At 42.8% G+C, this 250,981-nt stretch overlaps 3 protein-coding genes across 4 annotated transcripts; 2 read left to right on the top strand and 1 right to left on the bottom strand.

The window, feature by feature from the left end:
- CKAP4 (cytoskeleton associated protein 4) lies at positions 38,240–47,008 on the bottom strand. The gene is made up of 2 exons (XM_018048211.1): positions 46,300–47,008; positions 38,240–40,708 (listed from the first exon to the last, which is right to left on the bottom strand). The coding sequence occupies exons 1-2, from the start codon at positions 46,750–46,752 to the stop codon at positions 39,392–39,394; spliced, it is 1,770 nt and encodes a 589-aa protein (XP_017903700.1). The 5' UTR covers positions 46,753–47,008; the 3' UTR covers positions 38,240–39,391.
- On the top strand, positions 73,649–119,983 carry TCP11L2 (t-complex 11 like 2). Of its 2 annotated transcripts, none has more exons than XM_005680574.3 (10): positions 73,649–73,726; positions 88,788–88,977; positions 91,832–91,967; positions 96,422–96,542; positions 99,356–99,576; positions 101,655–101,791; positions 108,856–109,043; positions 109,258–109,439; positions 112,089–112,261; positions 117,606–119,979. In XM_005680574.3, exons 2-10 carry the CDS (start codon positions 88,821–88,823, stop codon positions 117,848–117,850), a joined length of 1,560 nt encoding a protein of 519 aa, XP_005680631.1. In that variant the 5' UTR covers positions 73,649–73,726; positions 88,788–88,820; the 3' UTR covers positions 117,851–119,979. The 2 variants fall into 2 exon arrangements, with proteins under 2 accessions (XP_005680631.1, XP_005680630.1); XM_005680573.3 differs by lacking the exon at positions 73,649–73,726 and adding an exon at positions 78,276–78,440 and having other exon boundaries at positions 117,606–119,983.
- POLR3B (RNA polymerase III subunit B) lies at positions 127,445–242,151 on the top strand. The gene is made up of 28 exons (XM_005680575.3): positions 127,445–127,692; positions 131,581–131,613; positions 133,830–133,886; positions 133,971–134,035; positions 139,274–139,349; positions 141,191–141,291; positions 142,519–142,610; positions 144,569–144,686; positions 146,141–146,249; positions 153,428–153,550; positions 161,171–161,290; positions 163,570–163,704; positions 174,031–174,192; positions 176,932–177,132; positions 179,376–179,538; positions 181,666–181,819; positions 185,171–185,245; positions 185,801–185,899; positions 193,230–193,357; positions 201,452–201,661; positions 204,258–204,416; positions 205,032–205,149; positions 206,674–206,816; positions 227,562–227,665; positions 228,218–228,384; positions 234,303–234,416; positions 236,040–236,213; positions 241,404–242,151. The coding sequence occupies exons 1-28, from the start codon at positions 127,621–127,623 to the stop codon at positions 241,531–241,533; spliced, it is 3,402 nt and encodes a 1,133-aa protein (XP_005680632.1). The 5' UTR covers positions 127,445–127,620; the 3' UTR covers positions 241,534–242,151.

The following is a 250,981-nucleotide window of genomic DNA, read 5'->3' on the forward strand; positions in this document are numbered from 1 at the left end:
ATGGACAGCAGTTAAACATGCTAGAATTTTCAACAAGAGCTGGCACTTTTTACATGATGATTAGGAGGTGGTGCTGGGGAGGGAACAGGTGAGCTGAAACAAGGCTGCACCACTGTACCACCCACATGCCCCCATGTCACCCAGCTCTTCCATGCCCCAGCTCCCTGAAAGGACCGAGTGAAATGATACATAGAAAACTCTTAGAAGACCTGAAATAAACTCATAAGAAATCTTAACTATTATTATCAGCAGTTATTCATTTATGCCTCACAGTCCTCCGAGACAGCAATTATTACCATCTCCATTTTCCTAATGGAGAAAGGAAATTTTCCATTTTCACAGAGCTCACATTTGGGGCCTTGGTTCATATACAGCTTTGCTTCCAGTGTCCACACTGATGCAAAGCCACCTTCTGCCTGGGGTGGGGTTCAGACAGCCCCTCTCTAGCACATTTTTCTCTAGCAGAGACAAAAGCTGTCAAATGTGTCATTCAGGCATTATCTGGAATGTGCCAGGCACTTGACTACAAGGTCAGGGATACAACGGGAAGCAAAAGAAGTCATGTCCACCCTCATCAAGCTTACGGTCTGTGTCTGACAGGCACAGATCAGACCAGCAGGGGTAAGAGAGTATAATTCCTACATGAGGCAAAAACTCCAAAGCTGTGCCATCCAAGATGGTAGCCACTTGCCCCAAGTGGCGATTTTTATTCAACTTTCAATTAAAATTAAACATAGTCAATAATTCAGTTCTTCAGTCACACCAGCCAAGTGCCCAACAAAAAAATTGGATTAGTGTCTATGCTACTGCTCAGCACAAATACAGAGCATGTCCTTCATCATAGAAGCTTCTCCTGGAAAGCATTGCTCAAGAGGAAAGGAACCAAAACTATGAGTTCCGGAGGTTCAGACACCAAGTGGCTTCCCATAGGAAGAAGCATTTGAACTGAAGCTGAAGGATGAGGAAAAAATCCAGGGGTGAGGAAAGCTGGGGAAGGACAGGAAAGCATGGTAGGCAGGGTAACAACACCCATGGAAGAAGCCTGTGATGGGAGGGACCTATGTGACTGGAATGCAGAGATGTAATGGAGTGGTTAGGAGTGGAGTCTCCAAGGGACTGGCTGGCTGGTTTGCTTCCCGACTATGATTCTTCCTAGCTGTGTGCTTTTGGATAAGTTACTTGACTTCTCTGTGCCTCACTCCTTGCCCATAATATGAAGACAATATATCTCCTTCCCAGGATTTTCTTGAGACTGTCCAGAGTCCAGAACATATTTAGCCCTATATGTAAGACTGCTTTTATTATTTCTGGCATAAGATGAGGACAGGGAGGCAGGCAGGAGTCAGTCTATGCAGGCCTTGTGGGCCATAGAATGAATGTTGGTCTCTAACCTGAAAGTAATAGGAAGCCTGAAGAATTTTAAACATAGCAGGCAGAGGGTAACTGTAGGCATCAGTAACAGCGCAGCTATGACTCAATACCAGCCAGGTGTTAGAACTTGAGACAGTGAGCTCAGTATTGCCAGGCATTCCAATTTTCAAAAAAAAAAAGTTGGAAATTCAGTGAAGTAGTTAAATTTTTTAAAGTAGACCTCTTATTTCCCAATTTTTGATATTTTGTGTGACAAATCAACCACCTTCTAGGACTTCTGGTCTACCTCACAATCTGCAACTCCCCAAACCTCCATAAACCAAAGTCTATAACAAAAGCCACATCACCTGGTGAGCCAGGTGGTTCCAGGAAAAACCAATAGATTGCCTAGAATGCAAGTGGCACGTGAAGAATCACCAAATTAAATCTGATCCCAATGCTGCACAACTGCACTGGAGGCCCTCAGACCCGAGCAAAGGGGCCCAGTGATAAAAGCATGCACAAGCTTCACAGCCTTTTCACTTTTATTTGTTCACCTCTCAGTGGTAAGAAAGAAAATATATGAAAATCGGTATTCTCGTCACTAATCAATTGTTAAGTATTCTCAGCCTCTCCCCAGAACCTGTCAGTCCTTTCACCCCAAAAATATAGGGAGCGAGTGTTCATTTGGGAGGTCTATGTTTCATGTCATTTCCTGGTGCAAGGTTATAAAGCAAAACCACTTAATTGGACACGGTATTAGGTGGGAGAGCAAGAGAGGATAATAGAGAGAGACTGGTTTGATGAAGAAAAATGTTTGAATGAAAGCCTTAGGACTGAGCAAGAATCAGGTATTCTAGGTTTTCATTCTTGACACCTTAACCTTCATTGACTATTGCTTTTTCATAGAAGTTTTTCTTCCAAAAATATTGAATGTCTAATGCATACTAGAAACTGGGATACAGAGCCTGGTTTCCATGCTCAAGTAACTTACAGTCAACTAGTCAGTGATTACCATTCCTCCAGACTAAGCCAGAGACCCAATTAAGCCCTTGCTCTAGATGGTAAAACATTTGTAATAAAGGGAATAAAGAAAACTCCGATTGGCTTCCTGGAGTAGGAAATGGCAACCCACTCCAGTATTCTTGCCTGGAAAATTCCATGGACAGAGGCGCCTGGAGGGCAACAGTTCATGGGATTGCAAAAAGTCAGACACAACTGAGCCGCTAATCACACACACTGACTGGCTTGAGCATCTTATTAACTGCCCCCCGCCATCTACTCCCCTGATCAGGGAGGAAAGGTGGCCATTGGTCTCCTTAGCGAAGACTTTACAAATACCAGGAAAGTGTAGAAACTGTCTCTTTAGAAAGAGGCTTCTAGCACTTCTTCCAATACTGGACTTCCAAGGGTCAAGCTCAATTCAGTTCAGTTCACTTGCTCAGTCATGTCTGACTCTTTGTGACCCCATGGACTACAGCCCACCAGGCCTCCCTGTCCATCACCAACTCCCGAGTTTACTCAAACTCATGTCCATTGAGTCGGTGATTCCATCCAATCATCTCATCCTCTGTCGTCCCCTTCTCCTCCTGCCTTCAATCTTTCCCAGCATCAGGGTCAGCTCAGCAAATAGCAATTTAGAAACACTAGATTTTCTCTCTAAGAAAGGAGGGGATTTTATTGCGTGAAGTATTCCAGTTTGAGCTGGCACTGGGAGCTGGAGACTGGAGCTGAGGCTGAGGGCTGCCAGCAGAGATCCAACCTCCTTTCCATCTTCCCCCATTGCCCTCACCCCTCCTATAAGTAGATGAAGGGAGGGCAGGTTATAGGCAGGCTGAAGTTTCAGCTTTGAAAGCAGAGGATAAGATACATGATACAGAGACATAGTCAAAATGCTTCCAGATCTTAGGTCAGGGCCATCTAAATCGGACGGCTGCTGCTGCTGCTGCTGCTGCTGCTGCTGCTGCTGCTGCTGAGTCGCTTCAGTCGTGTCTGACTTGGGGTGCCATTGACTTCTCCAAATTGGACTAGGGCAGAATTATTAACTTACAGTCTGTAGACTGAATTTAGAGCTCCCTGAATTTGGACATTAAAAGAAAAAATGTTATCTTAATTTTCACCAACCTGTAACTGAAATGAGAAAGCCCTTTCTCCTAGGAGTGTAGGCAACAAACCACAGTGGCATAGTGGTATCCGTGACTTTGGCACAAATTATAATCACAGATACTCTCATATCACATTTCATTTGTGACAGAAACTTTGAAAGAGCACGTATGTGCATCATGACACCAAAACCATGGTAAATACTAGACTTGCTTCCGGATCTTGTTATCTAATGCATTAAGAAGAAGCAGATAGGTTACTATGTCACAAATTCATTTTTTTTTTCCCAGTGGGGTCCAAGGCATTAAAAGACTAATGGCCCCTGGACTGTAAGATTCAAGTGTGGTCTTTAAAAGGCAAGTTGCTTACATGTAAAGGGTGTGAATTAAAGCAGGCACAGGAAAGGGGCAGGGAAAAGGCATTTGAGGCTAGGGAAGAGCATTTGGGAAATCAGTTGCTTTTCAGGCACCATAGCTGTTTGGTGTAGCTCAGTTGGTAAAGAATCTGCCTGCAATGCAGGAGTCCCAGGTTCAATTCCCGGGTTGGGAAGATCCCCTGGAGAAGGAAACAGTAACCCATTCCAGAATTGTTGCCTGGAGAATGCCATGGACAGAGGAGCCTGGCAGGCTACAGTCCATGGGATCACAAGAGTCAGACATGACTTAGCGACTAAAGAGAGAGAGAGAGCTTTTTGGTGAGGCTGCTCAGGGCCTCTTAGGCTGGGGAGAGCTGACAGGGTTGAGGCTGTGTGTGTAGCTGGAAGCCTATTCACCTTGAAACTCCTCATTACAGAGGGCCCCAGATTCAGGATTCTCCACCTAGTCATCTAGTGAGATTATATCCCCATTGAACTTTTCATGCATGTGTTGAAAGTGTTAATCAACAACAAAAAAATTTTTTAATTTTCCTAACTCTATTTTGACATATCTTCATTTTGCTTCAAGGTGCTCTCCCCTGCACCCCAGCCACTCCCCTGAATTTCCACCCTGGTGAGTGAGGAGAGATGTCCATAGTCATCTGCTGATTTCTGAGAAAGTTAACCTGGCCAAGAGGGGGATTTACTGGAAGTGGGGAGGAAGGTGAGGTCAGCAAAGTAAACGAGGCCCAGATCAAAGAGTTGGGATTTGTCCCCTCCATATATATATGTACATATATACACATGTGCCTGCCTGTGGCTGATTCATGTTGATGTATGGCAGAAACCAACACAATATTGTAAAGCAATTATCCACCAGTAAAAAAATTAAAAATTAAATAAAGAGTTGGGATTTGGTTCTGAAAATTATGGGGAGGGGGGATGGTTTAAGTTTTTTCCTCACTGTCATGCAAGTGACAAAGGGAGGATAACGCTCAGTTACTGATTTTTCTTCCAACAGATATTCCCTTTCTCCTGGCAATAGTAGCTCAGTTGCCTTTAGGAGAACCACCCTTCTACAACTCTTGGGTCAATAGCATGTGACCCAAACCCAATCAGAGCACAAAATCCCCCAAGTCATACAGTGATCGATTTAGAAGTAAGCCTGTCACAGTAACTCTATCTTTCGGACTTCTCAGGAATTGTTTCAGGAATATTCACCCAAGTTGGTCCAATCAGAGTGACTCTTAGGATTTGCGCAAGCACTATTGGTAAAAAAGTGTCCTTTTTAGGCTAGACTGGATTAGCCTAGAGAAGGTGGTTAAAACAGCTATCTTTCCTGAGAACAATGCAAAAATGAGAAAGCAGAAAAGTAGCACCAAGAGATGGAGAGAAATGGCATCCTAATGATAATACTGCACCACTGGGTAAACTTGGGCCAAATTTATCCTCAAGTTTTCAGCTGAATAAACTATTAAACTATTTTTCTTTTTTTAATCTTCTGCTTGTTGAGCTGGGTTTTCTGAAACTTGCAACCAAAGAGCCCTAATGGACACAATCAGATGATCTGGTTTTAGAATGGGCATGCCTTCTGTGTGGAGGGGAATGACCAAGAGGCTCCTGCTTTGGAGGCAGGAAGACCCAGAATGTGAAAGCTGGAGACCACACAAGCCCACTTTCCCTAAATAAGGCTGCCGTCAGAGACAGCCGCAAGCTTCCGAGGGCCTACAGCAACCAAGGTTCACTCCTCACTCACACTGCTTGCTGGTTGCAAGCGGGTTGCGGCCCCGTGGCTCCACTCCAGATGTCTTCTGCATTCTAGGATCCAGGCTGGGGAGCAGCCCCTCTTAGTCTCATGGCCGAGAGTGAGAGAGCAGCAACTGAGCCACACCTAGACTCTTAAAACTTCTGTTCAGTGAGTGACCCTGGCATGTCTGCCCACATTCCATCCGCCAAACAAGTTTACGGCCAAGCTAACATCACTGGAAGCACCGAAATCTATGCGGCAATGAGCACCAATGTCTAATTCACTTAGGAGAAAGGCGGTCACTGATTAGAACAGTAACAGGACTCACTGTCAAGTTTTGGAGGCAATTTGATTCAAGCAGTTCATTTGACAGAGGGAGAAACTGAGTCCTGGATTAAAGTAGCCTGCTCACAGGCATGTGGGTCACCAGTGGCAGCATGAGGGTGAGAACCCAGGTCTCCTGGCTCCCAGTCCAGAGCTCTTCCTTGCACCCCAGCCACTCCCCCAAAGTTCCACCTTGGTGAGTGAGGAGAGATGTCTGCAGTCCTCTCACCCTCACAGTGTGCTTCCCTGCACTGGTTGCTGGATAATGGTCAGGACAAAAGGAAATTCTCCAGAATCATGATCTGAGCTGGTTTCTCCCAGGCATTTAGTGAGAACAGATGGTGACTGCAGCCATGAAATTAAAAGACGCTTACTCCTTGGAAGAAAAGTTATGACCAACCTAGATAGCATATTCAAAAGCAGACATATTACTTTGCCGACTAAGGTCCGTCTAGTCAAGGCTATGGTTTTTCCTGTGGTCATGTATGGATGTGAGGGTTGAACTGTGAAGAAGGCTGAGCACTGAAGAATTGATGCGTTTGAACTGTGGTATTGGAGAAGACTCTTGAGAGTCCCTTGGACTGCAAGGAGATCCAACCAGTCCATTCTGAAAATCAGCCCGGGATTTCTTTGGAAGGAATGATGCTAAAGCTGAAACTCCAGTACTTTGGCCACCTCATGTGACAAGTTGACTCATTGGAAAAGACTCTGATGCTGGGAGGGATTAGGGCCAGGAGGAGAAGGGGACGACAGAGGATGAGATGGCTGGATGGCATCACTGACTTGATGGATATGAGTCTGAGTGAACTCCGGGAGTTGGTGATGGACAGGGAGGCCTGGTGTGCTGCGATTCATGGAGTCACAAAGAGTCGGACACAACTGAGCAACTGAACTGAACTGAGAACAGTTTTGGGGTGATCAAACGTCTAAGAAAGTATAATTCTGCAACATTTAAAAAAACAGATTTAGATATAGAACTGGCGGTTTGGGGCTTCTTCCTCTTATTATGACTTGATTTTTCTTTTTACCATCTTTTAATCCTAGAGGAGAAGATAAAGTAATGGCTCTTGAATATCTAGAAGGTGTCAGACACTGATAGATTTGACATATGTGTAACTTTATTACATGTGCTTTCCTGGGTAATTAGGAATTTTAAAAAATATTTCTGAAGTGACACGTTGCTCTGTCCTTCCTACCCCCTTTTTGTAGCAGCCCTGAGGATACACAGAATATAAGAGAAGATGGGTCATCCCGTGGTACTACTCTCTTAGACTTTCAAACAGCCAAATATTCCATATAACATATTTCAAACACAAACTATATAAACTGACTATAGACATTGAGAATTTTAGAGAAGTCACAGTCTGAAAAATCCATTTACCTTGATGCCACCAGGAGTGATCTTCCAGATCTAGGCAGAGCATTTGGGTTTGTGTTCAGCCTCCCATTGTCCTGAATTCCACTGGACCCAGTGACTTGCATCCTGTTACAGAAATGCTTCCAGCAGAGACTGCCTCAGCGGAATTGGGCATTGTGGGGGGGTGGGGGGGGGTGGGCCTGGGTATCCTGGACTGTACATGGAAGCCTGTTAGGAACTTTCCAGTCTCCTTGCCTGGACATCTAAGTTTCTGATCCAAAAGGAGAGGGTGGACTAGGCAAGCAGTAATGGTCACCAGCTGAGGGAAACGGCTCCATTCTATTCTCTTCAGTGGCCTTCACCGTATCTTTGGCTCTTCCTACCATCTCACGTCCAGCTCTGATGTCTCTATTTTAATTCCCCCCAGAGTCACCATCAGTTCTGAGGGTCTCTCTTGACTGAATTTTTTCATCAACTGATATGCAAGCTCATCCAACCCTCAAGATAAGCTTTGTGTGATGAATACTATTATCTCCATTAAGCAGATGAGGAAGTGAGGCTCAGAAAGAGAAGAGATCAATTTTGGCCCCAAAGCTATGGAGCCAGCTTTCAAAAACACATCTGGCCAACTCCAAAGCCATAGATGCTGGTATTCATTCACAGATAGGATAAAGTCCCTACCGTCTCCTAAATCCTGTGTGAAATTGGAAATAAATGATAGATGAGACCCACTCCTCATGTAATGTATTCCAAATTCCCTCAACAGGTAGTGTCTGAGATCCCACTAAATGCCTGAGCCACAGCAGTCTATAAGCTACTAGCAAAAGCAGACAAATTCCCCAGCAACTAACAGCTTGATTGGCTAAGTGTTACAGTGATGATCTGTCAAAGGGTGATAACAGAGAGGGTAGGTGAGAACCACCTTCTCCACCACTTGCCTTGCACTGGGTTTGACAAACCTTGGAATAGGTCTACCCAACCCCACTCTCTCCAATTCTAATCATCCCCTTCCTTAACAGCTCATCAAAATCAGGGACTTGCAAGGACTTAGGGTATACTGAGTTTGGGCCTATCCTCTGCAGCTATAGAAAACTGTATGGGAGCAGGACCTTAGGCCAGAATTAATTTCCATCCAGGAAACCAGGCAGTATACTTGCAGCTCCATCATGGGAGGGTGCAGGAAGAAAGTCTGAGATGGTTCTGGAGAAACACAGAGATGGTTCTGCAGTCAATTACTGATGGTTAGCAAAAAATGAGGTCAGCTCCCTGACAGCAAGGCCCAAGAGAAGCAGCGAAATACCGCAGAACCCCCATTCTCTGTGGCCTCGAGGACATGGCGTCTAAAAATAGACACACAATACCACTGGATATGCTGTGGATTTCACAACTGCTGGCCCAGCACAAAATGTTTGGCTTGAGCCAAATCAGGATGCAATGAAAACCAGCCAGGAAGGCAAGCCTGACCAAGATCAACATTTACCAGGACAACAGCAGCCCCTCCATCCATCAGGATTTGACCATGAATTTGAACATGGAGTTACCTACTGTCCTCCATTCTTGTTTGACTCACTCTGAAACTTACAGAAAACTTGCCTTGCATGCCAGGGACTTTCTAAGACATCACATTTCAGGGACACCAGGGTGGAGGTACTGGTGGAAGCTTGCCCTGAGAACTGGAAAATGAGTGAGCAATGTCCATAATTTCAGTGTGAGAAGAAACACAACTATAAGCGTGGGTTGTGGGTGGATGGGATAAGAAAACATTTTAAAGAGAAAATAATGACAAACATATGAGAGAGAGAAAGGGCATGGCCCAGGCTGGAAATGTGTAAGAAAATAAAAGGAAAACAAGAAAAGTTTTGGCATTATACTTATAGGTTTACAACCAGTTTTAAAGTTGACAGTTCTACTCTGCTGGCAAAACTCTGTTTTTATAGTTCATGAGATATTATTTACTGAGTAGGTCACATGTGCCAGAAGCTGCTCTCAGCTCCTTCCATGTGTTATTTCATTTAATCCTCATACCAACCTTATGGGCAAATACTAAGAATATTCCCATTTTTCAGATAAAGAAAGCAATTTAGACTCATGAAAAGACTTTAGCAGTCATCTTGGCCAGTGGGTTCCTAAGCTGCCTGGTACATCAGAATTATCTAGGGACCCTGTTGTAGATACCACCAACCTCAATTGGAAAATGGACAGGAGTGGGTCCAGGAATCTGTGTTTACAAAGCACCCCCAACTGATTCTCATATACAGCCTTGTTTGGAATCCACTTGCCAATCCAACTAGCCTCTTCACTTTCCAGACCAGAAAACTGAGGCCCAGAGAGTTCTAGTATCATGCCCAAGGTAATCAGCCTGTTGGCAGCAGAGCCAAGCCTAAAACCCAGGGCTTGCAATATGGCGCTCCTGCAATCACATCATACATCCTAAATGAGGGATCTTTCTCTCCCACTGAATCAACAGATATGCATCACATTCACCCATCTCTAATCCAAACCCTTCAACTCAACTCAGCACAATTACACAAAATTTTGCTGAACACCTGCAGTGAGCTACACACAATCCTTGCTGCTAGGAATTCCCCAGTGAATAAGACTAACATGCACTCTTGCCCCCCTACAGCTGAAAATGCAGCCAAAAAGAACCATCTTTTGAAATATAACCAGCTTCCTGAATGAACTGAAATCAATCAAAAGCAATTCAATTTTCTCATCACTGCCTCCACAAACCTACTCCATCTTCCTATTCCTTGGAAATCTTAGGTGCTGTCAATTGATCCTATGTTTATTCTGGCCACTTTTAGGTATTAAAGAATAACGTCACATTTCAGGTAATTTATAAAGTCCCATTTAGTCTAATGGCAAATTTCCAATCTTTCATCCAATTAAAGATTTCTCCCCAAGCCTCATCTTGGGACCAATTCAGGCTGGGAAGATTCAGCAGGGAAAGGGAATGTCTGAGCTCCTTTGCTGGGTTCTTGGGCTTCCCAGGTAGCACAGTGGTAAAAGAATCCACCTGCCAATGCAGGAGATGCAAGAGACTCGGGTTCGATACCTGGGTGGGAAAGATCCCTTGAGGGAGGAGGGCGATCTCCTCCAGTATTCTCGCCTGGGAAATCCCATGGACAGAGAAGAGTTAGACACAACTGAGTGACTGAGCATGGACGCATGCATGCCCTTCTCTTCCACCCACTGCTTTGTTGGCAGGAAGGAGGGGTGAGAGAGGTAAGGAAGATGAGAAGATCTTAAGGAGCCAGGGTCACCTGTCTTGGTCAAATGTCCTCATTAATGCATACGTGCAAACACTTGTTTTTCCTCCTGGCCTTCTCTAATTCCCTGATATGGGCCATGCCTTCCCCAGCTGACCTCTCAATCCCTTACTTCCAGTCACCTGGACTCTCTAGTGGAGTCACAAGGGATCTCTTGGCTAGAGACCCTCTCAGCGTGACTCAAGTCTGGCTGCTTCTTCTCAGGACCATACCCAGCTCCCATTGCCATTGGGAGGACTGTTTATACCAGTATGGTCCTTATACCTCTTTCTCATCAAGGTAGAAAGTCAGAGGAGAAAGTCAGACCTCCCAGGCATAGTTCTGCACCAGTCATAAGTCCCTTCAATGCCAGGGATTTTTCCAAGCGATTCTCTGCAGTGATTCTCCGAAGTGATTCTCCTCATCTGGTGTGGAGGAAGGAGAGAGAATCATTCAGCCTCCTTCTCCCCACTCTGACTACTCACTCTCCAGTCTCTCCGGATTCATCCCCACTACCACCTCAGTGTTTGTCCTCCAAGTGTCTTAACTCATGTGGGTGATGTACTAAGAATTTTTTTTTTAATAAAAACTGATTTCACAATCCCTTAGCATGTACTACACAGATGGTCCCAACCTTGGGGACTTTGCCAAAACACCAAAAAGTCAAATTTCACATCCTGTTATATGAGAAATTACAGACTCAGGGTGCCAAGACAACATACAGCAAGGGCATTTGGAGCCAGCCCCCTTTAGTTTACTAAGATTTTTCCCTCATAGCCCTCAGCTAAGGTACCAAGTCCCTCCTCTTCTAGGCTTCAAGAGAGACAGGCTTTCCAGGGAGCAAACAAGCAGGTCTTTGCTACAGCTCAGGATTCACCCTTTTCACTCCATCAAAATAACCGCTGCTTTGCATTATACAGTATATATGTAGCTTTATACAAGTGTGGACTTCTGTCCGTATCTTTAAAATCATCGATTGTAAACACTTATGAAAGTAGTCCAGGACATCTCTAGAATGATGATGGTCATAAGGATGATGACAATAACCATGTCAGTTAACAACGATGATGACAACTAGGAGTGAAGAGGCAAAGAGAAATGATTAGCTCCTACTTCCTATCTCTTCTGGCTATTAATACACTGTCCAGCCTTCCAGGTCCAACTCAGAAACCTACCATTTCATCAATACCATTCCAAAGATGTGAAATACCTCATCAAGTACTTCCTGTGTGTTGAAGAGCACACTGTAGCAGCCAGCCTCCAAGATCGTCCCCAGTGACCTTCAGCTTCTCTTATTCACACCTTTGTGCAGTTTTCATTCACACTGAATGGGACTGCCCTATGTTACCAAATGAATATTGGCAACTGTAGCCCCAGCTGACACTTTGGTTTTTAACCTCACGAGGGACCTTTAGCACCCAAGATGAATAATTCCTGAGTTCCTTACTTACAGAAACTGTGTGAGATAATAAATGTTCGTTGTTGTTTTAAGCTGATACATTTGGGGGTAATTTGTGACATAGCAATAGATAACTAATATATTAGGATGGCTAAAAGCATGAGCATGCCTTCAAATCTTATCTCGATCACTGATTAGAGATAAGTCCAAGATACTGTGTGATCTTGGACAAGTTATTTAATGTCTCTGAATGCCAGGTTCCTCATCTGAAAAATGAGGAAACAAGAATACTTGCTTCAGAGATACAGAGAAGATTCGACGAAATGAAATGAGCCAGGAAGGCACTTAGCACAGGATCTGGCATAAAGAAGGCACCAAATAAATATTAGCTATTAGTGTTAAGCTTTGCAGAAGTTTTCCTGATGTCCCACATGAAATGATCTCTTCCTTCTCTGAATTCTGAGAATGTCCGCTATTATTCTGTGAAAACAGAAAGGGAACGGAGGACTTCCCTGGTAGTACAGTGGATCAGAATCTGCATGTCCATGCAGGGGACATGGGTTCAATCCCTGGTCCAGGAAGATCCCGCATGCCACGGGGCAACTAAGCCCATGCACCACACCTACTGAAGCCCTTGCTCTAGGGTTTGTGCTCCGCAACAAGAGAAACCACTCCAAGGAGACGCCTGTGCACTGCCACAAAGAGCAGCCCCCACTCGCCACCGCTAGAGAAAGCCCACGCGCAGGAATGAGGACCCAGTGAAACCAAAAATAAAAGTCTTTTTTTAAAAAGAGCAGGAATGGAAATGGAGTTGACATCTGGCCATTATGTATTATCACATCCGATCTTTGCATAGTCCTAGGAACGTGAGGGAGTTGCAGCCAAGTCATATAAGTCATGTTCAACCTACTGTGTTGACATGTGCGGCTTACTCAGCAGATTGATGGGACTAGCCTGCCAGAAATCGATTTGCATGAGGGACCAGGGAGCACCCTAGGAAATGGGCCACTTTAGGGATCAAAGATTTTTAACCTGGTGTGACAGGTGAAAGATGACCATAAATTCTTTTACACTTCACCCATCAAGAGGCGGATACTATTTCACCTCCCCTAAATCTGAGTTGGCCTGCAACTGTTTTGACAAATAGAATACAGTGAAAGTGACACCATGCCAATTTTTGGTCTAACCATCGAAGAGGATGAGAAATTCTTAGGTTCTTGGAGCCTCCTGACCAGAACAGTCAGCAGGCAAATGCCATGATTCTAGTTCACACCATGTGGAACAGCAGAATAAAAGTGTTGCTTTAAGCCACTAAGTTTTGAGGTAGCATGAGATATATCTGAGACATCTGGGGGCCACATATCCCAAAATGCCTAAATAGAAGTCAGGGAGTACAAAAATTTGGAGAAGGAAAAAAAAATGCATCTTTATTTTTACTAACCTAGAACTGAAATATATTTTTCATTTAGAATGTAAGCAGCTAACCACAGTAACATTAGCTGAATCTAATACTTTAGCTTTGATACTGAAAAGGGATTTATGGGCTTTTGCTAAACCACCCAAATGGGTTGGGGATGTGGGTGCATGTGAAAGTATGCATGCACAGACATACACACACAGAGATACACACACACATAGCTTAAGAATAATGGAAGACAGTGAAAGCACAGCAGAGAGGGTCCAGGGCAACAGGCCAGTGTTATGAGGGGGTGAAGGTTGATTCTGAGCATGAGGTCCTATCCCCGCATTGTCTCTGACTCATGCCTGAGCCCCGGAAACAAGGGGGCTATGTGGCACTAGTGGTAAAGAGCCCACGTGCCAGTGCAGGAGACGTAAGAGATGCAGGTTTGATCTCTGGGTTGGGAAGATCCCCTGGAGGAGGGCGTGGCAACCCATTTCAGTATCCTCGCCTGAAGAATCCCATGGACAGAGGAGACTGGCGGGCTACAGTCCACAGGGTTTCAGAGTCAGACACGATTGAAGCATCTTAGCATCTACACAAAGGAGCTGTTTACTGACATAACTGCGAGACTGAAAGTCCACAGTGGGGACTTCCCTGGTGGTCCAGTGGTTAAAAATCTGCCTTGCAAGGCAGGGAATGAGGGCTCGATCCCTTGTTGGGGAACTAAGCACAGATGCTGCAACTCCTGAGCCCAGGTAACACAACGAGAGTCCGAGTTCTACAATAGAAGAGCCCGCATGCCGCAACTAAGACCGGAGGCAGCCAAATACATTAATAATTTTTTTTTAAAAAAGAGCCTCTGGTGGCATTTAATACAGCAGTGCAAACAGAAACAGACAGTCCAACAAGAGCCAGAAAGAAAAGGAGAATGCAGCCAACATCTCCACTTGGCTGCAAGGAAGCTGTGAACACAGGCTTGCTCTGGGGGCAGTTATTTGGAAATCATGGAGGAGAACTCTAAACTGGTCTGTGGTTTCACAAAATAAAAGGGGGAAAGAATAGACAGTGATTCTTTGGGACAATTCAGTGACACCTTTTTTCTCTCATGGGCTGTATGACACAGGCAAAAGCATTACCCTTTTGCAGGGGCCCTAAAAGTTTCCATCACTTAGCAGAGAGCATCCAGGCAGGAAGCGGTGGAATCAGGATTCGAACTCAGGTCTGCCTGGCTCCAGCATGCACATTATTTCCACAAAATTGGCCCAGCCTCTCCTCCTATGATTCCAAATCTTGGTCTTCTTAGGCACACCCTGAGTTCCCAAAGATTTGTGTCTTTGCTCATGTTGTTCCCTTTACTGAGGATTCTTCCTCTGTCCCTCCTACCCTGACTCCCGCCCCTGAAAATCCCCTTTCACATGAAACTTTCTTGATCCATCAGAACTTATTGTTCTCAATATTTCCATAAGTCTTCCCTGATGGCTCAGTGGTAAAGAATCCACTTGCAAGTCAGGAGATGCTGGTTCGATCCCTGGGTCAGAAAGATCCCCTGGAAAAGGAAATGGCAACTCACTCTAGTATTCTTGCCTGGAGAATCTTCTGGACAGAGAAAACTGTCTGGCCACAATCCATGGGGTCTCAAAAGAGTCAAACATGACTTAGCGACTACACCATCACCACCATGTTTCCATAACCCTTCATTCTAGACTGTATCATATTGTGAGATTTGGCCTATTTGTCTCCCTGGTTAGGTTAACAACAGAATTATTATTAATAATAATAGGTATTTACTGAACACTTACTGGATACTATTCCAAAGACCTAACATTTAGGTCGTTTAATAACAGCAACCCTATAAGATGGGGGCTATTGTTATTCCTACTTTACAGACACGGAAACTAAAATACCAAGTTGAATCAACGTGCCCAAGGTCAACTAGCTACAAGGAGACAGGTCTGGGATTTGAACCCCCCAGCTCATGTTCTTAACCACTAGGTTACAAGGTAAAGATTGCGTCTTATCAATCTCTGCTTTCCTTGCACCCAGCCTAGGGTCTGGCCCTCAGTGTACACTGAGTAAATAATCATTAAATGAATGACAGGAAAAAATACATCATCTCTATTTGTGCACTGCTGCACCCAGTTCCAGGTCTGGTGCCTGGACAAATGGAAGATGCCATGTGTTGATCTGATTGACTAAATAATTTCATTTTTAGCTGTGACGCCCTGTGATGGTGGGGTAGGAACACAGAAATAAAATCCACCTCCCAGATTAGAGCTGCCACAGCTTTTGATTCTGAAGCCTCTATTCTTTTCTGCAGCCATCACTTCCAGCACCTTTTTTTTTCAATGCTGCACAGTTTGCAGAGCCTTAGTTCCTTGACCAGGGATTAAATCTGGGCCCTTATGGCTCAGACAGTAAAGAATCTGCCTGCAATTCAGAAGACCCGGGTTTGATCCCTGGGTCGGGAAGATCCCCTGGAGAAGGGAATGGCTACCCACTCCAGTATTCTGGCCTAGAGAATTCCATGGACAGAGGAGCCTGCTGGGCTACAGTCCATGGGTTGCAAAGAGTCGGACACGGCTGAGTGACTAACACACATAGCAGTGAAAGCGCCAACTCCTAACCACTGAACCAACAGGGAATTCAACAGTGATTTTTAAAAGCCTTGTTGTTGTTCAATCTCTCAGTCGTGTCTGACTCTTTGTGACCCCATGGACTGCAGCACACCAGGTTTCCCTGTCCTTCACCAACTCCTGGAGCTTGCTCAAACTCATGTTCATTGAGTCGGTGATGCCCTACAACCATCTCGTCCTCCGTCGTCCCCTTCTCCTCCTGCCCTCAATCTCCCCAGCATCAGGGTCTTCTCTAATAACAGAACCCAAGCCCCACCAAGTTCTTAGACTTACCCCTTCATACACTGGGGAGTCGTGTGAGCAGGTCCAGGAAGAACTGAGCACGTAGTCTGTGAAGTTCACGCTCAAGTTCCTTTCCAAGCCAGCCCCAGAGGCCTGACCTTGAAGCAAGCCAATGTTCATAAAGGACAGACTTAGCATTCTCAAACCACTACTTCAATAAATCAATAATAATAGCGAGTTGAAAGAATAAGCACTCTAGGCCAGTACGTATGGACCTGTGGATCAGCCAGGCAGCTTCAGCACCAAAACTTCTAGGTGTCACGTGTGACAGGGAAGGATGAGGTGTGAATATAGAGAGAAAAGGGGGCCCATTCAGCCCTCTTGGTGTTGCCTTTTCTGATTTTGCCAGAGGCGCTGCTCTCAACCAGACCCATGTAACAGCCCACTTCTCCTAAGCTGGTTTTAATTAACCACAGGAGCCTCAGGAGCACCTTCTTACCTGCCAGGTGCACTACTAAAGGGGGTGTAGAGAGAGGAAAGAGGAGCCCCAGAGGAAAAAGAATGCTGGGGTGTGCAATTTGGGATTATATGAAATAAAACAATAGAGACCATAAAGTTAAATGAAATAATAGGCCCAGCCCAGGACTGCACCAGATGAAATACTCGTAGGTGTGAGTTCCACTTCCTTCAGCTAATTATAAGGACAAGACGTTAGCCCTTGCAGTGCCTGTTCCCAGCACATGCCTGTACTGCTAAAGCATATGATTCTCAGTGTCACATTCTCAGATTCTGCATTTAGCATCCCAGTCAAGGCTGATATTCAGCCAAAGGTTCCCATGAGACTGTGCTGCTGCTGCTATTGTTAAGCCGCTTCAGTTGTGTCCGACTCTGTGCGACCCCAGAGATGGCAGCCCACCAGGCTCCCCCACCCCTGGGATTCTCCAGGCAAGAACACTGGAGCGGGTTGCCATTTCCTTCTCCAATGCATGAAAGTGAAAAGTCAAAGTGAAGTCGCTCAGTCATGTCCGACTCTTAGCGACCCCATGGACTGCAGCCCACCAGGCTCCTCCGTCCATGGGATTTTCCAGGCAAGAGTACTGCAGTGGGGTGCCATCGCCTTCTCCTGACTGTACTGATAGTTTGTAACAAACATCCATCCCAAATGGACCACACCTTTACTTTCTATTAATGACATATTTTGAATATGACATCCAGCTCTACATATTCATTTATTTAATATGCATGCATGCCTACTGTATGCCAGAAGCTGATCACACAGCAGTGAAATCCTGGACCAAAAAAAGAAACTGAAAATGCCCCCTCTCTTTAGGAAGCTTACATTCCAATGGGAGAGACCAGTACAGTAGCACAATATGTATATGGAGATACATGCCAAGCAGAAGACGGAGGAAGGGCAGCAAGTACAGGGGGACAAGTTCTGAACTTTTTCTTTCAATATTTATTTATTTAGCTGTTCCTGGTCTCAATCGTGGCAAGTGGGATCTTTTGTTGTGACATGTGGTATCTAGCTCCCTGCCCAGGAATCAAACCCTAGCCCCCTGCATTGGGAGAATGGAGTCTTAGCTACTAGACCACCCGAGAGAAGTCCTAAGAACATGGGTTTTGAAGTCAGACAGACCTGATGGTGCATCCTAGCTTCACTGCTTTCTTGAATATATTTAAAGTCCCCTTCACCTCGGTCTTCTTTGTTGTAGCATGGAGCTAATAGTTATCCCTACTGCATGGGGCTTTGCAAATGATTTTGTGAAGCTGGGCCTTTCATCATTTACCATAATCGTTGCACAAAGTGATACCCAATGTATAATTTTTTAACCAATCCTTCCAATGCCATCTGACCTGTCTCATTGCTTCCTCTTTAAGAAGGCTAAGATCTGCATGGCAAGGATCCCCCATCTACCCTCAAAAGTTCGCTCTTAAATCTGAATACCGTGGTAAGACAGGATACCTAACTAGGATTTGAGTCACGTCTCGGTCAATGACAGGTTCTCTGACTCAAAGCAAGTCCCCTCTGTCCTCTGGGTCTCACCACATGACTTAAGGCAACTGCCTTTCTGAAACGCCTGTGACAGACAGAATAATGGTCCCCCCAAAGATCCCCACATCTTGATCCCTGAGGCCTGTGAATGTGCTACCGAGTGTGGCAAAAAGGACTTTGCAGAGGTGATTAGGTTCAAGATCTTGAGGTGGGGAGTTTACTGGATCATCTCAGTGAGTCCAGTGTAATTACAGGGGTCCTTAAAAGAGTCAGAGATGCTGTGATGAAGCAAGGTGTCAGAATGATGTTACATACATTCGAAGATGCTACATTGTTGGCTTTGAAACCAGATGGCAGGGCCATGAGCTTCTGTGAGCTGGAAAAGGCGAGGAAACAGAGGCTCCTCCAGAAAGGATACAGTCCTGCTGATACCTTGATTGCAACCCAGGGAAATCAATTTCACACTCCAATTTCCAGCACCATGAAAGAAGACACCGGTGTTGTTTTCAGGCACTACGTTTGCTGTCATTCATTAGAGCAGCCATGGGGAAGCAATATAAGGCCCCTCTGTGCATGTTCTCTAAAAGTGTCCCTGCCTGCCTGCTTTCCCATCCCTAACTCTCCACTGCTAACATCTAAGATACGTGACCTGGCAGGTCAGCAGGTAGTTGAAGCTCTCACAGAGGGGGGAAGTATAAACACTGAGCTTTATTACCCAGAAGCCAAGGGTCACTGAACCTCCGTCAGACCAGAGCCAGATGGTGCAGAAACTGAACCAGGAGCTTCAGAATCACCACTCCCAGAGCCCCAGAGCCCGGACAGGGCCAAGGAATTTATGATCTTTCCAACAAACACGTATTATGCGTTCCACCCTTACTCAGAACCAAAAGATTTTGCCCTGACCAGATCCATCCTGGTAAAAGACGGGACCGTCCCCAGGAATGTAGCAGAGCGTGGCTCTTTTGCCTCCAACGTGAAAAGTACTAAAGGGGAAAAAAAAAAGACAGCCTTCTTTCACCATCGCTGACAAAGTCTCACTCACCCTCTATAATTACCCAGTGTTGTTGGTGGTTTCGTGTGGTTTTCTTTTTTCTCCATAAACAATGTCATTTGCTTTTGCTTTTGAGAATGCTCCTTCGAGAAAGTGAAAAAAAAAAAAAAAGTTGTTTTTTGGGATCCCTCCTTGTGGTTTAAAACTGCCAGGTGCCAGATCAGATCTTTCTGAGGATAAGTTCCATAAACATTCTGCCACGCGGAGAGCTCCCCACTGGCAGTAGGAGCTGTGTTTTTAGCAGCCAGGCGGGTCACCAGGGGCACACCTGCTAACGGGAGCCCTCCTTGTACTTAGCCAGAGCTGAGGCGGATGGAAAGAGAGGGACCGGGCAGGGTAGATGGGCAGGACAGAAATGAGAGCTGGGGGCGGGGGCTGGGCTGGGGGCGTCCTGGCCTTAATAGGAAACAGTCTCCCAAGGGAGCCCTCGAGTCAGCCAGGCACTTTTTAAAAGACAGTTTTCCTGTGCTGGATCTTCATTGCTTTGCAGACCTCTTCTCTAGCTGTGGCGAGCAGGGTCTACCCTCTGGTTGTGGTGAAGCGAGGGGGTCTACTCGCCAGCGGCGGTGTGCAGGCTTCTCGCTGCAGTGGTTTCTCTCGTTGCGGAGCGTGGGCTCTAGGACATGCGTCTTCATTAGCTGGGGCTCCCAGGCTCAGCAGTTGTGGCGCAGGGGCTTAGTTGCCCTGTGCCATGTAGGGTCTTCCTGGACCAGGGATCGAACTAGTGCATTGCATGGTGTATTCCTAACCACTGGACTACCTGGGAAGCCCTAGCCAGGCACTTTTTAAGACCATGTGCTTAAACACTACTGACTGAGAAACAGTGATGATAAAGAAAAAAAGAAAGTCGTGAATAAGGAGAAGAGAGGGTGTGCCGGTGGAAGTGGGTGGAGAAGGACAAGGAGTGGGAAAGAGAAACCATCACGGGAGGAAGGGAGGGTGGGAAGAAGGGAAGAGAGAAAACCACAAATACTGGGATATATGCATCATTTTTCAGGTTTGGACCTTAGTCGTGGCAGTGGGGAGCAGGAAACGTTCTCGAGAAATGTTTAGAAAGATGTATCAGGGAGATCTGCTGACTGGACGAGAGAGTGGGGAAGAGGGGAAGTATAAGATTCATGCTTCTGACATGAGAAACCAGGGAGCTGAAGAAACCTTTACTCTGTTACGGCTCACTGGAGGAGGAAAGAGTTTCAAAGGAGTAGATCGTTTGGGGCACAATGAATTCAGTAAGCTTGAACCTTCCATGGATCTTGGCTGCAGTCTCTCCCCTGGGTTGGAGAGATAGTTGGTGGCTCACTGGTGCATCTGAAAGGCTAGAGACCCAGTCACTGGAAACATTCAGACAAGAAGGAAGCAAAGTTCATGTGAAAACTGCACATTACGGATGCTGCCAGGGGCACTGTCACCTGTGGGTGCTTGCTATCTCAACCCTGGATGATCAGTTTCTTCAGCAAAAGTGTAAATGACCTCTGATGATCTCTGCACCTCAAAGAGTCCAAGCTCTGGGCTGAGAGTTTGTGAATGGCTGAGAACTAGAAGAGAGAACAGCTTGTCTCATCTCCCCAAATAGAAACTGGGTTCCAAAGACAGATAGTCTTCTGCAAGGTCTTTAAACACCAAGCGTGCCCTTAACCAGAGCTGGCTTAGAACTCAGGAGAGAGTTCAAGGCTGGAGATGAAACTCTGGTGTCCTCAGCCTATGGAGGTGGTATGTTAAGCCCAGGAACAGAGGGCATCACCCAGGAAGAGAGGATAGAGCCAGGAGAGAGGATTGCCCATGGTCAAGCCCTTAGGTCTGATTGAGATGGCACATATCCCAAGAGGGAGTGGCCAGGGAAGTGAGAAGAAAACCAGAAGTGTGCAGTAAAGTGGACAGCAAGGGAGGGAGCAGGCATGGCTAGTGGACACAGACCAAGGGAAATGAGAATGGAAAGATCTCAGAAACCACTGACTTCCGCAGGAACCGTGTGACCACACAGAGGGGAATTCAGATCACTGGACTGAGAGAAGGTAGGGAGACAAGCACAGGTGACTCCGAGAAGGTGGCCTGTGGGCGGAGGCAAGAGGTAGGATGAGCACTGGAGGTTTTCTCTTCTGTTCTTTTCTTTCTGAATAGGAGAGAGAGGAGCGTGTTCCAGACTTGCCTGGGCAGACCCGAGGAGGAAGAGGCTGAAGAGAAAAGAGAGGAAGGGGAAGGATGGAGACGGTCCAGATGGCTGGGGTCAGTCATTCAGCAGATATCACCAAACACGTGGCAGGCTGCAGGCCTAGACATGATAGCATGGTCCAGAACACAGCTTCTAGAATGTTCAGCTCTTGATTATTCCCCTGACTGACTAGCTAAGTGACCTCAGCCAAGTCATGGAACCTCTCTGAGCCTCAATTTCCTTGGCAGTAACATGAGGCTAATAGTTTAACAGGCTTCACACACTTGTTGTGAGCAGGGAGTTGAAGCATGAAAACGATAACCACAGCAAACATTTAGTAAGCACTTATTGTGTATTAGTATTTAGTTGTTTCAGACAGGTGAGCAAATCCAGTCCCTCTATCCACCTCAAGTAGAGACAGTGATTTTTAAATACGTTTTCTTCTGGGATTTTTTTCCTCTGCATCCATGAGTCTCTGCAATGTAGACCTGAATCTATATATTCAACAAATCTTTACCAAGTGCCTACCTATACTAAGTACTGGTAGTATAGGTGCCAAGTGCTTTCATCCTCATAGTGTAAGTGCTAAGTACTTTCATCCTCACACATACTCTGTGAGGCAGGTACTATTATAATCACCCCCATTTTACAGGTGAGGAACCAAGGCAATGAGGAGTTAAGGAACTTGCCCTGAGTCACACACCCAGACAGCTGAGGTCCAGAGCCTGTGTTCCTAGCCCCTAGGCTATCCTGCCTCCACCAGCTCCAAGAAATTCAAGGGTAACAACAGGAAGTGAAGCAAGAGGTCCACAGCCAATGGATGTAGGAACAGGCTGGGAGATGGGAAGCTTGATAAGAGGCTTCTGAACAAGGCATCCTGCCCAGAGTTTATGCTTTTGCAGTTGGCTTTTTAGTGAGTCTGGCAGAATTAGAGACCAATAGAGATGCATAATGGAGAAGGCAATGGCACCCCACTCCAGTACTCTTGCCTGGAGAATCCCATGGATGGAGGAACCTGGTGGGCTGCAGTCCATGGGGTCACGAAGAGTCAGACATGGCTGAGTGACTTCACTTTCACTTTCCACTTTCATGCATTGGAGAAGGAAATGGCAACCCACTCCAATGTTCTTGCCTGAAGAATCCCAGGGACAGTGGAGCCTGGTGGGCTGCCGTCTATGGGGTCACACAGAGTGGACATGACTGAAGTGACTTAGCAGCAGCAGCAGCAGCAGCGATGCATAACAGGTGGAGCGAGTAGTAGAGAATCCACCTACCAATGCAGAAGACATAAGAGACACAGGTTTGATCCTCTGGAGAAGGAAATGGCAACCCACTCCAGTATTCTTGCCAGGAGAATCCCATGAACAGAGGAACTTGGCAGGCTGCAATCCATAGGATCACAAAGAGTCAGACATGACTGTAGCAAATTAGCATGCACACAGGCTCCTAATGATAAGCTCTCCCTTGGTGCTCTCTTAAGATATAACTTCATTGTCTCTGACTTCTGAGAGCACCAATCAAATGACTTCAGCGGAAAATGTCCCTGCCCCAAATCATCAGGGTCTCACAGGCCTCCCATGGGGCTTCTAAATCCTAGCAAGCAAGGCAACTTCATGGAGCTGCTGAGCCAGAAAGGGTTTTGCCTACTGACTTCACTTTTTAACCTCTGCCAAGGGGCACCCTGAGGCCACTGCAGGCTCTGCATCAGCCATTATTTCTGGAAAGAATTTCCATCAAGAAAAAAATAGGCTCTGGCTATTACACAATGCAGAGATGGGAAAACCACCAGTGAGTGCTGTTTGTAACTGTAAATGTTTTTTGGGGGATTAAGCTTTGGCACCAACAAGGACAGGAGCAGGGCATGGTGATCCATTCCAGACTCCTTGGGGTGGTTTGATGGGGCCGCCCAACCTGAGCATGTGATCCTAAAAGAGCTGTTTTAAGGCTTTTTCCACCTGCTGCTTTCAGTAGCGAGGTTTTCAGGCATGCTCAGTCGCTCAGTCATGTCCGACTCTTTGGGGCCCCATAGACACCGAGGCTCCACTGCCCATGGAATTTTCCAAGTGAGAAATACCGGAGTGAGTTGCCACTTCCTTTTCCAGGGAATCTTCCCAACTGAGGGATCAAACCCTTGTCTCTTGGGTCTTCTGCACTGGCAGGTGGATTCTTTACTGGGAAGCCCCATAGAGAGGTTTTGAATCCCCCACAAAAGAAATGTCTCAGCTGTGCACACCACCGCACCATTTTTACCCCTCCCCCACTCCCCCCCCCCCAATTTCTGGTTTCTTACTTACATAAGCCAACTTGGAGTTCTTGGCTAGTTCATCCCATTCTCTCCTAATAGAACCGCAGAACCTTAAAGCTGAACATCAGGGAACATGGGGCCAAGCTTATTGTGCAGGTCACTGCTACTGCCAAGCAGAGTCTGAACTAGAACCCTCCGCTCCAGGAATTTATCTCCTCTCGGTGCTCTGCACTACACTGCCCCCTTCTGGCAGTGGAGGGAAATTGCCCTTTTGGTCTGCGTGTAGTTTTCAAGACTCTTGCTTTGACACCTCACAGGGCAGACTCTCTGCAGAGTGACTCCAGGGATTGGGGTTCTAGGTGGCGTTTCTCTTTACAAATTGTACTCACTTTTTCTAGCACCCCTTCTGACCTCCGGGAGCTAGTTCCTCCCTGAGAGGGACAGGAGAAAAGTAGACATCTGTGGAAAGAGGTAAGGAAGGTGAAGCTAGAGCTGGGCCTAGTTCTTGGCTAGCAGAGCCCTTGTTCTTGGCAGGAGAAACCATGCTGCATGACAAGAGAACCCAAAGATCTCCAACATGAGGTTGCAGGCCTTAAAAGAGATTTACAAAGAGCCCAAAGTTTCCATTTCTCAGAGTGACAGTTTCCATTACTTCATCTCATACACAGCAAGGATCAAAATCCCAAATACCTTTGAGGGCCAAACAAGGGTCCTAAATGGATATAGAAGCAGACGTGAGTGAATGATGGGACTTTCCAGGATCTCAGAACACAGGCCCACCTGGAGATGCTCAGACTCAAAATTCTCAACATGCATTTTGCTGTCCAACTACAAGTCAGTTCATTTCGTAAGACTTATATTTTCAGATGACACCACCCTTAGGGCAGAAAGTGAAGAAGAATTAAAGAGCATCTTGATGAAAGTGAAAGAGGAGAGTGAAAAAGTTGGCTTAAAGCTCAACATTCAGAAAACGAAGATCATGGCATCCGGTCCCATCACTTCATGGCAAATAGATGGAGAAACAGTGGAAACAGTGAGAGACTTTATTTTGGGGGGCTCCAAAATCACTGCAGATGGTGACTGCAGCCATGAAATTAAAAGACGCTTACTCCTTGGAAGGAAATTTATGACCAACCTAGACAGCATATTGAAAAGCAGAGATGTTACTTTGCCAACAAAGGTCCGTCTAGTCAAGGCTATGGTTTTTCCAGTAGTCATGTATGGATGTGAGAGTTGGACCATAAAGAAAGCTGAGCGCCGAAGAATTGATGCTTTTGAACTGTGGTGTTGGAGAAGACTCTTGAGAATCCCTTGGACTGCAAAGAGATCCAACCAGTCCCTCCTAAAGGAAATCAGTCCTGAATGTTCATTGGAAGGACTGATGTTGAAGCTAAAACTCCAATACATTGGCCACCTGATACGAAGAAGTGACTCATTTGAAAAGACCCTGATGCTGGGAAAGATTGAGGGCAGGAGGAGAAAGGGACGACACAGGATGAGATGGTTGGATGGCACCACCAACTCAATGGACATGAGTTTGAGGAAACTCCAGGAGTTGGTGATGGACAGGGAGGCCTGGCGTGCTACAGTTCATGGGATTGCAAAGAGTCGGTTAAGACTGAGCAACTGAACTGAACTGAACTGATATTTTCAACTCCATGCCTTACAGTCAATTTTGAAGTAATATTTATGGAGCACCATATTGTGTGAAGGGCACTGTTCTCAGCACCTGAGATGTAATGACTCTGTTAAGGGTCACACAACCCTATGAAGTAAGTATTCTTAGCATCATCCCAATTTATAATGGGAAATGGAGGCTCAGAGCCCATCAGTATCTTTCTCTATGTCCAACGGATCTAAACTCAGGTAAGCTGGCTCCAGAACCCAGTTTCTAACCATCAGTATCATATACACCATACAAGTATGTAGAGTTGTATCCTTGTTGTTGTTTCTCAGTTGCTAAGTCATGTCCAACTCTTTGTGACCCCCTGGACTGCAACACACCAGGCTCACCTGTCCTTCACTATATCCAGGTGTTTGCTCAGATTCATATCCATTGAGTCGGTGATGCCATCCAACCATCTCATCCTCTGTCATCCCCTTCTCCTCCTGTCCTCAGTCTTTCCCAGCATCAGGGTCTTTTCCCATGAGTTGGCTCTTTGCATCAGGTGGCCAAAGTGTTGGAGCTTCTGCTTTAGTATCCGTCCTTCCAATGAATATTCAGGGTTGATTTCCTTTAGGATTGACTGGTTTGATCTCTTTGCTGTCCAAGGGACTCTCAGGTGTCTTTTCTAGCACCACAGTTCGAAAGCATCATTTCTTCAGCACTCTGCCTTCTTTATGGTCCAACTCTCACAGCTGTATTTGACTACTGGAAAAACCATATCTTTGACTATACGCGCCTTTGTTGGCAAAGTGTTGTCTGTGCTTTTTAATACACTGTCTAGGATTGTCATAGCTTTCCCTTCAAGGAGCAAGTGTCTTTTAATTCTATGGCTGCAGTTTGTCTGCAGTGATTTTGGAGCCCAAGAAAATTATGGTTATTATGGGATGTCAATTGTGTCATTTTGGCAAAAAAAAAATGTGATTTTTAGTACACAGAAAACAGTTGTTAGAGACAGACCAATGTGAGTCTGAATCCTCTCCCCAACAATTACTGTATAACGTCAAGGCAAATTAATGAAACTTTCTCAACAGCAGTGAATGATCAGCTAGTTAGAGACTGTCATTCTTACTCCCTAGGATAATCACCAGGATTGAGTGAGATAAGAAATGTGTTTTAATTAATGCATGACATAAAATTCAGATACTTATGTTAACAACTAAGCAGTCAGCTCTAGACTGAGCTGCTTTAAGGGTCAGTACCTGCCCTCTGAACTAGCTGGATGTGGGAAGGATAGAGCCTTAAGGACTTTCTAAGCTTCTACTAACAAAAGACTCCTGTTAACAAAACCCTTTTTATTGTTCTCTAAGTTTTCAGAGGGAGCTAATTGGGGGGAGAATATACATACTACAATAATGTTCATGTCACATGTAAATACATTCATGAGTCTTTTAAATAGTGGGTTTTCTTGGTATATTTTAATTGGCACAACTGGATTTATCGCTCCTTTATGAAACAGAATACCTAGAAAAATGAAGAAATCATTCCTGTGATCCCCAGTTCAGACTCTCGGTCAGTTCAGTCCTTCAGTCATGTCTGACTCTTTGCGGCCCCATGGACTGCAGCACGCCAGGCCTCCCTGTCCATCACCAACTCCCGGAACTTGCTCAAACTCATGTCCATCGAGTCAGTGATGCCATCCAACCGTCCCATCCTCTGTCCTCCCCTTCTCCTCCTGCCTTCAATCTGTCCCAGCATCAGTGTCTTTTCCTATGAGTCAGTTCTTCGCATCAGGTGGCCAAAGTATTGGAGTTTCAGCTTCAATGCTGAAGCTGAAATTCAGACACTAGATGGCGCTAAATTCTCACTTCAAGTGGCATCTCTCCTTCTTACAGCCTTCAGCCTCACAGGTTTGGGGTTACACCTCCGCGGAAACAGTTCAAGAGAGAGAGCTACTTTGGATTTGCTCCTGGCGCATCAGGGAGTCTTCTAAGTAAACAGACTTCGGATGAAATTACCCACTATGTCAGCCTAGTCTAGCAGCTACTGCCAATAGCAAAACTGACAAGTCACTAGCTCCACCTTGGGAAGAGAAAGTATTTGTGCACCTACTTTATGCCAGACACAAATGAGAGCTAGGAATACAGCCTTGGTTAACACAGAAGTCATATCTGCCCTTCAGGGATTTGCCCACGCTCAAGTTCTTTTTCCCTCAGCTCTCCTACTACCCACAATATGCTCCCAAAGAATCATGTAAGATGATGAAGTCAAGGGAAGCTGGAGCTGGAAGAAAACTTGGAGATCATTTTATCACCCTCCTCACTTTACAGACAGGAGGGCAGACAGGCACCCAGAGGGAGAAGATGAATTATCCAAAGAAAAACAGGCCAGCAGATGGAACTAAACCAACTTTCTGATCCCTAGGTCCTTTTCCTCCCTGCCTCCAGTCCTTAAAATTTCAGCTAGGTAGAATTCCCTGGCAGTTCAGTGGTACGGACTCCACATTTCCACCACAGGGGGCATGAGTTTGATCCCTGGTGGAGGAACTAAGATTTGGCACGACCAAAAAAATAAAGCTTCAACTGGGAACCTCCCAAGGAGAATAAACCAGGACAATCCAGTGCATGAGAAATGTAGACCTATGTTCCTGAGTTTCTAAGAGTGACTCTGTAGGACAGTAAGGATCTTAACTGGTGGTTCAGTGGAAAAGAATCTGCCTGTCAATGTTGGAGACACAGGTTTGATCCCTGGTCTGGGAAGATCTCCTAGAGAAGGAAATGGCTACCCATTCCAGTCTTCTTAACTGGAAAGACTTCTATGGGCAGAGAAGCCTGGCGGGCTGTAGTCTGAGCGAGTAAGCTCAGTGATTTCAGTCATGTCTGACTCTTTGCAACCATAGGGACTGTAGCCTGCCAGGCTCCTCTGTCCATGGGACTCTCCAGGCAAGAATACTGGAGTGGGTTGCCATGTCATCCTACAGGGGGTCTTCCTGACCCAAGGATCAAATCCATGTCTCCTGTGGCTTCAGCTTTGCAAGCGGATTTTTTTTTTTTTTTTTTTTAACCACTGAGCCACTGGGGAAGCCTGGGCTACAGTGCGTGGGGTCTCAAAGAGTTGGACACAATGGTAACTAAACAATAACAACAAAAGCACCGTCACACTGGGCAACTACACCCGATTAATAATAGGCATGTCAACACTATCAGGTATTTACACACAGACAGGCTGAGGTTTCCCCACAGCCCATTGCCCAACAGGTATTGCTCTTGGCTGCTCAGGGCCAATATGCTGAGCACCAGCCAAGGGGCCACTCCCCTTCCTGCCAGAATGCAGTTCCTGCTTGCAAGGACTCAGCTTTGCTTGTCTCTGGACATTTCAGAAATTTGCTTAGGCCTAGGGTGGGGCCCAAACAAATAGAGAGAAGAGAAGAAACTAGCTCTGTCTCCTTAACAATTAGTTTCTGAACTTGGGGAGCAAGTTCCTCTCCCTGAGTCTCAGTACCCCTGCCCTTGGTCTGTAAAATAAGGGAGGTCGGGAATACTTTTTTAGCCTGAGCTCTTCAAGGCCTACCATGTGGCTATTTAGCTTGACTACCGTGAAAAGTAATTAATCATCTTTAAATATAGCTCCTCATGAAATATACGGAGATAATCGTTTATCTTCCTATCTCACACTCTCACATCATTCTGATAGTCAGAATGGCTATCATTAAAAAGACAAGAAACAACAAGTGGCAGAAATGTGGAGAAAAGGGGAGCCCTTCCACTGTGGGTGGGAACATAAAGTGGTGCAGCCTCAATGAAAAATAGTATTGAGGTTCCTCAAAAAATAAAATAAAAACCAGAGCTACCAGGTGATCCAGCAGCTCCACTTCTTGGTGTTTACCCAAGGGAAACAAAACACTAAGTTGAAAAGATATGTGCACGCGTATGTTTGGTGCAGCATTATTTTCAGTGGGCAAGAAATGGAAGCAACCTGTCTATCAATAGATGAATGGATAAAGAAGACGTGGCATATATATGCAATGAAGTGTTGCTCCACCATAAAAAAGGAATGAAATCTTGCCACTGGAGGCAAGACAAGTATGGATGGACCTGGAGGCCGTTATGCTAAGTGAAATAAGTCGGACAGAGAAAGACAAATACCCTATGATCTCACTTAGTTGTGGAATCTAGAAAGCAAAACAAAATAAAACAGTCATAGATGCAGAGAACAAACTGGTGGTTACCAGAGTGACAGGGGACGGAGGGAAGAGATGGAATAGGTAAACGGGAATAGGAGGCACAAACTTTCAATTATTAAATAAGTAAGTCATGGGAATGTAATGCACAACATTGTGTGTGTGTGTGTGTGTGTGTGTGTGTGTGTGTGCGCGCGCGCATGCTCAGTTGTGTCCCACTCTTCAAGACCCCATGGACTATAACCCACCAGGCTCCTCTGTCCATGGGATTTTCCAAGCAAGAATATTGGAGTGGGCTGCCATTCCCTACTCCAGGGAATCTTCCTGACCTAGGGATTGAACCCACGTCTCTTACGTCTCCTGCATTGGCAGGCAAGTTCTTTACCACTAATGCCACCTGGGAAGCCATATAGCATACGGAATATAGTCAATAAAATTGTAACCACTTTGGACAGTGACAGATGGTTATTAGACTTCTTGTGGTAATCATTTCATAATGTATAAAAATATCAAATCACTGTAACACCCAAAACTAATATAGTGTTTTCTGTTAGTTATAATTCAATTTTTTTAAAGTATGAATGTTTCCCTTGGTGTTCCTTCCTTTTTAAAAAATTTTCATTGCGAAGCATTTCTGACATACAAAAAATTATCAAGAATACTGAGAGACTGAGAGCTTCCTGAGGGCCAAGTGGTTAGCAAAGAGTCGGACACAACTGAGATGACTTGGCATGCATGCACGCATGGGAAATATATGTGATAGTAAAATATTCATTGTAGTATCTCAGTAGTAAAAGTATCAGTGTTCACTGGACAATTCTTTCCATTTTTTGTTTAAATTTTCATAATAAATTGTTAAGAGAAGAAAAAAGATATTAAGAACAATATAATGAATGCCCAGGTAATCCCCACTTAACCTAAGAAACCAATCTGAATTTGGATAGTCAGTATCCTAGCTACTTTTTGATCCTTGTACTATAATATAAAGTATTATTTTGTATGTTTTCTTAATTTTATTTACAAGTTCTTATACTATGTATTTTCTTTTCTTTTTTTTTCCCACTCAGCATTTAGTTAAGAGATCCATTCGCATTGATACACAGGTTCTGATTTATTCATTTTTATTATTGTTTTGGAGTACATTGATTGAACAAGGGATAAAGTAGTCATTGATTAGGTTACCAGACTTTTTAGGTATTTACAGTCTTTTACTTATCTGCTTGTTTTGCTTATTTAACTTATATGCAGAGTACATCATGAGAAATGCTGGGCTGGATGAAGCACAAGCTGAAGTCAAGATTGCTGGGTAAAATATCAATAACCTCAGATATGCAGATGGCACCACTCTTATGCCAGAAAGTGAAGAACTAAAGAGCCTCTTGATGAAAGTGAAAGAGGAGAGTGAAAAGGTTGGCTTAAAACTCAATATTCAGAAAGCTAAGATCATGGCATCCAGTCCCATCACTTCATGACAGATAGATGGGGAAACAATGGAAACAGTGAGAGACTTTATTTTCTTGGGCTCCAAAATCACTGCAGATGGTGATTGCAGCCATGAAATTAAAAGACACTTGCTCCTTGGAAGAAAAGCTATGACCAATCTAGACAGCATATTAAAATCAGAGACATTATTTTGCCAGCAAAGGTCCCTATAGTTAAAGCTATGGTTTTTCCAGTAGTCATGTATGGATGTGAGAGTTGGACTATAAAGAAAGCTGAGCACCAAAGAACTGATGCATTTGAGCTGTGGTATTGAAGAAGACTCTTGAGAGTCCATTGGACTGCCAGGAGATCCAACCAGTCCATCCTAAAGGAAATCAGTCCAGAATACTCATTGGAAGGACTGATGCTGAAGCTGAAAGTCCAATTCTTTGACCACCTGATGCTAAGAACAGACTCACTGGAAAAGACCCTGATGCTGGGCAAGACTGAAGGCAGGAGGAGAAGGGGACGACAGAGGATGAGATGGTTGGATGGCATCACCAACTTGATGGACATGAGTTGAGTGAGCTCCGGGAGTTGGTGATGGACAGGGAAGCTTGGTGTGCTGCACTCCATGGGGTGGCAAAGAGTCAGACACGACTGAGCAGCTGAACCGTGTTTTACAGGGTTTCCCTCCCTAGTGGCTCAGTGGTAAAGAATCCATCTACCAAAGAAGAAGTAGGTTCGATCCCTGGGTCAGGAAGATCCCCTGGAGAAGGAAATGGCAACTCACTCCAATATTCTTACCAGGAAAACCCCATGGACAGAGGAGCCTGGCACAGTCAATCCACGGAGGTCACAAAAGTGTCAGTCATGACTTAGTGACTAAACAGCAAGTCTTTTTAGTCACAAGCAGTACTATTATGCTCATCATTTGCATGGCTCCACGTCACTTTGTGTCCATGTGAAAGTTGGCATTGCTTAGTCACTAACTTGTGTCAGACTCTTTGTGACCCCATGAACTGTAGCTCACCAGGCTCCTCTACCCATGGGAGTCTTCAGTCAAGAATACTGGAATGGGTTACCATTTCCTTCTCCAAGGGATCATCCTGATGTAGGGATTGAACGCAAGTCTCCTGCACTGCAGGCAGATACGTTACCACTGGCCACCAGGGAAACCAAAAGTTGGCATAATGGTATACGATTCCATGTAGTAAAGATCGTGGCTTCTGGAGCTTTGGGGCACAGCTGGATCCAGGTTCTCATTCTATGTCATCAGGAACCAGTTACTGCCATCCCTTGGATTTGCTCTCCTCTATGCCAGCTTCATTCTCAGTGATCTCTCCACATAAGATGGCCCCTAGCAGCTGTAAGCTTATATCCAGCCAGTGGACAAAGGGCACCCCTTTCTAGAAAGTTCCAGCAGCAGTGGGTGAGATTGGGACATGTGTTCGTCAACTACAAATTGACACTTGCCAAGAGCATTTGCCAGCCACTGAACAACAACAAGGGCCTTTGCCATCGGCCTCTGTGGAGACTGAACCCTGTGCTGCTGCAGCTGCCAACCTTCAGCACCCTCTGAGGGGAATTCAGGGTCGGGAGCGAGGCACTCTGTGCTCCAGGGAAACTGGTAGAACAGGTCTTTAGACAGATATTTTCAGGAATTGATTTCATGATCCCAATCCTCTCATCTCTTCATATCTAGAAAATCACCAAATCCCTTCGTGGTGACACCAGTTCCTCATGACTAGGAGAAAATCATTTATAAAACAAGCACTTGATTGCATTAAGCTCCCCCTTCACCAAAATCTTATATGTCGACCCTCCCCCATTGCCTCTTTGGAGCAGTCTCTCGGAGCTGTCCATCTGAGGTGCTGTCTCTGGGCTGCAGTCCTCATTTCGCCCCAGATGAAATTTAACTCTCATGTTGGGTAGGGCTTCCCTGGTGGCTCAGATGGTAAAAAATCTGCCTGCAATGCAGGAGACCCCAGATTGATTCCTGGGTCAGGAAGATCTTTGTGTATCTTTTTAGTGTAGTCCTTGGGGGTCTACACTAGTAGTGTTTCTTTGTGTATCTTTTCAGTCGGCTTGTTCATCTCGAACAAATGAAACCAGGAGAATGGGATTTCTCACTGGCCAATCCTGGGTCATGTGTTTATCACGGTCAGTCTCATCAAATGGCAGTGGACTGAGAATGGGAAAGGGTGATTCTGTGAATAAAAACAGAAGAGCTGTTGCCAAACACGGGAGGACTGATGCTGGGCAGGCAACAACAGAGGTCCAGGGCCTCATCTGTCCCTCCTGTGTGCAACCCTTTACCATTGCATGCCGTACTACATGTGATCCTGCATACATGTGTGGGAACGTCTCAAGGAAAGGAGACCTCAGCCTTCATCTTGTCTCCCAGAGTGAATACAGTTCTGCCCTGTTCATAATAAATGGCGGCCTGTGGAATCCAGTCTTGCCCAGATGCAGCCGGCGGAGGAGGACAGCCAGTCAAAGCCCCTGCCTCTGTGGTTTTCACCTCCTCCCCTCTGGACCCAGCCTGAGAGAGTAGTGGTTGCTACCACTCTTCACACTTCTTTGTCCTCTCAGAGTTGTTGACTAGCAAGATGGAGACCCTAAAATTTTTGTCCAGTTCAAAAAACCTTATGAATGCAAACAGATGCTGTTTATTGAACACCTACTATGCGCATTTTTTTAAAAGTATGTGACAGGGGCAAGATTTAGCAAATAAGAGTGTCTTCAGCTTTCTGTAAATATACTAAGAGCAATTGTATGTTTTAATAAATTTTGTACTGTGTGAATTATATCTCAATGAAGTTTTTTTTTTAAGGAATTCCAGGTCTTATGTGGTATGATTCAATCTATATAAAAGTCAAGAATGGACTAAAGTAATCTATGGTGATGGGAGTCAGCAGAGTGGTTACCTTGGGAACAGATGACTTTGGGGCATAGGAAGCTTGTGAGGTACCGGAAATGTCTGTCTCGATCTGGTGGTTAGCACGCGGTGTGTCATGTGTAAAAATCCAATCAGCTGTGTATTTCTGATGTGTATGCCTTAAAGCTCACATGTTACACTTCAATAAAAGTAAACTCAAGAAGTACTGGGTATTTTTCAGTGAAGAAATCAGTTCTAGAGTAATTCAGAGCACAAGATTTTCCTCTGTTTATTTTTGTTTTTTCCATTTTTTTAATTGAGATGAAATTCACATAACAAAGGTAAACATTTTAAAGTGAATCATTCAGTGGAGTTTAGTATGACCACAGTGTTGTGTAACAACCACCACTATTATGGTATCATTTTCATCACCCCAAAAGAAACCCGGTGCCTGTTAAGCAGATGCTCTCCACAACTCCTTCCCCCTCCCTCTGCCCCCACAACAATCAGCTTGCCTTCAGTCGCTGTAGATTTATTCTAGATATTTCATATATGTGGAATCATACAATATGTGACCTGTTGTGTCTGTAAGAGCACAGGTTTTTAACAGGGATATTCTTCTGAAGCCAAAGGGAAGACACTGAAGGATTAAGTGGGGGAAAGGACACAGGCTGACTTTTGAGACATTCTCTTTCTCAAAGCTTCTGAGAAACACCACACCAGTTACCCACTGGGGATTTCCTGAATGGGAACCAGGCTGGGGACAAAGAGGCCAACTGGGAGCTTCGCATCCCTCAAGAAAGGGACTGCAGTTTGTACAGGTAGCTCTGTTTCTTTCCACGTTTACTGCCTCCCCAGAGCTGGACTGTAAACCTCATGAAGGCAGGAACCACATGTCTCGTTCCTTGTCATCTCTTTGTTCCACGAAAACCGGTGCTCTCCAAGCAGTGAGTGACCAGTGAGTGCATGGACCAGGTTTCTGTATTAATAGGCAGAGGGTGCAGTCAGCGGTTGCTGCTGGAATTCAGGGACCATCCAGTGATGGAGTCAAGGCTGGGGGATGTGGGACAGAGTGGCTGTATCAAGGTTTCTATCCAAGAGGATGTGGAAGGACAGGAAAAGGGAGAGTTGAGAAGACAGGAGGGACCCTTGAGCTTCAGTTCAAGCAACGAGGGAGCAGTGGTTACACTGATTCCAGGGAAAAACAATGACTTTAGTTTCGAACCCTGTGAGATGGCGGGGGGTGGGGTGGGGTGGGGTGGAGGTGGGGGTGCAGTGTGTCCCGATGTTACTGGATATTTAGATCCATAGCTCAGAATCATGCTTTGAAGAAAACATTTTCTTGTTGCTCAGTCATGTCTGACTCTTTGTGACCCCATGAACTGCAGCCTGCCAGGCTTCCCTGTCCTTCATGATCTCCCAGAGTTTGCTCAAATGCATGCCCATTGAGTTGGTGAAGCCATCCAACCATCTCATCCTCTTGATGCCCCTTCTCCTCCTGACCTCAATCGTTCCCAGCATCAGGGTCTTTTCCAGGGTCTTTTCCATAGGCTCTTGTGGAAAACATAGGGTGATTTCTAAATATTTAACCACTGTCAAAGCATGGGTGCACAGTCATCAGAATTAATGCTGGCCATGAGGCTGAAGCACTGTCCTAGAGGTTCCAGAACATCCATATTTTAGCCAGTTGCCAGACTGTAGGAAGGTTAGTGGTCCCAAAAGAAGGCACTCGGGGCCACAGGTGTTTACCAAGCAGCACAGAAGTATTTCAATCTTTCACCCTCTGGTGTGGCTGCACATGAATGAGCCCTGGAGTTCTTGCTATAGCCAGATGCTGTGTTAACCTAAACCCTATCCACCCATGGCCCCTGGCAACCCTCACAGTCATCCTGTTAGGTATCATCATCACCCTCACCATCATCACCATGCTAAGTGCCATGCGACATGGTAGCACTTTCCTTACCAGCATGCTGCCAGTCTTGCCTGGGGAATTTCACTGCAGTCGATTATCCTGGTGCTGGGTCGTCCACAGTTTTTTATGTTTTTATGTTTTTTAGTATTTATTCTTATTTATTTGGCTGCATCGGGGCTTAACTGCGGCATGCAAGATCCTTGATCTTCGTTATGGCATTCGGGATCTTTTTAGTTGTGGCATGTGGAATCTAGTTCCCTGACCAGGGATCAAACCCGGGCACCCTGCACTGGGAGTATGGAGTCTTAGCCACCTGACCACCAGGGAAGTCCCTGAATCATCCACAGTTTAATCAAGGCCTTCAATAACTTTTGCCTATCCCCTGTTCAAAGGGTGAGGCAGCCTCATGTTTCCTGAGTGTTCCCATTATTCACGGACACATTCCAATTGATTTCCCGCAGGCCTCTGCGAGTCTATTCTAACCACCCTAGCCCAACTCTCGCAGAACTTGCCACTCTCTCTTCTGTACTCCATTAGACCTGGCTATAGCACCTGTGAGTCCTTATGCCATCTACCAGCTTTTAGGACTGTTACTCCCATTCCACTCAGCTATAGGTCCTTGAAAGACAAGGATCTTGTCAGGTGCCTCTTGCATTCACTGATATTTGGCAAAATGTTTGGCTATGGGCTCAACAAATGTCCACTGAGTGAATAAGTGAGCAGACACATGAATAAGACTGAATTGTGATCATTATTTGGGGAAAGATCTCATAATGCATTCCTTTTATCTTTACCACTTGAATTTATATCTAATTACTTCTCTGACCCTAGTAGATGTTTTCAACTATGAATATTAAATGAGAATATATTAAACTACTCCACAGTCGGAGATTAAGGACTGCAGAAACGAAGGTAAAAGAGCAAGAATATGCCTGATGCAACCAACCGACCTGAGAAAGAATCAGAATTTAATTTGCTCCAAACGTGCAGGTTTACCTTGCTCAGTTTACCTTGCCCTCCCCAAAGAGGGCAAAATGAGTTGTTAAAACATACATATCAACTCTTTGACTTTTAAAATAAAAAGAGATACGATAGCTAACACTAATAAAGGGCCCATCTTGATGTGCAAACTGCTTTGGAAAAAATAAGAGTCGTGAAGGCTTAGGGATGCTGACCCCAGGATGCAGAATGACTGACAGAGAAGTTCAGAGATGAGAGGCCCTCCAGTCAGAGTGGAAGCTTGAAGCTCCGTATGCACTCAGGTCTTGTTCTCCCCCGCATCCTCTCTCCCTTTGGGAGAGAAAAGAGCTAATGCAGTCTCTGAACCAACAGACAGCAGGTGTTGCACAGGTCAGTGCAGCCCTGCCCTTGTGCTAGTGGAAGGTGGAGGATGCTGTTACAGTTAAAAGCAGGGACTGGGTTCAAACCTCAGCCCTGCCCTTTCCTAGCTAACGACTGTACGTTGTGCTTGTTTATAAGCCTGTTGTTCCTTTATAAAACTGGAAATGATACTGCCTACCTCCGGGGACTATTAGAAGGAATAAAGAGGCCCATGAAGTGCTAAGCACCATGCCTGGCAGACAGGTACTCAATTCAATAAACAGTATCCTTTGTTATAGAGTGGTAGGTATATGGCAACCTGAGAAGTCAACATTCCTAGGTTTACACAGGGGCCAAAGGTCACACAGATGAATCAACACACTGGTTCTCAAACCTGGCTGCACATTAGAATCATCTAGGGAGCCTTTAGTGATTTTTTTTTTTTTTTTTTTTTTCCTTATTTGGCTGCACCAGGCTTCCCTGGTGGCTCAGAGGTTAAAGCGTCTGCCTCCAATACAGGAGACCTGGGTTCGATCCCTGGGTCAGGAAGATCCCCTGGAGAAGGAAATGGTAACCTACTCCAGTATTCTTGCCTGCAGAATCCCATGGACGGAGAAGCCTGGTAGGCTACAGTCCATGGGGTCGCAAAAGAGTTGGACACGATTGAGCGACTTCACTCACTTCAGGTCTTAGCTGTGGCCTTCAAGCTCTTTTAACTCTGGCATTTGGGATCTAACTCCCTGACCACGGATCGAAACTGGGTCCCCTGCACTGGGAGTGGAGAATCTTAGCCACTGGACCATCAGGGAAGTCCCTCAGCTAGGAGGCCTTTAAAATGCTAGTGCCATGGATGACCCAGAGAGATGTTATGGGGAGGGAGGTGGGAGGGGGGGTTCATGTTTGGGAACGCATGTACACCCATGGTGGATTCATGTCAATGTATGGCAAAACCAATACAGTATTGTAAAGTAAAATAAAGTAAAAATAAAATTAAAAAAAAAAAATGCTAGTGCCAGCCCTCTGTACCCACTGCGTCCAAAATCTATGGAGAGGGGCTCCAGGTATTTTTTAGGCTCCAAGAGTCTAACAGAAAGCAAGGGTTGTAACCCTCTGCTATAGTTAAGCACTGGCGTCAAGCAATGACCTATAAAGAAAACTGCTAATAGTCAAATCAGAACTAGGTGCCCAGTCCTAACAGGGAGGACATCTTGATTGAAGAATTAAAAAAAACAAAAAGCTTACAATTGAAAACTACCCATCTTTCTAATTCTGAATACTGCACATTAATACATTGTTAAAAGTTATCAAATTCTCAGAAAACCACCACTCTGGAAAAGTCATAACAAAGCTCAAGTGTTTATTAAGAATTAAAAATACTGTAAATAAGCCATACAGTTCATTTCACAGTAAACTAAACAAACCTTTTTTTTCTTTTTCCTTTTTTTTCTTTTTTTCTTTTTTCTTTTTTAAAGGGCAAGACAGCCATTAAAGAACAGTACAGCTCAAAGGGGGAAGGGAAACAGCAAAAGGCTACAGAAAATGCACACGTTCCTCACTGATGGATGGGGTCTGCTAACAGCAAACCTCTTCACGAACATTGTGATAAAAGAGAGACAATGGCCTCCATTCCCTGGGGAGGCAGTCTATGCCTTTATGAGCAGCTCTCATAATACATTTCCTGAAGGAATCCAAGGACTCTCAGGGATTCTAAACCCTTATTCTGAACACACTATTTGGGGCCTTATCAAGAGGTGACACAGGTCAGCCACAGGGGACTCTGGGGGGGGGGGGTTGTGCCTTCACATTCAGAACCGTCTGAATTCTTTGCATAGTTACCACTGAGATCGTGAAATGGTTCAGGAATGGAAAAGACACCTTTCCCCACAGAAGGCGACCATCAAGCAGCTGATGCAACTAAAAATGGAGGGCTTGTCCCCCTCTCGATTCAGAGTTGACCTTAATGAGCTGTAACCAGTTTGAAGTGGAAGACAAGGAGTGACATCTCATGAGAACCTCGGCCAGAAGTACTAAAAAAAATAAAATAAAATAAAATAAAATGAATTTTCCTTAAAGACAATTAGAAAGAAAAGTTCCTCCCCCCACATTTTGCTTGAAATCTGCCAGCCAGGCAGGATTTTTGAGGTTAATCTGCTTCTGTTAATCCTCAACTGCAGCCACTACAGTTCTTCCCTGACACTAGGGAGAGACATCCCTTCTAGAAGGTGCCTCTGAGGCACAGAAGCCGTGCCTTCAGGAAACCCCTGGCCCCAAAGCTGAAGCAGAAGACTTTTGCACAACCGGTGGTGTGTGATAACCATCATAAATAAGTTAACCGGGCACAAAAACGTGGAAGGCCCGGGAGGTCCTGGTGGTGCGGGTCGTGGAGGGACCTGGCTGTGGGGGGAGAGGTAAGGGGGAGGTCATCAACATTTTTTATTTTGGTCATGAAAAACTGCACTGGCCATCCGTGCCCTGCACACGCAATCCATTTAGACTTTCTCGTGAATCTTTTCCACTTTCACAAACAACCTATCCAGGTCATTTCTCAGGTCCTCTAGCAAGCCCTTGGCCGACTCCAAGTTGTTCTCGTTGGTCTCGATCTTCACCGAGTACGCGACCAAACTGTCCACAGCAGTCCTGAGCGTTTTCAAGTCCGACTCCACCTGGCCCACAGAGGCTCTGAGGTTGTCAAGAGAGGAGAGTCTGTCCAGCAGGTCCTGGGGGGGCGCGGCGGTGGCCTCGCGGCCCAGCAGCGTGTGGACCTGCTCCTGTACCTTCTGCAGAGCCTCCACAGCGCCAGGGAGCTCGGCCATGCGGCGCTTCAGCTCGTCCACATCACCGGCCAGAGAGAGCTGGGCCTCACCGAGGCCACGCACTGTGCCTGCCAGGCCCCCCTCGGCGTCGGCGGTGGGGCCCAGGCCGGCCACGCGCTCCTGCAGCTCCGCCAGGCGCCGTGCCTGCTCCTCGCTCTGTATGCGCAGAGCCTCCAGGCTCTCACCCTGGCGCGCCCAGGCTGCCCGCGCCGCCTGCACCCCATCTTCCACGCTCTGCAACCGCGAGTCCAAGCCTTGGCTCTCCTTTTGGAGTGTTTCAAAGGCCTCAGAGGGTCTGAAGGCCCCGTCTTCTTCTGGCCGGAGGGCTGCGGCCTTGAGCTGGCCAAGCTCCTCCTCGAGTCTCCTGATCTCCTCGGGGAGGTGGGCGGCAGATTCCTCGGCCCGGAGGATCTTCTCCGTGAGCGCCTGAAGGGTGTGATGTTCCGAATCAGCTGCCTCCTTGAACCTCTGCTGCTCCTGCTTGAGGCTCACCAGTTCTTTGACCTCCGTGTAGACATCCGACTCCATGGTCTGGATGGTGCTTCTCAGGGCCTCCATGTCCTTCTCTTTGGACTTCACCGAGGTTTGTATTTCCTTAACCACTTCCTTCAAGGCTTTCAGATCCTGCTTATATCCCTCCGAGTCTTCTAGAGAGGCAACCTTGGCCTTCACGTCATTGATCTCCTTCTGGCTCCTCTTCTGGACATCCGTGAAGATGGCGATGTTGTCATTGATGGACTTGGTGAGCTCCGTCAGCCTTTCCTCTACTGTGTTCTCCAGGGAGGTGAAGTCCCGCTCCCTGGCATCCTTGACCACGTGGATCCCATCAGAGAGGTCTTTGAGGATCTCATTCTGGAGTTTTTGTAAAACTTCACTGATGCGGTTGATCTCGCTCTCCCCCTGCTTCACGGCTTTCTCTGTGAGATCATGTTTATGTTGGGAGCTTCTCACCAGGGACTCGAAAGTACCGAACGTGGCTTGCAGGGACTGCACCTGTAACCAAAATCCAGATGTTAACCACAGAGAACTGCTGAAGGGTTTTATCCGATTCAGCTATATTTCTTTTGATCTGCCCAGCTTAAAGGTCCCTCTGCCAACAGAACAGCACGATAATTCTCCTTTGGGGAACCATCCTTACACACAGCCCATATGGTTTGGGGGACCAACCCAAAGCCGCCAGTCCAAGCCCTCTAGGCCTGATCAATCAATGCTTTCCATCCACCCACTTCCCCACCCAGGCCTGGAACTACAGTGATTAGGGGATGGGCATGTGGCCTAAACCAGGCCAGCAAGGCAATTGCATAACTTCTCTTAAAACTACTGGGAAAAGAAAGCTCTTTCTACTGGAATTGCTAGCTATAGGATGAAAGAAGCCTGGAACAGCTAAGACCAATGATCAATGCCTGCCTACAGATAAGCCAGCACAGAAGGAAGCAGAACTCAGGGAGGGCAAGATCAAGTTCTGAAGATACAATTTAAATCCCTGGAGACAGCCATACTGAAGGCATCTACTCTGGAAGGAATCTACTCTGGAACTAGTAAGTTTGAGCCAATAAATTATCTCTCTTCCTCCCTCCATCTTTCTTTAGGGCAGTTTTAGCTGAATTTTTAGCTCTTGCAACTGAAAGGTCTCAAGTTTTCAGAGAAACAAAGCTGAGGCACATGGGAGACACTGGGCAGGAAAGCAGGAGACCAGGTTCAGGTCTCTGCTTGGTAGTTCTCACTCTTTGGCTCTGAACAAGGCACGTCCTCAACTGAAAATGTGATCAGTGGACCAGTGGCCCTCAGCAATTTCTGGCTTGTGAACACATTATGACACTGATTGCCACTATACATTCATTCTAAATAAATTCTACCCTAAACAGGGTCTGACCTGGGAACCACTCCAGGGAGCAGCTTTAATGTCCTGAGAGGCTGAGAGTATGATGATTAACGGCCTGCCAAAACAGTCAGAACTGCTGAGCAGAACTAAGCACAACAAAATGAGAGGAGGAAGGGGTGGTGAATGGATTAAAATAGCAAAAAATTGATGATTATTGGAGGTAGGGTTCACTATATTGATCTCTTCTTTTCTTAATGCTTGAACATTTCCATAATGAAGGGCTTAAAAAGAAATAGCATGGGTTCTAGAATGGGACCACCTATGCTCAAATCCTAGCTTGGACACTTCCTAGCTGTGTGGTCATGGGGGAGTAATTTAGCTTATCTATGCCTTGGTTTCCTTAGCCACAGGATGGAAACAAAGATAGTATCTAACTTGTTAGTTTGTTTTGTGAGAATAAAGTGAGTTAATATATATAAAGCGCTTAAATTGGGCCTAACACATAGCTGTGCCTAGTCGCTCAGACTCTTGGCGACCCCATGGACTGTAGCCCTCAAAGCTCCTCTGTCTACGGGAATTTCCAGGCAAGAATACTAGAGCCATTTCCTCCTCCAGGGGATCTTCCTGACCCAGGGATCAAATCCGCATCTGCTGCGTCTCCTGCATTAGCAGGGAGATTCTTCACCACCATGCCACCTGTAAACAGCAACTGTTGCCTTCATTACCACTGCATCTTTCTGGAGTAGCTCAGCCGTCTGCAGATTCCTAGCCCACTCCTGGCCCAGTGACAAAGGGCAAACACTACAGGACTATGAACAGTACCCTGGGCTCTAGTTCCAGTCCCACCAATAACCAGCTCTGTGAGCACAAGGAAGTCACACTCAAACTCCAAGTCCCAAGTTCTTCATCTATTAACAAATTGGTTTCTAAAGTCCTTTTTTGCTTCTACCAGTCTGTGATTTTAAAGCAGATCAGAATAAGGTTCTCAGAGACTCCAGAATACTAGACAATTTGCCTGCTCAACCAAATATAACCTGAGTCATTAAAGGACACCTTGAGAAGGTACCAGAGACAGCTCTCCTCTGAAACTAGGTTATTCAGTCACAGAATCTGCCTGTTCTAAGCACAGATTTCAGAACAGAGGTGTCAACAGGTAGGCACAGTACCTGAAACATGGTAGGTGTTCATCAGTGTTTTCTGAATGAACCAAAAAATGAATGAATTTACAGAGCAAGGCCTGATGAAGACTAGGCTGGTCCACTTCCCCCAACCCGTCTGTCACTCCTAACCTGGACTGGCTCTTTACAGATGGCTAGGAAGGGGACTAGATCAGAAACGACAGATGAAACCAATGAAAAGAGCACAGAAAGTGTCTCCCTGCGTTGGTACTGTTCATCTTCTGAGCTGTTCATCTTCACATGCAAAACCCCATTATAATCAATATGCAGTGATATTATGTTTCCCTAACATATGTGGGGTGCCCACTAAGTGGTGGACAAGATGCCCAAGCAGAGTGACACTAAGACAGGATCCCTGCCCCCTAGGAGCTCACAGCAGAGGCAGGGGTAAGAGACTAGTTAGCGGTGGCTGATATTCAACAGGAATCTGATGTAAATAATTATGCAAATTTAAGAGATATCATCTCAATCCACCCTCATAATAACCTCATGGCAGCTCCTATTGATCCCCATTTTACAAAGCAGGAGCCTGGGAAGTGGTAGAGCTGACCATCAGAATCCAAGAATGTCTGAGTTTAGAAACTGCACTCTTGGCCTCCAGTGATACACCCGGGCAGAAGCATGTCCAAAGTGCACTCAGTGCCAAGAAATGCTGCTCAGCCTCAAGCCATGACTCCTAGCCCAGAGCAAGATGAGAGAACAAAGAAATACGACCAGAGAACTCACTCGCCCACAAACAGCTCTTAGTCTCATTCAACTGACCCCACCGGCCTTAAGCCCACTCCTAAAATCAATGTATGCCACCCTGGATCTGCCAAGGCAACCCAAACCCTTCAGAGGGCCTAGAGCAGAACCAGGGTTTCTGAAGCCCTGCGCCCATTTGTGCCTGCTGAATCTTCAGGCTAAGAACAGCCCAGCCTCTCAGCCCATTCAGCAGACCTGGGCCATGCCCCAGAACTGAGAGCATCTGAGAATGAGATCAGGTGGGCACCCAAAAGGGCAGTGGAGTAGCATGCTTCAAAGTCACACTGCTCTGATTCCAACCCCAGCTCCACCACTGAGGGTCTGCATGTGACCCTGAATGAGTAACACAACTGCTCCAGACTCAGCTGGCCTATCTGTGCAATGGTGCTCACGTCTCAGAGGGGAACTGGGAACACCTGGCCCTCAGTGAAGACTAATTATGAATAATAATAATACAGTAAGAATATGTCTCTGAGAAGAACCAAACCCTCATCCTCAGAGGAATAAGGTGCTCAAACTTAGTCTGTCAGAGGACCATCCATCACTACTCACTCCTTAAGGCAAAGTAAAATCTACTGGCCACCCTGGAGATCCAGAGAGAAGTGACCACATGCAATGGAAGTTCCAAGTCAATGAAATGAACATTAATTGAGCACCTACTAGGTACTAAGCAAGGCATGGGAAAGATGGCAAAATGAATAGGTAAGTGGTGAACCGTGTTCTAGGAGTTCACTGCAGTTTGAATCCTAGCACTGCTGCTTGCTGGTTGTGTAACCATGTAGAGTTACTCAGCCTCCTGCTGTTCACTCTTCCGGTCTGTGGAAAGGGGATCATATCAGTACTTATCAGTACCTGCTGGCACCGTGAGAGTCAGATGAATGCACAATAAACATGAGGCATTAGATATGAGCCTGACTACACTACTAAAAAAGAAAGGTCGTAATTTCAATGGTTTACAGCCAGGAGGATTCTTAAAAATCTGGAAAGAGTCCTCCCCTTACTGTGGAAATGGGAGAACTGAGTACCCAAAGAGGAAAGGGAATCTGTGCAAAGCTGACATGGAGCAAGAGTGGGAACCAGATGGAAGAATAAGGGAGGGGCAGGGAGGAAGCAGAGAGAATAAACCTCAATTCCTCCTGCCTCAACTCAAGACCTCCAACATCTGGGCCTCAACTTCAGCCTCCTCTCTCACAGCATCCTGAATGTTACTCTGCTGCGGGCAGGATGGCCATGTAGTGTCCGCCAAACAAGCCTGTGTGTTCCTCATGCCGTCTCTCAACAGTTATCCACCACCATATAGAGTCTAGACTGGTACCATGCTGGCCACTGGGTCACAGGCCTGGGCAAACTCCACCTTCTCTCTCTTCTGAACTCACACAGCAGTTACCCTCAACCAAAACCTACCTGTGGGCTGCTTCACAAATAGGATTTGTCCTTTGCACCCTCGCACCCTCCACAGGGCCCACCAGGAGCCATGTCACTATCAGACTTCACCAAATATTATGATTGATTGGTAAGTGGGTGGATCAAGAGAGGAAACAGAGAGCCTACTGATGATACTTCAGCAGTATGTCTATTTTTTAAGAATGATTTGACATTCCAGATAGGCAAAGCAGCGCTGCCTACTTAGTTCCCTTCAAAAAGTCACCTCCCTTGGCCTGCAGCATGGAGCAAAATGACTCACTCCAGTTGCTCCGCCAGTCTTAAGAGGAAATTCCTAGTCCTGCATATTCTACACAGTCAATAGAAACTTGGCAGGGCCGGCAGCATGCTGGGAAAAGGAGGCAGCAATTCCGGGCTCAGAAGTGGTGGCGGGATTTTTTGTTTCAATCATGCAACCAAGTTTCATTGAGCAATGACATGAGGACGGAGGAGGGGGAATGAGGCTGAAGGAGCTGCGCTTGGTGTAAAACGAAAAATCAGAAAAGGCAGACCCTAAGCAGCTTCCTGTTGAAAGGTGGGTCCATCCGAACCTGAAACAGGCCCCAGTGGCCTCAAGGCTGTCATGCAAACTGCCACTCACCAGTTGCAGTCTTTATCAATTAAGCTCTAAATCTCAATTTTCTGGTCTGGAAAACAGAGTCAAAACTGCCTGTCCTCTCTCCTTCCCTCCCTCCCAAGGTTGCTCTGAGGATTAGATAATAAGTGAGTAAGCCCTCTAAACACCATATAAATGTACCTCTGTATTATTCACCAGCGTGACCTGGTATCTTTGGCCGTTCCTCTCCTCTAAGGCTGAAATATGCTATCATGTACTTCCAAGGCCCACTTAGGTACACTGGTCTAATAAAGCGCAGGGGGCCTAACGAGATGAAATATTTCATCAGAACTATACAAATGAGTAACATTACTAGCTTCTCTTTCCCCGGGCTCTCGGTCTATTAAAATCTGGCTCAGATGTCTCCCACGGGGAGAGCAGAGGTGCGGCCTTGCCCGAGGCTTCCAGGGATGCGCTGGTTTCCCTTCCAAGCTCCTCTCCAGACAACTCTGCCCATTCAGCGGTTCCTAATCCAAAAAGAATGAGCTCCCCAGAGCCTGCCGGCTTCCTTACAGGTCACCGCTAATGTCCTGTGACAGGCCCTTGGCCCACCCTCCCAGGCGGCCGGAAAATCCTCGAAGCGGTCCATCCCTCGGAGCGATTCCTCAGCGGCCATTAACAAAGAGGGTCTGGGGGCTGCCTCGGAGCCAAGGGCCAGGGAGAGGGGACCCCGGGCAGCTGGCAGAGGACACCCGGCCTGGGCCGGCGAGGGCCCCCGCCGGGAGGGCACGAGGGGGCCTGGTTGTGGGTGCGGGGGCCGCCGCCGCCGGGAGCACGGAGGTTGGGGGGCCTTGGTACTCACCTTCTGCTCGACGCCCTGCAAGCCCTGACCCAACTCCTCCCGCTGCCGGGAGAAGTCCTGGTGGCTGCGCCGGACGTGCTGGACCTCCTCCAGGACGTGGTGGACACACCAGCCCGAGAAGGCGGCCGCCGCCACCAGGGCGAGGTAGAAGAGAAAGTTGAGCACCCGGCCGAGCCTGCGCGAGCAGGACGCGGAGGACGAGGCGGCGGCAGCGGCGGCGGAGGAGGAGGACTTGCCGCCGCGGTGGCCGCCCTTGCCGTGCGCCTGGTTCTGCGGATGCTGCGGCGGGTGCTGCTGCTGCGGGTGCGGCGCGGGCGGCGGCGGGTGCTGCTGCGGCGCGGGCGGCGGCTTCTTCGCCACGTCATCCGCGCCGCCCGACGGGTGGGCGCCCTTCTCCGAGGGGCTCGCGGCGCCGTGGCCGCCCTTGGAGCCCCTTTGTTTGGCCGAGGGCATGGCGGGCGCGGCGGCGGCTGAGGCCGCGGGCTGCGAGGCGAGCGAGTGGGGCGCGCGGCCGGGGAAACTTCCTCGGGCTCCCCCGGGGCTGGGCGAGCAGCACGCGGGCGCTGTTGGCGTCGGAGCGGCCGAGAGCGAGAGAGCGAGAGCGGGCGGGCGGGCACGGAAGGAGGCCGGGCGAGGGAGGAAGGAGGAGGGGGCCTGCCTCCGCCGCCGCCGCCGCGGCGCCGACCCCGCCTCCCGGGAAGGGAGGCCGGCAGAGCCGAGCCCGGAGCGCCTGCCACGCAGGCTGGGGCCGGCGGGCGGCCCCTCCCCTTGCCGCCACGACCCCAAAGAGGGAGGGCCGAGCCGGGGGCGGCCGCGCGGGGTCTACGGAGGCTGGGATAGGGCGAGGGGATTTGGGGGAAGGCGGCGGCCCAGCCTGGTCTACGGGAGCCGGGGTGGGAGGAGGGTGGCTGAGGAAGAGGGGCGGCCCAGCAGAAAGGTCCGGGGCTTGGGGTTTCGGCGGAGGGGAGGGTGGTGGCCGAGCAGGGTCTGCTGGGGCACGGTGGGGGCGGGGGGCGACGATGGTATCCCAGCCGGGTCAGTGGAGGTCAGGGCAGGCGGCTGTAGGGGGCGAGGTGGGGGGCGGCCAGGCCCGGTCTAAGGAAGCGGGAAGCGGCTGCCGAGGTGGCCACAGGGAGGGCGCGAAGGGCTGGGTCAACTGGGACCCGGACTGGCGACTGAGCTAGGGCCCCGGGTGCCCCCGGGAAAGGCGGCCGGGCGGGTCGGAAGTGGAGGAGCCGGGCAAAATCTGGTGTTGACTCAGCGCGAGCCCCACTCCCTTCTGGACCCTTGCGAAGAAAGGAAATGATGGGGGGCCCCCCACGAGCCGTACTCCTGGGAGTGGGAGTAAAGGGGCAGGAAGAGACCCCCATTCCTTTTCCCGGGGAGCTGGGGAAACCCCCAATCCCCCTCACTCTTCCCCGATCCCACCCTCTACGCCTCCGGGGGTTGGACCTTTTCTCTTTCTTGGGGTTTGAAGGCGAGGCAGAAAGGGCTTTCTGAAAACCAGTTGGCCCCAAAGGCATGTTTAGGAAAAGTTAGCAAATATTCTCGGGCAGCGTGAAGACTGTTCAAGGGAAGAGTCATGAGCGGCCCAACTTAGCCCAGCCAGTTCGCTGTCGACACTGTTGACCTTTTTCTGAAGCCCGTTGAACTCCATTTTCTCTTTACCTCCCCCCACCCCCCGCACTGTGTCCACTGCCCCCACTAAGGACAGGCTCTGTGCTGCGTGCTGGCGACCGGCAGCGGCCGTAGTGAGAGGACGGCAGATCAGGGCTTCCACGCCTACTTTGGTGGAAGGAAATAAACTAATGCCAGGCTCTGTGCTCCGCAACTTACATATATGTTCTACCAAACCTCACTGATATCTTCTAATATAGAAATTATTTTACCTGCTTAATGGGAGACAAACTGAGCTTGAGCCCCACCCCAACTGATTGTCCCAAGATCTCCCATAACCGTAATTTGAACTTTGATCTGCTTCTTCCGGAGCCTGTGCGGCTTAATATTGTTTAGTCCCTAAGTCGCAGTCTGACACTTTGCGACCCGGTGGACTGTAGCCCACCAGGCTTCTCTGTCCATGAGGTTTCCCAGACAAGAATACTGGAGTGGGTTGCCATTTCCTTCTCCAGGGGATCTTAGGCCGTGGAGAAATTAAGCAGTTTGTTCACGCTCAATAAGGCCAGTTAATACTGGGGCAGGTGCTGAGCTCCACTTTACAAGCTCCTTTCCCCCTAATCTTGGTGTCTGTGTGTGTGCTTGTGAGTTAGCAACCCTGTTTCTTTTCCCTGGAAACGTCTCTCAATTCCTTCTTTAAAAAAACACTCCCTATCCTTAAGGCCTAGTTCAAATACTCTTTCTTGAAACCTTCCCTGTAAACCACATGATACCTGTCATGAGACTTAGACACAGAAGACAATTGCAAACCATTGTGTACGTTAGTTCAACATAGCAAACCTTTGTTGAGGGTCTGCTATATACAAGATCAATATTTGCAAAGTACTAGAGTCTCCTGTCTTTGAGGATAGGAAGCAACCATAGCCTATGTCTCTATGAGTCTCAATTTATAAGATACTTTTAAAAATCTCTAGTGAATGAATGAACCTGTGTGCCGGCCCTCAAAGGGCCTGCATTCCATTTGGAGAAATGTGTAGAAACATTTTGAAGGCTAAATTGTGTCATCCAGACTTATAAATGGAAAACAAACTTGGAAAGCAAACCACTGGGCTGCACCTAGGGAAGTCTTCTGAGGTGCAAAGTTCTTGAACAAAGGCTTGAAGAATAGATTTGCATAGAGGGAGAACAGGGAGAATATTTCTGTGGTGGAAATGGGGGTGAACCCAGGACACCTGTCTGACATCAAGGGTGTGAGCTGCAATTAGGAAAGAGAGAGATGAGCTGGGTGGAGTGGATCCAGGTTGCAGAGGTTCACAGAAGCTGGCCAGGCCGGCACAGGAGTTGCTATTAGTGTGGGAGGCCAAAGTAGACTAAAGCAGGTTCTGGACTAGAAGTACAATCATTTGCCCCGAATGTCCCCACTCCACCTAAATACTAGGAGCTCTGATAGAAAACTCCCTGCTCAACAAGGCCTATGACTCTGACCTAGGAGGGGAGAGAGGAGATGGCATAAGAAAGCAGAAGACTAATATCAGAAGATACTAGAAGAACCTTGTTTAAAAACTTCCGCAGATTGTGTTTCAAATTTCTAGTGCACAAAAAAGTAACCATCCTTCAAGCAATCATCCATGTTAGGGCAGAGGAAATAATAATTTGCAAAGCGGCTTTGGGGGCTCAGCCAAGCTCTGGCCTAGGAGGCAGGAGCTCTGCTTTTTAGCCTTACTTCTGCCACCAAACTCTGTGACCTTGAGAAGTATACTTCTCTGGATTTCAAGGTTACCATTTCTGTATCTATTAAGGCCTTTCTTATTATTAATCTATTTCTTATAGAAAATAGTCATCTGATTTTTTTCAATCAATTGTATTTCTTTTTTTATTTTTATTTTTAAATTTATTTTACTGTCCCAGTTCTTAGTTGCAGCATGAGGGATCTTTAGTTGCTAACACTTAGTCGTAGCACGTGGGGTCTAGTATCCTGACCAGAGGTTGAATCCCAGGCACCCTGAACTGGGAACTCAGGGCCTTAGCCACTGGACCACCAGGGAATTCCCAGTAGTCTGATTATCATTAGAAATAATTGCATTTTAAAAATTTTTAAAGTTGATTGAAAACATAGGCCTCCTTTAAAAATGACAGATTTCTTAAGTTTCTGCCTCCACCGAGCCCTGGAAGAATGAAGGGATGGGAGATGGGACTGTTATTAGTGTGTACCTGTCACCCTTTTCCTTTTGGGAGGTAGTGAAGTATAATGGTTAAGACACAGGCTCTGGAATAGACTAACTCGAGTTCAAATTCAGCTCCATGACTGATGGGGGAATGTGAACTCTCTGAACCTCTGTATCTTCAGAGGTAATAAAAAACTGCTTCACCTGGTTGTTGTGAGGGTTAAAGGAGAGACACTGTGTGATCCTGGGCCCATGGCAGGACTCAGTGAATAAAGAGTAGGTAGAGTCACTGAAAGTCTAGCTGCACACAGAACTTCTATGTCTAGATTTCAACATTTTTCTTTCATCATTATTTTTTGGAGCTCCCAGCACCATTTGTGGCTTATAGACCACAGGCTCTGATGGGTTTAACTGGAAAAAGCAGCACTGTTTCCCTCTGGATTGTGGTTCCACCATGGTGTTCAGCTACACCCAGAGGAGGAGGTTGGTAAGTAGTCGTGGAAGCACACCTTCTAGGACAAGAAGACTCCAACGGTTCTTGGGGATTTCCATTCTTTTATCCTGTTTTCTTTGTCAACTCAACAAGCATTTAGAGGAAGTTTCCCGTCTCCTCCTGATTTCTTCTCTGAGCCTTTTTCATTTCACCCTCCATAAAGTATGTTCGATGGTCAGGAATGTAGGTAGGAAAGGAGGAGCTAAAGACATCTCTTCCTTTCCCCCAGCTTGTGCGAAGATGCTTCTGAACACCCTGAACTACAAGGATCTTCAACTACCTAGAGCTCTGTACGCCTTCAGCCCTTTGGTTTTCTGCATTTCAGTTAGAATGGCTAAATAGCCCCTATTACTTCGATTGCTTCTTCTCTATTCCAAGTTGACAAGAGGCCAAGGCATGAGGCTCAATGCCCCGCAAACAGGGTGCCTGTTAATCTCAGTGGTCCCCAGTCCTAGGAGCTCCCCAGCTCCAAAGCCTGAGCTCCATGCAGTAGAGGAATTATTTCTTGGAACTCCCGGCGCCATATGAGGCTTCACTTCACTGAGTCCTAGTTTTTATGGAAGAAAACCATAATCCCTACCTCATAGAGGCAATATGAATACTCATTTGATCTTCTCATCCACTCGTGGTCTTCCTTGTCCCAGCACGTGTCAGCAACATCCGTCCAGTTGCTCAGGAATCATCCTTGACTCCTCTCCTCTCACCCATCCCCCCACACCCAGTGCAATATATTAGCAAATTTTATCTAGCATCTCTGTCTTCTTGTGACCTGCACCATTATCCCATGGATCCAAATCACCACCCAACATACACTTGAGTTATTGAAATACCCTCCTACTGGACTCCTTGCTTAAGCACTTGCTGCTTCCCTGTGGTCTTTTTTCAATATAAAAGCCAGAGCAGTCCCTCAAAATATAAGTCAGACCCTCTCACACCTCTTTCCAAAACCCTGCGATGACTTTTCAAGACACTTGGAGCCAAAGGCAGTTTTTACAATGACCTCCAAGGGTCCCTGTGTCCTGGCCCCCTGCTCCCTCTCATTCCTTCTTAATTGCCCCCTCATTACTGCCATCCGGCCACACTGACCTCCTATTGCTCCTCAATATGCCAAGTTATCTTCCTATTTTGTGGGCCTTTGTAATTTTGTCCCCTGTGCCAAGCAAACTTCAGCCCCAGGTATCCACCAGGTGGTGGCCTTCCCCTCCTCAATTCAAATATCACCTCTAGGCCAGCTCTTCCTTGACCATCTGATATAAAATAACAACTGCCCAATCTGAGACACTGCCTATCCCTCTTTCCCCGGTTTATTTTTCTCTGATATACTATATATATGCTTATTGAATCATTGCTGTATGTCTCTTCTCATTAGTAAGTGCCATGATTGGGAACTTCGCTTAGCTCATTCTCATATCCTCAGTACTCAAGACGATGTGTGACACATAACAGGAACTCAGTGAATATGATGAATCTCTCGTTCTTTAAAATTTATCTACGTAGGGCCTTCTCTTTCATAAGATAACCACAGTGTCTTAAGAAAGGAAGGACAGTGGAGGGGAGGAACCCAGTGAGAAATGACCTCCTAGAACTTCAGCATCAAGAAGATGGAGATGATGAAGGTGTTGATGATGATGATGGTAACAGTGATGGGAATGGGCATGACAAAGACAGGATGGTTGCTAACACTGGGAGGCTCCGAGGTGCTGCAGTATTCTGTTAGCTGACGTTTACTGCTCGCTCGTCCCAGGGCACTGTGCCAGGAGCTTCACTTGCTTTACCTCCTTTCATGCTCAGTGAGCCTTTGATGTAGGCACCATGGTGGTACTGATCCAGGTTGCCAAAGAGGGTGAACAGCTCTTATACAAGGTGACATAGCTTGAGAATGGTGGGTGTCGTTTGGGCTAAAGACCAGGCAATTGATCCTGAGCTCATACCCTCAACCAGCACATGCGTGTGTAGACCAATAGGAAGACAAAGCTTAGCAGGATGAGGTAATTGACCCAAGGCTAGTCAGACTTCTGAAGAAATCTAGACTCTTAGTAAGCACCATGAATCTCAAACTGGGAAGGGCAAGGGAGGGCTGTATTTCAACCTGACACAGGCGATTTACCTGCACAACTGTTCCCTCTCACCGTGCTGCTGATGGACCTACTTTTCATCCCTCAGGAGTGTTGTAGGAAAAAAAGAATTCTGAGAACCAGTGCCTTAGCATGACATTACAAACCCTTCATAATCTGGCCCCTATTTCTCTCTCTCTCCACCTTCCCTTCTTCCTCAAATCTCTTCTTACCCTCTGTTTAGCCAGGCTAAGCTTTCCTAGAGTTGCCCTAATTTGCCATATTCTCTTAGGCACTCAGCGTCCTTTTCCTGCCCCACCCCCAGCCTGGAGAAGATGTCCCTCCCTGGTGGGTCCCTCCCAGCTCCCAGATGGGTCATAGCACTTACTGTGTGTGATGTGCTAGAATTGCCTGTTTGCTTGCTGTCATTCACGCTGAGGCTTTCAGGGCAGAGACGGTCATCCATTCCTTTTCTCAGCCCTAGGCCCAGGCAGTTTGCCTGGATCGTAGGAGGCACTCAGTCCACGATGGGCTGCTCATTGGATGGATATGACAGTCTGTCGCCGAGGATGCTAGACCCCCAATTCTCAGCATTCCCCTTTCAGGGTACTTACTCTTAGTGGATGGGGGTGTTAGGAAAGAAAGTTTTGAAAGCTTAGAGGTGGAAATGCAATGTCTTATAATAGATTTAGATAATTTGCTAATTTAACCAAAAAAGCTGAAGAGATGTGTAGACGAGATGTACTCTTCAGTGAATGGGATGGAGAGGTAGCTGCAAAAACTATACTTCAGAGACCATTTTCATCCTGCCTCTGGCTCAAGAATCTCCCATGTTTCCTTGTTAAAGTCAGACTACAATGACCAGGAGTGTGTCAGGGGATGTGAGGTTGAGAACAATGCCTCCTCACTCACCTAGGATTCTACTCAGCCTACGTCTCCCTGACTTACAGCCACGCAAGCTTTTATTCTCTATTCAAGGTCTTCTCCTCAGCCCTTCAGCCTGGAAGTCCCAACTGCCTCCTTCACTAGCAAAATCTAGTCCCTGACTACCCCATACCCCAGTTAGTCCCTCCATCATTTGGGTTGTTCAGAATGAGGAAGAGTGGTGAGGATACAGACTGGGTTTGATGCTATCTGGTAGGGTCCCTCCAGCTAGTTCTTTAACTTCTCTAGTCCTCTTTTACAGAGCAGGGCAAATACATCACAGGATTCATGGGAAGTAATGAGTATGAAAAAAAGACCATTTTAACCAAGTTACACATAGATAGGGCTTCCCTGGTGGCTCAAATGCTAAAAAATTCACCTGCCAATGCAGGAGACACAGATTTGCTCCCTGGGTTGGGAAGATGCCCCATAGAAGGAAATGGCAACCACTCCAGTCTTCTTGCCTGGGAAATCCCATGGACAGAGAAGCCTGGGCTACAATCCATGGGGTCGCAAAAGAGTCAGACACAACTTAGCAACTAAACAACAGAACATATAAGTGATTATCATTGATATATGCCAACTAGATAAATCCAGCCTTTCTGTAATTCAGAGCCTATCTGTGTATTTTCAGCTAGAAAATAAAAACTAAAATAGCATCCATAAACTGTGACTTATAGTACCAACGACCTAAGGTTGTGGTGAGATTTCAGTGAAATAATATCAATAAAGCACCCGCTATGCCATATTTCAGTAAGATGGAGATTTTATTGTATAATTAGTGTGATATCTTATCCCCACCAGGCCATGGTCTTCTGGAGCAGTGATCGCCAACCTTTTTGGCACCAGGAACCAGTTTTGTGGAAGACAGTTTTTTTCACAGACCTGGGGGTGGGGATGGCTTCAGGATGATTCAAGCACATTACATTTATTGTGCACTTTATTATTATTATTATTACATCAGCTCCACCTCAGATCAGTAGGCATTAGATCCCAGAGGTTGGGGACCTCTGCTTTAGAGGTCTCCAGTATTCTTGCCTGCAGAATCCCATAGACAGAGAAGCCTGGCAGGCTGTGGTCCACAGGGTTACTAAGAGTTGGACATGACTGAAGCGACTTGGCACGCACACACGCTTTAGAGGGCAAAAACTGTTGTCTGCCTCGTTCATTGCACTATCCTTAGTACTTACTGTTGGGTGGATAATTGATACTAAGAAAGCATTTCATTTGATTCATGCATTGGGCAGATTTGAGCATCTGACCTAGGCGTGGGGGCAAGAGCAGTGAACAAAGCTGCCCAAAGTCCCTGCGCTCATGGAGCTCTTATGCCAGCAGGGAGACCAGGCAGTAACACACTAGAAAAGGCCCTGATGCTGGGAAAGATTGAAGGCAGGAGGAGAAGGAGAAGACAGAGGACAAAATGGTTGGATGGCATCACCGACTCAATGGACATGAGTTTGAGCAAGGTCCGGGAGATGGTAAAGGACAGGGAAGCCTGGCATGCTTCAGTCCATGGGGTGGCAAAAAGTCAGACATAACTGAGTGACTAAACAACAACAAACAGCATGCTGGATAGTGCTAAGGGCAAAGAGGAAAGAGAGAAAAGGACCAGGATGGCCCTGGGATTGAGAGGGTGGTTGCAATTTTAGGTTAGGTGGTCAAGGAGACCTCACTGAGAAGGTGACATTGGAGTCAAGATGTGAAGGAATTGAGGGGATCACTCATGCAAACGTCTGGAAGAAGAGCCTTCCAAATAGAGAAAAGAGCGATGCAAAGGCCCTGAGGTGCATCTGAGGAACAGAGAAGAGCCCAGTGTAACTGGGGCAAGTGAATAGTTCATTCAACAAGTATTTATGGAGCCCCTACTGTCTATGAATAAATGAACAAATGAACCCAGTGCCTGGGGTACGGCCAACTCTTTGCACATGTTTATTATCGCTGTCATCACCAATCTTGTTGGGTCTCTCCCACCTCCACCCAGTACCCAACCCAAGACCCAGCGCCTAGTAAGCGGTCAGTGAACTGAATCCCACTATGTCCCTAACCATTAACACCTGGTTATCCCTTGAAGTTTAGCTGCATTGGAGCCTTGCTTCCTTACAGTTGGCCTTATGCTCTGAAAATCAAGTCTTAAAGTGCTACCAGAATTGTATGTAAGTGCAATATTGTATCACTTGGGTTGAACTTGTCAACCTTTAGAAAGGTAGACAAGGGAGTCTACAGTTCAGAGTCTGTGACTTCTGGTCAGTCTCAGGCCCTCATTTTCTAGGAACAGTTAGTGTCTGGGCTCAGAGCACAGCATCTCCATTGGCTTTGGGATGTCTCCTGGAACCCAGCAGCCAGAGTTAGCAACCTGCTGTCTGCAACTCTGAATTAGCCTCTGAAAAGTTCTCTGCTGGGAGGAGGGTAGATCAGAGTGAGGAAATTAGGAGCTTACCATGAAACTTTCAAACACAGTGATCCTCACGGTGATTTGGTAGGCTTGTCCAGGGATGTAGAAGAGCTTGAGAATCACTAATGAACGAACAAACTCCTCTGAGTCTCTGCCAGCCAGGAGATTCCAAGTCACTCAGGAAAGAGACTCCTTGGTGAGCTAGGATAATCTTGTACTTTTCTCATAGTGAGGAAGTCAGTATTACTATCTAATTTAAGCCCCTCTTGCTTCAATAAGCCTAGGCTCCCTTGTTCTTTCAAGTTAAAAAAAAAAAATCCCTCTCTTGGTCTGTTTCTCTGACACCCAATGAAGATGATGCAGATAAGAACTCTACTCATAGGAAGCTTTCAATTCAGTTATAATATCAGTCTTAGTGCATTCATCCCCCTGTAGCTCAAAGCCCCTCCATCAACAGGGACTTCCCAGCCACCTGTCCTAAAGTGGGCTGTGACCAGGGGGCAGAAGGGCCTATCTTTTGCTGTCCCAATGTTATCTCTCCTTGTTCCCAAACACACCCACCTTGTAGGCGGCTGGGCTCTTTCTCCTCTCTGGTAGCACACAAGTTCCTGTCTTCTAGAATGAATGAGCTCTTTCCTCCGCTTCACCCAAGAAAATGCTGTGCTTCCAGGAAGAGAGCACTGGCTTTAGAGTAAGAAAGTCAGCCTCATTTTAGAGAAAAATAAGGCTGGATCTCAGAGTGTTTTTGAGATTGGCCTAAAGTCACACAGCTCATCACTAAAGACAGAGTCAAGGTTTGAACCATGTGTGTCTGATTCCAGGGCCCTCTCCTTTCCACCAGGCCCCACAGCCTTTTGGATGAATGACCTCCAAGGAATACTGATTAGCACCCAATCCCAAGGTAAATATTTGGTGTTGATTTGAAATGCAGGGAGGCATGGAAAACTAGTTGTAAATGAGCCCTATGTAGAGGCCAGTTCCAAAGTAGTTGTCAAACAGAAATGATATCAATAAATATTTGTCAAGTCACCAAATGAATATCAATGAAATGAAGTTAAGGCAGGTAGATCTTCTGAGAAGGAAGGGCATTTTCCATCCTTGAGAAAGGAGATTCTTTGCACTGTCAACAGATTTGTATTAGGATTTTTTTTTTTAATAAAATGACTACGCCTGTGTTGTTTTCACAACAGCTGTCCTTGGTTTACAGGCTAAGCTGCCCAGGGGCTGGGATTATCTGCGCTGCTGAGTAGAGGTGGCCTCTAGTGGAGCCAGATTTTGTCTTTGCCTAGTTTACGAAGGCAAGGGCTTGGTGAAGTTCAAAACATCTCTCCATTTCTCTAAGGAAGAAAGGTTCCTCTCCTAAAAGGTACAGGCTCTTTGAAGGTTTTTGGAATTTCTGGGCTTAAAGGACAACCTGGACCTCTTTCTGTTTCTCATCCTGACACGTATTTGCATGTTTTCTCTGGAAATGCCTTACATCAGTTTATCCCAAAGCAGCCCTGTGTGGGCCAAAGATTCATTCAAGAGGAAGAGGGGCGAATTAATGTGTCAGGTGCTGAGCCAGGCATTTTATGCTTAATTTCCCATTGAATCATCACAACCCTATTAGGTAAATGTTATGAAGTCTGCTTAGGGCCGGAAAAGAAGACTCAGTGCAGACCAGTGATCTGCCCAGATAACAGTCTGTCTGCAAGTGGCAAAAATAGGATTGAAACCTATATCGGCTGGAATCCAGAGTCCACCATATTCTTTCTACTCTTTCCCCAGAGGCTTCCTGGGCCTGCAACTGCATTCAACTTGGCATTGACAATTCTCTCAATCTGCTCCCTAGTTATCGAACTAGCTTTATTCTTCACAGTTTTCTACATCATCAGTGCCTGTTGTTCAGTCGCTGAGTCACATCCGACTCTGCAACCCCATGGACTGCAGCACGCCAGGTTTCCCTGTCCTTCACTATCTCCTGGAGTTTGCTCAAACTCACGTGCACTGAGTCAGTGATGCCATCCAACCATCTCATCTTCTGTTGTCCTCTTCTCTTCCTGCCCTCAATCTTTCCCAGGATGGGGGAGTTTTTTTAAAGACAAGTGAACCCTGACCCGCTGTGTAAACTGCTAATGGTCAGCACATTAATCTTGGACTTCTTAGCCTCCAAAACTGTGAAGAATTTTTGTTTATAAGACATCCTCAGATTATGGTATTCTGTTATCACGTCTACAGTAGACTAATACTATTATTTTTGAAAGTCACTCAGTCGTGTCTGACTCTTTGCGACCCCATGGATATGGAATTCTCCAAGCCAGAATACTGGTGTGGGTAGCTGTTCTCTTCTCCAAGGAATCTTCCCAATCCAGGGATTGAACCCACGTCTCCCGCATTGCAGGTGCATTCTTTACCAACTGAGCCACAAGGGAAGCCCAAGTATTGAGTAGACTAAGGCACTCTTCAAATTCTCCCTCTATTGTCAAGAGAAAACATTTACTATTTGAAGGGAGATTTGCTCCAAATGTGCAGACATGTATCAAGATGTGGTTATGAGGTAGAAGAATTGATTTTCTCCACGTGCAGGGCAAAAAAACTATTCATTTCCAACTGCATCAACTTATTCCCCGAGTACAGCATTGCAACATGCAAGATTCAAGATTTCGATACAAAGAGCTAGATTCAGAAACTCTCAATATTGCTCACAAATACGTGAGAGTTGGAATATTAAGCATGGCAGTTCAAGGGTTTATGGTAGCGATATGAATGGTCCAATCAAGTTTGTCACTGTAAAGTAAGGGTTAGAATATTCATGGTTTGCTGTATTGGTTGTATCATGGGGCAAAATCTTTGGGCAATGTGTTTTGAATTAACACAGTAGAGAAGAAAGAAGCTGACCTGTTGAAGGTTAATAAAAATTATTTTTTTTAATGTCTCCATTTCTTTGTTTCTTAAAAAAAAAAAATCATCAACAGCAACAAAAACCCCTGCTAATGGTAGGGCCCAGGCATGAGTACTTCTTTAAATCTCTAGTCAATACGTATGTCCATCCCTGGTTAGGTATCACTACAATATATGGACCCTTAATTCCAAACAACCCTCCCCATTAATGCCTTATATATTCCCCCCTTCCTCAACATTTCCCATGCGAGTTCCCTAAACTGAGCAATTCCAACTGTCCTTCAATATCCCCTATCTCACCTCTCCATTAATCACAGTTCTGTCATTTTTAGAAATCAGTAAAGAAGAATTAGTGTTAAATGTTTGGAAAAAGTGATCAATTTTGGTGTTCAGCTCACCCACACACTTGTGACAAGTTACAAATGAAATTAGTCATTAAATACAAAAGTTTCAACTTAAGACAAGTAGAAAAGAAAGTGAATCATATCTTTAAGATTTTGGTGAGGAAATGGAGTTTAAACATAGAAGAAAAAGATTTTATTAAAATGGGAAAGTGGATCAGATTTAACTACATAAAATATAAAAGTACTATATTAAAAAATAAAAAAATATAGGAAAATATTTGTTGTAAATATGGCAAGCAAGCGTTAGTATATTATTATCTAAAAAGGTCGTGCAAATAGAGTAAGTGCTCTGAAGACCAGAACACTATCTTGTTTGCTATTGTATTTCCTAAGTCTATAGATCAGTAAATACTTGTTGAATGAAGACATTTAAATAAAAAAACTTAAAACCTCAGGAGATAAGTGAGAAAATGACGTGAAAATAATTCACAAAAGAAGAAATGCAATTATTCAATATGTAGGAACCTATTGCTAACCTCACTTGTGATATAAGAAACAGAAGTATTTAAAATGCCAATGGGTTATTATTTTGTCTATAAAATTAGCTGAGTTTTTTGTGTTTTTTTAACCATGGCATATAATGACAAGGCAGGCTCCTTCATGCTGTCATTGATTCGCCCACCTTGGAGGCCACTGGGACAGGTTCTGATGGTACTGAGATGGTCACTGTTACAGGAATCATGGGTTATATCTGACCAGCATCCCTCCATCCCCCTTTCTGACACACCCATGATGCTCAGGCAGTGCACTTACCTTCTGAGCCATGAGGGAAGGACACAATGAAAGGCTGCTCAGCCCTTTGCTGGTAATTTCAAACCAGCGCTGGCTGGAAGGTAAGCCCTTTCTTTTCTCTGGTTGTAATTCAGTAAAGATGTGACTCTGGAAGCTGCCAGCAGTCATGTCTGTTGAAGCATGCAGAGAGTATGTCTGTACTAGGCCAAAAAAAAAAAAAAAAAGGCTAGTTTGCAGAAAGGATCTGATTGGCACTAGATTCCCCAGTTCCCATCATTCCTGAGGTCATTTTCTGTGTCCCTGCCCTCCCAATGTGTCAATGACATGAGCCAATCAACGCTCTTCCTTAGTTTACACCAGAGTGGGGCTACTCTGACTTGCAAGAGCCTATTAAATTGTTAGGAATTTTATGAATGAGTTGTTAAAGAGTTAAAACTTGAAATCAGCCCAGATAGCAGTATTAACTCTACAGCCACAGGGGCATTTTCAGCCCATCCAAATTTGCAAACACTGTGAATCAGGGCTGATTTTTTTTTTTTCCCCCTAAAGAGCCAGTTATTAAACATTTACTAGCATGCCACTGTCTGTAAGCTACCCAGGCTGGATTTCTCTAGCAACCCAGAGAACTTCCTGCAATGCAGCCAGAGATGCTGAATCCCACCTGAAACTTTTATTATCCTCCCTTTACAATGGAAGAAATCTCCCCAAGGGGTCCCCAAAGGAGGGAAAACTCCAAGGGGGAGTTTTATTTTTAGCTGGGCTTTTGTCTCTGCACCTCAAAGCAGGATTCTGATGCATGAAACTGTTCAGCAAGGTCACAGCCAGACACCTAAGGGGCAGTCCTCTCCCCTGACCTGAATATCAGGTCAGACCTTTGCGAGGAAGGGAGATTCAATGCCCATCCATCAGTGCTGGGTGAGATGGAGCCACAGAGAAAGAGAGTGCAACAAATCTTCGTGTTTGCCTCTGACCCCAGCAAGGAGGGTCTCAGGCCCGCTTGCCACATGAGAGTTTTGAGAGCAAAGGAAATTCCCAGGCACCCTTTGGGAGTTCATGCTCTGGGTCGCCTGGTCTCTGAGACTGCATTCAACAGATTGGCAGCAAAAAGAGAAACTGTGTCCATTGCCAGACTTCTTCTGGCACAGATGACCCAGGGAGTGCCTGGGCATCTGGTTAATCACTTCCCTCCTTTTCCTCCTGCTTTTGGAAAAGAGACGAGAAAGAGGACTATAAAGGAAGAATCAGGAAATAGGACCTTCCCTCCAGATACCCTCAGAAGTCTCTTGACAAGTAGGAGCATTAAAACTATTTGTACCTTCTACAGCAGGAATTTCATTTTAAGGAATCATTTCTAAAGAAACAATACAAAATAAAGGAAATGATTTATGCCCAGATTTGTTTATTAATGAACTATTTTGAATAGGGGAAAAATCTGGAATCCACACAAATATCTAACAATAGGAAAATGATTAGGTGAATTACAATACATCAATTTAAAACTACAATACAGTCATTTAACATGTTTTGAAGAGATTATAAAAGATGGGAAAAAAATTAAAAAAAATAAAAGATGGGAAAAAATTCTTCAGTTAACTAAGAATTAGGGTTTAAATTTTATATTTAGAATGACCAGCACTACATAAAGAAAAAAAGGTAAACTAAACTAAGTAATAACTGAAAACTGGAATGGTGTACTCTCAAATCTTCTTAACTGTGGTTTTCTCCTTTGGGTGGTGGAACTATTGATGGTTTTCAGTTCTGCTTTCCCATGTATTTTCCAAATTGCATTCAGTAAACATACTTAAAAATGGATATTATATATGGAGTATTCCTGAATATTTATCTTGTGCCAGGCCCTATGCTAAGTACTTTTATAGATTAATTTATTTAAATCTCCCAGCAAGCCTATGAGGTGGGTACTTTTAGTGTCTCCAGTTTACAAACTGAGGCTCAGAGAGCTTAAGTAACTTGCCCAGAATCACACAGCTGATAGCCAGGATGTAGAGCTCGGCCTGTTTGACTTCAGAACCAAAGCCCACAGTGTACCCCACCCTCCCCAATAAGAGAAGAAAATAAATAAATAAATATATTTAATATATATGAAATAAGCTTCTTTTAAGCAGCAGATCCAGGTTTCAAGGCTAGTTCAGGCTTACCTCTCTTGTGAGAATTTCTGTACCTGTCCCATGTCCTTAACTCTGGGACTGATGTCCACTCGCTTCTTTGACTCTTACACAGCTGCCTATCTTTTCTTCTTCTCTTTCTCTTTCCTTCTTTTCATCCTTTCCTTCCTTCTGCATCCTAGATGTCGGCTGCAATCTCTCTGCACCGTAAGATAAAATGAGCCAGATGCTCCCAAATTCATGTCCTAAGAGAAGTTTAAAAGCCTTACCCAAGATTTCTGCAAATTCCCTGGGAGCTTTCTTTCTTAAGATTACTTTCTTAAGGCGGTTTCTGCCTCCAGCTCCTGACTCCACTGAACTAGTTCATTCAGGAAATGGTCTCACCTTTCCGTCCCTGACCCAGATGGAAACTCAGCTCCTTCCTTGGTTTCTACAGAAAACCTACCAGATCACCTCTACCAGGTGATCTGAACATGGGTAGACTTTATGAAAAGTATTGGAGAGCTTTCCACAGCTGAACTCAAGCAACTTCAATAGTAATAGTTAACATTCCTGTGAAAGCAAAACAGAACAGGGCACAACACTCTGCTCACGGGCCCTGGAAATGTATTATTTATTGGCTGCTATGCTCTGTGAGTATCCTACTGGATCCTGTCTCCCCCCACCCCCTTGCCACTTCCATTTGCTTTCCTGCCCTGCCCTCACCTCACCCCCAACCCCAAACCCTTCTCTCCAGTGTGTATAGTACATTCAAGCCCCAACCTCCAAACTCAACTCCTGACCCTTCCAGGCGCCCAGCTGAACAAAATGACCTTTAATCAAAGTTGAATCCACTTTTCTTACAAGGCAGTTGTATTGCTGCTGCTGCTGCTAAGTCGCTTCAGTCATGTCCAACTCTGTGCGACCCCATAGACAGAAGCCCACCAGGCTCCCCTGTCCCTGGGAGTCTCCAGCTAAGAACACTGGAGTGGGTTGCCATTTCCTTCTCCAATGCATGAAAGTGAAAAGCGAAAGTGAAGTCGCTCAGTCGTGTCCAACTCTTAGCGACCCCATGGACTGCAGCCTACCAGGCTCCTCCATCCATGGGATTTTCCAGGCAAGAGTACTGGAGCGGGGTGCCATTGCTTTCTCCACAAGAGTAATGGGAGAAGTATAAAAAGTTTGCTATCCACTAATACAACTGCCTCGGAGAAGGCAATGGCAACCCACTCCAGTTCTCTTGCCTGGAAAATCACATGGATGGAGGAGCCTGGTGGGCTGCAGCCCATGGGGTCGCTAAGAGTCGGACACGACTGAGCGACTTCACTTTCACTTTTCACTTTCCTGCATTGGAGAAGGAAATGGCAACCCACTCCAGTGTTCTTGCCTGGAGAAGCCCAGGGACAGGGGAGCCTGGTGGGCTGCCGTCTACGGGGTCGCAAGAGTCGGACACGACTGAAGTGACTGAGCAGCAGCAGCATTACTCTTGACTATGTAAACAGAATTGAGACCATGCTTTGTGCCAGATGCTGGAGATATAAAAAACTGGAAAAATGCACAAGCGACAATTCTTAAGAGATTAGTCATTAAGTTCCTTAGGCTTCACAGCTTACTGAACAAGTAATCCCCATACTCAGCTTCCCTGGTGGCTCACTGGTAAAGAATCTGCCTGCAAAGTAGGAGATGCAGGTTCTATCCCTGGATCGGGAAGATCCCATGGAGAACGACATGACAACCCACTCCAGTATTCTTGACTGGGAAATTCCATGGACAGGGAGCCTGGCGGGGTACATACAGTGCATGGGATCACAAGAGTTGGACATGACTTAGCAATGAAGCCATTACCACCACCAATCCCCATACCAGGGGGATTATAACAAATATAATAATAATCCTAATAACAAAGGTGCTAATAACAAACAATGAGGCAAAGTGTCCTGGGACTTTAAGGATGGAGCAGCCTGTAGATTGGGGCCCCTTAGAGTTTCAAAGGTGAGACCCACAGGAATCCTCAGTTCTGAGTTCCTTTCTATAGTCATGTGTTCAGCTTGTGTTGACATATTTCTCTTCTAAAACCTTCTCTTTGACTGTGGCTGCCAAGGTTCTTTCTATTGCATTACACAAAGTACAGCATTTATGATGGACATTAACCTCAATAACATGATCTTGAGAATCACCCTGACGTGAAGAACATTAGGTCTGCTCTAGCACTGCACCACCCTGCAGGGCAACGTGAACGTCTGTCTACAAGACCATTTGGTGGGTTGAGCAACAGAGGATATTGAGGGCTCTCCAAGGAAGTCAACATCTGCTAAAATACTCAATAAAGTCCATTTTCAACCTAAGTTTCCTGTTTCCTCTGTATGTGTGTTTTCACTCTGCTTTCAAAACCAAGTGCAAACCAGAGCTCTTTTGTCAGATTCTTTCCAAACAAATGTGGGTGAGGGAGGGCTGATCTCTGTTATCACAAAGGATGTTGCCTATCTTGACACAGGTTTCAACAGCTCCTTTACAAAACCCTGTGACTGTGCTTTATTTAGTCCTAGCTTGAATTTCGAGCATGGACCCACTGGTGGTCAAGACACTCAAACTGCTTGTCATGGAAGTTCTAATATTTGTGGAACAGGCTTCATGCTAGTCATTGTGTTAGATATAACATAATGTCAGATTCAATCCCCCCAAATCAGCCTATGAGGCAAAGGATATGTCAGAATTTTAGAAAGAAAAAAGGAAACGGAAGCTCTGAGAATTCTCCCCAAATCACACAGCTGATAAACAGGAGAGCTAGAGTTTGAGGCCAGGTTCATTTGAGTCTAAACTCAGTTCAGTTAGTTCAGTTCAGTTGCTCAGTCATGTCCGACTCTGCGACCCCAAGGACTGCAGCACGCCAGGCTTTCCTGACCACCAGCAGCTCCTGGAGTTTACTCAAACTCATGTCCATCCCATCAGTGATGCCATCCAACCATCTCATCCTCTGTCATCCCCTTCTCCTCCTGCCTTCTCTTGCCCAGCATCAGAGTCTTTTCCAATGAGTCATTTCTTTGTATCAGGTGGCCAAAGTATTGGAGTTTCAGCTTCATCATCAGTCCTTCCAATGAATATTCAGGACTGATTTCCTTTAGGATTGACTGGTTTGATCTCCTTGCAGTCCAAGGGACTCTCAAGAATCTTTTCCAACACCATAGTTATAAACTAGTGGGATCTCTCAAAAGCAATAATCTAGTGAAATACAAATACTGGTTTTAACCTAGATGTCCATCAACAGATGAATGGATACAGAAACTGTGGTACATATGTACAACGGAATATTACTCAGCTATATGACCCTGATTCGATTCCTGGATGAGGAAGATCCCCTGGAGAAGGGATGGGCTACCCTCTCCAGTATTCTTGGGCTTCCCTTGTGGCTCAGCTGGTAAAAGAATCTGCCTGCAATGCCAGAGACCTGGGTTCAATCCTTGGGTTGGGAAGATTCCCTGGAGAAGGGAAAGGCTACCCACTCCAGCATTCTGGCCTGGAGAATTCCACGGGGTCGCAAATAGTCGGACACGACTGAGCCACTTTCACTTTCACACATATATATATGTAAAAAAATGCACTGAAGTCAGTCCTAATGAGACGGATGAACCTAGAGCCTATCATACAAAGTGAAGTAAGTCAGAAAGAGAATACGCAATATTGTGTATTAACAAATATACAAATATTGTGTATTAACACATGCGTATGGTATCTAGAAAGATAGTACTGATGAACTGATTTGCAGGGCAGCCATGGAGACGCAGGCATGCAGAACAGACTTGCAGACACAGTAGAGGAAGGAGAGGGTGGGATGAATGGAGAGAGTAACATGGAAACGTATATATTACCATATGTAAAATAGATAGCAAGTGGGGATTTGCTATGTGACACAGGGAGCTCAACCCAGTGTTCTGTAAAAACCTAGAGGGGTGGGATGGGGTGGGAGATGGATGAGGGGTTCAGGAGGGAGGGGACATATCTATACCTGTGACTGATTCATGTCGATGTGTGGCAGAAACCAGCACAATATTGTAAAACACTTAGCCTCCAATTTGGAAAAAAAGAAAAGAAAAAATATCAGCTTTGAGTTAATTTCCTAGTAATATGAAGTTGGAAACCAAATATTTTATTTAAAGATACAATCAGGATTTGCCTTCACTATCATATTCTACTATTAAGTTTGAAGTTCAGATTGCAATTATTACTGTACTCTGGATTGAGATCATTTAGTTTTATTATAAAAGAGATATGTAGTCATTTAAAAAAATTTTAATTTTATGAAATATAAAGTGAAATAAAAATGTCAATAGCCCCACAAAAAACTGAATGGATACTTCACCAAAGGAGATCTACTGATGGCAAATATGCACATGAAAAATGCACATTGTTAATCATAAATGAAAATTTAAACCACCCATTAGAAAAGCTAAAAAGTCCAATCATGCAAAGATACAGAGAAACTGGAACATTCATACAGGGCTGTTGGGATATAAAATGAAGCAACCACTTTGAAAACCAATTTTGCAGTTTCTAAGGTTAAACATATACCTAACACATGATCTAGCTATTCCACTCCTAGGTATTTACACAAGAGAAATGAAAGCACATGTAACTACAAAGAGTGGTATGTGAATGCTCAAAGGAGCTTCATTTGTAATATCCCTAAACTATTAACACTCCAAATGTCAATCAAATGAATGTATAAGCAAGCTGTGGTACATCTATACAACAAAATGCTATCTAGCAATAAAAAGGAATTAATTACTGATACACTTTACAGATGAATCTTAATGTCTCTAAATGAAAGAAGCAAGACCAAAAATAAGACACATTATTTGATACCATTTATGTAAAATTTTAGAAAATGCAAACCTTTACTGACAAAAAGCAAATCAGTGGTTTCCTGGAGATGGGGGGTAGGGCAAGGAAGGATGGGAAACAGGTATTGGGAAAGGGCATGTAGAAACTTTTGAGGGTGATGGATATGTTCCCTGTTGGGATTGCAGTGATGGCTTCATAGGGGCTTATACGTGTAAAACATTAAATTGCACATTTAAATATGTGCAGCTTATTGCATGCCAGTTATACCTCCTAGAACTGTTGCTGCTGCTGCTGCTGCGTCGCTTCAGTCGTGTCCGACTCTGTGCGACCCCATAGACAGCAGCCCACCAGGCTCTGCCATCCCTGGGCTTCTCCAGGCAAGAACACTGGAGTGGGTTGCCATTTCCTTCCACACGCATATAAACACACACAAGCATACACATACACACAGTAAGCCCAAAACCTGCTCTCGAACTTACCTCTGATACCAATTTTACATTCATCTTTGGAGACATTTGCACAAATACATTATACACTACAACTTGGGGTCACATTATACACCCAACTTGGTTTTTTCACTGGGAGTCTTTTATTGTGGGTACACACAATTCTACCTCGTTCCTATCAATAGCTTACTGGTAATCCAGTGTGTGAATGTTTTGTGATATGTAATGTGTCCTGTATTTGAGGACTTTTAAGAGACTTTCAGTTTTTGCTGGATAATTTTTTTCAAATCACTACAGTTCTTTTCTGAGTCATGGGCACCTGACTTAGAAGTTTTCTGTCCATGAAAACAAGCCCCTTGCTGGTGCCTTCTCCTGTTCTTTCTCCACGCACCCAGCCAGCAACCAAGCTGTTCTGGCTTACTTACTCCACCTGGTGGACAGTGTGGAAAATTGCCAAAGCTTTATTATTTTTCCGGTTGAGTGGGTCTTGCGGACCTGAGTTGGCCATTCTCAAATCCGTTTTGTCCCTGGATGCCAGAGTGATCTTTCTAAACATAAATCTTATCCTCTCACTCTCGGGATGAAAACTCATCACCTAAAATAAACCCAGAACTCCTTACTGGAACACACAAGGTATTAATACTCTGGCCTTTGCCCAACTCTCTGGCCTCTGCCCAACTCTCTGGCCTCAGTTTTGGTAACTCCCATCCTGGCACTTTGTACTCCAGAAATTCATGACCAATTATAATTCTCTAAACACACAGTGCTGCTTCCTACATCCGCATTTTTGTATCTGTAGTTGCCCTCCCCAGAGTGTCATTCTGCCCTCTCCTATTCCACATTTGCCTGGTAAACTATTTAGCCTTCACAACCCTACCAAAGAGTCCCCTCCTCTCTGCAGTGGGATTTGCTTTGCAGTTTACAGTCTTGTCCTTTTGGAGGCTACAAGGAAACTATTTCAGCAAATGGAGAGTTTCTTGACTTTTTTCCCAGGGGAGAAATTGTGAAGTCCTTATGACTCTTCTTTTTTCCTCAGCAGTCCATGGGGTCACAAAGAGGTGGACAGGACTGAGCGACTGAACTGAACTGGGATTCAAAGAAAGATATTTCATCCATTCACTCATTCACTCACTGTTCGAGGCACCAACATAGGCACTTAGGATACATAAGTGAATAAAACAATGATCCCTGCCCTCATGGAGCTTCATTCTGACAGAGGAAGAAAAACAGTACTAATACACATGTGTATGCAGGCTGTCACTCAGTCGTGTCCGACTCTGCGACCCCATGGACTGTAGCCTGCCAGGATCCTCTGTTCATGGGATTCTCCAGGCAAGAATACTGGAGTGCATTGCTGTGCCCTCCTCCAGGGGATCTTCCTGACTCAGGGATCAAACCATTGTCTCTTACCTCTCCTGCACTGGCAGACAGGTTCTTTACGTTTTGTAGTATTCCAGAAGATGTTAGGGCAAAAACAGTCAAGCAAATCAGAGAGTTCTGTCTATAAAGATATACGTATCAAAATGTATAAGCAAACAGACTATCACTGCTATGGGAGATGATTTCCCTGCTGTTTAAGGCTCTTTGAATTGGATTTCTGCTCCTCGAAGCCAAAAGCATCTGAACTAAACCAAGGCACTCGCCTTGGCGTGCCTTCCTTAAGAGCAATAGTTGATATCCTAGCTCCATCTGTTCCTTTCACAAGGAAAAATTAATTACAAGGAGATGCCACAGTCCCAGATTCCATTTGGGGATTTTCCTGAGGGCCTTTGATGACTCTATGTTATTCATCCACCATTCAATTATTTCCACCCCAGGTAATCTCCTTCTCGATGTCAGACATGGAATTAAGAAAACTGCACCTCAAAGGGAACCGCCAGGTCAGGATTCCAAATGAGCATAACCAACTGCTCTTCACTGATATGATCTGTGCAGAGGACCAGGCCACCAGCACAGTCCCAGGACAAGCAGCATCATCTCCAGCCTGAATCATTACCACAACTTCTCAACTCTTGCGCTGCTGGGCAGTTATCCTCACACAGCCAGGGTGATTCTTAAAAACATCTATCACATCCTGTCCCTTTTCTTCAATCACTGTTTATCACTTCCAGGCTCTCTGTGAGCTGGCCCTGGGTGACTTCCAACCTCCCATCCTGCTCCACTCCTCCACCACAGTCCAGCCACACTTGCTTCCTTGCTGGTTTTTTACGTACGCAGATCTGCTTCCACCTCCTTTGCATTTTTCTCTAACATCTCTTTTTTTCTCTCCCTTCTTCTATACAATTAAAAAAGTAGATTGGTGAGTCTTAAAGATAAAACAACTAAATAATGTAGAATGTAGCCATTTGCTTCTTCTTCTTCTTTTTTTTTTTTTAAATTTGTTTGGCTGTGCTGGGTCTTAGTTGTCAAAAGCAGGATCTTTAGTTGCTACACAAGAACTTAGTTGTGGTATGTGGGATCTAGTTCCCTAAAGTGAAAAAATGAGAGTGTTAGTCGCGCAGTCATGTTCAACTCTTTGTGATCCCGTGGACTGTAGCCCGCCAGGTTCCTCTGTCCATGGGATTTTCCAGGCAAGAATGCTGGACTTGGTTGCCATTTCCTACTCCAGGGGATCTTCCTGACCCAGGCATTGAACCCGCATCTTCTGCACTGCAGATGGATTCTTTACCATCTGTGTCACCAGGGAAGCTCCTGGTTAGTTCCCTAACCAGGGATCAAACTTGTGTCCCCCGCCCTGGGACAAGGAATCTTGGCCACTGGACCACCAGGGAAGTCCCTGCCCTTGCTTTTTAAGTCTGCACACATTCCGATTTCTCCCCTCTGTGCCTTTTGTCATGCTGCCCTCTTACCCAGAACACTGACTCCCTTCTTGCAGCTAACACACTCACTCCTGGACTCAGCCTTAGGGCAGTTCATTCATTCGACAAATATTTATGAGGAGGGGAATAATGCACCAGGCACTACACCCAGCACTGGAGAGACAGCCATGAAGAGTGAAGCAGCCCTTAGCTGCATGGGTTCCAGTGCGAGGAACAGATTTAACAGGATAGTTAATGAGACAGCCATGGCATCAGTTTCATCTGCATCCCCAAGGAAGTGACTGACAACTACTTCCATGTCCCCAAGAGAGATGTCAGACTCCTTACAAATGAGGGGGTCAAGATAAGTTTTGTGACTGGTGGCTTCTCATCCACTCAGAAGTAGAAAGACTTAAACTTAGACAGTCCAGGGGAGACACAACATCTGAATAGTCAGGGATGCCACGGGAGTGTACGAAGGTGCCTGTGAAGAATTACGGGGAGGATGGGGACAAGAGAGACAAGAAGTTTAAGCTGATGGCCTAAGATGACATAGCTAGTAGGTAGTAAGGCTGGGATTCCAACCTAGAGTTATTTTAGTAAGCCCACTCTCTTTTATGTTAATTTAATTTCCACTAATTTCTCCCACTCCAGATGCCTTGTTGTTGTTTAGTCACTCAGTCCTGTTTTTGCAACCCCATGGACTGTAGCCTGACCGGCTCCTCTATCCCTGGGATTTTCCAGGTAAGAATACTGGAGTGGGTTGCCATTTCCTCCTCCAGGGGATCTTCCCAACCCAGGGATCAAACCTACGTCTCCTACATTGCCAGATGGATTCTTTCCCACTCAGGCAACAGCAAGGCCCGCAAATTGGCTACTAACCTATGGAAAGGGTCAACTCTCCCTGGCCTATCAGGAGGTATCGGCCCGATGTGCTTGCTGTACCCATATTATCTCTGCTCTTTGTTCTTAATTAAATCACTCTTTTCTTCAATACTTTGTGTCTGGAAATTCTTTTCCAACCCATGTTCGGACTGCCATGACAGATAAGATATAAGTATAATAAGTGGTATAGATGAGCCTTTTGGTATGTGTGAATCCAAGGCATTCCCCCTTTCCAGCAGAATACATTTGTTCTTCATAAAGAGCTAGTTTGTACCTGAACTAATTTGCTCTTTGAAAACTTTGATCTACATACATACACTTGGAAATCATTTTTTTTAATTTATACTTTATCACAATAGTCTTCTTTTAAATAGCAAAGTCAGCTTGAGCATTAAAATTCTTTTGACCATATGTTTTACTCAGATTTCCAGGATTTGCTGATTATGTACTTAGAGGTATACTTGTATATACTTAAAACCCTGAAAGTTGAGAGTTGTTTTCTTGGGTGGGAAATTTTTAGGATTTCAAGCCTGGGAGGCAGCATCTCAAGGAGCCCTGAGAAACTGCTCTGAGGAGGCAGGGGATGGAGTCAGGTTATATAGAAGTTTGCAACAAAGCAGGCAGATAGTCTGAACATCGAAGATTATTGTTAAGAAAAGCAGATATCTCAAGTTTAGGAATTTAGCTCTCTCTAAGTATGGGAAGATGGGCTCACTGAACTCATTCCTTTCATACGCATCTCAGCTCTCTGGGGTCAGCATCCTTCATTTTCACATCTCCCCTACCACCTCCCATTGTTCTCCCTTTGGGGGGCCCTCACATTTGGAGGGCTGGAATCACGGATGGCTGTGACATTCTTGTTTACAGACATGGCAGGAGACACTCCATCACACACTTGTAACATGAACAATCTCTATCAGAGAATCAACCAGAAGCACTTTGCTGCTCTTCTTGTAGCAGAATTTACATTTTTTTTTGTTCTTTCTCTGACTGCTTCATACATACATATGAGAGACACATAGACAGCTTCATATTTTAGGAGAGTTGGCACCATTTCATTCTTTTTGCTATTTGGAAGGCACAGCCAGCCACCCCAGTATCTGGTCCAAGCAACCTTCCAGAATAATGGACTGTGATTATAAATACTTTGGGCACTTAGTTGATACAGTGCTGGTATGCTTGTTGACATGTTATGGAAGTTAGAAAATTATGCCAATAGGTAATACCTTGCATGTCACTCTGTGTGTGTGTGTGTGTGTGTGTGTGTGTGTGTGTGTGTGTGTAGAGAAGCCATGAAATGAGTTTTGGTTTCTATTCTTGACCAGTTCAGTGAGTCACTGAATATCTTTTTGCTCAGTCATAAACCCTACAATACTTTCCACTAGAACCCCCTGGAACTTGGGTAAAAGCTATTGTACCGACACTTAAATTTTCAGGGCTCTCAATTTTTTATCCTCAGAAATAATCCAATTATTTAAGTTCCATACCACTTTGCTTTATTATCAAAGGAAAGAAACCCTTAAGTGGTTGTTGGTGCGGCAAACATCTTTTAAAGCCAAAGTGAACTCCTTGCACTTTGACTAAGAATTGAGCCTGAAGGAAACAAGTTGAGAAATAAATATTATTATTCCACCCCCACAGCATAAATAATTTTGACATACCTTACTGAAGGGCCTTTTGCAAATCTATTGCTTTCCATAGTTTACATAAAAAACTCCTTTTCTTATCATGACTTTAAAGAATATGAATACAAAGGAGATGAGAAGATTACTGTGTGGTGTTAATAGCCCTCCATCAGTAAGATAGGACATTCAATGATAAGAGCAGTATCACTGTGAGGCATGTGAAATTACATTAATAATGTATGAATGAATACATTCTCATTGTTAAAAAAAAAAAAGCCATTTGTATGCATGTAGAATAAATGAGAACATCTACCAACTTGCTTCCTGAACAGTTGAGAGGCTAACTTTTCATCTCATTTCTATGCATTTCATATACACAAAATACTTATAGGGGCCTTCTACTGACAGCTCTCATTCAAGTATAAATGGTATCACAATACAGTGACTGTTCTATAATTCATGCTTTTATGTTGAACACTAAGAGTCATGTTTCTTAATCTTTTCCTTTATGTCTTCTGGGCTTTGCCTTTATTTTTTTTTAATTTTTAAAGATTTTTTTTTTTTACATGGACCATTTTTGAATTTGAATTTGTTACAAACATTGCTTCTGTTTTACGTTTTAGTGTTTTGGCCATGAGGCAAGTGGGAAGTTTAGCTCCCCAACCAGGGATTGAACCAGCACTCCTTGCATTAGAAGGTGAAGTCTTAACCACTGGACTGCCAGGGAAGTTCCCTTCTATTTTAGAAGCCCTTTCCCCACTCCATTGGGTGCTTATTTTTCTATTTTTTATTTAAATATATTTTAAAAAATGCCACAATGGTGTTAGTTTCTGCCTAAATCTTCATCCATGGTTGAACAGGACTGGGAAGACATTTAGAAAACAGCTGCCTGCTGGCCTGGAGGTGGAGTAGAAGAGCAGGACGGTCTTGGCTGAGCCATCAGCTCTTTGACCTCTCACAGGCCTCCTTTGAGCTTCAGCTCCCTTTGGCCCCTCCCACTTCCTGCCCAGAGTCGTCTTCTCTGTTGGCCCTCACAGTCTTTTTTGTTTTCCAGGAGAGGACTGTGTTTCCCAGGTAAGTGGAAAGGACTCATGGAGGAGGGTAAAGGAGAGTATTAAGGCTGGTTTTCTTTTTAGTATGCTATGTATGATGGTAGAGGCAATTGGAATGAGAAATAATCTCCAATTTTACACCAACTCAGTTCCGTGGAGTCAGGGGAAAAACTGGTTTTGGTGTTTTGGAAACTTGATCAAGAATCAACATTTTGTATGCCTATGGCTGATTCATATTGACGTATGGCAAAAACCATCACAATATTGTAGTTACCTCTAATTAAAATAAATAATTTTTTTAAAAGAATCGATATTTTGATTCACTCTCAAAACCAGTGATCTAAATCTGCCTTATATTCAAGACCAAAAGAATAAATAATGACAAAATCTGTCAAAAAGTTGTGGTTAAATTTTGAACATGCAGTGATCAATCATCTAATTCATATTTTAGCCAAATTATTTTCATCCCTTCTACTTTCTATTGCTTTTTCCCCCACTTTATCAATTTTTAGTCCTTCTTAGTACCTTGAGATGGACAAGTGAGAGAAAAAGAGATGGAATTCCATTCAATGAAGCTTTCTGTTTACTGCAGTCATATATTATGTGAGGGGTTAGGTTCTAAAGAGAGACCATAAGGTAAAAATCATGTAAAGTCAAAGTTATCCTTGAAAATTCCTCAAATGAAACCATAAGACCTAGGAAACACCATGTCTTGTTTTGTTTTGTCTCCAGAATTGAAGCTGATTTATGGGTTGGTTTGTTTGTTTTTGGCCACGCTTGTGGTTTGTGGGATCTTCCCTAATCTAGTGTCCAACCTGGGCCCAGGGAATCCCTGGAAGTCCAGTGGTTAGGACTCTGGGCTTCCACTACAAGGGACCTGGGTTTGGTCTCTGGTTAGAAAACTAGGTTCCCACAAACCACTTGGTGCAACCAGAAAAACCCAAAACAACAACAACAGAAATAATATGATTTGGCTAGGGAGTGAAAAAAATGAGTCCTAAACACTGGGCAATGGGAATTCCTGGAAACGGATAAATGTTTCTTCACTTGAGCATTAGATAAAATAATTGACTTGTATTGGGGGATGGATTAAAAGGGAAGATAAGTACCTTCAAACACTAGGCTCATATTCTGTATGGTGAAGTCAGGACCAGTGACACCATTTTCAAGGTTCCATGCAAAATGAAAATGCAGAGCTCCTTGTTCAAAAATGAGTGAGAATTTCAAGTAGGCAGCAGCAAAGCTTTAAATTAAGTATGAGGCTCCTCTAAGCATAGGGTCATGAGCCACTGCATGCCCAAGAAGCTAGCCTTGGATAAGGAGCTTGGACCCGTAATGAGAAACTTGGAAACAGACATCAACTCAGGAAGTGAAGCCTCACAACTCCTATAAAGAGAAGAAGGGGTTAACATCACTGCCGGGGTTTCAACCATGCTTTTGTGCTCCCTACTCCACCTCTCATTGATGTCAGGTTGAAATTGCATTACGTTGATGCTGGGAAAGATTGAAGGCAGGAGGAGAAGGGGAAGACAGAGGATGAGATGGTTGATGGCACCACCAACTCAATAGACATGAGTTTGAGTAAACTCTAGGAGTTGGTGATGGACAGGAAGGCTTGGTGTGCTGCAGCCCATGGGGTTGCAGAGTTGCACATGACTGAGTGACTGAACTGAACTGAGATCAGCACACGATGCAACCCCACTATAAACGTTAAGCTGCTAAGAGGTTGCAAATCCACATCAAAATTACATTTTTGGATCTTCTGATTTATTCAAGGATTCACTGTAACTTAAAACTCAGATTTAAGATGTGTCAAAAGAAGTATTTAAATTTTTTTGCCGAGTAAAAATGTCGATCTGCCTTGAGTAATCCGCCAAAGGCAATAGATCAAATTTAATCTATTGTGTAATTTACAGGGAAAGCAAATTGCATTACCATGAGCTCTCAAAGTGCTTCAAAAAAGAAAAGTTAAAAAAATTAAGTGTGACAATACGTCTTCTTCACATAAACAGTTAATTATTTTACTTAGTAAAGAGGTTGCCTTTTCAGAGGTTTTTTTTTTTTTTTTTTTTCCGGAAGGTCATGAACTAATCTGTGCAAAGAGGATTTTATTTTATGACTGCCTGGGCTCTTTGGGTAAGAATATGATACAAGGCTCTCTCTGATATTTTAAGGAAGCTGCCTAATATTTTACAGGACTATATTTCTTCATAGTGCTTTTATATACAAGCCAGTCTAAGGGCAATTGGTCAGGAGATTTCCTGACCAAGAGGTTAACTGACCAAGAGGTTTCCAAATAGCAAGTTATTTAATGTTGATGTAATAGAAGATTATTTTTCCAGGAGATTTTTCTCTCTGGCATGGGTCTCTGATGTTACCCTACCTTTTATGCCTCAAAGTTCTCACCCCAGCAGATGCTGAAACTTGACTCATCTGTTTTGACAAAAATTGCTTCCTTGTGGCTTTGAGAATCACACATTTGAGCTTTAAAATATGTGCCATGCCCAGGATCAGGCAGCTGGTGACCCAGGTAGATTGGACAACTCTCCTGACTCATGCTTACCTGCTTCACATTATGTAATATGACAAAACAATACTTAACAAGCTCCTGCAAAGCTAACAAAGAAAGCAAAGCTGCCATGTGTCATTGTCACAGTGTCCAGAAGTTTGGGGGATATTTTTAGTTAATCTTTCTATTGTGGAGTCTCTAGGGTGGTGATAGCAGTTGTGTGGTGGTGGTTATTTGGCAAGAATTGAAATTAGAGACTTCTGTCAACCTGACTTCTGATTCCAACAAACGGCATAAGCTAGGTTCATAGGAAAGAACCTGGGTGGCAATAGCATTTTCTCTTTAATCTCTTGATTTGTACCAAGTTGTGCATTTTAGGAGAAGGGAGGAAAGAGTGGCATTAGGAGACACAAATACAAATTTATTCAGATCACCAGCTAAGGTTGTTCAGAGTGGTTTGCCAAATAGTTTCAGCAACTCGCACTGATTGAGTGCTTACTGTGTACAACCTTAAGCACTTTACATGCTTTATCTCATTCCATCTTCACAATAGCCCAGTTAGATGGTTTTAATATTTTCTCACTGACCAAGATCTCATAGTAGTAAATGTCAGAGGGAGGGTTTGAACTCAAGATAGGGCCATTTTTAACACTGAATGATTCCATCTAGGTTAACTGACTTTCCATCCTCCTTTAGAATGTTGCCTTTTTTTTTTTTTTCCTGCTAATAGAACCAATTTTCCCTCCACCAAGTGAAGTGAAGTGAAGTGGCTCAGTCGTGTCCGGCTCTTTGGGACCCCATGGACTATAGCCTACCAGGCTTCTCCATCCATGGGATTTTCCAGGCAAGAATACTGGAGTGGGTTGCTACTTCCTTCTCCAGGGGATCTTCCCGACCCAGGAATCGAACCCGGGTTTCCTGCATTGCAGGCAGACACTTTACCCTCTGAGCCACCAGGGAAGCCCTCCCTCCACCAAACCAGACATGATTTCAGCACTAAATGGAAGTATTTGAGCCTATACAAAAGTCACTTACATTCTTGCATGAAACTCTCTCTCAAATAACCCCCAATTTACACCTGGCAGAAGATGCAGTTTTCCTGTGTGCAGTTGGAGGAAGGGTGTTTCTGTAGACTCCGAAGCACACCCACAACAGAGCAGAACTGTAGGCCTGACCGCACAGAGCTCCTCTGGGACTGCTTATTTACATTAACCACTGTCGAAACTTCTGAAACTTCTCTCGGAGATAGGTGTTGCCAAGAACCCTAGGGGAAGTTAGATGCTTTATCTTTTGCGCGCATACGAAGTTTACGTCTTCAGAGATCCTGGGTGGGTGTGACTCCCAGGAGCTAATCGTCCTGTCCAGTCATATGCAAATCTGGACTCCTGTTTCTGTGGAGGTGCAGACACAAACATAGGTGACAATTTGGTTGCTGACGTGCGTGGGAATGCACTTGCCCAGTAGTGGGTTAGATTGTCTCTGTGTAGACCGTGTGATAGTGGGAACTTAATTTGGATCCCTGGTCTAGATGAGGGGTGTTTGGGTCGTAAAAGTTCCACCTGCGGCAGCTTGCTGCATTGCTCACGATGGTGTGGGGCCCTATAGACCAGTGGGGTCAATCCAGGGCTTCACGGGACTGTCCGCGGGCGGCTCCGCCCCGCCCCCAGAATCCCAGCTCTGCTCTGTCCCCCAGCGCCCCGACTGGCCCCGCCCCCAGAGCCCCAACAGGCCCCGCCTCCAATACCGGGCGCTGGGGAGGCACGGCTGTCCCAGTTCCGTAAACACTCCTCTCCCCGCCCCTAGCAGTACCCGGACTGCACCACTCTCAGCCCACGGGGGGGAACCGTTCCCTCTGGCATCCAAAATACCCCCAATCCGAGCTCTCCAGGGTCTCTTTCATTCGAAGTTGAGGCAGATGATTTCTATGAGGTCAGGTCTGTCAGAACTCTGACATGAAAGCTGAAGTGCCCTAGATTTACCCCGCTCCTTGATGCGGTCTTCCCCCCGCTCTCCGCTTACGTGGTGGCCACTCCGTGGCTGCCTCTCTAGAGTCCCTCCCGGCCCTTTAAATACCGCGTGGGGGGGGGGGGGCTGGGGAGGCTGAGGGTTGTTGGACTCGTGAGTTTCCAAGGTGTTTGTGCGGTCCTGGGCGAGGGAACACTCAAAGACCCCTGACGAGGAGTCCCTCAGTCGTCGTTCTCCTCAGCCTGTGTTCGTGCCGGACTCGGTGCGTACCATCCCCGGGGAAGAGGTCGCGGGCTCTGAGGTGACGGGCCAGATTGGCAGAGGGGGACGCGTCACCCCAGTAGCCGCCCGACAGCCTCCCCCACTTCACCTCGGAGCTGCGTCCTGGGACCCGCGGCCAGGGGCGGTAGAGCCCGGCTTCTCGCTTCCCCAACCCCCTCCCCATATCCCTTGTTTGACCTCGAACCGCCGTCCCACGTGGGAGCGGGGCGCGGGGACCGAGTGGCCGCGGCGGGTGTTGGGGTGGCCGCGGGCTTCGGGCCCTGGAGGGGCCGGGGTCGGGGTCGTGGCCGCTTGCCCTCTGTTTACCTCCCGCTGGACCCATGCCAGCGGCCGCGCCACGAGCGGCGTCCCACCATCCGGGCTCCGGGAGGGGGCACCTTGTAGCCTGCGACCGCTGGCCGGGCTGGGGTGGGTGAACCGAGCCGCGGTCAGGGCTGGGAGGGGCTCCGATCGTGTGTTTGGGGTTTGTTGCCGGGGTTTCCTCGGTACTCGCCTCGGCCTCCGCTGTCCCCTCCCCCAAGGGTTTGTTTTGACAGGAAACGTGCTGCTGAAGGGGAGGGGCGCCCCGGGGACGTGGGCGAGGGGTGTGTAGATACGTTCCCGCGACGGTACCCTTAGTTACCGGGAGGAGGCGGGACATGTGGGTCAACCCCAGGTTGGAACCCCTGAGGCCCTCCGGGGTGGCTTGTGCTTCCCAAGGCTGCTACTTTGGATGGTGCCACTCCAGGTCACAGCGATGATTTGGGGTGGCACGTGGACGAACATGGTTAAGTGTTTTCATTAGTGTTAAGGAAAACTGTTCCGTTAAACCGAGCGATTTCACAGTGATACGAAGTTTCCTTTCAAAACAAATCTATTTAAATCCAAAAATCTCGTCCAGATAAAGAGAAGTGTTTGCTAGAGCACAGGTGAGGATGGAGATGTGGAAACAGTCGTGAAGAAAGGTCGTCAGGTGACTAAGTCTTGGGAAACCTCTTCGATGGTTATCCTGTTATTGTCCCCAGTGGGCCCCTGGGCCCCCAAGATCCCCGTGGTCCCATGGTTTCCAGCCCAGTCAAAAACCTGGCTCTGTCCAACCTGCCAAATTTAATGAGGTTATGACAGTGGTTCCCATTTTAGGGGTGCCCAGCCTGCCTTTTCGCCCTGCCTTGGGGGATTTCATCTATCATCCTGGCAGCCCCTGGAGGTTGCCTGACTTAAAGTAACCCAGGGCTGAAGATACCCAGTCCTGTATGAAGCAGCTTCAGTGCCCTTTTGTGGAGGGTTGAGGGCCCAGAGGAGGAAACAGGTACTAAAACAGGTCAGCCAGAGGTGGGAGAAGTGTTTTCAAGTGTGCACAGTCCCTAGAAATCCTTTCCCTGATGCTGTAATGTTATGGGTGGCATGAACATCTGCTTTTTTAGACAATGACTGGCTTTGTTGGCCTTTATCTAGCTCTTTGTTGGCCTTTATCTAGCTCTTTGTTGGCTCTAATATGATGAAGACCAGTATTCTGTAGCTGAATGGAGCAGGCACCTACCTCTCTGTTCTGTTTTTTGCTTTGCTGCGTGTGGGTAGCTCTTTAGCACTGCTAGTGTTTAGTAGTGGTTCTAAAGCAGCACTTTGCAGAAGATGAAGATTTCCCATATCATCTGCAGGGTTTTCTTCAAAGTCCAACCTGACTCCTGTGAGTCCCTACCCTTTACTATAGATATATGAATGCTTGTCCTTGCACCCAACCTTGATCAGGTCTTGAAGGATGATACCTGCTAGATGTTTCTTGAAATTTTCTTTTTCATGACTTAACCTTAATTGGCTGGGTTCCCATTCCTCAGGGCCCTGCTGGATAATCTGAGTAATTCACTTCAGAATGCTTCTGACTCATGCTAGCTGTAAGCAATTAACCCTTTTGATAATATTTGGGTTTTATAGAGGGATTTTGCCGTACATAAAGAAAGGCTCCCTGATGGAGGATTTTCAGTCACTCTGGTGTGGTGGGTGAGAATGATTTTGGTCAATGAACTCTTTCAGTGATGCCCTTTGTGGTATGGCACTGGAGCAGAAACCCTGGGGGGAAGGTCAGCTTGTTATCGCATGTGCAAGGGTCCATGTGGTAATGGATAGATCAGTTCAGCAGCGTGGGAGTGGAAAGAATGAACAGTTCTCCACATTTTCTATAGGCATCCTAGAGTGGTAAAGAGCACAGGCTTTAGGGATCCACTGCCTGGATTAGAGTTGTGCCTCTGCCACTGCTGTGACCCCTAGAGCAAATTATTTAACCTCTCTGAGCCTCAGGTTCTTCCCTCTAAAAAGAGAACAATGATGATTTCTTTGCTAACAAGGTTATAATGAAGATTCGAGAAGATAAAACACTTTAAGCTCTTGTTATAGGGGCTGAATCATAGTAAGTACTCAATAACTGTTGCCTCCAAATGTTATTTTTTGCTACCAGTTTAGCATTAGGAAGGTGGAAATCTACAATGTGAAAGTTTCCTTAAGCTCTGGGACTGTGAGTCTTTGCTAATTTGAATTATTGCTGCCTTGGAAATGTGTTGAAATAGGCACTGGAAATTGGAGGAAGAAGACATAGCTTCTTCCTGAAAGGAGTTTAAAATTTAGTGGGCAGACAGATTTGCAGACAATTATCTTTCAGTGACCACATAATGGGAATATAAACAATGTGACTGAGGCAGAGGAGAAAGGTAACTCAAGTTGTCTTGTGAATAGTGTAACTTAATTTGTCAGTGATGCTCACTGAGCTCTTGCTCTATCCCAGGCAGCATTCTGAGCTCTAAGATGACTAATAAATGCAATGAGTAGGGAACTCAAGGAAGGTCACTTTGAAGTTGTAACATTTGCTTTCAAGTCTGAATGACAATAAGGCTCCAACCACGCAGTGATCAGGGAAAAGAACATCCCACTGGAAGGGAATAGCAGGTGCAAGTGCTCCAAAGAAGGAAGTTTGGCATGTCAGAGTAACCCAAAGAAAGCCATTATGTTCAGAATATGAAGAACTAGGGGGAGAACGGTAACAGAATAAAGGGTTACTGCTGCTGCTGCTAAGTCGCTTCAGTCGAGTCTGACTCTGTGCGACCCCATAGATGGAAGCCCACCAGGCTCCCCCATCCCTGGGATTCTCCAGGCAAGAACACTGGAGTGGGTTGCCATTTCCTTCTCCAATGCATGAAAGTGAAAAGTGAAGGTAAAGTCGCTCAGTCGTGTCCACCTCTTCACGACCCCATGGACTGCAGCCTACCAGGCTCCTCCGTCCATGGGATTTCCAGGCAAGAGTACTGGAGTGGGGTGCCATTGCCTTCTCCGAGAATAAAGGGTACAAAGGCCAAATCACAGAAGGATTATAAACCACTGCCAAGAGACCTTGTAGGAAAAGGGGACCCACCTGGAGAAGAACACTTAAAAGGGATTTCTTTTGCCTTTTCTGAAGGGTTCTGGACAATTTCTTGTTTTATTCATTAGGCACTGTTCAAGAAGGACATTGGGAAAGTTTGTCTAGAAGAGATTTTGTAATAGAGTGCTATCTAAGCTAACGTAACAGTGGGAACAATCAAGATCATAAAACTACAGGAGACTGGACTGTTCTGAATTAGACTTGAACTTTTGGTACAGTACTTCTTCTTCTAACCTTTTACTTTGCAGTAATTTCAAACTTACAGAAAAAGTTGCAAGAACAGTACAAAGAACTCCCTATTATCTACCTTTTACTCATATTCACCTATTAGCATTTTCTTCCATAGGCTTCATTGTTTTCTCTTTTTCTCTCATTTGAATCATTGGAGAGAAAGTTGCATATATCATAGGCCTTTATTCCTCAATGGAATAAAGGACACTTTTTTCTTGTCCTGTGCAATGGAATAAGCACACTTATCAACTTCAGTAAATTTGACTTTATAATACAGACAGTAGATTGAAGTACTATAACCGTGTTGTCAACTGATGCAATAATGTTTGTTATAGCATTTTTAAATTTGGTACAGGATACAATCTGGGATCATCTACTGTACTCAGTTGTCAAGTCCCCTTTCATTATCCTCAACCTTTCTTTGTTTTTTTATGACACTGTCATGTTTTAAAAATTTATAATTTCTAATAAGAATAAAATAATATTTCATATCTGTCAAGCACTTAGTAGGAGTTTAAATACATAAACTATTTCAATTACAACAGTTCTATAAAGTAGATAATACTGCTGTCCCCAATTCATCTAAGGGTAAGTTCCCTGTCTCCAGTCTATAGGTATCATGAGTTGAGATAAAAAATCCAGTCCTCCTGGCTCCAGAGCCAATGTCCTTACTGCCTTGGAGACATGTGCATGGTGACTGGTGCATCTTTGCAGTTCTGAACCAGTGCCAGATCACTTGCAGGTAGATCTTGCTGCAGAAAGAAAATAAGAAAGTAAAGTCAGTTATCTGGACGCAGCCTAAGGATCACTGGCAAATTAAAAACTGATTTCCCCCTTATATGTGGTGAAATGCAGGATGAGCCCCTTCAGGTCTCTGTAACTTGTTCCTTCTTCTCTAAAATGCCAGTGGTCATATAGTTATTCATTCCACAATAAATATTTAAGTGCCTCCTGCCTCCCTGTCATTGACCTTGGAAGGAATGATTATACTGCCTTTATTATTACAAAATGTGGAACAGTACAATAAAAAATGTGATTATTCTCTTTGAATAGTGATACCCCATAGTGCTTGAGGCTTTGTTTTGGTGTTACCTCCGCTCTTCACATTGACTTTACCTATGGCCATTGAGTAAATCCTACCATGTGGGATGAGATGTGGTATTCCCAGAAAGTTGTCTAGTTTGTTTGTGAGTTGCACTGGTGAAGGTTAAGTAGATCTAGTTTGTTGGTATTAGAAGCATTACATTTCTTAGAGAAACAACCTGCTTTTGTTGTCGCTATTCTAAGAGAGAATCCAAAATAGCTTTAAAGGCAGTCTAATTACCCTTAATGCTTTTGAGTCCATTAGCTTTGTCCCCAGATGACCTATGTGGACACCTGAGACCAAGAAAGGTAAGAGCAAGTATGAAGGAACTTGCAGAAGACTGTTTATACCATGATGCGCCATTTGCTTTTGATTTTTGTATTTCAAACAAATGCAAGAGTTCTGTCTTCGGTCAACTCCCAGTCTTTGTTAACTGTAGGGGAACATGCTTTTATCACCACAGAATGAAACTATTCTTCCCTCCAGAGGTTCTAATGCCTAAAATGATGATAACAACAACTACCAAAGCAAATAACACTAACAGCAGCAAACATCTGTATCCTGTTTACTCTGTATCAGACATTGTTCCAATATATACTGCCTGAATGAAATCTCTCACCAACCCTATGAATTAGGTATTATTAATTTGAGAATGCAGGCCATTTCTTTTGGCCTCAAAGAAAAGTTTCTGCTCAGATCCATGAAAACCCAGCTGTCATGTAGAGGCTTCTACCAATTAAACAGGATTTCTGAACATTTTGACGCTTTTACATTTTTTTTACATCCCCTATGCCAGAAACTCTACTTCCAGTGAATTGTTGAAAGAAAGCAAGCTGTGTATGTGCTATGCTCAATCACTTCAGTTGTGTCCAACTTTTTGCCGCCCCATGGACTGTAGCCCACCAGGCTCCACTGTTCATGGGATTTTCCAGGCAAGAATACTGGAGTGGGTTGCCATTTCCTCCTCTAGGATATCTTCCCAACCCAGGAATTGAATGCTCGGTTCCTGCACCTCCTGCATTGCAGGCAGATGCTTTGCCCACTGAGCCAGCTGGGGAGCCTGGAAGAAACCATAGTTGCATGTTATTGAGCATGTCTGCCATGAAACATTTGATTTCTCAGAACTTCTAGTGATGTGATGCTTCACAGAACTCTGGGTTTATATAGCATTTTAGCACTTCCTCATAAAAGGCACCTGATATGTGGCCCAACCCCCTCAGAAAAATGAGGTGAAGAGAGCAGATGTGTTGTTGGTGAAGTCATGCAGCAAATCAACAGCAGAGTCAGGCCTCACACCCGGGACTTCTACCTCCCAACCTTTTCATTTTTTTCCAAATCTTTGTACTTACCTGCCTCGTTAAACACAATTAAGAAACCTATGAGGTGTGCCATTCAGCTGGAGTATAAAAATGAAATGGACAGTTTTAGCTATTAACCTAGTTCATAAATTCCAATGGATGAAAAGCTTTTATTCACTTTTACTTAGAAAAATAGCCAAAGTGAAGAGAAATGATCTCAGAGCATCATGGCACAGTTGTCACAGCTGAATGAATGAAAGAAATAATGAAGTGGAAGCAGAGCTTAAGGTATTCTAGTTTAAGAGTATGACAGGACCAGGGAATATGAGTCCTAAAGCCTCAGAAGGCAGGTAGAGGTGGTAGGTTCTTTGCTCCAGGCCTTAACCTGTGACAGCAACAGGTCTGTAAATGTGGAATATCAGTTTGCGAATGTTCTGGTTGCAATTGTACCAGATGGGATTCGGGATTCCGATTCAGCTGACACCGAATGAATGCTTGTCACACACTTGACACTGATGGTGGACAAGACACAGTTTCTGCCTTAGTAAGGGGAGTCAGAAGTAGCCAGGGGAGGAAAATAACTATGAGGGTCTAAGTACTATTGGGCAGATACCAGAGATGTGCTTCAGGTAGACAGAGAAGAGTGCCCTTAGCTCTGGCCAGGCGTAGAGGGAGGGCTTCCTGGTTTCCTTTCCTTGAAAACCAGCATTTTCAAGAAATGCCATCCATGAGAAGTAAAACATTGGCAAAGAGAGAAAGCCAGAGGGAAGGGCAAGCACTCCATTTTGGGACTTGGGGTTTGGTGGAATTGAAAGGATTAGAGTGGACCATTTTCTTCTTCCTCTAGCGCCAGCCACACCCACACCCCCTTCTATCAGATGGGAGTTAAAGCGCAAGGCTAGTTTGCCTGGGGTAAAGGAGGTAAGCCCACCACTGAGAATGCCAGGGGTCAGACCTTTTGTAGCCTGTGTCCAAGGTGTTTGGTTTGGGGACTCTGGGAGTAGTGTCTCTATGCGGAAGCTTTCTGGCAGCTCCAGCACCACTCCACTCCCTCCCCTTCAGTCTGCAGAGGCAGCCTCTGAGTTGGTGATTTTCTGTTTGTGAAAGTGGAGGGCTGAGGAAGAGTGCATTTCTACAAGTGGCACGACTGTAGAGATTGCTTGGGTGAGGCCAGGGGCAAGTGCCCTTGACTTCTGACCTTCAGTAAGTCCCTCTTAGGCCCATCCATTTCTCTGTCATCACCCAGAGGATAAAAAAAGTAGCCCTGTTTCTCTCAGCAAAGACTCAATCCCTCCACTTGGACAGCTTGCCTGTCCTTTCTGTTGCTTCCTCAGCAGTGCCTTGGTGTCCCCTTCCTTGTCCTCCAGCATCTCTGACACACAGCTTTAGGTAACTGGACTTTAGAGCCATGAGAGGATGGCCTTGCATATCTTGTTCACTGTTACTTTTCCCTGGGCTTGGTGCACAGTAGGTGCTTAATACATTTGAAAGGGACCATTTGATGAAGGACAGAAATGGTATGGACCTAACAGAAGCAGAAGATATTAAGAAGAAGTGGCAAGAATACACAGAAGAACTGTACAAAAAAGATCTTCACGACCCAGATAATCATGATGGTGTGATCACTCACCTAGAGCCAGGCATCCTGGAATGTGAAATCAAGTGGGCCTTAGAAAGCATCACTACAAACAAAGCTAGAGGAGGTGATGGAATTCCAGTTGAGCTATTTCAAATCCTGAAAGATGATGCTGTGAAAGTGCCGCACTCAATACGCCAGCAAATTTGGAAAACTCAGCAGTGGCTCCAGGACTGGAAAAGGTCAGTTTTCATCTCAATCCCAAAGAAAGGCAATGCCAAAGAATGCTCAAACTACCACACAATTGCACTCATCTCACATGCTAGTAAAGTAATGCTCAAAATGCTCCAAGCCAGGCTTCAACAATACGTGAACTGTGAACTTCCTGATGTTCAAGCTGGTTTTAGAAAAGGCAGAGGAACCAGAGATCAAATTGCCAACATCCACTGGATCATGGAAAAAGCCAGAGAGTTCCAAAAAAACATCTATTTCTGCTTTATTGACTATGCCAAAGCCTTTGACTGTGTGGATCACAATAAACTGCGGAAAATTCTGAAAGAGATGGGAATACCAGACCACCTGACCTGCCTGTATGCAGGTCAGGAAGCAACAGTTAGAACTGGACGTGGAACAACAGACTGGTTCCAAATAGGAAAAGGAGCCCGTCAAGGCTGTATATTGTCACCCTGCTTATTTAACTTCTATGCAGAGTACATCATGAGAAACGCTAGGCTGGAAGAAGCACAAGCTGGAATCCAGATTGCTGGGAGAAATATCAATAACCTCAGATATGCAGATGACACCACCCTTATGGCAGAAAGTGAAGAGGAACTAAAAAGCCTCGTGATGAAAGTGAAAGAGGAGTGAAAAAGTTGGCCTAAAGCTCAACATTTAGAAAACTAAGATCATGGCATCTGGTCCTATCACTTCATGGGAAATAGATGGGGAAACAGTGTCAGACTTTATTTTTGGGGGCTCCAAAATCACTGCAGATGGTGACTGCAGCCATGAAATTAAAAGATGCTTACTCCTTGGAAGAAAAGTTATGACTAACCTAGATAGCATATTCAAAAGCAGAGACATTACTTTGCCAACAAAGGTCCGTGTAGTCAAGGCTATGGTTTTTCCAGTAGTCATGTATGGATGTGAGAGTTCGATGGTGAAGAAAGCTGAGTGCCAAAGAATTGATGCTTTTGAACTGTGGTGTTGGAGAAGACTCTTGAGAGTCCCTTGGACTGCAAGGAGATCCAGCCAGTCCATTCTAAAGGAAATCAGTCCTCGGTGCTCATTGGAAGGACTGATGCTGAAGCTGAAACTCCAGTACTTTGGCCACCTCATGCGAAGAGTTGACTCATTGGAAAAGACTCTGATGCTGGAAGGGATTGGGGGCAGGAGGAGAAGGGGCTGACAGAGGATAAGATGGCTGGATGGCATCATGGACTTGATGGACATGAGTTTGAGTAAACTCCAGGAGTTGGTGGACAGGGAGGCCTGGCGTGGTGCTATTCATAGGGTCGCAAACAGTTGGACACAGCTGAGCGACTGAACTGACTGATTGAAGGAACTTCAGGTATTTCCAGGCATTCTATGGGTAGTTGTGGTTTCATATTCCGACAGTTTTAAAAGCTCAGAGAACCTCATTTCTGGTTCAGGTTTAAAGACACTCGATGCACTCTTACTGTCATTACCATCTATTCAGGATTTGAGGTGCCTCTCTCCTCAGGCCTGGGTTTCCTCTTAGTGTCAGCTAGCACCACACTCATGTATCAGGGCCAGCTCCTTCACAGGCGTGGCTGAGGATCCTGAGTTCTGGCCTGAGCATCCTGCATACCCCAGGTCTCCTTTCCAGGGAGTGACTGGGCCCACTGCCCCGCCCTTCCCTGGGAAGCAATCTGATGTCCCAGAAACAGCCCTGGATGTTGAGTCCAGAGACTGGCTTTGTGGCACAGCAAGTCTCCCAGAGCCTGTTCTCCCCCAGCCTGTGAACCAGCATCTTTGTGCCTGCTTGTTCATTGGGTGGCTGTGGGTACTTGGTAAATTATCAAGTACAAACCAAAGATTGGGCCTTGTGCTTTATAGTGTGGCAGTTTGTGGCAAAATGGATGAGGAAAACCTATACACTTGCCAGCCAGAGCTGTTACTTAGTAGCTCCTCTTTCTCTAGGAGGCTCACAGACAACTAAAGAGACTGATTTCAAAAATATTTTATGTAAAACAAAGAGGAATAGTAATAGCTAACATGTGAATGCTGTGCTGAGCACTTTAATAAGATGAATCCTGTTTCATCTTCAACCAACCCCATGAGGTGAGTCTGTCAGCCCAGCTTTACTCCGGAGGGAGGAAGTTGAGTGACTTCTCCAAGGTCACCTGGCAAAAGGCAGAACCAGCTTCTAACCTGGAGCCCCACACTCTTAACTCTTACCCTCCCACGCTTCAGCAGCCCTCTGAGGAGAGAGCATGTGCTCTGTACATTGTTTTTAGAGGATCTGTTTTTGCTGGGAGCTGCTCCATGTTCACACTGAGTATGTCCCATGGGAGCTCATACCTGTGCCTCTGGAGTCCCTTTCTGAAGGCAGTCTTGCAGGCCTAGTGACAGGCTGGCCTGGGTGCCACGGGAGGAAGGAGGTAATCTGCTGGGGGCCTTTCCGGTGTTGTGTCACAGAGGACGTGGCTGTCTATGCTGGAGGAGGCACGAGCACCACTGGTGGAAGCACCGTGCAAGGTTGACACAGGGTCTGTTTGTCTGTGCAGGTGCTGTCTCTACCCACACTCCCGCAACACAAAATGCCCTTCAATGGTGAGAAGCAGTGTGTGGGCGAGGACCAGCCAAGCGATTCTGACTCTTCCCGGTTTTCCGAGAGCATGGCTTCTCTCAGTGACTACGAGTGCTCCAGGCAGAGCTTCACAAGCGACTCCTCCAGCAAATCCAGCTCTCCTGCCTGTAAGCCAACAGGGAGCAGAGCCTGGGGGGTGCTGGGCATGGTTCTAGACACACATGTTTGTTTTATCTTTTAATCAATATTTAAAAAAATATTTATTTATCTGGCTGGGCCAGGTCTCAGTTGCAGCCTGCAAGCCCTATTTTTAGTTGCAGCATGCAAACTCTTAGTTGTGGCATGTGGGATCTATTTCCCTGACCAGGGATCGAACCCACGCCCCCTGCGTTGGGAACGTGGAGTCTTACCCACTGGACCACCAGGGAAGTCCCTAGATGCATGTTTGTGTGAGAGCAAAGTCCTGACTTCCCCTCCTTTCTAGACATACTGGAATGTCACTGGAAGGGCACCCCAGCTGTCTTGTACACACTCTCAGCAATAAATAGCCACTGAATATTAAAAAGCAGAGACATTACTTTGCCAACAAAGGTCCGTCTAGTCAAAGCTATGGTGTTTTTCAGTAGTCATGTATGGATGTGAGAGCTGGACCACAAAGAATGATGAGTACCAAAGAATTGATGATTTTGAACTGTGATGTTGGAGAAGACTTGAGAGTCCCTTGAACTGCAAGGAGATCAAACCAGTCAATCCTAAAGGAAATCAGTCCTGTGTATTCATTGGAAAGGCTGATGCTAAAACTGAAACTCCAATACTTTGGCTATCTAATGTGAAGAACAGACTCATTGGAAAAGACCCTGATGCTGGGCAATATTGAAGGCAGCAGGAGAAGTGGATGACAGAGGATGAGATGGTTGGATGGCATCACTGACTCGATAGACATGAGTTTGAGTAAGCTCCGGGAGTTGATGATGGACAGGGAAGCCTGGCATGCTTCCCTATGAGGCCATAGGGTCTCAGAGTCAGATAGGACTGAGCAACTGAACTGAACTGAAGTTTACAGTCTGTCTGTTTCTATTTTCATCACAGTCTCTGATCTTTGGTTTGACTGTAAATCAGATCTTCCAACCCCACCCTGTCTTCTCTCTCACTTGGTGGAAAACTACTCCTCGAGATCTTTTTTTGAGTCACATTCAAGGCAGAATTCAAATCAGTCCTTTCTGATTTACGTGGAAGGAAACTTGCCTCAACTCAAGGGTCAGGCAGGAAGTGAATCTAATGGGTTTCCTGCTGATTTCAAAAACTGTTGTGCAAATCACCCGAGAAAAGGGGTGCCCATGAGGAGAATTACTACACTAGGGATGTGAGAGTTAAAAGATGGCCATGGAGACATCTTTTTCCTTTTTTGTGTGTGGATGCTAGAGATGTGCAAAGCAGTGTATTTGTCTTTTATTTATTTTTTTTAGCTTTTTAATTGACATTTTATATAGAAAATATAACCCCTTAAGTTGTCAGTGCAAATGCAGAGAGAAGCAACTAACATTAATATGATCAAATGCCCTCTTTGGAAAAAGCTTGTTCATCTGTATTTAAGTTAGTACATTCTCATTTTTTAAAACATGGAAAAGTAGATAGAAAAGAAAATATTGCCTGTAACGTCACCCAAAGACGACAGCTGTGACAGTGCTTTGTCGTATTTTCATTTTTCACATAGACATACATGTGCACATGTACTCTTTTTGCCTACTATTTTAACTAAAACATTTACTCATGATAATGTTTTTTTAAACATTTTTATGACTACTTATTACTTTATCAAGTGAATATAACATCAGTTTATTGAACTTCTGTTTATCATTGGGCATTTAGTTCATTTCCTTTTTTTTTTTTTTTCGCTTTACAAATAGTGCCTTATGAACATTGTAGTGCATAAAGCCTTTTGAAGAATTCCTTTGTATTTAATTAGGTTCCTGGACTAAAGGGTACAGACATTTTCAAGGAGAATGTTGATGGGAAAGAGAATTGGCAAAAGAATTTGTTAGCAGCCACCCAGCTTTCAGTGCTTTCTCTCATTCTTTATACTATATATGGGGTTGACGTCTCCAGCAGGGCACCTGGGCGTCCTGAAAAAGGATTTTACTAATTGTGTACCACCATTCCTTCCATTCCTTCCTCCTCCTCTTCTTCCTCTTCCATCTCCCTCTTCTCCACCATCTCCTTGTCTGCTTCTCATTTCTGAAATTATTTTAGATAGCAAAGCACTGGTGACAGTCAGCATTATTTAAGGCAGTGGTTTTTAATTAACAGAAGCTGAGAGTTCCAGGAATGATTTCAAAAAGACATGACTTACTAGAATAATTTTTGAATAATATTTTTCAAATAATTGAAATAATTCTTTACTCCCTATTTCCTACTGAGAAGTAGATGATCAACTTATCAGATTTATTTTAATTATCTGCATTTATGGAATTTTTGCCACGTTTCTTACTTAAATTATCTTGTTTAATTACTTCAGGACAGTCCTTCGAGCAGGTTAAGTTATGCTTCAGTGAGGTCAAATGGTAACCACCAATTAGCAAAACTTATAATTATACTATACTGCATAGTTTTAAAAAATCAGTTAGTTCATAGTGAGCCAGCTTAAATTAATGTTATAAATTACAGTATAAAAAGTAGTCATCAATTTCCTGTAGAGTACATGTAATAGATGCAGATAGTAGTATGTGCTGAAAAATGAAGTGATTTAATTTTTAAAAGTAACTTGTAGTAGCCTATATTAATAAAAAATTTCTAAGAAACATTTGACAGTTTATTATCAATACAGTAACTGAAGCTATCAAAGGAATTTAAAAATTTTTGAAGCCGTAAGTATCAAGCATGGGAATCTACCTGCTTTAGTATACATTCTTCTTACTTGTAAAACCTTGGAAATAATACGCTGGAGTAGCTTAAACCTTGTGTGCATCAGAACGTGTCACTAGTTGGCAATCCTCTTCCACAATTCCTTTGTTTTCTTTTCAGCAACGAGCCCTCCCAGGGTTGTGACATTTGACGAAGTGATGGCTGCAGCAAGGAATTTGTCAAACATGACTCTTGCTCACGAGATAGCTGTAAATGAGAACTTTCAACTGAAACAGGATGCCCTCCCTGAGAGCAGGTAACCTGGAGGCGTCTGTTGTGCACGAACTGTGCTGCAGGCTCTGTGTGTGTGTATGTGTGTGTCCTGCAAACACAAATATTCGCACTGATTCCTGGACAGTCTCATATAATGTCTACTGGGAGTTAACAGTACAGTAAGCCCCTACATATGAACCGTCAAGTTGCAAACTTTCAAAGATTCGAGTGTGCCCCTGTATGCCAGCTGTTGGACTGTACTACTGTATTTTAAAGGTACAATACTGTAAGACTAAAAATGTTTTATTTTTTGTGTGTACTTATTTTTTGTGTATTACTTGTGTGAAAAATATTATAAAACTATTACAATATAGTACTCTACAGCCAATTGTGTGAGTTGGGTACCTAGTCTAACTTTGTTGGTACAGGCATGCTAAGTCGCTTCAGTCATGTCTGACTCTTTGCAGTCTCATGGACTGTAGCCCACCAGGCTCCTCTGTCCATGGGATTCTCCAGGCAAGCATACTGGAGCGGGCTGCCATGCGAACAAATTGGACTTACAAATGTTCTCTCAGAATGGAACTCATTCATATATAGGGGACTTACTATATTTAGTTCTCTAACAAGGTCTTTTATTTGTTTTCAAAACCATTCTTCTAGGGAATATGTCACTCATAGAGTTTTAGAATTCAGTTTATATGTCACTTCCTGAGCGGAGCTTTTCCTGACATTCCTGAGCCCACTAGACTACATGAAATCACCTTCTGAAGACTCCTATAGCCCCCTCTCCCTCTGTTAAGGTGTCTTATAATTGTTAAGGTGTCTTATAATTTTAGGTTTGATGTCTGTCTTTTCCGCTGGACCCAAAGCCCTGTTAATGGAGAAACTATGTCTATATTGTTTGCTCTGTCCTTATTGCCCAGCAGAGTGCCTGACACATTGTACATGCTCAAGAAATGTTTTCAGCCTGACTTATTAAAAACTGATATTCAGATTGTAAAAGACAAATGAATGCAGCTGAGCTGCCAGAATGATGCGTCTGTCTAGAAGCCTAGATGGGAGGTAGGAATCATGACAGCATAGGGACCCCCGGTTAACATCATGCCCAAGGGATCTCTAGTTAGAGCCATGTCCTTATACCCCACCTCAGTCTTTCCAGTTTTGGTGGTTCACAAGTCCCCTGGGACAAAGAGAAGAAAAGGCTTGAAGCCATGACAGCAGGTGAATAAGTTTTAGAGGCAAAATTGGCCCATGGATAACAACACTGAATCTGAAAGCTCACAGTGCCATTTATAAATCAGGAGGCATTCTCTCTATCAGCGAAGACAACATATAATATTTGATTCCATTCAGCAAGTTTTTGTTTTAAAGCAGGAAAAGAGTAAATATAGTAGTTTTCCTTTTTAAAATTATGGATCATAGTCCTCCTCCTGGGGATGTTGTTCATAATAATCATGAATACTTTTTAAGATTACTGGCCAAAGTAGGTGTATCTGTTTGGTTTTCTACAGTGACCACATTTCACTACGATCCTTTTTATCAGCTCTGCTGCTCTACCCCCAGGCTAGGTCACCATCGTCTCTGACCTGGACTCTTTCTATCCTAGCTGATTGTCCAGTCTTCATGCTTAGCTCCTGGAAGTCCATCCTCCACATACACAGTCAGCCACAGTTATCTTTCTAAAGGGTAAATCAGATTAAACCCTGATATTGCTTAAAAACCTTCAGTGGTTCTATCACACTTAGAATGAATATTCCAACTCTATAGTATGACTAGCAAGGCCCTTCTTCACCAACCGTGCCTCTTATTCCTTCCCTCCTGCTTGCTTCAGCCACACTGGCTTCCTTTGTGATCCTGCGGCACACCAGCTTGATCCTATCCCGAGGATTTTTTCCGTCTTCCTTCTTTTTTAATGTTTTCCCATAGGTCTTTACCAGCTGCTTTCTTTTCCCCATTCGTGTCTTAGAAAAGCTTCCTTCTACCGCCCCATCGAATGGGCACCCTCTTCATCACTGTGGACTGCATTGTCTTCTTCATGGCTCTGAAATTGTCTTACTCACTGTCAATGTGTTTTTTGTCTTTCTGTTTCTGCCAACATATAAGCTTTTTGAGAGCACACTCTTTTTGAAACACCCCAGTGCCTGAAACAGGGCCTACCACATGTTGAATTTTGAATAAACATTTATTGACTAATAAAAATGAATTTTTAAATTTAAAATGAGTATGATTTTTGAAGTGCAGCAAAAGACAAATTGGGAATATTTGTGCTTTAAATTCATAAGTTGCAAATACAGACTGAATGAGGGCCCTTCAGAATCAGACCTTGGGGTTTGACTTGGCTCTGCTGAAACTGTATCTGAGCCTCACATTCTCCACAATACTCACTCTGAATGCATGCTCCTGGGCATGTAAGTGCCTTGCACATGGGTATTTTGATACTGTGGAAGATAGGAATTCCCCTTTTCTTCATTTTCTGCCATGGCTAGAAAATGTGAGCAAGAGAAACAGCACACAGGATTCGGACACATTACCTTTGCTTAAAAGTGAAATAGCATAGCATTAGCTGTTGACCTTTCAGATGATTCTCCACAGTGGCTAAGTTGTTACTATTTTTTTTTCATCAAAGCATCATCCTTTATTACTTGTGACAAATGAGGAGACAGGCAATTGCTCTCAAAGCACTGTCTCCTTTACTGTTTAAAAAATGGCTGACTCTCATATTTTACCAAGTATTTTCTTGGGGAGAAACACTTGGTAAAATAAGTCAGATTTCTGATACTGGGTAGGAATACTTATAAATGATTTGACTGATCTCATCACTACCCACCCCAAATTAGAAATCTAAGAAGTTTGGAAAACTTAAACTCAGACATCCTTCCAGGAGCTATAAAGTTGTTTTAGCTCATTCATGCTTGGTGCATTCAAGCCAAGTACCTGCGGCTTGTAAAGTCAAGAGCAAAAATCCATTCCTGCAATGTGTGCCTTTCTAATTGTTCTGTGATTGCTTGAAAGCATTGCAGACATTGGGAATGGCATTTATGTTGAATAAATCTACTCAGGCAACTAGACTAAGTTTTAACATTTAAAGTGGCTGAGTAGAGTATAGTATTTGCAGTTACAAAAACAGTTTTAAGTCACGCTTCTCAGAAAGCTAGTTTTTATTTCTAACATATTGTATATTTTAGCTATTTGAGCTTTAAAAAGAAAAATTTAAGTGATATGCTCAACTGTCAAATTATCAATTCATTCACCATGCATTCAGTAAACCTTCAGTAAATACCAAGCACTATGCTAGGTGTGGTGGCAGGTACCTAGAAGAAGTGGCCTCTATCTGAGAGAGGCGCACAGCCCTGTGAGGGATAGAAATTTCAAGTGATTACAGTTCAGGGAAATATGTGCTTTTCTAAAAGCAGTTTCAAAATGGTATAGGAGTTCAGTGGGGATGTGTATTTTAACACCACCTATTTTGGGACATTGACATTGACAGGATAAAGCAAGGTGGCCACCTATTCTATTGTGAGGCTTTCCTAGGAAGGTTCCTATTTCAGCAGTGTGGTCTGGCCAACTTTAAATGGGACATCTAAGCTGGAGCTGGCAGGCATTCAAATGCATGTCTCCTTGGGGCCAATCTGTTCTGTTCCATGCCACGAAACATCCGCTATAAAGGAAAGAACAACGTGGCCACCTCATCCTAAACACCTAGACCAGATCTGAAGATCTGTGTAGAAGACTAGCTGTGGGAACTTCCCTGGTGGTCTGGTGGTTGAGATTCTGCTGCCAATGCAGGGGTCACAGGTTTGATCCCTGGTCTGGGAATTAACATCCCACATGCTGTGCAGTGTGGCCAAAATATTAAAAAAAAAAAGGGGGGAGGAGTGGTGGATGGGTGAAATAAGGTATCTCCTTGGGATGGAATTTTCTTTATTTTTATTTCTGGCTGCACCAGGTGTTGTTTTTACATGGGCTTTCTCTGGTTGCAGGGCATGGGCTTCTCATTGCTGTGGCTTCTCTTGTTGCGGAGCGTAGGCTCTAGATGCGGGCTTCAGTAGTTGTGCACACAAGTTCAGTAGCTGTGGCTCCAGGCTTAGTTGCTCCATGGCATGTGGAATCTTCCCAGACCAGGGATCAAACCTGTGTCTGCTACACTGACAGGCAGATTCTTATCCACTGTGCCACCAGGGAAGTCCTAGGACAGAATTTTATGAGCTTGTTGAAAGCTATAGGAAGGAAGCACTTAAAAAATTTAGGGGAGACACTTAAGACAGAATATTAAATGAAATAAGTATATACTATTGTACAGACCACTACTATAAAAATTGTATTGAGACCATTCATTGAAATATGTCAAATATGTCAAAAGATTAATAATAGAATTATGAGCAGTTTTTATACTCTGTTTTTCTGCATTTCCTAAGATTTCTACAATGTGCCTATTTCTTTTATAATTAGGAAAAATAGTGCTTATGTAAAAAAAAGTGATTCATTTCATTCCCATAGCTTGGCCGGTCGAGTGAGGCACATTGTCCATCAGGCCTTCTGGGATGTCTTGGAATCAGAACTGAATGCAGAGCCTCCCGAGTATGAACACGCCATCAAACTGTTTGAAGAAATCAGAGAGGCAAGTTGATGTTGTTTGTATTCATTAGTAATCCTCTGCCCTTCCCCCACCCCCGCCACCGAGGCTGTTTTTCTGTTCTCTAAAGAGTATTGGAGGCTTCTTTTGAAACACTGAGCCAGTTCAATCACTGGAAGAGTTTTTGCTTGCATCTCTGAGAGGAGGATGGAGACGGGGGAAGAGGGCAGTGACAGGAACACAGGCCCATGCTTAGCTGGTAGGCGGCGGCTATGGTGCTTCAGAGCACAGAGCCCAGATTAGATAGGTCTGCTTTAGTGATCTGCTTCTGCTTTCTCCTAAGTCTCAGCCTCCTGAGTGAGTGAAGTGAAAGTCGCTCAGTCATGTCCAACTCTTTGAGACCCCGTGAACTATACAGCCCATGGAATTTTCTAGGCCAGAATACTGGAGTGGATAGCCTTTCCCTTCTCCAGGGGATCTTCCCAACCTAGGGATCAAACTCAGGTTTCTTGCCTTGCAGGCAGAGTCTTTACCATCAGAGATGCAAGGGAAGCCGAAGTCTCCTGAGTAGTTGCAAGAATTAAATCAGATGACAGTCATGGCTAACATTTCACAAGACACTTGCTCTGTGCTAAGCACTAGAGTATTCATTTATTCCTTACCATAATGCTATGAGGTAGTTATGCCTGTTACTATTTTATATAAAGAAACTGAGTTCCCTGACTCATCCAAGGTCACACAGCTTTGAGGGGCAGAAGGTATTTGAACTGAGGCACTCCTGCTCAGAGATCATGCTCCTAACCACGTGCTGTGTGTATAAGTACAGTGTCTACTGTGTCATGAATAGGTTGCTCCCATAGTATATAATGTGCATGCATGCATGCTAAGTTGCTTTAGTTGTGTCCAACTCTTTACAACCTTATGGACTGTAACCCACCAGGCTCCTCTGTCCTTGAGATTATCCAGGCAAGAATACAGAAGTGGGTTGCCATGCCTCCCTCTAGGGATCTTTCCAACTCAGGGATCGAATCCCTGTCTCTTACATCTCCTGCATTGTCAGGAGGGTTCTTCACCACTAGTGCCATCTGGGAAGCCGATAATATATATTTCACGTGTAAATATACTGTATTATACTAATGAGGCGCGTAGGGGTGTTACTATTTGCCCTTCTTTAAAAGGTTCTTTTGGATCCCTGATCTGCAACTTTTTCTTTCTTTGCATGATTTCTCTGTAAACTTTTTAAAGTTCTTTCAATACTATTGCTGCCTTACCAGTTATTTTCATTATGATGGTGTTAGTAACTTCCCACAGGAGGGAAGGGAAGGCTTTCATTCAGAAGTGCCGGGGTCCAGCCCCAGTGGATCCAGGGTAATTCGAAGGGTGGACGGAATCAGCAAAGAAAAACTTACTTATTTAGAAATGTAAAGAGAGATTAGGGAAGAATAGTATAGTAGGAAAATTAGTGGAGAAAAGAGGCTGAATAACTTGGTTTACACAGAGAGCTAATAAAACCTCGAGACAAGAGGTTTGCACCATCTACGTAGGGCACTGGCGCCCGCTTGAATAGTGGAGGGTAACCCGCCTTGGGCTCCCTCTCATGTGGGTCTTAGAAGCCAGGGCAAGTAAGTAGACATGGTGAGCCTACACGCCCCACATGGGAATTCAGCCAGAAAAGAAGAGAAGGAGAAAAGACCACACGGGGGAAACCAGTCTTTCCAGTGACTGGCTCATCCTTTATTGTTTGGGAAAGCCTTTTATACTTTTGGTTGTACATAGAGATCAATGGATAATACAAAATTATGCAGCATCAGCAGCCCTGACTCTTATCGAGACCAGGCTTTCTCTCTGCATGCCTAGCTGTATACACAAGTCTTAGGTGATTTACATCATCTTCTGGCCAGGAGGCCAATTAACATTTTACGGCCCTTTTCTGATAAGGGTCTGTCAACCAAAAAACTTATTTGCCCTTAAAAGTGTTGTTCTTCCCAAAGTCTGGTGCCACTCTCAGAAAGCACTAATTAAGGTCACATTCTTACATAGCAAAGACACAACGATTTATAACAAAGAAAGAGGAGTACAGTGATTTATAACAAAGAGAAAGTTTACTAACTCAAAAGCCTAGTGTTGCTAACATCAAAATTACTATATTCCTTTTTCTATATCCCAATTACATTGATTAATATCCTCCAGGTGCCTAAAAGATGAAGAATATGGAGGTCTGGCAGCAGTCATTGACTCAACAGTGAAACCCATCACCAGTATAATTTTTAGCTTTTTAGGAAAGGCTCTATATCTTTAAGATGCTTTAAGCTTCATGCCTCTCGAAGTTGGGGGCCGTAAACAATCACAAGTATAGTTAAACCTGTCAGGCAAGTTAGAGAGCCATCAAAGGGGTTTGAGCTGAAACACTCCTTTTATTTGCAGGAGACTGTCAATTGGAGCTCTAAGTTAACTTTTTCCAGAGAAAGGTGGTGGGGAATAGCCCCCTGTTATGTCAAAAGAGTGGAAAGCGCAGTACAATAAAGCAGGCAGACTCTGGTTTTGGGGGGTAGATGTTCAAGAAAATTCAGCGAGGCTCCCTTAAGGCCCGACTCGCCTTTGCCTGTCAGACCCCTTAACCTCCTGACCTTTGCCATGGACGGGACTCCTCGTGCTGGCTCCCGGCACAGAAGATAGAGCTTTCTTTTTAGGATAGGACCCTGTCATGCTTCTCTGATCTACCACCGAGTCGGGGCAAACTTCTATGATATCCAGGGCATTCAAATACTGAGGGCAGGGAGCTTGGCCATCTAGACACTGAATTTTAAAAAATGACAGCCTTTCTTCATGTAATGATGCTGTTCATTCTCCCTGTGCAGATTCTCCTCTCTTTCCTGACTCCTGGTGGCAACAGGCTTCGCAACCAGATTTGTGAAGTTTTAGACACAGACCTCATTAGGCAGCAGGCTGAGCACAGTGCTGTCGACATCCAAGGCCTGGCCAACTACGTCATCAGTACCATGGGAAAGCTGTGCGCCCCTGTGCGAGATGATGACATCCGAGAGTTGAAGGCTACCAGCAACATCGTGGAGGTGCTGAGGTTAGTGCTGGCTGCTTGCATTTTCTTAAGGTACCTATGAGTGCATTCAGAAGGGAAATGTGGGAATTGAGGGGCACAGAATAGTAACTGGTCTCCCAAAGGAACCCTTAACCCTAGGAGAAAAACTGACTAAGCAAGGGGTCAGTCATTTATTGTGTGCGTGGAACTTTCACATAGAATGAGCAAACAAGGGTGTTAGTTGGCAGTGCTGGGCCCTACAGATGCAGTGATGAAAGGAGCAGATATGATCTCTGACCCCAGGGAATTTACAATTTAATGAGGAGACAACCCTGAACAAGGAATTACAGTTGTGATAAAGCTCTGTGGGAGGGGAAGTAGAGAGGATTAATAGGGACCCCAGCAGAGGCACCTAATCTCGTCAAGGATACGGGAAGCTTTGATTAGGTAGGGTATTGGAGCTGCTTTGACATGTAAACCTTGAATTCTTAGTGAGTTAACCACTAAAAGTTTGTTTCTCATTCACGCCACAGTCTGAGTCAGGGATTCTTGGTCAGGCAGCCTTCCAAGCGCCAGTCAGGGACCCAGGCTCCTTCTCTCCTTGGCTCCACCCAGGTCTTTGGAGTCCTTTACATTCAGCTGGTGAATGGGGAAGAGATCATGAGGAAGGCATGCTGCTGCTGTTTAGTCGCTCAGCGGTGTCGGACTCTTCTGTGACCCCATGAACTGTAGCCCACCAGGCTCTTCTGTCCATGGGATTTTCCAGGCAAGATTACTGGAGTGGGTAGCCATTCCCTTCTCTAGGTGATCTTCCCAATCCAAGGATTGAACCCACTGAGCCACCCGGGAAGCCCTGAGGAAGGCCTATTAAATGTTTAACCACCTCGCCCCAGAAGTGACATATTCCACTGACTGTGCCTAGTCCTGTGGTCCCACATAGATTGAAGTGGGTCTAGGCAATGTGATTGCTGTGTGGAATCACATTTCCCAGCCACACATCCACACTGCAGAAAGGGAAATGGACCTTTGGTGGTTGGTTAGCTAACTCTGCTGCAGCTTCCCTAAGGAAGTGAGGTATACAGTAAGATCATAAAGACTCTAGTTTGGCTGTGATCCCAGAGGAAAGAGGAGTCTACAGTACTTTTTTGCCACTGAGACAAATTCTTCTCCCCAACCCCTTTTGTGTGTGTGTGTGTGAATACAGCCACATAGAGAATTAAATTTCATGTAATAGTATTGGAAAGGGAAGGGGAGGAAACTGGTTTGCATATAGCAAGTTCCTTGTTTTCCGACTTTGGGAAAGTTGACAATTTCTCAAGTCACACTTTCTTCATCTGTAAAATGGGTTGTAAATATCCTTAAGAGTTGTGCTCAGCTTTGGCAGGTTGAGATGCTTCAGCTGTGGAATCCTTGCTTTGAATGATCTTATTACCTATGTGTGATAATCAAATCTGTGGCATTCATCTTGCTCATATATTGAGCACTTAGTGGTTGGTACTGTCCCTGCATTTCTAATATGCTATCTCATTGACTCTTCACAACATCTCTTCAAGGTTGATCTTGTCCCTTTCTTTCACAGGTGAGGAAACTAAGGCTCAGAGAGATTGAGTAACCTGTTTCTGGCCACAGAGCTGGTCAGTTGTGAAGCTCTAATTGAACACAGGGCTGCCCAACTCTGAAATGCAGTGTTTTCCCCGGTGCTTCACTGCCCTGTCCTTTTCTTTTTTCTTTTTTTTCTTATTTCCTTAGGAATAGAAACAGGGTATCTATATTCAGACTCCTTAAAATTTCAGGGACTTTCAAATGAAAATTCCTTCTTGAATCTTTTTTTATCTCATTGTTAAGACTCATTGTTTATACTTCTTAGTGTCTGTCAGTCTATGGCTGAATGTAATGAATCAGTTGGAAGTATATTTGCTAAAGCAAATACTCTTGAGATCTCTGGAAGAATACATTTGGAATGCATGTGTAATGCCTTTTATGAAACGTGTCCTTGTCAGTGATTGGAATTTCAAAACCATTTCAGAGATGTTTATCTTTTCCAGCCTGTAAAATAAATAATGAATTTCAGATGATTTTCTTGATTACCTGTGTAACTATTTTAACTCTGAAATTTTTAGACAAATATTTCATGTCCTGGACCTCATGAAAATGGACATGGTGAATTTTACAATTCGGAGTCTCAGACCACATCTTCAACGCCAGTTGGTAGATTATGAGAGAACCAAGTTCCAAGAAATTTTAGAAGAAACTCCAAGTAAGTAAACTATGTGTGGATATATATTGAAATGGGGTGAAATACGGCATTTTGGTTTTTGATATCTTAAATAGTATTACTAAAGACTTTTGGCATTTCTGTTCAACATTTTTTTGACTTCTAAAATTAATATCACAAACTTACAGCTGTTAACTTTGACCCCAGGACTGTGCTAAGCACTACTCTCTATGCATTAAAAAAAAAAAAGAAAGAAACATTTATTAACCATCTGCTGTGTCCCAGATACATCTTGGGTGCTGTAGATATGAACAAAAAATAAAGTTGCAGCTCCCAAGGAGATGGCCGAGTAGGCATGACAGAAAAGCATATGTGGTCAGATGTGTTATTTAGTGCTATGAATAAAAGTAGGATAAAGAAACAGACAGTAAAGGGGCAGGAGTGAGGGTAAGAGGTTATTTTTTTTAGGTGAGGTGGACTGAGAGGCCTCTCAGAGAAGTAACATTTGAGCAGAGTTTGCAAAGGAATGAGGAAGGGCCATGTGAAGATGTGAGGGAAGAACATTCCAGCCAGAGAGAGCTGCAAGTACAAAGGCCTTGCAGTAGAAACTTGCTTGTGTTTTGCACAAATGGCTGGAGTAGAGCAGGCAGGAAAGAGTGGTTACAGTTGAGGCCAAGAAGTAGACCAAGGCAGGTCCTATAGAGCCTTGTTAGGAAATAAGAGGAATTTGGATTTCAGTCCAAATGTGATGGGGAGTCATTGGAGAGCTTGAACAGGGATGCAGCATCTGCTTTTTATTTTTAAAACATACTCTGGCTCCTGGGTAGAGAATAAATCATATGGGAGCAAGAAGGGAAACAGGGACACCAATTAGGTGGTATCACAGATGGCGGATGGTCCAAATGGTGGTGGTAGAAGGTAGTGAGAAGAGATCAGGTTCTGGTTGTATTTTGAAAATGGAGTAACAAGATTTGCTGCAAGTTGGATGAGGGGAAAATGAGAGTGGAAGATGACTCTAAGCAACTCGATGAATAGTGATGCCTATTAGTGAGATGGGAGAGACCCAGGAAAGGAGGGTGGGAGATGGGATGAAGTCAGAGTTCAGTTTTGGACCTGTGAACTTTGAGATCTTGTTTGACATCAATATGAAGATACCGGAAGGGATTTAGGAATGAGATTGGAGTTTGGGGGAATGGTGAGCACTGGGAGTGTACATCTAAAGCCATGGAACTGGATAGTAGCTGACGCATATAGAATGCTTACCATATTCTAAACACTTTACCTGTTTTAACTGATTTAATCTTTATAAAAACTTTAGGAAATTACTTCCTATTTATGGATGAGGAAACTGAGACAGAGAGAGGCTCAATAACTTGTACCATAATACAACTTGAGAGTTGTAGAGCTGAGACTCACCCCAGAAGTCTGACTCCACACTCCTGTCCACTCCATGCTCTTATCCCAGGGTGACCCTGGATGAAATTACCTAGACAGTGAGTGTAGATACTGAGTGGGCCTGACCTGGGACTTTTGCACATCTAGAGCTTAAGAAGAGAAGAAAGATCCAACAACAGAGACTGTGTAGCCAGAGAGGGGAAGAAAGACAGGAGAGGGTGGTGTCCTGCAAAACAAGTGAAGAGAAAGTGTTCAGTGATCAGCTGTGACAAGCGCTAAGTGGTCAAGAAAGATGAAGACCAAGGCTTGACTGTGGTATGAGACCGTATGAGGCTCCTTGGTAACTGTGATGGGAGCAGTTTCAGTGGACTAGTGGACATTAAAACCAGGCCAGAAGTGGAGAGGAGGAAGTATGACCTCACTGAATCCTCACAGTTCCTCAGTGGGGGAGGTACTGTTCTCCCTTCATTCCACAGGTGAGGAAACCGAGATCCCAGATGTTGGACAGTTGGCAAGAGGCTAGCTCACTGGTTCCCTTATTAGCAAACCCTTGACAGCAGCATCTGGGCTTCAGTTGCAACCACAGTCTAAGTCTGGGTTAGGTGATCCCCCCATGCCACCTTCCCCCTCGTGGACTGTGCTCTTCTGTCAAGATGGTCAATATGATAGCCTTATGTATACAGAGCCAAACACATGCCTCCTTTAGAGGGATTTCAGCAGACTGGAGCCTGTCCAGGGAAGAGGGCAGGGGCATGGAGGGTGACATGAGGAACAGTCAGTGAAGCTGGGCCCATAGTGCCTAGTACCAGGGAGACTCAGGTGGGCCATGAGCACTGCCTGCCCTGTGGTTAGTGATTCAGGGCTTTGGTTAAGTTCTGAAGAGCAGACTAGGACCCATGGGAGGGAAGTAGCCAACAGCCAGTTTAGACCTTCCTAGCAGCTGCAGCTGCTCTTTTAACTTCGGAATGGACTTCCTGTCACTCATAGTAGCCCATGCTAGCTAACATTTTGTTTGCACACTTACTGTGTGCCAAGACCTTATTATGTGCCAAACACCTTACTTTTATTAGCTCATTCAAGCTTCACAAATCACCCTATAAGACTGTTATCACCTACTGTTTATAAAGGAAGAAATTGAGGTTAAAGTAAGAGATTGCTAGTGGGTGGAAGAGCCTAGATAACTCAGGCGTGTCTCTGCCCCGAAGTGTATGCATTCAACCACTATGCAAAACTGACTCTCTCCAAACAGTATACCAACTGCCTTGGGAGTATTTGCAGAGATAGTTCTAGCATTGAGTGGCAGATATGACTAGATGATGTCTAAGGATCCTGCAACAAAAATTCTCTTGACTTTGGGGTTACATTGTTTTGACTTCAAAGCCAGAGAGGGATTATGGGAAATAGAACCCTACATCAACCCTGGATCTGAAACCTGAACTATTAATATGATAACCATATTCTTAGCAGCATTTTCCTTAGACTCACTGGTTGGTTTCATTTGTGTCCCTGTGTGTTCATATACATGTGTACAAATGTCTCCATGTCTTGAGTCAAGATGGGCCTGTAATCTTGAACAAAACCCTTAATGTAGGGTTGAACTACAGTTTTGTTCATCTCAAATGATTTGTTTCTCTCCTTGAAATCCAGACTTAGTCACTTGTATTTCACTTGTACCTTTCACATTGACTTGGATATTTCCAGAGATTTAAGAATAGAATGAATCCAGCTGTGCAAATAGGTCATTATTGCCCAGCTCTAAATATGTTCCCAGAGAAATCAGGAGTCCAGGAAGCAGAGTGTATGTCAGCTGTTAATTATATCCTCAAGTCACGCTGCCAAAAGTCGGCCACTGTGCCCTGCTATCAAAATAAAAGTCTTACAGTACTGCACAGAAGTACAAAAGTGTTGGATTTATTTGTGTACATGATTTTTGTAAATAATTATTTGGAAAATCAATATTTAGAAGTACTCTGGGTTTCCTAGTTGACTCCCCAAAAGATTGTATTTTGCCAACAGAGAGATTTTATGTCATCTCCCTATTTAAAATACACTGAAGAAAGCCTTACGCAGTGATTGGGTATGTGTCTTAAATGTCAGCAAAATAACGACATTAAATCCAACAACTAAATTATCTGTGGAAAGAATAGCACATAACCCCTAGGCCACAAGTAATTTTTCAGATACTCGGAAAGAAAAGGTTTTATTTAGATCATCTCTTATATCTGATAAAATGTTCTTAGGAACTTCATTTCATGTGATTCAGAAATCCTCATGGGACATAAATATTTTTCAAAAAATAAATGAAATTGCATTATGATTGTCTTTACCTGGCACCCAAGGCATTCTGGAAATATTTATGGAACATTGTAGAGATGAGCAAGCTGATACTCAGCAGCAACCTGTCCAAAGACAGAGGCACACAGCTGAGAAACAGCAAAGCTGGGACTGGAAACCAGGTCTCCCCTGGCCAAGCCAGGAGTAAACCAAGCTGCTGCCTTCATTCCTTTCTTTGGATTTTTCAATTTTGTGTTGTATCAGTTGAGTTATATCAGAGGGAACAGAAACTCACTGGCTGATTTAGCAGAAAAGGAAGTGAATGGAAGGAGAGGGCAGTTCACAGAAAAGCTAAAATTTCCTGAGACTGCACAAGGCCAGAAATCAGGATGGCATCAGGAATCTGGAGAGGAAAAAACAAGGGGAATTTCCCAGCTGCATCCTCAGATGGTTAATGTGCACTTCAACACGGACCATCCTTGAACGCTGTAATCATCAGAGTCCCAGGAAAGAGTCTGATGGGCATATGACTCAGCCAGGCCAACCCCTGGGTAGGGAGGTTGCCTGGTCCTGGTCATGTGGCCTCTAATTAAATCCGCAAAAAGCATGGAGTGAAGGAAATGATTTCTCAAAATCAGTGCCAATAAAAGGGAAGGTGAGGTATAGCCAGGCATAAAAGAGTCGATGTCACGGATAAGCAGACTAGATTCTTCTAACTGAAAACTGGAATATTGGGTGTGAATATTTTCCAGAATATTGAAAATAGGGGCCAGGCTAGCTCTCGGTCTTTGCAATTCTGAACAGGCACCATACAGTGAACCAGGAGAATGGTGCAGAATACATGAATGGGAGTCCCTGGCATTGTCCAAACCTTTAGATAACCCCTATTTTCAATATTCTGGAATTTCAAAAGAGTTGGACATGACTGAGCATCTGAACACACGCTCACATACACAGAGCTGGCCTAATATGTACAGTAGGAAGTGTTCCCTCCTCTTGCTTTCTGAAAGTTTGCAAAAAACACCTTATATCTTTTAGTTTGATTTGCATGCACTGTGTATATCAGTAAAAGGGAATGATATCTTCAGGTGTCAGGGATCAAATCAATTTGCCAATCTGAAGGAGACTATTTGAGTCAGTCCTTAAGCCCATGGTTAACTCCAGAGATAGGGAGTTAAAAAGGAAACCTGCCAGGTCTCATACCATATATAGAGAGCAAAAGCTTTTTGAGAACCTGCTAAGTGACAAGTACCACTGGGAAAATGTTTGATTAGTTTCCAAAGCAAGGTACAGTATTTAGTGTATGGTTGGTGCTCAGTTGCCTTTGAAGAAATTAGTGGAGAGGCTTTTTTTCACATGGAAAACCAAGTACCAGTGCCTCCGAGGGTTGACCTTGCTCTTGGAGCCGCTCAGAGCAGTCAATATTCTTGCTTGTGGGAGTGAAATCTCAGCAGCGTGCGTGTGTGTGCTTAGCTGTGTCCAACTCTTTGGGGCCCGCAAGGCTCTTCTGTCCATGGGATTATGCCAGCAAGAATACTAGAGTGGGTTGCCGTTTCTTCCTCCAGGGGATCTTCTCGACTCAGAGATCGAACCCATGTCTCCTGCTGCTCCTGCATTGGCAGGTGGATTTTCTTTACCACTGAGCCACCTGGGAAGCCCCTGAAATCTTAGCAGATCCCTTAGAGAAAATCTTTGTTTCCCTCTAAACTCTTGCTCTTTCTGCTTTACCAATTGTACTCACGCCTGGTTACATATAAGGATCACCTGGAGTGTTTAAACACAGATGCCTGAGCCCATCTCAGGCTGATTAAATCAAAATCTCCAAGAGCTGACACCCAAAATCTTTTTTTTTTTTTTTTTCTGTAAATTCCCAAGGTGATTCTACCATCACCCAGGATTGAGAACCTCTGTGCTACACTGTTGCTTTTGTTTGAGATAACTAAATGGGCTTTTAAATATGTCAGTTGTAAATGATTACACTTGTATATAAATGCTTATTACTGCCACATTGTAATTATACCCCTGATGGTTTCCACTCTTACTCTCTGTTGGATCCCTTTTAAAGACTGCAAGTCTTTTACTTCTTTATAAACAAAACTGGGAAAACCAAGCACAACATTTGCCAACTGAAGAGAAGTAAAGTTGTGAAATTCTGGGGGTGGTATTGCTTTAGTATAGCAAATGGAGCTGCTCATAAATTATCCCTGTTTAAGGGCTGGGTCTGGTGAATTTCAGGGTGACTATTCTTTATTTCATTCTCTGGGTTTGTTTTTTTTTTTTAAATCTGCACCTGTTTTCAGTCTGCATTTGTAAGCAATTGACACCTTATAAATTCTGCTGCTACTGCTAAGTCACTTCAATTGTGTCCGACTCTGTGCGACCCCATAGATGGCAGCCCACCAGGCTCCCCTGTCCCTGGGATTCTCCAGGTAAGAACACTGGAGTGGGTTGCCATTTCCTTCTCCAATGCGTGAAAGTGAAAAGTGAAAGTGAAGTCGCTTTCTCCTTATAAATTCTACCAAATGCATATTTTTTATAAGAAATGTAGTCAATGGCACCCCACTCCAGTACTCTTGCCTGGAAAAATCCCATGGACGGAGGAGCCTGGTAGGCTGCAGTCCATGGGGTCGCCAAGAGTCGGACACGACTGAGCGACTTCACTTTCACTTTTCACTTTCACACATTGGAGAAGGAAATGGCAACCCACTCCAGTGTTCTTGCCTGGAGAATCCCAGGGACGGGGGAGCCTGGTGGGCTGCCATCTATGGGGTCGCACAGAGTCGGACACGACTGAAGTGACTTAGCAGCAGTAGTCTAAAGAACAATTGATTTCTAGGGGTAAACCTTAGAACTGGGTCTGAAGTAAAAAAAAAAAAAAAAGTATTCATATTAGCATGTTGGGAAAAGCAAACCTCTGATCAGATACTCCAAGGGGTCTGGAACCCAAAATGTTTAATCACCACGGCTTTTAATCTAGATAACTTCTCTGCACAAGACTCTAGGTCATGTGTGAGCTGGCCTGTCTGTCCATCTGATGGTATCTGCTGCAACTCTCTCCTCCCTTCCCCGCCTCTTTATGGACCAGCAGTACAGATTTGCTTGTAGCATCCAAACTGCCATGCTTTCCCATTATTCCGTCTCTCTCTGTGGCCTGTTCTCCTAGCCTGGAGTGACAGCTCTTCCCTCTATCTGCCTCGTGTCACTTATGGAGTTCTTCCTCTTAGACTCCACCGTAGACAGCCTCTCCTCCCTCTACCCCACTGCGCCTTCGAGTACTCACTGTCTTCTGCTGTAATCATGAGCTCACATGACTGTCTGCCCATCTGGACCGTAGGCCCCTTGAGGGCCGTGGCCATCTTACTGTTCATCGTGTGTGGAATGCACAAATGAAGGAGTCTATCAGCCGTAGGACAAGTGTGTGGCCTTTTCCCTTGCAGGTGCTCTTGATCAAACTACAGAGTGGATAAAAGAATCTGTCCATGAAGAGTTACTTTCTCTTTCTGAGGCTACTTTAACCCCTGGAGCCGAAAACAACTCCAAGCCAAGCCTGAGCCCTACATTGGTGCTAAATAATAGTTACTTGAAACTGTTACAGTGGGATTATCAGAAAAAAGAATTACCAGAGGTGAGTTTTTTCCCCCCCTTTGGCTTCCCTCAAGTTTTCAATATTCTAATTCTTAAGTTCAAACAGTGTATCAGCTGGTCTGTCTGTGTTGCATGTGGTTTAATGACCGTAACTGGAATCAGATGAAAAATAGGGATTTGGATGTAACACTGCTGATTTTACACTTTGATGGTACTGAGCTTCCCTTTCTATTTTTACATCTTAAATATGCTAGACACTCATGACAGATGGAGCACGTCTTCAGGAACTGACAGAAAAGCTGAATCAACTGAAAATGATTGCCTGCCTGGCCCTTATCACCAATAACATGGTGGGTGCTCTTACAGAAGGCCTACCTGAGCTTGCAGTCAGACTAAAAAGGATTTCAGCTGTTCTACTTGAAGGCATGAACAAAGAGTGAGTTCCAGCATTTTTATCTGCTCTCCCTTGTATTCCAGCTCTGCATGTGTTTCAGAGAACATGAATAACCTTGGAAAATCTGGATGTGGTATTCAGGACCATGCTTTAGAGAAGCTTAGCTCATGCCTTCTTTTCCTAGAGTTTCTTTTCATGTCTCTGAAGGCTTAGATGTCCCTCACCGGTAGGGAGAGGTCTTTTCCATAACAGGTGCCAGGGTGAGTGTAGTGTTTCCACTTAGGATGGATATGTGTACAAGCTCTCCTTTGACAATGTTGTGGAAAAAACAAACAATACCTAGAAATTCGTCATGCTCAGGGTCTATCAGAGAGGCTTTCTGATTCAGTTATTCTGACTCCATCATTGTTCTGCAACGAAATGTTTACCAGCTTCACAGATCCAGCCTCTGTGAAGCCTACAGAAGTAGTGACATCTCTGTCCTTCAGAGATGTTTTACAAGTCAGTGAAAGTTTTGTCTTTGCCAAATTCATTTCTCAGTGTCAAACCATCATTGAATACTAGAATCTCATTTCAGTTTTGCATTATTGGGAATCCTGTCCAAGTCAGAAAATTTCTAATCCTGGCCAATGACCAGGTGTTTCCATGGGTCTCCTATATGTCAGCTCCTCTTGCTGACTGTCCTCTCAGGTGCTTTCAGGGACTTTACACCCAATACATCCAACATCCCATCTTCCTGCTTGTTATTCAGAGAGCACATGCATGACTTGATAAAATCCTAGAATCTTAAAAGCCAAACTAGCCCCAGTGATTCTGGCAATCCAGAGTTCTCATTTTGACCTAAAGCTCAGAGAGAATAGGATTTGCCTTAGGCTGTACTCCACGAAAAGGTCAAGCCAAGGCCTGAGCCCAAGCCTGACTGTCAAGTCCCTGCCCTTTCTACTGATCCTGGTGCTAACCTGCCAGGCTCTTTTCTTTCACATTCCAGAACCCAAGACCTATAAGGAAAAGAAACCTGCTCTGATTTTGCAGAAACCTGCTCTTAGCATTTCCCCACACTGGGTAACCATTATTTTCCAGGAATTTTAATTTATTAAGCCTTTAATGAGTCCCCAGATACTGCTTAGTGTTAGCTGCTCAGCCGTGTCCAACTCTTTGCAACCTCATGGACTATAGCCCAACAGGCTCCTCTGTCCATTGAATTCTCCAGGCAAGATTACTGGAGTCGGTTGCCATTTTCTACTCCAGAAGATCTTCCTAACCAGGGACTGAACCCGCATCTCTGCATTTCTTGTATTGGCAGGCAGATTCTTTACCACTGAGCCACCTGGGAAGCCCTCCAGTACTGCCTAAGTATTCATATGAAGCACATAGCAAAATGGTTACTAGAAGGACAGGCTTTTGGGTTAGACAAAACAGGGTTTAAATCCTAGCTGTGCTGCTGACTTGTAATGTACCATTGAATAAGATCCTGAGTTGCTCTGAGTCTCATGGCCTCACTTGTAAGGAGGGATATAAAGATACCTACCTTAGAGTTATGGCAACTTAAGATGACATTTGAAAAGACCCTGATGCTGGGAGGGAATTGGGGGCAGGAGGAGAAGGGGATGACAGAGGATGAGATGGCGGGATGGCATCACTGACTCTATGGACATGAGTTTGGGTAAACTCCGGGAGCTGGTGATGGACAGGGAGGCTTAGTGTGCTATGGTTCATGGGGTCGAAAAGACTGAGCGACTGAACTGAACTGAAGATGACTCGTGTGTAGCATTTAGTGCAGGTGTGTGGCACGTGGTAAGTGCTTGATAAATGTTAGCTCTTAATAACTATTTAGTTGTTTGTTAAGTCATCTTCTTCATAGTTGTTCTGCTTATCTGATTGTTTTGTTGTTTTGTCTAATTCCTCTCACCACCATCCCCCCTTCTCTTACCTTTAATCCATTTTGCACAAAGTTGTCTTAAAGATCCTTTCTGAATAGCGAGATGCAATTTTCAATATCATTCACAATAGTGTGGACACAGCAAATGCTGCTTCCTATTATACCTTTTTCATTACCTATTAAATAACCACCACTAACTACTTTTTACATCTTTTCGGACTGTATATATTTGGAACTATTGATCAGCTACTTGAAAGTAACAGTGGGAAAGAGTCTCTCATTTTTCATCATGGTAGGTCAAGAGTTTTAGGTAATTTGTCTTTATGGTGTTGGCCTCTGAATGTCTTTATTTCTTGTTTTTGGCTAGTGTTAAAGGTTTCCCGCATAGGCATGGATAAATGAATTGTTTCTATCTTATTTTCTAAGCACATTAAAAACAAAATCTATGACTGAATCCACTCAGGCCAGACGGTTTATTCTGTAAATTAAACAAATATTTTCTATCCTTTTCTGATAGCCCTGCCTGAAAATGGGGTTGCAGATTTATTTTTAGGGACCTCATTTTTCTGTCTGTGCTTTTCATATTTCCTACAGAATTGAGTGGTTTTAAGCATTTAAAAGTCTGATGCATATAAAGCTTGGTGGTTGGGAGGAGTTGCCTATTTTCTAAGGTCATCCTAATAGGGGTAATTTTTGTCTGTATAAGAGAAAATTGGTAGACATTTGAAACAAGCTGGTATATTTTTTAAACAAAACAAAAACCTGCTGAATAAAAGCTGTCCCTGGTGGAATTATTGTTTCATATTTTGTAGGACCTTTAACTTGAAGGAAGTCCTGAATTCTATCGGCATTCAGACTTGTGTTGAGGTTAACAAGACCCTAACGGAGAGAGGTTTACCAACTTTAAATGCTGAGGTTCAAGCTAACCTTGTAGGCCAATTCTCAAGCATTGAAGAAGAAGACAATCCTATCTGGTCTTTAATTGGTGAGTCCTTATATATTTATTGGTTTCTGCTTCAATGTCAATATGCTTTACCACGCTGGCTTTGGCTAATGTTAAGTATCAGTCAAATTTTAGTCTTAAACAGATTACCTGCTTCTCTTGGTGAATAACTATTGAAAACATGAAGAAAGCATTAATATTTTCAAAGGTTTGGGACTCACTGCTGCTTATGTGTGTATATGTAGTGGAGTGGGGGGATGTTTCAGGGTCTTCTACCTTACTACCCAGCTGATAGGGTTTTTGAAGAAAATAACATCATGCTGCCATCATTTTAAATTCCTAGATCAATACAGCAATCCAAACCAGATGGCAGTATGTTCACAGAAAGTAGACACATGCTCTGATGGAAGCTAACCTGTGTGAGCTGAGGCCCCTTGCTTGATCAGGCTTAGAAAGACTAAAAGTTAAAAGGCCCATAGAACTGAGAGGCATAGTGGGGGGATTTTTTTTCCCTGCTTGATTGCTAAGAAAATAAATATCTCAGGATCAAATTGTGTTGCTGAGTTGGGGAAATGGAGAATGTATCAGGACTTTTTTCTGTTACCTGTGACAGATAATTTAAAACTCTAAAGTGGCTTCCCAGGTGGCTCAGTGGTAAAGAATCCGCCTGTCAAGCAGGAGACCTGGGTTTGATCCCTGGTTCTGGGAGATTCCCTGGAGAAGGAAATGGCTATCCACTCCAGTATTCTTGCCTGGGAAATCCCATGGACAGAGGATCCTGACAGGCTACAGTCCATGGGGTCGCAAAGAGTCAAACATGGCTTAGTGACTAAACAACAAGGTGGCTTAAGCAGGAAGGGACTGTATTTGCTCATATCACAGAAAAGAGCAGTTGGTGGGGATTGGCTGCTGGTACAGCTTAATCAGAGTTCAGATGATGTCTTGGCACTGTTTCCCTCTTGTGGTCCCTCAGTGCTGCCTTCCTCTGGGATGGCTGTCTCTAGAATAGTCTCTTCCCAATATAACAAGATGACTTCCACTTCAGCCTGCATCTTTCCATATTTAAATCAAGCCAAAAATAAAAAAAGTCAGTTTCCCTCCCCTCTTAGCTCAAACTATGACCCTAGAATTGAATCCCATTAGCTCCAGTTGGTGGTCACATCCCATTTTTGGTGGCCAGAGTGGAAGAAACTTAACCCTAAGACATGTGTTCAGCTCCTGGAAACAAAGTGAGTCAGCTTTACCTGAACACCTGATCTGAAACCAGGGAAGCAATTGTTTTCCCCAGACAGAATCAGGGTGCTGTGGCCATAAGAAGAGGATGGGGTGACATGGGAGACAAAGCAAGTGTCAGCTGCAGTGGGAGAGGGACAGATGGAGGAAAGAGTGTGGAATTTGAATATCCAAACATTCCAGCAGGAATCTGCAAGTTTTCAAAGCACCGCACTGACTTCTCTAGGAACACAAACACTGGTTATTATTTAGCTGAGATTCTTAAAGGGTGTCTTTCAACCTGATCCCTGGGGACATGGGATGCTGGTAATCTAAGCCACCCAGGCCACTGAAGGGCTCTGGTGTGCAGCACGTGGGCTTCGAGGGGTGGCAGGGAGGACAGTCACACACACAGCCTAACCTCAGCTGCCTGTGGCCGAGCCCTGCCCGTCATGACCATCACTGCTGACAAGCGTGTCACAGCCTGTCACCTCTGGTGGTACAGCCAGCACTTGGGCCATGGTGCTTCTCGGAGGAGGAGGGGCAGGCTGTCAGCCATCTCTGCCTCATACCAGGAGACCCTCGCTAGTGCACAGGTCTCATGAGGAGGATGGGATGCATCTTTGCTCATAGCAATTTCCCCAGACCATGGGGGGTGGGGCCCAGAGATGACCTTTAATAGATATCTGAGGGGATGACAGAGGATGAGATGGCTGGATGGCATCACTGACTTGATGGACATGAGTCTGCGTGAACTCCGGGAGTTGGTGATGGACAGGGAGGCCTGGCGTGCTGTGATTCATGGGGTCATAAAGAGTTGGCCACGACTGAGTGACTGAACTGAACTGAAGTGTCAATCACAGATTGGCACTTGCCATCTACCTCTCTAAGGATTAAATCATGTGCTGCTGCAGCTACTCACCTCCAACACCCCCTGAAAGGAGTTCAGGATGGAGAATAGAAAAGAGGCACTCTGTGCTCGGGGGGAAAACTGGCAGGGTAGGTCTTCACGTAGTTAGATATTCTCCGGAGCTTTTTATGAGCCCAATTCACATATCTCCTCTTATCTGGGAAAACACTAAAATCCTTCATAGTGATGACTGTTTCTCGTGACTAGCAGAAGCTTCACGAGACTAGCAGAAACCTTTTGTAAAATGTTTTTTATTGCATGTATTCTCCCTTCACCAAAATCACATATATACTGTCCCTTTCCCCTATGACTTTGGAACAGCCTCTCGGAGCTATCTGAGGTGCTGTCTCCCAGTCCTCATATTGCCTCAAATAAAACTCAGTTTGCAACTCTCACATTGCGCAGTTTTTAAAGTCAGCAGTGGAGTGGATGAATGAATGCAGGGAGACTTGGAGCAGTCAAGCCTCTCTCACCTGAGGCCATATGACCAGCAGGTCTCAGGGTAGGGAGTCTTCCTGTCTCACTCACCTTCTCATCTGCTCTGATGGGTACTCCAGTCAGAGCTGGAGCCCTGCTGCCCGTTGGCAGGCTGGCCAGAGCCTCGGGTGTTCTCTGTGCTCTTGCTTTAGATCAGGGAACTACTGGCAGCGCCAGAGAGAGAGGGGGAAGCTGGGGGCCAGGAGATGCCCCACCCTGAGGAGGCCTCTTAAAATCCAGTCAAGCCACTTTTTCCACCCAGCCCTCCCTATTCCAAGTTTCCTGTTCTTTTGCAAATTGAGAGTATTTTATAACCTTGTTCAAAGTATTGTTGCCTAGCAACTTGCATGACTCACTTGAGCGTCTCTCCCTAGGCTCTGGAAGCCAAGGCATGTCTTTGGCAGGGGCTGGGTTTGGCTGCTCCTAAATGGACAGACGCTTCTATCACTTTAGTCTTGGCCTAAAAACTGACTTGTCCACAGAAGAGACAGAACTACTTGTCAGCATAATAACAGTTTTGAAAGACCTGCATTCTTTAAACAGTCTCACAGAAAAGTGTCCAGACCATAACCGTGACAAAAATAGACCCGGGCTCATGAGAGTCGAGCAGCCAGCCTAATGGGGAGTTTAGTGGACCATTTGCTCTGAATTCTCTGCCCACAGAGGAGCAAGAATATATTAGACCTTAGAGGGATCCCTGGGACAGAAGAAGGGCTCCAGCTTAGCCCTAGCTTTCCTCCTCTGTTGTTCATGGTACCCACAGTCTGCCTTCTTAGTTCTCAGTTGATGTGCTATTTATTTACAATAAAATCACAACTCCCACTGTGTTTGCATGCTAATGGCCACCGACATTTTTAAAAAGTAATTTTCAACTGTACAAATGATCCCTCCATGAATAATTTCCTCTTGTTGAAAAATTATGGATAAGGCTCAGGTCTTCTTCAGCCCCCATTCCTCTCTGGCTCCTTGCATTTTCAGTTTGGGGTTTATCTTCATAGACCTTTTTCATTCCATTCTCACTTCACTACAGTCAACATTTATGACATGCCTGCTGCCTGCCAGACCAGGGAAATAAAGGCTAAAAAAGTAGCCCTCACCCTCAGAAAGCCTACTGTCTGAGAAATGAGAGAGAGAAATTCTCAAGTAACAATAATAAGGGTTGAGTATATAATAAGGTTGAGTAATAATAAGGGTATAACAGATGGTAAGGAAAGCCACAGAAAGGAGGTGACTTTAGTATCAGTATGATGTTCTTGACTTTGGCAGAGATGAAGTGAGATGGAAGGGCATTCTAGTAACGGGAAATAGTCTGGGCTAAGATATGGACATGGGACACTGGGCACTTTGAGTTCCAGGTCAGATCTGACTGAAATGTATGATTTGGGGTAGACGTGTTTGGATATAAGAATTTCAGTAATATTACAGCTGTCTGTATTAGATGAGTGTATTTAAATGGCAGCCCACTCCAGTATACTTGCCTGGAAAATCCCATGGATGGAGGAGCCTGGTGGATTGCAGTCCGTGGGGTCGCAAAGAGTCAGGCACGACTGAGCAACTTCACTCACTCACTCATTTTCCTTAATAAGTGTTTTTATTTGTGAGATTTCTGTTTCCAGAGCCAGAGAATGTCCTTGGAGCAGCCTGGGCTGGAGCAGGTCTGGCTTGTCCAGTGCCATTTGTCCAGGACACCACAGCTTCCCTTTTTTAAGCATTTGCATGCATTTGGGAAGTCTTCGCAAATGCAGATGCACCGAAGCAGGAAGAGTGGAGAAGGTGGCAGTGCTAGTTGGGGTGGTCCTTCCTCAGTGCCTCCAGATTCTTGCCCACATGGGGGGTGGTCGTACAATTTATTTTCTAACCCGGGACACTGTTGAAAGTGTTCTTTTTATTAAGACCAGGACAGCAGGTGTCAACTTCAATTATCCTGAGAAAACCTAGATGTATGTTCCCCTTTGCCTTGTGGCAGTTTGGGCTCCCAAGTTTGCCAGATCTGTAGATTTTTCAAGAAGAACCAAAAATTTGATTTTCTATGTGAAAGCCCCTCATTTTAAATAGCTTCTGTTTTTTAGAAAAACACTGTCTGGGCTAAACTAGCAATCCTAGTTTATATACTCAGCTTTAGGATATATAACTAAAATTATGGACATTAGAATTTTTATAAAAGATTCCCCACTCTACCCTGAAAGTGCTGTGTATGTTTTATTAGTTAGCTATTACTGTGTAACAGATTTCCCTAAGACTCCATCTATCATTGCTCACCAGTCTGTGGGGCAACTAGGCAGTTCATTTGGTCTTGCTGGACTCAATGCATGCATTTATGGTAAGCAGCCTCATGGGTAGTTAGCTCTGCTGGTCTTGCCTGGGCTGTCTCAAGTGTTTGGGATTTGGTTGGCTACTGGTTGGTCTAGGATGGCCTAAGATGGAACAGCTGGGCTTCCCTCAACATGGGCTCTCATCTGGCTCAGGCTTGTTTACATAGTGGTGGTAGGCAGAAAGGGCAGATTCAAACCATGCCTCTTGAGCATGGAACTCACACACCATCACTCAGGCCACATTCTGCATGGGCCAAAGCAGGTCAGAAGGCCATCCCTGATCCAAGACCTGGGCACCCGGGCTCCAGCCCTGATGGGAAGAACTGCCAGGCTACCTTGGAAAGGGCATGAGTATAGGGAGGGGGTAAAGAATTGAGGATGTTGTTGCAATCCATCTACCACAATTACTATTCTCATGTTTAAAAAGTACATGCTTTAATAATAGGACAGATAAACATATTTTCTTTTCCCCCAGATAAACGAATCCAGCTATACATGAAGAGCCTGCTTTGTCTGCCAAGCCCTCCAAGATGCATGCCTCCTGTACCAGGAGGCCTTGCTGTCGTTCAGCAAGAGCTGGAGTCACTAGGCTCGCAATACGCAAACATCGTGAATCTCAACAAACAAGTGTATGGACCATTTTATGCAAATATACTCCGAAAGCTGCTGTTCGGTGAGGAAGCCACAGGGAAGGCAGAAGCTTCTTCATCTACTAACTAAAGAGGAAATGACACTGGAAAAGAGATTGGAAGCCCAGCACTTAGGTACCCAGTCTGTTTCCACCAGCGGCATTACAGATGGGGCACATTCTCGATCCTGTGTGAAGCACAGTGTTAGCCCGAAGTTGTGTAACCCAGTAACGTCAGCATTGCAGAGACATGCACATCACAATGCCCCCACATGTGCACCATTTTCGAGTCCTAAAGAGACTTTTTAACGAACAGAAAGCTATTTGTATTTAATTTTATTACCTATATAATACTTGTAAATGTTTTCTTAAGCATTTATATCTGGCTTATTCATTCAACCCTTAAGGAGTTGTATTTCCTCACCTGTTACTATCAGATCTAATGATTTTTTTTTTTTAAACTTTGGTACGGCTTCTTAAAGGGTTGAAAGTTGTGATCATAACCAAGTGGACTGATGTTCTAAATAAATGATGTGAAGTAAGGATAATTGTATTTGAAATGTACAAATTAAATTTTACTCATATGTAATAGAAACTTACATAGTCCTCAAATTCTACAAATATACCTAATCACGTTTGGTGATACCGATGGTCAGTATTTGTTTAGAATTTAAATGTATTAAATACATTTTTATGCTATGTACAAATTTTAGATAAAACCTCCCTTGATGATTTAATGGAAATAGAAACAAACCCCTTCTAAAATCTCATTCTAGAGGGTGGATTCTTCTTGCAACTTATGCTGCTCTCTGAGAGAAACACTTTTTGCACACATCTCTTTGTGAATGTCCTTGCATTTCTCAGGCCATTGGTAAGGTTTATATAAGATTTTAATATTTTTACATAAGGCAGGAGCGGTTTGAATTGGTAACTTGAATTTACTTGTAAGAAAAAGTTCATAAACTGGGACCCCCATTCTCAGTGAAATTCACATCTGAAAAAGAAACAGATGTACTTTGGATTATTTTTCTTCTTTAAGCATATAATGTGCTAGCAAATGCCTTCTCTGTGGATTTAATTCTTACCCCACCATGACCAAGAAGCTCTTCTCAGTACCATCATCATTTGCCATTCTTGTGCATTAAACTTTGCCACGCTGGCACTGCTTGTCAGGATCCTAGAGAAATCTGCTTGTCTTCGAATTACATGCTTCTGAAGTGTTGAGGGAAACACTACTGGATAATGCTTTATTTGCATAAAATGCATTTTTGATGGTTTGATTTTCTGAGGACTCCTTGAACCTTAGCGGTCTGGTGGAGAAGAGCAAGTAGGAAGAAAAAGATTAATCCTTCTTTCTTCCTTATCTCCTCTTCCTCACCATGACCTCTACCATTATGGTGCTACCTAGTGATTTGATGAAGGCCTGGGAAATTATTGTGTGGATAACTTATCTCTGATCCTTACATTTTGGAGGGATCTGCCAAATTGAGGAAATGTTGAACATCAGCTTTTTTCTCCCAATGACCAATACATATATCACCATTTTGTCCATTTGAGCAGCTATGTAGAAATGGAATTTACTGAAGAGCACATCATTGGTCTTACCCATTTTTTCCCTCCTCCTGTATGTCCATTCTGCCTGTTTCCTGTGCTTAGAAATCATAAGGTGCTGTAGATTTTTATTTGCATTTTCTCTTAAGTTGAAATTGTTTTCAACTGTTCACTTTGGGGCCTGGATAGCACAGAGGGTCTGAAAGGTAGCGTGTAGTGTGATTTTTTGTCACTTTCCCAGTGAACTGTATATATAACTAGAAGACCAGGTAGTATACTTTTTTACTATCAGATTGGAATCTGGCTGGTATTCTTATATACTTGATTATACTATACTTGCCAGCAGGAAAACAGTGTGCAAACATTTTTTTTTTTTGATGCATTTTAAAATGAAGGGCATTCTGCTTTTTTTTTTAAGTGGCAAAGTAAATCTCAATGTCCCATCTGGATTTAAGCAAGTACATTTATTAGGATTTTTAAATCCTGTCCCTTAGCATGTTGTTTATTTGGTTTTTACTTAAATGTTTACTTCTACTTTTGAGAATTTTCTTAACATGGTCTTGTTTTGTAATGTCAATTTTCCTAAACACCATACACACATTTTCATTCTTCTGCTAAAACATGTATTGTGCACACTAGTTACATTTTAAAACATTAAAAATTATTTCAAGATAGATGGTGTCTCTGTTTTCTAAACCACCTTTGGGTAGCTCGGGGCTGGAATATTGCACACTCTTTATTACAGTGGTTCTAGAAGGAATCTTCTACTTAATGTCAAAGCCTCACAGACATCAATCGTGTTCATTCATTCATTTAGTGAACAAATAGCTATTGAGCATCTACTATGTGTCAAGAAGTATCCTAGGTATTTAACACACAGATGACTAGATAGACACTGTTCTGAGAAGTTTGTAACTTAGTAAGAAGGACAAAATTGTGAACAATAGCAATAAAGTGTAATTCGGGCTATGCTTTTAAAACAAGTACACATAGTACAGAAAGTGAAGAACTAAAGAGCCTCTTGATGAAAAGTAAACAGGAGAGTGAAAAAGTTGGCTTAAAACACAATATTTAAAAAACTAGGATTATGGCATCCGGTCCCATCACTTCATGGAAAATAGAGGGGGAAACAATGGAAACGGTGACAGACTTTATTTTTGGGGGCTCCAAAATCACTGCAGATGGTGACTGCAGCCATAAAATTAAAAGATGCCTGCTCCTTGGAAGAAAAGCTATGACCAACCTAGACAGCATATTACAAAGCAGAGACATTACTTTGCCAATAAAGGTCCATCTAGTCAAAGCTGTGGGTTTTCCAGTAGTCATGTATGGATGTGAGAATTGGACTATAAAAGAAGCTGAGCGCTGAAGAATTGATGCTTTTGAACTGGGATGTTGGAGAAGACTCTTGAGAGTCCCTTGGACTGCAAGATCAAACCAGTCAATCCTAAGGGAAATCAGTCCTGAATATTCATTGGAAGGATTGATGCTGAAGCTGAAACTCCAATACTTTGGCCACCTGATGTGAAGAACTGACTCCTTAGAAAAGAGCCTGATGCTGGGCAAGATTGAAGGCAGGAGGAGAAGTGGACAATAGAGGATGAGATGGCTGGATGGCATCACCGACTCGATGGGCATGAGTTTGAGCAAGCTCTGGGAGTTGGTGATGGACAGGGAAGCCTGGCGTGCTGCAGTCCATGGGGTTGCAAAGAGTCGGATATGACTGAGCGACTGAACTGAACTGACGCATAGTATTAGAGGAAAAATCACTGGACTCTTTCACGGATCACCCTTGAGCTAAAACATGAATGACAGGCAGGAACTTGCCAAGAGACCAGGAAAGGGAAAGGCGCAAGAGGCCAAGTGCGCAGGAGGCACAGTCATGCGGAGAAATGGTGAGCCCAGGGAACAGCCTCCAAAAGAGGGGAAGTGACGGGAGGAAAAGCACGCAAGGGAAAAGGCTTCTGGGATGTCATGCTCATATGTGTGGGGTTTGTTCTGAAAGAGGTAAAGAATCAGGGAATCCTTTGAAAGTTGCAAACAATTATGTTTGGGAAAGATTGCCCTGGCAAAGCACATTCGCCATTGGTGCTAGAATATTATGTGCTGTGTACGTATGTGTACATGCCCTCAAACCTGAACACGTGGCACAAGCAGCAGAAATGGACTCTAGCTAACAGGCAGAAAGAGAGTTTATTGGAGAGATTTACATACTTCACAGAATCTATTTTGTTTGGGGAATTAAGCTTGGCAAATGGGTAGGAACGAAGGCAATGCAAGTGCAGGGCCTCAGCCAAGCGGGATTCAGAGATTGATTTCTCAACTGTCCTTGCTGTTTGCCTCATTTGCTCAAGATTTAAAGTCCTAGATATCAACATTCAGTGGGACGAATCTCTGTCAAGGGCAATGCTCTTAATTTGCATGGGATGGAATGAGATAGTGGCTGACACTTAGACTCCCATGTTCTTACCAATCACCCAACTAGTGATTTCTTTCAAATAGGAAAGGTGTCCGGAGGAGCAGAAAGAGAAAAACAAATCCACTATCCTTTACATTTATGAGGTCTTTTGAACTTGACTGGGAGAAATGTGTGAGGAGACCCCTCCCCCCATCCAGTATTGCCTCTAAGAATGACACTGTAAGGTGATTCCAGGAAGGGCATAGTCAGTGAAATCAGCCTTTACTGTGTGCGTTGATGAACTGCTGAACACATAGCTCTCAAGTCACCATGGCTTCAGCATAGCCTTATTTCTCAAATTATAGTTCCAAGTTTAGGGAAGGTTGGTGTATGTATCAAGGGCCTTAATCCAGCTACTCAGAAATCCAACTTCCATTCATCTTATAACTCAGCAGTCCTCAAAACCTTCAGCATCTCCTGAATCACTCAGAAGACAGGGGAAATAAATGGATTGCCCACTTCTATTCATGGTGCATTGGCCAGAACTCAAAATCATCTGGCTCCAAGTGCAAGCAAGTCAGGAAAATGTGCCCAGGAGAAAAGAGGTGGACATGGGTATTGGGTATTGGTAAGCATTAGCAGTTTCTACCTCAGATCCCGCCAGTTTCCTTGAATAAGCTCTATGAATCCTCTTTTCTATGAAAATAAGTTTAAAGTCATGTGTCTCCTCTGATCTTTTAGTATTAGCTCCCCAGAACACCGAGTTGAGAGGATTCTGAAGCCAAATCCAGGATAAGCAGTAAAGAATTCTGTGGCTGATTGGCCAAGTATGCCATGAGTGTGGGGCCTGCCACATTTTGTGCAACATATATTTTTTCACTTGAATCCTCCTTAAAACTAAAATTCAATCTGTTCTTCCTCTGGGGATGTTAAGTACCAACAGCTCCCACTCGTTAGTCAGTAAAAGTGGCACAGGACCAAGAGTCAGGGGACTTGAGTTTGAATTCACTTATTTTTCATAGCTATAGACCTCAAGTCAGCCTTCTAGTCTTGCCCTGAACATCGATTTCCTACCCTACCTGCCTGCCTCACAGAGCCCTAGCGAGAGTCAAATGAGATGTATTTGAAATTGTCTACAAACTTAAGCATAATGTGGCCAGAATACATTACAAAAGCTAATTTATTAGTCCTAAATCTCTTTCAAGCTTCAAGAGGTTTTAGTATTGTGAGATGTGGTGATCGAGTACTTAAGTACATAAGACCAAAAATTGTCAGCTCTCATCACAACCATGGTTCATTAAGCCCAATATTGTCATTGGCAGAGAAACTCAAGGGTATGTAGAGACTGCAGTTATTGTCCTTGATGTCGACTTCAAAGGATAGTGACACAACCCAACATGTTCCAATTTCGTTTAGTAAATCAGGTATGACTTTATCCTCCATGATTTAATCTAACCTTTTAGAAAGTACATTTGTACCAGCACCTGTGCCCTCTTGTTCTCTACTTTTCAAGTGAAACTTTATCTTTTCATGTCTAAGCTTGGTATGTTAGCCTTGTTCAGCTTTCAAGGGAAAGGAAAAACCTAGGGATTTATCGCAAGGCTTGAAGAAGAAGAAAGGAAACCTGGGAATCTGCCAGCAGTTGCACCTGCAGGCATGATAGAGAAGTTGAATATAATTTTTTTTCTTTCAGAATTTAGCAAAATAATTACTAACCACATAGACTAAGAATTTTATATAAATGGTCTCATATAACTGCACAACCCACTACAAGGCAGGTTCTATCATTATTTCCATTTGTGCAAAAAGAGACACAGAGAGGTTAAGTCACAGAGCTGATAATCAACTTGAACCCAAAGAGTCTAACCCTGGAACGTGTTAACTACTCGCTATATTGGTTGCCTTAGGTCATCCAGTCAAAGGTATGTTTCACTGTTGTAATGCTACCAAATGCTGTTTACTTCTCTGCCTCTGTTTCCTGTTGCCCTTCCCTTTTGGTCTTCATTGAAAACCTCCCAGGAGAGAGAAAATGATTGGGTCCATTTGCCACTAGTCACTATGGATATCCTTCCCCGACTCTCTTGCCTTCGGCGGGTGGTGGGGGGGGGGGGGGGCGGTCTCATAAGGAGCTCCGTGCCCCGTCCCTGCCCCCTGCCTTAGGTGGCTGTCTTTAGCTGGTTGCTGGCCCTGTCAGTTTTGACAGGATGATGAGGTAACATGACACAAAGCAAGGCTTTTCAGAGAAAGACCTATGGGCCTGGCAGGCAACTAGAGGTTTTGGACCATCCAGTCTTGCTCAAAATGCAAAATGTTCTCTGATTACAGTAGAGACTTCTGTCCCGGCTTCTTTTTACCTTGCTGGCTGTGAAACAATAGACTTCCAGGATCTCCTTTGTTCTTGCCTTTTCAGATTGAAGAACCCTTATTCCTTCTCCAACATTGTTCTGGGCTTTCACTAGTTCTGCTGTAAATGTATTCAAATATAGAAATCAGGATCTTTTTTTTTTTCCCCAGTCTGAATGCACCAAGGTTTTCAAAGAGAGAGGGTCATCTTTTTCTTTTGTTTTCTAGTGTCTTCAAGTTGAAGCCTCTCAAAATAAGTTCTAATTTCTTTAACATGGCATAAATGACAATTTCTGGTGTTATCTATAGACATGTCCCCCAACAAGCCCTGTGGGAGAACTACACTGAGCCGCCACACGTATTGATGGGATTATGTACTCTACAGCCCCCATGTTTTGCTCAGGCTGTCTTTCTCTGCTTGATGTCTTCTACTGACCCATTCAGCTGGTGTCACAATAGAGTGGTTTAAAACATGGGCTCTGGGGTCAGGTAAGTGTGGATTTAAATTCCAACCATGCTTGGCAAATTTCTCAAACCGCCTTAGTCTCCTCACTTGGCAAAATGGGGAGTATCATACTTCTCCCCCTTGATTATGAAATCAGAGAATGTACAAAAAGTGGTTATTCCAATGCGTGGCAAAAAGTAAACAGTCAATAGAAACACTCCCTAACATTCCAGGGCTCAGCTCTGACACCCCTGCTCTCCCCTTTCCCTTGCTCTTCTTTAACTGATGCTCATGGTTCTCCTCCCATTGGTCACTTTCCCATCTGGGGACCACAACACTTCATACCTAGGTGATGGGATAGTATTCCAAGATGTCAACCATTTTTATGCGATTTCCTTTCCCTAATTGCCCAGCCCTCTATTCAAACCACCAAGTCTTTTTTGTACCGATATTTCAGGAAAAGGACAGGAGAAAGCAGAAACCAGGAGACTGTTTCTGGTTTTTGAATTAAAAACTCCAGCCCGTTAGGGCAGCAGTCCCCAAACATTTTGGCACCAGGGACCAGTTTTGTGGAAAACAATTTTTCCATGGACTGGGGTGGGGGGGTGGTTTCAGGATGTTTCAAGTGCATTACATTTATTGTGCATTTTGTTTCTACTGTTATTACATCGTCTATACCTCAGATCATCAGGCATTAGATCCTGGAGGTTGGGAACCCTTGCCTTAGGGGATCAGAAAGACAATGGATTTGACCCCAGGATGCAAATGCCCCTACCTCACGGACCAGGCAGGTGTAAACAGGGTGGATACCACTTAGTGTCAGCCAATTGCTCCCATGTAGGACTCTGGGACCACTGCTACCAGATCCTCCTCCAGAGACACTTTAAAAAAATCAGAATTTTAAAAAGCATGACATGAAAAATTGAACTTATCACTCAACGCATGTTTTTTCCCCCCAAATCATTTATTCAACACAACTTTACTTAGGAACAAACAATGAGTTAGAAGCTGAAAAGAGGAACACAAACAAGACAGTCCCTGTTCCAGGTGTTCCCTGTCAGAAGTAGAGGTAAACACATAAACAGGCTATGGGATCGAGTGATAAATCTTATGTTACATTACGTTACAGAGTGATTCTCAACTGTGATCACTGGGCCAGCAGCATCAGCATCATCACCTGGGAGCCTATTAGAAATGCAAATTTGCAGGCCCCAGCCCAAACCTACCAAATCGGAAAACTATGCCTATTTTAACAAAAAACAAAATGACAACAAAAAATTAGACTAACCCAGTGCTAGGGTTGCGTGCGTGCATGTCGCTTTAGTTATCTTTGACTCTTTGCAACCCTACGAACCATAGCCTGCCAGGCTCCTCTGTCCATGGGATTCTCTAGGCAAGAACACTAGAGTGGGGTGCTGTGCCCTCCTTCAGGGGATCTCCCTGACCCAGGGATTGAACCAGTGTCTCCTGCATTGGCAGGCTAGCTCTTTACCACTATCGCCACAAGGGTTAAACATTCAGAATGGCAAATGAATATTTATAAATTTTCGTAATTTACTATGGCAAAATATACTAAAATTTACCATTTCAAGTGCACAGTTCAGTGGTCTTATGTACACTCACACTGTTGTGAAACTATGCCCATTATCCATTTCCAGAATTTTGCATTTTCCTGAACTAAAACTTTGTACATATTAAACAACTGTTGATTCACTTTTGCCTTTACCCTCTCCAATGGGATTTTTTTCCCCTATTGATTCATGTAAGTTCATTTTAAATGAGGGATATCAATCCTTTCTCACCTGCCAACTTGTGTGTCTTGAAACCTATTCATGGAGATTTTTAACCATCTCTTCAGAAAATTTTAAATTTTTCATGGAATCCCAAAACCTTCTCGCTAGGTAAAGTTAGTTCCTCCTCATTTTGTGGCCGTTTTAATGGCTGTATAGTAGTCCACCACACACGTACCTTAAGTTTTTAAACCAATCCCCTCCTACCAGGTATTTGGTATATTTCCTACTTTTCCATAGTATACGTGTAGTTTGGGACTAAATTAAATGATTCCTATGCTTCTGTGGCTCAAGTCATGCAAATTCTCCTTTTACCCTTTTCTGTGAAATATTTTTAAAACAATATGCTTTTTGGCCTCAATTATGGGATAACTGCGGAGAAGGCAATGGCACCCCACTCCAGTACTCTTGCCTGGAAAATCCCATGGATGGAGGAGCCTGGTGGGCTGCAGTCCATGGGGTCGCTGAGAGTTGGACACGACTCAGTGACTTTACTTCCCTTTTTCACTTTCATGCATTGGAGAAGGAAATGGCAACCCACTCCAGTGTTCTTGCCTGAAGAATCCCAGCGACGGCGGAGCCTGGTGAGCTGCGGTCTCTGGGGTCGCACAGAGTCGGACACAACTGAAGCGACTTAGCAGCAGCAGCATGGGATAACTGGGGGCTCTCCAGGCAGTGCAGTGTAAAAAAAAAAAAAAAAAAAAAAAATTCGCCTGTCAGTGCAAGAGAAGCAAGGGACACGGGTTCCACCTCTGGGTCGGGAAGATCCCCTGGGGGAGGGAAATGGCAACCTACTCTAGTATTTTGGGGGCTTCCCTGGTGGCTCAAACTGTAAAGAATCTGCCTGTAACGCAGGAGACCGGGGTTCCATTCCTGAGTCGGGAAGATCCTCTGGATTCCATGGACAGAAGAGCCTTGCGGGCTACGGTCCATAGGGTCACAAACAGTCGACACGACTGAGCAACTAACACTTTCTAGTATTCTTGCTAGGATAATCCCATAGCAAAGGAGACTGGCGGGCTACAGTCCACGGGGTCCTAAAGAGTCGGACTGACCGAGATCGCAGGAACCAACAGCCCTGCCTGGTTTTCAGATTACCCACGCGAGACTTCCGAAGGACACCAGAGGGCGCAGTTTCCTGGCGCCACCTCAGCCACATCCGGGTTCAACCGCAGGTTCCGACCGACAGCAGGCGGAACCTTTCTTCCTCCTATTAAGTTGTGCGGCGAACCCTTTAAGCCACCACGCACCGCTCTCCACCGGTACAGCGGATACCTTGACGCAGGGGAGGTGCACGTGAGTATTCTGCTTACTGTCTGGGTCATCGTGAGTAGCATGGACCTGCTTGCCGAAGAGTTTGGGAACCTGACCCCGGAGCAGCTGGCTGCGCCGATCCCAACTGTAGAGGTGAGTGCAGGGCAGATGGTGAGCGGAAGGGGCCGTGATGCGTCCCCGAGAGGCGTTGCCCCGAGAGTCCTGGCTGTGGAGGGGGGCGGGCCGCGTCTTCTGCGCATGCTCAGGACTCAGCGCTGGCTCGGGGCTCGGCGAGTTCACTCCCTAGCGGACCGCTGGACCCACGTGCAATGGTTGAGCTGGGGGAGCTGGCAGGCGCCACGCTGGCCTAGCAGCCCCGCCCACGGCTCCGGCGTTGCACCCATTCTAGTGTGCGTGTGTTGTCAGGGGAGGACTGACTCTCACCCACCTTGGGGGACGTATTGCTTGCTACCTTATAAAGGATGCTGAGGTCCAGGGAGCTTTACGCTGGCTGTGGTGGTAAAACCAAGTCGTCTGAATCCCAGGCTAGTAATTTCTCCTTTTCGCCGGGAACTCAAATTGGGATTGCAAGAGTATTTTAAGTGCCCAGAAAATTTACTCCAAATTTTAAGTGTTTTCCCGGGGAGTACACCTGTAGCTTTCATCAGCTTCTCAGAAGTTAAGGATAACTATCCTACTCTGCGGAGAAGGCAGTGGCACCCCGTTCCAGTACTCCTGCCTGGAAAATCCCATGGATGGAGGAGCCTGGTAGGCTGCAGTCCATGGGGTCGCTAAGAGTCGGACATGACTGAGCGACTTCACTTTGACTTTTCACTTTCATGCATTGGAGAAGGAAATGGCAACCCACTCCAGTGTTCTTGCCTGGAGAATCTCAGGGACCGGGGAGCCTGATGGGCTGCCGTCTATGGGGTCGCACAGAGTCGGACACGACTGAAGGGACTTAGCAGCATCCTACTCTGAGCTGCCTGATGAAGTTCAGCTGTTGATATAATTTTATTTTGTGGAAAGACATGCAACTTCTCTGGGGCTCAAAATTTTAGTTGGCACCGGTTGGGGACATAGAGAAATAGTAAAGGGAGAGATTGACGTAGGGGGAACAAGACACTTGAAACCTGGAGGCAAGGCCATCTGATATTTTTGAGAAATTAAAATAAATCCAGTAGTATTGGAGTGTGGAAAAGTAGAGGAGAGATTAAAGGTGACAGATAAGGGTCCTGGTTATGAAAGGTTTTGTTAGACATTTGTAGGAGGCCTGGGATGCTGTTGACAGGTTTAAGCAGGATGACTGACAAGATCAACGAATCAATTTCTTTATAATCATTCTGCAGATTACATTCTGATGAATTACAGTCAGTGTTAGATTCTGTGAGTGCCTTTGTACATGGTGATTTTCTTTAGGCAATACTGGATTTTTAAGTTTTTTTGTTTGTTTATTTTATATTGGAGTATAGTTGGTTTGAATTTTTAACTCTTGAACTGCTATTTAAGAGCCAGCATTTACTGAGCACTTATTATGTGCCAGCTGTGTTCAAACCTAGTGAGCATTATGTTATTTAATCCTCCGAAGCAAGTAATATTTTTGCCCCATTTTGCCAATGAAAATTTTAAAGACCCAGAGATGTTAAGTAAGTAACCCAGTGTCAGAAGGCCATTAAGTGACTGTTGGGGATTTTGGATTTCAGCAGTCAGACTCCAGAGCTCCTGACCTTAACTGCTGACTGAACTGCTTTTCCAGAGAGCTGCAGGATTTCTGTTTCTTCTCTGAATTTGCACAGCAATGAAGGGACCAGAAACGTATTTTCAGTCTTCTGATTTAGAAATAAAAGTTCCTCTTTCTGACCCTCTGCATCCAGTCCACCATCCCATCTTAAGGGCCCCAACTACAAAATGTACTCAATTCTGACATTCCCACTGTTCTCCAAGTCAGCCACTGTCATCTGTTACTTCCTTGGCTTCTTACTTGTCCCATTATTCTCTACTCTGTCACCAGGGCCATCAGTTTAAACATGCAGATATATTCATATTGCTCCATTGGTTAAAATTCTTCAGTCTGCCCATTGCTCTCAGGGCAAAAAAAAAAAAAATCTAATCTTTACCATATTGTTAAGGCTTTTCTCAATCTGGCCACCACTTCTTTAGCTTGTTTCTCCCCACCTGCCCCCTCTCCACTCCAGCTCCTCAAGCTCTTTCTACTCTCCTCATGTAGTCCGTTTTGGTCTGTCTTTCATTGTTTGTAGATTTACATCCAGTAAAATGCAGAAGTACTTACTTAGTGTTCATTTACATTAGTTTTTACAGTTATGTATACCCAAATAACTACCACCCCATACAGGATATGGAACATTTTCATCATTGCAGAAAGTGCCCTTTTCAGTTTAAGCCCTACACCACCATTTGATTTCTGTCATCATAGATTAGTTTTGCTAGAGTCATTTCTTGTGTGTGTGTGTGTGTGTGTGTGTGTGTGTGTGTGTTGATGTTTGGTAGAAACCAGTAAAATTCTGTAAAAGCAGTTATCCTTCAATTAAAAATTTTTTTTTTCTTTAAAGATGACTTTTTTAAAGAGCAGTTTTAGGTTCAGAGCAAAATTGAGAGGAAGGTATAGAGATTTTCTATTTACCCCTGCCCCCACTTACCGTTTCTTAAAAAATGTTTTTCCGTTTTCCAGATTGTCTGCCTCCCTCTCTGGCCACTCCTCGATCTCTCTTGCTCAGTGTGCTTTCTGCTGCTCCAAGTGTTGGAGTGTTTTTGATCTCAGCTTCATGGAGCTCCTCTCCACCTACACTCCGTAGATGGTCTTATCTGTTTCATGACTTCCACTCCTGTCCGTCTGCTAACTTCCCCTGACTTAGATCTCCAGGCCACTCTTCCCAAGTTCCAGACTCATTTGTTGTCTATTTGGCATCTCCACCTGCACGTCTAATGGATATCTCAAATTTAACACGCCCCCAGCCAAACTTCTGGTCGCCCCTTCACACTAAAGGGGCTGCCCCGGCAGCATCCCTGCCTCTTCATCTCCAGAAATGGCAGCACTAAGGTGTCAGTCTCCGTTTGTCTTTCTCTGATTCCTGCATCTCATATACTATCAAGTCCTGTTGACTCTAATTTCACATCGTGTTTTCCTAGGCAACAGTTTCTCACTACCTGTATTGTTATCAGCTTAGAGTATTGCAGGAAACTCCTAAATGATCCCTCTGCTTCTAACCTTGTCTTTTCTCACCCCAGCAGCTGGAGTGATCAGTTAAAATGGATCACATCACCTTGTCACTCTTGCTCAAAACCTTCCAGCACTTCTCTGTTGCCCAAAGTCAAAAAAATTTTACAGTTTCTCACAAGGTCTTACATGATCCTTGGGCTCTTACTCAGAAACTGTGTTTTCTTACTTTAGACTCAGTTCTAACCATTTGTCAGATTTCCCATGAACAGATTAGGTACCACTCATGAAGAGTTATATCATGATAGGCTATTTACAACCTCAGGAAGGTGTGAAGAGCAGGCCTAAGAGCTGAATGTGGCAGTTAGTTCACAGCTGTTTAAATAGGTGAACACCGGGTGATATCTTTCTTCAGCCTGGGCTCTGACCAGGTGCTAGTTGAGAAAAAATAGGAGGGATAAAGAACTCCCTTTGGGTTTAAACCAAACTCTCTGAAACTTACTGATACTTTCCCTTTCTCAAACTGGCAAACCCTGCTTACTCAGGAAGAGTCATGAGAATAAAATAAAGATGAAAAGTGCTTGGAATCTTGAGTCATCAAATTGGGATTAAAGTATATTCTGTTTAAGAAATCTGTGGTTTATATATGCTTGTGTGTATGCATATGTTTGTATGCATGTACATGTACAGTACATATATGATTTCCATAAAAAGGTTGCAATGTAAAAATTGTTCTTTTTGTTTCCACTTACTTTCTTTTGCTTACTGCAATAAAGTAAGTCACTTTTGGTACATTAAAATAACCTCATGAAAATATTGTGATCACTGACACAGAGGTCTGATACCTTTATTGTTCTGATTCACAGGAAAAATGGCGGCTGCTTCCAGCATTTTTAAAGGTAATTAATATCTAATAACAGTTATTTTTCCAATCAAGAGTCAAGAAATAAGCCTTTTTTTTAATTAAATTTTTATCACCAACATTTTTTGACTTTGTACAACTGTGCGCTTTTCTAAGTTTTAGAAATATGAGAAATTATAAGGCAGTAACCCTGTCCATAAAGTACTAGGTAGGGGATTGTAATCTAATTTTAGAGGTAGGAAGTAGTTTACATTGTCACTTGGCATAGGAATAATACAAACCAAAGTGTACAAACCAAAGTGCTGCTGGCAGAAGATTGATGCCCCAGGTGGTCAGAAAGGGCCTCCTAAAGGAGGTGAGACATAAACCACATCCTCAGAGGAGGGGAGGACTTCCCAGTTGGCTCAGTGGCCTGGCAGAGTGCAGTCCATGGGGTTGCAAAAGAGTCAGACACAACTTAGCAAACTAAACAACAACAACAAGAGGAAAGGAATTACCTAAGCCGAAAGGTAGGATGCGGGGAGCATGGCTTAATAAAAGACCTCAAGAGGAGGATCCATGGGGTCTGTTGAAAACAGAGTCCAGTCTGCTTGGCTGGAGTGGATGAGTGGTTCAGACAAAGGAAGTACAGATTATAAGGTTCCTGTTATCATTGAATTTCAGTTTTAAAGCGCTTATGCTAAATAGTAGCAGGTTCCACAATGAGAGACCACTTGACACCCAGTAGGATGGCTATAGTGAAGAAAGAAAGACAATAACAAATGTTGGTGGGGATGTGGAGCAATTGGAACCCTCACAATCTATTGATGGAGATATAGCCGCTTTGGGAAACAGCCTGGCAGTTCATCAGATGGTTAAACATATAGTTACTGTATGATGCTGCAATTCTACTCCTAGGTATTTACTCAAGAGAAACAAAAACGTATGTCCATGCAAAAACTTGTACACAGATGTTCATAGCAGCATTATTTATAATAGCCCAAAATAGAAACTTGAATACCAAATGATGGATGGCTAAATGAAATATGATATATCCATACAATGCAATGTTTTTGGCAATAGAAAGTGCCAATACATGCTACAATGTGGATGCTCTTGGAAGCATGCTCAGTGAAAGAAAAGAGGGTTGAAAAATGAGTCAGGTTTTTTCCATCTTAGTTCTGTATAATTGGCAGAAGGGAGCATGCTGGCAGATGAGGCTGGGAATTGTCAAGGCCAGATTTCTGACCAGTTTTTACGGTCCATGGGCTGCTGAAGAGTCTGGAAAGCATGTCTGTGAGAAATAGTGGAAGAGCCTCTTCAGCCTGGAAGAGAGGACATAAAAGAGATGTGATAACTAAATGGACTGTGGTGGAGAAGACATTTTCTCCAGAAGAGACATTAAGCCCATGGCGGGGGGAGGGGGAAACTGCAGGATGTTAGACTAGAGATCATTATAAGAGTGAATTTTTCCCCCAACGATCAGGACTATTTCTAAATGCGATAACTGCTTAGTAAGCCAGTGAGATCCCTCAAAAGAGGTGTAATTAAAGCAGAGGCGCTGTGATGCTTTCTGTTGAGTGTATTCTAGAAGTGTTGAACTAATTATGTTTGAACATTAATGTAAAAAGTTGAACACGTTACAGTCCTTTTAAATCCAAAGACTTTGGAATCTGTGTTTAGCCTTTCAGGGTTTTTCATAGCAGCACACAGCACTGTCTGTGTAGCTGTACTGACTTTTGAGATGAAAGGCAGTCACTGGAGCTGATCTGTTTGTTGGTCCCTGGGATTCACCTTGCTTTCAATTTTAAATGCATTTATTTTTGGTTTCCTTAATAGAGATCCTTATTTTTCCCCCTCATTCTTCTAAAAGTGATATGAAAGACCAGATATGGGGAAATCATAAAATCGCTTACATAGGAGCAAGAAAAAAAGAAAATAGGCATTGTTTGAGGGTTGGAGACATGATGCTTGATTGCTATATTTTTTTCTTGGATTTTCTTTCTTGCCTAATTTGTTAGCTCATGGGGAGTCATTAGATATATATCTTGAATTCCAAACGTCAGGTTGTTTTTCAGGGAGGGAAGTTTGAGGGTGTTCTAGTAAGGTGGAGGAGAAATGGAATGAGGACGTGAAAATAGAAAGTTTTGCCAAGTAAAATTTATGGATTTTTTGTGGTCCCTTTGGTTTTGGGGAAAATTTATAGATCAGGTTAAGCCCCTTGTGTAATCTGCTGTTTCGTTGCTAACCTGCTTTTATTTTTTATCCATTTAGGTGAAAGGCCTTGTGAAACAGCATATAGATTCATTTAACTATTTCATTAATGTAGAGGTAAGCATCAGATCTTGGGAAAGGATATGATTACAAATGAACTGGAAGCCAGAGTCTTTCCTCATGTTACTCTTTCCATTGCAGATAAAGAAAATAATGAAAGCCAATGAAAAGGTTACAAGTGATGCTGACCCCATGTGGTACTTAAAGTAAGGAACCAACTACTCTTAGTTTGCTATTTTGATCATGTTTAACATTTTTGTGTGTCTATCTGACTTTTTTTTAATAGTGATTACAGTTGCTATCAAAATTCTTTTAATATAATTCTCTTTTTTTGTTTTGAATAGGAAGATAATTATCAAATGTTCAATTTTTAATTGGTAAGCTAATGATAACAAGTAGTTATGAGTGAAAAGTTACTGAAACTTAGGTTTAAGCCTTTCTTAAAAACAATTTTATAGACTTAAAGAATTACAAAAATAAGACAGAGTTCCAATGTTACCCTTCACCCAGTTTATGCTGATGTTAACATCTTATGTAGGCATAGCACAGTTAGCCACACTGGGAAATCAGCACTGATACAGTGCTGTCAACTAATCTTAGGTTTCCCGCAAATGTCCTTTACCTGGTCCGCGATTCAATCCAGGACCTGCATTAGGTCCAGGTGGCATAGGTCTCCTTTGTCTTCTCCAACCTGTGCCAGTTGCTCAAGTTCTCTTAGTTGTGGTCTTGCACGTGACCTTGACATGTTTTTGACCTTGACACTTTTGAAGAATTCTGGTCAGTTGTTCTGTGAAATGTCCTCACTTTGGGTGTGTGTCTTTGCTCATGGCTACATTGGTTTATGCCTTTTTGGCCTCAGAAGCGATGCTTTGTGTTGCTCTTACTGCACCATATCAGGTGGTATAGCTGTCAATCTGTTTTATTATTGGTGATTTTAACTTTGTTCATTTGGTTAAGGTGGTATCTTCCAGGTTTCTCCACAGTAAAGTTACTATCTTTCCTTTAGTAATCCATCACAGTCTTACAGGGTGATCCTTTGAGACTATGCAAGTGTCTTATTTGTCATACTATTTTACCCACTACTTCAGCATGCATTGGTGGTTTTTACCTTTAAAAGTAATTACTTTGGTGTTTATCTAGTGGCCAGTATCTTTTTCTATCATTCCTTCTACATTAATGTAAGAATTCTACTGTGAGAAGAGCTTTTTTTCTTCCCCTCAGTTTCTTTCTGTTCAGTTCAGTTTAGTTCAGTCCAGTCGCTGTCACGTCTGACTCTTTGCAACCCCATGGACTGCAGCACGCCACGCCTTCCTGTCCGTCACCAGCTCCCGGAGTTTACTCAAACTGTTGCCTGTTGAGTTAGTGATGCCATCCAACCATCTCATCCTCTGTTGTCACCTTCTCCTCCCTCCTTCAATCTTTCCCAGCATCAGAGTCTTTTCATGAGTTAGTTCTTCACATCAGGTGGCCAAAGTATTGCAGTTTCAGCTTCGGCATCAGTCCTTCCAATGTATATTCAGGACCTGCTTTCCTTTAGAATGGACTGGTTGAACCTCCTTGCAGTCCAAGGGACTCTCAAGAGTCTTCTCCAACACCACAGTTCAAAAGCGTCAATTCTTTGGTGCTCAGCCTTCTTTATAGTCCAACTCTCACATCCATACATGACTACTGGAAAAACCATAGCTTTGACTAGACAGACATTTGTTGGCAAAGTAATGTCTCTGCTTTTTAATAAGCTGTCTAGGTTGGTTATAACTTTTCCTTCCAAGGAGCAATGTCTTTTAATTTTACGGCTGCAGTCCCCATCTGCACTGATTTTGGAGCCCAAAAGGTAAAATCTGTCACTGTTTCCATTGCTTCCCCATCTGTTTGTCATTAAGTGATGGGACCAGACCTTTTAGAACTAACACCCCAAACAGTTGTCCTTTACATTAGAGGGGACTAGAATGCAAAAGTAGGAAGTCAAGAAACACCTGGAGTAACAGGCAAATTTGGCCTTGGAGTATGGAATGAAACAGGGCAAAGGCTAATAGAATTTTGTCAAGAGAACGCACTGGTCATAGGAAACACCCTCTTCCAACAACACAAAAGAAGACTCTACACATGGATATCACCAGATGATCAACACCAAAATCAGATTGATTACATTGTTTGCAGCCAAAGATGGAGAAGCTCTATACAGTCAGCGAAAACGAGACCAGGAGCTGACTGTGGCTCAGATCATGAATTCCTTATTGCCAAATTCAGACTTAAATTGAAGAAAGTAGGGAAAACCACTAGACCATTCAGGTATGACCTAAATCAAATCCCTTATGATTATACAGTGGAAGTGAGAAATAGATTTAAGGGACTAGATCTGATAGACAGAGTGCCTGATGAACTATGGAATGAGGTTCGTGACATTGTACAGGAGACAGGGATCAAGACCATCCCCATGGAAAAGAAATTCAGGAAAGCAAAATGGCTTTCTGAGGAGGCCTTACAAATAGCTGTGAAAAGAAGAGAGGGAAAAAGCAAAGGAGAAAAGGAAAGATATAAGCATCTGAATGCAGAGTTCCAAAGAATAGCGAGAAGAGATAAGAAAGCCTTCTTCAGTGATCAATGCAAAGAAATACAGGCAAACAACAGAATGGGAAAGACTAGAGATCTCTCCATGAAAATTAGAGATACAAAGGGAACATTTCATGGAAAGATGGCCTCGGTAAAGGACAGAAATGGTCTGGACCTAACAGAAGCAGAAGATATTAAGAAGAGGTGGCAAGAATACACATAAGAACTGTACAAAAAAGATCTTCAAGACCCAGATAATCACGATGGTGTGATCACTCACCTAGAGCCAGACATCCTGGAATGTGAAGTCAAGTGGGCCTTAGAAAGCATCACTATGAACAAAGCTAGTGGAGGTGATGGAATTCCAGTGGAGCTATTTCAAATCCTGAAAAATGATGCTGTGAAAATGCTGCACTCAATATGCCAGCACATTTGGAAAACTCAGCAGTGGCCACAGGACTGGAAAAGGTCAGTTTTCATTCCAATCCCAAAGAAAGGCAATGCCAAAGAATGCTCAAACTACCACACAATTACACTCATCTCACGTGCTAGTAAAGAAATGCTCAAAATTCTCCAAGCCAGGCTTCAGCAATACATGAACCGTGAACTTCCAGATGTTCAAGCTGATTTTAGAAAAGGCAGAGGAACCGGAGATCAAACTGCCAACATCCGCTGGATCATCGAAAAAGCAAGAGAGTTCCAGAAAAACATCTATTTCTGCTTTATTGACTATGCCAAAGCCTTTGACTGTGTGGATCACAATAAACTGTGGAAAATTCTGAAAGAGATGGGAATGCCAGACCACCTGACCTGTCTCTTGAGAAATCTGTATGCAGGTCAGGAAGCAACAGTTAGAACTGGACATGGAACAACAGACTGGTTCCAAACAGGAAAAGGAGTATACAGTCAAGGCTGTATATTGTCACCCTGCTTATTTAACTTCTATGCAGAGTACATCATGAGAAACGCTGGACTGGAAGAAACACAAGCTGTAATCAAGATCGCTGGGAGAAATATCAATAACCTCAGATATGCAGATGACACCATCCTTATGGCAGAAAGTGAAGAGGAACTAAAAAGCCTCTTGATGAAAGTGAAAGAGGAGACTGAAAAAGTTGGCCTAAAGCTCAACATTCAGAAAACAAAGTTCATGACATTGGTCCCATCACTTCATGGGAAATAGGTGGGGAAACAGTAGAAACAGTGTCAGACTTTATTTTGGGGGGCTCCAAAATCACTGCAGATGGTGATTGCAGCCATGAAATTAAAAGATGCTTACTCCTTGGAAGGAAAGTTATGACCAACCTAGATAGCATATTCAAAAGCAGAGACATTACTTTGTTGACTAAGGTCCATCTAGTCAAGGCTATGGTTTTTCCTGTGGTCTTATATGGATGTGAGAGTTGGACTGTGAAGAAGGCTGAGTGCCGAAGAATTGATGCTTTTGAACTGTGGTGTTGGAGAAGACTCTTGAGAGTCCCTTGGACTGCAAGGAGATCCAACCAATCCATTCTGAAGGAGATCAGCCCTGGGATTTCTTTGGAAGGAATGATGCTGAAGCTGAAACTCCAGTACTTTGGCCACCTCATGCGAAGAGTTGACTCATTGGAAAAGACTCTGATGCTGGGGGGAATTGGGGGCAGGAGGAGAAGGGGACGACAGAGGATGAGATGGCTGGATGGCATGACTGACTCAATGAACGTGAGTCTGAGTGAACTCTGGGAGTTGGTGATGGATAGGGAGGCCTGACGTGCTGCGACTCATGGGGTCGCAAAGAGTTGGACACGACTGAGCAACTGAACTGAACAGAACTGAGTGTAGCACTTTCACAACATCATCTTTTAGGATTTGAAATAGCTCAACTGGAATTCCATCACCTCCACTAGCTTTGTTCACACTGATACTTCCTAAGGCCCTCTTGACTTAGTATTCCCAGATGTTTGACTCTTGGGGAGTGATCACACCATCGTGATTATCTGGGTCATGAAGCTCTTTTTTGTACAGTTCTTCTGTGTATTCTAGCCATCTCTTCTTAATATCTTCTGCTTCTGTTAGGTCCATACCATTTCTGTCCTTTATTGAGCCCATCTTTGTATGAAATGTTCCCTTGGTATCTCTAATTTTCATGAGGAGATCTCTAGTCTCTCCTATTCTATTGTAATTTTATTTAAATCAATATGAACTTGTAGATAGTTATTTTATTATTTGCATCATAATCCAGTGCTGTCATTATTTTAGTTCTCAAATAGTCCCAGATTCAACTACAGGAAGCTTCCATCACTTGACCTTTTAACGTGCCCCTGTTTTGGGCACTCCTTTGCTTTCTGTTACCGTGAGATGTGGTTCATGTAGTATTTCCCTGTTCCAGCCTGGAATCAATCACTTCTCCAAGCATCCTTAGTCTCCTCTTTTGGAGAGTAGTATTTTAGACAGCAAGATTTGGGTACTGAAGTCTCAGTAGACAGAGCTATACTTATTGTTCATTCAGTCCTAGGATATATAGAAAGTAGTTCCAGAATTGTTAATTCATCACTCTGTGAGAATAAAATTTACTAATATTTGTATGTTGCCTTTCTTACAAGAATGGTAGCAAACTATAGATACTCTTGCATTTGCTTTTTTCCATAAGTATCATTTTTAGGGAGCTATAATTTCAGTATTTTTGTAGAGATTTACTGTATTTCTTTTAAAAGTCGGCTTGATGGTATTTCCTCTCTTTTGTAAACTGTGTGTTCTGTGACTTCAGGATCTCCAATTGTAATTTTTTAGTTTGCCATCCTCTGCAAAATAAGCATTTGTCAAAAGTGTAATCTCATATTTGGAAGGAAAATAGCTTGATTGTTTATATGTTCTTTGAAGAAGTATAATTGATTCTGGAATAATTTCCCTTTCAGATATCTTAATATCTATGTCGGGCTCCCTGATGTTGAAGAAAGCTTCAACGTAACTAGACCAGTGTCCCCTCATGAGGTAATTACCAACCATAATTTAATTGGATTTGTTTGGCTCGATTGGAAGAGTCAATGCCCTTAAAATATATTCTTAAAAAAATGATTTAAAGATAGGGGAAAAATATATTTTCCGAAAAGGGAGAAGACAAAGGGTTCAAAGTAGTTCAAGAAGGCTGAGGCTGCAGCTGTCATAGTAATTCCTCCTGACATTGAAGAAAACTCATGGGTGTTGCTGCAGTTAGAGAAAGAGGACACAAAGATTTCTTGGAGGGATTGTGACTCTTGGAGAGATGGGGAGCGTGGGCGAGCTGGGTGGGCAGGCAGTCATGGGGCCCAGCGAGGCTTGGGGTGCAGATATTGCAGGCTCTGCCATACAGCTCTATTCCCGTTGATAGCAGAGAGCGCCCGAGGGGGACAGGGGATCCCTCAGGTAGTTTTGTGGCCCTGTCCAGTTTCGTTCCCATTGGAAGGGATTGTTAAGACCATGAATATCTGCCTGTCATGGGTATTACTTTAGTTTTACTAAAAAAAGAAAACAAGATAATACTTATATAGTACTCTATACCAGCACCATTCTAAAATACATATTCATACTTTTAGGAATTAAAGTTACTCACATGACTGAGATACAGAAAGTTTATTTAAAACTTATTTGGTAGAGCCAGGATTTGAACACAGGCCAGAGTCCACACTAACCATCATGCCAGCCCACTTTCTGTCAGGCCTGAAGAAGGCTTGATCTAATTAAATAAATGGTGTAAGCAATGCCTACTGGTCAATAATAGGGCTTTACTGGTAGCTCAGATAGTGGAGAATCTGCCTGCAATGTGGGAGACCCGGGTTTCTGTCCCTGGGTTGGGAAGATCCCCTGGAGAAGGAAATGGCACTTAACTGGAGTGGGCACAACCCATTCCCGTGTTCTTGCATGGAGAATTTCATGGATAGAAGAACCTGGCGGGCTACAGTCCATGGGGTCACAAAATATTGGACACAACTGAAGTGACTGTTTTAAAACCCTAGGCACAATTAGGCTAGAAAAAAGTTTATATCTGTCTTTGGTTTAGTAAAAGCCCAAGAGAGAATTCAGCATCATGAATTATATGACTGAGTTTCAGAGGAATTCTCTTTTTGAGACCACAAGCCAACTGATGACCTTCAGTATAATAGAGAAGTCTTCGGAAGATTCTGGTGGGTTTCCTGTGTCCAATCATGGCCCGTGTGAGGGCATCACTTAGTGAGTCCTGGCCATGTAAAAGTAAAGCTCGCACCAACCATTCCAAAAGTTCTGCAAGTGATTCAGAAACTGTTACAATGACAAGTTTGAGTGATTCATGCTCTGACATGCCACTTGCAAAGGAATTTTATGATATAGTTTAGTTTATTTGAAGAAAACAAGGAGATACAGTTTAATTTTTTTAGTTTGTGTGTGTACATACTTCAATTATGTGTGTGTGTTCAGTCACTGAACTGGTTGTTAACTGTTTTGAGTAAGCCGCTGATGACTTTCCAAGGTCCCAGTTTGCAAAGAAGGATCTAACGGCTTCAGAGATGTGGAAGGAGACTGGTGATAACATCAGGTCAGGGAGAAGAGACTCAGTCCAAGATTTATTGTCCCATTTTTGGGCTGTCAGGGGCAGGGATGCTGTGGCAATGCCTAGATCCATGATTGGCATTGTCCCCTCATGGAGAAGGTAAGGTCATAACTCCCAGTTCCCTTAAGGAAGCACGTGGGCAGCTGGGTACCATGGAGAGGTCAGAGTCCAGCATGGACCTTACTACTGCTTGAGATTGGCTCTTCGAGGCTGTTGGGACCCATTCTTTCCCCAGAGGAGGAGCAGTGATTGTGTGATTCTCTTCCAGTGCCGATTGCGGGACATGACGTACTCCGCTCCCATCACAGTGGATATCGAGTACACCCGAGGCAGCCAGAGGATCATCCGTAATGCCTTACCCATTGGCAGGTGAGGCCTGACGCTGCCTGCGTAATGCCCTGTGAGGTGACCGACACTCTCCTTGCCCCGTTCTCTCGTCTGAAATGTGGGGGAATGGAGCCTCCTTCACCGGGTTGCTTTATCGGTCCTGAGTCAGTACATGTAAAACACTTGGAGCAGCGTTCATCACGTTGTTGTGTTTCAATTGTGAGGTTAAGGAAACTGCTTCCATTTCCTCCTGTAACTCCAGGCTGTTAGGGAAGCACTAGGTAAGACAGCATTTCATTCAACTCTCCTGGGCCAGTCTTCTTGATGGATTTTTACATATTTTGAGTTTTCTTGGAAGAATGAATGTTCATAGCAGTATTTAGGGAAGAAGTTATTTGCCCAGGACAAGTTTGGAAATGATAGCACCAGCTGGCATTTTTGCTGCCTGCTTTTCCTAATTAGGGAGGTGTATCGACTCTCCTGTAGAAATGGACCGGATCCACAATATTGTGTGGTTAATAATGATGTTGGACTTTAAACACAACACAAATAATTGCCACTCAAGTGTTGCCCCTTGCCTCAAAATAACTTAATAAACATGCATTTGTTTATTATTAAGCCAAGAGCTCAATAAACATCCATTTGTTCATCAAATATGCACCAGCTACCTGTTAGTGTCATGTGCTATGCTGGTACCTCTATCAGGTAAATAGAAGATACTTAAGACATTGCTCACTTGGCTATATTCTCCTCATTCTTCACTTAGAAAAAGAAATCGGGATATTAAAAAAATATTAATCTTTGTTTTAGCACAACTGTTTATCAGTATTAGAAGAAATTCTCTTATAAATGGACCATACTTGTGTCCAGTTAAATCTTAGTTCTTTTTCAGAACCGCCTGGTTAGTTCTGAGAGTCTCTGGTTCCTTACACTTTGATTCATAGGGCTGTTTCTATGTGACTAAGGCGAGCCACTTTGTTTTCCACGAATGAAGACTTGCTGCCATTTGTTGACTGTCACTCAGGCTTGTCTGCAAAGTTGGAGGGAACCATGGATTTGGGTTTTTGATATCTGTACCAGAAAAACAGTGAGCCTGAGGATGTAACTTCATTTCGCTCAGCTCTCTCCCACCATCCCTCTGCCTTTCCTCAAATGTCCGACAGGAATGCAGATCCCTCAGTGGTGTGTGCACTGGCCAGCTTGTGTTCTGTTCAGCCTTTTTGCCAGTGACCATCTGAATATATTTTCTTTTTGTTTTATTTCAAACAGAATGCCCATAATGCTGCGTAGTTCAAACTGTGTTCTTACAGGAAAAACACCAGCAGAATTTGCTAAACTGAATGAATGTCCTTTAGATCCAGGTAGGTGTGATTTCTTAGATTTCCCCTCCACTTCCTTCCTTTTTTTTTTTTTTTTTTGCTTTTGTTTTACTCTTGCTGTTGATTTACCATTGTTTCTCAGAAACAAGATCAGCCTTTCTTTTAGTGAATTAGGATAAAATTTTGTTTGCAAAACATACAACAGTTTGGTTCCAACTTTATTCTGTTAGTCTGTATTTTTAAAGATATGTTGTTTCCTCTTTTATTTCAGGCTTAAAACTCTAATACCTCAGTTCAGTTCAGTTCAGTCGCTCAGTCATGTCCGACTCTTTGTGACCCCATGAACCGCAGTACGCCAGGCCTCCCTGTCCCATCACCAACTCCCGGAATTCACCCAAACCCATGTCCATTGAGTCAGTGATGCCATCCAACCGTCTCATCCTCTGTCGTCCCCTTCTCCTCCTGCCCTCAGTCTTTCCCAACGTCAGGATCTTTTCAAATGAGTCAGCTCTTCGCATCAGGTGGCCAGTACACTGGAGTTTCAGCTTCAACATCAGTCCTTCCAGTGAACACCCAGGACCTTCTGGTTTATTGCTGTGGTTTATCAGGCTGTCTATTTGCTTGGTGTTTTTTGGTATGCTTAAAAATTCAAAAATAATCTCATGAAGTTCTTTGTCTATCTCATCTGAAAAGACACAAGTAGCTCACTTCTGGATGTTTTGAATGCCATATCTGGGCAAAAAATGAGTCTTCTGTTTAAATTTTTTAAAGTTATATTTTCGTACTTATTTCTAGGCAGTTTTTTTTAAGCTTCATGCTCAGCAATTTTCAGAATGTTCTTTTAATTCCTTAATTCATGTTTCACTTTGATTTAGTTAATGGTTAATCTAGTTCCTTTATAGTTGCATATATTGTATCCCTGATAGCTCAGTTGTTAAAGAATCTGCCTGCAATGCAGGAGACCCTGGTTCAATTCCTGGGTTGGGAAGATTCACTGGGGAGGGGATAGGCCACCCACTCCAGTAGTCTTAGGCTTCCTTTGTGGCTCAGCTGGTAAAGAATCCGCCTGCAGTGTGGGAGACCTGGGTTTGATGCCTGGGTTGGGAAGGGAAAGGCTACCCACTCCAATATTCTGGCCTGGAGAATTCCATGGACTGTATAGACCATGGAGTCACAAAAAGTCAGACACGACTGAGCGACTGATGTAGAATCCCAGAAGGTTTTAGAAAGAGGATAACACAGAATGTGGCTTTACTAGAGCAATGATAAGATGTCCCATAAATCAAATATATTGCCTTGTTTTTGCTTATATTCTGAAGGTAAAACAGTCTCACTTTATCCCATTCTGGATTGTGTGCAAAAAAGCATAACATAATGTTTTATGAGTTTTGTCAAGCATAGACTATATTTTGGAAACCTGATCTTAATCTGCCAGTGTCAATGATTTGTTAGAAAACTTGGAGCGAATTTTAATTTATATTGAAGATTGTCAGTTATTTCTGTGCTTATGAAATCTGAAGACTAATTTATTTGGCTTTTTTTTTCCACTCACTTCTCATATGTCAGGTCCTAATGATCCATAGACCACTAAGATGCATTCCTGTCCTCCAGAAATTTATCTTGTGGCTCATTTGTTTAAATCATGTGCTGAGACTGTTAACAATTTGTAAAACAATGTTGACAAACCCCTTTAAATTAAGGAAATGACAGCCTACTCCAGTATTCTTGTCTGGAGAATTCCATGGACAGAGGAGCCTGACAGGCTATAGTCCATGGGGTTGCAAAGAGTCAGACACGACTGGGCTACTGTCTCTCAGCACCATAAGGCGATGGTATTGAGTCAGCTGATAAGTTCGTTTGGATTTTCCTCTAAGATGTTATAGAAAAATACAAATTAACCTTTTGGCCAACCCAGTAGAAAGACTAGGAGCTCGCTGCCATTGCTCAGTCATGCTGTTGGAAGAATGGCTGGTGATATTTTTCTTGTTTCCCTCTGGCAGGGGGCTACTTCATCGTTAAAGGAGTAGAAAAAGTTATTCTTATCCAAGAGCAACTGTCTAAGAACAGGATCATTGTGGAGGCCGACAGAAAAGGGGCTGTGGGTGCTTCAGTTACCAGGTATGGATGGCAGAGTTGTTGTTCTTACAAAATATTGATCATCCCATTGGTGTCAGATGGCGATCACTGAATACAGAGGTAGCCCGTTATTTCTCTTCTATAACAGCGAGTGTGATATTTAAACTATCTAGCATTCAATTGGTTGTGTAAGCCTGTGTCATAGAGTACTGATTTAAAATTTTCGGTAATGAAAAGTGCAAGACATTGTTCAAAAGGCCATTAGTTATTTTATCCAAGTTGAACTTGGCTGCAGTCCATGGGGTCACAAAGAGTTGGACACTGAGTGACTAACACAGCATTAAAGGAACTTTTTAAAAAAGTTAAAAGTTCTGGGAATAAAAGTTATGTGGCATGGGTAAGATGTCAGTATGAAATAGAGTTTCTCTTCTGATGACTTATAATGAACGGCTCAGCTTGGAGTTTCTGAATTTTTCTGTCTGGTGAAGAGACACTAACAATAGTGCCCATTTGTTGAGCAGTTAGTAGGAGCCAGAGAGTGTATTAGGTGCATTATATATATTCGTCACCTCTGCCCTCCAAGATAAGTGCTGTTATTTTCAGGTGAGTAACAGGCCTTGCTCACAGGGTGACATTGACCATCAGAGGAAGCCAGCATTTGGATCAAGATGTAATAATTCTGCAACCCACATCTTCCTGTTGTATGCAGCTTTTGAAGCCAGAGCAATCCGGATTTGAATCCCACAGTTGTTTACTAGCCGTGAGGCACTTGGGGGCAAAATTACAATATTTAACTTCTCTAAGCCTTGGTTTCTTTCGTACATGATTTAGGGACAACACTGCAAAATAAGTGTTAGTGTGTAGGAGATTAGAGCTAATGTTCATAGAGTGAATAACAGTGCACAGTATGTAATAGGTGATCAGTATGTGTTGTTATTGTGGTGGATTAAAGCTGGGAAATGTTTTTAAATCCATCAGGAGAGTTTCAGCTGAGATATCAATAGGAGATTCCTTAGTTTCTTTTGGCTTCACTGTATATCGAAACTATAGTATGTTTTATTGGATTATTAATTTAAAAATTCATAGTATTCATTCATTTCCTTGTGGTTTTTCCATTGTGGTGTAGGCTCATTTTAAAGTTTTTCTTTTCAAATGTATAAAATTGATCAGAAATATATCCCATATTTGAACAAAGCAGTTCAGGTGGAATCAAAGTGAAGTAGGTTAAAATGAATTGGTGATTGTTGCTTATTCACCCACAGAACTTCTGTCATAATCTCACAGCTAAAGAAACAATTCTAGTGTTCTAAAATGTTCATGGAAGTGGCAGAGGAGGCTGGAGAGGAGTTGTGTGTCTTTAAAAGGTACATGTTTGGAAGGACCTTACTGATCGTTGCTGATCACTGGAACCTTATTGATTAGTAGTTATTGCTCTTGCATGTTACTAGCTCGAAACTAGGTGGGGATGTAGTTTAACCAACTGTGTTTTCTTATAGCTCTACTCATGAGAAGAAAAGCAGAACCAATATGGCTGTGAAACAAGGACGGTTTTATTTGAGACATAATACTTTGTCAGAAGATATACCCATTGTCATCATATTTAAGGTGAGTCTGCAAGTATCATTTGAAAATTATAAAGAATTCTTTTATACTTTTATTTTTATATATAGGTTAGAAAAATTGAGCCTGCAAATATCTTCTGAAAGTTATAAAGTTTTTATGGTTTATTTTCATATATAGGTAGAAAATTGAGCACAAGGAGTTGTAGGAATGTAAAGATCTGTGACATAGAGAAATTATCAGGCATGTAATCTAAATTGAAAGCTAGTGAGGCTGGGGTTCGGGTATTTTTAAGAGTAGTGATCTATTCTTTAAAACGGAAACACAATAAGGATTTCCAAAGATACAAAAGGATGTATAGTAATGAGTAGGCCTCTCACCCACCTGTACCTAAAAACACAGTTGTCCTACCCAGGAACACTGGTTTCTGGTGCATCCCTGTAGAGCTAGTCTATGCATGTACAGCACCTGAGTATGTTGTAGGTTTCTTTTTTTGTTTTTCCTTACATTGGAGAAGGAAACGGCAGCCCACTCCAGTACTGTTGCCTGGAAAATCCAATGGACAGAGGAGCCTGGTAGGCTACAGTCCCACGGGGTTGCAGAGAGTTGGACACGAGTGAGCGATTTCACTTTCTTTCACTTACATACACTGCACCCTATTTTGCACTTCGCCTTTTTTTTTTTTTTTTTTGGTAACTTACATCTTGAAGATAGAGTTTTATTAATTCATATACAGCTAGTGTTTTTTTTTTTAATGGTTCCACTTATAGGTATACCATAATTTATTTAACCATTGTCTTATCAATGGACACACAGCTCTTGCTATTTCAAAGCTGCTGTAATATTTTATACAGGGCAAGGATATCTGTAGGCTAAGTTTCTAGAAGTTCAATTTTCTAGGTCAAAGAGGATGATCTGAGTCTTTTGTTCTTTTTTTATGGACTTTGGGATTCCTGTGAATTTTTTCATAGATAACGAATCTTTAAGCTAAATCTGATTTTTAAAATCTTCTCTGTGAATTGTTGACTTAGAACCCAAAAGACATTTTCCTGTAGAAATAATGTTTTAGTGGTATTTACTGTTCAGTCACTCAGTTGTATCCAACTCTCTGCAACCCCATGGACTGCAGCACAGCAGGCTTCCCTGTCCGTCACCATCTCCTGGAGCTTGCTCAAACTCATGTCCACTGAGAATTTTAAAATTTACTTCTTATTACCTTTCTTTGAAGTTTATGTTATTTGTAATTATAATTTTTGTAAAAGAATTTTTGTAAAAGTAATTCTGTCTTTTCTTGAAGGGAATCCCACGTTGCCCAACGCAGTATCTTGTGTACAGAGTGAGGTTTAGTGGATAAATTTTACCTATGTGAAATTACATCTCCAGCAGAGGGCAGTATGTTACCATGCATCAGAAGGACTTTTATGGACAATTTCAGAGCTTATAAAGATGTGTAGGACTGCTTTCCCTAGACCAGAAATTACAAATTAATTATAACGCAGATACTGTGTCACTCATGTGGAAAATGGATCATTAGACACATGGATGCATTAAAACCAGAAAACTTTTAAATACTTTACTTGGGTAGGTGACAAAAGTTTGGTAAGACAGTTTTTTTCTGTCAAACTTAATATTATGTTGTAAATGTATACATATATTCATAGCTGACTTAACCTTTCTAGAATGGGGCTATAAGTTAATAATGTGCATCTTTATGCAGCCAGTAGTTGAGATTTCCAGCTTTTCCCTTTCTGATTGTAAAATAGTCCTTACGTTGAATTGAGAAAGTCACTAAAAAGTGTAGCAACATTGGATAAAGTTTTTTAAGACCTTTTTTCTTTGCTTTTGAAATATACACATTGATTTTATTTTACTTTTTTCACCTAGCAATGAATTTTGAATAAATTTCCTCATCTATAAATAAAATCCATATCATTATTTTTACTAGGTATTGTATAGAATCCATATTGTATATAATATAATCTACTTAAGCAAATTCCTATAGTGGGACATGTAGGTATCTTTTTTTCCTAAAGTTTCACTCATGCACAGCACTGGGCGTCCTTATACATACATGTTTGTATGTGTTGCTGTTGTTTTGTGAGACTTAATTCCTGGGAGTGGGATTATATATATATTTAAAAACTTGTACATGTTGTTTAATTTTTCCCCTAAATGTATTCATTACATTTTCATCAGCAGTGTATACTAACTAAAATAAATATTTGAACATTTTTAGGTCAAATGACTACATTGGTCACACATAGTCACTTTTTTTAGGTCTCTCACTATAGAGTTGTTTTAATGACCTTGCTTGTTAACCACTGTTAAGACCTTCCCATTTGGGAGGCAGCACAGAATGAATATTGGATGTCTTACAATCAGGCAGATCCAGGTTGATTTCTAGTCTCTTCACTTACTAGTCTCTGTGGCCTTGGATAGATTTCCCAGTCTTCCTGAGTCTTGGATAACTCATCTAAAGTGAGCCTTTTACCTAAGGTGGGGTTCTTTAAAGAGCAAATGAGATAATATATTTTTTGCAAAGTAGACTGCGTAGAAAGACAATGGTTTCTTTTTAGTGAGTCCTCTTTACACATTTAATGTCAGAAGCCCAGGAAAATAAAGTAGGCTACCAGAAAAGTCACATCATTTCTCTTTTTGTGTTGTGTGGCCCTAACATAGACCTTGACAGTCATTAGAACTTGATGGTTGTTGATTGTAGCCAACAATTGGCTAAAAGTGACAGAAGCAGCAGGGTTTCCAGACTCCATGCTGAGTCTGAATATGATGGATAAAGCTTTTAAGACCTAGATCAGCCTTATTTATGGACTTGAATCACAACAAAGGTTCTGCTGCCCATGAATCTTCCCCACTTTTATTTTTTGTACGCCTCAGTATTCAGCAATTGTGCTGTGACGGCATCTGCAGCCTGAAGATTTTTATGGAAAAAAAGGACAGATATCAAGGGGGCTGGGCATTGCATAATTTTGAAATTTTTGGTCTTTAAAGAGAAAAAAATTACAGAGTTCAAGTGAGCGAATGCAGTTCTTTTGTTATCTGTGTGGACTGCTTCTGGTAATGATAGGTTGATTTCTGTCTAAAGAAAAATCTCTGGTTTCTGAATGTTAGTTATTTTAAGAACTTACCATTTTTCCTTCTTCACATGATATGTTGCAACATATCACCATTAGCTTGCGTATCATTCTCTTCTGCTCATTAGTATTCTTCTTTCTGTCTCTAAAAAACACTGAGTGGATATCCAAGGAGAAGACTTCCTGCCACTTTTTAAAGAGCATGTCCCCTTATTTTTCTTGTTATTGCTGATCGCCAGACTGGGTGACCTTCTGTGGAAACGTATTATCTCTGCTATTTTTTCATGAGATTATTGAATAGACTTCACTTTTGACTTACTCGTTAGGTGAAATGATTTCAGATATCTGGAGTACAGAGTTCCAGATAAGGCTGGTTTTCAGATGTCTAAATTATGTCTGTAGAGCAAAATGGTTGGGCATTTTGCTGTCGTTTCCATAGCAATATGTCATTTATTTGTAGCTGTGACTTCCGAAGGCTAAATAGTCATAAAGTCACTTCCATCTTCGGAGCTGGAGCACTATTGATGATGACCTGACTGAGTTATCGCTGTGTGTTTCAGTGATCTGATATAGGAAGAGTTTAGGGCTTTTAGAGCTAAGCTCTGCCACAGATTCTTTCTGCATATATGGTGTCATTTACTGTGTGACATATCTTTGTTTCATAGCTTAAAAATATTTGGAAGGCCTAAGCAGTCTGTTTAGATTCATGTTAGGCTGCTCGAGAGTTTTGTGCAATTATAGACTTGCTCCTTAGATCAGCATCAGGGCAACTTGAAGTGGCAGCTTCAAGGGAAGACTCTTTCATTATTATTAAACACCAAAAGAGACAATCAAGAACACTCTCTTTTTGGCTTGGAGATTACTGAGCTACAAAGTATTAAGGTGACAAACGGTGACCTTCACGTGGTTTAGGTGTTGTCTTGCCGAATGAAAGGGGGCTGGCCCAGAATGCGTCTGCTGTTTCAGCGCTAGGATTCTGTTTGTTTCAACGAAGCCTTTTCCTGCTGTATTGTTTTGCCTCCTTGGTTTGGTACTTTTTCTACACAGATCTCATCTCCTTTAGTGTGGGGTTGTTTTTTGTTTGTTTGGTTGGTTGGTTTTCTTCAGTGTTTGGGCTTTCCCTGAGAAGTGAGACTCCTAAGGTACAAAGTTTTACATTCAAGATTTTAGAGAAAGATGACTGCAAACTATTTATTGCCTTAGTGTTTTTGTAAAAATATGTTGGTTTCATGAAACCCATTATTTTGAGAGATTAACAGGTAAAAATTAACATATTCTAACTGGTTTTTCATACAGAAGAACTGTCATCTGTTATTTCTGTGTGGCTCCTTGGCAGACCACAAAGGGTAGATGGTACCAGATATATGCCATCACCACCAGAGTAGATGTAACTCTGTGTTTGGATAAAGGATAATCTAGGATGTTCTTTTTTTAAATTAGAGCTGATAATTTTTTAGAATTGTTCTTCTTTAATCCACGAAAGACTAAATGTGTGTGTGTGTTTTCTTTTTTTGACTGTACTGGGTCTTCATGGAGGCACACAGGCTTCTCTAGTTCACGTAGCCTTAGTAGCTCCATTGCACGTGTCATCTTCGTTCACTGACCAGGGATCAAACCCTTGTCCCCTGCATTGAAAGGTGGATTCTTAACCACTGGACCACTAGGGAAGTCCCAGGAAGACTGTGTTTTAATGAATTTGTGTAGTGTTTAGAGTTGCTGTCTAGTGTCCATTTGAATAAATGCATTGTATCAGAGATAAAAAAGACATGAAAACTGATGTGAAAATTAGCATATAAAAAAAAGGTTTGTATCCTCAAAACTTCTTCACTTTGTTCACGAAACAAAAAAATTTTTCAAAACAAGCTGTACGCTTAAAATATTAAGTTTAGTGGATTTAACCCCCAAAGTTGGTTCATTAGTTATCTGTGCTGAGTAACAATCGCAGCAGAGTCTCTGTTGGTCAGGGCTTTGGGCCTTGCTAGACTTAGTCCTGGCTCAGGGTCTTTCATGAGGCGAGGTGTCAGCTAAGGCTTCAGTCATCTGAAGACTGGATTGGAGCTGGAGGTGGCTGACTATCAGGGTAAGAGACCTGGCTCCTCACTGCTGGCCCTTTCATGGGAGCTGGAGTGTCTCCATGACATGGCCACTGGTCCCCAGAGGAGCGAGCAAGAAGCTGTAGTACCTTTGTGATCCAGGCTCCAGAGTCATACGGTGGTTTCTACCTTTTATCTGTAGAAGTGAGTCATTAAGTTTAGCCCGTACCCAAGCAGAGGTGCATCTTGATGAGGGTGAAAGAAGAGAGTGAAAAAGTTGGCTTAAAACTCAACATTCAAAAAACTAAGATCATGGCATCCGGTCCCATCACTTCATGGCAAATAGATGGGGAAGAAGTGGAAACAGTGACAGATTTTCTTTTCTTGGGCTCCATAATCACTGTGGATGGTGACTGCAGCCACAACATTAGAAGACATTTGCTCCTTGGAAGAAAAACTATGACAAACCTAGACAGCATATTAAAAAGCAGAGACATTACTTTGCTGACAAAGGTCCATATGGTCCAAGCTATGATTTTTCCAGTAGTCATGTATGGATGTGAGAGTTGGACTATAAAGAAAGCTGAGCACCAAAGAACTGATGCTTTCAAATCGTGGTGCTAGAGAAGACACTTGAGTCTGTTGGACTGCAAGGAGATCAAACCAGTCAATCCTGAAGGAAGGACTGATGCTGAAGCTGAAGCCTCAATACTTTGGCCACCTGATGCAAAGAGCTGACTCACTGGAAAAGACCCTGATGCTGGAAAAGACTGAAGGCTGGAGGAGAAGGGGACAACACAGGATGAGATGGTTGGATGGCATCACGACTAAAAGGACACGAGTTTGAGCAAACTCTGGTAGATGGTGAAGGACAGGGGAGCTTGGTGTGCTGCAGTCCTTGGGGTCGCAAAGAGTCGGACACCACTGAGCAACTGAACAACAGCAACTGTCCTAGCAAGCTTCGAAACTCTCAGTAAGCTTACATCTGATCCTAAGATATCCAAATTGAATTTGTATGATACAGACTATTAAAATTCAAATGCAGAGTGGTGGAATGTGGAGCTGGAAGGGACCTGGTTTGCCCTGTCATGACAGAAATGAAGAAAGTCAGGTGGAGGAGGTGATGTGCAGTAGCGGTCGTCAGGCCTGTTGACATTCGCTGTCAACTTTGAAGAGATGTCCCTTCCATTGTGCCCAGCGTGATGCTCTCCGTGTTCTGCATCAGACTCAAAATTTGATTTTCCCTGTCTTGTGTGTGGAGAAGAGCTAAGAACTAGACTGTCAAAGTTTAATAGACGAGTACCCCTGGTTCTCTTTTCTCTGCCTAGGTAAAGGAAGAATTTGAATACAAATGTAACTTTTCCCCTAACTGCTTAGAAGTGGATTACTTTTCTGCCAGGATAGGTTTAGTCAGATTATGCTCTATTTCTTGATGTGGCAGAACGCCAGGCAAATGTGTGAAGGAGTGAGCCTTAGAACGACCATATGGAATCTACAAAGACCTGCGTTGCTGGCTGCCACCTTGAAACACTTAAAGATAAATGGGTTTTTAAAACCTAATGGTGTTCTTGGTTTTATAAAATCTCATTAAAAACCTACAGAAAGTAGAGCTTGATATCTCTAGAATAGTGAGGTAAAACATCCTCTAGGAAAAATTCTTTGAGCCTAAAGGTGCATGATTTGACAGTTCTCAGAAAATCTTGGGGCAAAACTCTTTGAGGGTTCTGTTTATTTCCCGCCACGCATATTTTCTGATTTACTGCTTTTGTTTTGTTTTCTCTTTTTTCAGTTTGCCTTTGTAACTGTGACCAGGGTCTCCACTCTACCGCCCCACTTCCTTGGATACTTATAAATTGTAGGAGATAGTACACATGCAGAAAGTGCTTGAGAATGTTTGTTTTTCTTCTTCCTCATCAAAATTTCTGTTTCAGGTTCTTCTGCAGCTTGGGCTGTGGCTGCCAATGCCAGATGGCACCGTTTCTGAGAAAAGAGCTAGCTTTTGCTTAGAAGTAATACCCACAAACAATGCCAGATTAGCATAAGCAAATGTCAGTGAGTTAACACAAAGCCCACACTCTTCTATCTTTTCTTCCCTTCCTAGGCCATGGGTGTTGAGAGTGACCAGGAAATTGTGCAGATGATCGGAACAGAGGAGCACGTGATGGCTGCGTTTGGGCCCAGTCTGGAAGAGTGCCAGAAAGCTCAGATTTTCACACAGATGCAGGTGTGTCTTTTCACGTTGTCCTTCACTACGAAAAGGAATTAATTGGCGATTTAATGCTGCTCGTCGCTAAAGCATCAGATGCAGTGACTTGGGGGTGGAGACTTGGGGTGGATGTTGGGGAGATGGGAGTAGTGGTCAAGGAGCTTCTTTGGCTCATTATTTGAGGGATTGGAGGAGTCTGCCTAGACAAATTATCAGCTTTGGTGTCCAACTTAGAAGCGAAGGGACCAAGAGGCTTTTGTTCTAATGTAATAAATAGCAAGTACTCTTCTGTATTTGCCTGGTGACACAGTTTTTTAAACTACAGCACCTCTAGTGTAGAAAGCTTTTTTTTTTTAATGTCTTTCTCTTTAGTATTCCTTTTTATTCCCTGCTTCGAGTTGCTTTCAGCATCCAGTTGTATGTGGTCTCTATCCCTTTTGCTGAATTTTTAATGTTTCCAGCAAGAAAGACCCAGGCTCAGAACCCATTTGCCACTGCAGAGCCTTCATTGCCCTGCCTTAAGCACTTCCAGCTGGAACCTGTGGATTTTAGGACCAAAGATGAAGATAGGGAACTGTATATATGCTTTGTTGTTGTTTAGTCACTAAGTCCTGTCTGACTCTGCAATCCCATGGACTGTAGCCTCCAGGCTCCTCTGTCAGTAGGATTTCCCAGGCAAGAATACTGAAGTGGGTTGCCATTTCCTTTTCCAGGGGATCTTCCTGAACCAGGGATCGAACCCACATCTCCTTCTTGGCAGGTGAATTCTTTACAAATGAGCCACCTTGGAAGCCCCTTTATATGTGCTAAACATAATCAAAATAATTAGACTTCCCTTCCCATGTCACAGGTAGCCCTCGTAGCCATACTCAGGATTTTTAGTTACATGTTAGTAAGGTGCTTTGCTAAGTATAAATCAGTAGTGACCTTCCTCATAGCCATCCTGGTAGGTAGGATTTCCCTACTATAGAGAAGCACAATGGGCAGTTCTTATTTATCCATGTATACATTGTCTGTTCTTTTAGGTTGCTTAAATAAGGTATAAACTCCATGCTGCTTTTTTCTTGTCACCCAGGATGTTTTTAGAGATAGCATTTTCCTTATATCTGTTGTATGTGTTCTGAAAAATGAAATGAGTCCTGATATTTTCATAGACTGAACCAAACATTTAGGAAGATTGATTGTCATATGTAAGTACACATAAATTCCAAAGCAGAAAATAGTAAGAATTATTCTTACCCCTGCCGCCTTCTTTTTCTGTAGTTAATTAACCAGTCAACTCTAGTTATCAGGCAGGCAGCATCAGGAGAAGTTGTTTCGATTTCAGTTCAGTTCAGTCACTCAGTTGTGTCCGACTCTTTGTGACCCCATGGACTATAGCACGCCAGGCCTCCCTGTCCATCACCAATTCCTGGAGTTTCCCCAAACTCACGTCCATTGATTCGGTGATGCCATCCAACCATCTCATCCTCTGTCGTCCTCTTCTCCCACCTTCAATCTTTCCCAGCATCAGGATCTTCTCAGATGAGTCAGTTTCTCACATCAGATGGCCAAAGTATTGGAGTTTCAGCTTCAGCATCAGTCCTTCCAATGAATATTCAGGACCGATTGCCTTTAGGATGGACTGGTAGGATCTCCTCGCTATCCGAGGGATTCTCAAGAGTCTTCTCCAACACCGCAGTTTAAAGGCATCAATTCTTTGGCGCTCAGCTTTCTTTATAGTCCAGCTCTCACATCCATACGTGACTACTGGAAAAACCATAGCTTTGACTAGATGGACCTTGGTTGTCAGTGTCTCTGCTTGTTACTCAGCTGTCTAGGTTTGTCATACTTTTTCTTTCAAGGAGCAAGTGTCTTTTAATTTCATGGCTGCAGTCACCATCTGCAGTGATTTTGGAACCCCCCTAAATAAAATCTATCACTGTTTCCACTGTTTCCCCATCTGTTTGCCATGAAGTGATGGGACCAGATGCCATAATCTTAGTTTTCTGAATGTTGAATTTTAAGCCAACTTTTTCACTCTCCTCTTTCACTTTCATCAAGAAGCTCTTTAGTTCTTCACCTTCTGCCATAAGGGTGGTGTCATCTGGATATCTGAGGTTATTGATATTTCTCCTGGCAGTCTTAATTCCAGCTTGTGCTTCTTCCAGTCCAGTGTTTCTCATGATGTACTCTGCATATAAGTTAAGTAAGCAGGGTGACAATATACAGCCTTGATGTATTCTTTTCCCTATTTGGAACCAATCTGTTGTTCTATGTCCAGTTCTAACTGTTGCTTCCTGACCTGCATACAGATTTCTCAGGAAGCAAGTCAGGTGGTCAGGTATTCCCATCTCTTTCAGAATTTTCCACAGTTGATTGTGATCCACACAGTCAAACGCTTTGGCATAGTCAATAAAGCAGAAATAGATGTTTTTCTGGAACTCTCTTGCTTTTTCAGTGATCCAGTGAATGTTGGCAATTTGATCTCTGGTTCCTCTGCCTTTTCTAAATCCAGCTTGGACATCTGGAAGTTCACGGTTCACGTACTGTTGAAGCCTGGCTTGGAGAACTTGGAGCATTACTTTGCTAGTGTGTGAGATGAGTACAATTGTGTGGTAGTTTGAGCATTCTTTGGCATTGCCTTTCTTTGGGATTGGAATGAAAACTGACCTTTTCCAGTCCTGTGGCCACTGCTGAGTTTTCCAAATTTGCTGGCATATTGAGTGCAGCATTTTCACAGCATCATCTTTTAGAATTTGAAGTAGCTCAATAGGAGTTCCATCACCTCCACTAGCTTTGTTTATAGTGATGCTTCCTAAGGTCCACTAGACTTCACATTCCATGATGTCTAGCTCTAGGTGAGTGAGCACACCGTCGTGATTTTTCACTGGGTCATGAAGATCTTTTTTGTATAGTTTTTCTGTGTATTCTTGCCACCTCTTCTTAATATCTTCTGTTTCTGTTAGGTCCATATCATTTCTGTCCTTTATTGTGCCCATCTTAGCATGAAAAGTTCCCTTGGTATCTCTAATTTTCTTAAAGAGATCTCTAGTCTTTCTCATTCTATTATTTTCCTCTATTTCCTCTGTTTCTTTGTATTGAGGAAGGCTTTCTTATCTCTCCTTGCTATTCTGGGAACTCTGCATTCAAATGGGTATATCTTTCCTTTTCTCCTTTGATATTTGCTTCTCTTTTCATAGCTGTTTGTAAGGCCTCCTCACAGAACTTTTGTCTTTTTGTGTTTCTTTTTCTTGGAGATGGTCTTGAGCCCTGTTTCCTGTACAATGTCACGAACCTCGGCCCATAGTTTTTCAGGTACTCTATCTATCAGATCTAATACCTTGAATCTATTTGTCACTTCCAAATAGTGACAAATAGTTGTAAGGGATTTGATTTAGGTCATACCTGAATAGTCTAGTGGTTTTCCTTGCTTTCTTTAAGTCTGAATTTGGCAATAAACATTTCATGATCTGAGCCACAGTCAGTTCCCAGTCTTGTTCTTGCTGACTGTATAGGGCTTCTCCATCTTTGGCTGCAAAGAATATAATCAGTCTGATTTCACTGTTGACCATCTGGTGATGTCCCTGTGTAGTCTTCTCTTGTGTTGTTGGAAGAGGGTGTTTCCTATGACCGGTGCCGGTACGTTCTCATGGCAAAATTCTGTTAGCCTTTGCCCTGTTCTATTTTTGGTCTTCACGGAAAGTGAACTATTTGGTGAACATGCATCTCCATTATAAACTGAAATTACATTGTAATTATGTGAAGGGAAAATGTCAAATACTTAGGAATTGGCTACATTTGGGGAGATAACACTTTGTGCTTTAAAGCTGTGTAATGCCTGAAAGAACAATTTACCTTAATGATAGCCCAATGGATTTAGTGAGATCCAGTATTTATATTATTGTAAGCATCATCATTGCTGGTCAGATAACTCTTATCATTGTTAAGCTGTTTGAGCAGGAGTTAAACAGTGGGTTGAAAGATCATTCATTTATTCCTCTTAAATAGGTATGACAGAAAATATTGGCTAACTACAAGTTACTAAACTGGAGAAGTTCTTTTAAAAGATGAGAATATGTGATTAGCTAAGAAAGACAAACGTATCTCACGTGAGACAAACAGGAAGTAGAAGTTTGAGATGGCTTGTTCTCTGTGCTGGATTAAAGCAAATATTAATTTTTGCAACTGATAAAAGGTTACAGAAGCACAGGTAGTCCAAAATGGTTGATGACTTGAACATATGAGTTAGGGCAACACAAATATTCTGTTATTCTAAGTAAAAATGTATTACCTTACGTAATGGAACTTTCGACATGGCACTTCAGTAGGTTGTTTAAAGTACATGTTTTGCTTTGCTTTTAATGCCTCCCTTTTTAGTGACTCCTCCAGTTATTCTGCTCATAAAGCCCTTTGGCTGCTACATTTGTCACAGATGTTTTACGTTAGCATTGCCAGGGGCTCTGAAAAATGGAGAAGAAATTAGTTACTACCTTTTTGGAAGGAGAGGATACACCAAGGGTAGCATCTTGGCCTGTTTATACAGCCAACTGGGCTCTTACCCCAGCCCTGACACTGTGTAGCCCCGGCAACTTTATCAGCTGTTCTAAGGAAAAGTGACTTTGTGCTGCATCAGAAGGCGCCCCTGTATTCCTATTTCTTCCTCAAGGAAGTGAAGAATCTTTAGTCTCTTTCCCAAGGGAATTGAAAGACCAAAGTAATAAAAACAGCTAAGTTTAGGGAAAACTGAAGTGCCTGTCTATTCCTTGTTCCTACTATCTGCTGACTTGCTTCAATCAGTTACTTAGTTACTACTTCTTGCTTTGTTACTGCAGCTTGGTTTAAAGGTCTTAGTTTGTCTTACTCTCTGATGGCCTTGTTTTGTTTCTTTTTTTTAAACCAGGAAGGTTCTAGATTTGATCTCCAATCTTAACAGAGATGTTCCATTCAGTTTCAGGGACTATTTTAGTTAGGAATCGGAAAAAAAAAAAAAAAAAAAAAAAAGATGACAAAATGTCTAGTAAGTGAGACATACAGGTAAGTAGACAGACTACAGTACGATATGAACACAAATGGAAGTACTCAGTTATTTATATGTAAGGAATTAAACAGCAGAGAAAAAGAAGTGGGGTTAGGAAAGGCTTCAAAGAGGAAATGGTACCTGATCTAGGTTTTGAAACATGGAAAAGAAATTTTCCCAGGCAGGAAACTGGCAGCAGGAATTCCAGGATAAAGAATCAGGGATCCCAGTCCTTTCTTATGACTAAATGGAAACCAATGTTTTGGTATTTTTTAAAATGCATTTATTCCTCTTACAAAATAATAAGAACCACATGACCTTCTCAAACTTTTTTTATGGAAAAATTTCTAGATATAAAAAGTATACAGAATAGTATTATGAACCCCCATGTGCCTGTCACCCAGTTTCAACGTGAAAAGCACTTTGCCAGGGACTTCCCTGGTGGTCCAGTGGCTAAGACTCCATGCTCCCAATGCAGGAGACCTGGGTTTAATCCCTGTTCAGGAAACTTGATCCTGCATGTCACAACAAAGATGGAAGATTCCGTGTGGTGTAACTTAAGACCTGGTGGAGCTAAATAAATAAATATTAAAAACAGAAAAACTTTGCTATTCTTGTTTCTTGTAAAGCTCTGTCTCTGCCTCACCTATTCCTTGGTTAAGTTTTTAAAATTTCTTTTTATTTGGGGGAAAATTTGCTTTACAGCATTGTGTTGGTTCCTGCTGAACGGCAACACAAATCAGTCATACGGTTAGTTTTTAATATTTCACTTTTTAGGTAAAGTGTGTATAAACATAATATACATGTCTTAATTGTATACTTTTTAAGATACAGAATATTTCCATGACCCGTGAAAATTCCCTCATGCCTCTTCTAATCAGTTTCCACCTCCATTCTCGTTTTTCCCCACTTTTGTTATTTTTTTTACCATAGATTAATTTTGCCTATTCTAGAACTTTAGATAAGGAATTATGCAGTATATACTTCTTGTTTTGTCAGCTTCTTTTGTTGAACGTATTGACTTAGATTCATCCAAGTGTTTCCTCATTATGTCGTGTATCTTCATTCCTTTTAACTGTTGAGTAGTGTTCCACTGTATGAATATAACAGAGTTTGTTATCTTTTCCTGTTGACGGACATTTGGTTTGTTTCACTCTTTGGCTGTTATGAATAAAACTGCCATAAACACTCCTGTCTAAGTCTCTGCCTAGACAGTTTGGCCTTTCTCGTAGATAAATACCTAAGAATAGAATTGCTGGATCAAAATGCAGTTGTGTGGAATAGTACTCAGCCGTTAGAAAGAATGAAATAATGCCATTTGCAGCAACATGGATGGACCTGGAGATTGTCATACTGACTGAAGTAAGTCAGACGGAGAAGGAGAAATATTGTATGGCACCCCTGTACATGGACTCTAAAGAGGAATGAATGATGCAAGTGGGCTTACAGAACAAAGACTCACAGACTTAAAGAACAAGCTTACAGTTGCTGATGGGGAGAAGGACCGGGGAAGAGATAGTTAGGGAGTTTGGGACTGACATGTACACACTGCTCTATTTGCAATGGAGAACCAGCAAGGTCCTGCTGTATAGTATGTGGAACTCTGCTCAATATTATGTGGCAGTCTGGTTGGGAGGGGAGTTTGGGGGAGAATGGCTACATGTATATGTATGGCTGAGTCCGTTTACTCTTCACCTGAAACTATCACAACAGTGTTAATTGGCTAAACCCCAGCCCAAAATAAAAAATTAAAAAAAAATCAGTTGTGTGTGTAACTTTTATCAAGTCAGAACTGCCAGATGTGACAGTACCATTTTGCAGTCCCCTCAGTCCTCTCACCCCTGAGAGTTCTGGTTGCTTGATGTCCTCACCAACATTCATTACGGTTAGTCTTTGTAACTTTAGCTGTTCCATTTTGTTTTGGTGGTATTTCATTGTGATTTTGATTATGCACTTTCCAGATGACTAATAACGTTGACTACTTTTTGTGTGCTTACTGTCTTCCTTTATAGTTGAAGTCATGTAAATCTTCTGACTGTTTCAACATTGTTTTCAGCCATTCTCCAGTCAATTTGTGTTTGTTAACAAACCCGTCAGAAATATAATTAACAATAAAACTACATCTTTTGGTCAATCTGGAGAGAATTTCAACAGCAAGCCATCTTTAACTATATTAAATGTTCTAGTCAATGAAAATAGCATAACCCTTAGTTTATTTAGGTTTTGTCTTCTCACAGCAATGCTTTGTAGATTTCAGGGTAGAAGTCATACACGGTGTGATTCCTTTTTGAGGAGAGAAAGTACTCCCCCTCCCCCCAAAAGAATACTCACCCAAAGTGTTAACTGTTGACAGGATTCTCTTTGGGTGGAGGATTGATGACCAAAATACTTATCTCCTTTGTATTTTCTAAACTTCCTACAATTGTCCTGTATCAATTTTATAGTAAGAAAACAAATTCTAAAAAGAGAACTATTTTGTCATTGGTTTATGACAATTTTTTTTTTAAACTAGGACCAATTCAGTTTTCTTTATAAAGGTCCTTGCCTTTTTTGCTTATAGTGTTGTGTATGGGTAGCTACTAATAAATTCTCTCTGATGTCATTCAAACATTATTGTAATATATTCTGTTTTTTAATAGGCATTAAAATATATAGGGAACAAAGTCAGAAGGCAAAGGATGTGGGGAGGTGGCCCAAAGAAAACCAAAATAGAAGAAGCAAGAGAGCTCCTGGCTTCTACCATTCTGACCCACGTACCAGTGAGTAAATCCTTTGCAGTTGTGAAAACTGATCATTGTGGGATCCATGAACTTCTGTGTGAGTACAAGTTTACATTAATTGAAGTCTAGTTCCATAAGAAAAGAGAGAAGCCTAAAGAGGACTCTCTGATGGACTGCCCTGGAAATAATCTTCCATCATCAACAGTTTATTTGTACTTAGAGAATGTTAGCTATATTATGTCATCATCTGATCATGTTTATTGTCTTGATTTCTTCTTTCAATCCAAAATTTTAGTTTTTTCTTTGATATTCAAATATATATTAGCAATGCTGCTAGATTTCATCTCTGAAGGTCAGACATGGTGTCTTAGATATTTTTAAATAAATTAAAAACAAGCTTACAGTGCCTTGCCTATATGTGTAACTTTTTGGAAAATTGTGGTAAAACATACAAAAAATAACATTTACTCTTTTTATGTGTATGTTTCTGTGGAGTTATGTACATTTTCACTGTTACGTTACCATCACTACCATAGGTACTTATTAAAATATTAGATGGGCTTATCTTCTAGACCTTGAGCTCACATTGTCCAGTTTCCTTCACTTAGAATGCAGATGCTCAGGTCCAGAAAAGCTGGATGCTTTTCCTTGTCATCCAGCTGGTTAGTGGTCAGAGAGGGAGAGCTAGAATCCCATCTTCTGACCCTTGAAACAGGGCTTAATATTTATTTTTATTAACTTATTATTAAACAGAGTTCAGCCATATTGGCAAGAGTCATTCTTCCCCTACCCTCACTTAATACATATGTACTCTTTCTAAGTTATAAAATTGTTAGTCAGACTTATCTTGTTAACCAAATAGTCTGGTTTATGTTGACATTTAGCATGTGTATTATTCACAGATGATCTAATTTAAGAATTGCACACTTTACCTTCAGGGGCTGATTATGAATAATGAAAAGTTGAGGGAATAGTAGAAGTGAACTGTGACCACCTACACACATAAAGATACAACTTTCTTAGTTTGAAACACCTTGTTAGCCAAATAATGCGGGTCTATGACTTTGCACTTTTGCTGCCATTTGTGTGTGCCCTTGATCTGATTCAGAGAATTAGGAAAGTAAAACAAATTTTATAATATGAATTCTTTATAAGCAAGCCTATGAAATATTCCTTAGAATTGACAGAAACTTAGACTACTCTCAGTACTCATTGTTTGGGATGTAGAGAAAGAATTTACCTACTTATCTAAGATTTTTGTCTGTCCAAATAAACCAGTGCAATGATTTCGCCAGTTTTGATTTAACTTACTGATTGGGCTAGATTCATTTATGTAGATTTCAGTTGTACAAGACAAAACTGAATAGAACATTTGCAGCAATTTACTTATCAATCTGTTTATTTATTCCATAGATATTTGCTGAGTTCTGACAGTGTTTTAGTCCCATTCCTGTTATTTATTGCTGCACAGCAAATATTTCCAAAACTTAGTAGCTTGAGATAACTGTTTATTGCTCTCTCTCAGGATTCTCAGGTCTGAAGGGGCTCAGTGATAGGGAGCGAGGTTCTTTTTTTTTTTTTTTTTTAATTTTTATTTATTTAGCGGCATCAGGTCTTAGTTGTCGTACATAGCTCTAGAGCACGTGGGCCTAGTCGTTGTAGCTCACAGGCTTAATTGCATCACATCATGTGGGATCTTAGTTCCCCAGCCAGAGATCAAACCTGTGTCCCCTGCATTGGAAGGAGGGTTCTTAATCACTGGACCACCAGGGAGGTCCCAGGAAGGAGGTTCTTGACACAAGTCTTATGAAGCTGCAGGCAGAATAGCAGCTGAGGGTGGAGTCATCCAAAGGCTTGACTGGGCTGAACATCAAAGATGTGTCATGAATCACATCTCTGACTCTTCACTGCCTTTCCCAGTGGCCCTTTTCTCCCCAGCAGAGTGTCCGAGACTTCTCATTTGGTGCTTCAGGACTCTTAAAAGGAAAGAAGTGGAAACTGCTAGTTTACAAGCCAACCCAAAGATGGTGATTAACTCCACCTCTTCATAAAGGAATGGCGTGAAACACATAGGGAGGGAAGGAGTTGATGGTGGTCATCTTTGAAGAAAACCTGCCACAAGTATTGAGTACAAAGATGGAAAGTCATCATCTCAGCTTTTAGAAAGTTTATAGACTGGTTGAGTTTTTTGAGTAAGAAGAATCGTAACAATTCATTTTTTTCTTATTTAAATATTATAGCAGTGGTTATTTTCTTGAGGCACCTTAAATTTTAATGTGTAGAGTCTTAAACATTTTTCTCTAATTTCTGAATTACAGGTTAAAGAATTCAATTTCCGAGCCAAATGTATCTATACTGCAGTGATGGTGAGAAGAGTAATTCTGGCCCAAGGAGATAATAAAGTTGATGACAGAGATTATTATGGTAACAAGAGGTTGGAGTTGGCAGGACAGGTGATTTAACTATTTTATGTCAAATCTTATTTTCCTCAATAAAAGTTAATTTGCTATTCATTTTAGATAGGAGGAAGAAACAGTTGAATGGAATATAGGTTTGTATATTGGAATATAAACATTCATACGTGACTTACTATGTCTTTGACTTAAGAATTTCTTGAACTGTGAAAACTCTTAGCTCTTTAAATATGTTGGTAATGTTACCTATATCATATCTTTTTTGAGATGTTTATTTACTCTCATTGTGTTTAATGTAGAAAGTGATGTATGATATTAAGTAGTATCATTTACTCAGTTAACAGATGTCTATTAAACTTCTACCATGTGCCAGGCATAGTTATACAAACTGGGTAGAGAGGAAAAATAAGGCAGACAAAGGTCCCTTTTCTATCTTGGGGCTTAAAAGAAGTGTCTTGATGTGGTGGTCTCTGTTAATGTCCTACTTAGAGTTTACTAAATTCTTCAGTCTGTAAATTTATGTCTAACTAAATTTGAGACATTTTTGGAACCTATTTCTTCAAATAGCTTTTTTATATTATTCTCTCTTGTCCTTCTAACTCAGATTATCTTGTTTGAGCCTTTGATATTGAGGCTCTGTTAATTTCTTTCCCCCAGTTTAGCTCTCTTCTTCAGGTTGGATAATTTCTATTGATCTATTTTCACGTTCCCTAATTTTTCTTATGTTGTCTGTAACATGCTTATCACACTGATCCAATTAATTTTTTAGTTTAGATGTGGTTGTTTTCAGTTCTAGAAATTTCATTCTGGTACTTTTAGCTTCTGTTTTCTCTACTGAGATTTCTTATTTGTTTATTCATCACAACCATGTTTTCATTTACATCCCCGAACCTTAACAACTGTTTTAGAATTCTGGTCTCATTCCAACAACTCAATCATCTTAGAATCAATCTCTTGATTAAATCAATTGCTTAATTAAATATCTCTTTGAAAAAGTGATATATATTTTAAGCTGAGCCCTCAGACATTCCAGCTGAGACTTGAGAGGAGAATCCAGTCTCACACAACCTCTGGAACTGCATTCTATTAAGAGACCTGCATGAGCAACATATGTCTTCAGGCAGTGCCCTTATTGGAGGAACTGGAAGAAGACCAGTGTTTCTGGAGTGTGAGGTGTGGGGGTGGTGAGAGAGGACATTGGAGAACTAGCATCATATGCCATGGGAAGGGGTTTGGATTTAATTGCTCCTGCAGTAGAGAATCATAAGAGAGTTATAATCAGGGAAGTGACACCATCAATTTCAGTTTAAAAGATCTTATTTGGATCTTTCTTGGAACGTGCCAAGAAAGTCCGGTTAGGAGACTGTGGCAGTATTCCAGATGAGTGATGGTGGCTGGGATCATAACCGCAGGTATTAATTACCACGTCCAAAATGTAAAAAACTGGAATTATAATTGTATCAGTTTTTTTTGAGAAAAAAAATTAACGCCTGGAATACTTGGGAAGTTGTTTGGTCAATGGCTAAAGGCTAACAGGTGGGCTCTTGGCCACCTTCAGATTGACCACAGTTCAGGGGATTGCTTGGGTGTATCCCTGTCACCAACAATCCCAATTTTTTTACAGATCTTTATAATTGGAAAAGAAATCTCGATGTTCACCTAGCCCTTTAAAAAAAATGTTGGTTGTTTGGAGGACTAAGGAATGGAGTTGAGAGGGGAGAGAAAAAGACTATCCTGTTGCTTAAAAAATTAGACTTAAAAAGAGGGTTCTCGTGTGCAAGAAAACTGCTTTATAAAGAGTGTAAAAACATAAAAGGCATTGTGTTGGCAAAAATGTGTAGAAACAATAGCTGCTAATTTCCCACCCCATGGGATGAGGGAGTATGAATGTGCTTCAGCTTTAGATAACAGAGCTGTATCCACTGGCCAGGCGGGTTCACAGAGCCTTCCCTCAGTCTCACTGCCACCAGAGGGCTGGCCGGCTGGCCGCCAATAGAGGTGTTAGCAAAACCTACCGGTTTCAGGCTTAATCTTTGCACCTACCTTTTCTCTTTCGGTAATGTGTTCATTATTTGCTGAGCATTACTCTATTCTTTGTCTGCAGATTTTTTTGTTTCTAATGCAGCTTGCTTTGTATGGGTGAGATATGGAACGGCACCAAAATCCGGCACCCTGGAAAGCCAGGGATTTCCACCCGGTGACAAAAGAATGCCGTCTTGACTTCAGAGATTGCCTAATCCCAGCTGTTCTGATAATGTAATTAAGGCTGCCTAATGTCTTTAATTTTGCAACCAGTTTGTGTGAAAAGGAGAATTTGGCACTCTGAAGGCTTAAACACTAAATAGCAATCTCAAGACGCCTAATTAGAATTCTCTGACATTAAGCTAATTGGTGAAACTGTATTTCAGCAGCTTAACTTCTTTATTAATTTTTTTTTAGCATTTTCATTGAAAATCAATTGATGAGCTGTCAGCATTTTTTCTTAAATATAACTTGCTCTTTAGTGCTCCTGTCTTAGGCAGGCTGAAAGGCCTCATGCCAACAGTGAGAGGTATTGAATATTATAATATCACCAACATTCCATCCCTTTTCATCATTTTACTCTTGACCTAAATAATGTGGCTTATTGTGGGAACAGGCCTTGTAGCTTCTTACTGCCCTGTGAACTGGAGCACGTTATTTCTCATGAAGAAATTTGAAGGGTGGAGAAATTTATTAATGAGGCTGTAGTTTTGTTGAGTGTACTCTTGCTCTTTACTTGTTTAGTACTGGGGCATTTCCGTGTACTTGAATCAGGCTACACACAAATTCATCTGGGATCCCCAAGAAAACTTTGTTGCAATTTGAGACACAAAAGTCTTAAGTGTAAGGGACTAATTAATACAGAGCTGAGCTTTTGTGGTTAAAGGTTAAGGGCATTTGCTTCTGTTCAGGATACTTATTCAAGTCCCTTTGCCAGTTTCCACAGGAAGTTGCTGAAATGGGCTTGTCCATCCCTCTCTTCCCCTGCACCTGCTTCCATTCCCATATTCTTTTTCATGAAGGAAACTGCTGGGTCTGAGTGGAAGAAAAGATTAAGCTCTCAGAGGAGGAAGTTTTCTTTTTAGAACACTTCTGACATGGTAAATCAAGGACCCTGGCTTTCCCATCTGCAAAGTTGATTTTGTAGAAAAGTGGAAGGATGTGTCTCTCTTAAGGGAGAAGAGTGTAAAACCACATTCTACCTAGGAAATGCTTTCGTCAACAGTGGCTGGAAGAGAAGACTCATTGGCTCTCATATCTTCTAAATTATGAATCAAAAAACTACCTGTGGGTTGTAAACATTCAAGAATACAGTGTGGAATTTGGAAAATCTTTAGCTTATAAGATTTCCCTGAACTTCAGAATTCCTAAAGTTCAGAATTCCTGAATTATGTAAGAAGTGCATATATAATGTCCTCTGATACTACATTACTATTGTGCTAGGTAGCTTAAATTACATATATATCCAACTGTTTTATTCCTCTATAAAGGAATAAAAAACAAATGTAATTGATTTTTCAGGGGAATTTAAGTAGTTGTAATTTTATATTTGATTATTGAAGAAGTATGCCTATTATTTTTTGGTCATAAGCCACTTACTTAGTTTTGTGAACTGTCTATAAGCGGTGTTCTGGTTTTGTCTGTTGCTGCACTGTATGGTATCTATTGCAAAACTGAAGACAACCACCATTGTCTTAAGTGGCTTAAGACAGCCACCATTCTGTTATATCTGACGATTTTGTGGGTCAGGAATTCAGGCAAGATCCAGCTGTGTAACTCTTCTGTATCACATGGAGCTCGATTGGTAGTGTTCTGCTGGAGGTGGTGGGATTCCCAGAAGGCTGGGCTCAGCTCCGTCTTGACCATGCCAGCACTATGACATCAGAGTGGCTCAGGACTCAAGTGAGTTTCCCATGCACAGGAGAATCTGTGTGACCTTAGTGAGTTCGTCTTAAAAGTCACATCTTCACTAACTTTATTGGAAAAAAGCAGTCACAGCCCTTGCCTGAATTGGGGCAGTAGGAGGCATCGCAAGCAGAGATTTGGGCAAAGTTTATCTACATAATCTTGGGGTTTTCTCCCAAGATTAAGTGGGTAGTGGATTTGAGGATGTAAATTTTATTTGTGGTTATCTCCTTTCTGTGACTTTCCCCTCACTTTCCAGGTACTGTGGTGGCTGGTATCTTCTCCCTCTGATCCTTCAATCCAGTAAGACTGTGGGTCTTTCTCTGAGTTTTAGCTTCTAATGTCACCTGGACCCTTTTTGCTAATGTATTCTACTCTTAGTTGAAAAGCCTTCAAAATGGAAATGCATTTTTGATAAGTATCAAGTTTCCCCCAGTTTCTATCTGTATTTACTCTCCAGTGCTGTCAAATAGTTTTAATATTTTGTCCAGAGTTTATAATTTTTATCAACAAATGAGTCTGATAGGAGCTGCTCCCATCAATTCTGAAACAGAGCCGTTCTAGTCTATTTTTATGACTTTCCGTTCCCATGCTATTGATTTGTTTTCCATGGTTAACATGGTTTAATGTCATTTGTTTTCTAGTTTTTAACATAAAGAGTAAAAGTAAAAATGTCACATATATGTAAGTTATGAAGGTGACAGATCACCTCAAATCCACTACCAGTTTAAGTAATTCTTAATAATTGACTACCAGTTGCCATTTCATTTACTTATATATTTCTTCCATACTCTGTCCTTCTCTTTCTCCTACTATCCTGAATTTGTGTATTTATTGTTTTCTTTTCTATTGTATCATTTATTTAAAAATTTAAAAATATTTATTACAGTGTACATTTTGCTTTTTTTTATTGAAGTATAGTTTATTTAGTGTTGCATTTAAGATGTACAGCAAAGTGATTTAGTTTACATATGTGTGTGTGAGTATACTATATTTATATTCCTTTTCAGATATTTTCCATTTTAGGTTATTACAAGATACCAAATATAATTCCCTGTGCTATACAGCAGGTCCTTGTTGTTTATCTATTTTATATATTGAGTATGTATCTGTTAATCCTACTCCTAATTTATCCTCTCCCCACCCTTTCCTTTTTGGTAACCATAAGTTTGTTTTCTGCATCTGTGAGTATATTTCTGTTTTGTAAATAGGTTCATTTGTACCATTATTTTAGATTCCACATGTATCATACGGAGTGAAGTAAGTCAGGCAGAGAAAAACAACTATCGTATGATATCACTTATGTTTAGAATGTTTTAATTTCATTCTTTTACATGTAGCTGTCCTGTTTTCTCAGCACAACTTCTTTAAAAGACTGTTTTTTCTCCATTCAGTTCAGTTCAGTGGCTCAGTCGTGTCCAACTCTGCAACCCCATGAATCGCAGCACGCCAGGCCTCCCTGTCCATCACCAACTCCCAGAGTTCACTCAGACTCAGTCCATCGAGTCAGTGATGCCATCCAGCCATCTCATCCTCTGTCATCCCCTTCTCCTCCTGCCCCCAATCCCTCCGAGCATCAGAGTCTTTTCCATCGAGTCAACTCTTTGCATGAGGTGGCCAAAGTACTGGAGTTTCAGCTTTAGCATCATTCCTTCCAAAGAAATCCCAGGGCTGATCTCCTTCAGAATGGATTGGTTGGATGTCCTTGCAGTCCAAGGGACTCTCAAGAGTCTTCTCCAACACCATAGTTCAAAAGCATCAATTCTTCAAGCTCAGCTTTCTTCACAGTCCAACTCTCACATCCATACATGACGATAGGAAAAACCATAGCCTTGACTAGACGAACCTTAGTCAGCAAAGTAATGTCTCTGCTTTTGAATATGCTATCTAGGTTGGTCATAACTTTTCTTCCAAGAAGTAAGTGTCTTTTAATTTCGTGGCTGCAGTCACCATCTGCAGTGATTTTGGAGCCCCCCAAAATTAAGTCTGACACTGTTTCCACTGTTTCCCCATCTGTTTCCCATGACGTGATGGGACCAGATGCCATTGTGTGTTCTTAAATATGTTTGGCTGCACTGCATGACGTGTGGGATCTTAGTGCCCCCCCCAGGGATCAAACCCACACCCCTTGCACTGGAAGTCTGGAATCATAACCACTGGACTGCCAAGGAAGTTCCCCTATTGTGTATTCTTGCTTCCTTTGTCATAAATTAATTGACCATAAGTGTGTAGGTTTATTTCTGGGCTTTCTGTCCTATTCCAATGATCTCTGTTTTTTATGCTAGTGCCATACTGTTTTGATTATTGTAGCTTTGTAGTATAGTCTGAATTCAGGGAGTCTGATCCCTTCAGCTCTGTTCTTCTTTCTCAACATTGTTTTTTTTATTAAAACAGTTCAAAAGTTTCTCTCTTTAAATGTGGTGATTTAGTTGCTAAGTTGTGTTTGACTGTTGTGACCCCATGGACTGTGGCCTGCCAGGTTCCTCTGTCCGTGGGATTTTCCAGGCAAGAATAGTGGAGTAGGTTGCCATTTCCTTCTCATTGGGATCTTCCCGACCCAGAAATTGAACCTGGGTCTCTTCCGTTGCAAGCAGATTCTTCACTGACTGAGCTACAAGGGAAGCCCCATATTTTTTAAATAAAGATTTCTTTAAATTTTTATTTTTGGCTGCACTGGGTCTCTGTTGCCGCACACAGTCTTTCTCTAGTTTTGGTGGGTAGGGCTACTCTCTAATTGCAGTGCATGGCCTTCTCATCAATGTGGTTTCTCTTGTTGTGGAGTATGGAGTCTAGATGTGCGGGCTTGGTTGCTCCTCAGCATGTGGGATCTTTTGGACCAGGGATTGAGCCCATGCCCCCTGCATTCTCAGGTAAATTTTTAACCGCTGGACCACCAGGGAAGTTCCCTTAGGATTGTTTTGACTATTTGGGATCTTGTTTCCGTACAAGTTTTTAAATTACTGGTTCTAGGTCTCTGAAAATTGCCATTGGTAATTTGATAGGGATTGCATTGAATCTGTAGTTTGCCTTGGGTAGTATGGTTGTTAATGGTATTGATTCTTCCAGTCTAAAAGCTCAGTATTTTGTATGTTTGAGTTTTATAAGAAAAGATTCATATCATATACATTCTTTTGCAACTTTTTTCTTAACATTGTTTTAAAGATTCATCTATATTGTTTCACGTCACTGTATTTCACCTTCACATTCAATGTGTAAAGATATGATACATATGATAAATAACCCTTTATCCATCCTACTTATCAAGGCCATTGTATGACTTCTCTTTTTTAAAAAAATTAACCTTCTTATTCATATCTTCTCTTGCCCATATGAAAGAGTTTCTGCAAATAGGATTGTCCAGTCATGGAATCCAGTGAAGCCTTCAGCTTGACTGAAGAGTGTCAAACTAGCTTCCCAAGGATTTGTACATTGCATTGTATGTAAGACCTGATGGTCTCTATCCCGTGACTTAGTGTGAAAACTGAAAAATTTTTGTCTTGTCTAGCACTCTTGCCTGGAAAATCCCAAGGACAGAGGAGCCTGATGGGCTGCAGTCCATGGGGCGCTAAGAGTCAGACCTGACTGAATGACTTCACTCTCACTTTTCACTTTAATGCATTGGAGAAGGAAATGGCAACCCACTCCAGTGTTCTTGCCTGGAGAATCCCAGGGACGGAGGAGCCTGGTGGGCTGCTATTTATAGGGTCGCACAGAGTCGGACATGACTGACATGACTTAGCAGCAGCAGCAGCAGTCTATCTGGAATGGATTTTTGTGTTCAGAGTGAAGTAAGGAAAGGAGTTTCATTTGTTTTTGAAATGAATAACTGATTTTCCTAGCATTATTTATTTGTAGTCTTTCATTTCCTTACAGATCTAAAGTGCTAAATGCTAAAGTGTCCTTACCGTATAACAGATTTTAATATATGTGTTGTTTATTTCTGGACTTTTTGTTCTGTTCGTTGGTAAGTTTATACATAAATCAATTCACTTGCCTTCTTTTTCAGGACTGTCTGTCTCCTCTAGAGTCTTAGCTTTTCCATAATAATTTTAGTTAGCCTCCATTTTCATTAAAAACCTGGGGATTTTGATTAGAGTTGCATTGAAATTATAGATCAATTTGGGGAAAACTAGTAATCTTAAAATAGTCTTTTCATCCATGAATATTTTCTTCATTTATTTAGGCTTTCTTTGATGTCTTTCGATAAAGATTTGTAATTGTCTTCATGAAAGCTTTGCACCTCTTTTGTTAGACTTACTCGTTAGTATATTAGGGGTTTATTTTGGTAGATATTTGTCATATAAATATTAATAAGAAAAACCTCAAACTTATATAAAAATTAGCTTCCATGTTTTAATCACACAACTTTGGCTATCATCAATAGAAGTTAATCTGGTTTTATGTCCTCTTCAACCCTTTTCCTACTCACCCCATTCCACAAATTCAGTTGTTTAAACAAATCCAAACCATCAAATCGTTTTAGCATTTTAAATAATCAAATCGCATTCTGTAAGTACTTAAAAATGTGTCTCTAAAAGATACAATTTTAAAAAGTTGTAACATCATTTTCACACATAAAATTTTTAAAGAATAATCGCTTAATGTCATTAAGCATCAATATCATCACTCATCAAATTTGAGTATTATGTATTCAGATTTCCCTGATTTCTTTATATTGTTGTTTAAAGTAGGATTATTCAAATAGAATCCAAACATGTTTCATATATTTCATTCAGTTGATGTCTCTTAAATTCCTTTTGATCAGTATGTATTCTGTGTGTGTCTGTCTGTCTTTGAAAAAACTGGACCTTTTTTGGTTTTGCTTCTACCCTGTCTCAGCATGAGTTACCTTTGCCTGGGATCCTCGGCAGAAGGGTTTCCTGCCTTTTCTCCAGTGACTTAAAGGGTTTCTCATGTAAGAGGAAGTCCAGGGAAGTAGGTAGAGTTTTGTTGCTTGTTGCAACAAAGGGGTCATTCTCATGTCTTCTTTCTCCTTCCAGTCTTTCCTGAGCACTTGTGGAATGAACTTCTAAGTGTGGATCCTCTCGTGTCTGGAGCACTGAAGAATTCTAAGCTTTCACAATAGCTCACATTTGGCATTCTAGCAGTCCTGAAAATTTGAGCTAATTTCTTCTTTTACGGCACACTTCTGCTCTGTCATGTGTCCCATCTCTTGGAGAGGCTTGACACTTCTGCAGTTTAGTTCCCCTGGTTGCCTTACATCTTACTTCTTTGTTAGAGTCAAGAAATTTTATGATTTTGTAGATGTTTCATCTTTTTAAAAAAAAGATTATCAAGGGGGGAAGGATGTTGTCTTGTGGCTTTCTGCATTCTGGGTAGAAGCAGAACTTGCAAAATCTTTCTTAAGCTTTCCCCTTCCCCTCCAGGGTGTAATCTCCAACCTGATTTTTATGGTGTTTGTGTCTTTCCTTTTCATTTTGCCTGCTAGTTATCCTTCCTAAACAATATAGCTGATTATTGTGCTGAGTTTTGAACCCTAAATAGAGTCACATCATATATATTCTTTTGGTCCTGGCTTCTCTCACTCAATATTATATTTTTAAGACTTAGCTGTGATTTTGTGGCCAGTTATTTTTTGTCCATTTTTAATGCTCTGTAGTATTCTGTTATATGAATATACTACAATTTGTCTAACTAAATAGTATTTGTATGGTATCCTGTTTTTAACTGATACAAATAGTGCTGCTTTGAACATCTTGTACATGTACCATGATGTACATAAAGACATTTCTGTAGGGTAGTGATTCTCAAGGGTACCCTTCCCCCACCAGCAACAGTGGCATTCTTAGAAACTTGTTAGAAATGAAAACTTTGGGGTTCTACTGTAGACTTATGGAATCAGATACCAGAGGGGTATGGCCAGCAATTTGTGTTTTAATAATCCCTCAATGTGATTACATGCAGGTTAAAGTTTGAGAACCATGGCTATAGAGGATGTACTTATGAGAGGAACTTTGGGGCCTAGGGATGGGCAGATAACTACAAGCTGATTGTTAGTGGTTATACAGTTCACATTTTTACCAGTGACGCAGGAAGGTTCAAATGGCACCCATCCTTGGTGCTGTCAGAATTTTTAACATTAACTCTTCTCCCCTGATCTTTTGTGGGTTTTAATAGTCTTTATTTGTTAAGTTAAAAATTAGGTCAGTGGAAACTTCGTCTGGGAGGGGCTGGTCTAAATGTCTTTGAATGCAGGGATTATGTCATAATCTTTGCTCATTTTCTCAACACCAAGCATAGTGATAAGCACATAGATAAGTACATGTTTATCATGTTGAATTTTTAAAATGTGTTTTTCCCAGTTTTAAGCAGTTTTGCCATCAGTTTTTTCAAACAAAGTTTAATAAAGACCTAAAATTTAGTAAATAAGCTAGTGATGCATTTTGAAAGTTCACCATATACTTTTTTTTTCTTTAGCTTTTATCTCTTCTTTTTGAAGATTTGTTCAAAAAATTTAATTCTGAAATGAAGAAGATTGCAGATCAGGTGATTCCTAAACAAAGAGCAGCCCAGTTTGACGTTGTGAAACATATGCGTCAGGACCAGATTACCAATGGCATGGTGAATGCCATTTCAACCGTAAGTCTTGATCCCTCGGGCACAGTTTTGTAACTTATTCGTACATCTGTTCAGTGGGAAATTTAAAGTATTTTGAGAATCTAGGTGGGGGGGGGAAAATTTATAATACACATATATATTTATTTGAGGATGCTACAAGTCACAGATTTTCTTCTTCGAAATAGTCTGCAGTTGAAATCAGTAGAAATTTTGCTGCTATATGACTGTATTGCCAAATTATAGTTCCTGTTACAGTTTACTGAGGCAATAAGGAAATAGATACACTCTTCCATAAAGGAAAATATCTTTCAGTTTAACTGTTAATAACCATTCTTTGAATGGATACTTTCCCCCATTTTTTATGTAATAAAGCTGACATATTGCAAGTAGGTTCACTAATGACAACTTTTGTCTGGAACATTGTGAAATGTTTCATTGCATTGTAGGTTCATAGTCTTCAAAGGGCTCTCAGCTGTTCTCATGTGAGCAGTGAATTCAGGCCTCAGCAGCTGCTGTGTATTCAGGGCCTCTGGCTGTTCATCAGGGGTTATCAGATAGGTTTTTGCTCCCTTTCTTAAAGGGTAACATCTATAGGTCTATCTGATAAAGTCTGGTTCACGTTTTGTATGCCAGACATAAAATTAGTTTTATGGATGGGATTTGGTCCCAACAAAAGAAGAGTATATCAGCAGCTGACTTGCCGCCCTGTCTGACTTGAGAAATGTGCAGCAGGTCTGTGTGAGCACCCCCGCCGTGACAGCTCCTTCCAGACTGCAGGGGGCCCGGCCTCTGTGCCTCTCTGGGCCCGTCACAGTCGTGGGGCCCAAACTTGTCTGGAAGTTGATTCCTGGATATTTGAAAAGAAGCCTTCAAAGAGCACTTGAACACACTTCTGTTAGAGTGACTTTTCCTTGCTTTCTGACGCTTTATTTTCAGGTCAGAATAGCTGTTTTGAGTAGTTCTATTGCCCCCAGATGACACCTTATTAACCCTGGGAGCAGACTGCTTATTGGGAGAATCAGTAGTGGGCCTTGTTGTGGGTGCACGCCAATCTGTAGGCAACTGGAAAAAGATGGGTCAGTTGGTGAGACTTCATCTTCCAGTGCAGGGGGTATGGGTTCAATTCCTGGTCAGGGACCTAACATCCCACATGTCTAGTGGACAGAAAACCAAAAATATAGAAACAGAAGCAATATTGTAACAAATTCAATAAAGACCTTAAAGGTGGTCCACATAAAAAAATCTTAAAAATTGTGAGTGTTGTCATATGTAGAATATTTTCAACAAATAAATTTTCTCAGAGGAGCAGTTTTAGACCCTTTGTCTGTTTCTCCTCTCTCCCTTTTAAAAAAAAGAGTATTGGAAAAAATTATCTTGCTGAATGTTTTGACTTCATCCCCATCTATTTCTTCTTTGCCAGCAGCTGCTTAGTTCTGTGCTGTGTTTATCTTCCTTGCTCTTTTTGGTCTTGAATCAGTTTACTGGGTTCATTCTCATTCAGAGCATATAAGGAGTTAACTGAATGAGCAGTATGAGGAGTTAACTTGTTAGATAAACATGTTTGCTATTTCTCTGCTTTGTAATGCATTGTTTCTTCTCAGGTTTTAGCTTTTTTCCACTCTATCAAAACTCAAGTTTTTGAAGTGATAGATCTTTGCTGTAATAGTGACTAAACCTTAGTTTGTGAGGAGCTCCTCTGAAGTCACGTATTTAAATTCAAACAGATGAATTTTTCTACTGGGAAGGATTTTAATCTGGGATCTGGGAATCCGCCCCTGAAATTGAATTAAAAATTTGTATTTGTGGTCCTGTGTGCATTTTTCTCACGAGAACAGTCATAGCTTTCATCAGATTATCAAAAGGAAAATGAAGAACCACTATTTAGCAGGTGTAATTTTCTTCCCTTTTGAATCAGAAATATTGAATCAATCATTTTTTGACATTTTATTTTCTACTTTTTTTTTCTTTGCGTACTATTGTCTGTTAATTCTTGTTACCATGAGTTGAAAATTTTATTCCTAACCTTGATCTTTAAATTATCCTTGAGAATATTTAATGTGTACAATTAATGCTTCTGTAAAATAATATATGTAATGTATTTCAGTTCTTCTAATGCATTTAAAGTAAATTTAAGGCTTAAGATTTATTTCATATAAATCTATTTTAAGATTGACATGATAACCAAGGAAGATATATTTATTAATGTGAATATGTGCAATTTTTAGCCTTGATTAATAAGCCTATACTTATTCATTTCCCCGATAACTGCTATTAGAGACTTTTTTTTTCTATTGCTATATTTTTCTCTAATTAAAACTAATTTTGGAAGGGATCCAAATAATGGCACATTCCAACATGAAATTATCTCTTTGAGCTTCAGGCTCATTTTACCTTAAATATGTGTAGAAATTGGTAGTTTTCTATTAGTTAGCTTATTGCTTCCAGTGAAAATCTCTGGTTGAACTGGCTTGTTTAGAATGTGATTAGTTCTTTAGGAAAATACCTGCTCTGATGTGATAATGTCAATCCATTGAAGCATTCTGAGGTGGTTGCTAGATATAGGTAATATTCATTAAATTCCTAGAAAACCCCAGTGAGTAACTTGGCTAGATTTTAATTGTGATTTTTGATTTCTGAATATATATCATGACTCTAATTTCACAAATAAGCAGTTCCTGCGCAGAGCCTCTCAGAATGACTGCAGGGTAGCAGGCAGCACAAGCGGTCTGAGGTAGTCTCATGTCTCCCCTCTCTCTTCAGGGCAATTGGTCTCTAAAGAGATTTAAAATGGATCGCCAGGGCGTGACTCAGGTGCTGTCTCGCTTGTCATATATATCTGCACTGGGCATGATGACGAGAATCTCTTCCCAGTTCGAAAAAACAAGAAAAGTGAGCGGTCCTCGATCCCTCCAGCCATCGCAGTGGGGCATGCTGTGCCCTTCAGACACTCCTGAAGGAGAGGTAAGGTCCCTGAGGGTCTCCGCTGTGTCAGAGCTAATGGCTATTCTGCTCCTGCCCTGTTCCCCCAGGCTGTATCCTCGCTGGGGTCAGCCATTTATCTGCCAGAGAAGTGTTGATGCAGCCTGTGAGAACATCAGTGTCATTCCTAAACAGTACCTCCAGAAGCCTTTGATTTACTATTAATAGCTCACCTAAAGAGGGGATTCCCTGGTGGCCCAGAGGTGAAGAATCCGCCTGCAATACGGGAGACCTAGGTTCAATCCTTGGGTTGGTAAGGTGTCCTGGAGAAGGGTATGGCCACCCACTGTAGTATTCTTGCCTGGAGAATTCCATGGACAGAGAAGCCTGGCAGGGTACAGTCCCGGGGTTGCAAAAGACTCAGACACGACCAAGTAACACTTTTACTTTCTTTTCTCACCTAAAGAGACATATGGGCCGAATTTTCTTGCTTGTTTTATTTTATCCCAAGAGTCAAACCACTCAATGACTAAGGGATAAGAATAGGAAGGAAAATTGGGAGACTCATCACCTTTGCTCATGAGGAGCTCTTTTTAAACAACTCCTTATTTTCCTTGACTCTTCTTAGAGGACATCCAAGTGACAACTGCAGCCATCCAGAAGCATACAGTCCAAGACTTAAAGTGGATTCCTGCTTACTTATATAGGAAACGTAAGCAGTTACGTGAACACTAAACCAAGGAGTTTAAATTGGTTTACAAGACAACAGCCACTTTCTGTGTCATGGCTCTTTCTCCTTGGGTTAGCTATCAGTGGTTTCACTTGATCTTATTCCTTCTAGCTTGTAAACTTCTGGTGGAAGGAACCATGTTAGGTTCACCACTGTATCCCAGGCTCCTTAGTCCAGAGCCTCATTCTGAGTAGAGGTCCCATAAATACATGCTGAATGAATAAATGACTTAATTAGGGCAAGTAAAAGATGTATGTTCCAAAGTATAGGAATTTGTTATGACTTGGGAGAGGTAAAAAATAGAAGTCCATACAGGGTTATAATTTTTAGAAATTACCATTTTTCTCATAATTTATTTTAAACCATATGGAAAGTCATGCTAAAATTGTGCCGCTTGTCAAGTTTGCCTAGTCTATGTATCTTGAGCTTTGGGACACCAGGTTCCCCAGAGCTTGCTTCAGCTAATCTCATAAAGAAACTGTTTTGTGTATCACTATAGAAGATGGTTTTTAAGAATTAAAGATGTAATCTTTAAATATCACATGTGTCTCAAGTGGCTTTTTTTTCCTTAATTTGTCATATTAAGTCCTTCTTTATGTTTGCTTTAAATTTTTTTCTTTGGTTGTATAGAAGTCTAAAAGAATTTTTTTTCATTTCCTTTTTACTTTGGAATAATTTTAGACATACCAAAAAAATTCCAAAAGTAGTGCAGAGAGTTAACATGATCGTTCACCTAGACTCCCTAAATGTGATGTCTTACATAACTATAGTATGTAATTATGTTTATCAACCTCGTGAAATTAGCGTTGGTAACAGTATTGCAATTTCTGGACCTTATACAGATTTTGCCGATTGTCCTATACCTAGATTACCTAAATGTGATGTCTTACGTAACTATAGTACATAATTAATATTTATCAACCTCATGAAATTAGCATTAGTAACAGTATTGCAATTTCTAGACCTTATTCAGATTTTGCCAGTTGTCCTATCATGTTTTTTCTGATCCCAAGATTGCACTTTCAGTAGTCAGGTTTCCTTAGTGTCTTAATTTGGAGCAGTTTGTTCAGTCTTTCTTTATTTTTTAAGACCAAGAAGCTTATAGAGTACTGGCCAGTTATTTTGCAGACTAACTCTTATTTCATGCCAGAAGTTTTATGTTCATGTATTCACAGTTATCAGTGTTTTTCTTTACTCTTTTTACACAACGTCGTCTTAATGACTATGATATGCTATTGTTGGGAAATAACAATTTAGGTAAATCAGTTTCTTTGGGGAGGGGACATTTATAATGCCATCATCATTTCCAGTTCAAATAGTATTGAGCATTTCTGTGGCTAAATCTATATTTATATCCTCGCTTGTGACTTTAGTATCAGTTCCTCTGAAATAAAGGGTAGGTGCATCCTTCAGGCTTTGTATGAACCTCCACAGTGTTCCCTGTGAGGCTGCACTACTGTGCCTTGTCAGCAGAGTGGTGAGCTGTATTCAGACACAGACCGTATTTTGTGTTGTTCATGTTCATTCTTAGACATGACTATCTTTTGTCTTTTAGGCATGTGGTTTGGTTAAAAACTTGGCCCTTATGACGCACATCACGACTGACATGGAAGATGGACCCATTGTCAAATTGGCCAGTAACTTGGGAGTAGAAGATGTGAGCTTACTGTGTGGGGAAGAGCTCTCCTACCCAAACGTGTTCCTCGTCTTCCTCAATGGTGAGTCTGCTGGGGAGGCAGGTTGATCCTAAACGGTCTAGGGGGGAAGGGGAAGGAATTGACTATGTATTTAAAGCACAAATATACTTTTAATTCTGCAGTCAAATTCTCTGCCACTGACCTCTCAGTTCAGTTCAGTTCAGTTGCTCAGTCATGTCCGACTCTTTGCGACCCCGTGAATCGCAGCACGCCAGGCCTCCTTGTCCATCACCATCTCCCGGAGTTCACTCAGACTCACGTCCATCGAGTCGGTGATGCCATCCAGCCATCTCATCCTGGGTCGTCCCCTTCTCCTCCTGCCCCCAATCCCTCCCAGCATCAGAGTCTTTTCTAATGAGTCAACTCTTCGCATGAGGTGTCCAAAGTACTGGAGCTTCAGCTTTAGCATCATTCCTTCCAAAGAAATCCCAGGGCTGATCTCCTTCAGAATGGACTGGTTGGATCTTCTTGCAGTCCAAGGGACCCTCAAGAGTCTTCTCCAACACCACAGTTCAAAAGCATCTATTCTTCGGTGCTCAGCCTTCTTCACAGTCTAACTCTTACATCCGTACATGACCACAAGAAAAACTATAGCCTTGACTAGGCGGACCTTAGTCGGCAAAGTAATATCTCTGCTTTTGAATATATTATCTAGGTTGGTCATAACTTTTCTTCCAAGGAGTAAGTGTCCTTTAATTTCATGGCTGCAGTCACCATCTGCAGTGATTTTGGAGCCCAAAGAAATAAAGTCTGACACTGTTTCTACTGTTTCCCCATCTATTTCCCAAGAAGTGATAGGACCAGATGCCATGATCTTCGTTTTCTGAATGTTGAGCTTTAAGCCAACTTTTTCACTCTCCTCTTTCGCTGTCATCAAGAGGCTTTTGAGTTCCTCTTCACTTTCTGCCATAAGGGTGGTGTCATCTGCATATCTGAGGTTATTGATATTTCTCCCGGCAATCTTGATTCCAGCTTGTGTTTCTTCCAGTCCAGCATTTCTCATGATGTACTTTGCATATAAGTTAAATAAGCCTCTACTCCCTAAATATACCTTAGTTCCGGACCCAGGTTGACCTTAACTGAAAGGTAGAAAAAAATGGTAACAAACCCTTCTTCCATTGACTGGGTCACCCAGGTTCTGAGATGATTTGGCTGTCAGAGCTAAAGGTAAAGGTGCAGAGACCCTGTGGCAGCTGCCAGTGTGTCCTCAGTGGAACGAGGTTCAACACGATAACCTTAAGTTCAAGTTAAATATGTGAGGCGTTCTGCAGAAATAATCAGGTCAGCCCTTAGAGTGAGATGCCTTGTCTTCAGCCACTGAGTGAGTGAGTGTCAGCAGGCTCTGCAGGAGGGTCCCTTTCCTTCTGCTCCGGCTTCATGTGCTGCTGTCTCACACCCCTCCCCATCCTCTCAGGGTCCTCCAGAGACGCTGCAGCAGGTGTGGCTTGGTGGCCTGGGTGTCTGTCCCCTGCCTGGGGTGCTGCACGTGCTTGTCCTTATCTCAGCCCCCACATCTTCTCCCCGTCCTTCCTGCTCTGGGAAGGCTTCACTATCTACTGTGAAGGGTGGTAGGAAGGAAACGGGGCTGTTCACTGCCTGCCTGGTCAGTGAATTCTGGCAGCTCACACTGAATGTGACCTGACCCTGCACGTTCACCCAGTACCTCCCTGAATCCTCCCACTCACCCTGGGAGCCCAAGTCTGTCTGCTTCATCTCTCAGATAATGACAACAATAGCAGCTTCATGATAGCAATTACTCAGTGCTGTGTCCAGTTCTAAGTGCTTTACAGGAGATCAGCTCATTTAATCCTCACATCACCACAGTGGAAGTGATAGAGCCAGGGTTCAGCTCCAGGGCTCTGGAGCCCAAGTTCATGGCCCTGCACAGTACTGACAGATAAGAAGACAGACTGACTTCACCAGCGATATGCAGTCAGCATGTGGTAGGGCCAGCTCTGGATTTGAGTCTCCTGGGCTGCCCTTGACCCCTCTTGCTCCCTCCAGCCTTGTGGACTGGCTGCAGGCTTAGTAACAGTATTTCAAAATGACTGCTCACTGCTGGTTATTGTTTTTATTGAGTAGATATTTTAAGTCCATTAGATGTATTTTTTATTTCAATCTTGAACATTCTTATTTCTTTCTGCTTAGGTAACATCCTGGGTGTCATTCGAGATCACAAGAAGCTGGTGAATACATTTCGACTGATGCGAAGAGCAGGCTATATCAATGAGTTTGTTTCCATCTCAACAAATCTGACAGATCGATGTGTCTATATTTCCTCTGATGGAGGGAGGCTGTGCAGGTAGGTGTGGCTGGAAATAGTTAAGATCTCTATTTACTTTTGAAAGAAATGGACTTGTTTTATTTTAGAAGTTGCTTTAACCTCTTTCATTGTTAAGATAAATTTAATTCAGTTAGCAAACACCTCATGAATATGCATGTTGGCTACCGGGAATTCAGAGATTAATGGGAGTCAGTCTCTGCCCTCAGAGAAATCAGTCTGCTGGGAAAGGCAGAAATAATTAGTAATAACAACCAACTGAAGAAAGCTGAGCACCAAAGAATTGATGCTTTTGAACTGTGGTTTTGGAGAAGACTCTTGAGAGTCCCTTGGACTGCAAGAAGATAACCAGTCCATCCTAAAGGAGATCAGACCTGGGTGTTCATTGGAGAGACTGATGCTAAAGCTGAAACTCCAGTACTTTGGCCACCTCATGCAAAGAGTTGACTCATTGGAAAAGACTCTGATGCTGGGAGGGATTGAGGGCAGGAGGAGAAGGGGACGACAGAGGATGAGATGGCTGGATGGCATCACCGACTTGATGGACATGAGTTTGGGTGAACTCCAGGAGTTGGTGTGGACAGGGAGGCCTGGCATGCTGTGGTTCATGGGGTCGCAAAGAGTCGGACACGACTGAGTGGCTGAATGAACTGATGCGAGTAGTAAGTGCTCGCCATTATGTGTTATCTTAATAGGGGCTCTGTCTGTAAGGCTTTAACCACATTCAACCCTATGAGGTTGGATTATTATTTTCATTTAACAAATGAGGTACTGGGATTTGGTGAGACTAAGTAAATTACCCAAAGCCAGATAGTGGTGGAGTCTGTTTTTTACTGGAAAGTTCTTAGAATTCATTTTACTCCAGTAATCCTGATTTTACCGACTCTATTCTGGTGCTCTGATCTGAGCTTTAAAGGATGCATACAGACGTCCCTGGTGGTCCAGTGGCTAAGACTCGGAGCTCGGGTTTGATCCCTGGTCAGGGACTAGTTCCTGCATGCTGCAACTAGGATCCAGTGCAGCCAAATAAATAAATAACAAACAAAAGCCGAAATTCTTCGGGGAAACAAAGAGGCGGGAGTTGAGTACCGTTGCTTTAAAGGATAAAGGAGAAAAGGAAAAAGGCTAAGGAATGGCAAGAAAGAAAACGTGGCGGCACGAAGAGATGACACCACGTTAGACCCTTAGAAGAGCAGGTGCCTTGTATTCACTCGGAAGATGTTTAGGGCCCGTTTTGTTCAGCTGTGTCAGAGACGGGGACGCAGAGGCCAATATGACATGGTGTCTGGTGCTTTGGGGGACCTCGGCTGAGGATGTCACCTTGTTTCCCAGGCCTTCACTCAGTTCACCTGAGTCTCTTTGGGGATCTCAGATGGTGTGAGGGCGTGAGTCGCTGAGCTCGCAGTGGTTGGGGAGGTGGCAGGAGCTGCGAAGTCTGACAGCTGGGAACCTGGACTGCCTTTACCTATGTCTGTCCAGCCTCCCTTTCTCCTTCCGGTCGCTCTCCTTGTTTTCCTTAGGATTGCCCTTCCCCACTGGCAGTCTTCTTGGGTTGGTCAGTCAGGTGCTGTCTCTTGCTCAGCCAAAGATCAGGCATATGACCCACGCCAGGCCAGTCAGACTTTCTTCAGAGAGCTTGAATCCCAAGGAGAATAACTGAGAGCAAGACGCGGTCAGAACAGATTCATCCTGGCAGCAGTGCATGCAAGAGACTGCCCGCTCCCCCTGCCTTTCTGGATCTTTGGGACTGTTCTGGCTCCTTTTCTTTCTGAGGCTGAGCCTTGCACCTTTTTCTTTCATTCTTATTTTTCTAGTAAGTTTTGAGCCTTTTAGTAAATTCTTTAAAATTTTCTTCTTCTTGGTTTTTAGTAAATTCCATCTTTGCTTAAATTGGCCAGCATTGGTTCCTATTCTCTGCAATCAAAAAGCCCTAATTGAAGCTTATACCCATGTTTGAATCCTAATGGTCCACTTACTGACTCATGTGACTCTTGAGTTTATTACTTAAGTCTGTGGGCCTTGATTACAGTGCCTTCCTAGGATTGATACAAGGTGTGGTAAGTGCCTTGTAGGGTGCTGGGCAAACACAGGGTACTTACTTACAGCCATTTACACGGTCCAGTTAACGGTGGGGAAAACACTGACATTTTCTCAATTACTCTTTTCTAAGATGTTTCACTACACCCAATACAATATGGCATAGCCTAAAAAGAAAACTAGTTCTTTTTTTAGAAGTGATTTTATAATGACCCAACATAGATCTGGCAAGAAGAATTAGTGGAATTTATGGAATAAAGTGAGAGGTAACTGAGGTGGCTAAGTGCAGTCCCTTCCCTCGCCTGTCCCTGCTTTCCCCACTCCTCAGTCCCTTGTCCTGAGCTAAAGTGCAGCCCCGTCTGGGGCAGGGTGGGGCTCCTGCTTCCCTGGTGAGAGGAGCAGCCAGGACTGCAGGGTGCATCCAGGCATCTTCAGCACCTTGTTTCCCCTTTTGTAATCGTGCTAGTCCTCCTCTTAACTGTCTCCAGGTGCTCCTTAGTCCCGAAGGGCGCGGGGACCTGAGGGTGGGGCGCACAAGTGCATGCCGGGTAGTGGCTCCTCTCTGCAAGAACCGCTTGTCCAAATAGCAACAGCCCTTGACATTCCGAGCCGCGCGCCGTCCTTTGTGTCGTCGTTTCTCGCGCAAGCGGAGCCCTCAGAGGCAGGTTCCCACTGCAGTTACAGGTTAATCTATCAGAACGTGTGGACCGAGGCTCTCTGCCTTACTTAAACCCACGATATCACTAAAAATCACAAAGTGAGGAAGCTTTATTTTCTGTCAGCTCATACTCACTCTTGGGTTGTACGTAGCTTTAAGTACCCTGCTAGTGTCGTCCAGTGAGGTTTATCCTGAAGCAAAAGCACTGTAGACAGCTGACAGTCATCAGACCTTCACTAAAAATGCCACTGTTTTTCTCAGTGACTGTCTCTCTGACTGCTGACTTCTCCATATTCCCAGTATGAAATCAGAAGACATTTTTGGTATGATGGGTGCATTTACAAAAACATGATATTTAAGGTATTTAAGTTTTTTTTTTTGGGGGGGGGGGGGCTAGACTTTATCAGGTATTATTTCACATTGCTTTCTCATTCAGAACCAAATATTTCCAAAGATACTTGGACGAAGTAACCGTGTGTGTAAACATGTGCTTGTGCATGGGCTGGTGTATGTGAAAGAGAAAATAGGCCCCTGTGCTCTCACACTTGTAAAAAATACCTGGTGTCCTCAAACAATCCAGAAACATGTCTATAGCTTCCCTCACTTCACTATAGTGAATTTATTGGTTTTATTCTTCTGTTGAGCTATTGCTGTCAAGCTGTTCTTTTCTCTTCCAGACCCTATATAATTGTAAAGAAACAGAAACCTGCAGTCACAAATAAACATATGGAAGAGCTGGCTCAGGGGTATAGGTAAGTAGCCAAAAGCAAAACTTCTCAGTCTCCTTAAGACTCATTTATATGACCTAAACGGAAGTAACGGTGTTTGAGCTGAGCTTTTACGGAAAGCACATTTTCAGTTTTAGTCTCTTAATTCCTTCTACCGAATATAACAACCTGTTAAAAACCTCTTCTCTATGTGAGCTTGCTTGGACATAGTAAAAATGTCTATCAGTTTAGATAATGCAGGTTATAGATTGTTGGTGTAAATCAGCACAGATGAAGTAGTAGGAGAAAGTTATGTTGATGTAGATACTGGGTATCTCATCACATAGGACCTTTTAAATCAGAGAAGGTATTTTTAAAAGCAGGACCAGATTAACAAGAATCACAGATTTTTCTAATATTTTGGTGATTTGTGATAACTGTGGTCTAAGAATAACATGTTTCAAGTATCCCAATGTATTGGTACTTTTTGGGAGAGAAGAATGCTTTGAGGCTAAATGAAAGCACATATCTTCCATTATTGCATATAAAATATGGCAGTAAAATGCTTTTTAAGTGTCCATTTCACCAATATTTTCTCAGGAATTTTGAAGATTTTTTACATGAGAGTCTGGTTGAATACTTAGATGTGAATGAAGAAAATGACTGTAACATCGCACTCTATGAACATACAATTAATAAGTAAGTAGGGTCCATAACAGCCATAATTAAAACCTGTTCTGATGCTAGACGCAGCCTCCTTTTCTCATTTCATCTTCAGTTCTGTTACACAACAGAACTTCTTAGTAGGAACTGTTAGGAGTATTCTGTTTTATAATGAAGCATAATCCATTGCTTATCCAAAGAGTATCACAGAACTGCTAACAAATAATCTTGAGATTTAGTTATCCTTCCTTTTCATTTTACACATAGTGTGTATTTCTTAAAAGAAATTGCTTCTCTGACTTCGATTACTGACAAAACTTGAACTAATGAATCAGTCTATGTAATGGTGTGTTTATCTCTCGGGGTTGATTTTGTCAGTGGGTATCTGAATTCCTGTTGTCGGTGCAGAAATTCCCTATGTTGTTTTGCTGTAAAGATCTCTAGACTTATGTGCAGTATTGACATGAAATGTTAATGTGTCCACAGTGTTTCTTCTAGAACAGTGATATTTTTAGAAATATCTGGGTTCCATTTGAAATACAGTAAAAGACATTTATATCACTTGCTGTCAGATGCTTGTGGCTAAGGTACCACTTTGGGCTTGCCTGATAGCTTAGTTGGTAAAGAATCTGCCTTCAATACAGAAGACCAGGATTTGATCCCTTGGTCGGAAAGATCCCCTGGAGAAGGAAATGGCAATCCACTCCAGTATTCTTGCCTGAGAAAATCCCATGGACAGAGGAGCCTGGCAAGCTACAGTCCATGGGATTGCAAGAGTCAGACGTGACTTAGAAACTAAACCACCAAGATACTAGTTACCTAAAATGAGAATTTTTGCAGTTATATTGTTAAATGGTTAATACTGCCACCTGATAACTATTTATGTCTTCAATCAGGAAAGTGCTTTTCTGCTTTCTGCTGCCAGATGAAATGTACCATTTTATTTTTGTCTTACTATAATTTAGTAAATAATGCTTTTCAGTCAGTTTTTCATTCTTAAATGTATGGCTCTCTCAAAGTACAATTTTTATACCCCTCATTTCAAGATTGACTGAGTGTAAAGGAGAAGTGTTATATGGTGGAGGTGGTTTAGTCACTAAGCCATGTCTGATTCTTGCGATCCCACAGACTGTATCGCACCAGGCTCCTCTGTCCATGAGATGTTCCAGGCAAGAATATTGGAGTGGGTTGCCATTTCCTTTTCCAGGGGAATCTTCCTAAACCAGGGATCAAACCCATGTCTCCTACAGGGGCAGGCAGGTTTTTTACCCCTGAGCTGCCAAGGAAGCCTCCATCATGGTTACTCAAGCCCAAACCTCAGTTTCAGCTTTGCCTTCTCTTCTGCCCTGCACCTAACATCTAATCACTTAACACACCATGTGGGCTTTCCAGGTATACTCAGAATTTGAGCTCTCATTCACATACTCCCCTATTGGAGGCCACTGCCATTGCTTGTCTGGACCGTTGCAAAAGGCATCTGACTAGGTTTGCACCTGTTCTTACATAGTCTATTCTTCAAGGATCAGAATGCTCTCGTCACTGCTCTTAACCCCCTCCCCCACCACCACCTCCCAGTGGCTTCCCCCCCACCCCTCTGCAGTCGTTGCCGAGGCCTTCACGTTCCTACACGGAATCTGTGCCGCTGTGTCATCTCCTCCCTCACTCTGCTCTGACCACGCTGGCCTTGTCTTCACGTTCCTGCCCCAAGCCCTCTGCCTGAAATGCTCTCACCTACTTGCATGGCTCACTCCTTCACATTCTCCAGATCTTCACTCAGGCACCACCTTCTCAGGGAGTTTTCCTGACCACCCTATTTAAAGTGGAAACCCTTCCTTGGTCCACCCTGTTCACAACTTTATTTTTCTAGTGCTTAAATCTTAAAATCTGTAAAATGCGCATTTTATTGATGCATCTGTGTGTTGTCTATCTCCCTCCAGTAGAAGCTTCATGAAGGCAGGGATTTTGTCTGTTTTGTTTACTGCTACAAGTTCAGTTCAGTTGCTTAGTCGTGTCCAACTCTTTGTGACTCCATGGACTACAGCATGCCAGGCCTCCCTGTCCATCACCAACTCCTGGAGTTTACTCAAACTCATGTCCATTGAGTTGGTGATGCCATCTAACCATTTCATCCTCTGTCGTCCCCTTTCTCCTCCCGCCTTCAATATTTCCCAGCATCAGGGTCTTTTCCAGTGAGTCAGTTCTTCACATCAGGTGGCCAAAGTGTTAAGAGTTTCAGCTTCAGCATCAGTTGGAATATTAATTGGTTTCCAATGAATATTCAGGACTGATTTCCTTTAGGATGGACTGATTGGATCTCCTTGAAGTCCAAAGGACTCTCAAGAGTCTTCTCCAACACCACAGTTCAAAAGCATCAATTCTTCGGCACTCAGCTTTCTTTATAGTCCAACTCTCACACCCATACATGACTGCTAGAAAAACGATAGCTTTGACTAGGCGGACTTTGTCGGCAAAGTAATGTCTCTGCTTTTTAATAAGCTGTCTAGTTTGGTCATCACTTTTCTTCCAAGGAGCGAGTGTCTTTTCATTTCATGGCTGCAGCACCATCTGCAATGATTTTGGAGCCCCAGAAAGTAAAGTCTTGTCACTGTTTCCACTGTTTCCCCATCTATTTGCCATGAAGTGATGGGACCAAATGCCATGATCTTAGTTTTCTGAATGTTGAGTTTTAGACCAATGTTTTCACTCTCCTCTTTCACTTTCATCAAGAGACTCTAGTTCTTCTTTGCTTTCTGCCAGAAGTGTGATATCGTCTACATATATGAGGTTATTGATATTTCTCCTGGCAGTCTTGATTCCAGCTTGTGTTTCATCCAGCCCAGCATTTCTCATGATACATTCTGCATATAAGTTAAATAAGCAGGGTGACAATATACAGCCTTGACATGCTCCTTTCCCGATTTAGAACCAGTCTGTTGTTCCATGTCCAGTTCTAATTGTTGCTTCTTGATTTGCATACAGATTTCTTAGGAGGCAGGTAGGTCAGGTGGTCTGGTATTCCCATCTCTTGAAGAATTTTCCAACAGTTGGTTGTGATCCCCACAGTCAAAGGCTTTGATGTAGATAATAAAGCAGAAATAGATGTTTTTCTGGAACTCTCCTGCTTTTTCGATGATCCAATGGATATTGACAATTTGATCACTGGTTCCTCTGCCTTTTCTAAATCCAGCTTGAACATCTGGAAGTTCATGGTCTCATACTGTTGAATCCTGGCTTGGAGAATTTTGAGCATTACTTTGCTAGCTTGTGAGATGAATGCAGTTGTGCAGTAGTTGGAGCATTCTTTGGCATTGCCTTTCTTTGGGATTGGAATGAAAACTGACCTTTTCCAGTCCTGTGGCCACTGCTGAGTTTTCCAAATTTGCTGGCATATTGAATGCAGCACTTTCACAGTATCATCTTTTAGGATTTGAAATAGCTCAACTGGAATTCCATCACCTCCACTAGCTTTGTTCATAGTGATGCTTCCTAAGGCCCACTTAACTTTGCATTAGATGTCTGGTTCTAGGTGAGTGATCACACCATCATGGTTACCTGGGTCGTGAAGCTCTTTTTTGTACAGTTCTTCTGTGTATTCTTGCAACCTCTGCTTAATATCTTCTGCTTCTGTTCTGTCCATACCATTTCTGTCCTTCATTGTGCCCATCTTTGCATGAAAAGTTCCCTTGGTATCTCTAATTTTCTTGAAGAGATCTCTAGTCTTTCCCATTCTGTTATTTTCCTTTATTTCTTTTCATTGATCCCAGAGGAAGGCTTTCTTATCTCTCCTTGCTATTCTTTGGAACTCTGCATTCAAATCTTTTCTTTCCTCCTTTGCCTTTGGCTTCTCTTCATTTCATAGCTGTAAGGCCTCCTCAGACAACCATTTTGCCTTTTGCATTTCTTTTCCTTGGGGATGGTCTTGATCACTGCCTCCTATACAGTGTCGCAAATCTCCCTCTGCAAAGGAAAATGATTATCAGTATCACCCAACACCAAGTTATCCCATACATCAAATTAATTTTACTTTAAAAATAAGAAAAAAAGTGGTAGTAATTCATATTTAGGATATTTATTAAAATGTAGAAATGCATAAAGTAATTCCCCATTCCACCAAACTCCACCCTCCAGAAGTAGCCAGTGCTAAAGGTTTAATATGTACTCTTCTAGATTTTTTTTTTAGGTAAACGCAAACATACATGCATGGTTACAGTTATTTTCAGCATCTTGATATTTTTTTGTGTGTGTGTGAAAACAGGTACAAAGTTTATTATTTTTTCTTTTTTTTAAATTTAAATTTATTTATTTTAATTGGAGGCTAATTACAATATTGTATTGCTTTTGCCATACATCAACATGAATCTGCCATGAGTGTACACGTGTTCCCAATCCTGAACCCCCCCTCCCACCTCCCTCCCCGTACCATCCCTCTGGGTCATCCCAGTGTACCAGCCCCAAGCATCCTGTATCCTGCATCGAACCTGGACTGGTGATTCATTTCTTATATGATATTATACATGTTTCAGTGCCATTCTCCCAAATCATCCCACCCTCTTCCTCTCCCACAGAGTCCAAAAGACTGTTCTATACACCTGTGTTTCTTTTGCTGTCTTGCATACAGGGTTATTGTTACCATCTTTCTAAATTCTATATATATGCGTTAGTATACTGTATTGGTGTTTTTCTTTCTGGCTTACTTCACTCTGTGTAATAGGCTCCAGTTTCATCCACCTCATTAGAACTGATTCAAATGTATTATTTTTAATGGCTGAGTAATATTCCATCTTGATTTTTTAACTCAACGCTATTAACATTATCATCCTGGATATTTTTCCACATGAATGTATGTGTATATATTTATACATATAAATATTTTAATTGCTTTCGATTATGTTGTCTATACATAAATACCTTATTTTATTTGTTCCACTATTGATGACAATTTAGGCTATTTCTAATTTTCTTGCTATTGCAAGCAACAGGTCAGTTATTCTTAATTTGAGCTAAATTTAATGCCCTTATACACGGTTAACAGGAAGTCTCCTATTTCCTGTTTAGGATAGAAGCTTAGTGTGTTTTAATTTTGAATAATATTGAATGATAAGGTTGTTACACAAAAACCCAAGTAAATTTTTGGCCAGTCCTATAAAATTCCTTTCTGTTTTGTAAAATTCAAATCCAGACTGAAAGTTTGGACTTTCATATAATCTTATATATGTTCTTGTCATGAAAAAGGAGGAAACTCAGATCTTTACCTTCTTCATTTTCAGCTTATCCCAATTTTTACATAAGAAAAAATAAAGTTTTTTGGATTGGTCAAATTGGCCATCATATTAAATATAAACAGAACAGTACCTTTTAACAAACTGTTTCATTCTTGGTTTTTAAATTTTTCTATAAGCTGTTTTTCTATCCAAAAAAAACAGAAAGAAAACAAAGCCTAGAGCCATTTCCCTTTCTGCTGACAAAGACCTGAAGTGTCTGAGAGGATTGGGGTTCTGCGAGGTTGTGAGGTCAGAAGTGTATTCTTCAAAACCAAAGACTGCATAGAAAGCATGCTCTCTAACCAAATGAGGGACAAAATTCAGTACACATTTTTTGAAAAATAAATAGATGGATAACTGGATAAGTGGGAGATCTTTGCCATGTACATTGCAACTAATTCTCCATGATGTGTTGGGTTATCTTGGAAATCACTTCTCTTCAGAAGTACTGTTAACTATTGAAATTACAGTTAAGGTTGTGCTTCAGAAACACTCAAGGGAGGGATAGAGGGTCATTGGAGACCACAGGTCCTGGATGTGAGATGTTTCATCAAGACCTGAAAACAGTCTGGCTACCCTTTCCCATTGCAGTATCTCAGTTGCCTTATCATTTAACCAAAACTGAGTTTTATGCAAAATTATATTGTGAAAGTAATCAAGATTCTGACATCTACTAGGCAAACTCTTACTTTGTGGCCGGTATCTAGAACTGAGCTATCTAGTAAAAATATAATGCAAGTCACCATATAACTTTAAGTTTTCTCATAGCCACATTAAAGAAGTAAAAAAGAAACAGATGAAATTAATTTTAATAATTTTACTTAACCCAGTGTATCTGAAAGATTATCATGTCAACATGTAATCATTATAAAAATATTGAGATAATTTACATTTTTTTTCCTACTAACTCTCATCTGGTGTGTAGTTATACCATATCTCAATTTGGATGCTAAATTTTCATTGGAAATACTTGATCTGATTTCATAACATTTACAATTGAAAAGGTAGATTAATACATTTAAGTGATTACAAGCATAACTAAAAGATTTAAAATAACTGATTAAAAATTCAGCTTCTCAGCTACACTATTCTAACTTTTCAAGTGCTCAACAGCCATGTTTAGCTAGTGGTTACAGTATTGATACCGTGGTGGCTCAGACGGTAAAGAATCTGCCAGCAATGCAGGAGACCCAGGTTCAATCCCGAGTCAGGAAGATCCCCTGGAGAAGGGCATGGCAGCCCACTGCAGTATTCTTGCCTGGAAAATTCCATGGTCAGAGGAGCCTGCTGGGGGTACAGTCCATGGGGCCGCAGAGACTCCTAGATGACTGAGTGACTAACACTTTAACTTTTCACTTCAGGTCTTAGTAATTGTTCTTAAAGGGGACATATTCCTCTCTCTAAGATGATAATACAACTTTTTCATTGATATAAGTTAGAAAAGTGGGAGAAAGCAGGCCACTCATCCACAGAGATCTATTTTTAAAATTTTTTTAAAAACTTATTGAAGTATGTGTGTCAGTTGCTCAGTTGTGTCTGACTCTTTGTGACACCATGGACTGTCGCCCACCAGGCTCCTCTGTCCGTGGAATTCTCCAGGCAAGAATACCAGAATGGGTTGCCATTTCCTTCTGCAACTGAAGTATAGTTGATGTACAATGTTGTGCCATGTAGATATTCTTGATACTGCGTTTCTATGTGCTTAATATAGTAATTTCTTTAAAACTGTTGGTTATTGTTATTATTAGTATGTAATAGTTTTATTTTTTATATAGGCATTCTATATTGTCTCCCTGTATTGCTTCATATAATAAAGTTGCATGTTTTAGTTTCACTGAAAAAAAAAATTTGCTTCATTATATTTTATTTATGTATGGATTTTTTCCTATCAGCTTTACTAGCATCAAATTTTATTATGAGGTTTTATTATTATATAAATTTATTATATATGTTTTATATATAGATTTTTATATATATTTATGTAAACTTAAATTTTATTGTCTAGATCCCTCTGGGGCCTGGATAGTAATATTTTTTATATCCTTAAAGAGATATTTATTTTGTACTTGGTGCCTGAGACATCTGATTCTTAATTAACTTGATAGAGATACCACCCACTTGGAGATTGAACCTTTCACTCTCCTTGGAGTCTGTGCTGGCCTGATCCCGTACCCTCATCACAACCAGTCCCCGAGAAACACATATCAGTGTGCCATGGGGAAACAAGCCATGGGTAAGAATTCCTTCTTGAACTTGGTTCTAAACACTTGGATGAATACTTATATCTTTATTCGTGTTTCACCAGTATTGCATGTTTGGCCAAGTCAGATGTTGCTGACACACCTGCATGTTACCAAACCCAGGAGGTTGTGGAATTCTGCAGTGCTTGCAAGTTCCCCTGTCCTGTCTCAAGCCTAAACAAAAATGGAGAAAACCTCTCTGAACTTGTTCCCTTGGCCAAACAAAAGGATACATAATAACTGTCACAGAATTACAAGGTAGTAAATGTAAAGAGAACAGCCCTATATGAATGTAAGTTATTAACCAGGAGAGCTGGAAGAAAGAGCAGTGAAAACTGGAGGTAGAAGGAGGAGAGTGGAAGGCAATAGGGATAAGAGCTACAATATTGATTAGGATGTACTTAGTCCTTGTCTGGATGACGATCACTGAGCCCGTTATATCCATATAGTTGCTCCTGTAGCTCCTGAAACATTCGGTATGTGTCACAGTTTCCTGAATTTGTGTTTCTTTCTTTCTACTTTTCTTTCCTTTCATTCGTTCATTGATTTTTTTGTCATCCATAACATTTATTGAGCATCAAATATAAACCAGACAGAAGTACTGGAACCTGAAAATACAGAGATGACAGAGTCCTGCCCTCAGTGAGTTCACAGTCTAGTAGGAGAGAACAGTAAATATACCAGGAATTGGATATAGTCTGATAAGCACTGTGGTAGACTGATAGCTAGCGTCTAAGGGAGTAGGAGCAGAAAGAACACCTAAGGTTAGAGAGTAGGCTGTTTCTGGAGACTAGAACTGAACTGAGTCTTGAGGACTCTTGAGTATTTCTCACAGGTATGAGAATGTAAGCAAGCAGTGTGTGGGGAAGTCTTGGTATATACTTTGATACAGCTGTTCTGTATCGTGTTTGCTATATAGTATGGGCAGAGAGGCATGCTGGAGAGATGCCATATGTGTAGGAGTTTGGATTTTTGTCTTGAAGAGGATATAGAGGATACTGGCAAAAAAAAAAGTTTTGCTTATAAAGCTTTTTTTTTTTAAATATTTTAAAAAACTCATTTAAATCCTAATAAGTTTAATACATTTTCTTTTCATCTGTGTCTATGACATCAATATGACTTGTCATCTCTGATTTAAAGTATGCTACAAGGAGGTTCATAAAGAAACCGTAAAAGGTTTTTGCATTGCCTTTGGGTAACAACTGGAATGCAGTTAGCCTTTCAGTTACTGATAATTAGCTTGACAATTAAGGAATTCTGTTTCTCCTATGGATAAAGAGTATGCATGTCTTTTCGAGTTTTTATTTTGCCCTTTGGTTGGCCACAAAGAAATAAGAAGCATGTTGTCCTGCTACCATTTACCTGAATGATGTAATGCCTGGACAGTTGAGAATAATTCCCAGTGGGAAAATCTAAACAGCGGCTCATCAATTTAGAGTTTCCCATTCATCCTCCACAGCAGTGTAGGCTGAGTTCTCGCTTGTGCTTCTGACTTGCTAACAAGTTGAAATATACAGTACTGAATCCTGTGTGTCCTGAAAGGGCTATCACTTCTATTGGGTTTACCAAACCATTTTGTTTCATGATGTGAATCCCAGCTGAAACAATACACCTTTTGTGTAGAACCTTCAGCAGAATTAACGGAAGACTAATCACTTCATCGCGAATGCCACTCTTTAGTGTGTTTGAAGATTGAAACAGAAAGGGCTGTATCTCTCACCACTTGGCAAATCTTTTTGTTTTTGTAAATAAGTGACTTGAATGAAAGAAATAATATTTTTATTTTTGTAACTTCTCTTCCTACCAAAAAAGAAAAAAAAAAGCCTTTATTTTGTAGCCCTGAGTACCTAAAACGTTTGGCCAGTTACCACACACAGTTAAGCAGGATCAGTGTGTACAGAAAGCCAATTCAGTGTCTGTAGAGTTCTTTTGTAGTTTTCTGTGTGAAGGTTTTTTTTCTCGTTTTGTTTTGAGTGTCATTTGCAATTCATTGTCTGTGTTTTCTGAGGTTGGTGTATTCAGCTGCTCTGACCCTGGGTCCTGCACATTTAGCTCCTTGGATACAATCCTCTGACGTGACTGCTGACGCTAGGAAGACAAAAGCCACTGAATATCTTAAGTAATAATAATAATAATAAAAGCCTTTGTCACTGTTTATTATTATAAAACACCTGACTGGAAAGAAAAGCCATGAGATAAAAGTAATATTTAAAGTTGGCACATGAGAAGGCCACCTTGCACTGTGGGCACTGAAATAGCTGCAGAAGTATTGAGCGAGGTCTATAGGAAAACTGGCAAAAGGAGAGAGGGGAGCAGAGGGAGACCACAGCAGAGACCCAGGTCTGAAGCAAACCCAGCTCTTGGAGTGGGACTTCTCGGAGTCATTTTAATTCCATGCTGTCTTGACCACTAGTAACTAAAATCACACTATCCCATTTTAGGTATCAGCCATTGCTTAAGACTATATACAGCTCAGAGATTCTGTGTGGATTTTCTTTTCTTTTTTTTTTCGGATGAAAAATTATACAGTCACTTTTTGTGATTCCTTATATATCCTCCCAGTTTCTGTGTGGATTTTATAACAGAATATTTTAGTTGCTCTTCATCTATTAGTCCATGTGGAAAGTGAAGGACAGTATCCCAGAATTAATTCACTAAATACTCTAACTAACCTGGAAGTTGACTATATGCAATTTACCACCAACCCCTCCCATTCAACAGTGAGAAAATAAAAGTCATTTTCTGTCACTATGAAGGAGACCAAGATAGCACAGGCCAGAGACACTTGAGAGCCTTACCTTGTGTATAAGACTTGAATGCAGCCTGAAACACCAGCAGAGGGTGTTTCTTAAATCTAAGGCTTTATTTGTGAAGTTCAGGGCTCTACACAGCGTGTTACTGAGCTACTGGGAGGCCTCCCTGCCATGCCTGTGGCTCTGTTGTGACGTGGTTCAGAGCGCGAAGTCAGGTCGGCGTGTGTGGAGGTGGCAGGGTCTTCAGGTCACCCAGTGCTGCAAGTGAAGGCTGTCTGAGGGGGCCGCGTTGTCTGCTCCCCCCGGCACCCGACGCCAAGTTCACATGAGTCACGCTTTCATATCCTGCCCATTTTATTAGTTGGCACGCCTCTAGTGGAACCCTTTCTCCCGTTTAAAAGGACCTTTTGGTCACTGTCAGCTTAATTAATGAATATGCATCACATCCCTCCTGCAGCCCCCGCTGCTTCTCACCGCCCCTTCCTCCTTCAGCTCCAAACTGCTTGGACTTTTTTAAAGTTCAGTGTTAACGCAGCTTCTGTTTTGGTTTTTGTCTGAGTCTTCTCCTAAGTGGGTAGTTCCTTCTTTTGTATCCCCCACTTTACAGTAGGATGGGATGTACTAGAAATGTGCTGGAGGATTTCAAAATACTAGAAACACATCATATACACATAGAAACTCATAAAGTGTGGCTTCATTCTACATCTCTTCTCTCATTTTCTGTTTGAATTTTTTTTTAAGACAATTTTTTTTAATCCATTGGGGATACAAAGTGAAAGATGTCTTGACCAAATTATCCATGGTAATTCTCTTTTAGAATTCTGTTGGTTTAAAAAAGACATACTCATTTTACCTATTTTAAGTGTAAGCTTGTGTGACAGTTCCTGAGACTAGAATGTTTATAATGAGGAACAGTTCCAAATGTAGGGTTAGAGTTGGAGGTAGAATGAGCAGTCTTGCAGGATGATGAGTGTGTATTTTTACTGCTAATATTGTTAATATTAGTCATAATGAATATTGCCACTCATTGAATATCAACTGATTTAGGTACATTTCTTCATTTAACATATTAATAATAATAGTCCTGTCAGATATAATACATACCTGTTTGTTTCTGACAAGGAAACTGAATTCCAGTTTGGTTGAGTAACTCTTAAGAGATTACTTTATGTCTTCTATACAGTGATCTTTGTAAAACTTACTAAAATTTTTCTCAGCTAAAACTAACTTCTTTCCTCACTTTTCTGGTTCACCATGGATCATGATGAAGGTAGACTGTAAATTATAAGCTCCCTTGAGGACAGGCACTACGTCTGCTATTTATCACTGTATCTCTGGGGCCTAGCCAGGTGCCAGCTTAGTAGGTACTTTATGTCTCAACAGCAAATGAATCTCTGAGGACATTAAAATTGTTAAGAAATCAGATGCAGATTTTTAAAACAATCTTTGAAACGAAGTACTACGTTGGAGGACTTTACAAGCCAGTACTTTAGAATTACCATAAAGCCATAGTAAGGAAGACAGCGTGATGTTGATATAAGGGTAGGCATGTAGATCAGTGGAACAGAATCCAGAAACAGAGCCACACTTTTATGAGCAATTGAGTTTTGATGACTATATCAGGGCAATTCAGAGGAAAGAAAAATCTTTTCAACAAAATAAAATATCTGAGTATCTATATAGAAAAAAATGAATGTCAGCTCCTACCTCATACTATACAAAAAGTTAATACGAAATGAATCACACCCCTAAATGTAAGAGCTGAAACTGTAAAACTTATAGAAGGAAACTTAAGCAAAAATCTTTGTGACCTCAAATGATGTAAGAGTTCTTAGAACACAAAAAGGACAAACTATAAAAAATGAAAATTTTAGCATATTGGATTTTCTCAAGTTATATTTCTTCTCTTTGAAGGATGCTGTTAAGAATATGAAAGACAGGGCTTCCCTGGTGGTCCCGTGGTTAAGACTTAGCACTTCCACTGCAGGGAGCATGGGTTCAGTCCCTGGTGGGAATGAAGATCCTGCATGCTGCTAGGTGTGACCAAAAATATATATATATATGAAAGACAGCATTAAGCCACAGAATGGACGGAAGTATTTTCAGTATATCTGATAGAGGATTTGTGTCCAGAATACATACAAAGAACTCTTGGGTAATAAGATAACTCAGTTAGAAGATGGGGGCCAGGGGAAAACTCAGACGTTTCTCAAAGAGTAATAGGAATAACCAATACGCTCATGAAAATATGTTCAACGTTATTAGTCATCAGGTAAATGTAAATTTCTGTAAGATGTGACTGCACACTCATTAGAATGATGCAGATGAAAAAGATTTGACATTTGTGGAGCAGCCAAAATGCTCACACATTGCTGGTGAAAATGTAAAACAGTAAAATCACTTCAGAAAATGCTTAAATTATTCTATAAAGTTAATTGTACTCTCAGCAAACAACACAGAAACTCCACTCCTGTGTATTTATCCAAGAGAAATGAGTAACAAAGACGTGTGCATCAATGTTCATAACAACTGTATTCACAGTAGCCCCAAACTGGAAACATCTCAAATATCCATCAGCAGGTGAATGGATAGACAAAATGTATATTCTTATGATGGAATAGTACTCAGCAATAAAAAGAATGAATTCTGTTACACACAGACATGTGGATGCATCTCAGAATCGTGCTAAATGAAAGAAGCAACTCAGAGTAAACTTACTATATGGTTTCATTTATATATGAAATTCTAGAAAATGCAAATTGAAACTGTACTGATAAACAGATCTTTGGTTGCCTGAGGCCAGGGACAGGATCATCTGGAAGTACTGGAAATGTTCTGGATCTTAATTGTGGTAGTGGTTTCACAGATTCATGTATCTGTCAGAATTCATCAACTTGTACACTTTAAATGGGTGAAATTTATTATAATTCCATAATATATACAATTAATTAAAAAGAGCTTGGGTGAAGGAAGATGGAAAAATTAGTTAAATATATACTTTATTTTTCTCAATATACCTTTTCTAAGTTGTATTCATCCTTTTTTTCCTTTTATCTTAAAAAACATTTTCACTGTTTTAACCTACATATACATACCATGTTATGCCAATTTGTGACTTCTTAAGAAAGTTTTGATCAAGAAAATAAGACTTTGTAAGAAAGATATGTCCTGGGTAGTGAGCAGATAAATTCATTGGAGATTGTTTTTATTGTTTGGGCCAGTAGAAGGAGAATTCAGCTTATAGATTTTCTATTAGTTATTATATACATGCAGTGCCCTTCTTAAGGAAGCTGACAATACTAAATAGCCGTTCTAGTTTGAGCATATGCCTCACCCTGGGCTAATGTTAAAATTTCTACATGACATTTTCTCCAAAGAGCTTACTTATTGATAAAAATAGCTAGTCAGTCATTCATAATTTATATAAAAATTATGGGGTGTGGTGGCATTTGAGAATTTTATAACATAGAAGTCATAGTTTATAAATCATATTTTAACCTATGCACCCATCACCAGTGCTGCTAGAGATGTGTATACATGTATTGGCCTACAAGTTCTTTCAAAAGTCTTTAAGGAACATTTTCTGATGAGTCTTAAGCCCCAAACTTTTGCTAAACCGTGTAGCTGCTCCTCCATTTCATAGTGGGTTGTGATGCCCAAGAATTATGCTCTGGGCCGAGTAGCACAATTTTATAGCAGGATGCCATCTCTGTCACCCTTGTTTAGAAGTGCAGCTGGCTCTGCGTCTCTGCTGCATGGTAACACTCGGCTCAGTTCTCAGAGGGCACGTTTGGCAGCCTGGTGGGACTTTGCCTGAACCCTTGTCTCCAGTGGGTAAAGTATACAGTTGAAGCTGAAATCTCAACATAAATTTGAATTGATTTCATATAAAAGGATGAACTTACTGTCATGAACTTTACTGTAGTCTGAGCAGCAGCAATTTTATTTCTAAGGCCATAAGTGATCTATTATCAGGTATCCTGCCCAGTCTGTTAATTGGCACTAAAATAACAGTAATTGGGGATTTTTAGTGTGAACTTGAGAAAAAGTTCATGCAGTTCAGTTTAGCTATTGGTTTTCAGCTGAATCTTGATAAATTTTCTAGAGATTTAAGCACAAATATGTACCGTCATAAAATGTATATTGAAATTCTTCCATTTCATTTACTTGACATTCATTGAGCATTGGTAATAAGCCTAGCAATGTACTAGGCACTTGTTTCTTTAGTGTCCTACAGATTTCATTAAAGCCCAACCGTAAAGGAGTACTATATCATTTTTGCTGCCTGAATAGGTTGTTTTCATCTCTAAATTGAAATCACCATTGATTTAATGACATGAGTAAGAGAAAAAGGGAAAGGAAACAAATAACTGAGTTTTATATCTGCTCACATTAAAGCTTAACTCCATTAAATGACGTGTCAGCACCTTGGACGTGTGTGGGTATTGCAGATGTGCCACTACAGGACAAAGAAGAGATACTTGGGAAGAATTAAAGAGGTCCAGAAACCTGCACTCAAGCTTAACAGTAGGGCAAACGTGGGTTTCCCGGTCTCTGAGTAGGAGCAATTGTGTGTTCACAAGCCCCGGAGACTGAAAGCCTTTTTGTGGAATCAATCTTTGAACTTTAATGCACCCAATGGGGGAGAAGAAGGGTAGGTAACATTCTAGCTTCACTTTCGGTTGACAGTGGTACTCTTCCAAGGTCCAATCAGGTGGAAAGGCTGATTGCTAAGGAGAGAAAAGCCCATCCCTGACTGGACAGGGCCCTGGATTCCCTAGGGGAAAGGACCCTGCCTTTCTCCATTTTATCTCCAGTGCTGGGCCCCAAGTAGGTGTTTATTAACTGCTTAATAAGTGAATAGTTAGTTTTTCCTCCCTTTTTAAAATTTTATCATGTTGAACATTTGGAATTGTTGGTTTCTTTATTTGTCCTATTGTCCAAGCTTTCTGCCATCAGCACTGTGGGGTATTTTCTAATTGCAGCTGTAAATATGCCTGGAACATAGTAGAACCAAATGCAGAATTGTTGACATGTATGATTAACCAGCAGAGACAAAAGCTCTCCAAATAGGATCAATTTTATAAATCCAAAAGTTGAAATTATTCAGATTAGTATACCTTGAGTGTGATTTTTCTTCTTTGTAGGAATTTTGACATAACTGAGAAAAATTGTTTTTGAAAGTCATTAGTCACTATGAGATATTGCTCTTTAAATATTTGAAGATTGTCTTCATTTTAACTATTAAAGTGAATGTTTCTCTCTATATTCATTGCTGCTTAATTATTTGATCTAATAGAATGCTGCATTTTGTTTTCTCCAATGCCAATGAAGGTACCATTGGATACAACCAGAGGAACAGAATTGATACTCTCATGTATCTCCTAGCATATCCACAAAAACCCATGGTTAAAACAAAGACAATTGAGTTGATAGAATTTGAGAAACTGCCAGCCGGACAGAACGCGACAGTTGCCGTGATGAGTTATAGTGGCTATGATATCGAAGATGCTCTTGTTTTAAATAAGGCTTCCTTGGACAGAGGTAAGTGAATTTTCAAAGCATGAGCACCAAAGGTACCTTTGTGCAGATTCAGATACAAGCGTGATCAATGTGAAAGTCACTTGATGTCAGAATGTTAAGGTCAGTTTCAAGTGATTTGATTTTTATAATATACAGCCAGGAAGTGGTTATGTATGGTGTTGACATTTTTTAAATGAATGTTATATAGAGGTATTAATAATTGTTACTAAGGAACCTTTTCTTTTCTTTGTTATTTAATTTATTGGTGACTTGAGACAGTTCAACAGAAAACAAAAATTGAAATGTAAGAATTTGATTATTTCCTAGCAGGAATTACAATAAATGAAATACCATTTAAAAAAAAAAAACCATCAAGTTGTATATTTAATTACAAACCTGTTGAAAGGACAATAGCAATAGTTGTATATAAAAGACTATTTTTATTATATATCTCAACTTCATAATGCTGTATCTTTTTGTTAGCAAAATGATAAAAGTATACATGCACAAACCCTGATTCATCATTTTACCTTTTTCTTTCCCAGTTTTTTGATGGCTTACTTTTGCAGGTCCCCACCTGGGGGTTTGTTAGCCATCACCTGATTTGCGGTGTGACTTCTGTCTTCATCATCCATTTCTCTCCTCTCTCCCTGGCAGACCCGCCCTGCCTTCCCCTTCACTCTTTGCAGTTGCTAGGCAGCCATAATAGTACTCCTAGACATGTGTCTTTGGCGTTAATGTTGGCTGCACTTAATTTATGCCGCTTTTTTTCCTCCAAATGACAACAGCCATGCTTTAAAGCTAGATGTTTTCCTTTCTGATTAACTGGTAACGTTTATGTGGAAATCTGAAGACTTTGTGATATCTGTCAGAAACTCCACAACACAATTTAATGATCTGAGTTTACTGTCCTCTTGCTTTTAGGCTCCCACCTGTAAATAAAATGTCTATTTATACTCAGAAGAAAACGCTTCTGATTCCATGCAGTTCAGATTCACACTGCACTCCAGCATGTTGCACTTAATGGCCATTGTATGAAATTTCAAGATCATGTAAGGTTTTCAAAGCAGCTTGCTCTCTGAGGCGAGTTTATTATGGCCATACACAATTTACCAGCAGCCATAACAACGAAGACTGTTAATCAAAGACACACAGATGTCTTCATCTACTGTCCAGATGTAGAAATGTGTTGTTTCATCCCATGGTCACCTTCATATTTAAAAAATGACATTAGAGCACTGAGATTTTATTTAGAAATCCACTCTTCCCTGATTAATTTCCTGAACTCAAATTCTTAGATTTCTTGAAAGAGTTCTGCTTTGGGTGGAGAATCATAAGCAAAGGATTTTACAGCCGTGCATTTATTTCTTCAGTAATAGCTGGCATTTAATCTGGAGACATTTTCCTATTTAAGTGAACTCTGACATGGCTCAGTATATCCTGGGGAGATCAGAGGGAGAATCCCATTTAAAATAACAGCTTGGCCAAAGAGGGAAGAAGAAAGAAATCTAGCCATAGCATCTTAGGAAATGTTACTTAGCGTGAAAGGACAGGCAGCTCTTTTGAGCAACTGAAAAATCCTTCTGTGGATTTCAGTGGTTGAGTTTGCTCCATCTAAAGGCTATTTCTATTCATTTTGCTTACTTTTCTTAATGTTTAAGTTGTTAATCGGTCCCAGGACTTTTCCCTCCTCCACTAGATAAATGTAATATAAAAATGTAATCAAAGTAATCTCTAATCTTCAAGGCAAAGGTGAACTCTCTCTCCCATTAATATCATTTGATTGCTTCTTTTTATTCTCTCTTTTCTCTGAAGAAAAATTAATGTTCTTGTTTGCTTGTTTGAGACTTCCTCTAATGCTAAAATCAGCATAAAGAAAACTTTCCAGAGAAGAGTAGCAAACGTTTTGCAACAAAATGATATGTGAGAAGAATGAGGGCTAATCAGTGAACTTGCTCTGTCTCAACTCAGCCACCATGTTGCTGAGTGACCTTGCCACTTAATTTTTCTGCCCCTCACTTGTGGCACCTGTAAGATAGAGGGATTAAGCCAGGTGATCTTTAAGGCCCTTTCCAATTTTCACATGCTATGGCTCTGCACTCTTAAAGAATCACAGTGATATTCTTAGGTTTTTCTCACCTTCCTCCAACCTGACAAGGTATATTCTGTGCTGGAAAATGATTGTAGAGATTCCAGTGTTTATATGTTTATATGGTGGAGATCTTGAGCCAGTTCTTCAAGTCATCAGATTGCTATTTGGCTTGGCTACTCATGATCTAAATGTAGAGCACATTTGGGGTGTGTTTCTATGGGCTTCCCAGGTGACTCAGATGGTAAAGAATCTGCCTGCAACACAGGAGACCTGGGTTTGATCCCTGGGTCAGGAAGATCCCCTGGAGAAGGGAATGGCAACCCACTCCAGTATTCTTGCCTGGTGAGTTCCATGGACAGAGGAGCCTGGTGGGCTACAGTTGATGGGATCACTGAGTTGGACACAGTGACAGACACTTCGGAGGGGAAGGGAGGTAGAGTGGGGTGGCTTGTTGAGTAACACAAATCTGTGACTTCATAGTTCCATATTGCTGGTGGTTCTGAACCCACTTTGGTTTCATTTTAGGTTTTGGGCGTTGCCTTGTATATAAAAATGCTAAATGCACCTTGAAACGATATACCAATCAGACTTTTGATAAAGTGATGGGGCCCATGTTGGATGCTGCTACAAGGAAACCCATCTGGCGACATGAGATTTTAGATGCAGATGGTATTTGTTCTCCAGGTAAAAGCCTTAAAATCATTTTTTAAAATGTATATGCTTTTAAATTATGGAAAGTATTTAGCAGTATGTCTGAATGTTTGGTATACAGGGCAGAAAAAAAATAACAACCTATAAAACCGTATCAACCGGGTGCTATGGCAGGGAAAACAAGTGCAGTGACAGCAGTGTAGTAGCTGGTGTCTGTGCTTACTGCAAATGCAAAGCAAAGGTGAGGACAGCAGGAAAATCGAAGAAATACTTATATTTTCTCATTGTCCACGTTTAAGTTGGCGGGGACTCATTACTAGCTGAAATCACTGTGACATGGCCCAAACCTATTCTAACACCCTAGGAGACATTTTAAAGTGGATGGATTTTCTGTCATTCATGTGGTCCCCTAAAGCAGCTTCTTAATTTTATACATGCTGTGACCTTAATCTATGTGGTGTTTTTAGATGGGCTTGCAGAATTTCACACAGGCCCCGTTGAACTCTGATTCCGCCCATGTGGACTCTCTTTGTGACCTCTACGTCTGAATTTCATGCACCAGGGGTTTCATGGGGTTTTATGCTCCAATAACCTTTGCCCTCCACACAGATGATAGTGACTTGTCTGATGCTCATCTCTCTCTCTCAGGTGAGAAAGTAGAAAACAAGCAAGTGCTTGTAAACAAGTCCATGCCCACAGTGACTCAGATTCCCCTGGAAGGAAGTAACGTGCCCCAGCAGCCGCAGTACAAAGATGTGCCCATCACGTATGTCCTGGTCATGCCTTGGAAATATTACATTGAAAGATTTTTAAAAAGAAGGGGTGGAGGAAATTAGAAGTTAGCTCCTTTGGCTGGTGACTGCCAGAGAGATGTCTGCCCAGTGTCAGCTCCGTACCCGCTCTTGGACAAAGGGGTCCCCAAACCCAGACCCAAACCGTCATCCTCCCCTCACCTACCCCAGCCTCAGACGTGCTTCCTCTGGGTCCGTTTCTCGGTGAGTAGTGCGGCCATCCAGCCAGTCGCCTACACATACACCTGACTCCTTTGTGTGGCCTGCTGCACGCCTTAGTTGGGTCAGGGCTGACAGTTCTGTCCCCTCAGAAGTCCTCTCACTCCCCAGTGGCAGGTGTGGCTCTCTGAGTTTGGCCCCCTTCTGCTGGACTCGCCGTTCCTGGTAGCTGCTCGTCTGCCTCCAGTCGTGCACCTCCACAGTCTTCTCAGGCTCCCTCTGTTACTGCCGGAGTGACTTATTTCTTCTCCTCAGTTACTCATCTGCTGCTCTTGCGTAAATAGCATAAAACTTGAGTAGATTGAGTAAAACTCCTAACGACAATGTCGCCTGCATGATAAAGGCTGAACGAAATGATAATGTAATAAATACACGGCCATCCATGACTCTTGGCACATGTCTCTAGCCTCACCCTTTGGCGCACCAGCCTCCATATTTCTAGGAAATTGTCTCTCATTCTCCAGACATTCCGTGTGACTTCTGTGCATTTACTCACGCTGCTCCCTCTGCCTGGAATTTCCTTCTGTCTGGCCAGGTCTCCACTCTAGGGTCTCCTCCTCCAGGAAGCAGTCCTTGATAGCTGGCCCCTCCCTGCCACCACTGTCACCACCACCGACCACTGGCGGGACCGACTGTCACCTCCTCAGGCCTTTCCCATGACCCCTCTCGCCGTCCAGAAAACTTTCTTGTGTCTCCCTTTCTCTCTCCCTTCACTGGTTGTGAGTTTCTTTGGGGCAGCAGCTACGTCTTCTTAATCGTTGTATGTCCAGAGCCTGTAAGGATCTGACACAGGCAGACTCTGAATAATGTTTGTTGAGTGAAAGACAGACGACGTGAAGTGTGTGAAAAGTTCCCAGTGGAAATGCTGAGTAGATTAAAGTAATATTTAAAAATTTCCAGATGAGTAATGGGCTTCAGCATTTTAAATCCCAGGTCTGCTTTGTATGAGTCATGTGTCCTGGGCCAGTTCTTAACCTTCCTAAGTTTTCCTCAGTTCTTATTTCCTATAAAGGAATAACAGTATGTGAATACCATGTGTGGTAATGATTAAATTGTATTGTGCCTGCCTCGAATAAATGTTTAACCACTTTAAACTAGGACTGTCCAAGGGAAATTGTCACATTTTAAGTTATTCTTGAAAGAGAAAAGTCATTTTTCAAAACCTGAAATGGGAACATCAGAATATTCTGTGGTAGGTATTACATGAATTATGCCTGGAAGAGTAGGTTCACCCAGGGCGGCTTGAAAACTCTGCTATAGTGACTTTCTCTTAATATTAGCTACAAAGGGGCAACAGACTCGTATATTGAAAAAGTGATGATATCTTCAAATGCCGAAGATGCTTTCCTGATCAAAATGCTGCTGAGACAGACAAGGCGTCCAGAGATTGGAGACAAATTCAGCAGTCGTCATGGGCAAAAAGGTAAGTTATATCATTTCTCAGCTTTTTAATAAAGCTATAGTATTTATTAACCACATTATATAAGAACTACTTTATAATTCTCCCTGTTAGAAAAATTCAGTATGTTAGAAAAAGTATTACCATGTTATCAAAAGTATTCTTGTTTTATTTCCCAGATTAACCTGTTTATATTTTAATGGCATCTAACAGTATACCATGGAGAAGGCGATGGCACCCCACTCCAGTACTCTTGCCTGGAAAATCCCATGGATGAGGAGCCCAGTAGGCTGCAGTCCATGGGGTCATGAAGAGTCGGACATGACTGAGCGACTTCACTTTCACTTTTCACTTTCCTGCATTGGAGAAGGAAATGGCAACCCACTCCAGTGTTCTTGCCTGGAGAATCCCAGGGACGGGGAAGCCTGGTGGGCTGCCGTCTATGGGGTCGCACAGAGTCGGACACGACTGAAGCGACTTAGCAGCAGCAGCAGCAGCAGTGTACCATAGTGTTGCTTCTCTATACTATGTATTTCATTCTGCAACTGCTCAGCCCCAAATTATAAATACATTCTAGATGACATACCTGCTAAAGTACAAGTGGCTGTTCAGAAGGAAATAGTAATACCTATTTTTTACGAAAGGTGTGTATTTAAAATGCTGTATGTTCTGTTGGGTCATAGTATCAGGATGTCAGCACCTCAGAGTCACCTGCCCCTTTGTTTAACACAAGAGAAAGTTCAGACCCTGCTCGGTAAGCAGCCGGTCACAGGCACCCAGCTCACTGCTGAGCTGGTGTTAGAACCGTGGTCTTCCCCGCCTCCAGTGCAGTGCCTCAGAGTGACCCTTCTCCTAATGCTCCTTCTCCATCAGATCCCGTTGGCGAGCCTATTTCTGTTGATGGTCAGTGCTGGGTTTTCATTCATTGTTCGTTTTGCTTTGTTTTTATCTTCAAGGAACATGTGGTCCTATGTCACTACTGATCAACTTATCAGTAGAGTCTCTTTTAGTCATTATATACCTAGAGTTTAAGTTTGTCCTGGTGTTTGAATTTTAGCTCTGTCTGCCATGCACTAGTATTCAGAACAACAGCAGCTAACACTTGGGTAGCACTCAGTGTGTCTGGCACACTGCTCATTTGTGTCTTCCACAGTCCCAGGAGGTAGGTCAATCTGCACTTTATAGGTGAGGAAGTCAAGGCACAGAGAACTTAGTAGGTTGCCCACGTCCCCAGTTGGTGGCAGAGCTGGTTTTTAAGCCCTAGCAGCCTAGCTCCAGAGTCCATGCTCTGTAACTAACCTGTTTGCTATCCTGACCGTTAAGCAGTTAGGATTGTGCTTGACACGTAGTAAGTGCTCAAGAAGTGAAAGCTGTGATTATTAATACTGGCTATTATTCATTCACTCTTCAACTTTGAATCTCATTTGTGCTTATAAATTGCTGGTGTGGAATCTTCCTGTTTTTGTTTGTTTTTTTCCCTCTCTCCTGAACCCCCCTCCTATCTCCTACCCCATCCCATCTTCTTGTTTTTAATTTACTGGTTTGAAGATAATTATACATTAAATTCTTGATGATTCTGACTATTGCTTTGCCAGGCAAGTATATCAAATATTATAGTGTATTTGGTCAAATGAATCTAGCCTTAGTTGTCATTCCATCAGTGGAACTGTTTCAGACTAAGGTACTAACTATTTTATTGGAAGCATTTTTTAGTTCAATTAACAGACACAAGATTACTTCAGCCTATCAATATTTTATGAAACAGAGTTGGTTCCATCTGTAACTGTGAATTTGATACCTCTACTTCATACAGTTCCCTAAGATGCTGTCTTAACTTTTTAAGTTTAAAACCTAGCTTGAGGTTCTAGTATTTCCTACTGCTTACCAGTGAAAGTCAGATTCTCTGTATTGAGATTGTTTCTCCTTCTCTGTTGATCTTGACACTTTCTGAGATACACTCCTAAGTCTTTCTGTGGGGTAACCATAGCCTCGTTAACAGCGTCTGTTTTACTTGACCTAGTTCCTGGACAAGAGCAAAGCTTGATACTCCTCTTATAAAATGTTGGCACGAAAAGTTTTACAAGCGTGCACACCGTAAGAGGATATCTCTATTCTGAATCAGTTTGCACACTTGAAGCCCAAATCCTGTGCTGTGTTCCATCAGAGTTACTGTGTAAAGAGTTGAAGGCTAGTGTACATTTCAGTAATTATCCACTGTGCTCACATTCCACTAAGCTTGAGGACAAGGACCATGTCCTTAGATTCTCATAAGAGCTTTTCTCAGAGTAGATATTTAGTAGGTAATTGATAACAATTGAATATATGAATGAATTGAAGGTATGGGGAATATGAAAAGGAACAGATTCCCCACTCTTGATGGATTGATTTTCACCCAGATTTTAATCTGTACATTGTATGTGAGTGTGTGTATGTTACAGTAGAAACAAAGCAGTACTTTTGAATGAAAACCATGCTTGATTAGTAAGGTCCTGTGAATACAGACCTCGAGGTAAAATGTCAAGTCTGTGCTCTTGCATTTTTTCAGACTATTAATAAAATACAGATAGTGTTCATTGACGGAAGTGGTTTCCAACTTGCAGTGATCTGGAATGTAGCAGAGTTTAGAGATCTCTTCAGTCTTAGGGAGCTTTGACTAGAATATCTCTATACGAAACTGAAAGAAGTCCTCCTGGGTCTAGATGACCTTTTACTTGTAGTGAGGAGTTTATCTTGCTAGTTTCCTTTTTCCAGATGGCTTTTAATCCAAGGGTAAAACCTTCTGATTAGCCTAGATTCCCTTGATAGTCTCTTCTGTTACAGCTTCATTAGATTTATTGAAAAGATTGGGGGGGAACAGCAAACAAACAAAAAATAGATAATGTAAGCTTTATCAGAGTATAAGGACCATTAACATAATTTTTATTTAAGTATGATTTTATTAAATAATAAATGCACATGGCTTAAAAAGGTCAAATAGTACCAAAAAAGAGTGCTGCTGCTGCTAAGTCGCTGCAGTCGTGTCCGACTCTGTGCAGCCCCATAGACGGCAGCCCACCAGGCTCCCCCATCCCTGGGATTCTCCAGGCCAAGAACACTGGAGTGGGTTGCCAGAGTGCCTTGTACTAAAAAACATAGTTTTCCTTTCCTTTCCTTTCTTCTTCTTCTGCTTCCTGAAGCAGTTTCACCTCATTTTCATCTTAGTATTTCTAAATAATATTCTTAAGCAGCTCTGTGTTCATTCATCCGTTTGCAGACGGATTCACCAGCAGATGTTGCCTGCTGATCTCGCCTTGTGATAGGTAGGAGGTCCTACACTTGGCTACCTCTGTTTCCTATTCCCAACTTCCATTCCCTGCGTAGATTTATCATAATTTTAAGTTACTTAATTATTTATGTTGCATTATCTGAGCCATAAATATTATTCGCTTCCAAAGCAAGTGATTGTTGAGTACATTTCCTTGGTTATATAACTTTATTTTTTCAGAAGTTAATCGGTATCTCATTTAAGAATTTTGCTTAATTTTCCTTATTTTTATTACCATTCTATACCATCAACAGCCTCTCAGCATGGGCTCAGTTTTCCACCTGATCGGTAGTCTGTTAGAACCATTTTTTCCCCAGATGGTTTCTTTTACAGTGTCCCCACTCCTCCTTCTCCAAGCCATAGTGGTCCTTCTCTGAGCCGGACCTTCCCAGTAAAGTGTTAAGAATTGTAATAGGTAAACGGAGAGGTTAATCCTTGGAACTCTCAGGAGTGTCGGGCAGAGCCTGGGGAAGCCAAGGCCATTACAGCTCATCTTACGTGCCTTAGACTTGTTTTTTAGAAAGGTTGGGGAGCACTCTGTATTAGTTCACTTAGACTGCTAAAATCAAATGCCACCAACTTAGGTGACCTAAACAAGAGCAGTTATTGTCTCTCAGTTCTAGAGACCAGAAATTCAACATCAGTAATATGAATTTTAGGGGGGACCCAGCCCATGCACTGCACTCTAAGCCTGCTGAATGGTAATCACTTATGGCAGCCTCCTTTGAGCCCTTGTTTCTTGTCTCTCCCCTGTCACTTCTCTCTCTACCCCACCTCCCACCCCTGTAGTGGGATAGTCCATCTATTAAATTGCTGAGAAAGTACACATGTAAAGTACATTTTTTGAGCTCATGTATGTCTGAACATATTCTGTCCTCATACTTGAAGTATACTTTGGTTGAGTAAAGAATTCTAGATTTTAAAATTGTTCTCCCTAAGGATTTTGATTCCATCGCTACATTACTGTCCAGATTCCGTCTTACTTACATGAATTGCAGCGTCATTCTTCAGATCTTTGTCTGTGCGCTGTTTCTCTCTGTTTTCCTCCTTCCATCCTTCCCTATTTCCCCACCCCTGGAAGCTTTTACTGTTTCCTTTTCTTGAATTCTGAAATTCCATAGACACTTTTTTCATTTCTTGTCCTTGAACATCAGACACCCTCTTATTCTGGAAGTTCGAGTTCCTTCAATTCTTGGACATTTTCATGTACTTGTTGTTGGTAGTTTCCTTTTCCTCATTTTCCCCATGCCCTTTCTAGTTTTCCTGTTAGTTAGATTTCTTCCAGACTGATGCTCTAGCTTTGTTATCTTTTCTCTCCCTGCTCTCCATTCTTTTCTCTTATTTTTCTTTCTAGGAGATTGGATCAGTTTTATTTTCAAGATCCTTTTTAACCTATTTATATTTTTGATTTCCAATTATAATTTTAAATTTAATTTGTACTCTTCCATTTTATAACAACAGGTATGTATTTATATATTTAAAATTTTCTTTTAGTTTTTAGCTTTACTTTTTTGGTTTTGTTTTCTTTTTTTGTTTGGTTTTTTTCTGTTTCTAATATAATCTCTGTTTCTGGAGAGCATTCTTTTCCTCGTGTGTGTTTTAGAGTCTGGTTGTTATTGTTGGAAGCTTTCCTTTAATGTGCAGTGAAAGAATGGTTAGCAGGTCTGTGTCCCAGGGATAGAACCTGTTGACTGGTGGAAGTCACTGTAGGTGATCAAGCAGTGAATCATATTTCTTGCAAGTGCCATTCGGTTCAATTTCAGGTTGCAGTTGGAAATGAGGGTGGGAGCAGTGCTTAAGGTTTATCTGTCAGCTGACCTTCTGGAAGCCAGACGGGGGCAGCAGGCTGTGAGCCCAGTGCACAGACTTTCACTTCATTCCTCTGTATCCTCACCCCACCCTCTGCTGTGTCATCACCCCACACTGGGTCATGGGTCATTCTGGTTCATTTTCTTGGGTAAGTCTTTGGGGATAGAAGGTAGTTTCTTGGCTGTATAGGGTAGAGAATAAAAACTGAGGTTCTGATGATTTCTTATACAGACATATATTTCTACAAAGACTTGGTTATGTATCTCCTGAGTGTTCAGTACTATTCTAGGTCCTGCTGATATGCAGTGAACAGAACAGACAAGATCCCAGCCCGTGTGGAGCTTACATTCCTGTGGGCAAGAGAGATAATGCTAAGTGCTGAGATGAAAAAAACTAAGAGATAGGGGAGCAAAACAGGAAGCAGGTCAAGGGGGAGTGATTATTCGTGACATTGTAAGTAAAGTGGTTGAGGAGCAGTACCTTGCTGAGAAGATGACTGAGTAAAGTCCTGAGAGAAGGAAGGGAGCTCAAGTGATGGAGGGAAATGGGAGGTCTGAGGCTGCGCTCAGCCTGGTGTACTGGAGGCCCAGCCAGGAGCCAGTGTGGCTGGAGCAGAGGCAATCAGAGGTGAGGCCTCACTGGTCACTCCGTGAACTTCAGCTTTACCCTGAGGGAGAGAGGTGCCACTGGAGGGGTCTGAGCAAATGAGAAATACGATGGGACTTACTTTGGACCCCATGAAAATAAGACTGTATGGGGCAAGTGAGGGAGCCCTGATTCCAGTTCAAAGGCAGTTGTAACAGCCCCGGTGAGAGTTGGTGGTGAGTGGGGGAAGTGGTGGGCTTCGCTGGTGGTTCAGACAGTAAAGAATCTGCCTGTGATATGGGAGACCCAGGTTCGATCCCTGGGTCAGGAAGATCCCCCGGAGGAGGAAATGGCAACCCATTCCAGTATTCTTGCCTGGAGAATTCCGTGGACAGAGGAGCCTGGCAGGTACAATCCATGGAGTTGCAAAGAGTGAGACACATTTTAAATACAGAGCCCTCTGGGACTGCTGGTGGACAGGTAACCTATGAGTCAGTACTACTGCCCTCACCCCCACTGTTCACCCTGTTTTAACAGCACTTTGAGCCTTCCCGGGAGCGGTGGAGAGATCTGAGTCAGTTCCCTCCCTTTTGCCTCCGTGCAGATTTAGTTCAGGTCAGTCACTCAGTTGTGTCCAACTCTTTGCAACCCCATGGACTACAGCATGCCAGGCCTGTCCATCACCAACTCCCAGAATTTGCTCAAACTCATGTCCATCAAGTCAGTGATGCTATCCAACCATCTAGTCCTTTATCATCCCCTTCTCCTCCCGCCTTCAGTCTTTCCTAGCATCAGGCTCTTTTCCAGTGAGTCAACTCTTCGCGTTAGGTGGCCAAAGTATTGGAGTTTCAGCTTCAGCACCAGTTCTTCCAGTGAATATTCAGGACTGATTTCCTTTAGGATGGACTGGTGGGATCTCCTTGCAGTCAAAGGGACTCTCAAGAGTACCAACACCACCGTTCAAAAGCATCAATTCTTCAATGTTCAGCTTTCTTTAAGGTCTAACTCTCACATCTATACATGACTACTGGAAAAAACATAGCTTTGACTAGACAGACCTTTGTCGGCAAAGTAAGGTCTCTGCTTTTTAATATTGATATTGATATTTCTGGCAATCTTAATTCCAGCTTGTGCTTCATCCAGCCCAGCATTTTGCATGATGTACTTTGCATAGAAGTTAAATAAGCAATGTGACAATATACAGCCTTGATGGACTCCTTCCCCAATTTGGAACCAGTCCCTTGTTGCATGTCCGGTTCTAATTGTTGTTTCTTGACTTGTATATGGATTTCTCAGGAGGCAGGTCTGGTGGTCTGGTATTCCCATCTCTTTCAGAATTTTCCACAGTTTGTTGTGATCCACACAGTCAAAGGCTTTGGCATAGTCAATAAAACAGAAGTAAATGTGTTTTTGGAACCCTCTTGCTTTTTCTATGATCAACGGATGTTGGCAATTTGATATCTGGTTCCTCTGCCTTTTCTGAACCCAGCTTGGACATCTGGAAGTTCACAATTCACATACTGTTGAAGCCTGGCTTGGAGAATTTTGAGCATTACTTTGCTAGCATGTGAGATGAGTGCAATTGTGTGGTAGTTTGAGCATTCTTTGGCATTGCCTTTCTTTGGGATTGGAATGAAAACCCTTTCCAGGTGTAATTTTCTCCTTCTCTTAAGCCACTTACTGTTCTTTCCTCTATTCATCAGCTTTCAAAATTGTATAGTTCTCTCTTGCCCATTCTTTTTCCTTATAGGCTTATACCTTAATTTTGTCAACTCTCTTGTTAGTGAGGTTCAGAGAAGGAGTAGAGATAGACATGTTTCTTCTTCCCTGTTTCCTGGAAATCCATGTATCTATTATTCGAGAATGTTCAACACAAGAATGCTAAGTGTGTGTTTTTTTCACTGCAGCATATAGAACTGAAATTAGTTATTTTAGTAAAAGGTGAGAAGAGTTTTTAGAACACCTTTTATCTGCTAATCAGAGCCTTGCTTCCAAGGTGCCTTGTTTTTGTTGACTGTTGTAAGCATTTCTGAGATTGAAAACTAACTTAAAAAAGGTTTAAAGTTCATATAATCAGAATTATGACATAAATGCTAATGATTATCAGAAAGGTATTCATCACAGTTCGGCAACTCTTATCTGAGAATAGCATATCTTTTTCCTGAATCATTATTATAGCTAAAGTCTGCCATTTTTATCCTTTCTGTGAATGTCACCCTTCTGAAACCAGAGACATGACAATGGCAGAAACCTATTTTTTCAGGTTTTTTTCATTTATAGTAAAATCATAAAGATTCAAAAATAATCATGGTTTTGTTAAACCACTTGTATATATTGTTAAAATCAGAACACTTTGTTGGGCTAACTTAAGTATATTTTAGATTTATTGAGGATGGAAAACATGCCTTACTAATTTATTTAACTACCCCCACCCAGCATCCCGCACAGCACTTTACATATTATACAGTATCTGTTCAATGTGTCTGTGGAATAGTTTACTAAATAAAGTATCACAAACATACAGATATAGTAAGCCAAAATCTTCCCTCCTCAAATTAATATAACTTATTTGTCCCAGTAAATATCAGAAATGAAATGTCCTATTTATATCTAGATTGGTACCAGGGTTTTCATCACCCTGGACTCATAGCTCCCCAGCCCTAACTTACGACAGAAGCCCACTAAAGCTTTTCAACCAAGATAGCTAAATGCACACACACACCCGGAGGTGCACTCTGAGCTTCAATAAAAATCTGCCTTGACAGCCCACAGAAATCTATTTGGTCATATTTAAATCCCTGCTGTGGGCTCAAAATCATGTTGGCTCTTTGGGAGGTAGCAAGGAAACTCAGCTCTTGGCTAGTGTCCCTGAGTAGTTGGCAAAAAGATGAATACAATGAATTGCATACAGTTCATACTAAACTAAGTGGTGAAGACCATTCGTGATAGAGAAGTTGTGAGTTTGTTGTAGATAGGGATAAAACTCAGCATTTGAAAACACTTTTAAGAAGTCTGGTCCAAATCTGTCTTCCCTAGTATAAGAATTTCTTAGATTATTTTTCACAGATGCTGTTCCTCTTTGCCTGTGACCTGTGAAGGGAGCCCCTTGCAGCTTTCTGAGGCTGCAGTTCTCTTATATGGAACCTGAGTGCACTTTCCTGTAATGTACACCCAGTACCCCTGCCCTGCCCTGTGGGCTTACTGAATGCACACTTTCCCCTTTTCTTCGAGGTTACCTCTGTTCAGCATTTAAAGAAAGCCTTCAGGTTGAGAAAAAGTATAGCAAAGAGATAAAGGTCCTGAGCGCCGAGTGACCAGTTTTATCCCTTTGAAATGGAGACGGTTTCCTAGGAGTTGTTACCGGGATTAAACAGAATGATGTGTGTGAAGCAGGCAGAGCCTGGTCCATGGCCACAGTCACAGAGGTGACCGCTGGAAGGTCTGCTGTCGCAGGCTGGGCAGGAAAGGGAGACAGGCTAGGTGGGGTTTGGACCTGGAGAGCTGTGATTAAGGTTTTGTTTTTCCTGTGAAAGAAAAAATGGGGAGCAGCAGTAAAGAGTGAAAACCTGTTGACCTACAGGAATAGAGCCAAGAAGAGGCAGGAGGCCATAGTGACTGGTTTTAAGCCTGGTAAAGGATGGCACGGATCACAAAGCAACTTTGTGTCTCATTGAACTTGGTATAATGGAGGATTATCTCAAGTGCTTATATTATTAATCGATCCATTTCTCAAGCTCTCACTATGTACCAACTGTTCTCAATATTAGAAATAACAGTGGTAAATACTGACAGAGTCTCTGCTTTCCTGGGATGTATGTTTTCTTGGGGAAGAAAACAGAAAAAAAGGAAACAAAAATACAAAGAGAATAATTTAAGGTAGTGATCAGTGTGACACAGGAAGACTAATGCAAAAGTGACTGGTTTTCAGGAAGAGGGGGCTGCCCTGTGGATCATGATCAAGGTCGGCCCCTTGGAGGAAGTGGACTTGAACTGAGACCTGGTGGATGAAAAGAAGCCAGGGATGCAAGGGTCTGGGAGAATTAAGTTCACCAGCCCTGAGGCATGAGTGAGCTTGGTACAATCAGCGAAGACACACAAGGCCAGTCTGGCCAGACATGTGCCTGAGCAGGAACACGGTTTGAGACAGTGAGAGAAAACGGATGGGGCACAGCATACAGGGTCATGTGGCCAAAAGAAAGGGATTTAGACTTCATTCTAAATATACTGGGAACCAGCAGGCCTGTTGGGTAGTGACTGTAAGCAAAGGAGCGACAAGATGGAATTACCGTTTTAAGAAATCACCCTGGGTTCCCCATGGAGAGTAGACTGGAGGGGAGCAGGCAGAGAAGCCCAGAGGTGGTGGCAGTGGTCCAGGCAGGAGGGGACAGTGGCTTGGACAAGGGCAGTAGTGGAGAACAGGAGAGAAGTGGTGCATTCTGGGTGTGCTCTGGAATTAGAGCCAGCAGGACTTGCTGATGGCTGAGATGCTGGAGAAGGAAAAGACCAGAACTGAGGGTGAGGTCTGTGGCCTGAGCCACTGGCAAGGTGGTCTATCAAGAAGGGGAGGACTGGGAAGGAACAGTTTTTTGGAGTTAGGCTGGGGCAGGAGTTGAATTCAGAGAAGGCAATGGCACCCCACTCCAGTACTCCTGCCTGGAAAACCCCATGGACGGAGGAGCCTGGTGGGCTGCCGTCCATGGGGTTGCACAGAGTCAGACATGACTGATGCGGCTTAGCAGCAGCAGCACACAGATGAGGAAATTGAGGGTCAGAGTCGTGATTGGCTTGCCTCCTACAGCTTAGTGCTGGCAGAGTCAGCTCGGACCCAGATTTCCGATTCCGAGTGCATTGCCCATTCTGTGCCAAGTAAGGTGTCCTCTCTTGATATCCCATTACCACTCTGTCCCCAAGGCTGCCCAGTCTTTTACCTGCTGAGCTCCAAGGGAAGCCTCGGCTTCCCAGGTGGCACAGTGGTAAAGAATCCGCCTGCAGTGCAGGAGCTGTGAGTTCGATCCCCGGGACAGGAAGATCCCCTGGAGAAGGAAATGGCAACCCACTCCATTATTCTTGCCTGGGAAATCCCACAGAGAGAAGAGCCTGGTCAGCTACAGTCTGTGAGGTCACAGAGTCTGACACAGCTGAGCGACTACACCACCATCACTACCATCACCACACCTGGGAAGCCAAGGTTGCTATATTCCCTGGAATTTTCCCTTGAAGAAGATGCAGCCGTTTCCTGAGACAGAATTCTAATTTTTCATAATATTATATTTAATATTACCTATTTAAATATTAATTCTAGTATTTCCTTGAGGAGATGGAAAATTCCCTTTCTTCCTGGATAAGCAGCTTTACATAGCACTCCTGTACCACCAATCCAAAGGAAATGCTATTCTCACATACCTCATTCCCGAAATGCCTGACAATCCTCCACTTTAAGATATACTTCTGACACAGAGCTATGTTACCAGGTATTCCTGTCTTTTTAAAGTCAACTCATTGTAAAATTCACTGGCCCAGTAGCCTGGCCAGAAGACAGTGTTTGGTTAAAATTTCCAAATCTGTCAAGAGTTAGTATGTAGAAGACAAAGAAGATTTTTAATTTGCTTTGTCCACTCTCTTTGTCCCTCCGCTTTGTCCACTCTCCTGGTTTGTCTGGCTCGATGTGGTGGTTAGAGCCAGGAGGGCCCTTGAGGGTAGTGACCTGGACAGGGCTGGAGGGAGCTGACTTGAATATTCGTGTGCAGTGGGCACAGCTGGTGGCATCTGTGTGGAGCCTTGCAAGCCACGCAGCCCTCAGCGTGGGGCCCAGAGAGGAGCTGGACAAGGCCTGAGAGAATAGCCTGTGAATGGAATGGAGACTAGTCCACAGTGTCCGCTATGCTGTTGCCACTGTCGTGAGATGAGCCGACCGAACTTTCACAGTGTTGGGAGCTTTCGAGGCGTTTCTTACGTGTGTCATGCGGTGTCTCCTTCAATGATTTCCTTCTGTGTTGGTCTAGATGCACACCAGCGTAAGAGAACTATTAGTTGAACTAAGCTTTTATTCTTGAAATGTAGAATTTTTTTGGAAGTATTTTTATTTTTGGTAGCGTCTCCTGCAAGCTGACACAAGTGTGTTCTCTATGAGAAAATGTAAAGATTGTTCTGACGTAGATCATCTTTATGCCTGCTTCCTTCACCCCCTCCATTTAGAGCATTAAATTTGTTAGTCTTGGCGTTTAAAAAGTAATGTGGCCCTGCAGATGGCCTGATTTTTGTCTTTTGGTGAAAGTTTACCTTGACAAAGTTGTTATTAGGAATTAGGAAGTCTTTATTGTATACACATACTGTGTAGATGGCATTTCTGTACCTAATGCCTCTGAAAATATCCTAACAATTAAAGGAGACTTGAAAGTTTAGTTTCACAGAACATGAGTGTCTATCCTGCTCCAGCCTGATCACTTCAAAGGTGGTGGGATAATTAGTAGCTAAACAAAACACAGCTAAAGGGGTAGCTAAACAGTGGTAGTTACAAGCTCTGCGTTATAAAAGCTCAAGAAGAAGGTTGAAGAGGCCACAGTACATGGGTGAACTGGGACAGAAAAATCAGTTCTGACTAGCTGGGTTCAACATCAGTGCTCTGTGATAAGCAAAGCTTGAATGCAATTGATTGGACAGAGAAGGCCCGCTGGAGAAGTGAAAGTATTTGATCAGTAGCTGTTTAAAATGTGGCAGACCCAGTCAGCAGCATCACTTCCTGTGACCTGGACCACAGAGGAGGACCAGGCAGAGAGAGCCAAGCGTGGAGGAGAGAGAAAGGATTCCGTAGGAGGAAATTAACGTGAAGCAGCCAGGATTCACTCACAGCACTCTCTTTATTTTTTTAAACTTTTTACTTTATATTGGAGTATAGCTGACTAACAATGCTGTAATAGTGTCAGGTGGATAGCAAAGGGACTCGGCCATACATATACATGTATCTATTCTCCCCCTAAAATACACAACACACTTTTTAGATAAGGGAATTCCAATAGAGAAATTCAAAGACTTTTAATGAAGTACATCATCCTCTGGGTCTTTGTGAGGTTCATTGTGCATCTCATCAGTAAATGCATAGTGAATGAGCTCTCCCTCAAAGGAACTGGCCCTTGGTCAGAGATCTCTAGAACAGTTCATCCTTTTAGTAATATGCAAACTATTGGGGAAGGTGAGATGAGTTAGTAATAACTTGTATAGCAAAGTTATGAATTTGTTGTATGTTTGTTTATGAAGGAAGGAAAGCTTACTTTAAATTCTGGTGGTGGTGGGAAAATATTAGAATCCCAAAGTCTTGATCTACTTTCCCAAGTGTTCTCAACATCCGGGTACTTCATAGTGAAGCTATGACCTGTATAATAGATGCATAATGATGCTCCACAGGGGAAAGTAGAGCAGACATGGGTCTGGAATGTTCTTCGTGTTTTCTCTTCACCTTCTTCCTTGATCAAATTTATAGATAAGAGTTAAAGACAGGAAGGGGCTTCCTGGTAGCTCAGATGGTAAAGGATCTGCCTGTGATGCCGGAGACCTAGGTTTGATCCCTGGGTTGGGAAGATGCCGTGGAGGAGGGCATGGCAACCCACTACGACATTCTTGTCTGGAGAATCCCTGTGGACAGGGGAGCCTGGCGGGCTTCAGTCCATAGGGTCGCAGTGAGCCGGACATGACTGAGCGACTAAGCGCAGCACACAAAGATAGGAAGGGGCATTCACATAGAGTGCTGATTGGAGTCAGGTTTGGAACTAGAGTTTTTATTAAAGTCAAAATAATGTGTGTGAGCCTCTTGAACTTTGGCATAAGTTCTGTATGAACAAGATTCATCAAGGGCAAACACTTGTATCTTGAGCCTTGCTTTCTATGATGCTCAGTGCATTTATTAGAAGGGTGAGCAGATTTCCTGCTCAGTTGGGTTTTTGTTTGCCTGTTTTATTGTTTAATCCTTTAACAAAAATTACCTGTCAGCCTAAGGAATTCCCAAGTTAAATTTCATTTCACTTCTCAGGAAACCAAATTATTATATTTCCAGATTTCCTCTGACTTTTGCTGCCATTCACAATGAGGGAGGAAAAAGTGGACTCCTTTGATGTGGGGGAAAAAAGCAATATATCACTTCTCTCAGAGGACATTTCTCAGTCTCTCATGTGAAAAAGGATTAGCACCTCCAACAAAGGTCCTGGAGATCACAGAATCGGCAGCAGCACCAAACAGTATTCTAAAGCAGAGGAAAAACTGTATTTGAGCAAGAGTGTTTGTCCTGGCAAACAGAAGCTTTTTAATAACTGCAAATCTGAGATAATGGCATACCCTCCTCAGCATCGCCCCCTAAATCCTCAAACAGCCAGTTTAAGTGGAGTGAAGTCAACCTTTGTTTTAAAATAGAAATACAGTCTTATCAAAATGCAGTTTTTTTCCACAGGCTGATTCAGCTTATCTATCTTTGGTTCATAGGGATTACACATTTACGGATAACATTGTTGGACAGATTCATCTTTGACCCTCTCTTGTTCAACAAAAGTTCCATGATAAGGTCACTTGCCTCCATTTTACATTAATAAAAATTATTCAGCAACCTGCTAAATTAATTTATTAGATTTTAACTGAATGTCTATTAGAAGAAAAGAAAGTCTCCTCTGATTTCCCAACACATTAAAGAATCCGTATACAGTAAGCATGAAGAGGCAGTGGAAAGTAAGAAAATGTTAAATTTGCGTGTGGCAAAAAATCCAAGAGAAAAAGTTTGTTAAGCAAGGCTGGGCAAAAAGCTTTGCTTTTTCCAGACCTTCACTTGTTATTTCAGTTTTCTATCTTCATGTTTTCTAAAATTGAGAGAATGAAAAGGCTTTGACTTAGAGTAATAAAAATAATACCTTGTACTCATGTAACACTTGAAACCGTCTAAAATCCTCTCTGCTAGTCTGAAGCTTCAAAGTCTGGATGTCTTTGGCTCCCTACTTTGCTTGATCCTTTTGAATGAAAGACTCCAGTGGGAGGGGAGAAGGGGGCTGATGGAGTTAACAGTGTGAGCCCCAAGATAAGGTATACGACACCAGACAGTCCTTCAGAGTTTCCTTCCAAAAAGAAATCCTGGCAACTCTTTAACCTTTGAAATCAAGGTGATTTTTGTTCACATAAACACCTCAGGAAGATTTTATTTAATTTGCTTTTTGAAGAACAAATTTTGGTCTTCGGTAGCTAGCCGGTAACCCTCTGACCTTTTAGTAAATATCCAAGTAAAGCTTTGAAATTAGGGTTTTTAGTGTTTTATGGCCCAGAATAAAAATCTCCAATTCTGTTTCCAAATAGTGTAGCCTCAACACATTTTATTAAGCTCTCGACACATTCAGCCATGTGTATTTTGTAAAGTTCCTATGGTTATTGTTTTACAATAGCTGCTTCCAGAAGCATTGTAAGGGTTTCAATTAATCAGCCCTTTGTGTGCTTCAGACTATGCAAATTTATCACATCAAACCATTCAACTGCTCATGGGAAAGCCGTGTAAAAACTGCATTGTCTTCTAGCGCCTCCTCTCATTGAGAGTGATGTTTTAATAAGAAAGCTAATCAAGTTTTCTTATGCATTATTTATCTGTTAACATGTAAGGAAGAGCCGAATTAAAATTATGTCAACCGGGATATGGCAAGCGATGTGATAGATCTGGAAGCGATTCAACATCAGAACAAAGCTAATATGATTCAACAGTTTTTTTTCCTCCTCCCCTCCCCCTCGGGATTATTTAAGGTGGTGGTGTGGAGAATAAAAGAAGGTTAATTCAATAACTGGAAAGGGGGAAAGGAAGAAAGGAGTAACCACCTGTGTTAGCCTTCCCATTTCGACTTAGAGATTTACATTTCTGAATATGTAAAGGCTTATCGAGATGAGTTTGTTCAAAGTAGAAACATTTCTTATTGAACACGAACAGTTCGAACTTGAAAGCATTCCTGCTGCTTCTTCAGCCCCATTTAGCACCATATTCATCAGCAGTAAGCTACTCTGCCCTGGAAATCCGCAGCCCAGGTCCTGTGAAGTCCTAAGTTATTACGAGAGACACTGTCCTGATCGCGTGAAATGATCTCCACGGCCCAGTGGAGGGAGCCGCCTTTCAGCCTCTTAAGCCACAGTTAGTACCACTGCATCTGCCCCTTCCATCCATTCATTAAGTTGGTCTCCTTTGCCTTGCTAGTTTGCTTCCTGCTGAGAGTAATTAGGTTTCTTATATAATAATAATTCCTTGTGTTTAGCTGCCGCCTTTCTCTGAGGACCTGAAAGTACCTCTCAGACATTAGCTCATCTGTTTTTGTAATACGATTTCCTCATGAGATAGATGCTAATTATTCCCATTCCAAAGACCAAACAACTAAGGCTCCCTGGAACGTGGTGCTTTATTTACCCCCCAGGTAACAATATCGGTTGAATAGCACAGAGACAAAGTAAGATCTCCTGCTTCCTTGATGCCCTGCCCTACACAGGTCTCAGCATCCAAGGGGTGATGAGCCTTTTATGGGTGGCACTCCTCCTGCCCCTGTGTCTGAACCTCATTAATACTGGGCTTTGCAGTGATCACACCTTCCCCGAACACCAAGCTTCTTCCTGCACTGTGACCAATAGAGAAGCATGGCAGCATCATTTCACCTTCACTTAGTGCTCAGAGTATGAAACTGTGCAGAATAAATAGCCTTGTCTAACCAGTACCCACAGAAAGTACAAGTTGGCAGTGTAGACTCTGATCGGTGTTATTTCAGCAGGATCGGCTCTGCATCACTTAGAGCATTAGAATGTGGTAAGCTGAACCGGTCCAGGTGTTTTTGTGGTCAGCATTCAGCTGAGCTGCTCTGCTCAGGGCAGCTCTGAAGTGGACCCAAGTTCTTGAACCTCTTCATATTCCCACCTCTATCACAACACTTGTCACACAGCCTGTTAATTGAGGAAAATGATTCTTTCTTTTTTACTCAGAAAAGAAAGAGTAAAAATATGTAGCAACCTGAAAGTGGTAAATTTAATCCAAAAGTGTTTATACTTAGAAGGTAGACTTGCTGCATAAAATTTGTAAAAATTAAGAAGTAAAGCAGAATGTGATCTTAAGGGGAGACCAGGCTGTCAACAAAAGAGAAAAACCTTTTGCTAGTTGGTTCTCGGCACGTTAAAGTCACACCAAAAATAGCTGTCAGGTTAAAGATGTTCTTTCAGTTTTTGTCTTTAACCAGCTGTTATTTGCTTTTCTGTCTCTGTGTGGTAATGTAATGCTTTAGTTTTTTTTTCCATATCTTTTTTCTCACTTTCTTACCTTTTCTTACCCCCCAACCCCCGTTTGGATTGAAATGGATCCATTACATTAAGACTAGTTTGTGTTTTTTTTTTTTAATCCACAAATGACTTTTGAACAACTGAGTTGCTGTTTATAATTAGAAATACTTTCTAAGAGTGATTTGTCAGATTAACTGGAATTTTGCTGGGTAAACCTATTCTTAAAATGATTTATGTGTTGTTCTGCAAGGCACAGAAATAGAAATACAAATTGGTGTAAGAGCCTCCACTATCTGGACCGTGACACAGAGAGCTGTGACAGCGGGTCCCCAGACTTGCCTTTGCCGTGTGGCTTGGCAGTCAGACTTATAGTTTCTTGAGACTCCGTAAGTTCTTCACCTTTACAACTTGATATTAAGATGTATGGTGACAGAATAATATTTTATTGACTGGGTATCTGTGGACTCTTTCTGCTCTAACTTTCTGTGTTCCAGTTTCTCCTTCTTGTCTGTTTCCATGTTAGAAGTTCTATAGTGTCATCTGTGGTCTAATTCTCACTTGGCCCCTATGAGTGTGTTAAGTGTTCCAGGCCTGTTAAACTAGTGTATTTGTATTTCACTGCCAGGCAGTTGTGCTATAAACAATGGGGTTGAGACACCAGCATGAGCCAGGGGATGAAATTTTATTTTAAAATCTGAAATGCTGCGTAAGCATTTAAGGTATGAATCAGTAATTGTTTCACAACAGCTTCCATTAGATATGGTTTATTTGTAGTCCATCCTCTTTTCAAGGATCGAGGAGAGTGTTAACACACTGAAGCGTACGGCATATCGTTTACATTTTTAAACTAGCATTAAAGGAGAGTAACTTTAAAGAGGTCTAAATATCGGAGGAGATTTTTATGCCAGTGTTCCTGGAGAAGCCAAAGTTTTAATTTTTCATTTGCAAAATAAGAGGGAAAAGAAAACCTTCCTGCTTTAATTAAAGATTTGAATAATTCTGAAACAGAAATACCTTTAAAAAAAAAAGAAAAGTCTGGTTCTAAGATCGAACACTCTCTGCCCCACCCCCTAATGAATTCAGTAAAATACAAAGTTTAAAAAAATCATCTGTCTCATTTGAGATTCGAGATCATCAAATTCTGTCTAAATATTTTGTTTTAACTCCTAAGCTCATTATGGTTTCTTTGTGTTAACTTGTATTAAAATCTGTCAGCTATGACTGGTCTCATAAGCACAGTCAGCGGACCAGAATAAGTTAATTATTTACTTGTGTCACTAGTGCTCTTCATCTAATGAAATGCACAGCTGTGTTGGATCTGCAGTTGGATGTGTAGCGCGCATTGTTCCGCAAGTCAGCAGAGGGTAGAAGCCGCAATGATGGAGAGCCCTCAGTTCTTTCTGCTGTTCTGGCTTTCTGTGTCGATTTCATGGATCTTTTATCATTCACTTTCACACAAAACAAACAACACAGGCCTGTCTGCTATGGGAACCATCTTGGCATATAAAAGGGTTTTCAGAGCCTAAAGTAATTTTAAGTTAGCGAAGATTTAATTTTTGGCTTACAGGTGCCCTTGATTCAGATGTGGCCCCAGCAGTTCCTATTATGGAATGAAAAAAAAGAAAAATCTGTAAGTGACTTATATAACCAATACTTTTTAAAACTGCAATGTCAGAAAAGGGCTGGTAAGAAAATAACTTCCTAAGAAAGGAAGCTCTCTACCAAATATTAATCAGATCTCAAGCAGAGTTGTTGGAGATTCAGATTTCAGTGGGGGGAGCACTGCTTTCGTTTTAATCACAAAATGAAGTTAAATTTGCTTGATAAAACGTGTCCACTAAGACTGGGAATACAGAATGCAAATCATGTCTTTCTTTACCCTCCACCAATCTGAGTGTGTCCAGCTTCCGCCGGGGGTTCCTGCACCTCCTGCCCCTCACTCCCACCTTCTCCTACCGGGCGAACAGGCAGCTTCCCCTAGAGCCGACGCCAGCATCCCCCTGTGAACTGCTGCGGAAGGGGGTGCTGAAGCTTTTCTTCAGTTTTGTTTTTAAGGGATGTAGCCAGCCCTTCACCTCCTCACCAGCCAAAGTGACATTCTCACCCAAGCACATCCTGGGACTGGCCTCTGCAGGAATTGCTGTTTTTAACATTTTGTTCACTGCTAAACAATGTTGTTGTCGGTTGCACCTAGATTTACAATTTGATCTCTTTCAGAGTAGATTTCCCAGTAGCCCCAGTGTTTTGTCGGATAATTTCAGTGTAGACAAGATGGATTTTTGGAGAGAAGAAAAGAGAGTCACAGACTCTGCTTGATTTAAATTCTAACACATTGTAGCTGAATTTGCAGTCAAGTGAACTGACTGTTTCTATGCTTGATGTAGGAAAGCATATGTTCTTTATGATAAACAATACAGTTTCAACCAAAAAGCCAAGTAAAGTACCTACATGCTCTAGAATTCAGCTTCATAAACCTAATTACCATTATTGTTGGCAGTGACTGGAAATCTGAGTATTGATAACTGATGTCAAATAGATAAATGGTGCTCTTTTTCTATACTTCAGGTCTTGGTGTCTATAACACGTCGCCAAAAAAAATCTCTTTTGAAATAGTTTGAGTAATTATGTAGAAACCAAACTGAGGAAAGAAACGTTTCTTTGAGGACAGTTTCTTTTTAATAGATGCAGATGGTTGATAGCTTCATGTACAAAGGAAAATAAATTTCATATTTTGAAATATTAAAGCACACCTGTGGCGGATTCATGTCAGTGTATGGCAAAACCAATACAGTATTGTAAAGTAAAATAAAAAATTTTTTAAAAAAGCATTTTTTTTCTTGCTCCAATGCCATTGTACACTAGCTTTCTAATTCTGAATTTTGTAGATTGTGGTTAGCAATCTAAATTGTACTCTTGTATTCCTCCTATCAACAAAGAGGTCAGAGGAATTTAAAATTATTTAAGTGGTAAGATTTTTATAAGTTAGATTTTTAACTCTTCAGGTTAGAATAATATTTAGGGAGTAATAAAGTACAACCAATTTAAGAGATTTATCAGTAGAGTGCAGAGAGTGGGTGGGGTTTTGTTTTGTTTTCATGCTTAGAATTTCATGTCGAACTCTAGCCTTTTCTTCCAAGAATAATTTGGCATTTAATTTTCTTGTTCAACTTCACACTTCAATCTGAGGTCCCTTTTCTGATGCGCTGTCAACTATAGGAATTACAATTCCTTAGGGCAGCTTAGGGAAAGCCAGGGGAGCCGGGGCAGAAACTGGCCCCCCAAGCCAAGGGCTCAGCAGCCAGTGGGTAGACCCGTCAGCACATCGGCCACGCACAAGTACTCCTTGTCCCAGGTTTCAAAACCACAATTTAAACACACCCTCGCTCAGTCAGCTCTCTGTGTTTGGTGGTCAGAGAACTCGCATTCCTGGGACCTGGGTATGGCACATCAGAAGCTGGGTGACGCAGAGCGAGGCCGCTGCTGACCTGCAGCTTCAGGGCTCCTGACGGGGCCAGGACTGCTCTCCCCTCTCCGTAGCTGGAGAGGCTGGGCCGGCAGCCGATGGCACGCTGTGTGTTGTGCCAGCAGGCCAGTCCGCAGGCTGCAGGGCCTTCCCGCCAGGACAGTTGTTTCGAACCGTTTGTCTAGCAGGGCGTTTGGAAATTGCTTTTGTTAACTCCTGATAGAGACCACGGAGAAGGTTTGAGAGCAGCAGAGATAGAAATGGCAATGAGGAGATCCCGGTTCAGTTCTGTGCTCTTCCTTCCTGCCGATTGGCTGTACGCGGCCCAAAATCTTCTCTCCCCCAGGTGTCTGCGGCTTGATCGTCCCTCAGGAAGACATGCCATTCTGTGACTCTGGCATTTGTCCGGACATCATCATGAATCCCCATGGCTTCCCATCTCGAATGACGGTCAGTCCGTTTTTCAGAGATGCTGCTTTTAAGGAAGAGGGCAAGGCAGTTGGAGGAGACGGGACCCTGAAACTGATTTTTAGAAAGGGCCCTTTGAGCAAAAATAGGTTCCTGACCAGGTGGGCTGATCTAACAAGGGGAGGCGGAGAGATCTGGGCTGTTCTTCAATGGCAGTCTTCGGAGTGATGAAGTTACTCCCCAGCAAAAGACTCCGTCGTGTCAAACCTAATGCATCTGCCTCTCCGTGGTTGTCATTGGTCAGCGTGGCTCCACTACTGACCAGCCTTGGGACTTCAAAGTCACTTAACCCCTTGTTCTTCAGTTTCCTTGTGTGCAAACAGGGAGATAATAGTATCTATCCCATTGGGGTTTTGGAGGCATAAACTTAGGTCACAGTAAGAGAGGGTAAATATTTGCTGCTCTTAATTTGTCACTCTTATTAAGAGTAATAGTCTCATAATCTTTGGGGGGAAGTAAGGCCAGAGCTAAATAAACCAACAGAATTCCTGCACCACAGGAAGATGCTTACTTAAATCTTTTTACATCACGCAGGTGGGAAAGCTAATCGAGCTGTTGGCAGGCAAGGCCGGCGTGTTAGATGGCAGATTCCACTACGGCACCGCGTTTGGAGGCAGTAAAGTGAAGGATGTGTGTGAGGACCTCGTCCGCCACGGTTATAACTACTTAGGGAAAGACTACGTTACATCTGGCATCACAGGGTGAGTGTGTGTTTAGACATCTTAAAGGAAAAGTATGATTTTATTAAAGTAAAAGTCTGATAAGACTTAAGAGCCCTTAAAATATACAGCTGGACTTTTTTAAGAAATCTGAAACAAGAAAATCCAGGTTGGTGGTGGATGTGGCAGCTCAGCTCTGGTGATCGTGCGTGACTTTGCAGCATGTGTGTCTCACATCAGCACTCTGTATACTGTTCCTGATGCTGTATGTGAGTTATATCCCAGGTAAACTGGGGAAGCGGAGAGAAGAAAAGTCCGAATTTTGAAAACTAGGGCTTCCTGGGTGTCTCAGTGGTAAAGAATTCGCCTGCCAATGCAAGAGACGCAGATTTGATCCCTGATCAGGGAAGATCCCACATGCCTCGGAGCAACTAAGCCTGCGTGCTGCAGCTATTGAGCCCATGCTCGAGGTCCCGGAAGCCGCAGCTGCTGAGCCCACGCGCCACAGTCACTGAAGCCTGCTCACGTAGAGCCTGTGCTCTGCAACAAGAGAAGCCTGCCTGCTGCAGGAAAGAGTAGCCCTTCCTGCTTGCTGCACTAGGGAAAAGCCTGCATAGCCACACAGATCCAGCACAGCCAAAAATGTAAACAAATAAATAAATGGTTTTTCATTAGAAAACTGATAAATTTAGGAATGCTGAGGAGGTTCTCATTTAAAAAGTAGAAAAGATCTTATTTACTAGGATTACTACACAACTTTTAAAGAACACATCAGTTGTGTATAATACAAAATCTCTTAACTGTTGGCCTTTCTCTGTACTTCTATGATGAATTTCAGGTATTTTTGTGCTCTGACAGATAGCCTGAGGCCTAACGTTTGCACATTCATTCACCAACAGTGTGTTAAACACCTAAGTATATAACAATGAACAGAATAGACATGGTCCCTGACCTGTGCATCTGACCATTGAGATTTGTTACTAGACATTAAAAGATATAGATTACTTTCTCAGATGATCTACCCAGACTGTAGTAATGTGAATTTCTTTAGGTGTATCATGGTTGAGCTATTATAGAAAATCACATTACAGGAAAAGAGTGATGGTCCGTTTCAAAAATGATTCAGTGAAATAGCTAAGGTCCATTTCAAAAGAAAAGTTGTCGTTGCTCAACTGATCATTTTACTCTTTGCTCCTCATCCAGAAATAATGCAGTAGTTGACTAGAAGGTGTGCAGAACTGGTGACTCAATTTGGCAGACCTCCTGAACATAATTTTACTGGAAGATTTGAATGGGTTGTGCTCTGCTTCCTGTGAACAAAACTGTAGACTGTGTCTACACCACCTTCTCCAGTGCCTCCAGCCAAGCCATTCATCTCAGTGGCAAAGTTTGCGAAACACTGTTTTAGCTTGTTAGGTTCCACACAGGACTTAGAAACATATTCACCCACCAGCTTTCATCTCTTGTCACATTTCTGAGCATAGTTAGGAGGAAAAATTGCATATGGCTTTATTCAGTTAATGATAGAATGGCATTAGGTGCCAGAGTTCCAGAAATTCTACCATGAAGAGCCATACAATGTAGAAATAGAATCATTTATTATTAAAATCTGGAAAGAAAGGGGGTCAGTGTGACCCTCTTGTACAACTAAGAAAACTGAGATAGAGAGATCATGCAATTACTTTGTGACAGGCCTAGGATGAGAGTAGTGTCTCCTGACACCCTGTCCATTGAGCCTTTCACTCTACTGTGTCTTCAAGAATCTGGCTGTACTTAAGCCAGCAGAATGGCTTGATAGATGCAAAAGTCTTTGCTACTGATGCTGAAAGCATTGTAAGATGTGTACCACGCAAGCAAGAGCAGGTGCTTTTGTGTCCTCTCTGCTGTGTCTGTTGCTTTCTTTGTCTTTCCACTCTTGCATCAGGCTGTGGCCCAAAATTTACTTAGTAGGGAAAGCTGTGGATTTGAGTCACTGTACCACTCACCGGCTCTTATTTAGCCCTCTGTGCCCATTTCTTCATCTTAAACATAGGGAAGACAGTCTCTCCCTCCCTGGACTGAGTTATGGATGAAGACATGAGTTAGATGGCGCATACTAGATGCTTCCTTTCTTTTGAGGAAGAAGTTCTGGGGCAGTTAAACATGTTTTTAAAGGCATCTTTATGGCTGCTCTTGCTCCAAACTGAAGAAAAAAGCTTTCTATTGCCAAAGTATTTAAATATTCACTCTCTTTTGAAACTCTTAGTACACCTTTTCTAAAGGCTCATGAGTCAGCTATGTGACAGCTGTTGACCAAGTACCAGTTGTGTGCCAGGCAGAGTCATTAGTGCGGGGACCACAGTGACAAGGAGATGAAGTGCTTTTCCTGCAGAGTTTACTTCTCCTGGGGAAAAGAGGCGATAATCGAGAAATAACAAATGTGTATTTTAATACCAAACAGTGACAAATACCCTGAACAAAATATAACCTAGGTGAGAGCTGAGACAGTGCACTGGCACTGTGACGCTGGGGTGCGAGGGGGACCCCATCAGGGTGCATCTCTCTGAAGAGGTGGCGTATTTGACAGAGCCACATGAATGCCTGCTGAAAGAGTATTTCAGGCAGAGGAGACAGTGAGTGCCAAGGCCCTGGAGCAGACTGGTATGCTACATTTGAGGAGCAGTGAAGAAGCCAGTGTTGCTGAAGTAGAGTTGCGTGGTGGGGAGAGGGAATAGAAAATGAGTCAGGTGGACAGGAACCAGCTTGTGTTAGACCTTGTGGCCATGATACACAGTTTGGGTGATACAGATTCTGAATGTAATGGGAAACCACTGGGAATTTAGAGCAGAAGGGGGACCTGCTGTGAGCTCTGTTTTAGGAGGAACCATTCTGACTTACTCTGGAAAGAATAGGTTCTTAAGAGACAAGAGTAGGAGCAGAGAGACAGATCAGAGGATTGTCTGCAGTGGTCCAGGCCAGAAAGGAGGGTGACTTGACAAGGGTGGCAACCGTGAAAGAGGGGTTGTCCTATATACACTCTTTCACAACCTGTTTACATTTTTTCACTATTATTTTCAGTTGAATGGAAGGCTCTTTTAATTTTACAGTGCTTTATGATTTTCAAAAGTTTCACACATGGTTTCATCAGTCAGTTCAGTCGCTTAGTCGTGTCCGACTCTTTGCGACCCCATGAATCACAGCACGCCAAGCCTCCCCGTCCATCACCATCTCTCGGAGTTCACTCAGACTCACGTCCATCGAGTCAGTGATGCCGTCCAGCCATCTCATCCTCGGTCATCCCCTTCTCCTCCTGCCCTCAATCCCTCCCAGCATCAGAGTCTTTTCCAATGAGTCAACTCTTCGCACGAGGTGGCCAAAGTTCTGGAGTTTCAGCTTCAACATCAGTCCTTCCAAAGAAATCCCAGGGCTGATCTCCTTCAGAATGGACTGGTTGGATCTCGTTGCAGTCCAAGGGACTCTAAAGAGTCTTCTCCAACACCACAGTTCAAGGCATCAATTCTTCAGTGCTCAGCTTTCTCCACAGTCAAACTCTCACATCCATACATGACCACTGGAAAAACCATAGCCTTGACTAGATGGACCTTTGTTGGCAAAGCAATGTCTCTGCTTTTGAATATGCTATCTAGGTTGGTCATAACTTTGCTTCCAAGGAGTAAGCATCTTTTAATATCATGGCTGCAATCACCATCTGCAGTGATTTTGGAGCCCAGAAAAATAAAGTGAGCCACTGTTTCCACTGTTGCCCCATATATTTCCCATGAAGTGATGGGACCAGATGCCATGATCTTCATTTTCTGAATGTTGAGCTTTAAGCCAACTTTTTCACTCTCCTCTTTCACTTTCATCAAGAGGCTTTTTAGCTCCTCTTCACTTTCTGCCATAAGGGTGGTGTTATCTGCATATCTGAGGTTATTGATACTTCTCCCGGCAATCTTGATTCCAGCTTATGCTTGTTCCAGCCCATCGTTTCTCATGATGTACTCTGCATAGAAATTAAATAAGCAGGGTGACAATATACAGCCTTGACGTACTCCTTTTCCTCTTTGGAACCAGTCTGTTGTTCCATGTCCAGTTCTAACTGTTGTTTCCTGACCTGCATACAGGTTTCTCAAGAGGCAGATCAGGTGGTCTGGTATTCCCATCTCTTTCAGAATTTTCCACAGTTTATTGTGATCCACACAGTCAAAGGCTTTGGCATAGTCAATAAAGCAGAAATAGATGTTTTTCTGAAACTCTCTAGCTTTTTCGATGATCCAGCAGATGTTTGCAATTTGATCTCTGGTTCCTTTGCCTTTTCTAAAACCTACATGGTTTCGTATAATCCCATAATAACCCTTTTTCTCCTACCCCTATACTGCCCCTCTCTCTTCCCTCTCCCCACTGGTAACCAATAGTTTGTTCTTTATGACTCTGGTTCTTTTTTGTTTTATTTACTAATTTGCTATAATTTTTAGGTTCCACATATAAGTGATATCATCTGGTATTAGACTTTCTCTGGCCTTTTCACTTAGCACAAGGCCCTGCAAGTACACCTGTGTTGCTGCAAATGGCAAAATGTCATTCTTCTTTTTGCCTAAGTAGTTCCATCAGATAGATATACCACGTCTTCTTTATCCACTCATCTGTTGATGGACACTTAGATTGCTTCCATACCTTGTGATTGTAAATGATTTTAAAATGTTGTATAGAAACACAAAAGACCCCAAAGACCCAAAACAATCTTGAGAAAGAAGAGTAGAGCTGGAGGAATCACTCTCCCTAACTTCAGACTGTACTACAAAGCTATAGTAATCAAAACGGTATGGTACTGGCATAAAAACAAACAGATCAATGGAACAGGATAGAAATCCCAGAAATAAGGCCACACACTATGGTTAATTAATCTGTGACAAAGGAGGCAAGAATATACAGTGGAGAAAAGACAGTCTTTTCAATAAGTGGTGCTGGGAAAACTGGACAGCTACATGTAAAAGAATGAAATTAGAACAAACTCTAACACCATACACAAAAACAAAATGGATGAAAGACTTAAATGCAGGAGTAGATACTATAAAACTTCAAGAGAAAAACGTAGGCAGAATACTCTTTGACATAAATTGCAGCAATATTTTTTTTAATCCGTCTCCTAAAGCAAAGGCTACAAAAGCAAAAATAAGCAAATTTGGGACCTAATTAAACTGAAAAGCTTTTGCACAGCAAAAGAAACATCAATAAAACAAAAAGATAATCTAATGAATGGGAGAAGATATTTGCAAATGATAAGGCTGATAAGTGGACGGGGTTAATATCCAATACATAAAAACAGCTCATATGGCTCAACATTAAAAAAACAAAAACCTAATTAAAAGCTGGATAGAAGAACTGAATAGACTTTCTCCAAGGAGGACATGCAGATGGCCAATAGGCACATGAAAAGATACTCAGCATTGCTAGTTATCGGCAATGCAGATCAAAACCACAATGAGATACCACCTCACACCTGTCAGAATGGCTGTCATCAAAAAAGAACAAAAATAACAAATGTTGGAGAGGATGTGGAAAAAAGGGAGCCCTTGTACACCATTGGTGGGAATGTAAATTTGTACAGCCACTGTAAAAACAGTATGGAGATTTCTGAAAAAGCAAAAAATAAAAACTACCATATGACTCAGGAATTCCATTCCAGGTTGTATATCCAAAAAAACCAAAAACACTAATTTGAAAAGATACATGCACACAGTATTCATAAATTTTTATTTCTAATTGAACAGTATATCTTTTATTGTATCTGTGGTACTTTCATATTTTCAGTTCTAGCATTTTGTTTACTGCAGTCTGAAAGTCACTCTCTTGCCCATTCATTCAGTCAGAAACTCATTCAAAAAACAGATTGGGACCTGCCAGTGATGAGTCCTAAAAAAGGTTGTCTCTTGTTATCCCAAACTTAGTTCCTTAACCTGAAACTCTGACCTTTCTTGCAGTGAGCCCTTGGAAGCATACATCTATTTTGGCCCTGTGTACTATCAGAAACTGAAACACATGGTGCTTGATAAGATGCACGCCCGGGCCCGGGGCCCGCGAGCTGTCCTCACCAGGTAAGAGAAGAGCATTTATAATGTAGTCGAGTCTACGTTGCATTTCTCGGATGTAGCAGTAGGCAGATGTCAAAATTTAGGGTGTTAGGTAGGCATCAACAAAAATCACATGTCTGATTAACATGTGAAAATAGCCACCAATTGAAAATCAATTCATAGGTAAGCAAACCCATGGAAGGTCTTGCCAGTAGTCTCCTAACAAAGACATTTATCCTGCACCAGTTGGGGCTTGGGTCCCTAACCTTTTAAAGTATTCTCAACCCCAGCAGATACGTAAACCACAGGGAGTCCATTTAGGGGGCCAATAGGGGGCCAGTTCTCATACAAGAAGGAACAGCCTGAGTGGGACACACAGAACCTTCCCAGTCTCTGGGGAACCTCCCATGTGGCTCAGGAACTCCATCCTTCCAGGGGATTACTGATCTATTCCAAATTTTGTAGAAAACTCTCTTTGCTTCTTCCCATGTTTAATTTATATCTTAACAGTAAAGCTCCTCTCTGGAGCCCTGGCAATAGCTATTGGGGACCCAGGTTAAGTTTTTGTATTTTTAAATAACAGAGAACTGAGACATCTTTGAAAATACTCAAAAGACTTTCTCCCCTGGTTTGAGGACTATACTGTGCTGATAATGATGATAGTGATGGTGATAGTAATGCTAGCACTGCTGTTTTATATGATTATATGTTAACTTACTGTTATATCACAGAAGATTGTGTAATTATTATTTCCATCTAATAATAATATTAGCAGCCACTCAGGTTACATCTCTTCTCATTGAAGGCTCTTTGGGCTAGGTTGTCTCACATGCATTTTTACAAATGAGACTGAGAGGCTGAGCAGCGTGCTTTTGGTCACTGTCTACAAGCAGTTTGACAAATACCATGCAATATCACTTACGTGTGGAATCTAGGAAAGTGGTATAGATGGGCTTATTTACAAAGCAGAAGCAGAGTCATAGATGTAGAGAACAAATTTATGGATACCAAGGAAGGAGATGGAGAAGGCAACGGCACCCCACTCCAGTACTCTTGCCTGGAAAATCCCATGGACAGAGGAGCCTGGTAGGCTGCAGTCCATGGGGTCTGCAAAGAGTCAGACAAGACTGAGCAACTTCACTTTCACTTTTCACTTTCATGCATTGGAGAAGGAAATGGTAACCCACTCCAGTATTCTTGCCTGGTGAATCCCAGGGATGGCGGAGCCTGGTGGGCTGCCGTCTATGGGGTCGCACAGAGTTGGACACGACTGAAGCGACTTAGCAGCAGCAGGAAGGAGAGGGTGGGATGAATTGGGAGATTGGGATTGACATATATACACTACCATGTATGAAACAGATAACTGATGAGAACCTACTGTATCACACAAGGATCTCTGTTCAGTGATCTGTGGTGACCTAACTGGGAAGGAAATCCGAAAAAAAGTGGATGTAGGTATATATATAGCGGATTCACTTTGCTGTACAGCAGAAACTAACACAACTATACACCAATAGGAAATTAATTTTAGGAAATAGAAGAAGTTTGAGTCCAGGTGAGGCCTGCTCTGTAGCCTTGTGCTTTTAGCCAGCATGTGACGCTGCCTCTTTGTTTAGTACAAACACATTTGTCTGACTTGTTCCAAAGGCAGCCCACTGAAGGTCGATCTCGCGATGGTGGTTTGCGTCTTGGAGAAATGGAACGTGACTGTTTAATCGGCTATGGAGCCAGTATGCTTTTACTAGAGAGACTAATGATTTCAAGTGACGCCTTTGAGGTTGATGTCTGTGGGCAGTGCGGACTTCTGGGGTACTCCGGCTGGTAAGTGGATACCACATGTCTCTCGCACCACATCCCTCGCCTCTTAAATCACAGCTCAGTGTTTCACCCTGCATCGTCCCCACATAGTCTCCAGCCTTCCCTATCCAGGCATTCTGGAATTCAGGATTCTGTGTGTACATGCTTAGTTTGTCTGCCCAGTGTTCTGCTCTCTACGACCACTGCAGTTTAAACTCCCAAGGAGACTTTGTCTTCTTTTTAATGTTATCTCAAGTACCTTTTATAACACTATTGTTATAAATTGTTATAAATACCTTATATAACAGTATTGTTATAATATCTGTAAATACTAGCAGATTCAGAATTATAGCATATTTTAACTAGTATCCTTCAATAGAAGACCGTGTCAAATGCCCTTGTTTAACCTCAAACCCAAGGAACCAGGTATGTTGCCCCAGCTGTTATAGCAAGTTGGTGAGAGAGCCGGGACCTTGTCTGTACCCTCTCTGCTTTACATTTGGCCTGTGAATTCCCTGAAGTCAGAGACCACGTCTATCTCAGTTTTTCACTCAACAGACATGGAGTAAGAATCAGCTACATGCCAGACACTGTTCTAGGCCCCAGAGGTATAGTGTGAATCAGATGAATGGCTGCTCACAGGGAGCTTGTCTTCTAGCTCATTCTAACTCCACTCTGTCTCGTCTACCTCTGCTTCTCCAGCCTGGGACCTTTCTGATGCTAAATAAAATATAATTGCTTAGGGTTATTCATAGATAAATTGCATAGTTCATAAACTTTGTAATTTCTGTGTCGAGTTCAGTACACAGGCCAGTTAAAAGATGATACTCCGTATTTTTTGTTTGTGCTTGTTTTCCTCCTTGTACTGATTCTACTCTACCACTGAAGGGCAGCTGCTCTCCTTAGGTTAGTCGTGATCCAGAGCCCTGAAATACCCCTGTAGGCAGGAGGGCCAGCAGTTTCCTGGTGTTTACTCACTCTTCTGCCAGAGATGAGGTCTAGCAAGGTGTAAGGCCAATGCTGTGGGACAGGAAATAGCCTCAACGCCCTCACCCACCCTCCCAGAGTCCCTTTCCCCACTGAGTCCCCCTTCAGAGCCTCCTTCCAGAAAGAGCCCCAACTTTTTGCCATCTGTCACTGCCAGTTTTTTGGTGAATGAAAGCAAATCAAGAGTTGGAATGAGTGAACTTCTTTGAACACAGTGTGTATACCTTGCTAGTTACACAACAAAACCCTTTAGCCAGTTATTTTATGATTTTTTTTTTTTTTGGTGTAAAATAGTTGAGGAGTCATCTGTTTCTTCTTATCTGTGAAGAAATCGCTTCATATTAAAAACCCAACACAAGAGGTGGCTGTTTGCACTTTGTTCCTTCCACACGATGGCAGAGAGGAGGCGACAGTATTCTGAGCATAAGCCTGGCGTTGCTCTGTCAGTGACATGGGAGGGGGTGTTTCAATTCTGGGATGTCTACTTGTCTTTTTGAAATGCATATTGAGTGTGCTTTTTATTGTTCTGGCTGTGTAACACTCCACAAAATGTGTAATAGCGAGATGCCTGGAACTAGTTTCACTATGCTTAAGTCTTCTAATTTGGTGCGAGGATTTTTTTTTTTTAAAGCTTAAACTACAAGCATGTATGTCTCACATATATGGTGGCAGGGAAGTTCAAGATCAAGGTATCAGTAGATGTGCTGTCTGGAGAAGGCCTACCTCCTGGTTCGTAGACAGCCATCCTCTGGCACAAGGATCTGAAAGTAATTTTTTTTGAACAGATGGTGCAGAGGAATCATTTTGTTAAGAACAGGGATCATGAGACTGCAGAGTTTCCTTTTCTTCTCCATTCTCCCCACATTCCCTCCTGTGCTTCCCACTCAAAGAAGAAAGAGAGAGTGTGTGTGTGACAGGGAAGAGAGAGAGCAGAAAAGAACGGAAGCAGTAGATGAGCTTCATTCACATACTTTGAAAACCCACTAAATACTCAGGGAAACTCACAAGCTGTGGTTGATCTCCTCGTTCTTCTGTTAAATTCTCTTCTCCTTTGCTGCTGATTGTTTGATGGCAGTGCCTGATTTTGAAGCTTATGTGTTCAATGTATATTGTATTTGAAATCCCTTGAAAGAGGACAACTCAGGTTATACAGTTTAAGGGTCTTTACTGTAATTAAACAGACATGGATATGCCGTAGGTCTGATTTTGAGTGGCCTGCTTACAGGCCACTCAACCCCTTGTTGCCAACATAAAAAAATAAAATCTTCACCCACTCTGGGAGTCTGGCACCCTCCTTGCGCTGCTTCCTAGCAGAGGGGCCTAATGATGGTGTCATTTTCCCGTCCTTACCTGATCAGGCGCGCAGGGTTGTGTGGGAGGGAGCACGGGCATTTGTTGGAGGAAGTCGCTCTTTAATGAACAGCACAATGGAGGCTGAGTAATTAGAGCAGTTCAGAACCTTGAAACTGGCCTTTTGTCAGTGATTTGCACATTAGTAAGGCATTGCTATGGGGATGTTTACAGCAAGACTGTTGTTCTGCAGAAGACACGAGGGCGTAAGTCACAAAAGAGAGGAAAACTGCCGAGAAAAGAAAATCCCTATTCGGATAATTAGCTCGTAGAGGATATTTTACTGGACAGTCATTCCTCATGTGGAGCCACAGCCTCCTTCTTCCACTGCCTTCGCCTTAAAAAATCAGTTTCTTTTCTTGTTGTTTGGGTCAAGTCTCTTCCTTTGGAACTCTTTCAGAAATAGGGTAAAACATTATATATTTTTATTTATGTGTATTTTATCTGTATATATGTGCATGTTTTATCTGTATATATTTATGCATGTATATATGTGCACTGGAACATCTTAAATGATGAGAAATATTTAATAGAGATTAGTGGACTTTCTGGATTATGAATCAGCACATATGGAAACTTTAAACAGATGAGCTTGGATTGAAGTCACAGGGTAATGTACTGGTCAGGAGAATCAGTAAGACATTCCCCCAGTTAAATCCATTTCTCCAGTTTAATTAAAGCATGAACATGATTCCTGAATAAATTAGATCAACCCAAGCACATTTAAAAACATAGTTCATAAACTATAATACATTAGTGAGGTCTTTAGGTAGTCTTTTAGGAAAAAGTCATCCATAATGTTCCTACTATTAGTGTTGATGGAATCAGATCTCCACAGTGCTTGTTAAGGTCTCTGCAGGTCCCCTGGTGGGGACCCAGGCATGGGTCCATCATGGCTTGTCCTTTTTCCCTCCACCTCTCCTTGGAAAGTTCATACCTGCATAGTCACCCACCATCTCGTTCAAATTCTCAGCCTTAATGCTTTGCTTTTCTGAAATTAATAAAGCTTTATTTTACTGATGGCAAAAATGACTCCTGAATATTTTTATTATATTCAGTTATAAAAAATACATATATATAGAAAAAATAGATTGTCATGTTTGTGACAGTACAAATTCCTGCCACCCACAGATGACCACTAATTTCAGTGACCCTTTGGGGACATTTCTGTTTGCCAGTCATTCTGTGCTTTAGTTGCTAACTCGTGTCCAACTCATGGACTGTAGCCCACCAGGCTCCTCTGTCCATGGGATTCTCTAGGCAAGAATACTGGAGTGGGTTGCCATTTCCTTCTCCAAATAGTCTGTGCCCTTTTTTACTTTAAATCATGAACTCCTTGGAGATTCTGATAATAGCATAAAAATAAAATTATATACACCAGAAAATCTGGTTCCAGATGATTTTGGAAGCTTCATACATTTCCTGAAACCCGTCTGAGAACTCCCCATGTAGTCACGCTGTTGAGTAGACTGCTCTTTCACTCCACATTGTATCCTGGACACCTTTACATTTCACTAATCTGGGTCTGGCTGCACAGGGTTCTTCTGCATAAATGTCCTGTGATCACAGAACCAGTAATTTATTGGACATGTGAGTTCTAGCTTTATGCCGTTAAAACCAGTTTGACCGTGAACATTCTTGTGCCACTTTTGTGGTTGCTCAGTGAAATGACACACACCTCTACATGTTTAACACACGGTGTCTTACTGCTCTGGTCTGCCGATCACTAAGGAGTCTCCCTCCAGCCCCAAGTCAGCACTGACTCTTCTAAGCCATGGTTGCTGTCCCTCCTACATTCATTTTGCACCCTGTTACCTGGGAGGATCCAGTTTTCTACCTGTTAAGTTTCAGGATATATACTAGAAATCTATTGTCCTAGGTACCCCAGACCCTTGAGATATAGGGTGAGGTCCTGTTTTGGTCTGAAACCTAAGAGAATAATTCAGCTTCTCCTCTGGGACCCTTCTTCCATTGTAGCCATTGATTAAGATCTAGGTTCAGTTCACTGGCTTTTCCTGAAGGAAGAGAAAAGAAAACTAATTGAAAGAGCAGATACGCTGGCTCAGACTGGGTGCTGTTGTGAGGATAAAATGGGAATACATGAACACACACAGGAATCAGTGCATTGTGAGTACAGTGGCCTCCAGGACTAAGGGAAATATCTATGCTTGAAGAGCACTGGAAAAATAAGTAGCATTTGACTGGATACCACCTTCCTGTATGAAAGTCTTCTCTTGCCCATCACACTTCCAGCATTTCAGTGACAGAAAGCAAATTGAGCATCTTGTCTAGAATTGTATAGAGCAGTGGTAGCTTTTCAACTACAGGGATAGGGACTAAATTGTTTTGAAATTCTTTCAACAACAAAGACTAAATCTGAGTAACTTTCAGATAGTTCAGATTTCTAGGCCTCATTCAAAACAACTATATAGGAAGATATTTTGCATTTTAAAGAGAAAGGTCTAGAAGTGTGGAAGCAACTGATTGAAAGTACATGCTTTTAAAACTGGGGGAGTGGTATTTGGTTTGTTTTTTTCTTTTCCTGCCTTGGATGCTTCTTTTTATTCCTGGGGTGCATACATACATATTTGGAGAAGGAAACGGCAACCCACTCAAGTATTCTTGCCCAGAGAATTTCATGGGTAGAGGAGCCTGGTGGGCTACAGCCCATGGGGTCACAGAGAGTCGGACACCGCCGAGTGGCTCACACTTTCACTTTCATACATACATATCTGATAGTGTGGATGAACACTGAGGACTGGGAAACGCGTGAACTCAATGGAATGGTCGTGGAGTGGTGCAGAGCGCATCTTCCCTTCCTTCGCGCTGCCTCCGCCCCCGTTGCTGTCCCTCTAATGCAGCTGACTTGGGTTTCAGGTGCCACTTCTGCAAGTCATCCTGCCACGTGTCCTCCCTGCGCATCCCGTATGCCTGCAAGCTGCTCTTCCAGGAACTGCAGTCCATGAACATCATCCCCAGACTGAAACTGTCCAAGTACAATGAGTAAGGATGGAGCAGGTGGTTATTTGAAGAGAACAGTCGATATGTCCAACGCAGTGGAAAGCGGAAGAGATGAGGACCATCTCTACTCTGGGGAGTTCAAACATCCTTTGAATTGTTCTCTCTCTCAAAAAAAACAAACTGCATAATTGATGGAGAGGATTTTTATACATTGGGAGACTTAGCTAAGCAACCTCCATCAACGAGCCTCATGCCACAGGAGAGGTGCCAACGATACAGACTCTAATGAAGTCTCTTGTCCATATACCAAATGTGATTCACAGGTGGATGTGAACTGAAAGATAAACTTTTATTTATGGCCTGGTATCTTGAAATTTACTCATTAGAAAGACCTTCCTCCTTAAGAAAATAATGTTTAGGGTCAAAGAAAACTCAAGATTCTTAGGAGCAGGAACAGTCTGTTTGAGTTGGTTGACTCCTTTGTCTGGGAGGCTGTTCTGAGCTGTGTCTATAGGAAAGACAACAGCAGGAAGCTGAGAGGATAAGCAGGGTCTTTCTTGTCTGGTGCAGTGAGGGGATAAATTTCCCCAATAATTGAATCTTGTCTTTATACACCCAACTTTTTAATTCTGTTAATAAATGTCTTCCTACCCTCTTAAGTTTATCAAGGATGTCACCTTTTCTTAAGAACTAGCTGCTACTCTTCTGAACTGCCATGATCATATGCAATAACATTTGTTGAGTATCTGAAAATAATTCCATGGATGCTTTGTTAAGTTTTACATCCCTTCCATTCCTGCCAGGATGTTTAGCTGTTCATTTGGTTTTTAATCAGACAGCAACTCTTTATCTGATTCTGTAATAGGTTGTTCTTAATTGCTCTGCCCTGAAGCCAGATAAATATTTGTGTTAGGGATTGTTTGTAAGTCAGAAAAGCTTTGAGTAATGGTCTAAGGCCAGGTCCCCAGCATGTCAACATTCAACCTGTGCCACAGAATATTATTAGGTGTTCTGGAATCAAGGTCCAGTGTCAAATAAGGTTGAGAAACAGGGTGTATCCACGTTAAACTACCGCAGACTTGTTCAGAGGCTTTACCAAGCTACCTTGCTGGGACCTCTGAAAGAGGGAGCCAGGCTAGTCACTGACATGGGAAGCCAAGCTCGACAGTCTCACTCATGTCCTGGAGGTTTCTCAGGATGGACTGCAGGAGAACAGACCTTCTCCAGCCGTCTCCACATGTCTCTGTTCCCTTCAGGGACTGGATAGGATTCACAAAGGCAGAGGGGTTTGCATGCCCAGACCTCTTGCTTCAGCTGGTAGTTCCTTCTTTGCCTCTGGCTTTGTTGTTCTCAAGAGTGTTGGTGCCTGAAGATGACTCTACCAGATTGAATGTGTATGCATTTCGTGGGCTGTTTAAGGAGCTTTGTACGGTAACTCTGACTATTTCCTGTTACATGACAACTCACTATCAACTCTGCTAAAGATGCCGTAGCCCTGCCCTGTGAGGCACAACAGTGACCCCCCGGGAGGAGCTGCCAGCATGCAGGGTGCTGGCCTGAGGGCTCCACCACATCCCCATTGTGAGACCCTGTACTGAGGATAGAAGGGGCAGGACACAACTGCTGCCCCAAGGGGCTCGGAGCCCAGTGGGGGACACTGCCCGTCAGCCAGTGCTGAGGCTTAACCCAGCAGCGCTGAGGGTTAGCTGTGCTCTGAAGTTTCTGAAACAGCCCAAGAAGCTGAGGCTCCAAGTGGCTGACTCACCCTGCGCCCCACCACTGATGGGGAACAGCAGGGGCCTGGAGACCAGGGTTCCTGATTTGGAGGGCTCACTTTGGGTTTCATCCATGATTCTTATTTTTCTGGTTTTTTGGTTTTTTTTTTTTTTTTGAAATTTTTTTATTGTGAAATTCACATAAAATGTGCTGTTTTAACCAATAACTTACAGTTCAGGGGCACTAAGTACATTCACACTGTGCAACTCTGACCATCATCCACAGGATTCTATTCTTCAGTCACTAAATGTGACAGTTTTTTGTTTTCTTTTTTTTAATTCAGGTGCCACTGAGTATTTGAATTCTTAAACTTCTTTTTTCAGAAACAGTACAGTCAGTTCTGAAGGGAATTGGCTAGGAAGTTCCCAGCTCTCCAAGTTACCAAAGATCTGGAAAGTGTGGGTTCCAAACTGAGACCTCCTTAGAGCAAAAAATTGTGTCAGGTCAGTAATTTCAAAAACCAGCAGATAGGCCATTTGAATAACTAGTTGACTGAATAGTATTTTGATGGAAAGAACCCAGAATTGATATGAGCTCCACTACAGCTTTATTTGTAAGTTCCTTATTTTTAAAAATGACCATTTAGATTTCCATTTCCAGGAATGATAAATAACCTTTTGCAGGCCACCCTCAAAGTGCCTTTTTCCCTCTGGGTTTTGCCAGGCTGAAATTGGCTCTAGGATGAGAGGCTAAAAAGTCAGGCCAAAGCCACTGCAAGACTGCACCCCTCTCCTGAGCTTTGGTGAGTCCAAGGGCTGGGAAGACAAAACTGTGGGCTCGGTGTGGCCAAGAGGACAGGCCTAGAAAGGCCAAGATCCCAAATAGAAAGCAAGCTCCCTGAGGCGAACCCAGCTTCTCCACTGCTTTTCCCCTCATAGTAGTCTGCTCTGGATGCCACAGCCGGATGCCGCAGACTGGGCGGTTACACAATAGACATTTATTTTCTCACAGTTCTGGAGACTCAGAGTCCAGGACCAAGGTGCTGACAGGTTTGGTCTCTGGTGCGGACTCTTGTTTCTCCCTGGCTGCAGACAGCCACCTCTCACTGTGTCCTCACATGGCCTTTCTTCTGTGTGTGTGAGGAGAATGAGTGAGCTCTGCTCCTCCTCTGTTTCAAAGAACACCTGTGACGTCATTTAACGTTAATCTCTTCCTTAAAGGCCCTGTCTGCAAATAAAGCCACACTGGGAGTTGGGGCTTCAACACAGGAATTTTGGAGAGGCACCGTTCAGTCCATCATACCCGTCGAGGTATTTGCCAGCTCCTAACAGCACTGGCTGGCCTGCTCACAGTGTCTTTTAAAGCTGAACGTGCTCAGCAGTCCCGTTCCTGGATGTGTGTGCCCATCAGAAATGTGTGTGTCTGTCTTATCAGTAGGCAGAAGCAGAAATGTTTCTAATAGCACTGATGTAGTAGCCCTGACTTATTAATAACCCCTGCCTGTTAACAATGTGGTATAGAAGGAAATGACAGCCCAGTCCAGTATACTTGCCCTGGGAAATCCCATGGACAGAGGAGCCTGGCGGGCTACAGCCCATGGGGTCAAAAAGAGTCAGACATAACTGAGCAACTACTACTACTATTAATGATGAAATAGATCTGTTATAGCGTGTTTGCAGGTGGAACACTATATAGTGATGAAAAGACTCACACCAATCACAGATAATCTCACAGCGGTAATAGTGGGTTTAAAAAAAAAAGAAGCTAAATACAAAAGAATGCATACTGTATTGATTCCATTTAAATTCAGAAATAAGCAAAACTAATCTATGATCTAAGAAATCTTGGTAACAGTTCCTGTGCAGAGTGAGGTGGCTGGTGACTGTGTAGTACAAGAAGGGACTTCTAGGGTGCTGGCTGTGTTTTTTGTTTTTTTGTTTTTTTTGTACCTAAGTTGGTTATATGGATGTTTATGAAAATACGCTGAGCTACAGACACAGGATTTCTCACTTTTCTGAATACACATTATACTTCAACAAGTTTTTAAAAAGAACACAGATTCTAAACCTGTTGTTTAGCCTCTTCATCTAATGGCTTTGTCACCCCAACTATCATGTTATCTTTGCTTTAGTTTATCCATTTTCAAAATGGGAAAAAGTAACAAAACTGACACCCAGGGCCACTTTTAAAGGTTAAATGAGATAATATGTCTACATGACTCAGCACAGTGCCTGGCGCGTGACAAGCACACAGTGACAGAGTGTTCAGACTCCACACTTAACACCGCTGCCAGGACTGGCCTCATCAGGAAAGGGTCAGGAAAAGTAAGCCCCTGGTTTCCTTTGGAAGAAAGAGTATAGGAACCAGGGCCAAGGGCAGAGACTGCAGGGTTCTACCAAAGCTGTTTGTGAAAGCTGCCCTGGTTCACAGTGATGAGGGGGAAGGAGGGTGGTGGGATTAAAGAACACACTTCCCTGGAACAACCATTTTATCGCTACATCAAAGTGAGGCCTGTCGTCAGCGCGGGAGCCCACAGAACCAGATTTCAAAACACTTCCATGTGGGGAGAGTCTAGTCAAGGCGGGGAGGGGCTTGATTGGGTGCTATATATTAGGATAGTTTTCAGCTGCTTCAGAGCGTTTGGGGCCAACACCTTCGTTTGCCGTAATGAGTCACATGAGAGAGAGCACAGGAGGGCTGGTGGCTGAGCCCATCCGCAGCTCGCCCAGCTGAGGGATAGAGAAGCCAGGTTCCCAGAGACCTGTAAGTAATTCCTTTGTGAGACGGATGTTCAGAAAAGTGACTGTAAAAGTAGCACCTCCTTACCGTCCATATTTACTCCATATGTGTCTTGCAAACAGTTTAGTTCATTTGCTGACTAAAAGTTGGACTTTTACTACATCAGCCCCACGGGGCCAAGGTTGGTGGGAAATTACTGTCAAGCCTTTAAAGAGGCCATTTCAAATGGGAGGAAGAAAATCAGCGGTGGCAATCCAGAAGTATATATACTCTCTGTTATCGAGGCCAAGCTACCAATTTGGATTTCAAACATGGGCTCCAGAAGCAATTAAGAGATTTGCTGCAGCAAATCAAATTTATTGTGATCAGGATATCATGGCAGACATTCTCAGGACAACCTGAAACTCACATTCTTTATTCAGGTCTAAAATCTCAGACCAAAGTCCAAGGACTTGTGTTTTTCAAGTCCGGGTAATAGATCCCATTCCATACATAATAAATTTTAAGTCTGGTAACTTCCGATCATCCATGTTAATGAAGACAAGGAGTAGTGTGAATTAATTAAAACAGATGATGGATCCAAAATCTTTTGTATGGGATGCTGGAGTGACGTATACATTTGCATTTTTCATACAGTTGTTTTGGAGGTTAGGTACATTTACTGTGTGTTAAATAGGGACTGCTATGAACACTGTCTTTGAAGACACTGGAATAATAATAATGATAATACCATTTATGGTTAAGTAATGATAACTGCTGTTTGGAGTGGGGCAGGTAGCCTGACGCAAAGTGTGGTCTGGACCAGTAGAGGCATCAGTGTCACCTGGGAACTTGTTAGGAATTTGGGTGTAACACAGAGGTCTGTGGGGCTTCCCAGGTGGGGCTAGTGACAACCTGCTTGCTGATACAGGAGATGTAAGAGACACGAGTTCGATCCCTGGGTCAGGGAGATGCCCTGGAGAAGGGCATGGCAATCCACTCCAGTATTCTTGCCTGGAGACTCCCATAGACAGAGGAGCCTGGTGGGCTACAGTGCATGGGGTTGCAAGGAGTCAGACATGACTGAAACGACTTAGCACGCATGCACAGCAGTCTATAGATTGATGAACAAGCCCTCTATGTGGTTCCAATGCAGTCTAAACGTTGAGACCCACTGTTGCAAGCTGTGTGAAGAGCTTTGGATTCCATCCTCTCTTAGAACCAGCCTTTGGATTTTTAGGGGTGCCAAAGAAGGCACACATTGAAAACTAGCCCCCCACTCTCTCTCCTGTGGTGTGACTTCCCCTTAAGAAGAAGATTGGCTGGGCCACTCCTCCCACAGGGCTCCAGCCCTACCTTCCCACCCTCCTGCGCCACCTCCCCACCCCCTGCTGGTGGAGAGGAAATTCCTCATTAAAGGCCAGATTTATGCAGGAAAAACCAACTCTCCAGCAACCTAGGACGCTGCTGTCACTTGTGCTGACCGATTTCTGACTCTCCAGCCCTGAGGTTCCCCTTTCTCCTCCTGCAGCTTCTTTCCACTCGGTCCAGATCTGCCTACCAGCCCCACAGACACATCCCATGTCGAAGGTGGCTGTTTTCTCTCCAGAATACTCCAGTTTCTGTCTCTATCCCTGCTGGGCATTTCAGTGTACTGTCCAGGTCCTCCTGGGGTACTACAGCGTCACCTCTCCCAAAGCAAAGCTCAAAGTCAGCAGAGATGCGCTGGGTGCCCCACAGCTTCTGTGGGCCCCGCAGGGCTAGTTTGGAGCTGTGATTTTCCTATTCTTTCCAGGTGCTGAGCCTGTAGGCCTGGGGGAGGGAGCACCAGAGCCACTAACCTTGGAGCTCCTGCCTGAACAGGCATTGGCAGTGGCGTTACCAACAAGGAGGGAGAGAGCAAGCGGAGCGCTCTGTCCTTCCTGCACTATGCCTGCGAGCACAGCAGAGGCGACGCCCTGCCCTGCGCTTCTCGTCTGTCTCATAGAGTAACCTACCTGCCTGCCTACCTCCTCCACCCGACCCGGCCTTGGTTCAGGAGTGAGAATAGTGCCTACCACACAGGTTTGGGGTGAGATGGATTAATTCAGGTGAACAGCGCCTGAAAGTGAAAGGGTTAGTCGCTCAGTCGTGTCCTACTACTCTTTGTGACCCCATGGACTGTATAGCCCGCCAGGCTTCTCTGTCCATGGAATTCTCCAGGTAAGAATACTGGAGTGGGTAACCATTCCCTTCTGGAGATCTTCCTGACCCAAGGATCGAACCCGAGTCTCCTGCATCGTGGGCAAATTCTTTACCTCCTGAGCCACCAAGGAAGTCCCTCCTGGCCCCCTGGTAAACACTCAATAGCGGTTAGCTTTCGTCTCCCCATATGTGTAAACATCAAACTAGATCAGTTTCTCAACCTCTGCACTACTGACATTTTGAGCCAAATAATTTTCTGTGTGTGTGGGCGGGGGTGGGGGGGTGGGGGTGGTGATGCTGACCTGTGCACTGTAGGGCATTGAGTAGCACCTCTGGCTTCTACCCACTAGATGCCAGTAGCTTCCCCCTAGTCTTAATGATCCAGAATGTCTCCAGACAGGGCAGAGGAAAGCGGTTTTCATGACAAAGCAGACGAAAACAGTTTCAGACTGCAGTTGTATGGATTGGTCCTCAGATTGGCAACTCATACGCCTCTGGATGATGGAATGACTATACTAACAAATGTTAACGCGAACCACAAAGCCCTTGTCTTGTCTTCAATGTACCCGTCGTAAATGACATCAGATAAAACACGTCAATCATGTTGGTCATTAAATTAATTGTTTCATTCCTATTGTAAAATGTGCTTTTATATATCTGATGATAATATTACAGATACCAAAAAAATAAGATTAGTTATAATCTACATTTCTATTCACATCTGCCCACAGCCTGACGTTTTAGATTTCGCCTATTTTTTGTTTTTGTAAAAGATGGGTGCTGATTCTCATCTTTTACCCAAGCAAACCTCAGCTTTGCATCTGCTTGCCATGTGGCAGGGACTCTTTAGCCCCCCATCTACTCCAGAGCCAAAGACTGCCCTTCCTTTGAATAGTCCTGTGGGAGTAAACAGGGTCATAGCCATCCCAGCAAGCCAGAGTCCCGCCTGCACTGTAAGGTGGCAGCCCTGGGGCGAGGGCTCTGGAATCTCAGCAGCAGCAGCTGTCTTTCTAAGTTCCTGGACATTTTTCTGAGTTCCTAGAAATTTTCCTTCATTGTTACTCTGGGTCTTGCACATCCCATGTAGGTCTCCAATCTTTCAGAAACTGAAATTTATCAACGTCAGGCCAGAAAATGAAACAGGAGGCTCTTTGTGATCTGTTACTTGCTCTCCCTACAGGCAGAGCTACTCTAATTACCTTCCTCAGTGTCAGATGTTACAAAAATCTAGGAGTGAATATTTGCAGAGATTGAGACAGGCATGGTTCTGATAGCACAGATGTAAAACCTTTCTCTTTTCAGTAAATTCAGAGATGAAAGTACCACCCATGTGCTTCTTTTCTGTGTCTGCATCCCTTTGGCAGCTCTCTGATTAATCATGGCAGTCCACCCTGCTAAACCTGAATTTGGCCTCAGACCTACAGAGCTCAGACCGCCAGCCCCCAATAGTTGGGAGGCCAGGACCATGGTTGGGAGCTAGGATGCTGCAGTCACACTGCTTGCCTTCAAATCCTGGCTCACCACCTACTAGCTGATCTTGGGCAAACTCTTTTGCCCCAACTTCCTCATCTGCAAAATGAGGTGAAAGTCACTCAGTCATGTCCGACTCTTTGTGACCCCATGGACTGTACAGTCCGTGGAATTCTCCAGGCCAGAATACTGGAGCAGGTAGCCTTTCCCTTCTCCAGAGGATCTTCCCAACCCAGGGATCGAACCCAGATCTCCCACGTTGCAGGCAGATTCTTTACCAACTGAGCCACAGGGAAGCCCAAGAATACTGGAGTGGGTAGCCTATCCCTTCTCCAGCGGATCTTCCTGGTCCAGGAATAGAACCGGGGTCTCCTACATTGCAGGCAGATTCTTTACCAACTGCGCTATCAATGAGGTAAGAATATTCAGTTTATGTGGCCCACATAAATGAGTGCTCAATAAATATCAGCTCTCATTATGATTGATTGGAAGTGGCTTCCGTATGGAACCTATTTGCCTTTCCTGTGTAATAACATCTCTCCTTTTTCTGAATCAAGTCCAGTTCAGCTGTGTGATTTGTTACCTTCACGCAGCAGCCTATAATACCAATAAAGCAAGCATTTGATCTTGGTTGGAGCGGTAAGTTCAAATTGCCCCTCACTTCTATTCCGACACTCCCAAATATGTGCCTTGGTTACAGTGGAGGCTGGGTCAGAGGGTGTGGTTGACTGAAAATAAAGCCATTTCCACTCTTGGAAGCAAACAGCTTCAAGTATTTTAACCCTAACCCTAATACTGGCTTAGGAGTGCCATCTTTGCATGTGAAAGAAATTCAGGACATGCCCATAATGTGCTGGTCTTCCCATCCAGCATCCTGACACCCTCAGTGACTAGGTTTTTTATGTTTATATGCATATATATGTATTCATTTTCAGCTGTGTGCATTGAACTCCACATTAATGTCTCCCACACAAGAATCTGATGACCTGCGTAAGAAAGAATTTGTGTCTGAAAGAATCTTTGGCTTATGTGCAAAGGAAAAAGTCTCCCCTGGAAAAATGCAGGCCTTACACATTTAACAGACCCTCGTGTCCACAGAAACAGTCATTGGCAATTAGGCGGCTGCCCAAAGATCAGAGGCAGGGGCCCGCACATGAAATAGGGGCCGCGTGCGGAGATCGCCGCCTTCTATCTCTGAGTTATGGGCGGCCCAGGCTGCTTCCCCCTGGGCCCAATCTACTCTGAGCTTTTCCTGCTGTGGACAGAGGCCCCAGGGACTTTTACGCACCCCAGTTTTCTTGCAGCTCGCTGATCCCTTTTCACATGAATGAAAACCGCCTTTGATTTTGAACACTCACGTCTGTTTTGTGTAACACTTAACTGATGTGCCAGAATCACTCTGTACC

Source organism: Capra hircus, chromosome 5 (assembly GCF_001704415.2).
Source record: "Capra hircus breed San Clemente chromosome 5, ASM170441v1, whole genome shotgun sequence".
Taxonomy (NCBI): domain Eukaryota; kingdom Metazoa; phylum Chordata; class Mammalia; order Artiodactyla; family Bovidae; genus Capra; species Capra hircus.

Bases quoted from the DNA above. Each gene is read 5' to 3' on its own strand.
- CKAP4 (XM_018048211.1), bottom strand. From the start codon at position 46,752: ATGCCCTCGGCCAAACAAAGGGGCTCCAAGGGCGGCCACGGCGCCGCG. The intron at 40,709-46,299 runs GTGAGTACCAAG...TTTTGGTTACAG, and splicing joins TGCAGGGCGTCGAGCAGAAG to GTGCAGTCCCTGCAAGCCAC.
- POLR3B (XM_005680575.3), top strand. From the start codon at position 127,621: ATGGACCTGCTTGCCGAAGAGTTTGGGAACCTGACCCCGGAGCAGCTG. The intron at 131,614-133,829 runs GTAATTAATATC...TTATCCATTTAG, and splicing joins TGCTTCCAGCATTTTTAAAG to GTGAAAGGCCTTGTGAAACA. The intron at 141,292-142,518 runs GTGAGGCCTGAC...TATTTCAAACAG, and splicing joins AATGCCTTACCCATTGGCAG to AATGCCCATAATGCTGCGTA.
- TCP11L2 (XM_005680574.3), top strand. From the start codon at position 88,821: ATGCCCTTCAATGGTGAGAAGCAGTGTGTGGGCGAGGACCAGCCAAGC. The intron at 91,968-96,421 runs GTAACCTGGAGG...TCATTCCCATAG, and splicing joins GATGCCCTCCCTGAGAGCAG to CTTGGCCGGTCGAGTGAGGC. The intron at 96,543-99,355 runs GCAAGTTGATGT...CTCCCTGTGCAG, and splicing joins TGTTTGAAGAAATCAGAGAG to ATTCTCCTCTCTTTCCTGAC.